The 288,358-nt window shown below is 42.9% G+C and overlaps 3 protein-coding genes, 1 non-coding gene and 1 pseudogene across 4 annotated transcripts; 1 reads left to right on the top strand and 4 right to left on the bottom strand.

Annotated features, from left to right (window-relative positions):
* Positions 1-64,244: 64,244 nt before the first annotated feature.
* Positions 64,245-179,356, top strand: Eea1 (early endosome antigen 1). The gene is made up of 30 exons (XM_059245805.1): positions 64,245-64,482; positions 64,626-64,834; positions 100,481-100,573; positions 110,923-111,050; positions 111,656-111,710; positions 111,799-111,864; positions 115,760-115,799; positions 116,808-116,921; positions 117,470-117,591; positions 118,689-118,844; positions 125,495-125,611; positions 135,118-135,456; positions 136,662-136,811; positions 138,287-138,406; positions 149,198-149,401; positions 152,499-152,699; positions 154,519-154,632; positions 157,717-157,872; positions 159,706-159,845; positions 161,505-161,835; positions 162,008-162,109; positions 162,980-163,174; positions 167,016-167,198; positions 172,368-172,553; positions 173,265-173,396; positions 174,582-174,767; positions 175,619-175,857; positions 176,303-176,423; positions 177,250-177,348; positions 178,483-179,356. The coding sequence occupies exons 1-30, from the start codon at positions 64,245-64,247 to the stop codon at positions 178,603-178,605; spliced, it is 4,659 nt and encodes a 1,552-aa protein (XP_059101788.1). The 3' UTR covers positions 178,606-179,356.
* On the bottom strand, positions 110,286-110,358 carry Trnat-ugu (transfer RNA threonine (anticodon UGU)). Its single transcript has one exon. It is a non-coding gene; the product is annotated as a tRNA-Thr (tRNA).
* LOC131894808 (heterogeneous nuclear ribonucleoprotein A1-like) lies at positions 143,147-144,874 on the bottom strand. Its single transcript, XM_059245082.1, has one exon. It carries the CDS (start codon positions 144,770-144,772, stop codon positions 143,762-143,764), a length of 1,011 nt encoding a protein of 336 aa, XP_059101065.1. The 5' UTR covers positions 144,773-144,874; the 3' UTR covers positions 143,147-143,761.
* A 36,498-nt stretch (positions 179,357-215,854) lies between the features above and the next one.
* Positions 215,855-216,359, bottom strand: Plekhg7 (pleckstrin homology and RhoGEF domain containing G7). Its single transcript, XM_059245804.1, is given in 2 exon segments — positions 215,855-216,134; positions 216,136-216,359. Coding segments are annotated over 2 exon segments (504 nt in total).
* A 35,894-nt stretch (positions 216,360-252,253) lies between these two features.
* Positions 252,254-257,922, bottom strand: LOC131895376 (RNA-binding protein EWS-like; annotated as a pseudogene).
* Between the last annotated feature and the right edge of the window lie 30,436 nt (positions 257,923-288,358).

Raw genomic sequence — 288,358 nt, 5'->3', positions numbered from 1 at the left:
CTTTTCATTGTGATCTTTAGAGGGAGGTGAAGAAACAGAGCATGGCTCCATGCATAAGCAAGAGAAACCTACGTCTTTTTTAAAAATAAGTATCTGGCTGTTAGAGTCTTTCTGTCCTCTCCTTTGTGATATTCCCTGAGCCTTGGAGACATTGAAGTAGGAGAAGGGATTGTTGGAAGGATGAGAGTGCTGTGGGATGTTCTGTATGGCAAATGTGTTGCTAATTAGTCAATAAATAAAACACTGATTGGCCATTGGCTGGGCAGGAAGTGTAGGCGGGACAAGGAGGAGAATAAAGCTGGGAAGTGGAAGGCTGAGTCAGAGAGACACTGCCAGCCGCCAAGATGATAAACAGCATGTGAAGATGCCGGTAAGCCACGAGCCACGTGGCAAGGTATAGATTAATGGAAATGGATTAATTTAAGCTATAAGAACAGTTAGCAAGAAGCCTGCCACGGCCATACAGTTTGTAACCAATATAAGTCTCTGTGTTTACTTGGTTGGGTCTGAGCGGTTGTGGGACTGGCAGGTGAGAGAGATTTGTCCTGACTGTGGGCCAGGCAGGAAAACTCAAGCTACATGAGAGAGGGCATGAAAATGATGAAAATTCACTTTCTGACTGTATGAAGCTTCCAAACAATACAGAAAGAATTTTTAGGAGCAGATGGAAGAAGGAAATAATAAGAAAATAACGAAGCAGATTGGAAAATATAAAACACACACCAAACAAACAAACAAACAAACAAGCAGAAACAAAAACTCCTTGGACCCTTCATTTGTGTGTTCTGTGCGTTACTGCACCAGGAGATTCTGTTTGTGTCATATATTACTGGGGAGCCCTTTCTGTTATTTTAGTTGGAGTGAATCAGGGTCCAAAAGACACCGCCGCGGTTTGCCTCATCTCCAGAAATGAGAGAGAGGCAGAACATTTCCTCTTATCAGAAACGAAGGTTTCCTGCAGCTAGGAGTGGGAAACTGCGGGTTAAAGGCTAAATTCCTCTGGTTGTGATGTAACAATGAAGCTTTTTATAAAAGATAAAGAACAATGTTTGTGCTTAAGTGGATTGCATGGGCTGATTGCAAGCCCTGTCCGCCTTGCTGGGCCATGTTTGTGCTGGCTGAAGCCTGAAGAGCTCCAGGGCTGGGTCTCCTGGGGACTGGGGTGGAGAGGGCAGAGGACAGACAGACAGACAGACAGCATTCCAGTTCCCTCCCCACAAAGCAAACAGCCCTCCTGCCGCTCCCTCCTTCCCGGCTCTGCGGAAGGGTAGGAGGGTGCGCGGCCGGGAAGGAGGCAAAGGTGGCCTTCCTGTATTTTTGTTCGATGACTTTGCGTGAGCAGCTTCACCTGTCAAAATACAATGAAAAGGTGGAATGGGACCAAAGGAGAAAGAGGCTGGAGCTGGTGGGACAAGGGCGTGAACTGAACCAACCGGGCCCTAAACCCAGTCTGAAATGTCTGAGTGCATCTCAGTGTATGGCTGCTGTTCTCGTGTGTGTGTGTGTGTGTGTGTGTGTGTGTGTGTGTGTGTGTGTATGTGTTGCACATGATGTGTGTGTGTGGTATGTGTATGTGGTGTGTGTGTGATGTGTATGGTATGTATATGTGGTGTGTGTGTGCATGTGAGGGGGTGGGTGGGTGTGATATGTGTGTGCACGTGTGTGTGAGGTGTGTGTGTGCCTGTGTGTGGGTGTGGTGTGTGGTATGTGTGGTGTGTGTGTGATGTGTGTGTCTCTGTGTGTGTACCTATGTGTGATGTGTGTGCATGTTTATATTTATCTTCTACAGCTAACAAAGAAATGTGCTATGTAGATTAATGTGTATACCTTGTATAGATACAATCAGCAGTAACTAATTTCTACACATTAGAGATCAAACACATTGGTGTGGATTGAACGTGTCTCCTGAAAGCCCAAATCTTAGAAGCTTAACCTCCCCAGATTCACATATCAATGGTGTTTGGAGGTGGGGCCTTCAGGAAATAATCCAACTGTGTGAACTCATGGTATGAGGCCCCGTGAGGAAGCAGCACTATAAAGAGAGTGTTCTGAGTCAGCAGGCTTGTTCTCTCTGACCCTGTGATGGCCTCCATATGAGGATGCAGCAAGAGGGCCCTCCCATATGCCAGGCCCCTACCTGGGGCCACAGTCTCCCAAGCTGAGTCAAATAAACTTTTTTTTTTTTATATAAAGTAGACTTGTATGCAGTTTCCAGTTATAGCAACAGAAAGTGGCCCAAGGTATATGCTAACTTGCTTTAAGTGGTATCTTTCATTACTATATTTAGCTAATAATTTCTAGCTTTTTAAAATACAGTTTTGGACCAATAAGATGGCTCAGTGGGTAGAGGGATTTGCTGCATAAGCCTGGAGACTTGAGTTCAATCCTGGGGTCATTTGAATGTAATTGGCCCCCATAATCTCATAGGGAGTGGCACTATTGGATGGTGTGGCTTTGTTGGAGGAAGTGTGTCACTGTGGGGGCGGGCTTTGAGGTTTCCTATGCTCAGGATACAGCCCATTGTCTCAGTTGACTTCCTGTTGCCTGCAAGATGTAGGACTCTCAGCTCCTCCAGCACCATGTCTGCCTGCACGCTGCCATGCTCCCCATCACGATGATAACAGACTGAACCTCTGAAACTGTAAGCTGCCACCCCAGTTAAATGTTTTCCTTTATAAGAGTTGCTGTGGTCATGGTGTCTCTTCACAGCTATAGAAACCCTAACTAAGACAACATCCTTAGAACCAGAGTAAAGGGGAAAACAGAGAACCAACTCCACACGTGTGCCATGGAGAATGTATCCACTCCCACCCACATCTCTCTCTCTCTCTCTCTCTCTCACACACACACACACACACACACACCCGACATATACCCATACCCGCATCACACATATACATACAATCATAAAATTTTAAAATATAGCTGTATAAATGAAATACTTTTTCATGTTTTCCTCATTCAGCCTGAATATTTGTTTATTTCTTCTTCTCTCTGGGAAACTTCAGAATTTTCACTTTTTTTTAAATGTTATTTTATTTAAGACAAGGCTTGAAGTGTATGTATCCCAAGCTGGCCTGAAACTCACCATGTAGCCCAGGCTGGCCTTGAATTTACAATCATTCTGTCTCTATCTTCCCAGAGCTGGGATTACTGGTCATGTGCCATTATGAGAAGCTAGGGAGAAGTTTGTACTTGACTTTAGAAGCCCTGTTGTAGGGAACCCCAGCTTCCCTCTAGAAGGCAAGGGAGTCATCCTGGTGCTGTGCTGAAATACAAGAAGGGGACTTCAAGGGGTGCTGTGGGCTTGTTTTCTGACCTGCCCCTGCTTACCTTCCTGCCTGTCAAATAAAGAAGAAGGCTTGGAGACATCTTGTCCCTTAGTTTCCTTGCTTGTCTTGACTGTTTCAAACGTATTAGAACAGTCAAGGCTTTCTCATAGTTCAGAAAGTAGGGCATCAGCCCCATACACGCTGTCAAGACCAGCCTTTCCACTCTTGCTCAGATCTAATTTGAAACAGAATTTTTTTATTGTGCACATGCATATATTCAAGAGTGAGCACATTTGGGGAGATGCATGCGTACATGTCAATATTAGGTGTCTTCCTCAATTACTCTCTATATTTTTTTAAATTATATCTTACTTTACTTATGTATTTTATTTTTAAACATGGCCTCATGACGTAGCCTTAGCTGGAATGGAGTTCACTCTGTGGACCAGGCTGGTTTTCACTCTGTAGACCAGGCTGGTTTTCACTCTGTAGACCAGGTTGGTTTTCACTCTGTAGACCAGGCTGGTTTTCACTCTGTGGACCAGGCTGGTTTTAAACTCATCGAGATCCAACCCTGCCTCTGACTCCAGAGTGCTGGGATTAAAGGTGTGCACTACCACATCCAGCTATTTTTTCACTTTTAAACTAACATACAAACTATTAGATATTGTTGTGGTATTTTTGAACGAACTGTGTTTTCATATATTCTCTCCCCCACACCGTCACTCCTACCCCTCCTGTCATTCCTAACCCCCCATGTACTCTCCCCAATCTCCTTTTCTCGTTCAGGTTCATGGATCCAGCTCTGGTCCAGATGCTGCATAGTGGGCACCTCACCCCTGAGACATCCTCCCAGGCCCTCAGACAGATAAGACTCAGAGCGAGTTGCACTTTAGATCTATCAGAGTTCAAATATCAATGCCCAATGCACACTGTAATATAAAATTAAGGGGCAGCTTATACCAAGAAGATGTAATATAGACTGTGTTGTTAAATGTAATTTAGGGTTACAAACGTTTCTGTGTTTGTATGAAACCATAAAGATATTATTTTGAGTTCTCGGTGGTTAACAAATGTATTTCTTGGGAAGAGCTCTCTTTTGTTTTGAAGTTAGGAACTTCCCTTTTTTGTTGGTGTTGAAATATCCTTTCCTCTCTGAAATGGTAGACTTTTTGTTATTGTTATTGTTGGCAAAATGAATAGTTTGGCAACTCTGGGGGCTCTCTCGAGTGCTCTGGGAAGTTTTACTGTCCCCCAAAAGCTAAGCCTGGGAACCAGCAGCCTAAGAACGCAGTCATTCCAAAATACGGAATAAAGAATTCAATTCTGTCTACATTACAAACTCAGGAACTTTGACTGTTAACATTCGTTTGTGTTTCACATGCGCAACGTATATAATTTTGTTTTCTTCAACTACTTCCTTGCTAAATTACCAAATCTCAAAAGAACAAGAATTGTGGAAATCTGAATACCTCCGTTGCTCGGTAGCACCAAATATCAAAATGCTTTAGAACGTCATGGTTTTTTTTTTTATTGAGCTATATGCTATGGAGTCCTTGGTTGTAATTGTTTTCCATTGGGTTGCTGGTCTGTGCCTGACAGTTTTGCTCATGCCGTCTCTGGAACCCTTTACATTAGCGGAAGCCGCAAGTAGTCTGTAGTAGTTCAGATGCATTGTGGGAGAATCTTTTTGCACACCGTGAAGATGTGTCTCTGCCAAGGCACCTTCTGATTGGTTTAATAAAGAGCTGAACAGCCAGTAGCTAGGCAGGACAGCATAGGCAGTACTTCTGGGGAGAGAGAGAGGAACTCTGAGAGGCAGGGATTGGCCAGCCAGACCCAGAGGAAGTGGGATGTCCTGCACTGGCGAGAGGTAACAAGCTACGTGGCAGAGTAAAGATGAATATAAATGACCTAATTTAAGTTATGAGGGTTAGTTGGGAACAAGCCTAAGCTATGGCCAAGCTTTCATACTTAATAAGAAGTCTCTATGTCATTCTCTGGGAGCCGGAGGTCCAAGAAAGTCTGACTATACAGACGGTTCTTACATTTTTGTATCAAACGTTCTGAATTCATGGGAATGTGCTTCTCACATAGTTATAGTTTTCCTGTACATTATGTTATGAAAGGGAGCCATTCCACTGATGTGTGAAATAATGTCCTCGTGAATTGGGTATATGTACAATTTAGCTCTGCTCTAGAGCTTTCCAAGATGTAAACTAGGCACAGATTGGATGTTCCCCTCCTTTCAGCCCCTGTCCCAATTTGGGTACATCTGATTTAGTCTCGTTAGGAAGCGGATCCCTTTTCTTGGTCCATGTCGTCTCCTCTGTTTTAATAAGCTGTAGCAGAAAAACACTCCTCCTGACTCTCAGAGTTTCAGCTGTAGCAGGGGGTTTTGTGGATATGATAAGATAAAAAGGGAGATTATGGAATCTACTTTTAAAAAGGAACTACTTGTTTTAAATAAGATAAGTAATGAAAATTTTTTGGTCTGAGTTTATCAGATGTTACTGGATTGGACATTGTTAATATATATAATGGAGTTTTTATCTAAATCTGTCAAATGTTAATGGGCTAGACATCGTTAATATAATCTTGACTATGTATATCGTATATACTTACTGGATATAATTTTTCTTGTATTAGTTATAAGCTTTTTTAAATTTTAGACAAAAAGAGAGGAAATGTGGTATTGTATTCCCCCAAATATTGTGCATTCTAATAAACTTATCTGGGGTCAGAGACAGAGCAGCCACAATATTAAACATAAAGGATAGGCAGTGGTAGCACACACCTTTAATCCTAGCATTCCAGAGGCAGAAATCCATGTGTTCAAGGATACAGACAGGCATGGTGACTCATCACCCCTTTAATCCCAGAAAGCAAGCCTTTAATCCCAGGGAGTGGTGGTTGAAAGCAGAAAGGTATATAAGGCGCGAGGACCAGAAACTAGAAACATTTGGCCTGGTTAACCTGGTTAGCTTCAGGCTTTTGAGCAGCACAGTTCAGCTGAGACCCATTGGGATGAGGACACAGAAGCTTCCAGTCTGAGGAAACAAGACCAGCTGAGAAGTTGGCCAGGTGAGGTTAGCTGTGGCTCGTTCTATGTCTCTGATCTTCCAGTGTTCACCCCAATAACTGGCCCCGGGTTTGATCTTATTAATAAGAACTGTTAAGATTCATGCTACAGTTTTGTATCAATGTGTTAGCAGCAAAAGTGTGTAAGTATTCTGCACTTAGCCTGTAATTTGGAAGGTATGGTGTTGAGTGCGTATTGAAACTTCTTTCCCTATGAACAGCCCACCTTTACTAAATCAGAGACTTTACTGATGATATTTGGAGGTAAACTACTGAACAATCGCCATAACTTAATTGTTGGGGTTTAAGTTTTTGTTGGTGTGTGGCTTGTTTGTGTGAGAGAAGGTCTCACCGTGTAGTGAAGGATAACCTCTAACTTGTGATCATTCAGCTTTAGCCTCCTGAGTGCTAGGAGCATAGGTGTGCACCACCACAATTAGGCTGGTGCAGTCTCTCTCTCTCTCTCTCTCTCTCTCTCTCTCTCTCTCTCTCTCTCTCTCTCTCTCTCTCTCTGCCCCTCTCTCCCTCTCTCTCTTGTAGGTGTATCTTATTTTTTTATTTTTAAATTTTGAGATAGAGTCTTGCTAAGTTGACCATGCTGGCCTTAAACATTCTGTAGCCAGACGGGGCATGAAATAGAAATCCCCCTGCCTCAGATTCTCAAGTAATTGGGATTACAGGCCTATATCAAGTCTGATTTTTTGAGGGAGGGAAAAAGGGAAGGAGATGGAGAGAGAGGGAGGGGGAGAGGGAGAGGGACAGAGAGAGAGAGAGAGAGAGAGAGAGAGAGAGAGAGAGAGAGAGAGAGAGGGAGAGAGCTGCTGTGTAGCTCTGGCTAACGTGGGCCTTCCTACCACTACGTAGCTTAGGCTCACATCAAACTCAAGGCAATTCTCTGGCCTCATCCTTGCCAATGCTGAGATTATAGGCCCAAACTGGGGCCATGCCAAGATTTAGACTCAAATAATGAAACCCTTGTCATTAATTTATTTGTAGGAAATATGTATGTGTCAGTGAGGATGAAACAGTGGAAAGGGAGACAACCATAAGCAGAAAATGTAGCATCACAGACATTCAGAGAAGGAAGAGGGAATGGAGATGGAGATGGGAAACAAATATTCACAAAGTATCTCTGTTTCAAACGTCCTCGGTACTTAAAGCCAAAGTTGCATGTATCCACTGAGTTCTTGGTGAAGAGAAGAGGTTAATAATTTTTCAGGAAGAAACCATTACCTAATCCACATATCACACTTTTATTTATTCTTCCATTGTGAAGGATACATATTTGTTAGCTTCAGTGAGGTCTCCGGCCTTCCACTTACATTTTTTCCCTGTGGAAAAAATAATATTGACGAAGCCACGGATCCTGCCTGACATGAAATTGATACACACTCAGAATCATGGAAAATTCTGCTGGAAAGTACCTTTGGGTGGAATGTAGAGGCGTTAAAACCAATTGTGACCTTCACATCAGTTATCATTTATAGGAAACGGTGATAAATGCATTGAAGAGAGAATGTTTAAACTGTTACATAGATCGACAGCATGAACGGGGTCCCAGGGGACGTGTCCCAGATGGCATTCTGGCTACAGGATTTTGCCCAGCTGAGGGAACTGAGGCTGAGAAGGGATTGCTGGCAGCACAGATATTTTGCAGTCCTTTGGTAACACAGCCAAGTTCAGCACACACACACACACACACACACACACACACACACACTTACACACACAGAGTCATGCCATTTAAACGGTTCTATGTATGTGCATTTTTATTATGTGAGTTTTTTTTATATCAAAAAATTGTCTACGCCAGGTGTGGCAGCTCATGCCTGCATTCCTAACAGCATTTGGGAGGCAGAGGCAGGAGCATTGCAGTGAGTCCAAGGCCAGCCTTGGCTATATAGCAAGATCCTGACTCAGATGAGGAAAACAAAACAAAGCATCGTTTGTGCCTCATATTCTTGTAAATACACCCTTCCCCTGAGGAGGAAACTCATCTCCATCTTAAGCGTATCGGGTTCAAACAGTGTTGTCTGGCGAGCGACAAGACAAAAACACTCTGCATCTGAATGTAAGGGAGAACTCGTCAAGTAATTATGCTAGCTACTGTCTTAATGAAAAACCCTTCAGGAAACTGATATAACATTAGTCAAAGGTAGGAACGCAGAACATCCCTTTGCCCGGTGAAGGCAGTGATGTGTGTGATGGTTAGAACTGTGGCGTCAAATGAGAGTCTCTTCCTTGTCACCCTAACCGCTAAGGGAGCCAGGCAACACAGAATCCCGTCAAACCTCAGCTCTTGGAGGAAGGAATCCGAGAGCACTTACCACCTAGGATTACTGTCGGGGCAGCAAAGGTCAGAAGCTAGCCCGGTTAAATCAAGGTTGCCGTAATCCAGCAATTAATGATGATGATACAAAGCAAGGATTAAGATGCCTAAGGGTAAAGGGTCAAATTCCCCAGGACTGAATGGAAGTAATCCCCCTGCCCCACCCTTCTGACTGTTGTGCTGGCAAGAGTGTGCCAGTGCACTCAGCTGAATTTTTCTTTCAGTTCCTGATACAGGACTCGCCTAAAGAGATCCATCCGGTGGAACTGAGCTAGTAGCTTTCAGATTAACTAAGGGCAGCCTCGTCAGCTCAGCTTGCAGTTTTCAACAAATGACTTCGGAACTGACCTTCCAACCTGCATCATTTTCTGAGTCTCACTTTCTCATTCCCTGTGGCCTGCTAGGCACCTTAAGTGGAATGTCCTACCAACACCCAAAATTCAGGCTACATAGAAACGCCCTGTCTTCTGATGCTTCACCAGAGAGAGCACAGTGATGACCTGCTGGCCTAAGCTGTGGAGGCAGAGGCATGAAAAACCGTCTGTCTGAGGGCAGCCTGAGCTACATTCAGACTGTATCAAACACACACACACACACACACACACACACACACACACACACACACACTGTGGAATAATCTTTATGTACACTGTGAAGATGTATCATTGCTAAGGCACCTTCTGATTGGTCTAATAAAAGAGCTGACTGGCCGGTAGCTAGGCAGGAGGTATAGGCAAGACAGCCAGAAACAGAGGACACTGGGAAGAAGAAAGGAGGAAATGCCATGAGAGGTGAGTAGATGAAGTAAGCAAGCCTCGGGGCAGCACATAGATTGATGGAAATGGGTTAATTTTAAATTATAGGAGCTAGCTAAAAACAAGCCTAAGCTATCAACCAATCGTTTATAATTAATAATAAGTCTCTGTGTGGTTATTTAGGAGCTGACTGCCGGGGCCATAGAGAAATTCCACACACACACACACACACACACACACACACACACACACACAATTGGGATCTAGACTTCAATCTCATTTCTGCTCTTTACTAAACAGACCCCACGAAAGCCCACTTTTCACAGTTATAAAATGCTGGGTGTTTGTACTTAACAGAACTACTGGGAAAGGTAAGAAATGCAATAGTACCAAACATACAGCATAGCATCCTTTGTACAGTACTTGTTATGAATTATTGCACAGGGGGACCCCTGAGGGTCTCCCGTGCACGCAGGGAAACATGCTGGGCAGATGCAGCAGAGGACTGGGCAGATGCATGCCATGCAGGCATGGCGGCGGCAGCAGTGGTCAGTCATTCACAACCCAGATGCTGCATCCACGTGGAGAGTTTGTTATAATAGAGAGACGAAGAGAAATATAGGAAAGAGAGACAGAGAGGCAAAGATGGGTGGGGAGAGAGAGAGAGGTCAAGAGTGCACACCTTGTGGAAGGAAAAGCAGAAGAGAGAGAGAGAGAGAGAGAGAGAGAGAGAGAGAGAGAGAGAGAGAGAGAGAGAGAGAGAGAGAGAAAGGGCAGTTTTTCCTTAGAATGAGGCTTTTATGTCAGGACAAGGGCGGAGCCAAGGGGTGGGATTTCAAGGGCCAGGTCAGCATATTAACAGTCCTTAGTGTTATTAACAAAACTACTTAACGTCATTTCCCATGCTTTCCTCCTTTCTTTTTTCCTCCCCTTCCTTTCTTTCTGTCTGTCTTTTGAGATGGCATCATGTGGCCCAGGCTAGCCCCAACCTTGATTTGTAGCTGAGGATGACCCTGAATTTCTGATTCTCCTCTCTCCCTCCTCCGTGCTGGGATTAGAGGTGCGGACCACTGCACTCAGCCTCTCTTCTTTCTTGCTCCTCAGATTCAACCAGTTGCTCATCTCTGAGGGACGTGGCACCCACCACCCGTGCAGGATCCCTTGCCCTCAGCTGCTCCTCTCCCTGTCCTGCCACCAAATAGAGGACAGCGGCTGATAATTTATGACCTCCAGGTGCAAATACCTCGACTGCCACAAAAAATAGTTCCCCTCCCCTCCTCTCCCCTCCTGGGCTCTGAGGGAAACAGGATTCTCTCTGGTGGAGCCATCTGGATGGCATGTCATTCAAATCGTTCCCCAGACAGCGCTGTGACGTATCTGCGCGTGATAAGATGAGTCAGACCCACTTTTCCGCAAGATTCCTCCCTTTGCAGTGCTAACGTCCACATTTAATTTGTTGCCTGATTTAACACAATCCTCTGCTTTCAGCCCAACAAACACAAAAGAGAACATTTCCAGTGGGGAGAAAAAAAAAAAAAAAAAACCCCGCCAGCTAAATTGGTTTTGCTTCCCCAATCCCAGGTTGCACGTCCGTTTTTAGCTCATGTTTGCTTATTTGCAGAGGGGCTGCGGGTGGAAGATGTCCAGAATATTGTCCTGGTTATGAGCTCTCAGTTGCTAGAGTCCCTGTGATGTGATTTTCCACAACGGTGCTGTTCGGGGAAAGGCTCCCAGATCAGCAACTCTACGATTATGCCGCCTCGGCTCTCGGTGCTCCGTCTCCACCTCAAGCAATTTCCTGGTGGAAAAAAAAAACACCGAGTCCAGCACTGAGGCTTTGAACAAATGGCTGGCAGCGAGTTTCGGAGATGATTTCATCTACCCTGGTTTTGGGAACAATCCTGCTTAGGCTATTTCAGATAAATAAAAATGTATGCTGTTGGAGTGGCCTTAATCAGTGACAGTCTTCAAAAAATATTCCAACCCTTTAGACGAGGGTCGAATGCTTCCCAAGAAACCTGTGCGGTATCTACCTAAGTCTCCACTCACTTTCTCTGTGTGGGAAAGATCTAAATTTAAGGACTTGCCCATCTTTCCCCTATATGGCTCAGAGATTGAAGATGCATCTATCTTAGCTTGCTGGTGATTGGCTGGCAGAGGGCAGATTTATTTGTAGCTCTAATTTGGTGACACCATGGCTTGAACTCGGGCTTTGCACATGCTAGGCAGATGCTTGAACACTGAACTGTATCCCCATCCTGGTTTGAGGGGTTTCTGCCATAAAATATAGTGTGTGTGTGTGTGGGGGGGGCAGGAGAGCTTCTGGAAAGGTTTCCTCACTCTTGAAAGACTTAGCCAAGTGTGGTGGTGCACACCTTTAATCCTAGTACTCAGGAGCCTGAGGCAGGTGAGCTTTGTGAGTTCAAGGGCAGCTTGATCTACATAGTGAGTTCCTGACACTCAGGGCCAGAGAGACCCTGTCACCAAACAACAAACGAGCAAACAAACAAAAACTCAACAGAAAAAAATCGGTACTTTTACTTGGGCACAATCCTAGAGACGAAGCAGCTTCCTTAAATCCAGGACATAGTTACTATGGTAACTAAAAGATTTTTTTTTTTATCCTGCTCCTCCCTGACCCCCAGTAGGCTTCTGTGTCTATGAAGTAAGCCAGATCAAGCAGAATTGAAAAAGTATAACAACATTTATTTGAGCAAAGCAGTTCCTGGGCAGGGTCTCCAGTCCCAGAGAACAAGGCTGGAGAAGCCACATCCACAAATGAAAGCAGGGAGACTTTCTAGGCTGTAGGCAAGGGGTGATGACGTGTCCACTGCAAGCTGGGTTTGTGCCCAAGTATGGCCGAAATCTGAGCGCTTTAGGTGGAAGGAAGGTACAGTAGCTGTGGAATAGGCTTTTTGGTGCCTTCCCTTTGTTCAGAGATTCTGAGCCAGTGGGTTTTGGGGAGAGAGAGAGAGAGAGAGAGGGAGAGAGAGAGGGAGAGGGAGAGGGAGAGGGAGAGGGAGAGGGAGAGGGAGAGGGAGAGGAGGAGGAATGGGCTTCCCAGACTGTGTAGGGGTGAGCCAGAGGTTCCAAGTGAGCAGCAGAGGTTAGGATATAGGGTATTATCTTTGATAATAACATTGAGCTGTGGAATCTGCCCCCCTTAAGCCACCCCCCATTTCCTGTTACATTATGTATTAAAATTCTCTTATTTTTAATAGATTGGTGGCTACATTGGTACGTTTTCATCCATTTTTCTTTTTTAAAGACGAACATTGAACATCTCCATAACCAGGTAAAGCCATCCTGGCTAATGGAACAATATCCCACAGGCAAGCACATGGTGCAAAGAAAACAGTAGCATTTGCTTTGTAATCAGTAATACCACCCACTCCAAGACACCCACATTTTATTCCAGAGGATTAGTAGATTCCATGTTAGGGGAAGTAGACATCAAATGTCAGGCGTGAGCCAACATCTGATTAAATCACTTGTGATGTTTTCAGTCAACAAGATGAGAAACTGTTGAAGAGAAGACGTAGGGACGAAGAAAAACAAGAAGCTGGGGGACGATGGAACTGGCTGACAGGCGTGGCATTTTAAAGGTTCTGTGACAACCTTGGGAAGAATTCTGTCGTGTGTGACAATGTGGATGGAACTGGAGACTGTGTGAGAAGTGAGAGAAGCCAGGCATCTGAAGATGGTGTATGAGGGACCTAGCACCATCCACTGCATACAGAGAGGAGAGGGGTGCTTATAAGAGGCCAAGCATTCAATGGGGAGAAATAGTTAAACATGCAAATAAGGCTTGTTCTTTGTTTTTACGTCTGTGTTGCAGGGTAAGGCTACAGGAACCCTGGCATTGCCTATTGTCATGGTTTATCTTGGTTGTCAATTCAGTGGGAGCTGGGATCAATTGAATGTCATATTTCTGGGTGCGTGTGAGGGTATTTCCTGGAAGGATTAACTGAGAGAGGAAACACCCCTCCCCAGAGTGGGCAGCACCTCCCAGGGGGCAGTCCAGACAGGAAGGCAGCTGAGGGAACAGCTGTGGCTTCTGCTTGTCCGCCTTTCTCCCTTCTGGGGTTCGTAATCTACTCCATTCCTGACACCACCACCGCCACCAGATTTGGCTGTCATTGAAACCCAGCTTGTTCAGCCTTCCAGTGTGGACCGAATCCTCCAGGCTGGGGGCTGCTGGAGCCTCAGGGACTGAGTACCGGTCAGTTCTTAGCCTCTCTGGTGTGTGGAGGGATGTTGTCGTAGTACTCAGTGCATACGGTGTAAGCTGATCTGCTACTTCTCCTCTGTAGTCCGTCCTTTGTTCTATCCGTTCTGTTCTCCAGAGAACCTGACTAATACAGTTGTGATCCCAGCCCTTGTGGAAGCAGGAAGATCGCAAGTTCAAGGTCAGCCTTAGTTATACGGCAAGTTGAGCAAGGAAGAGGTCAGCACGAGACCCTGTCTCAACAGTGAATGAATGAATGAATGGATGGATAAATAAATAAACGGCTAGGTATGAATAAATGCCAGATATTGTTCTCTAGAAAAAGAGCACATATTAGAGTTGATAACTGTGACAATTAACTTAGCTCTTCTACATCATATTTATAAATTATGATGACACTTTGTACTGCATAAATACGTGTAATTACAAATTGTTATGAATGTTATAATAAAGATATTGTGACAGATCCCACTAGGTAGTGGACCACAAAACAAGGAGGATGGAGGGAAGGGCCTAACAAAAACACGGATGGTGTGCCTAGAGTCGGGTGCAAACAATTGTGAGAGGCCAGGGTATGCCAGTTGACAGTGTAGGAAAATCACCAACTACCAGCTTCTAAGGTTCTCAACCTTCCTGATGCTGCGACCCTTTAACACAGTTCCTCCTGTGGTGGGGACCCCGAACCATAAAATTATTTCATTGCTACTTCATAATTTCAATTTGGCTACTGTTATGAATCTTAAATGATATAAATATCTGTGTTTTCTGAGGCTCTTGGGCGACCCTGTGAAAGGATTATTTGACGCCCCTGGGGTCGCGACCCACAGGTTGAGGAACCACTGTTCTAATGGTTGTATTGTGACCTAGAGGGTTTCAATTAAAATATATATTAAGCCGGGCGGTGGTGGCGCACGCCTTTAATCCCAGCACTCGGGAGGCAGAGCCAGGCGGATCTCTGTGAGTTCGAGGCCAGCCTGGGCTACCAAGTGAGTTCCAGGAAAGGCGCAAAGCTACACAGAGAAACCCTGTCTCGAAAAACCAAAAAAAAAATATATATATATATATATATATATATACCTCAAGCTTGAACACCTTTCAGCGTGCTCCAGCTGAAAGAAAAGGGGATTAAAGGGGAAAGTTTATGGGTAAGGTAATTTAAAGGAGGGCTTCATGGCAAGGATCTGGTTGCTAGCTCTTACACGAGGGCCAGTGCTGTCTGGGAGGGGTCATGACCCAAGGCTGAGTTCTGGAGCTGTGTGTGCAGACCTTCAAATTCCTAGTATTGTTTCTGCACGCATGTGAGGCCAAGTCCATAAATGGAGGTTATAGGTGACTCCCGCCACAAAGCAGGGATACCAACGGGAGGAATCAGGAAGTGTCTTACCGAAACACGGTGGGCTAATCAGGGAGGCTGGGTCAGCTCAGTGGAAAAATTCTGAACTATTTGTGTTGAGGGCTTTCTCCATGACCCTGATGTAGTCAAACATTTGCACGTTGAACTTGAACGAAAACAAAACGACAGTAACGAAATTCGCCAACAACTGACTTAAGAGAAAACAGGTTTAATAATAATAATAATAATAATAATAATAATAATAACAATACGTTGGATATAGTTAAGCTTGAGCATGGCTATCATGCCCTGAGTGGCTTTTTCTAACTTCATAATAAAATACTTACAAAGAAATAAAAATCTTGTCAGTCCACACACCCTATACTGGGACCATATGCAAAGGCTGTTCTATCATGAGAACCTCGGAGAAATTTTTATGAATGACTAAGAGACAGTAATAGAAGAGGAAAACGTGGCCTTGTGTTCCATGTAGGAAGCCAACCTGCTCTACTGGGTATCTGGTTCCTCTGCTTTCTACCTGGATTAGCATCAATCCCATGAGAAACAGACCACACTGCGAACATCTCTCCCCTTACCCCCGGGTTCCTGGGGACTGAACCAAGGACTTGGTAGTTACTAGACACTAGGCAGGCGCAGGACCGCTGCGCTACACCCTCAGCCTTCCTTTCGCTGTTTGCTTTCACTGAGTTTGTTGGCTGGCCTTAAACTCAGCTCCGTGGCCCACACAGACTTTGACTTCTGACCTCCTGTCTGCATCTCCAGAGTAGCTGGGATGACAGGTCTGTGTTTTCCTGGTCAGATGAGGGTCAGAGGCCTTTGAACTTCTTTGGATACCCTTGTTTTAGTTCTTCTCCTGAGATGTCACCAGATGGCAGTGCCAACGGGTGATGCCCCCCCCCTTTAGATAAAATGTCTGTCCAAAGACAAATTACGACAAGTGTAGTCGGAACTGTCTTTCATCGGCAGTTCCAAGAATCAAGCAACACACGGTACAAGATGAAGTGTATTCTGATGGCCTGAATGGAGGTAGGCTTTTACTGAAGGAAAGACTAAAGAAGGCAGAAAGAAAACTGGCCCTTAACAAAGGTTAAGGGCTCTGGCTGCTCTTCCAGAGGCCCTGAGTTCAACTCCCAGCAACCATATGGTGGCTCACAACCATCTGCAGTGAGCTCTGGTGCCCTCTTCTGGCCTGCAGGGATATGTGCAGGCAGGACACTATACATAATAAATAAATAAATCTTTTAAACAAATGAGCCTTTTAAACTTATTTTCCCCTTAAGATTAAAGGAGAGACTTCCTCATTCTGGCCATAACACTGCCTCCTGAGGCTTTGGCTGCTGACACTCGCTCTCTTTGTTTCTCAGAAGGTCAGATAAAGGGCTTGGTTGGGACTTGGTGTTGTGGGACTTCTGTACCAGTAGCCCCACTCTGCTTCTGTCTGTTGAGCCTGGGGCATGAGCTCCGTTCAAACTAATGGCTCCTATAAATTCCAACTACTGTGTCTTAATATGTGTGGTAGTTTGAATGTGATTGGCCCCCAAAATCTCATAGTGAGTGGCACTACTAGGAGGCGTGGCTTTGTTGGAGTGGGTGTGGCCTTGTTGGAGGAAGTGCATCACTGTGGGGGAGGGCTTTGAGGTTTCCTGTGCTCAGGATACCGCCCAGTGTCTCAGCCGACTTCCTGTGTCCTGCATATCAAGATGTAGCACTCTCAGCTCCAGCATCATGTCTGCCTGTATACCATCATGCTCCCTGGACCTCTGAAACTATCAGCAAGCCACTCCAGTTAAATGTTTTCTTTATAAGAGTTGCCGTGGTCATGGTGTCTCTTCAGAGCAATAAAAACCCTAACTAAGACAATATGTGACCACAAGATTTCCCTTCAGCTTGCTTAGTTTTTTTTTTTTTTCTGAAAGTTCCCAGTGTGTGTGTGTGTGTGTGTGTGTGTGTGTGTGTGTGTGTGTGTGTATGCAAATTCAGCAAATATCCTTCACTTCCATTTTGCAGGGGGTTGATGTGTGAGTTATATTACAATCACAGAATAGTTTGGAGAAAAATAGAGTCTTTAAAATGGGCAGGTCCATCCACATGAACAAGCTTACATCTCCATCTACTTTTCATTCAGACTCATGCCATTCAAAGAGTGGTTCGTGGACCAGTTGCCTCACTGCGAGGTGTTTTGATGTTAGGTCTTGGTTTGTATTTATGTGTTTTGGGACAGGCTTTCTCATTGTAGTCCAGGTTGGCTTCAAACTTTCAGCAACCCTTCAGCTTCTACCTTCTACCTATGTCCACCCTTGGGCTCTGTCCTGCCCTAGAACCACTGAACCAACATTTGCCTGTAAACAGCATCCCTGGGTGATTTGTGTATATGTTAAAACTGGGGAAATACTATAGAATTTATTTCATTTTTTGTTGTTTGCTTGTTCTTTGTGATGGGGTCTTAGAAGATAACCCACACCCTAGATTTGAATTCTCTATGCAGACCATGATGGCCTTGAACTTGCAATCATCCCTTCAGAGTACAGGGATGATAGATGCCCACACAGAACCATGCCTGTTTTTCCCACAGAACTTTATAGATTTCCCCCACCCCAAGAATTTGGCACATTTTTTTTTTATTCTTTTAATTCCTAGGTTAATAGAACCCATCCAAGCTCTCAATCCCCTTGCTAAACTCTATTCCAAACAACTTTTCTGTTAAATCTCTTTTGAGCTTTCTGGTAATATAAACATCATCCATAAATAATAAATTCTGGGGTTGAGGCAGGCAAGGACAGGGAATAGCTTAGCAGCCTGGGGCACTGATGGACAAGTGGGCATGCATATGATTAAACTTAGATGCATCAAGGAAGGCACATGTACAGTAGAAAAGGGACTTATGAAATCTACACTTGACAGTCAAAACAGAGAACCACCCAAGCTACAACTCTTAGCTACCAAACTCCCCCATCTCGTGAAACCTATATTAGGAAGCCTCAACCAATACTCAGAGCCCTTACTCACTCGGGTGGCCCAATGTCACTCCCGACAATGTGTTTCTCTCCGGTCTGTACTACTGCCTTGCTTTTGAAAAGTTTTCTTGCTACTCTGCAATCTGTTCACACTTATCCCAGTTCCTTGAATCAGATGCCAAGAACCTGGAAATGCACAGCCCAGTCCCTGACCATTGCTAACAGGCTTTCTTCCCCCCTCCAATATCCTGATAGCTGTGCTTCTTCCTTTCTCTTCCTTTGCTTTGTGGTACAGACTTCTAACATCACACGGAAACGAGGTTATTTAAAGGCATCCTCGTTTATATTCAACCTTAAAGGAAGGATTTTTCATCGTTCTCCTGTAAAGATCACATTCCTTTCTCATTTTAATCAAGTTAAGAAAAATGTTCCTCTCTTCCTCTTTTCCTCTCCTCTCTTCTCCTCTCCCCTCTCCCTCCCCTCTCCCCTCCCCTTACCTCTCTCGTTCCCTCTCCCTTTCCCTCCCCTTCCATCCCCTCCCCTCCCCCCTTCCCTTCCCTCTCCCCTCCCCCTTCCCTTCCCCCCTCCCCTTACCTCTCTCGTTCCCTCTCCCTTTCCCTCCCCTTCCATCCCCTCCCCTCCCCCCTTCCCTTCCCTCTCCCCTCCCCCTTCCCTTCCCCCCTCCCCTTCCCTCTCCCCTTCTTTCCTCTCCCCCTCCCCTCCCCTCTCCTTCTCTCCTCTCCTTTCCATTCCATTCTTTCTATACTGGGAATAGAATCTCTTGTAAGTGGCAGGCAAGCAAGCACTCTACCAAGGGGCTACATTCTCCGCCCCCACCCCTTGTCTTTAGATAGGTTTTTCCTACATTGCCAAGGTTGGCCTGGGACTGGAGATCCTCCTGCCTCAAGCTCCCCTGCAGCAAGTACGCACCACTGCACACTCAGCTTTTTAGAGTCTGTGGTTGGTGCAAGTATGATTTCCTGCGTGTGTCAGAGAAAACCGTGGGATTTTCATCCTCTGGCTCATTAGTGTCGTGGATCGGATGGACCCACTTCCCAACTGTGAATGCTTCTCACACCCCTGAAATAAATTGGATGCCGTCCTCATCTCCCTACAATGCTGTCTCTTTTATTAGATGGTGCGGCATAACAGCATGAAGCTGATTATACTCATCTAACTGTGGAAGCAAAAGTGCAGCTGAATTTTACTCAAAAGGTAATCTGGGATCCGTGAGACAGCTCAGCAGATAAAGGCAACTCAAGCCAAGGCTGCTGACGTGGGTTCAATCCCCAGGCCCCACATGACGGAATGACAGAACTATCTCCTGCAAGTTGTTCTGACGTCAACACATGTGGCAAAGGGAAGGTTTGCTCCTCCCAACCCCCAATTAGGAGAGAAGGTGATGGCTTTTTCAAAAGCCAAGTACAAAGACACTTGAGGAAAGTCTGGCCCTTTTCTGATGCTCTGGAGCACCCAAGATTGTAAAAATGAGATGTTATAACCAATTAAAGCTATTCATTGCTGCGGTGGTTTGAAAGAAAATGGCCCCCAAAGGGAGTGGCACTATTAGGAGGTATGGTCTTGTTAGAGGAAGTGTGTCACTGTGAGGGTGGGCTTTGAGGTCTCATGTATGCTCAAGATACCCCCTAGTATCTCAGACCACTTCCTGTTGTCTGCCTATCAAGGTGTCAGACTCTGAGCTCCAGCATTATGCCTACCTGCATACCATCATGTTGCACCATGATGATAAAACCTCTGAAAATGTAAGCCATCCCAATTAAATGCTTTGTAAGAGTTGCTGTGGTCATGGTGTCTCTTCACAGCAGTAGAAACCCTAAGACAGTGGCTAAATGTTAACACCGCCTTAGTTGAGTTTCTGCAACCATGCAAGTCCTGGGCAGACAAAACAAGTAGAATGTAGATAGAACTGATTGGTATTATGCCTTTCTCTTGGGTTCACACTGTCTAATACATGTGCCTGTAACTATGTCCACCTACCTTGTAGCTAGAGTTTTCCTGCCTGTCCCACAGTCAGGACAAATCTCTCTCACCTGCCAGTCCCACAGCCGCTCAGACCCGACCAAGTAAATACAGAGACTTATATTGCTTACAAACTGTATGGCCGTACCAGGCTTTTTGCTAACTGTTCTTACAGCTTAAATTAATCCATTTCTATAAGTCTATACCTTGCCACATGGCTTGTGGCTTACCAGCATCTTCACATGCTGTTTGTCATTGTGGCGGCTGGCAGTGTCTCTCTGACTCAGCCTTCCACTTCCCAGCTTTATTCTCCTCCTTGTCCCGCCTATACTTCCTGCCTGGCCACTGGCCAATCAGTGATTTATTTATTGACCAATCAGCAACACACTTGACATACAGACCATCCCACAGCACTACCTAACACTGGAAATAAAGTGTTGGGGAAGAAAACCCTTTTCTCTACTATTATGTTTAATTTAGTACCTGGGACCCTGCCAACTAAATAAGAAGAAACATTTTAATATCAGGGAGCCACACAGTCTTTATTAGTATTTACTTGCTTAAGTATTTCATTAAAAGAAATTAAATTTGAGGAGGCATTTGGGGATGGGGACTGACATTATTTTAACAAAGAAAAAGAAATTTTGGCTTCAAGAGATGTTAACAGATGGGGAACTAATAAAAGATAAGGCTGATTCAGAAAGTGCTGTTCAAACTTTTCTCAGGGTTGACTACATATCTGCGATTATAAGATACAGTCTTCTCTTCGCGGTGTTGGGAGGGGGAGAGGACCCAGACCTTCACAAGAGAAAGCGGAGCTTCTGTTTTAATAAGGGGAGCATCACCTGTCGATTCTCAATGAGCCTTCAGCTCAAAACAACCCTTATGCCAAAGTGACATGTTTGGGAGAGGTGCAAACTGCTTCCTTTCAATGACAAGTCCAAATTAAGATACGCTATAAGCACGCACAAAACGTGCGCATAATTATTGTGGCTGGGTGTGAATGAGATGTCCCTCAGTAGTTTGGGGCGTTTGAATATTTGGCCCCCAGTTTTGGGTGCTCTTTGGGAGAGGCTTAGGAGGTGTGGTCTTGTAAAAGAAAGCGTGTCACTGGGGGACAGGCTTTGAGGTTTCAAGAGCCACATGCTCTTTCCAGTTTCAATCTCGGCTCCTGTTTGTGGTTTGACGTGTGCTCTTAGCTGCTGCTCCAGCCACCTGCTGCTTATCAGCTTTCTGCTGTCATGGACTCTAATCCTCCGGCACCGTAAGCCCAAGTAAAGTTACCTTCTTCTGTAAGTTGCCTTGGTCATGATTCTTTATCACAGCAATAGAAAAATGTGGTGGTGTTGTGTTCCCCAAAATATTGTGTACTCTAATAAACTTATCTAGGGTCAGAGAACAGGACAGACACAATCTTAAACATAGAGGTTAGGCAGTGGTGTCACACGCCTTTAATCCTATCACTTGGGAGGCAGAGATCTGTCTGGATCTCTGTGAGTTTAAAGCCACACTGGAAACAGCCAGGCATGGTAACACACGCCTTTAATCCTAGGAAGTGAGGGCAGGAAGCAGAAAGGTATATAAAGCGTGAAAACCAGGAACTAGGTGGGTTAAGTTTTTAGGCTTTAGAGCAGCAGTTCAGCTGAGATCCATTTGGATGAGGACACAGAGGCTTCCAGTCTGAGGAAACAGGATCAGCTGAGGAATTGGCGAGGTCAGGTGGCTGTGGCTTGTTCTGTTTCTCTGCTCTTTCAGCATTCACCCCAATAACTGTTTCTAGGTTTTATTTTCATTAATAAGACCTTTTAAGATTCCTGCTACAGAAAAATCACTAATACAGTTATGAATACTTTGTATGAAGGAAAAAAGAATACAAACATCTCAGTTTTGTATAAGTCTATGTAACGTGTTACTTTTGATATACTGAGTTAAATCAAATACCTCACTAAACTAATTTTATCTTTTTATGTGTTTTTATTTATTTTATTTTATTTATTTATTTTTAAATTGCACGCGTGCATATGTGTGTGTGTGTGCATAATGTCATAATGTGTGTGGGAGTTTGAGTACTGCCTGTAGGAATTGATTATTTTAAGCTTTCAAGAATCTATTGGTCAACTGCTTGGTATGGTACTTTTCGCATTCTCTTCAAAGACGGCCTCCAGTTGTTTAGAATGCAAGAAAGGGACAACCAATTCTGAGTTGATATGACAGAAATAAGGTCAAGTTCAACCAAAGGAGGGTCTGAAGAGATGGGAAGGTCAGAGCAGCTCCTCTTGTGACCAGCGTCCATACACAGAATGCCACCACTGATGTAAACATAACCAATATTACCCCACAGGTCACATCCACCTAACAATTAAAATGGGAGTCCTAAGCAGCTAACAATGAAGAAAAGCTATTATTTCTCCCTTGCTCACAGCTGCTGAGTTTTGGAACTTTTCATTGTTTTCTGCATGATTTGAAATGGCCATGAACACGACTAAGTGAAACCCAAGGGATCTTTGGTCCCACGTTTTTTCTCGACTCCCTCAACCTGAACTGGTCCCATTCCTTTCCAGGGTCTTTCGGGACCAGAGATGGCCAGCCTCTGACCTTAAGTTAAACCCGCTCCCTTGACCTGGGTGGGGTTCAGGTCAGTCTTCAGAGTTGCATCCAGTAATCCAGCCCCACCTCTGAATACCCAGTGCAGCCCAGGCCTTCCCTCTGGGAAACCAGACCATGCCGGGTTCTTGGCTTCCCTCTTTCCTCTGATGTAAACTTCACTGTTGTTTTAAAAAATATAAGCAGCGCTGGTTACTGTGCAGAAAGGTCATGAGCCACGACAAAACCCAGATCAGAGCTTTATTAGGAAGAAGTGGAGGGGGGAACGACAGAAAAGAGTAACGAGGCCTGGGAAGAGGCATGTGCAGAAAGAGAGAGATTGGGGGGGGGGGGGTAGAGCAGAAGGAGTCGTCTGTGTCTGGCTTTTTAAGGATTCCCCTGCACATGCGCAGGTGGGCTTACAGAGCTACGTCACGCATGCACTGATTGCATGACCACGCTGTGCATTTGGGCAATCACGGAGTGCACTGATGACGTAATCGTAAGACCCCCCTTGCTTAGCTACTGAACTGCGCATGTGCAGTCATGCAGCTGGAGGAGCGGCAGAATCCTAACACTCACTATCTCAGGTTTATGTTTTTGATGTGTGTGTGTGTGTGTGTGTGTGTGTGTGTGTGTGTGTGCGTGTTTCCTGAAGGTTAAGAAAAACCCACAACCCCTTTGTGTTCTGGAAGATTCCCCATATGACAATGTCCCCGTACTTTACTGATGATAACGGCCAGAGCAAGACTGTTGAACATCCATTCTTGGCCCTCTGCATGGCTATCTGAACAGCTTGTTCTAAATGATCAAACAAAATGTCTTGTCAATCATATTAGTCAGCTTCCCGCTTCCCCAGGGGGTGCGGCGTGGGCACACCCTGAGCCAGCATGCAGCCCTGAAGGACCCTCCCTGTAAACAAACTGACCTTCAGTAAAACATTCTTGGATCTTCCCTCCCATCAGGTGACTCCCTCATCCCACCTCTCCACACCCATTTCTTGTTTATTCAGCTCTCTGAAAGGAGAAGAAGCTCTCGCCCTTTTCTCTCTCTCTTGCTCTCACTCACTCTCTCTCTTTCTTACATGTGCATGTATATTGAGACCAGAAGTCAGTGTTGAGTGTCTTCCTTTACCACACTCTCCATCTTAATTTGTGAACTAGAGTCTTTCCCTGAATCGGAATTCATTATTTTCACTAGACTGGCTTCCCAGCGAGCTGCCAGGATCTGCCTGTCTCCATCTCCTGTTCTGGGGTTTCAGATGTGCACTGCCCTCAGCTTGCACTTGGGTGCTGGGGATTTGAACTCAGCTCCTCATACGTGTGCATCAAGCAGTTGATCCATGGAGCCCCTTCTTGAGCTCCTGTTTTGTTTTGTTTTGTTTTTTGAAGGTTGTTTGGCTTTGTAGATTTTGACACAGGGTCTTACTCTGTACCCAAGCTGGCCTAGAACTCACTGTGTAATCCAGCCTGGCTTCAAATTCATGTTTGTGTTCCTGCCTCAGGTTTATGGCTCCTGAGATTCCAGGTACAACAGGACCAGCCAGGAATCTGTTTGTTTTACTTTTAAATGCTTATAGACTCAGGTGGCGATGCTTCCACCGTGCCTCGGGAGCACTCCCTTACCCTTTGTGACCCTTCTACCCTTTGTGACGATCCTTTTGGATGGTTTGGAGTTTGTGTTCGACAATTCCTTCAGGTATTTTCAAGGATCCCTTAGAGGAGTTCCAGCCCAGTCTAACTTGCAAAAAGTGGCACTTTGTATTTTGGTTTTTCGAGACAGGGTTTCTCTGTATAGTTTTGGTGCCTGTCCTGGATCTCACTCTGTAGACCAGCTGGCCTCGAACTCACAGAGATCCGCCTGGCTCTGCCTCCCGAGTGCTGGGATTAAAGGCGTGCGCCACCACCACCCAGCTAGAAAGTGGTACTTTTGTGCCTGCCTCATACTAAGTTACAGCAGTGAGATTTATCTAAGAAAAAAAGAATATTTTTATATATACACTTGTATACATTAAAAGGATCTATTGACATCGTTCCTCAGCAGCATGTATCAGCATATACGAACAGTGAACGTGGGACATGCTAAACGCTGTGGAGCATGTGCTTCCTGTCACCCACCAGCCATGCAGCATGATGATATCACCTTGTTGAGCCTTGCTTTCATCCCACTTCCAGACGTTGCCAAGAGCATCTCTTGGAGCCTCAGTCTACATGTATTGAAACCATTTCTCTTAATTAGTCACCCCCATTTTTCAAATCACTAGGAGACATTTCTTAAGCCTTCTGGCTTCTCTTGGCCAAGTAGGGCCCAGGAACATGGTGTCATCTCCCGGTAAGGGGATGGTCCTCAGAACTTGCCGACCTTGTTGCCTGCCCCATCTGCAGCCTCATGTTGGCTCTGGTCCATGGCAGACAGCACACGGTGCTCCTCATGTAGCTGTCATGCCTGGTAGAGGCAGAAAGGTAGCTGTCCCCGTGGTGGTGCGGCATGGTGGCAGACATGCCTATAACAGAAGGAAGTCTGCTGTGGATGATTGATTGATAAATAAAACACTGATTGGTCAGTAGCCAGGCAGGAAGTATAGGAGGGACTAACAGAGAGGAGAATTGAGAGAACAGGAAGGCAGAGAGGAGGAGATGCCAGCCTGCTGTCCAGGAAGCATGGTGTAAAGGCAGTAGGTAAAGCCACGGAACACGTGACGACATATAGAGTAACAGAAATGGGCTGAGTATAAGAGTAAGAGCTAGACAATGGTAGGCCTGAGCTAATGGCTGAGCAGTTTAAATAATATAAGCATCTGTATGTTTATTTTATAAGTGGGCTACGGGACTGCCAGGGCTTGGCGGGACTCGGAGAGAAACTCTCCAGCTACAGAAATCACTAGCATTTCTCATTACACAAGGGCTTTCAGAACTGAAGATTCAAGACCTAGAGAAAATTGCCTCTGTGCCTAGATCATACATGTTCATATGCACACGAATGTGTGAGCACACACACACACACACACACACACACACACACACACACACGAGGTTTACCGCAGAATTGACAGCAGTGTAGAAATGTATTGGTCTGACCTGGAGGAAACCCAGGAAGGCCTGTCCATTCTGACTCTTCTTGGTCCCTTTGGGTGGTATTCCTTCCTCCTGGGTGTAGGGCAGGATCCCTTTGGGACCCACTCTCAGACAAGGTAGGTTGGAGATTTCTCTTACTTAGTTTCTATGCAGGAAGATGGAGGAAGGTCCAAGTTGCTCTTCTGTGCTTCGTGGATGCCTTGAGGGAGAGATTTCTTTCAGTGTCTGTGGCCTACCTTAGTAAGAAGGAAGGAAAAGGGAAGGGTGAAGGGGAAGCCTTTGAAGCCTTTTTTGGGAGGCCTGAAGTTCCAGGTACTCAGCAAGCCAAACCAAGGGCCTTACTTGGGGGTATTGTTTTTTGAGTATTAATGTTATTCAAAGACAATAAAATGCAACGTGGCTCCAAGTAGATCTGAGAGATTCTACAGTTGGTATTTGGGCTTGTGGGCTACTATGGACTCAAGCATTTCAGTTTAACATTTTGAATCCTTTGATAGATAGTGGTTTAAAAATATACAAGGAAGATGAGCTGAGTACCTGAAATGAAGTGAATCCTTAAGGGAAAGAAGCAGAGAAATCTGGAGAAAGAAAAAATCTTGAAAACATGTTTGAAAGATACATCCTGGTGTATGGGGTGTGGCATATGTCCATGTATGACTAGACAAAGAAGAACTTTGGTGTCTCGCTCTACCTCCTGATACCTTTGGTGCAGGGTCTCTCACTGTAGCAAGTCTGGATGTCTGTGAACCTGGCGGTCCTTCTGTCTCTGTCATCCACAGTGTTGGAGTTACAGATGTACACAGTCAGACTTGGCTTTTGATGTTGCTGCTGGGATCCACACTTAGGTATTCGTGCTTACACAGCAAATGCTCTTATTCACTGAGCCATCTCTCCAGCCCCGAAAGAGAACATTTTTTTTATAGGAATAAAATTTTAGGCTATTATTTTGTTTTTAAACAATCAGTTTAATCAAGGCAATTCATTGGGAAAATAGATGTTTTCCTACTCTGTAACAAAAAACGTGTTTTGTTGATTTTACAGGTAGTCGAGGGAGGTGGCTGATAGTTTTAACGAAAACATTCTTTGACCTTTGCTGAGTTTTTACATACCCATCTATTTATTCTGGGGGTGGAGTAGGGTGTCATGGGTGTGTGCGTGCCTGTGGAAGTCAGAGTGGGGGGTGTGTGTGCCTGTGGAAGTCAGAGGACAACTTGTGAGAACTGCTCCCCTCCATCTGCCATATGCATTCCAGGGATTCAATTCAGGTTGTTGGGTTTGGCAGCAAATCCCTTTACCTGTGAAGCCATTCTATTTCGTCTGCAATTTACTGATTTTTGTTTAAAGTTTAGCCACTGAGCGTTACAACAAAATGACAGCCACCTTGAACTGACACGGAGGTTAGCAAGCGACAGTTCTGTGTGATGATATGTCACAGCTTTAGGGATACTTGCCTCCAACTTTGGAAGGTGTGAATGTCACCCTGCACTGTGATGGTGGGAGTACCTTTCCTGGTGACTTATTTGCTTCATTTCCTCTCTGAGAGGTGTTCTTTCACCCCTGTAGACCCAGACATTATTAGAGCCAGTTTGTCCACGATCACAAGCTCCCTTGTCCCTTCTGTGACAAACTGCTCAACTAATCCTCCCCCTTTGCCCCAACGGTGGTCTAGGCACAAAACATCAGAACGAAAAAGTCAAGAGTTGGTTTCAGGGATGATATGCCTGTCTGAGCTGCAGCTGGGACACTCCCTGGTGACAGAGTCCACAGGCATCTCACACTTGGTTTTGAAGTTCCCGAGGTCCTCACTTCCCAGCACGACATCAAGATGGAATGTATATCACGGAGGCTTGTTAACCTTCTCTCCCTCCAGAACCTGCAACCTCTCGGGCCTCAATCTCCTTGTTCACAGAGTGCTCCCCTCCTTCCTCTCCTGCGACTTCTCTTCCTCTGGCTTCTCCTTGCACTGAAAGACCCAGACTGGATACCATTGCTTTTCCTTGGAGAGGGCTTCATGTGTCTCTAACATCTTTACAAACTGCTTTATTATTTTATTCTTTTATTCACTTTGGTTTTAAAGCAAAAAATGTGAAACTGTAAACCTCCCTTCTGTTACCTCTCTCTGATTGTCTTGCTCTTTCTTCCCAGGCTCCGGGGACAGTGCAACTTTTAGGTTTTTTTTTCCGAAGGGAGCTAGCACCCTCTGTAGGCCAATCTTTACAGAACACCTCCAACAAAGTCAGGGTGGTGTTTCTAATGCCAAGAGTCTCCAGCCAACCGATCCCATTTATCGAAGCTCTCCAGGAGAATCCATTCAGTTACTGAGGGACATAAAAGCCGAGACTTGGCTCTTTTGGTTTACTTGCTGCATCCTTCTCGGAACGGTGGACCATAAACAGGAAAGAAGACTGACTAAAGGAATAGCCTCCCCCCTACCACTCTGTCTCTGCTCACTTAATGCTCATGTTCTTCATTCCACCTGTGAGAAACTCATTCAGCACTTGTTTGTACTGGGGTGCCAGCCTCCCCCAGAAGTTCTACTATGGAGAAATAGGTCCTGTTTGCATTCTAATGAACAACAACAACAACAACAACAACAACAACAAAAAGCAATGCTTGGTCGGAGACACTTTCACAGTAAAACTCTTTCCTAGCACGGACAAGTGTAGCTAGAGTTTTTCTCTCTGGGTCCCGCCAAGTCCCAGCAGTCCCGTAGCCCACTTATAAAATAAACATACAGACGCTTATATTATTTAAACTGCTCAGCCATTAGCTCAGGCCTACCACTGACTAGCTCTTACTCTTAAACTCAGCCCATTTCTGTTAATCTATATGTCACCATGTGTTCTGCAGCTTTACCTGCTGCCTCTACATGATGCTCCCTGGATGGCAGGCTGGCGTCTCCTCCTCTCTGTCTTCCTGTCCTTTCCTTTCTCCTCTCTGCTAGTCCCACCTATACTTCCTGCCTGGCTACTGGCCAATCAGTGTTTTATTTATCAAACAATCATCCACAGCAGACGAGGCCCTAGATTTGATCTGTAATTTCACACACACACACACACACACACACACACACACACACACACACAGATTCATAAATAAAATTAGTAAGTACTCTGGAAATAGGAAGCAGGTGATGTGGAGAAACTGAGTCATCAGAGTAGTCATGGTGGGACTCTGGAGGGTGATGCTGAGCAGAGATCGGGATGAAGGAGGGACAAAGTTATCAGCAACATGCAGTCCTGGGACCACATATGTTGTGTGCTGAGCTACACAAGGACTCTAAAGGAGGAGTAAGTTGCTGCAGCTGCCCAGCCTAGCTTCTTTAATACTCTGGGGATGACAGGCTGGAAATCTAATCAACTGGAGGCCATATAGTGTCACGCGGTGGTGTGGTTTTGTATTGTCTCCTCATTATGCGGAAGAGTTCCTGCTGTTCACGATCGACTATAGAAGAAAGGAAATGGATTCCACTGTGTGAACAGTTCTGGGGGGAGGACCAGGCCCAGGGCTTTGCACATGTTAAGAGATAGTTCTGTCACTGAGCTAAAAACCTTGCCTGTCACAATAGAACAACTGATGGTGGATTTGTGCCTTGTATTGTGAAAGAAATTTGGGTATATATTTCTATATAAATGCATACCTTTAAACTTGTTTATTTATTTCTACTATTGCTTATTTAATCTTTTGTTTTGTTTTGTTTTGTTTTGAGACAGTATCTTATTTTGTAGCTCAATCTGGCCTGGAACTCTCTATGCAATGCAGGCTGGTCTGAACTAAAACTATACAATCTTCTCACTTTAGCCTCATGTAGATCTATCGTGTCTACCTGTCTGTCTGTTCACACAACTACCCACTGATCTGTTTATCCACCATCTTTCTACCTATTATCTAATATCTATCTATCTATCTATCTATCTATCTATCTATCTATCTATCTATCTATCCATCCATCCATCTATTTATCTAGTCTCCTCAATAGCCCAGGCTGGCCTCATTCATGATCTTCTATCCTTAGTCTCCCAAGTGCTGAGCATACATATATGTACTGCCATGCCTGGCTTGGTTAACTTTTGAATAAAAGGAACTGCTTTGATTATTAGGGAAGAGACTCAGAATACCATTCCCTACAGTCTCATTCTGCTTGAACTGATGTTTAAAAGGTAATATGATACTCCTGAACACAAATGGGACTGGGCAGTGTGAAGAACACTTCAAACCAGGTTCCTCCAAGATACCGCTGGTCCTATGACAGTGGATAAGGGCAGTGTTTCAAAGAGACATTGCTATCAGTTGGATGTTGATTGTCCCCCAAGATTTGATCAGCCCCCCAGTGCCTATGTGTTAAAGATTTGATCCCCATAGTGGTTCTGATGGGAGGTGGGATCTGGTAGAAAAGCCTTAGGTCATCGTGAGCTTGAAGGGGATTGTGGGACCCTAGCTCCTTCCTGCCTTTCTGGCTTCCACTGAGAAAATTTTGTTTCAAGCATTCTCTATGCATACCATCCATCAAGTTCAATGGCTTTACCAGATCTTGTACCGGAACCTCAATATGAGCATCATTAGTTAATTATCTCTTCTCAAGTTACTTATTACAGTAATGGAAAGCTGAGTAACATTGGGATAATCATTTGGGCATAAGGGGTACAGAGAGATCAGAGAGAGAAAACACTGGGAAGATCAAATGGAGTCTTTGAGAGCTTATTTCCATGCTCACACTTGTCCATTGCTGTTATATGATAGCATAAATGACTGTTGCCTACAGTCTGAAAAGACAGAGCAATGCTAGATACATCATAGATCACTAAAATATGGCAAACTAAAATGATGGAAGGCAACGAGGTTAGAAATAGTATCTGAGTCATTCTAGGCTGTGGATCCCAATTTCCGAAGGGTGTTTTGAAGTCATTCTTTAATGTTCGTCAAAGTAAGAGCATTGTGGTGGGTTGAAATTGTGTTCCTGGGGGCAGACAGCTGCTTCTGAGGCCCAGAGAGCATCTTCAATGCGTTATTTATGCCTGGAAGGTATTTTGGTATTTTTCCACACTTCACAAACAGTATGGAGATTATTTTTATCTGAGGATTTCTTGAACTTCTGGTGACTATATTCCAAATCACCCCGGCCCTCATGTGAATCAGTATAATAATTGATTGCTGCTAGTGACAAATGAATTCTATGTTGTGGAACAAACTATATTGTAGTACTTAACTACAGTACCTAAATTATCCATTATCTATCTATCTATCTATCTATCTATCTATCTATCTATCTATCTTTTATCTATCTACCCTTCTCTCTAGTGTTTGATTTCACATATATTTTCCTGATTTCATTATTTTGATTTCGTGTAATATTTTCCTAAGCATATCTGATCTGTATTTGGATTTTTCCAGCAATTGAACTTAACTTTAAACCCTGGTTGTCCAGAGTGTGAATTATGGTTAGTATTTGTAAGGAGGCCATATTATTGCTGACTGTATGAAAAATACAGGTAGGATTGTCATCATGGCAAATTGGCAAATCTTACAGACTAAAAAAAGGGACTTCAATAGTATTTATTTATTTGTTTGTTGTTGTTTATTGGTTCTGGAGATTTAATTTAGGGCCTTGCCTGTGCTAGGCAAGCTCTCTATCACAGAGTTACAACCTAACTATTCAATGGTAGTTTAATAGCAAAGAATATAAAGTATGCCATTGAGTCGTCTAAGAATGTCCTTACTGTTAGGATCCTGCTCTCATTCTTCTGGATCAAACATCTTACATCATCAAGGGTGAGGGCGACTGCATCCCCACCCTAAAAAGCTGGACTTGGACCCCCACCCCTCCCTTTCTGTTTCTTCTCTGCTCTCTACTCTCTGCTCTGCCCCTCTTCCCTCCCTCCACCAGGCCTGGCCTCTCTGTCCTATGTCCTCTTCTTTCTAATAAAGCCTATTCTAACTCTGGTAGCCATGGCCCATGACTTTTCTGCCGACCAACCAGCACCTGTCCTGTCATTTACCTATCATTTTTTAATTTACAATTTGCTTAAAACTGGATTTCTAGATAAGATAAATTACTAGATACCCAGTTGAATTTGAATTTCAAAATAAAAACATATGAGATGTATTCATGCAAAACATTAGTTGTTGTTAACTGAATTAACATACACTCCAGTTGAGTGTATATTGTTCATGATTTCTAATCTAGCAACTCTACCTAAAAAACTACTTGGTTATTGAAGTCAATGAGGTGATTCAGTGGGTAAAGGTACTTGCCACCAAGTCCGGTGACCTGAGTTGGCCATGTTGTCTTCTGACTTTTGCATACACCACAGCCTTCTCGCCACATACATAAAATAAACAAATGTCAGAACCTAGGAGGCAGAAGCAGGCTAATATCTGTGAGTTTTAGGCCAATTGATCTATATTGTGAATTCTAGGTTGTCTTAGTTAGGGTTTCTATTGCTGTGAAGAGACACCATGACCACAGCAACTCTTATAAAGGAAAACATTTCATTGGGGCTGGCTTACAGTTCAGAGGTTTAGTCCATTATCATCTTGGTGGGACATGGCTGTATGCAGGCAGACATGATGCTGGAGAAGTAGCTGAGAGTTCTACATCTTGATCTACAGGCATCAGAAGCACCTGTGTTACACTGCATGAAGCTTGAGCAAAGGAGACCTCAAAGCCCGCCCCCACATAGTGACACACTTCCTCCAACAAGACCACACCTCCTAATAGTGCCACTCCCTATTGGGGGCCATTTTCTTTCAAACCACTACATCCTACTCCCTGGCCCCCATAGGCTTGTAGCCATATCATAATGCAAAAATAAATTTAGTCCAACTTCAAAAGTCCCCATCGTCTATAATAATCTCAAACTTATTTAAAAGTCCATAGTTTCGAGTCTCTTTGAGATTCATTCAATTTCAACTATAATTTCCTATAAAATCAAAATCAAAAGCAGATCACATACTTCTAACATCTAATGGCACAGGATATACATTACCATTCCTAAAGGGAAGAAAGGGAGCATAGTGAGGAAACACTGGACCAAAGCAAGACCAAAAACCAGTTGGGCAAACTCCGAAGTCTGCAGCTCCATGCCTAATGTCAAAGCGTTCTTCAGATCTCCAACTCCATTTGGCTTTGCTGACTGCAACACATTTCTTTCTCTTGGGCTGGTTCCACTCCCTGTTAGCCTCATTCCTCGGCAGGTATCCCATGGCTCTGGCATCTCTAACATCTTGGGTTCTCCAAGGCAGTCCAGGCTTCAACTTCACAGCTTCACTCAATGGCTTTTCTACTAGGCCTCCATTCAAGGACATCTTCAACACATGCCTGGCCTCATCTTCCACCTGATCTGAAAAAGTGTCCTTTAAGACTGTGCATGGCAGGGTAGCTGGCTTATCAACCTCTGGGGATTTTCTCTGTACTTTTGGTGCTTGTCCTGGATCTTACTCTGTAGACCAGGCTGGCCTCGCACTCACAGAGATCCACCTGGCTCTGTCTCCCGAGTGCTGGGACTAAAGGCGTGTGCTACCACTGCTTGGCTTCTGGGGATTTTCTTGCCTCTGCCTCCCATCTAGGAGCACAGGCGTTATAAACATATGCTACTGCATCTAGCTTTCAGTGGGTGGGGATCTGAATGTGTATCCTCATGCTTACACAGTCAGTACTTCATCCTATGAGACAGTTTCCTAGCCCTGACTTCTTTTTATTAAACATTATCCTTAGGCTTCAGGTGGTCCTTCCTGAGTATGGCTCTGGACATTCATGTTTGTTTACTTTCTTTTCAGAAGGTCAGGCCTTTTGTAAGAGACGGTGCTGTAATATAAACTATACTGCAAGTTGTTATAGCCTTTTTTGAGCTTGTCAAAAACAGCTCCTGAGAGGGAAGGGAGTCCCCTTGTCCCAGACTTCAGCATGTTTAAGTGAAATATCCTCCAAGACACCCTGTTCTGTGTCAGACTGGGCCCCACCTCTGTAACTGGGAGAAAGAACAGCAAACAGCTAGAGGTTTTTAGTTGGAGCTAAGAATGTTGCACCTTGAGAACTCAGAGAGACCGGTTCAGCTACCCTAGTCATTTCTGCTGGACCTTGCGAGTCCCCAATGGCTGATATTGCTTTTGCTTGCTCTCTCAGTCAGGCTCCTGGGGTTGTATCTGAGGATGCCGTAAGCGCCCGCTTTGATGTTTCCCTCTCTGCTGCTTCTGTCTGACACCTGCTCTTCATTCTCTGACTTTGCTTACTATATACCTAATAGATTCACTCATTTGAAATGGAAAAAAGACCACTATAGATCATTCTCCATATAGAAATGTGCACATGCAGTCCTCCACCTAGGAAGAAATCAATCCCACAGACCCTCTAGGAACGGCCCTCCATAGCTTGTACTCACTTTGAAAAATACATCAATTTTGTTTTGAGTCAGGCAGCTGGTCATCTAGGGCATTTTAAAGTCCCCAACACCCTCCCTTCCAACACAGCCAAATAAAAAGCCTATGACACAAGCCAGATATCATGTTATGAATCTAGAACATAAAGACACACAGAGCTAAGGGCTGGGCTGAGTCACGCTGCTGGCAGCCTCTGAAGTGTGAGTACCAGTCCAGGAATCCCCAGGACCGAGATCCCTGGAGATCCTCTAGCAGGGCTCTTCCTGGGATGAGTTAATCCATTTATTTCTTTTTAGTTTTGCATATTTTTTTTGGTATCATTCCAATAACTTATTTAAAAAAAAATTCTTGCATTAGTTCTTTGACAATTTCATGCGATGTGTTTTGATCAGATTCTCCCCCATCCCCCCCAACTCCTTCCAGATCCTCTCCCAACACCACAGTCCCCTAATTCCATGTCGTCTCTCTCTCACTTGCTTGCCCTGCTTCCCCAATCTAACTTGTGTGGCCCATGTGCACATGGCTGTGGCGCCATCCACTGGAGTGTGTTCAACCTATAAGGGCCACACCCTTAAAGAAAACAGACTCTACCCTCCCTAGAGGGCATCAGTTCTCAATAATAGCTCCTCAGCTAGGCGTGAGGAGCTTGTGAAGCTCCTCTTCTCCATGCTGAAATATTAATCGGCTTGTGTGATGGTTTGAATGAAAATGGCCCCCGTAGACCCATAGGTAGTGGCACTATTAGGAGGCGTGGCCTTGCTGGAGTAGGTGTGGCCTTGCTGGAGTGGGTGTGGCTTTGTTGGATGAAGTGTGTCACTGGGGGAGGCTGGGGAGCTGGGCTTTGAGGTCTCAAAAGCTCAAGCCAGGCCCAGTGGCTAACAGGTTCTTCCTGCTGCTTGCCGATACAGACGTAGAACTCTCAGCTACCTCTCCTGCAGTATGTCTGCCCTGCAGGCCACCGTGCTTCCCACCATGATGATAATGGACTAAACTACTCTGAAATGTAAGCCAGCCACCATTAAATGTTTTTCCTTTATAAGAGTTGCCATGGTCATGGTGTCTCTTCACAGCAATAGAAACCCTGACTAAGACAGCTTGATCGTGTGTGGGCAACCACAGCTGCTGTTAAGTTCATGAGTGCTGTGGGCCTGTCATGTCCAGAAGATAGCTTTACCTCAGACTGCCCCAACCTCTGCCTGCTTTTCTTCAATGTTCCCTGAGCGCCAGTGTACTTCGTTATTGATTAACACCGGAATATTGATTACTATGAAATTCCGGTGGTTATTAATTATGGGACTGCAGCTACTTCCTGAAGTGCAAGGAGGCTCTGTGGGATCTTGTACCTGATGTTGGATACTGTTACAGTCCAGGCAAGAAAGTTACAGACACCACATCTATAAAGATAAATTAGAATCCTTTACTGGCCGGGGCGGTGGCGGCGGCGGCGGCGGCGGAGGAGGAGGAGGAGGAGGTGCACGCCTTTAATCCCAGCACTCGGGAGGCAGAGGCAGGTGGATCTCTGTGAGTTCGAGGTCAACCTGGTCTACAGAGCGACATCCAGGACAGGCTCCAAAACTACACAGAGAAACCCTGTCTCGAAAAACCAAAAAAAAAAAAAAAAAAAAATCCTTTACTAGAGCTGGCCACCAAGAGCAGGCTTTTGCCATGACAGACTCTGGACCCTGAAGCTCAGAAGTACATTGTTTATAAAAGGAGAAGACACAAAACCTCCAAGATAGGCTGGGGCAATGGTGGTACAGAACTTGTGGGAGTAACTATATATATGTAACCCATGTCTGATGTGCCTTAAGCCCCACTCCACAAGGTGGAGCCCATACCTAATACAGCTTGGGTGATGAACCAGAGACTAGATAGCCCAGAAACCTAGGGTAAAACCCAACACTAGTGACTGGTATTTTTTTTTAAAAAGTATCAATAAAATGACTCCTAATGATATTCTGCTATATCCAGATCAGTGCCTTATTCAGTCATCGTCAGAGAAGCTTCCTCCTGCATCAGTCAAGAACAGATGCAGAAACCAACAGCCAGAAATGACACGAAGAGAGAGTCCTTGGAAATGTGATGTTTCTTTCAAATCCCTCCCCTCAGAACTCCGAGAGCCCCCGCAGAAGAGGAGGCAGAGAGAATGTAAGAGCCAGAGGGGATGGAGGATACCAGAAGAGCAAGGCCCTCTGAAATAACTAAGCAAGGCTCCTAAGACCTCACAGAGATTGAAGCAGCAAGCACAGGGCCAACACAGGTCTGCACAAGGTAATATATATATTATATTATAATACCGCTTTCAGCTTAGTATTTTTATGGGGCTCCTGAGTGTATGAATGACTGGGTCTTATGCTTGCTCTCAGGGCTCTATTCCTTCTGTTGGGGTTACCTTATCCAGATTTGATGTGATGGTTTCTATTTTATCTTATTATATTTTATTTTGTCATGTTTGGTTGCTGTCTCTTGGAAGCCTGTTCTTTACTAATGAGAGACAGAAAGGGAGTGGATCTGGAGAGGAGGGAGGTGAGGAGGACCTGGGAGGAGTAGAGGGAGGAGAAACTATCAGGATATATTGTATGAGAAAAGAATCTGTTTTCAATAAAAGGAAAACTGAAAAAAAAAATCCATGTGTGATTGATTAAAAAAAGTAAATGATTTCCCTTTTCCTGTGTTTGTGTGTATACACATATATGCATGGTTGTGCATATGTCAAGAAATACATGAATATGGTGAGCTTTCCCACTCTGACATCACTCTTAATTTAGAACAACTAAAAAGATATATAACTGAAGCATATAAAACAATTGAAGTACAGTTAGTGTGGCCACTTTCAGAGCATGTTGACAGGCCTTTAGGAGACACTTCAAGATGTATACCTAGGCAAAATCCCAAAGAACAGCATGTGCTGGAAGAGACTGACACCCTTAAAGACTCCTCAGAGAATAACTAGGAAAGTTCACGGTACATTTGAAGGAGGAGATATGATCGCGAGTACCACCCCACTGCTAAAGGGACGCAATGCCCCCAGTGACAGGAAGCAATGCCCCCAGTGACAGGAAGCACAGAGAAAGTTGGGGAGAATCCACTCTTCTTCTTCCCTCAGCCTTCAAAAGCAGCACTATCCACATGAGTTCTACAAAACATTAGATATTCTTTGTTTGAGGCAGGGTCACATTGTGAAGCTCAGTGTGGCTTTGAACTCATGGCTCCTCTTGCTTCCGCCTCTCCACTGATGGCATTAAAGGCAAGTGCCACAACCTCCCCAGGTACAGTGTTAGATTTGGCAAGGGGAGGGGTTGTCATGAGGAGAAACATGGAGGAAACACACTGGTCTCCTTGGAAGGACTCTTTCTTGTAGGTCCCTTATGCTTTAAGACAAGATGTTGTACTCTGAAACCCTAAGAGAGGGGGAAGCCTTTGATACCTTATGTAATAATAACTGACATTTGGGGGATAGGGAGATGGCTGAGTCAGTAAAGTGCTAACCCCCCCCCATATATATATACACACACACACATATACCCACATATACACATATATGCATATACACATACACATATATACATATGCCCACAAACATATATATATGCATATACACACACCCATATATACTTATATATGTACACACACACATACACCCACACACACATATACACATACACACACAATTATCCAACCCCCCAAATAACACTTTTTATTAGCAAGTATTTCGTAGACCAATATTCTACAAAACACACCTTGGAAGCCATATTTGGAAAAAGTGAGGATGTTCTGTTGTCAACAGAAAAATCATCACAACTCAGTGAAAATCAACATAACATATCCAAAGAGGGGGCTTTTGAAAAACCCAGCAGCCAAAGGTGAGTGCCACGTAGAGTTAAAGTAGATTTTCATTGAGTCGTGATGATCTTCCTGCTGAAGCGGCAGAGACACAGGCACCTGGCTTTCAAAGGAAAAAATAAGAATCTCCTGCAGAGCCTTTCACAGGGATGAAGGAAGACAGTCGTAGGCTGGAGACTCTGATTTGAAACCACGGCAGAAATTACCAAACAGGACTCCAGAGCTCCATGTGCCTATTGGCCATGTAAATTTCCACAGCTGAAACTGGCTTACTGAAATACTTCCCCTGCCCGTAAGTACACCACAAAGGGCAAGTCCTTCTGGAGCAAGTTGATTCTCACATCTGCCTCCTGGCCAAGGGAGAGGCTAACAACCACGAATGTACACAACAGGGAGACATATGTCCTCTAGAGTAACAGAACCAATAAGCCGTGTTAACATAGAAGAGGAGATTTATTGTGGGTATTGCCTCAATGATCATGGAGGCCGAGAAGCCCCACTGTGACCAGTGTTCTGGGCTGAGTGTTTATAGGCGCTTGGTCGTCTTCTTTAAAACAATGGAAAGAGCTGGGCGATGGTGGCGCACGCCTTTAATCCTAGCACTTGGGAGGCAGAGCCAGGCGGATCTCTGTGAGTTCGAGGCCAGCCTGGGCTACCAAGTGAGTTCCAGGAAAAGGCGCAAAGCTACACAGAGAAACCCTGTCTCGAAAAACCAAAAAAAAAAAAAAAAAAAAAAAAAAACAATGGAAAGAAACTCACACAGAATGTAAAGTAGTAAGGAAATCTTATTTCAGAGCTAATCAGTAGTAGAGATCAGGAAGAACTATGTTGTCAAGAGTAAACAGCAGTCCTCAAGAGTAAGGCTATTCAAGGGTGCCAAGTATTGTTTGGGCTTCCTTTTATGGGCTTCAAGAAGAGGAAGTGTCTTGTTATTAGGGGCTTTATTTGAATGGTTCTTTATTTTGGTTGACAGACTAAGTTATATAATCTCTTTTATACTTTGCATATCTTTTCCCATTAATGCATCTGATTTTAATCATATGCATCAGCAAAAGATGGTAAGTAGAGGCTTTCCCTTAAACTTCACGTTGAGGCCATGGTTTGCCTTCTTGTGCATGCAAAGCCTCTAACCAGTTTAGTCTGGGTCAGCCTCCCTACTCTTGTACTAGGACATACCTAGAGCATGATTGACCAGACCTGTCTACATTTGATGGTTGCTAAGAGGAGGAGAAACTTATTCCATTACTCAGAGTGGGGTGTGTATGCAGCTTAATGCAGGTAGCCATCCTAGGTTGCTTAATAGGGTGCTAGGTGTTAGGAGTAGGGTATGCATGAATAGTATGTACAGGTAAGGGGCCTCAGTTGCCAAGGACTGTGTACACAGCCCATACCAAGTGGAGTCCCAGGTTGCTAACTATACCCTGTGCTTGTCTGTCTCAGTACCATAGACTGTCTGTAAGCAGAAAACCAGGAAATAATGCCATTACTATAGGGACAGAGGATTGGGGGTGGTTAGGACCTTCAAAATTCAAGGACAGGAGAAGTGGAATGTCCCAGCTCGGCAAAAGAAAGTCAATTCTCTTTTCTTGTTTGTTTGCTTGTTTGTTTTCTGTTCCCTTCACTACACTGGCTTCACCACATTGGTGAAGGCAGGTCCTCTGTAACAGCCTATGGATTCCAATGCTAATCTCTTGCAGAATCATCCAGAAAAAAAATATCTAGAAGCAATGTTTTAGAGCTATCTGGGCATCCCTTAGATCAGTCAAGATGATACATAAAACTCACAATCATAACGTATTACCTAAAATAAAATGGAAGACGGTAGAATGGGAAAATAGCGATTACAAATCACCAAACGCCTAGTTCATGATCAATAAGAATAGGTATGTCCAACGAATTCAACTGCCTGGGGAAGCAAAGGTCAGAAGTGGCTTCGGTGAACTATATCATTGATTCATTATGTTTCTGTCATCTTTTTATCTTTAAAACTTCAGTACCAGCCTAGAAACATAAGGCACGGTATACAGTTCACCACGTTCAGTGGTCAGTACTTAGGACAAATATACATGCTTGTTTTCATCACCGTTCTACTGCTGTGAAGAGACACAATGACCAAGGTGACTCTTATACAAGAAAGCACTTAATTGGGGGCTCACTTACAGTTTTAGAGGCTTTGTCCATTGTCGTCATGGCAGAGATCATGGCAGCATGTAGCTGTGGTGCTGAAGAAGTAACTGAGATCTACCTCCTGCTCCGTAAGCAGAGAGAATGAGACACTGGGCCTGGTGTGAGCTTTTAAAGCCTCCAAGCCCACCCCTAGTGATACACCTCCTCCAACAAGGCCACGCCTCTTAATCTTTCTAACATTTTCAAACAGTTCCACTCCCTAGTGATGAAGAATTCAAATACATGAGCCTATGGGGGCCGTTCTCATTCAGACCACCACAGCTCTTTAATGTGGCCTTTAAGGTCCCACAGCATCTGGGCCCCAGACCCTTCTGTTCTGCTCCTCTTGTCTAATCCACTCCACTTACTCTGTCCTGTCTGACAGGCACATCCCTCTTTTCCTTCAAACAAGAATAACCTAAATGACTTCTCATCATGAGCTCAATTAAACCTTCTCTGGCTCATCAGAGAAGCCCCCTACTCTCAATCCCCCCTGTGAATCTGGTCTTCCTTCATAACATTTGCAACCTCCTGTTTGTCAAGTTACGTAACGATTTCCTTTCTCAGAAGATAGAACCTCTCCCAAATTTGAATCATACCTATTTTTTCAATTCTTTTATAATGTAAAATACAGATCTTGAATGGTGTCAATACACAAGAAAGACTATCAATGATGATTCCTAAGTGTCTTGGTTAGGGTTTCTATTGCTGTGATGAAACATGATTACCAAAAGACAAGTTGGGGAGAAAGGATTTATTTGACTTATACTTGAGCATTGTTGTTCGTCACTGAAGGAAGTCAGGACAGGAACTCAAACAGGTCAGGATCCTGGAGACAGGAGTTGATACAGAGGCCATGCGGGGGTGCTGCTCACTGGCTTGCTTACAGTTTCAGAGGTTCAGCCCATTATCATCATGATGGGGAGCATGGTGATGTGCAGGTAGACATGGTGCTGGAGCAGCTGAGAGTCCTACATCTTGCAGGCATCAGGAAGTCAATTGACTATCACACTGAGCGAGGCTTGAGAAAAAGAGACCTCAAAGCCCACCCCACCCCCACAGTGACACACTCTCTCCAACAAGGCCACACCTCCTAATAGTGCCACTCCCTTTGGGGGCCATTTTCTTTCAAACCACGACACTGAGAGAATCTGAAATCTATTTCTATGGAGTCTGTGTTCTGTGGCCAAGAAATTATATTCATTATGTTGTAAGCACAGCAATGAAGGGTAGATAATGTGTGAAGAACCTGAAGGGAAAGGTGGCTTTGGCCTGGAGGCAGTTTTATGATATCTCTCTTCATGCCTATGTAGATGTCTCCAAGAGGGTGGGTGGGATGATAATATCACGTTGGTGTGATGGTCAACATTGTTAATTTGACAGGATCTAGAATCGTCCAGGAGATAAAGCTCTGGGCATGTCTGTGATGCAGTTTTTGTTTCGGGTTAATTGGGGTAAGAAGGCCCACTCTAAACATGAGTCATATCATTCTACAGGCTGGGATAGCAGACTTGATAAAGAAGAAAGGGTGAGCTGAGACCTAGCTTCCATCTCACGCTGCTTTCTGGATGCAGATGAAGTATGAGTGCCGCATCAGGGTCCTGCCACCCGCCTTACGTCATCTTCATGGCAGAATGTGCATTTGACTATGAGCCAAAAAGAAACACCTTTCTGAAGTTGCTTCTTTATTTGGGTATTTTGTAATGGCGACAAGAAAAGCAACAAACACCAGGGGCAGGAGCAGCAGGTTGGTGAATGGTCCCATGCCAAGATGGATGGAAGTCTGAAGGACCTAGCCTCTTGGTGACCACAGGACCATAGCTGTGACCTCTGCTCAGGATTTTTCACCCAAGTCTCACCTGAAGACAAGGAATGATGTTAAAATATACACATGAAGAATTATGAAGGATGATATTCTGTCTTGGGAAATTATGTCTTATGAAGTTTCTTTTTTTTTTTTTTTTAAATTTTTTTTTAAGATTTATTTATTTATTATGTATACAGCATGTATCCCTGCAGGCCAGAAGAGGGCACCAGATCTCATTACAGATGGTTGTGAGCCACCATGTGGTTGCTGGGAATTGAACTCAGGACCTCTGGAAGAGCAGACAGTGCTCTTAACCTCTGAGCCATCTCTCCAGCCCATGAAGTTTCTTTTAAACATGTATTCTGTAGTATATTTCCCAATGGGATGTCTGTGATCGATATATGAACGTATTTGTGGTTAAACAAATTTGTAATTAAATCCAAAAAACTTGGTATCTTAGTTAGGGTTTCTATTGCTGTGATGAAACACCATGACCAAAAAGCAAGCTGGGGAGGAAAGGGTTTATTTGGCTTACACTTCCATATTACTGTTCATCACTGAAGGAAGTCAGGACAGAAACTCAAGCAGGGTAGGAACCTGGAGGTAGGAGCTGATGCAGAGCTCACGGAGAAGAGCTGTTTACTGGCTTGTCCCCCCTGGCTTGCTCAGCTTGCTTTCTTATAGAGCCCAGAACCACCAACCCAGGGATGGCACCACTCACAATGGGCTGGGTCCTCTTTGATCAATTACTAATTAAGAAAATGCCACATGCCGGGTGGTGGTGGTGCATGCCTTTAATCCCAGCACTCAGGAGGCAGAGCCAGGCGATCTCTGTGAGTTCAAGGCCAGCCTGGTCTACAGAGCGAGATCCAGGACAGGCACCAAAACTACACAAAGAAACCCTGTCTCAAAAAACAAAAAAGAAAATGCCTTAGAGCTGGATCCTATGGAGGCATCGCCTCCATTGAGGTTCCCTTCTTTCAGATAACTCTGTGTGTCAAGTTGACATAAGACTAGCCAGCACACTTGAAAAATATGATTTTTATAAGAAAGAATCAAGGGTTTGCTATTCTGCAATGCTACAACATTAATTCATAATGCCAGCATTAAAGACAAAACCAACACCAAATGCTCAGCATTCCTTTTCAAATGCTTATTAAGCTGCTATCTTTCCAGCTATTACCATAACATGTTTTTTTTTAATTAAATACTCATTTTTACTTAATTTGCACAATTAGGCTGAAAGTCAATGCTTTAACCACACCATGAAAAGGCTATTAGCCGATCTATACTTACTCAGTTGTTGAAATTAGCACTAAAACCAATCTGCCTTTCCTCTCTCTACTTCTCTCTTATTTTTCTTTTTAAATTCTTTTCTCTCCTTCCTTCATTTCTTCCGAGAGTATGTGGTGCGAACTGGAAACTGTAACAGGTGCACACAGTTTGAATGTACAACCCTTAACCTCAGGCCTGTGTAACCAGCCATGTGCAGGGTAAGTTCACTGTGACCCAGGTGATTCGTGATCACGCATGTCTGGAAGGAGCAACCAACACGCTTATACATTTATTATGTGTGTACATGCAAGCACACGCACGTCTCCATGGCCCCAGATCATTATGGCCTCGGCAGCAACATGGCTCTAGGACACACACCATCATGGTCTCAGGTGGCTGCCCAGACCCCAGGCGTTTGCACGGCCCTCAGTGGCAACAAGAGCCACGGATGTCAACTTAGACCCAGGCAGCTATAGTGCCACTGACCCAGACACGACCCTCTGCAGCAGCCCTGGAATGGACAACACCATGGCCCCAGATGACAGTGCAGGCCATTCAGATCAGGTGGAGGCATGGCCCTCAGGTACCAACATAGCTGTAGGTTTGTGGCCTAGATCCCTGGCATCCATGTGGCCTTTGGTGGCAACATAGGCCATAGACATCAATACAAAACCCCGATGTGGTAGGACCATGGACCCAGACATGGTCCTAGGAAGCAGCCTGGGCTCAGGGGTCACCACGGCCCAGGTGGCGGTGGTGGCTCAGACTACAGGTCTCTGCTTGGCTTTCAGTAGTGACAGGGGCCATAGATTTCATCTCAGGCCCCTTCGGTTGCTTCATGGCCTTGGGCCAAGACTTGGCTCTTGGCTATAATCACCTTGGACTTGGGTGGCAAGCAGGCCATTCATGTTGGCCCATTCCTAGGCACCCTTACTTCTTCAGATCTGTCTCTCTCCTCAGACTATGAACTGCTCCTCTGTCTCTCTCTCTTCCACCTCCCGACCCTTACTTACTCACCATAATGGGGCCCAGCTGTCTAGTGCCAGGCACCAGACTGGCTCCTGGTTGGCACGGAGCTGTAGAGTTCTCACAGTCCCGGGGCAGCAAGGGTTTTCAAACACCGAGTCAACTCTCCAGTCCTCCACACATTTTTGCATTCTTTCCTTGGGCCCAATAAACTCAATTCCTCCTCATCCAGGTCTCTGGTCATTTATCTAAGTGGAGTGTTTCATCACCTGTAGCTCTCGGTTTATTGTTTCTTCCCTCTCTGGCTGAGAACCAAATACAAATGTTTCCTGTCAACTCTTCAGTGAGTCCATAGACTCTCTTGCCATTTCCTTACTCTGGTTCTCCTTAAGACCCCAGCAAGCAGCTCTTGACTCAGTCATTTTAGTTAAAACCGTTCATTAAAGAACACACATAGACCTTAACATATCAATTACAATTCTTTTAGGTTGTAGCCAATAAAACACAGAGGGAAACAAGTTTGCAGTCTTCCACACACATCTGGAATGTTAAAGAACACAGCGATCTCATTTCATCCATGTTTGTGAAGAGTTAGCTGCTGTGCCACCGTGACCTGCTTCTTTGTCTTGTTTTGGGAAATGTTTTCTATGTCTTGCTTCTATTGGCCATAGAATTTGCTAGGCCAGTTAGGCCTTCTTGAAGAGCACAGAGGATGGGAATCTTTTAGATAACATCCCACTGTTACTTGGCAAAGACTCCTACGGAGTTTTATGTCAGTTGGAGTTTCTCTAAGCTCTTCGCTTGAAAACAAACCAGGAAATTCTGTGTAATTTTCCAAACTGAGAGGTGAAGTCAGGATCATTTTTGTTTGGTTTGTCTTTTGTGTTTCTATGGTGCTGGGGATAGAATACAGACCTTGCCCATGCTAGAAAGTCTTTCTACCTACAATCATTCTATCTCAGCCACACCCGGAGGCTCCCAGGTCTTACTAGACTTACGTGGATATAAATTAGAATTTTCCAAGAATTTAGACTCCATCTCTGGTCATGACAACAACCTGTAAGAATTAACCCATGTTTCAAAGAAGGATACCTTCTGGGTTGCATTTGGATTACTACAGCAGGTGAGAGAGTTTGGGGAAGAAGCAGAAAAGGATTCCCTGGACATTAAAGGCTCTAGAGAAACCTGAAGAACAGGTCGGAACTCCTCCTGCTGCAGGGCGGGATGAGGGGTTGACATAAGGGCAGGTTATGCCACCTCTGGGCAGAACAGACACAATGTTTCCTGTGGGTCAAGAAGACATCATCATAGGGTTTGCTCAATAACTGGAATAAATGCAGGCAGGTCCCTTTCCTCCGTGTTGACCCCTGCCTACCGACTGCAGCGGAACAGGGAGGAAGGACAGATCAAGTGAGGTGGCTGAAAAATTAAAGTTTAATTTGGACGGAACAGAAATGTTCCACAGCTGAAAGCGCGAGTCTTCTTACATTTGAGAGTGATACCACAGTAGAAGGATGGGTCTGAAACACCGTCCAGGAGTTTTAAAAGGGAGATCTGTCTGTTACAGGGTAGATGAAGAGAAGAAAAACAGTATACTGCCAGGAGAGATTCAGCATGTTTAATGAACCACTTATAGTTTGTTTAAAACTAAGCGGTTGTAGCAACCCTAGCCTATCCGTGCCCTCCCCCAAATTTATAAAATCGGAACCTGAACTGAATGAAGCCTCATAAACCACCCACGCTGTTGTGTGGAGGCAGGATACAAATATACAAAGAACAAACCGGAAGTAGAGCCAGGGCCAGGCTCTAAAGCAGCGGTTCTCAACCTTCCTAACGCTGCGACCCTTTAACACAGTTCCTCATGTGGTGGGGACCCCCAACTGTAAAATTATTTTCATTGCTACTACATAACTCTAGTTTTGCTACTGTTACGAATCCTATGTAAACATCTGGTATGCAGATGGTTTTAGTCGACCCTTGTAAAAGGGTCGTTTGACCCCCCCAAGGTGTCGTGACCCACAGGTCGAGAACCAACGTTCTAAACCTTCATGGGTCACCCCCTTGTGACCCACTTCCTCCTACAAGGCTTCACTCCTAAAGGTTCCATGATCTTCCGAAACAGTGCCACCCTCCGGGAAGCAAGTGTTCAGGTACAGGAGCCCACGAGGGACATTTTACATCCAAATCACAAGTGATAAATTGAGAGACTTATATGGACTCTATTTTGGGACATATACACCATTTTTTTTTTATTTGAACAACTTCAAAATGATACATTTGCAATAATCAAGGAAAGTTGAAAGTCAATTGCATACCTGTAATCCCAGCATTCAAGAAGCAAGTCTGGGTTACATCGTGAGATCCTGTTTCAAACAAGTAAAAAATGAAAATCATAAAAAGGAAAGAAAACTTGAACTTGAATATTAACTATATTAAGGAACTGTTCATTTTAGGGACATGATGTTATTATTGTCTTGTTTCCTTTAAATTTGGATGCATTAAAGAAACATTGAATTTTTTTACTTGTAACTAATAAAATATGTCTCTGGATTAAAAAAAAATGCTCCAGGACAAAAATATTATGAATTCCAGGGAAGAATTCATGAAAAGAAAATAGCAAAGTATAAATAATTACTAAAGTGAGGTTGTAGGTATGTGAGTCATTTTATATTTTTTCTATAATTACATGTGGAAATTTTCACATTAAAAAGTTAAAGATGCATGAAAATAATAAAGCTGCTCAGATACTAGATATCTTTGTTTGCTTTTGAAGAAGATCACGTATGATGCAGTATGATGTCAAACTTAGTCAGAATGCTGTCTTCATGGCTTGCTATTTATGTAACCTCAGGAAACTCACTCAGTTCCATATCTAGTAATAAGAATGGCCTCCACTGTTACCAGGAGGAACAGGAGGCGATGGGTGGAGACTTTTAGAGAGGTGTGTGGCTCAAACAAGCGAGACAGCGTATTGGCATCCAACTTTCTTTGTTCTGCTGTTTCTATCTCAAGTGATTATTTTTGATGTTAGTTTGTCTTATGTTAAGTTTGAAATCTATAATTCAGAAGTGAAAAGGTACTGTATTAGGGATACCACAATTTTGTCTAACCCATATTTTACAACTATTTCTCACATTTGTATGTATTTATCTTTTGTCTTTTCATAGTCCTTCTAAATACACTGAATTTTTCCTATTCCTCAAAAGGCAAATATACCAGTTTTTCCTATGAACATATTTCAATAATATGTGATTAAGAAAATAAAAATCTAAATATTTGTATATCCTTTCACCCTTTGAAAATAGTTGATAACAATTTGATGTGTCATTATACAAATGTATAGTGTATAATAATATAAATTTAATATAAAATAAATTTATAAATTATATAAATGTATAAAGATACAGTTGAAGCATCTTCTGTGGCCTACTGTTCTCAGTCTTAATTCTCAGTTTGATCCATTCTTCTATTTCTTTTTGCTGCAGCTCTTGTTGTATAGTCCAGTGTGGTGGTTTGAATGGGGTACCCTCCATACTCTCAAGCATTTGAATACTTGGTCTCTAGTTGGTAGAGGTCTCTCAACCAAACCACGGTCTCTGGGTAGGTTTAGGAGGTATGGCCTTGCTGGAGAAAGTATGTCAGTGGGGGTAGGCTTTGAAGTTTCAAAAGACCTTGTCCATTCCCAGTTAACTCTCCTGACATCTTGCTTGTGGTTCAGGATGTGAACTCTCAGCTTCCTCTTCCTGCCGCCATGGCTGTCTGATGACAACCTTCCCCCTCTCTACCGTGATGGTGACAGACTCCTATCCCTCTGGAACTGTAAAGCCCAAATATACCCTTCCTTCTCTAAGTTTCCTTGGTCATGGTGTTTTATAACAGCAGCAGGAAAGTAACATAGGTTGGTCTCAAATACTCTCTCTTCCACAGCTTAATCTTAATGCATTTATTTACTTATTGATTTTGGATTTTTGAGACAGGGTTTTTCGATATAGCCCTGGCTCTCCTGGAAAGTGCTATGTGGACCAGGCTGGCCTCGAACTCGCAGAGATCTGCCTGCCTTTGCCTCCTGAGTGCTGAAATTAAGGGCATGTACCACCATGCCTGACCCTCTTTTTTTTTTTTTTTTTCTTATTGAGACATAGTCTCATGTAGTTCAGGCTGGCTTAAACTCTTCAGGTAGCAGAGAACGACCTTGAGCTTCTGGTCCTCCTGTCATCTCCACCTACACAGGGATTACAGGCATGAGTCACTGGGCTGGGCTGGTTGAAGGCATTTTAACTGCAAACTTAAAACGGAAACAGCAGCCAGCACAAAAGATAGGGTTCAAAAATGTGCGTGCGTATAGGAAACCCCACATTATAGTGAGCGGACGGGATTTACCACACTGAGGCTGTTGACTTTTCTTATCTTGGGGTTCCTGTCTTACACAAGTGCACTAAGAACAAGTGCACAGACAGCACAAGAAAAACAAAGGGAACTTTTGTTTCCCATGTGGGAGAATTTTTAATGGGAAAGTATAAACTTTACCCGGAAACTAGAAATAAGCTGCCAACTGACTGAGAGATGGGGAGTGTTACAGACCTACATCCTCGGTAGACTTTGGGCCGCCTAGGTGAGAGATCATCAGGAAGTGCTACAGCTCTATGCTCTCAGGATTCTCAGCAGCAGCCCATGGCAGACCTATCAACTCTGTAGATAGCAGCTCCCCAACAAAAGTGGTGGGTGGTGGTGGTTGGGGGTGTCTCCTGTCTCTGGCAGGTCTCCAAGGCCAAGGTGGCAGGAATGGCGCATAAAAGAGCAGGGACAGTCATCCTTTGATGTGGAGGCAAATTCTCTGCTTGGAAGCAAGAGCAGTGTCTCTTGGGGGCAGGAGTTGTGGGCACTTGAGTGAATTCCCCTGCTTGTGGGTGGTGTCCAGCAGGTCTGTCTTTGGTGAGTCTTAGGAGCAATCTTCTTTCTCCTAGGAACACCTAGAACCAACCTAGCCAGAGCTAGGTGCTAGCTGGGAGCACCAATCTCGCCAGGAGGCTGATTGAAATCTTCAGGCATCTTCCTCTGAAGACAGCAGGAACATCCAGAGTGGTTCCCACCAGAGAGTGCCAGAGAAGCTCTTTAAATAGTCTCAAGTGGGTCATGATTGGCTGTGTGTGTGTGTGTGTGTGTGTGTGTGTGTGTGTGTGTGTGTAAATAAGGCATAGGATAAGAACAGATTAGGAGACAGCTCTGAGCCTAGAAAGGAAAAGCAAAAGCCCACCAAGACCACAAAATGTCCTCAATCAAGACCACTGTCCTGTTCCTCATCAGGTTATCACAGAAATGTGGGGGGCCAAAAGAGATGGGACACCCTCCTGTACCCAACCCCCACAAGCTTTTTAATTCCTTCCAGCCCTGGTCCTATTGCAAAAGCAGCCTGTTTTTCTTGTGTGAGTTTAGCACCTGTTGTATTGTTAGTTCTTGTGTGGGTTCAGTACCTGGCTGTCAGTTCCAATCATCCTTGTGGCCATCCAGTGGATTCTGGTGGCAGGCTCTCAAGTGCAGCCCCTTACCTTCATCTCCTGCCCTTGGGTCATGAGCTCTTGATCCCTATAAAGGTCCAAACCTGGAACTCCTTCTATCACATTATTCCTGCCTCTGAAGATGTAACCCTAAAATTCAGAGGGAAGTGTGAGAGACTCAAGATATCCAAAGTAATTAGGAAAAAGGAGCAATACCAGAGGGAATCACAATACCTACTTTTAAATTATACCACATAGCTGTGTTAATAAAACCATTCAGTGCTTGTAGGCAGACTTTTCTGTCCCATCAGCCAGTTCCCAAATAACCACACTGAAACTTATTATTAATTATAAATGCTCGGCCACTAGTTTAGGCTTGTTACTAACTACAGTCAACAACCATTACTATGTGGATAGGATTGGAAAGAAATGTGCCTAGAGTAATAATCTTTATTTCAATAATGCAAGAAGGCAAGGAAGATGTAGTAGTGTTTGTTTCCTTTTTAGACAAGGTCTGACATTGTAGTTCAGTTTGACCTCAAAGTCATAACCCTTCTGTCTCAGCCTCCTGAGTGCTGGGATTACAGGATTGTGGTACCCTATTTGCTTTGAGCTGGGTTTTTATGGAAATAAGCAGGCCAAGGAAATCACTATAGTAAGAAAGTAAGAGAAGCCATTGGGTTGGAGGTCTTGATGGGTATCCAAGATGTGGTTTGGGGAATGTTAATGTAAGAAAAGTGAATGGATAAGAATTAGTGGTCACATAGGATAAACAACTGTTATGTGTAGGATTAGTGAAGGCTATTCTTACCTGATTATGTCTCAACCACTACTCATTTTCATCTAGAGCAACTAAACTCTGTACTATATTATTCCACTGATGGAATTATAAACCATGAAAGAATACAGAGATTTTTGAATGACCAATCTCGCTAAACACTAGACACAAGCCTATTAATAAAAGATTCTACCTAAGAATTATTAGCAAATTCAAATTAATTTTTATCTTCAAGTCACTTTTATCACCCTATGTCATCAGGCATGTTTCTTGTATTGTCTGAAATATAATGTGGATAAGGAGATGGAAGTGTGCTTGGCACATGTGTTATCAATAATGATTAATAATGTGTTAGTTATAAGCATGACTGTTCTGAAGCACTAATACATGGTTATAAAGGGAGGGGGGGCGAACATATATTTTGTTCCACCTTACTAAATACTTTGTCACTAGTATTTGAAAATAATAGTTTCCTGCATTTTTAAAAATTCTACACTTAACTTCCAATAAGCATTCTAGTTATTGCTTGGTATAATTTAAGGTTGGTGTGTCTCCCTGAATCCCCACCAAGGATGAGGTTAATTTTGTGATTTCCCAATCCTTCCCTACTTAAGCATTATTAAATAGTTTCCACCCAGGGTGAAAGCTGAGCCTCTTGGCTAGTGAATATTGGCAAAATAGTAGGACAGAGGATTGCTGACTTTCAAATTTAAATAATGACATTATGCCTGGAGGCCAGTTCCAGGTCCACATCTTGTTTAGAAACACAGCATTAAGGAAGAGCTATTACTTCATTTATCTATTAATCAGAATCAGACTTAACACTTTTTAGCATAAGATAAGGCTTTACAAAGTGCAACATGTTAGTGATGTTAATTCATGAAATATGGTTAGGCCCCAAAGTGTCGAGGGTAGAGACCCAAAGACCACCCAGCATGACAAAAGTCTGAATTGAGGGTCTTTATTAAGCCAGCCTGTGACTGCCTGGATGGAAACATTTCTCAAAGAGCCATCTCAAATGTATATTACAGGAGATTTTAGAGACATAGAACACAGAAAAACTACCTCGTGGTTGGCCGTTGCAGGGGGAAGCAAACAAGCGGTTTAACAGAAGCCAAGAACCAGCAATTAGCTTGGGCATTTCAACCCTAAATTTCTAGCTGGAACAAGATGCAGAAACATTTGCCCTGTCACATTCCTCACTGGTCTTAGGGAACGAGTCAAATCATAGACTTCTCCTACTCCAAGGAGGTGTTGTTGGTCTAAGTATTATTGATTTGACTGAATTAACCTTTGTTTTACATAATTGGCCACGAAATTTATAATGCAAAGCCCCACTCAATCCAATCAAAATGAGATTTAGAGGCCCAGCCAGTGCTGATAGCAGAATAGTTAGCCAGGGGCACCAAGAGAATAGAGGCTGTCTTAGTTAGAGTTTCTATTGCTGTGATGAAACATGATGACCAAGAATCAAGTTGGGGAGGAAAGGGTTTATTGGGCTTATACTTCAGCATTGCTGTTCATCACTGAAGGAAGTCAGGACAGGAGCTCAAACAGGGCAGGATCCCAGAGACAGGAGCTGATGCAGAGGCCATGGATGGGAGCTGCTTACTGGCTTACTTCCCATGGCTTGCTAGGCCTTCCTTATTATAGAACCCAGGACCACCAGCCTAGGGATGGCACCACCCACCATGGGCTGGGCCCTCCCCCATTGATCACTAAATAAGAAAATGCCTTACAGCTGGATCTCAAGGAGGCAGTTCCTCAAGTGAGGCTCCTTCTGATGACTCTATAGCTTGTGTCAAGATGACACACAAGATCACCCAGTACAGAGGCTAATACCAATTGCCTGATTTATATCTTTCTCTTTCTCATTTAAGGTTTCCCCAACTATGCAAGATTTTCTCTAATTACTCCTGATCGATTAACATAGAAACAAGATTTCTCTCAAAGTCATGCAAAGTCCTCCTTGTTTCATGAGAAGTCTAAGCCTCTTGGACTTTGTAGGACCACTTCTGCAAGTGAGTCTGTTGTTTTAATTCAGAAATGGAAACTTTTAATACCTCTATGTCCTGATCAACATGTCTACTTAATTCCTTAAAGTTTTAATTTCCCATGGTAAAGGCTGCTGTGCCTATGGCTGTTAAGGCAGCTTTGCTTGCTCCAACCAAGAGAGGGATGAGGACTGGTAAGCTCTTTTTTTTTTTTTTTTTCTTTATACTCTAGGGGCCATATTAAAATATATTCCCCCTTCTTCCCTATTCTATAGCTGTACCCAGGGCAGAATGTGTACAGAGATACATAAGGAGGGTCTCTTAGTTTGGAAAGCACCAGAAAAGGCTGATTCAGTCAAACTATTAGTACAAGCCCACCAACTAGTCTCAGGGGCTCGGTAACATGGCTGTTTTCCAGATGAATTAACCCAGAAGGCAGAATAGCGGACATCACAGCAGGGGTAAGTGCAAGGCTAAAGGTTTTGGATATTAGTTCTATTCCCTTGTAAGTCCCCTCATGATTGGGCTGTCCCCAGTCACAATGTGTTTTTTTAAGTCAATGGGCTGACAGTCTGGTTCGTTCTTATCACTATGTAGTATGGGGGTCAGGGGTCTAAGTACAACCAGAAATCTTTGCCCATTTCTGGCTGGAAATGATTACCAAGTGCTGGATCTTTCCAAGAGTGGGAAAGAGGAGTGGGGATTTCCCAGCTCCCTGGACAGCAGGAGGTGAGACTCTGGCCCTGGATTTGAACTCTCCATCCCTTCTTTTTGCATCCTCTATTTCCTCTTGGTGGTACCATGGAATCTCAGGCAGCACCGGATCAAGGTCTGTCACCTGAATATCTGGAGGTCCCACCAGTCTTAGGGTCACTTTTGGGGCAGCCAGGTCAGCAGCTCAGTTACCTCTTGCCTCGGGGGGAGTAATCTTTTTGATGTCCTCAGAAGTGGAGGATGGTAACTTTTAGGGGAAGCCAAACAGCCTCTAGGAGGGCCAAGATTTCCTCTTTGTTTTTAACGTCCTTTCTCCTAGCAGTGAGGAGCCGCCTTTCCCTCTAGGTCATACCACGCATATGTGCAATAGCAAAAGCACAGAGACTGTGTACATAGAAATGGACTTTCCTTTTCCTCATCTGAAGGCCTCGGTTAAAATGATCAGTTCTGCTTTCTAGGCTGAGGTACCTGTCCCTAAGGCTTGGGTCCAAATCGTTGCAGTTGAAGTCACTCCTGCAGCCCCTGAGTACCTGGCTCCATCTTTAGTGAAACTGTTCTCATCCGTGCAGGGTACTACTCATCGGGATCCTTCAGGAGGGTGTCCACGAGGTATGGATGGTTGCCCTAGACCACCGTGGTTACCTCAAGGCAGTCATGGCCGAGCAGCTGCAGGTCGTCCTCAGGCAAGAGGGTGGCAGGATGGAGGTGACTTTCTCAAACTGGACTTGTGGGTGGTACAGGAGCAGGGCCTGTTATGAGTCACACGGGCAGGACAGCTAGTACTCTGGTGTTCCTCGGAGAAGGGCCTCAACTGTGTGAGGTGCTGTGAGTCTAGGATTCTGATCAGAGCTGATTCGTTGGCTTCTTTCACAAGACTAGCAGTAGGCACGGCAGCTCTTAGGCAAGTGGGCCATCCTGAGGCCGCACGGTCCAATCATTTGGACAGCTACGCCACAGGGAGTTTCCACGCCCCGAAGCGTGGGTTAAAATTCCTTTTGCGGTACCTTTAGTTTTGTGGACAAACAGATAAAAAGGTTTTGAGACATCTGGAAGGGCTAGGGCTGGAGCCAAAGTCAGTGCTGTTTTTAAAGTGTTAAATGCTTTTTTGTTCAATCTCAGTCCCAATTAGGGGCTTGGTGTCCCCCCACCCCGCCCCCGCACACACACACTCTGTGCTGGTGTATAGAGGCTTTGCTATTTCTGCAAACCCTCGTATCAGAGGTGGCACACCTAACCACAGCTAGGAACTCTCGAACCTGTCTCTTGGTCTTCTGGAGTTGGGATCTGAAGGATGGCAGCAACCCTACTCGGAGACAGGATCCTTTTGCCTCCCCTCAGCTGGTAGCCAAGATAGGCAGCTTCTGAAGCAGGAAGCTGGGCTTTCTTAGCTGGCACCCTGTAGCCTAAGGTCAGTCACCCTTGCAGCGGTCCCCCAGTGGCCTCTTTACAATCTATTGCAGTTTCAGAGGCTAAGAGGAGCTCACGTTCATACTGTAAAAGTACGATCTCGGAAAACTTCTAATAGAAGGACAAGAGCTCAGTACTTAGTGACTCAGGGTTGGAGAGTTTTGAAATCTTTGGGGCAACTGGTTCCAGATGAGTTCCCCACCGTACCCTCACACTGGGTCTGGCCATTCCAAAGCAAAGTTGGGTTGACTCACGTCTCATTTTCCAGGTCCAAGACAGTGTGAACCTGTTTTTTTTTTTTTTTTTTTTTTTTTTTTTTTTTTTTTTTTTTTTTTTTCTGGAGGAATCAGCCATGCGAGTGTATGGCTTTGGGACTGTATGGGTGGATGGTATCGACACTCTTATTCACTTCTTTCAGATCTTGGACTGGTATATAACCAGAGGTCCCAGGTTAAGCCACAGGCAGGAGAGGTATATTCCAGGGTGAACGATGGCACCAGGATGCCTGTCTTTCTAAGCTGGGTAAAATGGACTACATTTTCCCCCTTTGTTCCTAGAGTCACTGAGTATCTGGATGGAGGTAGCTGAACTAGTGAACAATTATGGGAACCTGGTGTTGGGCCAGTCCCAGGGGTGGGGATGGGGGTGGGTTTTTGCCCAAGCCCCGGGAATCTTCGTTGCAAATCTGAGAGAGAGTGTGACTGTTTGGGGGTAGGCCTTTCAGCTAGAAGATACTTTTCTGACAAACGGCAAAACACCAAAATTTTGCTGGGTATTTATAAATCTCTGTCTCATCATCAGAAGTGACGGTGGCTTTCAGTTTTTGCAAGCGGGTTGAGTCCATCAGGCATGACCAAGAATAAGTGTGTTACCTTCCCCTTTCCTAGTGTTATGGGTCTGGGGTTGTTCAGAGAATCACCAGTCTGACCACAAGCAAATTTAACAAAGAAGAGGCTTTATTCAGATATTGGCGCTAGGACTATGCCTGAGATTCAGGATTCTCATGTTGTAACCCCAAGCCACATTAGTCAGGACTTTATAAATGCAAAACCCACAAGGTACATTCTGGTTACCTGTCAGCACATACCTTGCCTATGTGCAAGCATCCTGTGTGTGTAAGCTGGAGCTTAATTTAGCAAACTTTGGTTATCTTGAACAAGAAAAGCTGGTTTACAGAAGTGTAATATGTGGTAAGCATTGTGACCTGTTATCTTGCAAGATAACAATAGTTTCTGTTAAATTGTACAAGACCAAGCAATTACAGGAATAGTCCTTAACATTCCGGGAAGTTATTTGTTTTTGAGCAAGCTGGCTGAGTACAGCCAGAGGCTTACAGGCTGGAGGTTATTTTTTATTTTTCAAATACCTTAAGCACAGTAATTTTTTTAAAAACATAAGCAATCACATTTCCCCTTTGAGTTGTATCCTGAGTCAAACTCTTGACCCTGTGGTGGGTACTTGTTCATATTGGGATCAAATGTTCCACCAATACAACAGAGCAGAAGGGCTATGGGTCCTGTGATGGCCGACAGTAGCGTTGTTAGTCAGGAGGACCCTGAAAGTGAGAAGGGGAACCATTTGTTTTTCCATTTCAGGCTCTTTTTCTTTCTGCAATGGTTTCAGGGTGTAGTCAAATTATCTCTAATGACTCCTGGTTTGCATAGAAACATTTTTTTTTCTAAAACCATACAATAACCTCCTTGATCTGCACAAAGTAGGTCAAGTGTACTGCCATGATGTAAAACCACTTTGGCTAATGTTTCCACTTGTTCTTCCAACTTGTCAATAGATTTTCTAATATTGAATGGCCCTGGTCAGTTTGAAGTCCTAGGTTTTGAGTTAATATCTGCCATCGCTGTACCCGTGGTACCAAGAATGGCCCCTGCCACTCCTGAGCTTATTAGGGGAGGTATTAGAGGGTGCTGCATGTATCTTTCTGAATAGGGAGGCTGGAAGAGTTTGTGAATACAAGTGCTGTCTTCCTCCTGGACCACCATAAACACACATCCAGGGAAACAAAGATACCAGGATGCAAAATTTCAGGGCTTTATGCATATGCCAGATAGATAAGCAAGAAAATAACCAGTTAGCAATGCAAGCCCAACAACTTCTGCTGGGCAGTAAAGGTTGAAACTGACACCTCAGAGTGGTTCCTGGGAGGTTTGAAACTGTGATGGTGGATCTGCATTTACTCTTAAAGGGGGAACCAGACATATCATAGCTCTTTGAGTAAAAGCAGGTCCCTTCACTGTGGATCCATTCTAGGTCAAGGGATTTGATAGTTGAGTGAACTATCCCCATGGGCAATTTTCCCAGGCCGAGGGAATGATGGAGGCCGGGTCCTGATATACAGTGAGTCCTACATAGGTCGTGGTTTCTTTTTTTGCAGGGAGGGCAATGCAGAACCAGCAGCCAAGTGTAATATTTGGATTAATAGTGTTTATGAGTTGGTATACCGAGCCTGTCATCATCATTAGGGATTCTGGGGAGGTCAGAAGAGGATGGTTAGTGAGAAGAGGGAGAGGCGGTGCCTCGGTGGGAAGTTCCCTGAACTGGTGAGTTCTGCTGATGGGGGCTGGAACAGGAAACACGGCAGCCATGGTGGAAGCAGGTCTGGGGCAGAAGAGTGCTGGTGAGAGGAATTGTGGGTAAGAGGGGCTGGGGAGGAAAGGGTAGGATCAAATAAAGGCATACACTTAACCAGGTTCTAAAGCTCAGTATTTTGGATCCTTCCAGAGGCGCCGACTTATTCCCATCTCTATCAGAAACACCAATGACCCATTTCCCATCTGTCGTCTCAGGGGTCAAGAACTTCATGGGTAACTCTATTACATCCATCAACCAAGAGGGTGGACTTTCTCCCTGCAATGGGGACAGGTACTACGGCACTTACAGCCCCAGTGTGGACACCCCTTGTAATTAGGGTCCTTGTGATCTGGGTGAGTTTGTTCATACATGAAGTCAACACATAGAAGGTAAGTTTCAGTACTTAAGTTTTGGGGTCGGATAAACATTTCTGAGGACAAGTGTCCCTGCTATTAGAAGTGAGGTGTACAATTTCTGCACAGCCTGCTACAGGACAGAAGGTACAACTATGGTCTTGCGGTTTCCTACAGCATTTAGATGAAACTGCCATGCCATATGGGTCAGCTTTGTTGGTATAGGGACCGAGGATGGTTATTCGGATCCCAGGAAAAGATAGGAGGGAATATAATCAGATAAAACAACATCATTAGCTTAAAACCCATGTCAGTCTTGTCCTTAGTGGATCCTAACAGGTCTTGGTGATGGTCCGTTTCTCTGGAGCTGTGTCATCATTTTCTGTGACACGCTTGACCTGGGAGTGATGTATCCAGGTATGGATGCCATCTACCTTGACAGCAATGAGGGTAGTCAGGATGATGAGATGTGGTTCCTTCCAGCTGGATCCCAATGTCTCAGCTCGATGTCTGTTGATCTGCATCTTATTTCCTGGCAGAAAGGGGTGTGGATGAGGAGGTGGAGTCTGGAAAGCAGCCTTTATTGGAGGGAGCCATGGCCTCCTGCTTCTGCTGCAGAGCCTGTATGAACTGAAGTAGTTGATGGTTTACTAATTTCAGTGGCTAGTTCTAACCCTTTTAGAGAGAGAATGGGAGGAGGTCTCTCAAAAAGAATTTCAAATGAAGTGAAACCTTTTACATACAGAGTACACCGAGCCCATCTTTCTCCAGACTCCAAGGTTAATTCAGTCAAAATTTCCTTGAGGGTCTGATTTATCCTCTCTTTACCTGTCCTGGACTTTGGGGATGATAGGTACAATGCAACTTCCAATTGATCCTCAGAATGGCAGAAAGGCTCTCAGTAATTCTAGATATAAGGGTTGGTCCGTGCCTGACTACTGCTATGGACAGTAGCAGTCCAAACCTAGGTATTATGTCTTCAAAGTTTCCTGTCTGTGATCTCAGCAGTCTCTTAGTGGGAAACCTCCCACCCATCCAGGAAATGCATCCACAAAGACAAATGAATACCTGTATCTATACTGTCCTGTCTTCATCTCTGTATGTTTCAGCATCTACCTGGTCCTGAGCCTCACTCCCTGACCCTTGGGGAGTGTTTATCTGTTGACAGGTTTGACATTTGGAAACAATTTCCTGTATTGTCTGGTCCATTCCCGTGAAAAAGAATCTTTTCCTTGTGAGTTCAGTTCACTGGGTTTCCCTAGGTGAGTCCCTTCATGGCACGGACATGCCAATTGTCTTACTGTGCTTGTGGGAACACTGTTCTCTCATCAGTTAGTTTGAGCCACGCTTTGGTGCTCAGTTTTTCAGCTGCCTTTAAGCCATCTTCCGAGTATTAGGGACTGTCAGGTAACGTGGGTTCTGGGATGGAAGGCAGGCATTTTACTGCTTATGGGGCAGGCTTCTTGGCTGCCTTACCGGCCACCCCGCTTCCAATGACCTCATCTCCTAGCTGATGTCTGGGACAGTGGACGATAGCCACAGATTGCAGCTAGTGAGTCCAGGATTTGAGTCTTGTGTTAAAGAGCTTTGCCCTCTGTTGTCAGAGGGCCCCTCCCCCTGTAGTTGGCTCCATGCTTATGTGTGGTGGCAAAGATGTATCTAATGCCAGTATGCACAGTTATCGTCTTTTCATTCTCCAATTTGAGAGCTTCATCGAGGGCAATTAGTTTAGCTCTTTGAGCCAAGGTCCCTGGGGGCAGGGCTTCCACCCAGAGGCCATGTTCTACAGTTACTACAGCTGTCCCAGTGTACCTGGTGCCTTCCTGGATAAAACTGCTACTGTCTGAGAACATTACCAAGTCTGGCTGTACCCACGGGTTATCTGTCGGGTCTGGCCTCAATCCTCAGAATGTGGTGGTAATCTTGAGGCAGTCATGTTGGATGGTAGAGTCACTGGTCTCTGGTAACAAAGTGGCTGGACTTAGGGCAACTATTTGGAGAATATTGACTCTCAGTTGGTCTAAGAGCAAGGCTTGATAATGAATTATACTGAAGTTAGTCATCCATCTATCTGGCGTGGTCCTCAAGAGAGTTTCAACTGAGTGTGGGGCCATGATCAACAGATCTTGCCCTAGAGTCAATTCATCAGCTTCCTTTGTTAAGAGGGCTGTGACCATTATAGCCTTTAAGCATGCTGGCCACCTAGCTGCCACAGGATCCAGTTTTTTGAGAGGTAGGCAACAGGTCGCTGCCAGGGCGGAAGTCTTTGTGTTAGGACCCCCTGGGAAATGTGTTTCACCTCATCCACAAACAAGTGAAATGGCTTGGTAATGTCAGCTAAGGCTAATGCTAGAGCTGAGGCCAGGGCCTGCTCCAACTCCTGGAAAGTGTGTTCCTTTGTTGGGGACCAGTTGAAGTCTTGTTCAGTGTGCTGGGTAGCCAGGTATAGGGGCTTGGCCAGCTCTGAAAACCTGGGTATCCAAAGCCTACAATAACCTGCAGCTCCAAGAAATTCTGGGAGCTATCTTTTTGTCTTTGGGTTGGGATCTCGGTAATCACCAGGATTCTCTGAACTTCCTCCAGGTCATAGCCCAGGTATGTTGCTTTACAGACGCAGAACTGAGCTTTCTTTGCATAGACTCAATATCCCTGATGTTGTAGTGTCTCTACTAGTTCCTCTGTGACATGGAGACCATCTTCCTGTTTCAGCTGCCAGCAGGTCATCCACATACATTCTCAGCAGTGAATGCCTACAAATCTCTGTGGAGTGCCCATCAAATAAGGTTGGGGGGTTACTTCAGGTTAATTGGCCACTGGTCTCTTTGTCCATGTCCACCCATTCAGTACTGAGTACCAGCTGACTTGATCTGGCCAGGAGCATGCTGAAGAAAGCATCTTTTAGATGTAACACAGTATCAACCTGATTCTTGGGAGGGTATATGTGTACCGGCTGGTTTTATGCATCAACTTGACACAAGCTGGAGTCATCAGAAAGGAAGGAGCCTCAGTTGAGAAATGCCTCCATGAGACTCAGCTCAATCAGTGATAATGGGGGAAGGCCCAGCCCATGGTGGGTGACGCCATCCCTGGGCTGGTGGTCCTGGGTTCTAGAAGAGAGCAGGCTGAGCAAGCCAGTAAGCAGCTCCCCTCCATGGCTTCTACATCAGCTCCTGCCTCCAGAATCCTGTCATTTGAGTTCCTTCCTGACTTCTTTGGTGATGAATAGCAATGTGGAAGTGTAAGAAAATAAAACCTTTCCTCCGTGACTTGCTTTTTGGTCATGGTGTTTTGTTGGAGCAATAGGAATGCTAAGACAATATGGGTTTGGAACGTTAGAGCGATAAGGGACTAATATGCCAGCTTCAAGTAGCCTATCAACTAGAACTTCAATCCCCTGTTTTGCTACCAATGTCATGGTGTTTACCTTGAAAGTAGTGTTTTTCAGTTCCACTATTACTGGGGAGACTAGTGGGCTCCAAGTCCTGGGGTGGGTTTGTCTGTGCCCAACAAAAGGAAATGTCTGTTGTACATCTTGTAAGACTCAAATTTCTTCTCCAAAGGAGGACTGTTTAATAGAATATACTCCCCTACTGGGACAGTCACTAAAATTTTGTCCATAATTTTAGGGCTTTTAAAATCCCATTTAATGTCATCCTTTCCAAAACATTTTTCTGCCCTTAGTCTGTGTAGTAGGTCATGCCTCAGCAGAAGGTATGGGCATTTAGGCATGAGTAGGAGAGAGTGGGTCACAGTACACTTAGTGGTAGATCTGTGACCAGGAGTAGATCTGGGAACCAGTAGCTCCTTACAGTAGTTTCTTACTCCGTGGCCCTTATGTCTGATTTACAACCAAGTGGCCCTGTATCCACAATGGAATTGATGGGAACACCCCCTCTTCCCCTTTAGAGTAATCCTGGGCTGGGGTGGTGGCTGAGCTCAGACGCCACCAGTCTGTGTCTATCTGGAGCACTGACGCTGCTCTCACTTTTTGGTTTGGGTATTCATCTTTCCAATGGCCAGTCCCTTTGGAGTGGACACGTTCATCGTGGATGTTTGTCTCTCCTATGGCCAGTCACTTTACAGTGGGCACACTCATCTTTGTACAAGAGGGTCCTTTTCTTGATATCTGTGCCTCTTGGCTTTTTTCCTTCTTTTACAAATCCTGTACACTGAGGTCTCTCTTCCTGGAAGGCTGCCACCATTACCTTAGCTAATTTCTTGGTCTGCATATCCTCCCAGGTATTTCTATTGTACACACGGGAGGCAATTTCAACTTCAAATCCTCCTATGTTTCCAAATCTTTGTTTTCCAGAGTGTAAGTCTGATTAGTCCTGAAGGCATTCCAAAAAAAGCAGACAGGTCTCATTTGAACCTTGGATTACCAGACTTACCTTACTCAGACAAATTTGTAGGGCACTTAGCAACAGCCAGGAGATCTCCCAACAGTCTGGTGAAAGAGATTAAGAGACTCCCTACCTTGTACTGGGCTCCAATCTGCTTGCTCGGAAGGAAAAACTTTCTCAACCAGTGGCAGGTCACTGCTTGGACTCCTGTCTTCCCCCAAGACTAGCTTCTGGGCTTCCCATCAGATTCTCTCCCTCTTTGGTGGTAAAGAGGGTCTGAAGTAGCTGCTGACAGTCAGCCCAAATTGGTTGGTGTGCATAAAACACCGTTACTAGCGGAGAAATTAAACTCTGTAGAGATGGCCCAGAGGTTAAGAGCACTGATTGCTCTTCCAGAGGACCCGGGTTCAATTCCCAGCACCCACATGGCAACTCACAACTGTCTGTTACTCCAGTTCCAGGGGACTCAACACCCATGGCAAAATACCAATGCACATAAAATTAAAAAGATAATAAACTCTGGAGCTTCTTTGAGAAAGAGGGGTTTTGGAATCCCCAATTATACAAATCAGTAATAGAGAATGGAACATAAATCATCACAAATTAAGGTTGCTGTTGTTTCTTGTTTCCACCTTTCCTATCCTGGGAGCACCCACACCAAGGGCCTCCCTCAAGGAGAGAATGGCCAGAATGAGGCCCCTGAGGAGGCTCATGAGGCGGGTAGGCAGGGAAGGTGTCCTGAAGTTGGTAGCTTGAGGGAGGCCTGGCGTGCCCTTAATAGAGGAGCAGGTGGGGATGAGCCCCCCCCCCCCAAGGGAGTCAGGATGAACAGGTGGTTGGGGTTGGTAAGAGGATCAGCCCCAGGTGTGGGCTGGGCTTAGGAGTGCCTCCATGGATCTTCACCAGGCTGGTGCTCCAGGTGTATAGGGTGGCAGTACAACTTCTATTGTGGGGGCTGCTAGGACCAGAGGCTGAGACTCGTCCTGCCCCTTAGTTTCATTTTCTTCCTCTGAAACAAAAATGGCGGTGCAAAGGGAAGGATCAGGTCAGGCCAGGGTGTAGGGCAGCTGGTCCAGTGCCTGGTTAATTAAAGACCACGTGTTACACTTGGTTCATAAGAGAAAGGTTTAAGGATGCTTCGGCTGGCCAGCCCATCTGAAATAAAAACCAATCAAGGGAACAAAACGTAGTTATTTTTTCCTGTATAGGCCGGTTCTCCAGACTCCTGGGTTTGTCTCTGGAAATCCTTAAAAAAAAAATGAGACTTCATCAGGTTCAGGGGGGTTGTTTGGGTAGAAGAATTTTGACCCATCGTTTCACTTTTCTCAAGAACGATAAACAACTCAACAAACAATCTACACAATACAAAAAAGACCAAGTAGCCACCCAGAATCCTGACCAAACAGAGGGGCCAGTAGTGTCCTCGTGGTCCCACTGACTCAGAATTTGACACTGTATTCGGCTTTTCCACAAGTCCTCAGAATTCTGAGCTACAGCCAGAGGTGTTCAAATGCCTCTTTTTGCACAATCTGGGCACTGGGAACCTGCTCCAGATCCCCGAAACCTGGGCCCTATTTCAGCTCCCAGGTCAGCAGGCACCGTCAGGTTCCCAAGGTTCCCTTGTGCAGTCTAGGCATTGAGAGCCTGTCAAGGGGCCTCCCGAGCACTGGACTTAAAACAGAGCAACCTTGAACGTATATTACAGGGAGGTTTTAGAGACAACACACAAAAAAAACCCCAGCATCCCATTTGGCAGTTGCAGGGGGGATGCGAGCAAGCAGTTTAACAGAAGCCAAGAACACGCAGTTAACTGCGGGCATTTGGACCACAAGTTTCTACAACAGGTTTGGGTGCTTTTCCCACCGGAGGGAGTAGAAAACGGGACGGGGTGGGGAGGGTCAGGTTCAGTTTAAACCCAAGATGGCTCCAGGTGAAGTAAGATGAAGACACCTTTGCCCTCTCCCCAAAGGACAAACCGAGACTCTCTAGCTAATTAATTCCAAACCCGGCCGCCGCCCATGCTTTACGGTGGGCCTGGCTGCAATCCGAGGCAGGACGGAAGCGGGCAACCTGGGACTGGGAAAGCAGAGGGAAGCCTATCGCAGCTAAGCAGGCCTTGGGTTCTCCGGCCTGCGTTGGCCTGGAGCTTAGCGGTCGGAATCAGCCTTTCCAGCCAGGATCAGGATCAGGATCAGGATCCGGCTCCGGCTCCGGGTCAGCGCAGCGTCTAGAGCGCCAGCAAAGTTCCATCCCAGGCCGGCGCTCGCCCGAAGGCAGCTCGGGGGCCGGTTTCTCCACCCCCCCGGGAAGAGACACCTCCCGGCGGGACCCCGGGGTCGCCACCCAGCCTCTCCGCTTGGACGCAGCCCTCTTAAACGCCCCGAGCGCGGTCCAGCGACCCGGCGTCCACGCGCTCGCCGGAAGAAGCCCAGGGACCCGCTTCCTGCCAACCTGTCTGTCACGCTAGTCCCGCTTCCGATTGGTCGGAGCTTCGGGGCCGGCCCTCCCCCCCGGCCCCGCCCTCCCCGCGGATGGACAGGCCGAGGGGGCGGGGCGGCGGTGACTCCGCCCCCTCGGCCAGGGGCGGGGCCCGCCCAGCTGTCAGTTACCGGGGGCGGCCCGGCAGGCGGGCGAGCGCTCCTCCTCCGCTGGCTCGTGCTCGCACCGTCTCGCCGCCCGTGGAGAAAGTCCGGGCCGCCGCAGCCGCGTCCCCCGCCGCCTCGCCTCCGCTCTCGTCCCGGCTCGGCTGCCCGCCGGCCCTCTCCGGTCGTGAGTTAACCCGCCTAGGGGCGCCGAGAGTCCCCGCGGCGGCGGCGGCGGCGGCGGCGGCGGCAGCGGCAGCGGCGGCGGCTGGCCACACCATGTTCAGGAGGATCTTGCAGAGGGTGAGTGTGAGCGCGTCCTTCCGGCAGCACGTGAGCGCGAGCGTGCGAGCCACCGACCCCGGGGCAGCCGAGGCGAGCCTTGGGGCTCCCGGGCTCCACTAGGCCTGGGAGTGGAGGGCTCCGAGGCCTGCTTGTCCTGCCGGAGCCCGGGCCGCGGGTGGGGCGGGGCGCAGGCTGCAGCCCGGGAGGCCCCGGGGCCGGCTCCCGCGCCCGGCTGTCAACCGCGGGCTTGGAGGGTGTGGTGCCCGCGCGTCCCTCCTCCCCACTCCCCGCTCCCCGCCTGGGGGTGCGCGGCTGCGGGGGGCCCTTCCCTGCCCTGGCGTGCCTCCACCTCCCCACGACACTCACTGACACTCACCTGCCTCAAGCCGCTTTTGCCTCCCTTACACCTCTGCACCGCCCCGGGAGGAGGGTCATGGGGGACCCGGCCTAGCGCGGCCCCGACTCCCTGGGACTGAAGCCGCTGAACTGGCAAAGTCAGCGGAGAGGGAAGATATTACTCACTGTTGGAAACTTAGAAAGAATTCCAAGTGCATTTTCCTCTCCAAGCCCCAGAAAAAAAAAAAAAAGAAAGAAAGAAAGAAAAAAAACCACAAAAACCCTTATTTTAGTTTTCCAAGAATAAATGGATCGAACGGCAAATGCGCACTCCAGTTTAGTTTCTCCCAGGGCGATCTCAATTTAAAATCTGGAAAATCTTGAGGGTGAAAATAAAAGGTGAAGAGCACTGGAAAGCTGTAGGTGTTTTGTTTAGGTACCAGTTCCTAGAATAACATAATTAAAATCTCTTACTAATAAGAGTTGCCTACTCAAGTTTTTGTTTTGGAGAGCTTCTTCCATCGGCTCCCTTCTGAGACTGGTAAATGTGAAGAGATGCTACCCAGAAGGCAGGAGAAGTAGTTCAAAGGACAAGAACTTAGTGAATTTGTAGTATTTAGTCAAGGAATGTGCCAAGGAGCGTTGAGTCACCCGGTATACAGGAAGGGAAGGATTCCTGCTTAGACAGCTTCTGTGAAAGGCTCGAGTCGTCTGACGCTTGGTCCTGTATCAGAGGAGAAATCGTTAACTCCCGTCTCTGACCCTCTGCGTTGACATTTGATTTTCTTTTTCTTTCTGCAGCTGTCTTGTCAGTTTTTTTTTTTTTTTTTTAAATTTTGACAAAGCAGTGATTTGGCTGCAAGCAAGGGCATGCCCTCTTACTTCCCATCAGTTGCTGTGTTCCACAGTAAAGGCTTCTTTCTGTGCGTGATTGATTCCTTGGTTTACTTAAGGGACGTCTATCAGTCCTGGAGGCGCTGATTCCCTCGTGCCTCGGATTGTGTTTTTGACATAGTTACACAAGAGAAAAGGAGTCTGCCTGGGGTTGCTTTAAAGTTTCTAGACAATGTTTTCTGATTTGGGAGTTGTTTCTGGTAGCTACAGTCTGGCTTTAAAAAAAAAAAACAAAAACGCGGGATGCTTTGCGGCACTCTTGATGCTGTGGAGTACTGGGATTGTGTGAAGGTCATTTTTAGTGTTGTCGTGTGTCTGTCTGTTCAAGAAGTTTCTGTCAAAACTAAAAAAAAATGGTATTCACTGTGGTTATTGCTGAGATGTTACTGTATCGTCGTATTTGACAACTGGGCTTCCCAACCTTGGAAGGAGAGATTCTTGTGAGTAAGTCACTCTTTGTTGTAGGGGGGTGCATTTGTTGGTGGCTAACAAGTTGTGTAAATTGTTGGTAGCCATTCCTTGCAGTATTGTACCTGCTTTGGGGCAACCAAATATATCTCCAGACTTTAGCAAATGTCCTCTAGGGGATAAATTGCTCCTGGTTGAGATCCACTCTGCTAGATGTATATGTTCTTCAAGAGAAAACTTTGAACTATTTCTCGTGCCTTACTTTGTCTTCTCCAGTTTGTATGTGGAGCTTCAGTAGAATTCAGGCATTATGCTGGGTGCTAGGAAATGGTTTAATAAGCTGTGGCCCGCCTCCCTTTAGACCTCAGAACCTGGTTGGGGAGGTGCACATCAAAAAGTAATTAGAGTGTATGAACCAGAAGAAGGAGGAGTGCTCTGGGAGCCACTTGGGAGGAGGGTGCTAGGCAGTTACGATAAGCTTCAGGAAGGAGGGCATATTTATAGCTTGAGAGGGAAGGACATGTCAGGCTGAGGGAATAGCCTTTATAAAAGTCTGGAATCATAAAAGGAGCAAGTGACCCTAGGGCGAGAAGAACAGTTTAACAAGTGAGATGGTTTTCAGGGATGGTCGGAAAACGAGGCTACTCTGGCAGGCAGAGACCAGGTTCTATATGAGAGGACCTGTATCTCTTTAAAGGAGTTCAGGTTTGTCTTGTAGATGCGTCTGTTTTAAGGCTTACCATTTAATTAAGGGTATTTTGATGAATCTTGAAGCTTGTGATTTATATTACTAATTTAGATCCTAGAATGTGTGTTTTTATTAACTCTACAGGTGGTTTTTGCTAACAGGTATAACACGAAACTTTAAATGATGTAAATGTCAATCCTTGTATTTCCCTTACCCTGTCAACCTTTTGTCTCAGCACTGGTGTTAAGATATAAAACTAAAATTATGCTTCCTGATTTAGAGGTTTGTTTGAAACAGTCTCCATGCTTTGGGTTATATTTTACTTTTCTAACATCTGTTTTTAGATGATCTTTCATTTTGACTATTATATTTTTCTTCTGATTAGATTTAGATAACATTTTAAGGAAGAAGAAAAGGACATTGCATGTAAAATCAGTCATAACTCAGTCTTTGAACATTACCAGTAAGGCTTTGGGTACTTTGCAGAAATTTTATTCCCTCTCTCTACTTTTCCCTCTTATCTTTTATTAGCTTCCTAAAAGAGAGGGCTGGGAAAACAATAATGGTAAAAAGGCACTCCAATATGAATGTATTGAATATTTTGATTAATGATATTAGCCTAGTTACATTTCTATTGACATGATAGAACACCATGAACAAGGAACTTATAAAAGAAGGTATTTGATTTGGGTCTTATGGTTTCAGTAGTTAGAATTGATGATGGTGGAGCTAAGGCATGGCGGCAGAAACAGCTAAGAACTCAGTCTTGATGTACAATTTGGAGGCAGAGAGGAGACACTGGAAATAGCTTGAGTCTTCTGAAACCTCAAAGCCTGTGCCCAGTGACACACCTCCTCCAAAAAGGTCACACCTCCTAATCCTTCCCAGACAGTTCCATCAGCCAGGGACCAAGTATTCAAACCTATGAGTCTGTGGGGGCATATTCTTGTTCAAACCATCACGGATACTTTGAGAAAGACTTGAACTTAAGGCTCTCAGTAGCTAGGAAGAAGGTCAGTGTTTACTACATTAGGCAGTTTGCAAACTCTGTGCCATTTCTTTATGAAAGAGCATAGTATCATTTAGTAATAGAGTATTAGATTTTCTTTTGCTGATAAATATAAAAAATTTCTAAGGAAAGAATGGATTTAATTCAGAATTGGAAGGGCTGCTTTGCTGGTCATTTGGTTTATTTCTTTGGTTTTATGAATCAGAACGTAGAAAGTGAATGAGATGCTATTATTTATCTATATCAGTGAAGTTAGTAGATTCCAAAGACTACTAGAGACTAGACCCAAATTAAAAAAAAATGCTTATTTTATTTGTATGTGTTCTACCTGTGCTGTGGAATAATCCTCTTGTACACTGTAAAGATTTGTCACTCAGATTGGTTTAATAAAATGCTGATTGGTCAGTAGCCAGGCAGGAAGTATAGGTGTGGTGACCAGACTAAGGATGATGGGAAGGAGGAGGGTGGAGTCAGGAGATGCCAGCCAGCCACCAAACAAGCAGGATGTGTGAAAAATGAGGTAGGAAGCCATAAGCCAGCCACATGGCAAAGCATAAATAGAAATATTGGTTAGTTTAAGTGTAAGAGTTAGCTAGCAATAAGTCTGAGCTATCGACTGAGCATTTATAAGTAATATTAAGCCTCCGAGTCAATTATTTGGGAAGCAGCTGCCAGGTATTTGGGAACAGGTGGGTGAGAGAGAAATGTCTATTACATACCTGCATGTATGTCTGTGCATGACTTCATACTTGGTGCCAGCGAAGCCAAGTGAAGGCGGTGGATCCCCTGGAAGTAGAGTTAATAGCCAGTTATAAACTGCAATGTAGGTATAGCAACAGAACTCTGACCCGCTGCAAGATCAGCAAGTGCTCTTGACTACCGAGCCATCTCTCCAGTTCCTACAGCCCAATGTTATAATTTCCCAGTCTGTCCCCTTCTCCTGGAAATTTGTGTCCTCCCTCTCCTTACTGCTCATTTGGTGTGGTTAGCACCGTGTGAGATGCAGGAGAAATGTGAGACCCAGTTTCTCTTTCAGGGACTGTCTGTGAAATGCTAAAGTAAATGATAGCATCACTAAAGGCTCTAAAGTAGTACAGAGGAAAGGTCACCTTGGAAAAGACTGTCATTAGAAGGGGTCTTGAAGAATGCTTGAGAGGAGGGGATGTTTTATGGTGGGAAAGGAGTTACGATGTAAGCAAAGATTTAGAAACTGAAGACTCCTTCTCCTCTTGTTGACATTTCTCCCTTTTCACACAATAACAATAAGTAGCAGTGCTTAGAGCACTTGCTGTGTGCTAGATCTCAAGACGGCAGTGAAGAGGCATAGTCTTTGTCTGTGAGTTGCTTGAAACCAAGTGTCTTAGTGATAGAGGCGTGTTTAAAGCCAAAGGCACCGAGACAGAGTTGTAAAGTAATGTGAAACCCCACACTGAGGGTTGACTGTCTGGTTCAGCTCTGTCCAGGGAAAACGTGAGTCATTCGTAAGCCAAGATTGGTAGTAGTCATATAAGCTGAAAGCGTTCTTTTAGGCTAGTATATTTAAAATATTTCCATGTGTGAGCCATATAAAATTATTATGATTTTGCATTTTTCATTCTCAAGTCTTTGGAATGTTGTGTGTACTTAACTCTAATGGCATGTCTTAACTTGAGCTAACCGTATTTCAGCCATTCAGGGGTCTCATGTAGCTAGGGGCACTATTTTGAACAGAACAGGTAGTTGAATGTCTGCATACTACACTAACTTCTTATTTGGAGCTAATTTTGAACCTAGAGAAAGTTGGGAGAGTAAAGTAATCCAAAGACCACTCTTATATTCCTTACCCGTGTAGTGGCTTAAATGAGAAGGGCCCCACAGCTAATAGTTTGAATGTTTGGTTCCCAGTTGGGGGAGTGTTTGGGAAGGACTAGGAGGCGTGGCCTTTGGAGGAGATGTGTCACTGAGGTGGACTTTTAGGCTTCAAAAGACAACACCAGGCCCAGTCTCTCCTCTCTGCCTCCAACTTGCTGATGGGTTGTAATCTCAGCTGTTGCTCTAGTGACATGCCCACCCACCTGCTGCTGTGCCACCATGATGGCCATGGTCTGGCTCTCTGAAATCGTAAGCAGGTTCCCCATTTAAATGGTTTTTTTAAAAGATAAGTTGCCCTGGCTGTGGTGTCTCTTCATAGCACTGGACAGTGACTAAGACAAGCTGTAGCTTCTGTTGCTGATATTTTACTCGGTTTGCTTCAACACTTGCATATTTCTCTTCCTTCTTCTTTCCTCTCTATTTTTTCTCTTATTATTTTTTTTCTGAGTCAGTGGAGGATCATTCTTGGCTCATTGACTCTGAAAACTTCAACAAAGAAAAGAAATATTTCCTAATATTGATTCTCCTACATTTGTTACTGAAACTAGAGTTAGATTTTATGTTTTAATAATATAATGACTTAAAAATATTTGTCACGTTACTTTGATCTCTTTTATTTAATTTTTACACTTGTTTATTTGGTGTGCCTTATGTGGAGGCCAGAGGACAGCTTGTGGGAGTTGGTTGTCCCCTTCTACCCATGTGGGTCCCAGGGTTTGAACTCAGGTCATCAGGGTTGGTGGCAAGTGTCTATCTGCTGAGCCACCTTTGCTGGCCCTACTTGGAGCTCTTTTAATCTGGGATGTCTCCACAGTGTTTATTTGTATTTATAACACGTTTTAAGAACAATTTCCCATCTTAGTTGTTTTGTGTTGCTGTAAGAAAATAGTTTCTAAAGAGAAATGTACTGACAGAAATCCTTGAAGGTCCAGGAGGGAGGGCTTGAGTGCTGTGCTGTCCCGTGCAGACGTGGGAAAGAAAGAGAGTGACAGAGAAGGAGTGAGAGGGGGACATGCATTTGTGACAGCCCATTCTCTTGCAGTAGCGACATCAGTTCCTCTGACCTGTTGGCCTGGCCTTCAGGTATTGCTGCCCTGGGAGGGGTGAAGTTTCTCTGTGACCTCTGGGAGCACATTCAAGCCATAGTACCTTCCCGCCTGGTTGTCTTTTCTTTTCTCCTCTTTTTAACTGGAATGTTTTCATGTTGTGTTCAGTGTTTGCCTGTGCTTAGAGTAAAAGTCTGCATGCTTGGCAAAGATACTGATATGCTAAGGAATGCTGTGTCCTCAGGTTGCCACGTTTGGAGGGAGGTTCATGGTGTCTCTTTGACGTTCATAGGTGATGCTATTTTTTTTTTTTTTTTGTAAAAGTATTTATTTATTTGGTGTTAAGGATCTAACCTAGGGGCAAGTGTATTTTTCCTACATCTCAAGCTATATCTCATGTCTCAGGTGATTTTTAATTTGGATTAATTGTCCAAAGTGTTGCCTAGTTCCTCCACTCATTATTATTGTTATTATACAGTACTCATTATTATTATTATTATTATTATTATTATTTCTTTTTTTGAAACCAATAAGTAGTTTGGGGGCGATACTTAAGACTTCAAAAGTATTTTCCTAATCAACAATTTTGTCTAGACTTAGCATGTGTTGTTGGTTCTTGCATAATCTAGTCAGGTATGATGGCTACAAAGTAACATTTTCTTTTCTTTTCTTTCTTTCTTTCTTTTTTTTTTTTTTTCTCGTTTTTCGAGACAGGGTTTCTCTGTGTAGCTTTGTGCCTTTCCTGGAACTCACTCTGTAGCCCAGGCTGGCCTCGAACTCACAGAGATCCTCCTGCTTCTGCCTCCCTAGTGCTGGGATTAAAGGCGTGCGCCACCACCAACCGGCAAAAGTAACCTTTTTTCCTTTCCACTTTCCCCCGATTTTGTCCCCTCTCCTTTCTGCCCCCCTTCCCTTCATCCATCCCCATCCTTCCTCCCTCTTCTTCCTGACGTGAACTGCTCATTAATACTGTAGCGATCTATATGTGAGTGTACTAACTGTTTTCATGCTTATCCTGCTCTAGATTTGAACATTTGGGCTTTCCTTTTCCTGTGCAGCCATAACACGTTTTTGAGTACTTTGACTTTGTTGGCACAGAAAAATATCCCAAGTTTTTCCTGTGCCTATTCTTTCTGAGTGCTGAAACTGAGGATGCTCGTTTCTTTCTTTACTTCTTCTTTGAGTTCAAGGTCTTGAGTTTCTTTGCTTCTTTCTTCCAGCATACAATTCTAACTGAAACCTTCAGGTTTATTCTGTAAGAAGAGGAAGTCAATATCCTAGGAAATGGGAAAATATATTGGGATATAGTAGGAAATTAATATTTGTTGAATAAGCAGTGACAGGATTCTCTTAGGATCATGAATTTGCCAGTGTTGTGTACACACTAAAGCTATAGGAGAACAGAAGCAGAAGAGGACAGGAGGGATTCTAGCATTTTAGGGACAAGTATTTATCATCGCTTTAGGACGATGACTGTGTGAGTAGAAAGGAGGTGAACTGGGGAGGCCTTCATTCAAATGCAGCTGTTTTCTAGACATCTGTTGTAGGCTGCCATGTGTGCCAGACATAGTGATGACTAAGACAGATACAAGATCCTTATGGGATCTCTTGTGCAGGGGAAGATGGCTTGCTCACCAGCTACGGTATTACATTTGGAGAAGACAAGGAGGAAACTCATGGGGAGCCCCAGGAGTACACATTTGGGGGTACCATATTTAAAGTAGTATGTCAGAAGGAGTTTCTCAGAGCAGCTGGGGCTTAAGTTTGATGAAGTTATTACTAATTTATTGAGGCGAATTTTTAACTACAGAGTTTTCCTTTTGTGTATGTTTTGGTATATGTATGTGCACCATGTGGCTGTTTTTTTGCTTTGAGAGGGTCTTGGTCTGTAGCTCAGGCTCTTGATCCCTCCTTACATGTTCTTTCTCCTCCTCTTCCTCCTCCTCCTCCTCTGTATGTTTAGAATACAGAAGATATTAAGATAGAAGAACCAGGGCTATAACAAGAGAGGTTTTCTCTTCTAATCTCAGTGGTCTGTTTGAGTTAAAGGTGCAGTATGATTCAGTGCTAAGAATGGGAAGTCTGATTTAGGACTTCAGGTCCAGTCTAGAGAACGTAGACAGTATCTCAAGTAATAAAAAAGGTATTTGTGGGGTTGTGGGGAGGGATAAAATGAACTTTGATGTCAGCCTACCTGGGTTGAAATCTCTACCCTACTACTTAACTGCATGGTTTGGGGCAGGTTCACTTGATTTTTCTGGAGCTCTTTGTAAACATTAGCTATTGCTAGTAAAATAGCTGCTTGTTGTTATAATTATACGTTCAAATGTCCTAGGGAACACTTAAAAAAGTGTTCTGTCCTGTGGTTTGGATGTGCTTTGTCCCTACCCAAACTCATTTTGAAATTTGATTCTTACTGTGTTGGTGTTAGGAGGTGGGGCTTTGGGAAGGTGATTAGGTCACAGGAGTACTGCCATCATGAATAGGATAATGGCTTTCTCAAGAGGCTGGGTTAGGCAATGCTTGCAGGCCCAGGCAGGAGGACTGAGTTTTAGGTCAGCCTGGGTACTAAGAGGACAGCCCTGTGTTACCTAGTAAGAGCTATATCAGAAACAGAACCCAAACCCAGGAGAATGGAATTGGTTTTCCTAGAGTGAGCCTAGAGCTTCCCTGACTGCAGTGTTCCCACATGGCCTTTGCTGTGGGCAAGTAGGCATCTTCTGCTGTTCTGGTATATGTAGGGCAGCAGGGGTGCTGACCTTTCGTTCCTAGACTCCCAGAATCTCAGGACAGATTTCAACCTTACCTTTTTATTAAGATATTTGTGTGTGTGTGTGTGTGTGCATGTGTGGTATACATACGTACATGTGTACTCAGGCAAGCACCGTAACACATGTGGAGGTCAGAGGATACCTTTTGGGAGTAGATTCTCTTTCCACATGTGGGTTCCTGGATGGAACTCAGGTTACCAGGCTTGGTAGCAGGCACCCTTACTCTAACCTCTGAGGCATCTCTCTGCAACCCCAAACCCCTTTAAAAACAAGTTTTGTTGTTGTTTTGTACCACCCTCAAGTATAACAAAATATATCTTTTTGTTGTTGTTTTTCAGGTGAGCCCGCAGACCATTGGCATTTCTGTAACATCCTGTTAAACATTCACTCTGTGCTCTGATAACCGTGCTAAGGCCTGCTGATAAACACCTGAGATGAGGAAGTTGATTTTTAATGGAGGAGACAGTTTAGTAGTAACAAAGCAATGTGTGATAAGTGAGAATACTCAGGAGGGGTTTGAAGGCCAGAAGACAAAGTGATTCTGTGCAGGGTTTAGGGTGGGCAGGGAAAGGAGTGGAGGTTGTGAGGGTGTCCCTGAGGCTGAGAGACTTAGGAACGGAGAAAAGAGCATTTGGAGATAGAATTGGGCATTTTCAAGAGCCTCACGTAGCCTAGCACAGAATGGAAGACTGTGTTTCTGCATGTAGATGGAAGTTGTTGTAACAGTTTAGCCTGGGAACATGGATGAAGGGTTTTTGATCTAGATAGGCAGTAAGGAACCACAGCAAGTTATTTAAAGGATCAAATTTGCACCAAGGAAAACTTTCCAAGATGTTTTTCCTAGACAGTATTTATTGCAAGCAAATCATTCTCTTATTTAAAATTATGTGATTCTTCAGCACCTGTGTTAGTCTTCTGTCAGGGTGGCAGATTGCTAAGGAAGTCCATATGCAGGAGGGAAGACTTATTTCAGCCGCCGTTTCGGGCTTAGTTCTTGTCAGGTGACCCATCATTGTGCGTGGCAGAGATGGCTTGTGGAGCAGCTGCTTCTTCACGGTGCTCAGGTCAGAATGCCAAGAGAAAGTGGGCTGCACCTCCTGGTAGACCACTCAGCTGTCAGTCAGTCCACTGAGGACGTTAGTGAGTGACTTGATCTGATCACCTCTAAATGCCGCCACCACCTGGGACAGCACCGTCAACACATGAGTGTTTTTGCAAGACACTTCATATCCAGATCCGTAGCATGTCGTAGGAGATGTCTGCTTTTAATCTTGTGCACAGAACCTTAGTGCTCCGGACCCTTCATATCGCCTAGGACCTTCTTTCTGCTTCCCTCTGTACACATACAGACCTGACCATCTCTTGCTAATCATGTTTCTTACAACTTACATGTTTTCTCAGATATCCATTTTCTTTTCAGTCAAGTAATGCAGTAGTTATTTGCTTTGTGTCTTATTCTCCCAAAGCATCTCATAGTACTTAACTATTATAATAGTAATAATTTAAATTTTGGGTTGCTTCTCATGAGGGTAAGCTTGGTGTAAAAGTTCAGACTATCTGATAGCTAATTGATGTACTGTAAACTTGAACATACTATCTACTTAGTTTTATATAGTATTACATGACATAATGTTCCTGAAGTGCTCACCACACTGACACTTTGACAAATATTATATGATCTTGATTCTGTTATGTGTCTGTAGCAGCTACACTTCTATTTCCCTTCCTTCTCCCCCACGTCCTTCATGTCGTCCTTCTTATGGTGGTACAGCTGAACCTGCCTTTCTTCTGGAGTCTTTCTGCCTCGTCTACCTCAGTGCTGGCTTACAGCTCACCCCCAGTGTGACTGCACTGCTTTTGTGATTTCTTTCTTTCATCTCTCCCTCCAGATTTTGGAGTGCCCTAGTCTGGAGATTTTTCTTTCTTAGTTCCTGTGGAGTTCAGCAGAGTGTGGTGCTTAGGGTTCAGTAATGTAATGGGATCATTTATTGGTTGTGTAGAGAGGATGATTTCATTAAGGGCAGGGCCAGCTAGAAAGTTATACTTCCTAGAATGGGAATCCTTTGGGTTCTTAGAAAAGTCTTTCCCTTCCCTCTTTCCTTTTACTGCTTTCCTCCTCCCTCCCTCCCCTCCCTCCTCCTCTCTCCCTCTCCCTTCCCTCTTCCTTCCCACTTTGTGATTTTGTAATTCTAGGATCAAATTCCAGACTTTTGTTCATGGTAAGCACTTGCCAAAAGATTCTAGTCTCTCCATTGAATAAGAACTATGGACTTCTGATTGCTAAGTCTAGTGAATTCAGGATAAAGAAAGATTGGCTTTTCAAGAAAATTAAGTAGTAGAATTGATAGTGCTTTTAATGTTATATTTTATATTATTACTTTAGTTATGTGTATATGTCTGTGTGGGTTTGTTGCTTGTGAGTGTAGTACCCACACCCAAACCAGAGGGAGCATTGGATTGCCCCTGGAGCAGCTGTTGTGAGCAGCCTACATGAAGGCTGGAACTCAGGTCCTCTGGAAGAGCAGTATAAGCTTTGAGCCTCTGACCTATCATCTCTCCAGGCCTGGTAGGACCTCGTGACTTAAAAAAGTAGTTTGAATAGCTGAGATGATGGTTGAATAGGCACAGGTTAAAGTTAAAAACTAGGGGGAGAGATTTGAGAGGAAGATGAGTGTAAATTATGGGTCTAGACATACTTGTGAAAAAATGATCTGTGGACAGCTGGAAATCCATGGCTTGCATTTTGGAGACAAGTGGAGGCAAGTGTTAGATGTGTATGAATGAGGAAGAGAAGTCAATAAAGTGACTTTTATTTAAAAGAACTTTGGAAAAGTTTTATTTATTTGGGTGTGCGTGCATGTGTGCATGTGCATATGTGTATGTATTTGTCTGTGTGAATGTATGTGGCTGATCCAGAAGAGAATGATGGATCTCTTGGAGCTGGAGTTACACCTGTTTGTGAGCTGCTCAGCATGGGTGCTGGATCTGAACTCTGGTCTTCATGATGGAGCAGCTAGTGTTCTTCTGAGCTGTTTCTTCAGCTGTTTTGTTCTGTTTTTAAAATTTTATTTATTTATTTAGAGAGTGAGAGATAGAGAGAGAGAGAGAAAGAGAGCGAGTGTGTGCGGATGCCCTGCTGTGGTCTGCATATGGAGATCAGAGGACAACTTCGAGTTGAGTTGCTGGTCTCCCTCTACTGTGTGGGGGCTGGGGGTCAGACTCAGGTTGGCAGGCTTGGTGGCAGGGACTTCACCCACCGAGCCATCCTTCTGTCCCGTCTTGCTGTTCTAAAAGATGGTTAAGTATGATGGTTAGTACTGTCAACTGGACACCTAGGAGGCAAGCCTTCCAGCACAGCTTTGAGGAATTGTTTGGATTACGGTTAGCCTTTGAGAATCATCTTGATTCAGTTAATTGATGTGGGAAGACCCATCTTAATTGTGGGTGGGACCGTTCACTGTGTAGGGGCTCCTGGACTGTGTAAAGTGAAGATGGGAAATGGAGCTCTCCAGCACGCATGTATTCATTTTACATGAGCCATCCCAGTAGATGCAGCTCAGCAAAAATCCGACCATGGTTAAGTTTTAGATAAGTATGCAAATGTGTATGTTTTCCAGGGTCTATGTTTTTCAGTAGTACTTTGAGCTTTCATAAGCAAATAATATTTTAAAATATTTTAAGGATTCACAGTTTTATACCATTTTATGCCAAAATACAATTAAGTAGTAGGTCATATTATTAATTAATTAAAAAAACCCCTAAATCCCACTTTGTAGCCTAAGGTGGCTTGGAACTCACCATGTTGTCCAAGGTAGCCTCAAACTCCCAGCAGTCTTCCTGACTCAGATTCTGAGTGCTGGGGTTACAGTTGTGAGCCCTCACACTGGCTGCTGAAATTATTTTAAGTAGTAAAACTATACTTTTTATTATAACAATAAATGACAGGGATCAATGAAATTTGAAAAGTTAAAAAAACTTTAGAAGTAGCCTAGGGGTGTAATATAGAGGACATTTAATATTTCAACTGCAGATATTGAAGCCAAGTGGACTCTAGGCCTGTTTATTATTCTGTGTGTGATCTTTATTTTCTTGGGGGAGTCGATGGAAACTTTGCTTCCACCATGTGGGTTTCGGGGATTGAACTCAGGTCAGCAAGCTTGGTAGCAAGCATCTCTATCAACTGAGTCATCTCTGGTAATTGAGGTAGCTTCTCCGACCTTACATTTTTTTCCCCTTGGCTAAGTGAGAACCACCCTTTGTCATTACTCAGCATTGTGAGAATTCAGTGCTATCCAAGTGTTTGGAATTGTGATTGTTATAAACTTGGTATATTAGCTGTTAATCCTCCCTCCAGTCAACTACCCCTGACATTTATTTAGTGTAGAACTCAGTTTCTTATGTAAATAATTTTTGAAAATGCAAATGACATAGAAGAAGTTGATATGCTATGCATTGTAATAACAATCTTGCTTCAGAGTTACTTTGATTTCGTTAAGCTTTGAGTTAAGATCTTAGAGAAAAAAGAGAAATCACCGAGTTCTGGTTTTATCTCTGCTACCAATATGATATTAGAAAAATTTTCATCCTTTTTCTTATCTGCCCAGTGAAGGTACTGCCTGGCAGATCTCCAAAGTAGTTTTCAGGTTAAAGGTTTTACTTGAAAACCAAGGAAGAACAAGGATTTCCACCGATCATTTGCAAACCCACAACATAGAAATTTTGGTATGGTATATATACAAATCTTGAAATGTTTTGTTTTCTGTCTCCTTTACTGAGAAAAGGCACTGTCTTCAGAAAGCAAGGCTTCACTGAGAAAATTTGATAAGTAATGTAAGCTGACTGCCACAGCACCTGCCCTGTAGTAAGCTCCAGAAGATATGGGACTCCCTGTGCCCAGGATAGCTCTCTATGGCATCCCACGATAGTGTGACACCTACCTGTTCGTTTAGACGAAGACACACCCCCAGTTGCCCAGAGTTACGGCTGCTAATGGCTCATAACTGTCTTTTCTTCCCCCCTGGGGTCTGTCATAGCAAACCAAAAGCTGCTGTCCCACCCCCAAGATCATATCGTCTTTCTGGAAGCAGCCTACATTTGTTATTGGCTGATGAGGAGGACACAGAGAAACATCCCTTTGCTTAGCAGGGACTGGATTACGCTCCAGCCACCATGGCAGCTCTGTCCCATCACTCTTCAGTACTGTGCAGCCTCTCCCTTCACCCAGTCAGACTTCTGCCTCTGTACACACAGGTGTTGCCCTCAAGATCACGCCCCGGTGAACTTCCTGCATGTAGAGTTCACTCCAAGTCTGTTTCCTTGGGAACTGGAATTATGACAGTCACCTACAATTTGGGTAGATACTGATGAGTTTTGTGTTCTAGTTTTTGAGTTTCATCCTTTTTTTAAATGGAGATCCTGGGAATTGCCCAGGCCTCATGTATTTGAAGAAGGTGTTCATCACTGAGCACCTCACTCCTGTGTTGAAACTGATATTCCATGTGTCTTTTATACAGGTGTCTCTAGCTAGGAGATTAGAATTGGTTAGGTTGTAAAGTATTGCATATGAGTTTTTCAGTTCCACTAGCTGGGCCTTGAAACAGACACAAGCATGTCATATTCTGAAATTTTTACTGTTAGGATCTTTCTCTGTTTGTTCCCTTTGGTGATTTTTTTTAAAAAGCATTTAGACATGGTCTTACTATGGAATCCAGGCTGACCTGGAGCTTAAGATCCTCTTCCCTCAGTCTTATGAGTGCGGGTAGTGTGTACCACTTGCCTTAATAAATTTAAGTCTTTTAAAAAATTTGGCCTCTCAGAACCAGACTCTGGATCCTTACTCTGGCTGTTTTGTGTCAGTTTATACATATTCATCTGCTCTCTTTACTGGACTGTGCTGGCGAGGTAATTGCTTTCCTGTAACTCTTAGTAACCACTAACTTGTTCTAAAGATTTGAAAATGACTGTAAGATAACTAGGCATGCATAGAGACTGGGCATGTATTTAGATGTAATGTCTGTGAACACACCTTTAAATTACTAAGGGCTCAAACGAGTCATGAATGAGGCTTTTGGAGCTGAAGGTCTTAGGATCTTGCCCCGTCCTTAGTTTATTAATGAAGCTTATTAATGAAGAAGCTGAGATCACAGAAATTCAGTGCTCCAGTTGCTGTGTTGTTAGATGAATGATGAGAAGTGGAAGATTATGGGGCTCAGAAGCCTGAGTTTCAGTGGCAGCCTTATCATTAGCAGCAGGAGGCCTTCTTTCCAGGGGACTAGTTACTCCAGCAGACAATCTCTATCCCCCAACCCCCCAAGTTTGAGACTTTATTTTACTATTGAAACTTAGCATGTACCCTAGGCTGGCCCCAAGCTCACAGTGATCCTCCTGCTTCAGCCTTCTCCAGACCAGATTATTTCTGAGTGCTTTTCTAACTTTCATAATTTGATGAAATATTTTGGGAGGGAGAGGTGGCCATCATATTAAGTGTCTAGTATGTAATTTAATCTGTCACAGCAAAGCAACCAGGCGCTATCTTAAACATGTTATATCTTATATGAACTTACTTGGTTTTGGTTTTTTTGTGTGTGTGACAAGGTCTTATGTAGCACAGGCTCGACTAGAGCTCATTATGTAGTTAAGGTTGGCCTTGAACTTCTGATCTTCCTGCTTCCAGCTCCCAAGTGCTGGGATTGCTAACATTTTATAGTTACTTGTAGCTTAAGTTTTCCTGCCTGGCCCACAGTCAGGACAAATCTCTTTCACCTGCCAGTCCCACAGCCGTTCAGACCCGACCAAGTAAACACAGAGACTTATATTGGTTACAAACTGTATGGCCGTGGCAGGCTTCTTGCTAACTGTTCTTACAGCTTAAATTAATCCATTTCTATAAATCTATACCTTGCCACATGGCTTGTGGCTTACCGGCATCTTCACATGCTGTTTGTCATCGGGGCGGCTGGCAGTGTCTCTCTGACTCAGCCTTCCACTTCCCAGCTTTATTCTCCTCCTTGTCCCGCCTATACTTCCTGCCTAGCCAATGGCCAATCAGTGTTTTATTTATTGACTAATTAGCAACACATTTGCCATACAGAACATCCCACAGCAGTTACTACTTTTTAAATTTATTTTATGTATGCCTGAATGTCTGTATGGGCACCATGCACATGTAGGTGTCTTTGCAGGCCACAAGAAGGTGTCAGGTATCCTGGAACTGGAGTTAGAGGTAGCTGTGACCACCTGACACGGTCATGGGGGAACTGAACCTGTGTCCTCTGCAATATCAGCAAGTAATCCTAACCATTCAGTGGTCCCTCCAGCCTCTTCCATTTACTTTACTAACAGAAATTGAGGACTTGTAGACGCTAAATAGGTTTACAGAGTTCTAGGTGGCTAGCTAAAGTTGAGTGCAGGTCCATGTGAGTTCAGCTTCTGTTTTTGAGTCTGTTCCTAGGTTTAGGTAGACTTCTGTTTGTTTCTGGAGCGACCACTTGCCTTGATGAAAATGGAATCAGTTTCAATTAGACAGTCACATATATTTGTATTATTTCTACATCAGTTTCTTTTCTATTATTGTGATAGAATACCCCAAGAAAGGCAATTTAAAGTAGGAAAGGTTTATTCTGGCTTGTGTTTGTGGAGGGAGAGGGGGAGGGGGAGGGGAAGGGGGAGGGGGAGGGAGAGATGGGGAGACGGGGATTTGAAGAAGTTTGCAGGCTGTAAGTCATCAAAACCCACCCCCAGTGAAGTACTCTAGCCAGGGTTTACCTCATGAAGATCCCACCAGCTGGAGATAGTGTCCAAACACAGGTGCCCATTGGGACGTTCACACTCAAGCTCCAGCAGCGGCTGATCCCTTTCTCCTGGACGATACAGCGTCATTTCTTTATAGGTTAGGTGGGAAGGAAGGACTCAGGAGCTCACAGGGAGGTTTGGAGGAGGAGTGGCCGGAGAGATGGCTCAGCCGTTAGAGCTAGCTCACAACGGAAACCCAGTAAGGGACTGTCTTAGGGTTTGCTGCTGTGAAGAGGCCATGCCTGACCACAGCAACTCTAATAAAGGAAACGCTTAGTTGGGGCGGTGGCAGCATGGTGGTGTGCAGGCGTGGTGCTGGAGAAGGAGCTGCTCCATGGTGACTCGAAAGCCGCAGGAAGTGGTCTGTGTGTCACCCTGAGAGAAGCTTGAGCAAGAGACCTCAGAGCCATCCCCGCAGTGACACATCCTCCAACAAGGCCACACTCCTACCAGTGCTGCTCCCTCTGGAGGTCATCTTCTTTCCAGCCACCACAGGTACATAGGCTCCTAGGGACCACTTTGAGAGGCAAATTGAATAGGGATTGCATCCAACTTAACATTAATAATTTAAAAGTATTGGTGGCTCTGTTAGCTTGATTATAAAGTTGTAGGTGACTCTTAGGATAGGTACAGTTGCCCACAGTTAAAACAATAGAGATTATGTTTAAATGAAAGTGGATAGAAATGAGTTAGGGTTAAATGAAGTGTATTTGTGAAGATGCTTAATATACATGCTTTATAATGAGCTATAAATGCATCTGTGGAGTTCTGGTACTGTTAAGTTTTCTGTATAAGGTCATATTATAACAGAAGCTGAACAAGCCCTGCTTCAGGATGCGATGTTGATCAGGATATATTTAGCTCTAAGAAGAGAGAGAGGAAGGAGCTTTGTATGAAAGTTATTAAACAATTTAAGGGTGTTATAAATATAATGATGATTAGCTTGAAGAGTGTTAGTTTTTAAGGGGGAGATTTAGAGAGGAATCAAAGGATGTAAGCTTATAAACATCCGACCTTAAATGCTGAGATCTAGGAAAGGAGTTAATTGCTAAGCACTTGCTAATGTCTTGTGTATCTTTCCATAACTGTTAGCGCTGGTATCCATTAACGTTATACAGACACGATCATGTCGTTTTGTATGAGATTTTCATTCCCTCACTTGTGTGAAGGCCTTTGGTGTCTACTTTCAATAGCTGTACTATTTAATTTAATAATGATATTATATTATATTGTATAGATCATTGGCTCTCAACCTTCCTAATACAGTCCTCATGTTGTGGTGACCTCCAATCATAGAATTATTTTCGTTGCTACTCCATAACTGTAATTCTGTTACTGTTATGAGTCATAATGCAAATATCTGTGTGTTCTGATGGTCTCAGGAAACCCCTGTGAAAGGGTTGTTGGACCCCACAAAGGGGGTCATGACCCACACACAGGTTGAGAACCACTGGTATCGATTTTTGAAGAGAACTTAATTCATTCCTAGTTGTAATAAACTTTGAACACAACATGCTTGTTCAAATGTGAGTTTGCTGTTATGTAACTGAATAGCAGGAAGGACTCGAAGTGTGTTTTGTTTGTATTTGGTTATACTCTCACTGGAGAACTGATTTCTAGCATCTCATAAACAAGAAATACAGCTTGATTTTACTTAACTATGCCCCAGATGAGATGGCTACTTGTCGTTTAGCCTTCCAGTTCTTTATTAACTTACAGTTAACTTGTAGAAACAGTTTCTGGAGTAGGTCATTCATCTCCTTTTTACATGTGTGTGTGTGTATGCACGTGTGTATGTACATACATGTGGGCATGCACATGCGTGTGTGCCATGGTGTGCATGTGCAAGTCAGAGGACAGCTTGTAGGCGATGCTTCTCTTCTTCCGTATTGGACTCAGGTTGGTAGGTTTAGTGTCAAGTGCCTTTGCTCTCCGAGCCCTCTCGATGGCTCCTTGAAGCCTTTATTGATATATGAAAGCAGGTTGGAGTCTGGAAGGAGCTGCAAGGGTGAATTCCCTTCTGCAGCCCAGTGAGCGCAGACACTTGAGGCCCTGGAGGAAGCCCCCTAACCAGGGCAGCAGCTTAGGCTCAGGGACCCTCCAACAAGTCCGCCCTGGCCAGTCTGTAAGGCAGTCTTCCTTCTCCGCCGACAGGCCTGGTGGGAACTAGACTCTGATGCTTCTGAAGAGGGAGGACCTGGCTGCAGCGGGGAGCTTGGTTCCCTCCCTTCCGTCTTTCCTCTGCTGGCCCCTGTAGCAGTTCTGGCTCTGTAGCTCTGGAAGGTCCAAATTTATGGCATTACCAGGCGCCAGCCAGGCCTTGTTTGGTTGCATGTGGGTATACAAATGGGAAAAAGTGGGACTAAGCCGGGAAGAATTGTCAGACCTGATGGGAAGGGAAAGACCCTGAGTTGGCCCAGAGTTACTGGAAATTTACAATCCGGGCCTGTGTAACTTGTTAGAAAGTTTCAGACTATTCTTGGTTGCTACAGTGACTTTTGCAGGCCGCTATTGCTTCCCTGCTTCCTTCAGCTGGAGGATGAGAGAGAGAGAGAGAGAGAGAGAGAGAGAGAGAGAGAGAGAGAGAGAGAGAGAGAGAGAGAAGGAGAGAAGGAGAGAAGAACGAACATGTGTGCATGTGTCTGTGTGCTTTCTGTGGCTGCTGCTACTGTACTATCATTTATCAGCACTGCTTTCTTTAGCTGGAGGATTTAGAGTATGTGTGTGTGTGTGTGTGTGTGTGTGTGTGTGTGTGTGTGTGCACATGTGCCCATGTGTCTGTGTGCTTTTTGTGGCTGCTGCTACTTTACTAACATTTATCAGCACTGCTTCCTTCAGCTGGAAGATTTAGAGTGTGTGTGTGTGTGTGTGTGTGTGTGCGCGCGCGCGCACATGTGTCCATGTGTCTGTGTGCTTTTTGTGGCTGCTGCTACTGTACTAAAATTTATCAGCACTTGCCCTCAGAACTTAAGCCTGCTAGTTATCAGAAAGCTCTGTATGGGGCAGACATACACACACACACACACACACACACACACACACACACACACACAGAGCCTATGAATGTACAGTTGAAGTCTTCGCATGTCTCATGGGCTGTTCTCCTGTCAGCTGAAGCAAATGGACAGCCTTGAATTGATATGAGAGAGCATTGCACACGAGAGTTACAAGGGCGTTAAAACACTAATGAGATCCGAACTCTAACACACTCTTGGCTTTGTATTTAAGTATGTCTGCCGAGAAGTATAAATAAAGTACACAGTGGAATTTAAAGAATGGAAGTGTTTCTTTTTTAATTATTTTTATATGCGTATGTATTTTGCCTGCATGTGTGTTTGTACAGCATATGTATATGTGGTATTCATGAAGGTTAAAAGATTGGGTATCAGATCCCCTGCAAACGGAGTTAAAAGATAGTTGTGAGCTGCTGTGTGAGCCCTCTGGAAGAGCAGCCAGTGCTCTTTAACCACGGAGCCATCTCTCCAGCCCCTGGAAGTATTTCCTATCTGAGGGAGAGAATCAGAGGTTTCTGATGTCATTTGAGTCAGAAAGACTAATTTCACCATAGTTTGCATAGTGGTGAGTTTTCTAAGTTTTCATTCTGAAAGGTTTTGGCACCCTCATAAGCAATCCAAATCAGACCAAATCATGTCGAATTAGGAAAAGCCTCGGTTTAATGGGTAAAGCATTCCCAAGTGATTCTCCGGCCACCAGAGAGGAGACAGGGATGAGAGATCGCAAAACCACGTGTCTGTTTTCTAGGATGCAGCTTAAATATCCTGTGGGAGTGGTCTTGAGCCTCTCTGGGGGAGGAGCTGTGCTTGGCGAACTTTGAAGGGGTGGGTTTGGGGAAAGAGATGGGGGAGGGAAGTTGAGGTGAAGCTCCCACCCAAACATTCCAGACTCTTTGGGTATAGGGGTGCCAGGGTGCCGGGCTGAGGTGGAGCTCCCACCAGAACACATTCCTTGTATACATATCAACTGAAAACGTGCAGCGAAGACATTTTTAGCACTTAGGACGCTAACGCACGAGTGTCGTAATACGTTGATTTGCTTCAAAACAAAGAAAAAACAATGAAACAATTTTTATCAAATGCCAGAGCTGCCTATTTATCATGAATTTCACTGTATCCAGGAAGACAGAACAAATGATTGATTTTCTTTTAACTATTAAGTTTTTGATAAGAAGGGTATATTAGCCTTTTAGTGCTGATCACCTGTTTTTCTACTAAGAGAACTCCTGAATTTTTAGGATAGAATACTTTTTAAAAGAGTACTTTTAGATTCATAGTAAACCTGGGCGAAAGTTACAGCGATTTCCCATCTGTACCCCTCCTGCATATGGGATGCCTCCTTTATTATCAGTGTCCTTACCAGGGGTTGTCCCTTCGTTACACCTGATGAACTGTCATTTCTACATTACTGTACTCCTACAGTCCGTAGTCTACATTCGGGCTCGTTCTTGGTACTGTACATTGTGTACACAAATTCATGACGGTATGTATCTGTCATACTGTCGTCACATAGAGTTTTACTTCCCGAAAACTACTTCTGTGTGCTAGACTTACTCTTTTTCTTCTTTTTCCTTTTTATTGAAAATAGATGTTTTTCCTTCTCATAATGTATTCTGATTTCGGTTTCCCTCCTCTACTCATTCCAGTTCCTCCCCACCTCCCTCCCATCTGGATCTGTCCCCTTTCTGTTTCTCACTAGAAAGCAATTGGTGGTGCACACCTTTAATCCCAGCACTCGGGAGACAGAGGCAGATGGATTTCTGTGAGTTCGAGGCCAGCCTGGTCTACTGAAAGTAACTCTGTCTTGAAAAACAAAACAAAAGAAAACAAACAGGCTTCTAAGGGATAATAGTAAAACAAAATAATAAGATAAAACAAAAACTAACACAATGGAATAGGACAACAGAAGGAAAAGTGCCCAAGAAAAGGCATAAGAAGCAGCTGTGGATGCAGAGACCCACTCATTTGCACACTCAAGAGTCCCATAAAACACGAAACTGGAAGCCATAATATATATGCAAAGAACTGTAGGGCAAAAAGAGAGGAGAAAAAATATAGAGATAAAATTAAAAAATAAGTAAAAATGAAAAGGAAAAGCCCTGACATGACATATGAGACAAAGGACCTCCAAAGATGCCATTGAGTTCTTTTTCTGTTGGCGTCTACTGCTGGGCGTGGACCCCACCCTTAAGAGTGTTTGTGTCCCCAGTGAGACTCCCTTGAGAAAATTAAGTTTTCATTTGAAAATGGTTATAAATTGGAGATTGTTTCTGGGTTATGCTGTTGTTTGTTTTTGCTCTTTTGAGGGGCCCAACACCTAGCTCCCAAGTAAATCTCACAGAAAGGCTTATTCTTAATTATGAATGCCCGGCTTAGTTTCTAGCCAGCTTTTCTTTACTTACCTTATCCCGTCTATCTTTTGCCTCTGGGCTTTTTCCTTTTCTTACTTCTGTAAATCTTACTCTTACTCCATGGCTTGCTGTGTAGCTGGGTGGCTGGCCCCTGGAGTCCTCCTCTATCTCTTTTTCTTCTTCTATATATTCTCTCTCTGTCTGCCAGCCCCGCCTATCCTTTATTAGACCATCAGGTGTTTTAGACAGGCACAGTAACACAGCTTCACAGAGTTAAACAACTGCAACATAAACAAAAGTAACACACCTTAAAATAATGTTCCTCAACAGGGTTCGGGATGGGGGCATGTGTCCACTTTTCTTTGCAGCCCTAGGACCCCATCTGGTGCAGGCTGCCTCAGTCACTGTGAGTTCTTATGTGCACAGGTCCTGTTGATTTAGAGAACCTTGTTTTCTTGATGTGCTCCATCCCCTCTGGCTCCTTCTGTCTCCTCTGCCATGGGGGTCCCTGAGTCCTGAGGGGAGGGATTTGATGGAGACATCTGTTTAGGCCTGAGTATCCAAGGTCTCTCACTCTATGCGTTATACCGGGTCTCTGCTGCAGGACAAACCTTCTCTGAAGATGATTGAGCAGGTGTTGATCTGCTTCCCTGGCCAGAGTGCCTCTTTCTTTCTTCTTAATTCTTAGCAAACACTAATCTTTAACTGGCTTCATAGTTTTGCCTTTTCCAAAGTATCATGTAGTCAGAATCATAGAATATGGAGTCTCTTCATACTGACTTCTTTTTAAAAAACATTTATTTATTTTTGTTTTCAAGACAGGGTTTTTCTGTGTAGACCAGGCTGGCCTTGAACTCACATAGACCCTCCTGCCTCTGCTTCCCAGTCCTGGGATTAAAGGCGTGTGCCACCACCAACTTAGTAATACCCATTTGCTTCCTCCATGTTCTCCCATGTCTTAATATCTCATTTTAAAATAATGAATATGAAAGATGTTGTAGTTGATCCCAAGTTTATGTCATTTTGAGTAAACCATGATAGACACCCGTGTTCTGATGTGGTGAGCGAGCAGTTTTCAGATCATCTGGATGAATACCAAGGGTGCAGTTGCTGGATCATATGTACATGCTGTAAGTTCCACTGGAATCCGCTGCAGTGGATTCTTCTTCTTCTTCTTCTTCTTCTTCTTCTTCTTCTTCTTCTTCTTCTTTTTGATCTGAGGATCGAACCCAGGGCCTTGTGCTTGTTAGGCAAGCACTCTACCACTGAGCTAAATCCCCAACTGGAGAGATGGCTCAGAGGTTAAGAGCACTGGCTGTTCTTCCAGAGGTCCTGAGTTCAATTCCCAGCAACCACATGGTGGCTCACAACCATCTGTAATGAGATCTGGCGCCCTCTTCTGGCCTGCAGACATACATGCAGGCAGAACATTGTATGCATAATAAATAAATCTTTAAAAAAAAAAATAATGCCGCCGCAGTCTTCTAAGCTGGCTGCATTGTTCCGCATTTCCCTAGCAACGGACTCCTAGTCCGCTTTGTACTTGTCTGCATCCACATTTGGTGTCCTCAGTGTTCAGAGTTGCGTCTTTTGTACCAGTCCAGTGGTGGGATGTAAAGCAGTTTTTCTTATGCCATGGTTAATTTGATATCTTGGTATCATTTTATTTATTTATTTTATTTTATTTTTAAGTATCCCTTTTCTTTTGACAGGTGTCACAGGTTAGCTTGTAAATTTCCTGGTCACACTTATAGTCAGTTTTTTTTTTAAAGTGTTGGTTCCTTTAAATGATGTTCAGAGATCATAGTTAACACTTAGGGTGCTCATAAGCTTTTTTAGGTTGTGTTGACTAATAAAATCAATCTATTGGAGAACAAAGAAATTACATTTATTTGAGGTTAATTAAACTTACAACCCAAGAAAACACAGATTCAGTCAGTCTTAAAAATTTAAAAATGTGCCAGGGTGTTTACAAAAGTTTTTTTTTTTTAATATTAATTTTTTTTATTTATGTTTCTCTCCCCTGGCCCATGTGTCTGTGAGTGACTGAAGAGGCCAGGAGGAGATATTGGATTTCCTGAAGCTGGTGTTACAGACAGTTGTGAACTGTCCGAGTTAACTGTCTGATGTGTGTGCTGAGAACTCAACTCAGGTCCTCCAGAAGAGCAGCCAGTACTTCTAACCACGGAACCATCTCTTCCAGCCCTTCATTTAAGATCTAAATCTGCAAAGGGAATGATGGTTATATATGTCAAAGAAATTATGACTGAATGAAAAATAAAAAATAAAAACCAGCATAGTATAAAATATTTTTGTATTTTATGTACAAGACTCAGCGGCGTTAGTTAAATTCCCATTGTTGTGTTATCACCGCAGTTATTCAGTGGTAGAGTTGTTCCGTCTTCTTGTGAAACTCGGTACAGATTAAACAGTCGCTTCCCAGTCCTCCTGCCGAGTCCAGCGCTGGCCACCACTGCTCCACTGTTGCGGTTTCTGCCTCTCACAGTGACCAGCATTGGGCTGCTTCGTGTAAGTGTAGACACACAGTCTCAGTCTCTGTGTCGGACTCATCGCATGCAGTGTGGTGCCTGGTAGCTTCGTGCTGGAGTGTTTCAGGCCTGCCTTCCACAGAAAGCCTGAGTAACAAGCCCTCCAAGTGTAGACTGTATTTTGTTCTCCACTCTTTATTGGGCCGTGGATTGCTTCTGACATTTAGCTGTTTCCGGTAGGGCTGACTTGAATCCTGCTCTAGAAAAATCTGTGTTGCAGAGTATTTATTTAACTGTGGAATGTGTGCTGCATTTGTTTATGTTGTGGAATATTTGTTTAATTATGTAAAGATGTGTTGCTGTTTTACCTTGCTTGCCTAAGGCACCTGTTTGATCTAATAAAAAGCTGAACAGCCATGGCGAGGGAGGAGGGATAGGAGGGACTTCTGGGCAGGGAGATGCTAGGGGTGGGGCAGGAGGCCATCAGCCATGGAGGAAGCAGGAAAGTAGGACATACAGAATGAAAGAAAGGTAAAAAGCTCTGAGGAAAAATGTAGATGAATAGAAACAGGTTAAATTAAGTTAAAAGAGCTGGTGGGACAAGCCTAAGCTAATGCCCAGCTGGCTTGCAGGTTCAGTGCTTTAGTTCATTATCATCACTATCATCATGGCAGGAAACGTGGCGGCGTGCAGGCAGACGTGGTGCTGGAGAAGTAGCAGAAAGATCCACACCCGGATCTGGAGGCAGCAGGAAGGGAAAGAGACACTAGGCCTGGATCGAGCATTCGAAAGCTCCAAGTCTATCCCACTGAAACACTTCTGCCAACAAGGCCACACCTCCTAATCCTTTCAAATAATGCCACTTCCTATGAGCCTGTGGGGGCCATTTCATTCAAACCACCACAAATGTCTACTTCCCAAGGTCTGTATAGGAGATGGCTTTTCAGTCTTTTTGAATTTTAAATTAGTTTTTTTCTTTTTTGATTTCTTTCATTTTCTCTTTCTTGGTTTCTTTCCCTCTTTTTTCTCCCGAGACAAGGTTTCTCTGTGTAACAGCCCTAGCTATCCTGGAACTCACTGTAGACCATCTCTCCCTCTTTCTTGACCCTCCCCTCCCCCTTTTCATTGTTTGAGAAAGTGTCTCACCATGTAGCCCTGGCTGGCCTGGATATGCACACCAGGGTGGACTTGAATCCACAGAGGTCTGTGGTGTCTCTGTCTCCAGAGTGTTGGGATGAGAGCGGCGTGCGCCACCACACCCAGACTTCTAGTTAGTTTTATGGTGGAATGATGGAGAAATAGAAGTAGAAAATTATTGCTGAAAGTTATATTTTCTAAGAGATCCTTATGTCATTCAATTTCTTTTTGAAAGATTTATTTATTTTTATTTTATGTGTGTATTTTGCTTGCATGTGTCTGTGCACACTAAGTGTGTGTCTGGTGCCTAAGGGTGTCAGAAGGTGGTGTCCAGTCACGTGAAACTAGAGTAACAGACAGTGGTGAACTGCCATGTGGGTGCTGGGAGTTAATCCTGGGTGCTCTGAAGGAGCAGTGGCTGAGACAAAGTTTCTAGTCTTTATAGAACACTCAACCTCAGATATTTTGTTACAGCTCAGGTTACTAATTCATTCATGAAGACCACCATCATGGCTTAGTTATCACCCAAAGGTCCTAACTTTTTAGATTTTTTGAGACAGGGTTTCTCGGTGTAGCTTTGACTCTCCTGGAACTCACTCTGTAGACCAGGCTGGCCTCGAACTCAGAGATCCGTCTGGCTCTGCCTCCCAAGTGCTGGGATTAAAGGCATGCACCACCACAGCCCAGCCAAAGGTCCTAACTTTTAACCCCATCATAAGTTTCAGCATACAAAATTTTAGCTTATCCATTCAGACCACAGCAATATCTGACTGTATTTTTCAAAGATTTTTTTTTTCAAAATTGAAAATTTACTTTTAGCATACTTACCTTTTTCTGTGAGTTTAGTCTTCCATTAGCTTGACTTTTGCTGGTTTATTGTTGTTTTAGATGGTATGGGTTGTGAATTTGCTTAGCTCATCTCTTGTGCACGATAACACTGTTCTAGCTACCATCTCAGGCAGTCTCATTGTCTTCAAGGTGGGAAGATTCACCCAGGCAGTCCTATATCCAGGCAGTTCTGTGTCGGTTCTAGTAATTAGACTGTGCGAGCGACTCAAGAGTAATTTCCCACTGAAGAGTTTGCTTTTCTCTGCTTGACCCTCTCTAAAGCAGTGTCATATGCAGTTAGGGGTTGTGGGAGAATAGGAAAACATGACTCAGAGAATCACCTTCCAGTGGGAAAGCTCTTGTTATTTATCTACAAAATATTTGTATCCTATGCCCACATACTACTAGATGTTTGCTTTATTTCTGTTTGAACTCTTTGTTATTAGATGAAGATTTTCAGTTATGGTTGGAAGCTGTTGTTATGAATTATTGTGCGGGGAGTGGGTGGGCGGCGAGGGTATCCTGGGTGTGCAGGGAAACATGCTAGGCAGAGGCATGTCATGCAGGCATGATGGAGGCGGTGACGGCCACTAATTCACAGCATCTGCATCCACGTGGAGAGTTTACTATAATAGAGAGATGAAGAGAAAGACAGGAAAGAGAGACAGAGAGAAAAAGATGGGGAGGGGGGAGAGAGAGAGAGAGAGAGAGAGAGAGAGAGAGAGAGATCAAGGTGTGTGCACCTCGTGGGAGGAAAAGCAGGAGAGAGAGAGAGGAGAGGAAGGGGAGGAGATTTCCTTAGAATGAGGCTTTTATGTTAGCACGCAGGGCAGGGCCAAGAAGTGGAATTTCGAGGGGCGGATCAGAATATTAACAGCTATAGCTATGGGTTTATTTTTTTTATTTTTATTTTTTATGATAACTGCCAACCTACATAGCAGGCAGAGAAAGAGTCTCCACAGAATCCTGATCACTTCTGTGGAGCAGAATGACATTGCAGTGGTAAGACTTGTGCTGCAGTAAACTATACATACCTTCCAAGAGTTGAGACAAAGGAGGAGTTTGAAAGGCACATGCATTAGGAAGATTACAGAAGATATCGTGAAGTAAGAATTATTGATTACAAAGATTAGTCCCAAGGGTGATTGCTGTCAAGTTGCAGGGTATTTTTGTTTGTATAAAGTTGTGCTGATCTTTGCGCAAGGTTGTGCTGGCAACCTCTTCGATAATTACCACCAGGTGTATGAGAATTCGTCTTTAATAATCTCACTAATAATCATAATAATGGTGAAATTATTAAGGCCACTCCACGTAGTTAAAAGGAGATTTATTTAATGGCGTAATTTACAAATTAAGGGATAGGTAGGTCACGGGGTCTGGGGAAGGTGTGTCGCAGTCCAGCGGTGTTCTCTGGAGCTCTGCTTGATCCACCTCCACCGTCCAGGGTCCTGGAACCGAGCGAGCCCTCGCCAATCCAGATCTGGGGTCTCCAGGCGCCTCCCTTGGCCCCGCCTTGTAGGCGTGACAGTTGCCGAAGTCTCAGTGGGGGTTGGAACTTCCAGATCAAAACTGGAATGGCTACCCACTACAAATTTATTTTTCTTAGGTTGATATAAGTGACTTCATTTTGATTCTGACGACTTTCTCATAGTGGTGCTAGTTTGATTCTGACGTGGAGGTTGTGTGGGTATGTATTTGCAGTGCTGGGACCTGGAACATGCTTAGGCATGATATCCCCAGCCCAGATTTCCATGAAGTAAACAACTATGCTAAAACAGATCAACAGTTTGTTTCAGAGAAAACCTGTGATTGAACTTTTCAGGACAGTAGTTCCTTTTAGGTGTTATTTACAGCAGACAATGATAACAGCCCTGTTTCTTTTTGTCTAACAAAGAGCTGTATTCTGTTTTGTTTTGTTTGCTTGTTTTTTTTTTTTTTTCAAGCTTGTGTTTAACCGATAGCGGTCTTGCAGAGACTAATGCTGTATCATCTTAGTTTTTAGCAATACCAGCCAATTGTATCTTACCAACAGTCTAGGGTGTTCTATGTATCGTAGTCACTTGTTATTTGTTTAGATATCATGAGTGTTTTTGTTTCCTAATTTCAGTTATTGATGTGATGTTATTTGTAAGAAACGTATGGTTGAGTTCATTCTAGTTTATAGCACAGATTATTAAAACCTTTGGGATTTCCTATAATTGGAGTGAAAGCAGCTTGCTTCTTCCCTGAGTTATAGTAAACCCTTTTCAACTTCACCTTAGTTCACCTTAATGAGGTGACACACTCTGTAGCTAGAGTTTTCCTGCCTGGCCCACAGTCAGGGCAAATCTCTGTTACCCGCCAGTCCCACAGCCACTCAGACCCAACCAAGTAAACACAGAGACTTATATTGCTTACAAACTGTATGGCCATGGCAGGCTTCTTGCTAACTGGTCTTATAATCTTAAATTAATCCATTTCTATAAATCTATACCTTGCCACGTAGCTCGTGGCTTACCGGCATCTTCACATGCTGCTTGTCATGGCGGCGGCTGGCAGTCTCTCTCTGCCTCAGCCTTCCACTTCCCAGAATTCTCTTCTCTGCTTGTCCCGCCTATCCTTCCTGCCTGGCTACTGTCCAATCATCATTTTATTTATAAAGAGTGATATCCACAGCAACACTCACACACGCTGTGTGTATTCGTGTGTGTGCGTGAGTGTGTGTACTGGGGTACTACCTAAGGTACCTTGCACATGTCAAGCAAGTGTGCTGCCACTCAGATACATCTCCAAACCCTGCCCTTACTTTTTGAATTTTTATTTTGAGACAAAGTCTTGCCTAACAGCTCAAGTTGGCCTTGAACTTGGGACAGTCCTGCCTTGTTATCAGGTATAGTATGAGATATTAATTGATGTTTCCCTAATAGCTTAAGATTAGGGACTAGTTCTGTTATGGACACTAGTCTGGCCCTGGACACAAGGCAGGCTGGGTGGTCAAGTGAAGGTAAGGTGTTGGCAGGAAGGCAACTTCAGTGGGAAAGCTGCTGAATGAGAAGATGAGCTCTTGTTACTCAAGTCTTGATGCAGGACTAGCTGAGAAGCTGATTTAGGGGTTTGCATGGGGTAGTTAATTCGTTTCTCATGGCAGGTGGGCCAGATGAGGCATGTCTGATCCTTATCACCTAGTCATAAGATAAGTTTCAGTTTTGCAAATTTCAAGAACAAAGACCATTATTTCCTCTGGCTATCCCTGTCACCGGTTAGTATGCCCACTGTGCAGTTACGTCTTAAACAAGAGGTAAGCTAGAGTGGGTAGTTGCCCTGAGGCTCTCCTGCCGATCACCAGACTAGTGAAAACACTCATAATTCTCTGCCTCAATTGCCGGAGGAGCTAACCAAAGCTTCTAATTTGGAACTTTGAGCTGTACATTCCAACCTCAGGATGAAGAAAGGCTAGAGGTTGAATTAATCACCAATGACAGTGATTTAATCAATCATGCTTAAATAATGGAACCTCCAGAAAAATCTTCAATCTGGAAGTTTGAAGAGTGTCTGAGTTGTTGAGCACGTCCATTACTCGGTAAAGAGGCATATTCCAAATCCCACTGGGACAGGAGTGCCTTTGCTCAGGATTCACCCAGGTCTTGCTTTAAACCCCTTTACATTTCGCTGTTCATTTGTATCCTTTGTAGAAAAATGTTTCTCTGGGCTCTTGGAGCCCTTACAAGAAGTCACTGAACTAGACGGTTGTGGGAAGCCTTGACAGAAGTTTGGATAACGTAGGTATCTGTTACTTAGTGATGGCATCTGAAAGGGATGGGAAGTCCTATGAAACAGAGCCTTTAGTCTGTGGGGTTTGCAGAATGGCCCAGCAGGGCCAGATTTTCGTGAGCTGTAGGGCATGGCATTGGTGCCCAGAGAGAATTGAAGCTTGGCGTGGAAAACCCACCCATTTGGCTCAGGTCAAGAGTGAATAGGAAAACAGGTTTGTTTTAGTTTTCTTTTTCTTAGTCTATTTGGCATTAATGATAGATGTTTGTTAACTATAATTATCTGAATCTTTTTATCAGGCTAATTTTGGGAGGAAATTATTTTTAATAGACTTTCAGAAGTATTACAACAATACTAATAGCATGTTGGAAAGAGGTAGGTAAATGGTTAATAAAAACATATTAACCCACTCTTTGGGTAAAACGGGGGATAGAAAATAACATCCTAACATGAAGATTGTCATCTTATGAGATTACCTTTTAATTTCTTTGTGTTTACGTTTTTATATTGTTGAAGCTATGACGTATTAATTTTGTACTTTATGCCTTTTATAAAGTCAGAATTGTTTCATCCATTTTTGTTTTTGTATAACCTTTATATTTGTTTTTAAAATTTTAATCATATCATTGTTTTGAACATAACAAAGAAAAACAAAAGTTTTTTATTTTTGTAGATAATTCACTGTTTGGAATGTTCTTTCTCTGGTTTCTGGAAAAGTTTCAATAAAACTTCAAGCCCAGACACATGCTGAGTGGACTTACAGTGTAAAAAGTATCTGCTTATGGCAAAGAGAGGTAGTACTGTCCACTTGCTGTGTTTCCAGTGGGTTGACTTCTTTCTGTCTACACCTTGTGTGACACTGTTTGCCCCAATGTAGATTGTGATTGCTGTTATCTGTTTTTGGTCCCAGAACCCTGTATACTTGCTGTTTATGTTGTATTTTTGGTGAGCAGGATTCTTATTTTGAAAATAGTTTTTCCTTTTTAATATTTAAAATCTTTGCATTATTGACCTGTATTTGGAACAGAACTGTCTGGTTTTTGTATGAACTCTAAGTGCTGTTTGGATCACAGTTCCGAACAAGCTTTCTTTCCCACAGCACTTTTGCTAGTTTCCCCCCCTTTATTCCATTCCTCACACCCCCAAAATGCTAGGAAGACAGGCATGCATGCATCACCAAACCTGGGAAAGAATCTTATATTAGTTTTTGGATGAGTAACATTGACAGAACATAAAATATAAAGTTAAAAGCATATAAATAGTAAGTTAAATATAAATATTTCATGGGCATTCAGTGAATACAGTAAAGACATACCATGAATAAGTTTGGAAAGTTAGGTTTTAGAAGTTTTAAAGAGACTGTGGAAGTCAAGGCCTGCACTCCATAGTACCAGGAAATCAGAGATTCCCCAAAGCCAAGTGTTAATCCAACCAGATGAGAATAAGACCACTGCCACAATTTTTGAGCCAAACTTGAAGCAAGATTTATTAAATACTAGCCAAGACAATGTACACTGGCCAAGTCTGTACTCAGGTTCCCAGAGAATGGCCGTGAATTATGTTAGCCATGTGCTCATAAAAGCAAAACCCACAAAACTACATACATCCCGCCTTTGTCCAATCAGAGGCAAGCATACATCTTACATACTTCCTGCCTACATACTTCCTGCACATCTTGTGCAGTTGGTGCAACGAACCTTGTTTATGGCACTGAAAACATTTGGCTTGTTATCTTATATAGACAACAGCTTCAGCATTCCAGGCAGTTATCTGTCCTTGGGGCTTACAGGTTAGAGATGGTTTTGTTTTAAAGATCTCTTAAGCACAGTGATTTAAACTTAAAGCACAACTTTAGCCCTTACACAAGAAGAGCAACCTGAGGATTCTACTTCTGAAGGACATCTAACTCCTTTATATAAGTCCACATACAGAAATCCTAGATACAGATACCATTGTGTCCACGATAATTACAGATAGGTCATTGGGTCATTGGAAAGGAGCTAGGGTAGTGATTGTTTTACATTTGACTTCTGATCCTTTTTACCTCCAGATTTTCTGTTTGAGATCGGTGTAGTAGATAAAAACCAAAATCCCAAACCCAAAACAAAACCCTCAGTGACAAAGACTAGGAATCACCAGTCTCCTTCCCCAGACATGTACTGAAGATTGGAGCCTGTCATCAGATACTCAAGACATAAAGGATACATGTCTCCAGTGGGAGGATGATCCTCTGAAGAGAGGCTTGGGATCATTAGAGCCATTAGGGAAATCACCAAATGACAGTCATGTGGCTGAGGTTTCACAAGAACCTGTGTCTCAGCCAGACAAAAAAGCTTGACCCATCCCCCTACAGACACAGGCATCTCGGAAAGGTCGGTCCTAAGGACAAAAAGAATGTGACAAGTGAGAAGAAGGACAAGTGCAGACGTGCTGTCCCTTCTCCCATTACTTCACTTTGCAAAGTGAAGACTACAGATTCAGAGCTGACCCCTCTCCAAGGACAGATTGCAGAGCTGTCGGGATGGAGTGTCACGGTGACAAGCAGAAATACCAAACTGAGCCCTGTGGGCTTTCCAGAGTCCTAGGCCTCTTCTCCAAAGTGACATCATTGCCATCAGTACCACTCCGCTTTGGTCATTTCCTAAACTCTATTTAGCTGACTTTCTCAGGATAGTTCCCAGTAGAAAGGACAGCCACAACACTGGGGACAGAAGGTGATGCTCAGATTCCTAGACCTGGCCTGCAGAGCCATGTGGGCAGAAAGAAGCAAGTAGATGGAGTAGATATGGATGTGCTTTGTGCTTAATTTTACAGTTTTTTCAGTGTGTTATTATTTTTAAATAGGTGAGATCTTGTCTGTCAAAGAGACAGCTGTTTTTGTTCTAAGAACTTCAGATCTGAAGAGAAAGTGAAAGCACAGTAACTGGGAAACTAACTGTCCTGTGGGGGAACCGGCTCTGCCTCCTTCCATGTGTTTTACTCGCCCAGTTGGCCTGACTGGCCGGCAGCCGCAGAGCCGTCCTTTCGGATGGCTGTCTTGAGCCGCTGACTGGATGTGCTCCTGTGTCCAGCTCCTCTCGTTTCCTTTGGCCTTTGGCAGAGATCAGCTTTTACATGTTTCATCTTTAACTTTTTATCTGAATCGCTTTTCCTCGATCAGTTGGATAGGCCTCAGGGTACAGTAGCAACTATTCTCGTACGGCCTGCAAATGCCCCCTCGGTCTGGAAAGAACGCTGCCTTCCTACTTGAACGTTTTTCTGAGTTGTGCTTCTGGTATTCTCTAGCATTCTGTGTTAAAATAGTAGTTATACACAAGATGATGTTTCTTCCTTGTCATTCTTGAGCCACTGGCACAGAGCTTGGCATTTTTACTGAGGAGACTAATGAGAATGAGTACCGGTTGAATATTATCTCTTTTTGAAAATGCTTGGGACTGGAAGTATTTCAAATTTCAGATTTGCTAGTGTGCAAATGAAATATCTCAGAGGAGAACAAAGCCTAAGCAAGTTAGTTTATATTTTATATACACATTATATATATATACTTAAACTGAAGGTGGTTCTACGTAGTGTTTTAAATAACTTTATATACACATTGTACCCTTTAACTGAAGGTAGTTCTATATATTATTTTAAATAATTTTGTGCCTGGGACAGTTTGTTGTGAAATTTTATACTTTTCCTTATCCCTCTTTTTTTTTTTTTTCAATTTCTCTTTAGACAGGATCTTACATGGCCTAAGCAGGTCTCAAACTCATGCCCCTCCTGCCTCAGCCTCTCCATTGCTGGGATTATAGGCTTGTACTATCAAGCTTGGTGAACTTTATACTTGTATCATGTTGGTACTCAAAAAGTATAAGATTTTGGAACATGCTACATTTTAAGATTAGGGGTGTTCAGTTTGTGTTCTTTTAAAATTCAAAGCCATCCATTTCCTCCTTGTTTATTTTGTTTATTTTATGTGTATGAAGGTCTGCATGTATGAATAGTCACCACATGTGTGCCTGATGCCCATGGAGTTACACATGGCTGTGAGCTACCATGTGGGTGCTGGGAACCGAACCCTGTTTCTCTGCAAGAGTAGCAAGTGCTCTCACCTGCTGAGTCATCTCTCCAGCCTCAGTTTCCCCATCGTTTTTTGGTATGTTTGATTCTGCTTTCTCCAGCACAGGGAATAAAATTTTAACCCTATATTCTCCTTTGAGTGACTGTGTTTAAGAAGAGTTTGGGATTTCTTTGTAACTTTAGTTACTTGTCTTGATTTCCTACTTGTCCCAATTTCCCAATTTATATAAGAGCAAAAACTATAAATAAATGTGTACAGTATATAAATAAGGAAGTAAAAAGGAATGTGGAGTGTCTGATTTGTCTTATTTTAAGTATGTTTTTAAGTGTAAAAGTATTTTTGTGTGTTGAAGCAAAGTGTAGTAAATCGTTCTCAATCTTGGGTGCGTGTGCGTTTCCTCAGAGATCTCTGATAAAGAAGCAGTATTGACCAGTGACTCAGAGCCATAGAATTCCAATGAAAACCTTTCCTCTCTTTATTAGTCATGTGGCTTTGGCAGGTTTCTTAGCCTCTGCTAAGAAACAATGATGTTTGAGGACAATTATGGAGTTAGTTCTTGTGCTTTGACTCTCTTTTTAGTGTCTTACTAGACTTCGGATTAATTTACTACAACATGTAGGTATTAATAAACAATAACTGCCGGGTGGTGGTGGTACACGCCTTTAATCCCAGCACTCGGGAGGCAGAGCCAGGCGGATCTCTGTGAGTTCAAGGCCAGCCTGGTCTACAGAGTGAGTTCCAGGACAGGCACCAAAACTACACAGAGAAACCCTGTCTTGAAACAAACAAACTAACAAACAAGCAAACAAAAAACAAAAACAAAAACAAACCTCCAAAAAACAATAATCTTAGAGGATAAATGCTGCTGGAGCTAAAAAGACATTTCACTTTATGCTTGGTGGTATCATAGCAGGTTTGGAGATAGATTGGTAATGGTTGCTCTGAACGATAGACTGGAGCGGGTGACTAGATGATTTGGGCAGCATTCCCTCCACTCCTGTACTCAGAGCTGATATAGCAAAGAGGAATCAGAAGGTCGGCAGTTACTTCTGCTCCTGGTTTTCTGTGTTGGTTGTGGTTGTGGTTTGGGTTGTGGTTGTTAACCATTGCAAGCAAGTATCATAAGCAAGTCATTGAGCGGCTTTAAATACTTTCTCTATAGAGACAAGATGTCCTACCTGTCTCAGAGATATCAATCACTGTGATTAAATATGTTTTATGAAAGTGGATTGGAGGCTATGAAATGTTGTATTTAAAAGCTTTATTTAAAAAGAATAAAAATTGAAAATGCATATAGAGGTCCTGATGCGCACAGAGTGAAGGTCAGTATTCCAGAAGGGCCCCTGCTGCTGCTGCTGCTGCTATTGCTGCTGCTATTGCTGCTGCTGCTGCTGCTGCTGCTGCTGGCTGTTAGGAAGACATGTCCTTGTTGTGCAGCTTATGACTGTGGTCTTTTTCTCCTCTGTTTCAGACTCCTGGGAGAGCTGGCTCTCAAGGATCTGATTTAGATTCGTCAGCAGCTCCTATAAATACAGTGGATGTCAACAATGAAAGTTCCTCAGAGGTATGAAAAGATGAGAGAGAATAAAATTAGCCAATATTTATAGTAATGATTGGAAAGTTAAATTATGTTCATAGGGAAAATCCTCGTAAGCTGTACTGTGAGAATGTGACTTTGAGTTATGCTTATACAAGTATACCAACGTTTGGTTGTAATATTGAGAACTGTATATTAAGATTGAAAATGGAAACATTATTAGTCTGTCTTTATGTTGTCATGTCAATGAAGAACATTCTAGTCATTTTATAAAGAACTTGCACTTACTGTGCATGAGTGGCCATCACAAACTGTGTTAATTAAGCAGTGTTTTCTGTTTTCATTTATGATCTGTTAAATTTTATTTTATCTTTGCTGAATTATTAAAAACTAGTGAAAATGTAAATAAGCTTAATTTTAATTACAAAGGCTTTTAAGTTGTATTACTATTTTTAAGAAGCAAGTAATATTTGTTCATGATAGAAAAGAAGAGAGAAAGAAAGCCAATGGTTACCATCACTTAAATGTTGAGGTAAAAGCCTAAAATGGTAGAATAATCTTCCAAGTCCAGGAAGAAAGCAAGGGGCTGCTGTCCACAGTTTCACTGACTGTCATGGTAGCGTGTGGTGCTGCCTTGCTGTCTGCCCCTACCCCCCCTTCCCTCTCCCTTTGAGTGGATCTTGCTGTGCACAATGCTTTTTCCGCATGTACTGACATGTTGTTTGATTTTTCCCTTTGTTCTGTGATGAAGTACATGCATTTAAAATAATATGGTGTCCCTGGAGTATTTGTGTTTTCACCTGACAGTGTTGTGTTGTTATCACTATTTTAATATAGTGTTGGATTTTGTTTGTTGATTTTTTAAGAGATGTTTACATATGTTCAAGATATTGATTCACTTTTTTTCTTTCTATTTTTTTTTTGTTTGGATACAGACTTCACTCTGTGCCCCTGGTACTTGTTATGTAGGCAGTCATAAAACAAAATAATCTAAAAATGTACCAGGATAGATAAATTGGTGTTGCTGAAAGAAAAAACAGAGTAGGAAAGAAGGTGTAGAACATCTTCTCTGTAGCTGTAGTCATCACTGAAGGTTTGTCCAGTGGAGAAGGGGGTGGTAGCATGCCTTAGACCTGAAGAAGGTGAAGGAGTGAGCCAAGGACGTTTCTGGGGCAAGTGATGTTCCAGACATGGAGGACACACACATACACACACACACACACACACACACACACACACACACACAGAGGAATTCCTTGAGCTAAGAGCATGTTTGCATGGTGAGGACTAGCTCGGAGGCTAGTGTAGCTCCAGAGTACTGAGCGATCACAGACTGGCTTGGTGAGCTATCAGGCCCACCTCTTGCAGACCGTGCAGATGTTATACACACTGTGTGGTTAAGTCTCTGTGAGGCAGCAAAGCCACTGGAGAATCTTGAGCAGGGAAGTGATAAGATTAGGTAATACGCTGGTCATAGACTACTCTGCGTAGCTTCTGTGTTGAAAATAAACTTAGTGGGGGCACAGGGCCATCTGCGTGCAGCCTGATCATCGTGGTGTCAGGATATGACACTGGAGGGGCTGAGACTCTGGCTATGTTCTGAATGTGGGTCCAGTAGATTTTCGGGTTTTGTGAAAGCTAAAATAATTTTCTTGGTAATTTTCTCAAGAAGCCTGTAAGTTTCTTGAGATTGGAGAATTTGCTTCTCTGTGTTTTCAACACCACATCTAATAGCCAGAGCAAAAGAATTATACAGTAAATGTGTCTTAATGATTAGATGGCTGGGTGTGGACATTCACCATTGACAGTTAGGAGTGGAGTAAAACATACTCTAAACCTTCAGTGGCTAGAAGAAAGCAAAACAGACAAGAGTCATCTTTTAAAGAAGTGCTGTTCCCTGGTTCTAGTACTTGGGATGTGGGTGTCTGGAAGATAACTCTTTGACCAATTAAAAAGAGGTGAATTTATGTTTCTTGCTTTTGCCCCCTGGATAGTTATCTTTTAAGGGATAGACAGAGGAATAATGGAATTTGTAGAGATAGCCAAGCTGGTAAGTACGTGCGAGGAGGAGCTGAGTTCCATCACCAGAATGTTAAATTAACCTGTGGTGTGTACTTGTAATTCCAGCAGTGGGGAGGTAAGACAAGTAGTCCCTGGAGCATGCTGGAGAGCCAGTGTGGTCTGAGTCTGCATGGTCAGGTCTAGGCTAGTGAGAGACCTTGTCTCCAAAAGAAAAAAAAAGAGGCAGTACTGAGGAATGACCCCTAAGGTTCTCTTCTGACACTTCCATGTGCACTTGCACATACATGTATGTGTGCCCTCACACATATACTACACATGCACCCTTATACACACACACACACACACACACACACACACACACACACACACACGTGCACACGCACACACAGAATAATGATAGTGGAACTAGTTAATGTTTACCAAACACTTCCTTTGTACCGGGTAATATGTGTGCTTCACATGTTCTGTTAGCTTTTCATCACCTGAAATTCAACAACAAAAGAGAAATGTCTTAGTGGTCTATTGTTGTGAAGAGACGCCATGATCAAGGCAATTTTTACAAAAGAAAGCATTTAATTAGAGCTGGCTTATAGTTTCAGAGGTTTAGTCCATTATCATCATGGCAGGGAGCATGGTGGCTGAGAGCTCTACATGCATATCCACAGGAAGAAGCATAAAGAGAGAGACACTGGCCAGGCTTGGGCCCTTGAAACCTCAAAGCCCACCCCTAGTGGCATACTTCCTTCAACAGGGCCACACCTCTAATTCTAATCCTTCTCAAGTAGAGCCACTCCCTGATGACTAAGCGCTGTGGGGGCCGTTCTAATTTAAACCACCACAGACTTACTTAGCCCAGAGAATCGGAAAGAAGCATCATGCATTGGGGATGATGGATATGAGAATTTGTGATCTTTGCTGAATGGAACACAATAAAGACTAATAAGCACTTGAAGACAGTTTCATTGTTGAGAACATAATATCACATGAAGGTATTTGGTATACCAGCTGGAACTTCTTGATCTAAAATAAAACCTAACTTGCCGGTACTGGGTTTCAGGTAAACTATGGAAAAAGTGCCATAAACAAAAACAATTTAAAATACATAAACCAGCGTATTTGAGCCAAAGCAGCAGGGTGCCACACTGAAGAAATGAGGCAGAGGAAATTTATAATGTGAAGATGGGAACTAACCTTTACCGTTATGCTGTAGATGGGCCTTTCACCCTTTGCAGCTACACCTTGGACCGTCCCTGACCCATACCAAAAAAAGATTGTTTAATTTCTTGTTCCCTGACCCATACCAAAAAAGGATTGTTTAATTTCTTGTTCTGTGTGTTTGCATGCTCGTGTTTATTAACAACAAACAAACTGAAGGTTGTTATTTCACAGGGTTTCATCTGCCCATTGTGTATGAAAAGATGTGTGTCTGCGGCTGACTTGTCCGGACATTACCAGGAGGTGCACACTGAGCCTGAGACAGGAGCACAGGGACTTCCTAGTGACTCCAGTGTGACTGTGGGTCCTCTGCATTTTGTTTGCCAGCTTGGTTCTGGGTTGCTCAAAATAGCTTTGTTTTCCCTGTCCGGTGTTGGTTCCCTTTTATGCTATACGGGAATGCGAATTGCTTTAATTATGCATGCTTAAGAGAAGAATCAATAAGGAGAAGGGCTCTTGGACAGTCCGCTTGGTTTCTCCTCTTGGTTCCAGCTGTCCTTTTGTGAATTTGTAAAGAAATGTAAATGCTTAATATGTGTACGTACACTTTGCCATGATATTTGAAATATAAAGTGGCATTTCAATATTTGTAGGATTATCCATTGTTTATGCTTTATTAATGAATTATTAAGACATTTAGGTTAAAATGATTCTTGCATAGAAAGATTTTGTGTCTGAACAGCATAGAACCTGAACGAAGACTGTTTCCATCTTTGTTTCGCTTCACTGGAGGTGACAAAATGCACATCATCACCCACAGTGACATGTAAACAGTCCTCTACAGCAGTGATTCTCAACCTTCCTAACGCTGTGACCCTCTAATACAGTTTCTTGTATCATGGTGACCTCCAACCATAAAATTATTTTCATTGCTACTTCATAACTGTAATTTGCTACTGTTATGAATTGTATTTTCCAGTGGTCTTAGGCGACCCCATGAGAGGGTCGTTTGACTCCCAAAAGAGTTGTGATACACAGGTTGAGAACCACTGCTCTGTAGGGTAGGGCTGGTGCATACCTAAGGCTGGGTGGGCAAAGTATTAGGGGAATTATTTTTAAGCTGCAAAGAATTTCTCTGATGATCTTGCTAATATGCTTCTTTTTAAAATTTGATATTAAAAAAGCATAACTTTTTGAGTTCTTTTACAAATCTCCTAGAAGAGTGAAGCTTGGGACTATGAAAGCCTACAAAGTATGACTGTTTTCCATGAGGCAGTCATAGATGAGAAAACAGCCGAGCAAACTCACTTAGCATGTTAATAAAGTGCTTCCCATAGAGGGGACATTTTAGTTGTAAAGGACAGGAGAGATGGAGTGGGCACAGCAGGCATTCTGTGATAGATGTTGTCTGTGAGAAGGACAGCTGGCCAATCCAGGTGGGGCCCTCAGAGGAAAGCTCACAAGAACAGTTAGACTGGTGCACTAGGATATACTGGCTAACTGAAGCAGGGCAAGAAGCGATGGAGGCAGAAGGGGCTTGGATGCTGAGGATGTTCTTGTTGTCTAGGAGATGAGTTACTTTCTTCTTTGTGTTTAAGCGAGAGCAGCGACAGTCTTTTAGGCACTTGCCATGTAAGTGCTTTCCTTAGGAACTAAAAGGAACCTTTTCACCAGAGTGCCTTGAGTCAGGGAAGTTCTTAGCTGCATCAGATCTGAGAAAGGGATTGCAGAAAACAACTGAGCAAAGAATTGATTGCTTTGAATCATAAACTAGGCTTTGAAAGTTGGTGACAAATTTGGAGATGTAGTTGGCTATTTTTAGCACTTTTTTGCTTGTGAATATTTCTCTGCAGTGTGTCGGTCTAGCAAACTTGGTGCCTTGAGTATGTTTAGAAAAAAAAAAAATCACCTCTTACATTGAGGGTTAGTATCAAACTCCATGAGCTGACAGGTTCACTTGGTTCATTCATGGGCGATTAGTAGAATTTAAAACTATATTTTAACATGGGTATTACAGCTTTAATAAACTTTTTTATTACTCTCTATAAGAGATTAATATTACTACATATATCATACTAATGAATTTTAGAAATGATTTTGAAATATAAAACAAGGTAAAGTAGTAACAGGAATTAAAGAATCTTGCTGAAATTAAGAGTGGAAGATACTAATTGACTGATTAAATACTTATGCTGTTAAGACTTCATGCGAAGGTTTAATAACAGTTAAGAAGGGGGTAAATATATGTACTTTACAAACACTTATTTTTCTTACAGCTTTTCCAAAATTTAAGTTTTATTTAAATATTTAAGATCTACTCACAGGAAAAAATGGATGCATTGGGAATATTACTTGTAAGGGTTTTTCTTAGGAACGAATTAGTTCTTTCTGAGGTACTAACGTGGCATGTAGAAGTTTTAGGGGTATAATGCCATACTTCAATGTCACCGTTAGTCTCCTGGCACACATGGGTATCTAGCATAAAAACTCTTGATTAAAGACAACAGTAAAAAATCTATGGTTCACACATGTAATCCCAGCATTCAGGATGCTGAGGCAGGAGGATTGCTGTGAGTTTAAGGCCAGCCTCAGCTACAGTGTGAGAATTTGTCTCAGCAATAACACAAAGCAACAAAACTAAATTTGTAAAGGGTAAATAATGTAATAGGGATGTAGTTTTTGAGGAACACTCCATAATGTGCTTACTAGTTATTAGTAGAAGTTATGATACAAATATGATATGAAATGACAGGTTAAATATTATTGTTATTCACGTCCTATTTTATACCACAGGCATGTCAGCTAGTGTTGTTCTACAGTTATTGGACAGATGATAAGCAGTGTGAAGTAAAAGCATGGTGGTAGACAAGAGTTAGTTTCAAAGAAGAATAATCCCATCTAGATTATCATAGGTTCTTTCAGAGTTCTGTATAAAAAAAAAATCTAAATATGTTTAAAGCCTAATTGCATTATTCACTTTCATTCTTATTCTGTCTCTCTGTATCTGTGTGTGATGCTGGGGATTGAACCAAGTGGTTTGCACATGCTGGATGAGTGCCCGTCACCCATGCCATCAGCTACTGATAATATTAGTTCAATGTCCAGAAGAGGTACACTCCCAATGCCACTTACTGTTTCTGTTCATTTCAGTAGCTGCATAGGGGATCACTCATTTATTCACCCACTGAACTCTTGCCCTTCACTCTGGATCTGTGACTAGAGTACTCTAGAGGCCCTGCCTTCTAAATAAGTATGCTGCTGCTCCAGAGCCCTTCCTCCATCGTTGTTAATGCTTCTTCATTTCCTCGGAGGGCCTGTCTTTTATTTCTGTCAGGGAACACGCACTCACTTTTTAGAGCCTGATTCTAAGATCTCATGGAAACAATATTTCATAGTATATGTGTTAGTACATACTAGATGAAGATTCAGTAGGATAGAGATGAGAAACACATATACATACAAATATATGTGTATATATTTTATTAAGTGTGATGAATCGATACTACTTCTCTCGTGTTATCATAGTTCTTTACATGTATCTGCTCTATAGAATTATCTGTCGATATTTGTCTTCTTTCAGTGAGCTTTGACTGTGCCATGTGTTATGCATAAATTGTATATGTGTATATATGTTTAGAGAGAGAGATTGAGACGACAGGGTCTTGTAGCCTAAAGGGGGCTTGAACTCACAGTTCTGTATCTGTCTCTCAAGTGCTGGGATTACAGATACATGCTTCCATACTTGACTAGGACATATATTGCTTTTGCATCAACACTCAATAAAAAGTAGAAATTTTAAAAATCTTTTTAGTTTCCATGTGCTCAGAGTGCTTACTGTTTAACTCATTTTGTTTTTGGAAGGTTTTATTGTTTGTAACCTATTAAAGATCTATTGTTCAACTAAGTTCTTTATCTTATTTAATAAATGTACAGTGTAGAAAAATATATATGATAAGAACACCACTAACCCATATAGGGGCATAGAGGTGAAATGACCTAATATATTGTTTGTTGGAGTCAAGTTGCTTGACAAGTCAGTGGTGTTGTTGAGGGACACACAGCTAGAGAGTTGAGATAGCATGTTGTACTCAGGGACAGAGGCATGTTAGTATTGTTGAAGTATGTGGTGCAGATGGAGAGGGATATGGACATCAGATTGTATTGGTCATTAGGAGAATGACCATGGAAGAACTTGTGTGCCATGTGGATGATAAAGATTGGTGAAGAATCCTAAAGAGTCTGTTTTAGGAAGAAGCTCTAGCAGTCATGTGGGACTTCCATTAGTGAGAAGAAAATAGGCTACCTGTAGGAACACTGTTGGAATGGAGCTGCATCCGTCAGTACAACAGATAGTAACTGAACAAGACAAGCTGCAGAGAGGTTGGGGAGGAAAACATAGGAAGGAAGAATGCTTAGATGTGGCGGCTTATCACCAGGGAGGTAGAAGAGCAGCTCATCATTTTTAAGTTTACAGTTCATGACGAAAGGTGAAAGTTGGTAAAAAAGGAAATTTGTGAGGTGAGTCAAGCCTTAGATTTACTGCATGTGAAGTGCCTATGAGATGCAGGTCGGGGTATATATCTGTAGATGTATAGATCCAGAAAGGTCCTACATAGTATTGGCTCGATACAGATTAGCATGTAAGTTACAGCTGAAACCACTTGCATTATAACACAGTAGGGAAAAATGGAGTTGTGCTGGGAGAGTCACGGAGAGCATATTGGGACAGCATTCTTTTGTTGTTGTTGTTGTTGTTATCTTAATTTTTTGTAATGTGGGAAGGACACTTTCTTCAAAAGTGAAGTGGTAGTTCTGATTAGTTATTGTGAAGAGAGCCGTGCACTGCTTGAGTGAGCATACTCACAGACAACTGTGGTCTCTACAGGGAATTGCTTTAGTTTTTATAGAATGAATAAAAGATGGCATTTCTATATCCCCATAAAACAAATGTTAGCAGAATCATATAAATGTAATAACTCCATGATATTCACTGATATTTTATCTTTGATTCAATGAATTTAAATATTTTGAGAATATGACATTCTCCTGCAAAATAGATTGCATGGGGGTAGTCTTATAGTTTAGAGTGAAGGATAGGTTGGGTTGGTAGAGGTTGGGAGTGTTTTTAGAATTGACATCCTTTGGTAGTTTTTAAAAGAATAAGACAGCCTCAGAGCCCTTAGTGGAGAGTATGTGGTGTGCAAAGTGTGAGGAACTATTTCTTTGTTATTCATAGGAATATTTGAATACAAAAATTTCACATATTAGAAGTTGAGTGGTATTTCTTTTGTATATTAATTATGCTGAAATAAAATAAATGTAACACTTTGAATACTGCTAATAATTTATATATATACCTCAGACAAATAATTCTTAGAGAACCATGAGGCTGTTGATTCAAGTTCTTGCAGCCTTTGATTGCTAATACAGTTTGCAGTTAGATAATCGTACAGTGGTAAATTTAATGCTATTTGGTTAATCATTGATTCAGCTACATGAAAAGATACGTTAACGTGTGTATCATTGATCTTTTTTTTGTGGGCTGGTACAATATTTTACAATTTGTGCTTTCTACAGATCTATTATTATTATTAGACTCAAAATGATGAAAATACCTGTTGAATAGAGTCACTTGGAAATTAGAAAGTAGAAGGACTGTTTTAAGGGTTAGGCCATTGAGACATGGGAAATGCCCAGCAAATTCATAGATATCTTAGTCACTTGTGACCTCAGGAAAGTTACTTAGCTTTTCTGAGTTTCCTGGTCTATAAAGTAGGAGTGGTAACACTGTAAATAAATAGGCATGAGCTTCAACTAAGATTGTGTGGGGCATATATCTGTACTTCGTTTGGATCCAATAGAAAACAGTTTTGCTTATTCCAGCTACCTCTAACAGTTAATCTGTAAGGATGCTTCTCAAATGTCTTTTTTTAATGACACTCACTGTAATAAATATTTTTTTGTCATTGCTCAAAAAATTTAATAAAATGTTGTTTACTGTTAGTAAAATAACCTCTAATGTATTCTACTGTGGAATAATAAAGTTACAACCTAGTATGTTGATTTCACTATCCATTCCTGAATTGTAACCCCAAACACAGAAAACATGGACCTATAGCAGCATCTTTAACACCACTATTGATGATAGCCTTAATCATACATTAATTCTGGGATTATCAGGATTTTATGTTATTTTAGGCTTTACATTAGCTTTGGGCTTTTATCATGTTAGCCTCATGCTAGCAATTTTTATTTTATTTATTTATTTTGAGGCAGGGCCTCATGTAGCCAGTGCTGGTCTTAAACACACTATGTAGCTGAGGATGACTTTAAACCTCAGATTCTCCTGCCTCTGCTTCCCAAGTGCTGAGATCACAGGTGTCACCATCACTCAGTTCACGACGTTTTCTGACTACAGCACTTCTCTAACAGATTTGTGTGGAACACTTACAGTCTGGAATTTTTCCTTGGGTGACAGGATTATTTCATCATCTTACTGCTGGGGGAGATGTCTTTCTGTATACTCTGAATATATGTTGTTCCCATTGGTTAATGAATATGGTGCCCAACATGGGACTTGAACCCACAACCCTGAGATTACAAGTCTCATGCTCTACTGACTGAGTTAGCTGGGCTCTTGCCTTTTTTTCTTTTTCGGTTCCTATGAACAAATGTTACTTTACTACTGGGAATATATAGAGAGTGAAAGGTTGTGATGGAAAATGTTCTCAACTAATCTAGAATATAGAGTCAGCATCTTAGCTGGGTGTGGTGGTGTATGCCTTTAATCCCAGTACCCAAAAGGCAGAGGTACGTGGATGTCTGTGAGTTTAAGGCCAGTCTGATTTACAGAGTGAGTTCTAGGACAGCCATGACTACATAGTGAGACCCTGTCTTAAAGAAAGAAAAGGAAGGAAGGAAGGAAGGAAAGAAGGAAGGAAGGAAGGAAGGAAGGAAGGAAGGAAGGAAGGAAAGAAAGAACGAACTATTATCTCATACTAGAATTCATTTCTTTAGCCATTAGTTGATGCAGCCTAAAAGGTGGCTGTGCTTTGTGAAATATCTTTGCTTGATATCAGAATTGGGACTTGACATTATAAATTACAATTTATTTAGTGACATTTGACCATATTTCAATGCAAAGTGTTACTCTTCAAAATTAAATATTTTAAAATCTTTTTTTGTGCCTCTTTTTATAGGGTTTCATATGTCCCCAGTGTATGAAATCTCTTGGCTCTGCTGATGAACTTTTCAAACACTATCAGGCAGTTCATGATGCTGGTAATGACTCAGGTCATGGTGGAGAGGCCAATCTTGCTTTGACACGGTACATATGCTAGTTTTGAAATGTAATATTGTCATGGAATGTGCATGTGATATAATTGCTGTGTCAAGATTAATTCCTTTCTGAAAGTTGCAGTGTTTCACATTACTAATTTAAAGCTGCCCTCATCTGGCATAGTCTTCCTCCCTTGCCTAGCCTGTCTTGCTCACCTTCTTGTCAGCTTGAATCTTAGGTGAGAGTCCCAGAGAGTAGAAGGAACAGAAGCAAGTCAGTGATGATCCAGCCAAGTCATTGGGGGGAGAGTGACAGTCAGGGCCAAGACTGTGCACAGTTCACGGTCCTGCTGACAGACTTCATGCTAACTGCATCAGGAAGCCATTCTTGCTTATTGTTGGTAAATAAGTAGAAGGCATTTTGTTTCCAATCCAGGCACTTGACAATTATCTGATTGTTTTCATGAGAATTGTTTTTATTTGTAAACCATGTGCTTTAAGAATAAAATTATTTTTTCTAAAAGCTTAGATACATAAAATTTTCAGTGTTTTTAAAGTACTTGAGAAAGCTATAACATTAGTAGATAGTTACTGATTACTACTTGTTAAGCTTGTAAATTAAAGGATGTTTCCTCTCTCGCCATGCACCTTTAGAGATGATATAACACTACTCAGACAAGAGGTCCAAGACCTACAGGCTTCACTTAAGGTAAGAATAAACATGATAATGCTTGTTTATTTTCAGAGTTTCAGATTAAAGACTTTTAAAATTTACTAACTAAAATCTTTTTTATTAGGAAGAAAAATGGTACTCAGAAGAATTAAAGAAAGAATTAGAAAAATATCAAGGGCTACAGCAGCAAGTAATTGCATTTTAAATTCTTGAAGCATGTTTATTAATTGTTTATTTTCATTGTTGAAAATTGAGCATTACACTCTTTTGTAAGGGACTTGATATAAAACTTCCTAATTTATTTCTTTGTTTAATAGCCTATTGGATAGTCTGTGCAATTTTAATGAATGGAAGCAAATATGGGAAGCACAGATAAAGCTTCTTAAACATGTTCCATTAAGAATTTGTTATGTCAGGTGTGATAGTACTTGTCTGTAGTTCCAGCACTTGGAAGGCTGAGCCAGAGACTGTTAGTTCAAGGACAGACTAGGCTACTAACAAGAGCCTGTCTCAAAAAAGGTGTGTGTGTGTGTGTGTGTGTATGTAGAGATGGCTCAGTAAATTTGCAGAGGACCCAGGTTCACTTTCCAGAATCCACATCAGGCAGCTCACAACTGCCTGTAACTCCAGGTTCAGGAGATCCATTGCACCCTTCTGGCCTTTTGCACACATGTGCACATGCATACACATAATCTTAAAACATATCTGTCTGTCTGTCTGTCTGTCTGTCTGTCTGTCTATCTATCTATCTATCTATCTATCATCTGTCCATCTATCTATCAGTCCGTCCATCCATCCATCCATCCATCCATCCATCCAAAGCTATGTATATTATTTTAAAAAAGAAGCAGTTACCAGTTTTTAAAACATCAAACTTATGTTATTCTATTTTTCTGACAATATACTTAAATGGCTAAACATTTTAGCTCAAACCCGAATCTAGGCCTCAGTTCCACATCTCATCCCACTGGGAGTGTTATGAGGGCGGTAACAGTGGAGTTCCCATGGCCTGTGGTAACAAGGCCTTCTTCTGGGGATGTCTCTCAAGATCTGCCTGGTGCTTTTTCACTCTAAACTTTTTTTAAATTAGTATATTCTGAAATACCAATAAAATACAGTATAAAAACACATATACTAGCCACAGTGGCTTGTTAGAATTATCAAATCTTAATTTGCACACATAATTGCATATCAGTGGGAGCACAGTAGGTTGATCATAAATAAGCATGGGCAGTGCATGTCACTAAGATGTTACTTTGTCACTGGGTCCTAGAGAAGTTTCAGCTCCGTTATCTTCCACACAGTCAGTTATCCAATGAAATTATATGTGGTGTGGGACCGTTGTATTCTGTATATGTTTATCTGCATAAAAATACATATGAAAAAAATGTCGATACAAAAAGTGAAATCTGTGGGTTCTAGGTACCTTATCAAAATGTGATTTTATATAAAAATTCTATCAGCTACATCTTAGAAAGAAAAGGAATTATGAATTTTTTTAAGTCCAGGGATAGTCTTTGTTTTTAAAAACCAAGTAGATGTCCTTCAACACCTTTATAAAATAATTAGTGATCTGCTTCCGTACTGTCTCATCACACTGTGACTTTGAGGTAGGATTTTACTTGTTCTTTTTTAACTTTTGCATTTTAATCTTTGTATCAAGAATTACTACCTGGATTGAAAAAGAGAGAAACAAGTCAGTGAATAAAAAATTGCCAGTCTTAATACTGTTTAAAGAGGCTTTAGTATTAGTCAGTATTTATAGTTCATTTGCCTATCTTACATGGAAACTATTCTATTTGAGATGACATGTTTGTGTGTGTGTGTGTGTGTGTGTGTGTATGTGTTAAACAAGGTCTCAGTCATTTAGCCCAGCTGAGGCTAGTCTTAAACTCCTGATCCTTCTGCCTCCATCTTCAGAGTGCTGGGATTACAGGCATGTGCCAGTGTGCTGTATTTCATAAATTTAAAGAAATTCTCAATAGTGTAAATTATAACTTGTCTTTGCAGTTACTTTCCATTCAGAAGCAAATACATTTTAAATATTATTTGTAGCAGTCAATGTGTCTAAATCTAGTGTATAGTGAAATTTTTAAAAATCTAGTTTCTGGGGTAATCCTTTATTCTTTGAGATGAGTTTAACTCTTTATGAAAATAATTTAAAAGAGATTTTAATTTTTGTTTTTAATCTAGTTGCTGGATGACTTTAACCTTAAGGGTTATAATCTTTTTGTTGTTTGTTTTCTATTTTTGTTTGTTTGTTTGTTTTTTGAGACAAGGTGTCTCTAAATAGCCCTAGCTCTCCTGGAACTCACTGTGCAGACCAAGCTAGCCTCAAACTCTCAGAGGCCTGTCTGCCTTTGCCTTTGCTGGGATTAAAGGCATGTAGTACCATGCCAGGTTTTCTAAGGGATAAAGTCTTTATTGCTATGATTTACATTGTATGTGTGTGTGTGTGTGTGTGTGTGTGTGTGTGTGTGTGTGTGTGTGTGTGCATGTATGCATGCATGCATGCATACATATATGTGGGTACCTTCTTGCATGTGGAGGTCCATTAACAACGTGTGAGAGATTTCTTGGGTCCTGGGGATTGATTTCTGGTATTACTGTCAAGTGCCTTTACTCACTGAGCTGTTGTGGAATATTAATTTAAGATGTGTTACATTTGTTTATGCTGTGGAATATTTGTTTAATGATGCAAAGATACGATGCATTCTTTTATGTTGCATTTGTTTAACTCTGTGAAGCTGTGTTACTTAACCTGCCTAAAACACCTGATTGGTCTAATAAAGAGTCGATCGGCCAATAGTTCAGCAGGGAGGGATAGATGGGGCTGCCAGAGAGAGAGAGGATGAATAGAAGGAGAAAAGGAGCAGAAGAGGAACAAGAAAAGGAGAGGAGGATGTCAGGGGCCAGCCACCCACTACACAGCCAGCCACGGAGTAAGAAGGAAAGAAAGTACATAGAATAGAGAAATATAAAAGTCCAGAGGTGAAAGGTAGATAGGGTAATTTAAGTTAGAAAAGCTGGCTAGAAACAAGCCAAGCTAAGGCTGGGCATTCATAAGTAAGAATAAGTCTCTCTGTATTTATTTGGGAGCTGGGTTGTGGGCCCCCAAAGAGTAACAAAAACTACATTTTGGCACCCCATGTTGGGCACCAAAATGTAGTTGGCTTTTTTTTTTAATGCCCCCAACCCTGACACACACTACCTTTTTGGTTGTGATAGTTGATGATATCTATAAGCTTATTAATTTTCAAATATTCTAGATGTTTTGAATGCTTATAGTAAGGATATGATTGAGGTAATGATCTCTTAAATCACATAGTTTTTTTGCTATGCATTTTTCCCTTTAGTTCACAATGCTTAAAGGAGAGAATACTTTGAACAAATGTCACAGGGAATGCACTCAATAGATGGGTTACATTAAACCACAAAGTGAATGCCACAACTATTAAAGTCTATTAATAATTTCTCAACTATTGTAGAATCAGGCTCCCATGGTAAGGAAAATCTCATTAAAATTTGAGGTGTACTTTTATGAGTGGTTTCTTAAAAGTGATGCTTTCCAAAGAGAGCTGTTATGATGAGGATTCCTTACTGAAAGCATTTCAGGTGTTGACGGGCAAGACTTGAAAGTTCAAAGGCTAAAAAGAGTGTGACTCTGTTACAGCTTAGCTATTGGTCCTGGAGAAATAGTCAACTGAGTGCTGCCTGCAGTGACTAAGCCTGTCACACTGTGAGGCTTGTGTGTTTGCAGGCTAGCAATTGATGCCAGTAGCCTACATGTGGAGTGTGGCAGAGCTGGTGTTGCATGCAGGTGGGGGAGTTCTGTTATTAGTTTATTACTGAATTTATGGGATACTGCATGTTACTTAACACAACACTAAGAGTTTTATAAAAACATACAAAAGTTCTTGGACTGGCCAACTGCAGTGAAATTATGCTAGCCATCTGATGACACCTTACAGATCTGAAAGTAGAAGAACCTCCAAATCCTGCTGCTTAACTAGACAGACATGGCGATTGTACAGTGTTTTCTTCTCCCTATACCACATTTACCTATGTGTTCTGTTTTAATCAAGGAAGCTAAACCTGATGGATTGGTGCCTGATTCATCAGCAGGTAATTAAAGACAGATTTAATACTTGATAAAGGAATTTTGTTTATGTTTATACTTGATGTTTGTAAAACAGTAAAAATATTGTTTGTGCTTGGGGTTTAGATAGTTACCTATGCCACAGTTTAGTCAGTTAACTAGTTCACTATATTCTGAAGTTATGAATAAAATTCTGGAATATTACCACAATATGATTCTTTAAAGAAAATCTAAGTCTATATTAGGAATTATATGTCTGTACCGTTTTTTTAAAAAAAATTTATTTTTATTTTATGTGCACTGGTGTTTTGCCTGCGTGTATGGGTGTCAGGTCCCCTGGAACTGGAGTTACAGACAGTTATGAGTTGCCATGTGGAGGCTAGGAATTGAACCCGGGTCCTCTGGAAGAACAGTCAGTGCTCTTAACTACTGAGCCATCTCTCCAGCCCTATGTCTGTACCTCTTGAAGTAAATGACACTAGCATCTTTGTAGCTGCTTTTAAGTGGGTGGATGCTCAGTGAATAGTCCAGGTTAGACTCTGTGATTGTATGTTGTATTTAAGGAACTTGTGTAAGAATGAAGTGGTAACAGGCGTCCACTGCACATTTTGATAATGTGTTTAAGGCCATTGCTGTTCTTAGTTACCTCTAGATTCACTTTGTAACTTTTTAAAGTGGGGTTGATGGTACATGTCTGTAATCCATCACTCAGAAGGCTGAGACAGGAGAATCCCAACTTCTGCTCTGTCCTTAGTTGTAAAATAAGATCTTAATTTAAAAAAAAAGCAAAACAAACTTCTAAACAAATATTTATAAATATTGGAGACGATTCCAATTATTCTTTAATTTATAAATTATGTTTATGACTTGTACTCTAAATGAATCACATATGCTCCATATTTTGAAATGTGAAAATACTCTTAGAATTGGATTCACACTGATTGTCTTTACCACCACATATTGTGATATAAGTAATAAAAATTTAGTGTCTGTAATTGACATCACATCTAACACGTGGCTTTGCTCTCTTCTAGAGCTCCAGTCTTTAGAACAACAATTAGAGGAAGCCCAGACGGAAAATTTTAATATTAAGCAGATGAAAGATCTATTTGAACAGAAAGCAGCCCAACTTGCTACTGAAATTGCAGGTATAGTAAATCTGAATTTTTTAGCCAGTAAATATATTTTTCACCACTATATGCCCTAAAAAACCATCTAATATTTTAAGTGTGATAAGACATTTGGTGTAGACTATGGAAATGACTAATGAACTTTAATAATATGAGTTTCTATGTAAATTATTTTGTTTGTCTTTCAATGTTTTTTTCTTTGGTGGATTCTTCTTGAAATCTAAAGAAGGTAAATTTTCTTTTTTGATATGCTTGATTAAAAAGTAACATTTTTAAATAAATTGATTATACAATGTGTTAAAGATTTAACATTTGGTTATGCTATCAATCATTCATACTGTATTTTTTAAAAAAATTATGTTTTTTGGTAAAATATGTATGTACATTAAGATGCTAAGTAGCATAGTGTTAGGTAGAATTTAACAATCAATTTTATTGGGCATATTTATGGGTACTTAAGGAATGTAAGTTGGACTTAAGTATGTATAAGCTTGCAGATTAATATACGGGAATTTAGAAACTTGCCTTCTTACGGAACTAATATTTGTATTGCTATCTTTAATTAGATATAAAGTCAAAACATGATGAGGAGAAGAGTCTCCGAGAAGCTGCTGAGCAAAAAGTGACACAGTTGACAGGAGACTTAGACAGACAGACAAGTGTGATTCGGGATCTGAAAACTGAACTGGTAATTCAGGGACATTTGTTACAATGTTAATGTATAGCTCCTAATTAAAATGAAGTATATATGATGCTGGGCGTGTAGTTAAGTGATAGACCACTTGCCCAGGATGTATAAAGCTTTGAGTTCCATATCCAACTGAGGAAATATTTAGAAAATAATGTAATGAACTGGAGGCAATAAAAATTTCTTTATACCCCTCCAGCTACATATATACTCTATTACAATTTGTAAAAATAAATAAGATGTTATAAAAGTTGTGTCATTTAACTCCCTTAAACATGATTGTGTCTGTCTAAATGTGATTGTTTTGTTCTTTAATTATTCCCTATATCCACATCTCTGGTGCTATCATTTCCTCACACTTTGTTCTATTGAGACAGGATCTCACTATGTAGCCTGGGCTGGCCTCTGACTCAGAGAGATCCTCTTGTCTCTGCTTCCTGAGTGCCAGACTAAAGGCATACGCCACCGTACCAGACATTTCCTCTCACTTCAGTTGTGTGAATCCATCTAGTTTTAGGACTACCTCCAGTTGGGTGGCTTGCTTTCATCTCAAATTCTACAAGTATAAAATCCAAGTCGTCACATTTCTTCCATGACTCTATTTGTCATTGGTACCATGGTCCAGTGCTCTCCGTAGGCTTTGCAACCCTGGACCTATCTGTGGCATCTTTCTTTACTCAGTAAATACTTGGATGAATTACTGAACCCCAAGCATCTGGCTGAAAACCCTCAACATCTTGCATCTTTTCTTCTTCATTTAAGTTTTGTTACAGCCGTGCAAAGGATTGACCCATGGCTCCACCCTAGGCAAGAGCTTCACCAGCTGTAGGCCTCTTTATCTCCATCGCCACTTCCTTAGTATAGAGAAGAAATGTGCTGTTTATCAAGTCCTTGTCAAGATTGATATGCTGCTAGAGTGCAGCTGGATGATACTGTTACACAGAACAGAAAGAGGGGGGATGTATCAGTGTTCGATGTTTGGAGCCTAAAAATTGTTAATAATGATTGTTTTTATTTTGATCTTTTTAGTGAATTATTCTAAAATGTATATTATTTTAGATTTTTATTGTAATACTTAATTAAAATATGTTTCACAGCTCCAGAGACCTGGTATAGAAGATGTTGCTGTACTAAAGAAAGAACTGGTCCAAGTTCAAACACTAATGGATAATATGACTTTGGAACGTGAGAGAGAATCTGAAAAACTCAAAGATGAATGCAAAAAGTTACAATCAGAATATGCTAATTCAGAGGTAATGAAAACACTCAGGGAGGGATGTTTCCATCATAGATGACTCTTTTGCCTAGTAAATGATTTATATAGTTAAATATTTAAGGCTAGGTGGTAAGTGATGATTGAATTTATCTTAATTTGGTAGGAGCAAACGAAATATGATGTCATTTTCCACAATTACATTAACAGTGTTATTTTGGAAAATATTTAGAAATAATTTCTTCTTTCTTTTCTTTCTTTTTGGTTCTTTTAAATTTTTTTGACATGCAGTCTCACTGTGTTGCCCCGACTCCTTCCACCCTCTTAGGCTCGGGTGAGACTAAGTCTCCTGAGTAGCCGAGATGACAGGCGTGTACCACAGTACTTGGCAAAAGATTTATTTTTTAATAGGCTTATTTCTAGTTGATAGACATTGAATAGTATGGATGAAAATGGTCTCTACAGTGTTCTAGTTGGGGCTGGGGAGATGGCTCAGCAGCTAACACACATGTTGCTGTTGCAGAGGACCAGGGTTTGGTTTCCAGCACCCACACGATGACTCATGATTATTGGTAGCTTCACTTTTAGGGGATCTGATGTTCTCTTCCTAACCTCCGAGGGCGTCTGGCACACACGTAGTACACAGTCACACATGTAGGCAAAACACATACATGAAAAATAGTAAACAAATCTTTAAAAAAATGTTCCAGACTACCACCATAATGGTCTAGTTTACCACATGTGGTCACACACACCTAGAATTCCAATGTTTGGAGGCTGAGACAGGAGAATCATGGGTTTGAGACCAGTCTTGGCTAGATAGTGAGAGACCATGTTTGAAGAAACAGGAAAAAACAGAAACAAAAAGAAAAGAAAACATTTGTTGTAGTGACAGTTCATTTTCTGTCATTTTTTAGCTGGTGATCAAATGCCACTCTGTTCATAAATAGTAACATGCTTGTAAACAATGCAGTAAAATTGCTACAGATGCCCTGTGCTGATTCTTCCTTCCTCTTCTCTTGGTCTCTGTCTTATCAGTAGGGACTTATGAAAGTGTATAGTTTAACATGCATGAGACTATGAGGCTCCATGATGCTGGACACTGATTTATGTTTTCATGCAGATTTTCTCAAAGTGGCACTTCATAACCCTTAGCACATAATTTTTACAAATTTTCAAATAATTTCAGGGGGTTCATAAATTTACCAGTCAGTTAAATGTCTAGAGATATTACTAATTAGTCTGTAGCTATAAGTATGTAATCAAGAAGATTAGGGGCTGGAGAGATGGCTCAGCAGTTAAGAGTGTTGGCTTTTCTTCCAGAGACCCAGGTTCAATTCCCTGCACCCACATGATGGCCAACAACCTCTATAACTCCTCTTCCAGGGGATCTGACATTGTCTTCTTGACCTCCATAGGTACTGCACATACGTGATGCATAGACATACATGCATGCAAAACTCCCATACACATAAAATAATAGTAAATAAATCTTAAAAAATAAGAAGATGCTGAATAAAATTCTGATAATGTGTTTTAGATTACTTTGAATGTGCCCAGTCATTTATTTCTGTACTTTAGTAAAGAACTTGTGTTAACTAGATCTGCCTGTTGACTGATAATTTCTCAAATTAAAAAATTAATCTCAATTAAAAAAATGCCATTGAATGTTATTTGACATTTCCATATAAATGAACATGATGACTAAATTTTCATTAAAGTGGTTTTAGAGTATGCATATTTCAAACTGTAGTCCCCTGTGACTTTTTCCACTTGAGCATTATGGGAGTCATACTTGTTAATTAAAAATAGCAGAAGCTGGGCAGTGGTGGCACATGCCTTTAATCCCAGTACTCAGAAGGCAGAGGCAGGCGGATCTCTAAGTTTAGGCCAGGTTGGTCTACAGAGAGAGTTCCAGGACAGCCAGGGTTACACAGAGAAACCCTGTCTCAAAAAAACAAACAAACAAAAAAAACAACAAAAAGAATATTATTAGCAAAGAAAAGAAATCTTTACATTTATCTATATTTGAAAAATATGTGCAGGAACATGCTACAGTTTGATAATGGGAAATATTTCTGAATCATATTTCTGAATTACTGTAATTAAAGGGTTTTTGTAAATTTGTATTTTTATTCATTTAGATTAAAATAATCTGGAAAGCTGTATAACTTGATAACTCAAGGTGGAAATGTTTATAACTGAAGTTAAAAAATTTGGGATGAAGGAATTTAGTGTCTCAGTCCTTTCCTCAAGTAAACAGGGATAATTGTAGGAACCAATGAAGTTACTTTCTAGAAAAGATGAGCCTGGAGTGAAGGGAAGATGGAGCTGGGGAGGCATGTGGTGGCGCCATCTGCCTTTAACCCTAGAACTCAGGGGCAGACAGAGCTCTCTGATTCTGAGGCCAGCCTAGTCTATGTAGTGAGTTCCAGATCAGTCGGGGTTACACAGTGAGACTCTGTCTGTCTATATAAAAATAAAATTCTAAACAAAGGAGGAAGAGGAGGAAAATGACATAATTCAGTTTTTTGCACTCAACTCTGCTCAGGTTTTTCACACAAATTACCTCTTCAGGCATTTTGAATAAATTCAGAAGGACATTTATTCTTGTTGATTAACTGAAGAAGTTATTTACTACCTAAACTGTACATTTAGAGAATTAGCTATAACATTTAATCTCTACATAGTTAATAGATACACAGTGATGAGTAGGACTCCCAGGTATGTCAAATATTTTTAATAACTTTAAGAGTCAGACTAATACTACCATTAGACATAGAGTTTTGAACATCACTAGATTTTGGATACTGTGTTAGTTTTAAAATGTCTAATTTGATTCTGTAAAGTTATTCGATCTGTTTTACACATTAGGAATCTGAGGGTAAATGAGGTACAACTTGCTTTCAGGTCACATGTCTAAAATAAAGAACCTAGGTCTTACTCAGATCTTCCTTCTGTAGCATCCTGTCTTCCATTTTAATTTGTCTCATAATGGCCTCATGAGTGACTTTGTGCTGCTAATTTTTTTGTTTGCTTGTTTTTTGTTTTTATCTTGAGACAGGATCTCACTTGAGGCCAGGCTAACCTGGAACTTACTATGTAGCTCTGGTTGACCTCAATCTCATATGTGACCCTCTTTGCCTCCTAAGATGGAATTAGAGGGAGCTACCATGCCAAGCTTTTTGTGCTATTAATCTTGTCCCAATGTTTATTATTACTTTAGTGTTTTGCCAAAATTGTATGTTGTTTAGTATTGAATAATAGCTGAGAATATATATTCACTTTGTAGACCAGACTGGCCTCAAACTCAAAGAGATTCACCTGCCTCTGCCTCCCTAGTGCTGGGATTAAAGGCATGTGCCACCAGTGCCTGGCTAGCTGAAAATATTTTGAAGTTGTATCTAATACTATTTTTGTATGAAAAAAAATCAGTATAATTGTTTCATCTCATGTATTTGTTTGTAACTTCATTTACTTTTTGGTGTCTGCTTACTATGAGTATGTGGCATGTTTTATTAAAATTCAGTTCTGTTTATTCTCAGCCAAGTATAATAATGAATTATGACATTTACTAGAAAAAGTTATTGTAGATGTGGTTAATTTTACTAAGTCAGAATAAAAACACATTAAAAGGCCATTAAGGAAGCTAGAAGGACAGAGATTTAGCAGATGTTCTCTAGTTGGGGTTGATGATCTGTAATCTGGAATACATATTATTACTATTGTATACCTTTGGTTCATTTTCATTGAAACTTACATACTATGTAAATTCATTACATTTTTGTTTATATATTTATGAAAGTGTGTTTTTCATTCTAAAGCGTTTGAAGTGCTTAGTAAGTAGTTGGCTATTTTATAGATGGGAGATTGAAGGTTTAAACATTTAAATTTTTTCTAAAAGCATTCATCAAAGTAAATACCAAAGAAAGCTGCAATGAACTTAGATATGGTGTGGTGTTTAATGGGAATGTTTTTAAAGACTTATTTATATTCAAAAAATCTTATTTGAATCCTAATTTTAAGAGAAAAATGTTTATTCAGGTTTGGAATAAGTATGATTATAATCATACATAGCTTTTAAGAGTACATTCAATATTAAGTATGTTAGTTTAAGATATCATATTTGTATGTATGTTTGGGCATCTCTACTGTGTTCTCAGTGTGTAAGTATGATTATAATCATACATAGTGTTTAAGAGTACATCTTACATGAAGGATGTGTACGATCATATCTGCACGTGTGTTGGGACATCTCTACTGTGTTCTCAGTGTGTAAGTATGATTATAATCATACATAGTGTTTAAGAGTACATCTTATATGAAGGATGTGTGCGATCATATCTGCACGTGTGTTGGGACATCTCAGTGTACACTTTTGTGAGCACCATCTTCCACCTTTCATCCATCGTTTTATTGTTTTTTTTTTTTTTCTGCTTTCTAATGGAGATGCGTAAACTTGAGGTAACGTGCTTTGGGAGACGTCTTACTTTGGTCATAGTCTTGTCTGCCACCGTCTGTTGTCATATGCGGTTTGTGTTTTAGGCACTCTTAGAACTTCACAGACATGCTCAGTTTGTTTTGTCAGTCAAACAAGTTTCCGTCCACTTTAAATGATTATTGCTTCATAGTTGTAGACTATTCCAGCAATAATTATAATTCTGTAGCACTAGCAGACTGTCAGGTCAAAATATCATTCCTTAATTATTTGCAACTTGAAGGTTTGAGAAATTCAGTGTTAAGTTCAGTGACATGGCGTCAAGGAAAATGAAAATTTTACTAGGGTCTTGTACTGTCCTAGTGGGAGTAAATATCTGTTAAATCTCTTAGGGGATAATCACTCACTAGGGAATATATTTTTCAAAGAATACTAAGCAACAGAAACAATTTTAGGTGTTAGGAGTACACCACTAAGTCAGTCCTGCTCTCCTAAGCCTTGTATTCCTCTGTAGGAGTCAGATAACGTGTGACAAGCCGATCTAGATTTGTGTTAGTTAGCTTTTTATTGTTGTGAAAGCTGCCTGAGGGAAACAATTTCAAAGGAGGAAGATTCATTTTGGCTCATGGATTCAGTCTAGTTTTGTCTGGACCCTTTGCTTTAGAATGCCATGGCAGCTGGGGACTATGGCAGAGGCTGGTGCCAGGAAGCCCAGAGGGGTAACTGGGTCAAGATGCCCCTGGTACTTCTTCCTCCAGCTGTGCCTCACCTCTGAACGTTTGCATCACCTCCTCCATCACGATCCAATCATGAATTAATCAGTGGATTAGTCATTTGATTAGGTCAGAGGCCTCATGATCTAATGACTTCTCATTGATTAAGTCTACTTAACCCCATGAGCCTTTTGAGATGTTTAGATGTTTTTATATCAAACCGTACCACGGTAGGAAGGGAAGTGACAATAAGTTCTCTGAAGGAGAAAAAAGCAGGGTGTGTGCTGTGGGAGAGCCGGGAATAAGTGGGACAGTCAGCTGGCAGGTGGGGGAAGGTCGAGGATATGAATAAGGAGAGTGTAGAAAGCGGAAGTCAGATGAAGTCTGTAAAGCGGAATCCTGGGAAGTGAGTCCAGCAAGTGCTGAACTGCAGCCGTAGGTGACCTTGGGCTGTGAAAGGACAAGGGAACTCAGCCAGGAGGACAGAGACCTGGCTGCCAACTGTGGCACTATCTGGAGAGAAAATAGACTTAATGCACCACTGAAAATGTTTCAGGATCGAAGTTGTGTGTGCTCTGGGTTCATAAGAAAGGAGTGAAAGGGTCTGAGCAGAGGTACTACTGCCACAGCAAACCAAATCCTCCAAAGTTTCTTCTTTATGATGCAAGGACTAAGACTGTTGATATGTTAAGAACAGAAATTTAAATTTAATTTATACATATTATAAAGTTTATTCATCATAAAGAACATATGTAATGGAAATGACTAACTTTAAGTGTATAAAAAGTAAAGCCAGCAAGAAATATTAGAAATAACAAATTTCCTATGCTAATATCAGCATTCTGATGTTTGGGCTTTTGTGTGTTACAGGTGTGGCTTTTCAAGATATTTGCCCATCTGGTTTTTTCTTTTATTATTTTTAAGTGATCAAACTGTCTGAGCAATAAACATTATTTTTGTTATAAAAATGTTTAAATTCACTACGACAAGTTTTTATTCAACTGTTATACTTGACCATAGAGTGGTCTGGCTTAATGAAACTGTATAGACCTTAGCTTAGTAACTTGTTTGGATAAATACGCTCTTATTATAATCAGAAAGGTGATTCACCCAAATCAAACCATATTGTATGTTTGAACACGCATGTCTTAAAATGAAAGGAAAAGTTTCTGCCATGGGAGCCTGGAGAAACTCTGGACATAATTGGTTTTTCTTTTTAAAGTCAGGAGGCTCACAGTATAGATTTAAAACCATGAGATTAAAAATTGCAGTTTGATGTTAACTCAGACAGATAAAGATGTCAGTATTTCAGTTGATACATTATTAAATGAATGAACTGATGCATCTTGGGTGTATTTTAAAAATTAATTTTAAGCAAAAAGTTTTAGGTGAGAGTGTTAATGGTACTGGAATCAAGAATTAAGTTGGAAAGTTTCAAGTATTACTTGAGTTTAACTGCACCAGCAGCAGAGAATACATACTGTCTTCAACCTTGTGCGCCTCCGTATTGTTTGCATTCATTTTCTTTTTCTTTTTCAGGCTACAATAAGCCAACTAAGGAGTGAACTTGCCAAAGGCCCCCAAGAAGTTGCAGTATATGTTCAGGAAATACAAAAACTTAAAGATTCAATTAATGAATTAACACAAAAAAACCAGGTAAGAATTTTAATGCTGCATATAGTAGTGAATAGATTTTGTCTTCATTAAATTTTAATCTTCTATGTTTTATTTATACAGTTGGACAAGATGTCTCTCTCTCTCTCTCTCTGTGTGTGTGTGTGTTTATGTGTATTGTGTGCAAATGTATGTATGTATGTGTGTTGTGTGTGTGTGTGCATGGGGTAGAGTATAACCTGAAGACACAGAGAAAGGTGAACTGTAAGAGGTGGGTATAGACTGAGTACAGGTACAAGCGTATCTGTGATGATGGAATCAAATCCTCATGAATGCAGTACTAGGCAACTATTTGGCCACAGAGCTGTATCCTAACCTTATCTTTAGTTTTCTTTGTTGAGAACTACTGTATTGATTTCAGCTGACACTCCATATGTCCTTTTACAGTCCCATCTACAGGTCACACAGTGTCATCAGCACCTGTATAGGTTTTACACTTTCACTTTTTTTGCCTGTGCTTTAGGTAAGAAATTGAAGAAATTACTGATAAATTCAATGTCATGAATTTTTCCTCTCTATTTTCTTTAAGAATTTTATCATCTTAGGTGTTAACGTTTATGTCTTAGATTTGCTTTGCACTAATTTTTGTAGACACATAAGACAAAAGTCCAGTATCCTTATGTGGCATGTGGGTACTCCCTTTTCCTGATAGGGTTTGTTGAGACGGTCCCTGCCCTGTTGTGTGATCATGGGGCTCTTTTGAGGCATTTGACTATTGCCTTAGTCGGTTTCAGCTCCTGTAACAAAACACCATAAACTGTAGCTTACAATGAGCAGAAATTGATTTCACACTGTTATTTAGACTAGGACATCCAAATTTAGGAACAAGATTTTATATCTTGATGGAGTGTGCTGTCTGGTTTGTAGATGGTGTCTTCTTGCTGTGTCCTCACAGGAGAAGGAAGGAGGGATCTTTCTGAGTCACTTTTTCTTTTTAATAAGAACACTAATCTCATTCATGAGGCTTTCGTCTAAACTTTAATAACCTCTCAAAGGCAAAATCTCCTAATACCTTTGCCTTGGAGGCTTAGGATTTGAAAATATGATTTTGGAATCGCAGGGGATATAAAGCTTGTGACCTGCAGGGTGTGCTCACATGTGCAGGGTGTGCTCACATGTGCAGGTGTGCTCACACGTGCACGGGGTGCTCACATGTGCAGGTGTGCTCACACGTGCACGGGGTGCTCACATGTGCAGGGTGTGCTCACACGTGCACGGGGTGCTCACATGTGCAGGGTGTGCTCACATGTGCACGGGGTGCTCACATGTGCAGGTGTGCTCACATGTGCACGGGGTGCTCACATGTGCAGGGTGTGCTCACATGTGCAGGGTGTGCTCACATGTGCAGGGTGTGCTCACATGTGCAGGGGTGCTCACATGTGCAGAGGGTGCTCACAAGTGCAGGGTGTGCTCACATGTGCAGGGTGTGCTCACACGTGCAGGGTGTGCTCACATGTGCAGGGTGTGCTCACATGTGCAGGGGTGCTCACATGTGCAGGTGTGCTCGCATGTGCAGGGTGTGCTCACACGTGCAGGGTATGCTCACATGTGCAGGGTGTGCTCACATGTGCAGGGTGTGCTCACACGTGCAGGGTGTGCTCACATGTGCAGGGTGTGCTCACATGTGCAGGGTGTGCTCGTATGTGTAGGTGTGCTCACATGTGCAGGTGTGCTCACATGTGCAGGTGTGCTCGCATGTGCAGGGGGTGCTTACATATGCAGGGTGTGCTCACATGTGCAGGTGTGCTCACATGTGCAGGGGGTGCTCACACGTGCAGGGGGTGCTCACATGTGCAGGGTATGCTCACATGTGCAGGGGCTGCTCGCATGTGCAGGGGGTGCTCACACATGCAGGGTGTGCTCACATGTGCAGGGGGTGCTCACATGTGCAGGGACGCTGCTCTCATGTGCAGGGCCTGCGGCCATCTGCTGGGGCAAGGCAGTCTCTCAGTAGTCAGGAACCCAAAGGAGAGTGACTCTCCCTCAGCAGCTGCTAACTACCGACAGCTCCTCATCTGGTAGTGTGGGCCCCTGGAGGGCCCTTATAGATCCATGCTGGAATTTTGACTGACTTGATCCTGTGCAGGTCTTGTCCTGGGAACCGAGGCTGCTGTGGGTTGATGTGTGCTTTAAGCTATGCCGTATCTAGAAGGCAGCCTTTCACTGTTCCCCTTCCCATTCTTACATTCTTCTTCTGCCCTTTGTCCAGGAAGTTATGATACAGGTGACCCATCTATAGCTAGCACTCAGCTCTTTATACTTGGCACATTGATCAGTTATGAGTCTCGGCATTAATCACCACCCACTGTAAAAAGAAGCTTCTCTGACTAAAGTTGGAATAAGCAAAAACTTTGGGTATAAAATAGACTGCTGTTTGATAACATGACCGTTTATTAAAACACTAACATGTACCACCATAGGACCTGTGGTCTCCTCGGTCATAGGCTTTTTAATGGGATTACAGTACCAGGCATGAAGTAGTTCTGTGGAGCAGGCCTTCTGTCTAATCAAGAAGTTGTTGCCACCCCCATAACTGTCCTGCTGTTGTTGGGCCGGTGAGCACATCCTGCCGTCAGGTCATTATAGTAGTTTGCAAGAGCCAGTGCTGTATAAGGCCATTGATGTCTTTTCTCCCCAAGTAGCCTGCATAGTACCTTCCAGCATGTGTAAGCTACTTAGCAGGGAGCGTGTGCAGACCAGTTATAAGTTGATTTCTTTATGTCTTGCACAAGAGTGAGTGATGTCTTCAGCAAAAGGGTCTTATCATCTAGTTACGGTGGGTAACCCAGAGTGTTGGGATAGCCTGTGCTGTCTGTCCTGGCTCCCTGTCCAGGGAGGGATTGTGTGCCTGACACTGTAATTCTCAGTTACTAACAAACCAGTGGATTTCCTTCCGGCTTCTTCCTGCATCCTTAGTTTTGGCTCTTACCGTGTGTGTGATGTGGGGCAGAGAGTGTCTGTGTGGAGGTCAGAGGACAGCATGGTGGTTTAGTTCTCTGCTTCCACCTTCATGTCAGTTTTAGGGAGTCAGCTCAATTGCTCTGGCTTCGCAGGAGCGCTTCTACTCTGAGCCTTCTTGCTGGTTCCTCCACCTTATTCTTTTCATTCCACTGAACCTGGAACTCATCAGTTCAGCTACATCAGCTGGCCCATGAGCCGCCAAGCCCCTCCTGTATCCACTCCCAGTTTTCGGATTACATGTGTGTGCTGCCACAGCCAGCTGTATGGGCGCTAGGTTTCCACACTCAGGTCTCCTGCTTTGTCCATTGACCATCCCCCACTCCTGTTAACGCCGCTCCCCAAACAGGTCTTTACTTTCTTATACTAGGGGAGTAGAGCGTGATTAAGTGCTTGTCTTTAAAGATGTGATGAAGATGTTGGCTTTGATGTAATACCTTAAATCTACTGTTTTTGTGAACTGTAGCAAGAGAAAAGTCAAGAAAAAAATAAAATTAGAGTAAGGAAAAAGATCATATAATTGGCTGTAACTCTTAAGACCCATGCCAATGTCATGTGAATGAGCTTGGAAGCACATCCTCCAGCCCGAGCCAAGTCTTCAGGAGCTGCTGTTCTGGTCAGCAGCTCATTACAACTTGAGGAGAGAGCTGCTGAGCCCCAGAAACGATGGGGGATGATAGATGTCATTGTAGGTCCATGCTGCTAAGACTGAGAGAAATGTCTGCATGTGCCCTTTATGAGCAGCTCTGTTTTCCGATCTCAGAATCATTAAGAACTCCATAGAGTTCATGTTGGGGGGAGGTGAGAAAGAGAGCTTTCTTTCATCTGTGTATCATTGCCATACTAGACCTTCAGTTTTTTAAAGAATTCACAAATTTAAAATTTTTAACCCAATAAATTTTAACATAACTGTTCTTAAAAAATGGCTATTCACCCAAACACATGAATTCATTAAGAATGGTGGTGATATGTTTACAAATCTCTTTAATATCTGGCTTGATTTAGGACAGTTTGAGTCTCTATAGTCATAGATCAAGAGACTTTACTCTCACACAGTTACGCAGTTGAAAAAGGAGATGTATGTGATTTTTGTAGTCATGGCAGTTTTTATCTCATACTAACACTTGGTAAATGGTGGCTTCTCAAGAGTCAGTCACCATGTGGCATCTTAAACCAGACCAGCAGATGTTCTGTATCCGTGACATCAGAAGTCACTGGTCTCTCCTGCCTTGGAGCAGATCTTCTCGTGTATGTGATGTCATGCATCATTCATTCGTCGTGTTGAAAATCCTAGCTCTCTGAGTGAGTTGGATCTCCCAAGTATAGACACATTGCATTGTACAGTATATAAGCTGTCCGTCCATTCATCAGCTTTATTTCAATGCCAGAATAGATTGGAGTGTGAGGAAACTCAAGCTCATGTAGTGGAGCTAATGAAAAAAAAAAACAGAGCTGAAGGTTCATTCATCTGTCTTTATCTCTCTACCTGTCCTTATTGTCCTTCCTGCCCAATCCTCACTCAAACCGTAGTTATTGGCAATAATCGTACCCAGATATTTTAAATTTGTGAATGTCTGCAGCTGACAGACATTTGGAGGTTCTAGAGATTACAGCCAAGGCCTTGTGCGTCCCCCGCAAGCGTGCTCTGCCGAGCCGAGTCGCAGGCCCTTCCTCTTCTATCTCCTTGAGACAGGGTCTTGCTAGGTGCTCATGCTGAAATTAATATCCTCCTGCCTCAGCCTTCTGAGTAGCCAGGACTGCAGGCCTGTGCCACCTAGCCTGACTTGTATATTGCCTTTTGATGGATGTTATGTACAATAACTTAGGCTGTTTTTATGGACCATTGGCCTCATCAGTGTAGAGAGGTAAAATGTATACTAGATGGAAAGTACTATTTTTTGCTGTTTAAATTTTCAGTTTTAATCTTGTGTTCATTAATTATTAGCCTTAAAATATTAAAATCAAAGTGACAACTGGAAGAAATTGCCTTGTTATATTTGAATAAAATTGTATTTAAACATAATTCTGCACCTCAGATTAATTATTTTCATATAAATTCTGAACAAGATCACATTGTTTATTTAAGGCTACTTATATAACAGGAGGTTGAAAGAGACAGAGTTATTTTGGAGGGTCTTATCTGTCATCTTATCTGTATGTACTGCTTTCCCTTTGAGCAGTCTCAGCCTTAAGCTGTACATAGGTCAAAGTGAGGGCCAGATAAGGCACATACCCAAAATACTGCTGTGTGTTACCGTCCTGTTGTGTAACACAGTTGACTCACCGTGTCTGCAGATTCAGAGCCGCAGATTCAGGCAGCTGTGCATCGAATGTTTTATTTTTTTCTGTGTGTGACTATATGTCTGTATGTATGTACCAGTGTATCACATGTGTATCTGGTGCTCTTGAAAGCCACAGGAAGGTGTTTGATCCTCTGGAACTGGAGTTACAGATGGCTCTGAGTTGCCATGTTGGTGCTAATGTCCAAACACTGGGTCCTCTACAAGAACCGCAAATGCTCTTAACTGCTGAGCCGTGTCTACAGCCCCAATATAACAGTTCTTTATGAAACATTTACATTGTTTAAACGATCAAGACATGATTTAAAGTATATGGGAGACTATGCATGGGCTATGTAAATACTGCACGATTTTATATATAGATTTGAGTGTCCACAGATTTCTGTCATGTCTGAAACATCTTGGAACTAATACCGAGAGCAGGACAGTATAGCAGACAAAGCCATGTTTATAGCCCAGCTTTGCCGCTTATTGACCAGTCTCTTCTGCTGGAGATGGTACTATGTGTTTCTTAGAATAAACATGGATAGTAAACAAGCTAAGAAGGTGATAAGGGTTTCACGAGCTTTTAGTAAGTACCTCGGTGAATTTTGATTTTATTGTTTGTTTTAGCAAATGTTGGAATAACAGTGTTGGATCAAGGCCATGGTCAAAGTTTTCCTAACTTACAGTCTACTAAATCAGAAAAGACCTGTATAGAACACATAACTTTTAACTGAGTCCTTACATACTAAGGAGGATTTTGTAATGGTAAAGGGATTAATAGAACCTCAATTTCAAATGTTGATGTAAAAAGGTATGGAACCATGTAAGAGTACATGCAGTTCATAAGATGTAAGATGTCAGTTATCTATAAACCATTAAAAATGTCACTCTGTTTCATTCATTCCTTTTACATGGGCAAATGTCAGTTGGATAACAAATGAAACATGTTATAGGGAAATTGTTACTTTTAAGAAACTGTGGAAACAATTGATGAGAGAATTGAAAGGGAGGACAAGGAGGCTTTTATTACACAAATGATTATTAGCCAGGCTTCATATGCACCTTATAACTTAAACTTGAGTAGGACAAATTTTAGGAGTAATGAATTGATTTACTGTCTAAATTATGTATTTTAAGAAAATAATTTGATTTAGAATCATAATAATGACTGTCCCTAGGTTAAATTGCATTTGGTTCTTTCGACCCCAGATTTCTCATCTGTAAATAGGAATAATATCTATCTCAAAATTTGTTGTAAGGATAGATATGGAGAGTTGAAAGACATCGCTGTTTTCTTTAAAGGGTTGGTTCCACTGTTTTTAAACAGTATTAGAGGTTGAGTGCTGGGATTATAGGTGTGTGCTGCCACACCAGCTTGGTAGAGTTTGATTCATATAGGACAAGTGAATGTTAAATAGTCACTGCTTGCCCTGTACTTTTGACTCTTTAGAGAGTCAAGATGTCCAGAACACGTGTAGAAGGGGTGGATTACTCAGTCACTTTATAAGTAAGCCCATGGGAAAGAACATTGCCTTAAAAATAGCCTTAATTTTATACCACATTTAAAACTTACATGTCACTCAGCAGCTCAGCATCTGTGAACATGGTTATATTAGGAATTTCAGTAACTTACAGTCTTTAAAAATGATTATAAATCAATAGGCAGATTTAATTTAGTATATGAATCTGAAATGCTATTTTTCTAAATGTGAGTTCTAAATGTGCTGTTATATAGAGACTATTTGATAATACTAGTTAATAAGATGTGTGTGATAAAAAGATTGTCCTGATACACTGCTGATGCAAAGTGTCCTTCCTCCCCCAGGCTTTTGTCTGCCCCTGGAATGAACGTTTTTTGTTGCTTGGTTGAAACATCTGCCTGTTGACTGACAGCTGCAGACTCCCGTCTCCCCTTTCTGAGTGGTGTTCACCTCATCTTAGTTGTTGCTGTGATGAAACACCAGGACCAAAAACCAAGTTGGGGAGGAGGAAAGGGCTTATTAGGCTCACACTTCAGCATTGCTGTTCATCACTGGAGGAAGTCAGGGCAGGAACTCAAGCAGGGCAGGACCTGGAGACAGGAGCTGATGCAGAGGCCACGGAGGGGTGCTGCTTACTGGCTTGTTCACCATGGCTTGCTCAGCCTGCTGTCTTATAGAACCCAGGACCACCAGCTGAAGGATGGTACCACAATGGGCAGGGCCCTCCCCTGTTGATCAGTTATTTAAAAAAATGCCCTACAGGTGTTCCTACAGCCCAACGTTAGAGACATTTTCTGAATTGAGGTTCCCTCCTGCGAGATGACTTTAGCTTATGTCAAGTTGACAGAGAACTGTCCAGCACAGCTCTCGTCTTCCCTCTTCTTAGATATACTTGCTGTTCTGGGGCTGCTTTTTGTGATGTGTCCCTGATAAATCATCTTAACTTACTGTGTCTCTGGTGGGCAGTCAGGAGCCTGCCCTGTGTGCTGGTACCTGAGCTTTCCCCTGCTCCCCACTGAGGCTTCCAGGTTTGCTGTTAGCCAACCTGTTCTTGCTTCCTTCCTCGGGACCTTTAACATACTCGCACACTTCCTTAATTACTCTTCAGTTTCTGAAAACAACCTCAGACTGTTGTTTTCCTACTTTTAGCTTTATGTGATTTAGCTCACTTTTAAAAATCAGTATTTGGCAATCCCCAGTCGATACATTTACAACATAACCCCTGTACCTAAGGCTCAGGGGACATCGTGGAAGACACGGCAGAAAGATGTAAGAGCCTGTGGACCAGGGCGTCTGCTGCAAGGTAGTGAGTGTCCTCTGATTATCACAGTGAGCTGCATAATGACCAGCTGACAGCCGTTGTGGATGGGGAAGTCTCAGAGGCCCCACTGCAGATAGAGGAGCTGCAACCAAGGAATGGCTGCTGGGAGAGGGACTCAGTCTTTTCCAGAGTCAAGGGGCCAGCACCAAACACAAGTGCATGCAAGCAACAGGAAATGCACTCGGGGTGTGTGTGTGTGTCTGTGTGTGTGTGTGTGTGTGTGTGTGTGTGTGTGTGTGTGTCAATCACGAAGAAGAGGTCATGGATTTGAAAGGGAGTGGGGAAGTTCTTGGAGGACTTGAGGAGAGTAGGGTGGAAACAAGTGATGTAACTACAGCGCTCATAGATTAAATTCTTAAAAATTGTAAAATCAAAAACTATTTTTTTTCCCCCTCCTGCTAGCCCTTTATACCCTCTTTTCTTCCTTCCCTTCCCTTGGCAATCAGACTTGGCTTTCTGCATGCTAAAAAGGCGTTTGGCTGCTACTGATGACATCCCTAGTCCTTTCAAACCTTTCTGTTTGTGAATTATTTTAGCTGTTTTAGGAAGGCTACTTTACACGTGCTGTCTTGTCTATACTATAGCTTCTTTACGATATGGAGGGTCTGGTTGTCCTCACTTCCACACCGTCCCTTGTTGCACAGTGTGTTAGTAAATGTCCCTTGTTGCACAGTGCGTAAGTGAATGTCCCAGTGTCAGGTGACAGACAGATCAGGTCATGTCTGGGGTGTCTTCTCAGCATGCGCACTTTTCTTAGGGAAGTTAACATTTTTGTTTGTTTTTCACTTATTTTAAAATATTCCACGTCACCTGTAACAACATCTGAGACCAGCCTTTCAGTTCAGGTTGCTTGATCCAGATCTGTGATTGATGGTGTTATTTTTATGTTTATTTTGCTAGTTTGAGTAAAATAAAATAGGAGGCCGATAAATACCATCTTTAGATCATTACTTTTTATGCCCAGAAAGAAATTTGAGCTCATTTTATCTTGTAACTAAACTAAATGCTCGTTATCAGAAGGGAAGAAAAAAGTGCAGCAGTCGATCAGACACTAGTGAGGCAGGAGACACTGAGGCCATCACTGCCCGGGAGCTGCCACGCCCAGGTCAGAGCGTCAGCGCACCTAGTATTCAGAATAATGTTTACTGGATGAAAAGTAGTTTTAACTTTTTCACTTAAGTAGGAACATAAACATGTATTGCTCCTAGTCCCCAAAGAATACAGTATATATTCTCAGGTAATGGCAATATTTTCCTGGTAATTTTTGTTTTGTATCAGTACATTTTAGTCATGATGACCAGTAATAAAATTATGTCAGTATGTCATAAATCTCTTCTGAAGTATTTTCAGTTTTACACTGTTTTATTGACTGCTACAAAGCTGGTTTGAGAAACGGGAACCGTTAAAAAAGTATTAACGTAAATGTTTACATTGGTATTCCAGAACTTGACTGAGAAGTTGCTGAAGAAGGAACTGGACTACACGCACCTAGAGGAGAAGCACGGGGAAGAGTCGGTGAGCAGGAAGAACACACAGGCGGCCCTGCAGCAGAGGGACCTGGACTGCCAGCAGCTTCAGGCCAGGCTGGCTGCCTCCGAAGGCTCCCTGCAGAGGGTCCAGGCCGAGCTCAGTGAGAAGGGAGAGGCTGCTCAGAGGCTCAGAGAGGAGCTGCGGGAAGCGGAGAGCAGGCACCAGCACCTTAAGGCCGAGTGTAAGCAGCTGCAGCAGCAGCGCGAAGAGAAGGAGCAGCATGGGCTGCAGCTGCAGGGGGAAGTCAGTCAGGTGAGTGCTGCGGCCGCCACAGCTCCTCAGGCCGATGGGAGTCGTTCGTGTTAGAAAAGTGGCCACCTTAACATCTGGCTTTACAACCTGTAGCGTTAGAGCCCATTCCTTTTTTTTTAGTTTTCCTTATGGAGGGCGGGACGTGTGGGGGAGGTGATACCATTCACATATAACACCCTTGTGAAACATTTATTAACAAAAATTGCTTAGAGTGGTGCCCAGTATGGGGTATGTAGTAGGCTTTATCTGTTACAGTTAATTCAAATTGTTCACTATTCTTTAATTAAAAATTCTTGGGGTGCTTGAGACAAGGGTGCTCTGTCTGAGCACTGGCTGCTCTTCCTGAAGACCTTGGTTGGATTCCCAGCACCCACTTGACAGCTCACAACCACTATAACACCAGTTCCAGGAGATCCAACACCCTTTTCTGGTGTCCTGGGCACCAGGCACACGTATGGTGCATAGATGTACATGCAGGCAAAACACCCATACAAAGGAAATAAAACTCTAAATAATAAATAATAATTTAAAAATATAATAAGTTTGAAGTCAAATGTGGTGGTTCTTAACTCTGGAAAACTTAGAAAGATCATGGTGGGAGGTTCACAAGACTGTCTGTGTGTGCCTCGAGTGTCTTAACTTAATAAGTCTCATTATTTTAAACTCCTCACCTTGATCCCCTGTTTCTTTTTTAATTTATTATTATTTGTGTGTGGGTGTTTTGCCGGCCCATGCATGCATGGTCCCTGCAGGGTCCAGCAGAGGGTGTCAGATCCCATAGAACGGGAGTGACAGATGGGTTCGGAGCTGCTGGGAACGGAACCTGACCCCTCTGGGAGAGCAATCAGTGTTCTTAAACTGCAGAGCCGTCTTTCCAACCCAAGTCTCCTGTGTGTGTGTGTTTTTTTTTTAAGCTGAAGATCGAATCCAGGGCTTTGCGCTTGCTAGGCAAGCGCTCTACCACTGAGCTAAATCCCCAACCCCATTTTTTTTTTTTAAGGGAAAATAAAATAGGTACAAAATATGCAATGCTTACTCATAATCTTATATGATTCATTATAATTTACATGATGAAAATTCAGTTGTAGTTTCAGTTATTCTGTAGTATAAGGTATGAAGGGATATAAAATGAAAGGCGTGTTTAACTGGTGACAAATACAGTTTAGTACTTACACCCACGTGCGTCCTTCCTTTCTGTCTTGAAGTTACATAGCAAACTCCTGGAGACGGAGCGGCAGCTGGGGGAGGCCCAGGGCAGGCTAAAGGAGCAGAGGCAGCTGTCCAGTGAGAAGCTGATGGACAAAGAGCAGCAAGTGGCTGCGCTCCAGCTCCAGCTCTCCCGGCTGGAAGAGCAGGTGAGCCAGCGTCCGAAAAGGAGCTGATGGCTGCAGTTCAGCTTTGTGTCAGAACTGTAGTTCTCCTTGTTTGTATGTCACGTTGACCATGTATTTCTCCCCAGTTAGAATATCCTGCTTATTCGCCACGTTTTAAATTCACTACATTGTGTTGTTATTCTATTCCTCAACGTTCTCACTGGAAATGCACAGAGTACATTTTAGCTTTCAGCAGGAAGCCTTCTTGGTTTGATTCTACCCGAGGCTGCTGGACTCTTCATACCCAGGAAGAGCTACTTCCTAATGAGATTAACACACAGCTGGTGTGCATCATGAGCAGCATGTAAACATTGAGTTTATATGTACTTGAAGATTTCAGTTTTAATGATAAATCATATAGGGCATGTAATATAGCTAGCTCAGTGATGCAACTTGCCTAGCATGTATCAGGCCCTGAGTTCAAGTCCTGGTGCCACAGAACAGATGGCTCCAAGCCATCCCATTGACTGCCACCCCAGAGAAAGTTGTGCCTCCAAGTCATCCCATTGACTGCCACCCCAGAGAAATGCCTCCAAGTCATCCCATTGACTGCCACCCCAGAGAAATGCCTCCAAGTCATCCCATTGACTGCCACCCCAGAGAAATGCCTCCAAGTCATCCCATTGACTGCCACCCCAGAGAAATGCCTCCAAGTCATCCCATTGACTGCCACCCCAGAGAAATGCCTCCAAGTCATCCCATTGACTGCCACCCCAGAGAAATTCCTCCAAGCCATCCCATTGACTGTCACCCCAGAGAAGTGCCTCCAAGCCGTCCCATTGACTGTCACTCCAGAGAAATGCCTCCAAGCCATCCATTGACTGTCACCCCAGAGAAATGCCTCTAAGTCATCTCATTGACTGTCACCCCAGAGAGATGCCTCCAAGCCATCCCATTGACTGCCACCCCAGAGAAATGCCTCCAAGCCATCCCATTGACTGGAGAAATCAGAGTTGCTCAAAGTCAGGTGCTCAAATGACACCTTTTGTGGTTAAAAGAAATGTTATGATTGAATTGAACAAATACTCTGGTTAAAATCTGTTAATTCAGCTGTAGGTTTTCTTTTAGAGGTAATGTCTTAAATGTGGTAGCAGATTGGATTCCTTCCTCGTATGCTGTAAATATAACTACTAAAAAGTAAAAGAAATGCAGATATTGTGGTTTAAATTACTGTTACACATAAATTGTATATCAATTGCTTTATCATAGTGGGATACAAAACTACAATGATGATGAACTAATGCCAGTCTGGAGAAAGATTTTTCTATTTAGGATGAGATTTAATGGGTAGAGGATGGCTTCTTAGTCATGAAATTCAGATTCTATAAGTAATGAGAAACTGCTATTTCCCATATGCTTTGAATTTACTTTTTTTCAATTTGAGAACTGAATACCAGATACTTATGCATGATCACATTGTGTCTTAAGTTCTCAACTAACAGTCTACATTTTTTAAGTTGAAGGAAAAGGTAACAAATTCCACTGAATTGCAACATCAATTAGAAAAATCCAAACAGCAGCATCAAGAACAGCAAGCTCTCCAGCAGAGCACCACGGCCAGACTCCGAGAAGCCCAGGCAAGTATACTGTAACCATTAGAAGCCCAGGCAAGTGTATTGTAACCATTAGAAGCCCAGGCAAGTGTATTGTAACCCTTAGCTTCTAAGCAGAGGTGAAGAGCGTTGTCATCCTGTTGTGGTAGAGCCATGGAATGCCAACACTGGATGATGAGTGCTTTTCAGAGTTCTACATCAGCCGGGCAGCAGTGGCGCACGCCTTTAATCCCAGCACTCAGGAGGCAGAGCCAGGTGGATCTCTGAGTTCGAGGCCAGCCTGGGCTACAGAGCGAGATCCAGGACAGGCTCTAAAGCTACACAGAGACACCCTGTCCCAAAAAACAAGAAAAAAAAAAAAAAAAAAAAAAAAAGAGTTCTAAGTCATGGTTAGAAAATCTTACTTTGATTTCTGTGAGAAAAAAAAAGTACTTTAAAATTTATTGCAAACACATTTGTTTTATATATAATTAATAAAGTATTCAAATATATTCATTAGATAAATTTATCTGTTAAATGGCCTAGTTAGATATAAAGATGGGGAAATGGCCTAGCTGGTCAAGTGCTGCTTGTGCAAGCATGAAGCAACTCGTGAAACTTGAGCCCGTGTCTCTGCTACCCAAGAGGAAAACTGTGCAGGGCAGCATGCAGTCCCCATAATCCCATGGAAAACTATGCATGGCAGCATGCAATCCCCCATAATCCCTTGGAAAAACTATGCATGAAAGCATGCAGTCCCCCATAATCCCGTGGAAAACTATGCATGACAGCATGCAGTCCCCTATAATCCTGTGGAAAACTATGCATGACAGCATGCAATCCCCCATAATTCCAGTGCCGAAGAGGTGGAGGGCATGCCTGCCTGCCAGTCATTAGTTAAGAGAGATCATGTCTCAAAAAATGAAGTGGAAAATAATGGAAGAAGACTCCTAGTGTTGATTTCTGGCCTCCAATTGCATATGTAAACATGTACATGCATACTAATACACACACTATTTTGTACAATATAATGTAGTATTCGGTGTTCATATCTTCTACCTCTCAGTATTTCCCGAACACTAGAATTATAGAAAATATAATTGACTGGGTTAAATTAATACAGATTCTATTATTACATGGCCTAGAAGGTAAGAGAAGTTAGTTTCGTTGTGTAAGAGCAAGATACATGTTTGAAGTGAATTTGTATTTGTTTGTTCCTTTTTTCTTTCATTTATTGTCTATCACTGAGCACTGGGTGTCAGGCATTGCTCAGCACTGAACGTAGAGACCGGTGCCTACCCCCTGGAAAGCACAGTCTAGTGATGCGTGCATAGGAATTTTGTGGTGTCTGTGGGGGACAATGAGTCATTTCTGCAGTAAGTAATATTTCCTTCTGAGTTTGAAGAATGACCCAGGAGTCAGACAAATAGACATAAAAATACTGGACTCATTTATCATCTGCTTTGTTCAATAGGTGAACTGCATTATGTCTAGTCTCAGCCAAGGAACTAATTCTGTATCTATTTATGGCAGTGAGTAGAACACACAAAAATGTCTGTTGTCACGGAGTGCTTACTGAGGAGGCAAACAGTAACTGTGGTAAATAACAAACACACAGTTATCTAAGTGTGTAGTCACGTACAAAGGAGGACCAAACCAGAAGCATGTCTAGTGCTGAAAGTGTTGGGGTTGAGGTGCTAGGGGAGGTTGCTGGGGGGAGGCTTCTATGAGACGCGAGACTGAAGGGAGGGAGGGTGTGAGCTATGGCAGCATCAGGGGTAATTCTCAGAAGCAAGAGGAGCTGGTTGGAGTGGTGTGAGCAAATAGTTAAAAGGAACATGGTCACAGAGATTACATGGCTCAGAACATGTAGAACATCACAGGTAATTTTAGAGTCTTAATTTTACTTTTGTCTTTTTGAATAAAATGAGAAACTGGAAAGTTCTGAGGAAAGGAATGGCAGGGTCCAGCTGACTTCTCAGGATTCTGTAGCTGCTGTATTGTGCGCAGACTGAGGAGAACAGGAGGGAAGACATGGAAATTAGCTGGGAGATTACAGTAATGCGACAGAAATATTGTTTGACCTGGAATGGGAACAGGACAGATAGTGAAAAGTGGTCAGACTGTGGGTAAAGCTGACTGCTTTGTTGACAGATGATGTAGAACCTTGAGAGAGAAGGTAAGCATGGCCAAGGGGTTTTGTCTGGGCACAAAACTAAATGAAAACTGAGGATCCTGCTGGATTTGTCCACAGGGAGGTCCTTGACCTTGGTGGGAGACATCTAGATAGAGAAGGTGGAATGAGCCCCAGACGGGCAGGTTTCAGGAGAGAAAGAGGAACTAGATTATGTGACTGTGGCTACCCTGGGACTTCACGGTTAAGGGAGGAAAGACATGGAGCAAGAGGCTTCCTGATAGTCTCTCCAAGTTAGTGGTGTTCATCTGAGTGTGTAGACCTGCCTGGAACTCTCTCGGGAGAAAAGGGGTCAGGTGAACATACTCAGTCCCTCATTCCCCACTCGCAGTGCATATAATTGCATCTTGTAGCACGAATTGTTAGAAGGTCTTATTAATAAAAACAAACCCAGTGCTAGGTAGTGGGATGAATGCTGGAAGATCAGAGAAGCAGAACAAGCCACAGCTACCTCACCTTGCCAGTTCCTGATCCTGTTTCCTCAGACTGGAAGCCTCTCAGTCCTCATCCAGAATGGATCTCAGCTGAACTGCCGCTAAGAAGCCTGAAAGCTTAACCAGCTCTAGTTCCTGGTTTTCAGGCCTTACATACCTTTCTGCTTCTTGCCATCACTTCCTGGGATTAAAGGCGTGTGGCACCATGCCTGGCTGTTTCCACTTGGCTTTGAACTCACAGAGATCCAGAGTTCTTGGTTTTTTTTGTTTTTGTTTTTGTTTTTTTAAGAAAAAGAAAAAAAAAGAAGATATAGAAAAGGGTAGCCAGGCGGTGGTGGCGCACGCCTTTAATCCCAGCACTTAGGAGGCAGAGCCAGGTGGATCTCTGTGAGTTCAAGGCCAGCCTAGTCTACATAGTGAGTTTCAGGAAAGGTGAAAAGCTACACAGAGAAACCCTGTCTTGGAAAAACAAAAAACAAAAAAACAAGAACCCTGTATCTAGTCTCCTTTGTTTAGCTTTTTTTTTTTTTTTTTTTTTTTGACCATTAACAATTAACTTGTAACCAACCATTGTAAACAATAACAATTATCCATAAGCCATTGAATGAACGACCAAAAAACACCCACCCCACTTCTTGGGAATGTGGGCGTCATTTTCTTAAAAATACTTCCTGCTTTCTGGGGGCGAAGACATCTTTAGGGAATCCTGAAAAGAAAATTTTTGGTTAATTGTCAAGTTCTGGGAGACGTAGCTGTATCATTTGTCCAGTATCTGCATAATGGGAAAATGTAGGGCTTGTCTCAAGTCCTTGCTCGATTTGTCTTTGAATCTGGATCATCTCAGCTAGTCATCTCAAAATTGTCCTGAGCAGTTTGTAGTCCAAAGTCAATCTTTCTGTGGTGTTAATCGGCTTAATGGCTTTACCATAGTCCATGTGGAATCATCTTTGTGGGGTCCTGTCATCCTTTTGAAGATTTGAAAGTTGCTGTTAGGCGTGGTCATGGTTCCCTGCAGAATTTTTTTTTTTTTTTTTTTTTTTTTTTTTTTTTTTTTTTGCCTCCTCTGTGGTTTGGAGCAATCACAGTCTGATGAATGTCTGCCTCTGGGAACCACAAACGTTCTTCCCTAGAAGCAAGTATCTTTATCTTGACAGCAGTTTCTCCCCACCATTTGTCTTGCCAAACTTTTCCAAACTGACCTTTGCCGATGTTTTCTTGTAACACGATGGCCCTGTCAGTTCTTCTCTGAACAAGCAGCAGCAAACCCTTCATCCCAGGTAGCAGCATCACCGCAGTCACCAACAGGATGAGAAGGAGCCAGCAACTCGGAGCAACAGCCACTGCCTCCATGGTCCCACCAACACCTTTTGTGGCTCTGCCCTGGCCACAGCTTCTCCTTAGCAAGCCTCCCAGGGGGCCTCAAAGTTGGGATCTTCCTGCCTCTCCCTCCTTCAAATCCTACCAGTGTGTTCCACCACAACCGGCTGAGGGTAGCTCGGGTCTGAGCTGGGCCACAGGCAAGTAGCTTTTTCTCGAATTCGTACCATGAACATTGTGCGCCAGATGTAGCGCGAATTGTTAGAAGGTCTTATTAATAAAAACAGACCTAGAGCCAGGTAGTGGGGTGAATACCTGGAAGATCAGAGAAGCAGAACAAGCTACAGCCACCTCACCTTGCCAGTTCCTCAGCTGATCCTGTTTCCTCAGACTGGAAGCCTCTCAGTCCTCATCCATCCAGAATGGATCTCAGCTGAACTGCTGCTAGAAGCCTGAAAGCTTAACCAGCTCTAGTTCCTGGTTCTCATGCCTAGTATACCTTTCTGTTTCACTTCCTGGGATTAAAGGCGTGTATCAACCATGCCTGGCCTTTCCACTGTGGCTTTGAACTCAGAGATCCAAATGGATCTCTGCCTTTGGAATGCTAGGATTAAAGGTGTGAGTGCCACCATTTTCTGGCCTCTATGTCTATCTAGCTGCTATTCTGTTCTCTGACCCCCAGATAAATTTATTGGGGTGCACAATGTATCGACCACAACATCTCTCCTGAAGATTATAAGTAAAGGATGGGCAAGGGGCCAAGAAAAGTCTCATTGAAACGGGAAAAGTTTGAAGAACTAAGTACAGTAAGTATAGTTCTATATAACACGAATCTTTTTTCAAGAGAGTTAAATTGTTTATTGATTACACAAGATAACGGATGATCCACAAGCTTCATTCCCGTCTGTTATTTTATCTGACACCGTCGTTCAATTTTGATGTTGCATAGGGTGTGTGTGCCACAACCATTTTATTGTAACCAAACTGACTTTGCTTGGATGACCCTTTTAATGGTAAAACTCATTAAAGTCACAGCAGTAACTGGCAGCAGTTTAACTACACCAAGGTTTTTGAAGACAATGACTTCTCCACCCAAGCAATTATAAATAAATCCCAAATGGAACTTGGCACCACCCTGAGCGAATTCTAACTTTGCACTGTTGGGGAAGTTGTCCAAGACGGCTTCAGAGCAGACTAACTTTACACAGCACATTTAAAAAGAAAAAAAAAAAAGACATTTATTCAGCGTCATCACCAGACTATTTATATTTAGCAATCAAGAGCGTGGGTAAAAAAAGGTCTACGGTAAAACCCTTTGTTGGAATGCTTGACACTTTCCACAGAACAGAAACTAAAATAACCTGTTTTACAATGAGTCACAAATACAGTCCTGGAGGTTTTTTTTGCCTATTCTCTGGCTCTCCTCTCCTGCTGAGCTTTGTTTCCTGGCTGTAATTAGAACCTCCTGCCATGGTCATTGCTGCTGCTGCTGCTGCTGCTGCTGCTGCTGCTGCTGCTGGAACCACCACAGCCACCTTGGTTTGGTGGCTTAGCAAAGTACTGGCCACCACCTCCATACGGGCCAGGACTTCTGCCTCCAAAGTTTCCTTCTTTCATTGGCCCAAAGTTTCCTTCTTTCATTGGCCCAAAGTTTGAATACTGATTGTTGTAAAAGCCAAAATCATTGTAGCTTCCACTACCTCCAAAATTACTTCCATCATTAACAAATCCAGTATAGCCATACCCACTGCCACCATATCCACCACTACCACAGCTGCCATCGAAGCCACCATGACCACTGAAGTTTCCCTCTTGACCAAAATTGTCATTGCCACCAAAACCGCCTCCATGACCACCACCAAAGTTTCCTGAACCACTTTGACCTCTCTGGCTGGATGAAGCACTAGCCATCTCCTGCTTTGGCAGGGCTCTTGTGACTTCACAGTTGTGGCCATTCACAGTATGGTATTTCTGAATAACCACCTTGTCCACAGAGTCTTGGTCGTCAAAAGTGACAAAAGCAAACCCCCTCTTTTTTCCACTGCCTCTGTGAGTCATGATCTCAATCATTGCAATCTTTCCATACTGCTCAAAATAATCTCGCAGGTGATGTTCTTCAGTGTCTTTTTTAATACGGCCAACGAAGATCTTTTTCACAGTTAAGTGGGCACCCAGTCTCTGAGATTCTTCTCTCGACACGGCTCTCTTAGGTTCCACAACTCTTCCGTCCACCATGTGTGGTCTTGCGTTCATAGCGGCATCCGCCTCCTCCATGGTGGCGTATGTGACGAACCCAAAGCCCCTGGATCGCTTGGTGTTTGGATCTTTAATGACCACGCAGTCCGTGAGTGCTCCCCATTGCTCAAAATGGCTCCTCAGGCTCTGGTCGGTCGTTTCGGGCCTCAGCCCTCCAATGAAGAGCTTCCGCAGCTGTTCCGGCTGCTTGGGAGACTCGGACTCAGACATGACGGCAGGGAGACCCTTCAGCGATGCTTCCTCCGCGTCAGCAGGCAGAAAGGAGTGAGCTGACGAACGTACCCCGTAACACGAATCTTAAAAGGTCTTATTGATAAAAAAAAGATTCAGAACCGTATACTGGGGTGAACGCCGAAAGGTCAGAGAAGCAGAGCAAGCTACAGCCAGCCTCACCGCGCCAATTCCTCAGCCAGTTCTGTTTCCACGAATCCTCAGGCTTGAAAGCCTCTGAGTCCTCAACCCGAGGGTCTCAGTTGAATTGCTGCTAAAAAACGTGTAGTTCCTGTCTCCTCACACCTTATATACCTTTCTGCTTCCTGTTATCCCAAGACAGACATGAGATCTTAAGTGCTGCAGGGATTAAAGCTGTGTGCTACCACACCTGGCTCTGTTTCCAGTGTGGCCTTGAACTCATAGAGATGCAGATGAATCTGCCTCCAGAGTGATAGGATTAAAGGTGTGTGTGTCACCATTTTCTGGCCTCTTTGTCTATCTAGTGGCTGGCTCTGTCCTCTGATCCCCAGATAAGTGTTATTTGTTAGAGCACAAATAAAGTATCACCACAGTTCTAGTCTTTCATACATTTATAAAATAATTATGGGAACATAGATGAGAGTTACCTGACCCAAACAGAGTTTGGAAAAGAGAAGTTACAGGAGACTTCTTAGAAATGGCAGCCTGAGTCACTGTGTGTGCGTCTCTGGGATAAGATAGGGATGATGATAGAAGGAGATTCCAGGTAAAAACTTCATGGACAGGGAGCTGGAGAGATGGCTCAGAGGGTAAGAGCACTGGCTGCTCTTCCAGAGGACCTGGGTTCAATCTCTAGCACCCACATGGCAGCTCACAACTGTAAGTCCAGTTCCAGGGGATCTGACACCCTCACACAGACAGACATACATGCAAGCAAAACACTAATGCACATAAAATGGAAATAAATAAATTATTTTAAAAGTTGCATGGGCGAGGATACTGTAGCTAGTATGAATTAAACTGTTAAGCTTTGCTGGAACTTAAAACCTAAAGAAAATAGCAGGGTGGTGGCACACACCTTTAATCCCAGCACTCGGGAGGCAGAGCCAGGCGGATCTCTGAGTTCGAGGCCAGCCTGGTCTACAGAGCGAGATCCAGGACAGGTTCCAAAACTACACAGAGAGACCCTGTCTCAAAAAAACTGTAAATAAATAAATACCTAAAGAAAATGTGGACAAATAGAGATATTAGATAAGCATTTAAAATAAATTGATAACTTTGCTCAACATAATTTCAATAAAGTGATAGAAATGAAATATGTATAACTGATGAATAAATGAGAGATATGTGAGACTTAGTAAAATAAGTATAAATTATTTTTGAAATTTCAATGTGAATTATATGAAGAATGGGTAGAAACTAGAGGGAAACTTGGTTTAGGGAGGATTTTGAGAAACAGATCTGAATAGGTTTCTTGTTCATGATAAAGACTGATATAGAGTGTTTTTTCAAGAAGAGAAGTAACTAAAGGAATTAGATGATAAGAAACTATGGTACCACACAGTGGGAAATATATTTGAGCTTCTCTGAAGCGTGAAGGAAGGAAATATGGCACATTCAGAGAAAGGAGGTAAATAACGGGAAAAGAAGTGAAGTCAAGGGGGCTCACGTGTGAAGTACTACATGTCAGGGTATAATTGTAGAAGTCACAGCTCTGTGTCAGGCAAGAGGGGATTGAGAGTTTGGGGAGAGTGCGGACGCTCTAAGGAATTGTGGAGAATGTTGCAGGGGAGGGCCTTGTTCCAACAAAAAAGATGAAATGGAGATTGGAACTCAGGTGCTTTTAGTGGCACAACTCTATGGAGATTTGTGCTCTTATTCTAGAAACGTTCAGAAGTACAGGAGTGAAGAAACAGATCCAAGTATGATCTAGAGGGGGTATTTTGTGGGACTACCTGGGGTATTTTGAGGTGACAGGAAATGAAGGATGTGAGTGCAAGAATAGTTTGTCTCTACTGTGAGGTTTAGAAAGAAAAACTAGGAAGTGGACTGTGGTGGTATTGTGTTCCCCAAAATATTGTGCACCCTAATAAACTTAGCTGGGGTCAGAGGACAGAACAGCCACTAGATGTGGAGGCCAGAAAATGGTGGCACACACGCCTTTAATCCTGTCACTTGAGAGGCAGAGATCCATGCGGATCTCTGTGAGTTCAAAGCCACAGTGGAAACAGCCAGGCATGGTGCCACACGCCTTTAATCCCAGGATGTTATGGCAGGAAGCAGAAAGGTATATAAGGCGTAAGGACCAGGAACTAGAGTCTGGTTAAGCTTTTTGGCTTCTTAGCAGCAGTTCAGCTGAGATTCATTAGGGTGAGGACACAGAGGCTTCCAGTCTGAGGAAACAAGATCAGCTGAGGAATTGGTGAGGTGAGGTAGCTGTGGTCTGTTGTGTCTCTCTGAACTTCCAGCATTCATCCCAATACCTGGCTCTGGGTTTGTTTGTTTGTTTTTTTTTTTTTATTTATTTTTTATTAATAAGACCTTCTAACAATCCATGCTACAGTGGATCAGCTAGAAGGACATTGAAGTGACAGCATTGAAGATGAGGTCATGGAATGGGAAGATGGGAAGTTGTGGTCAGAGTAAGACAGTCATAATAGTTTTCATAATTTCAGGTTATTACAAAAATCTGTGTGTGGGTGATTGCAATATAGAATGAGTTCAGCCCAGGAATGAAGGTGATGTGAGTGTTGAGGCTGCATCTTAATTCTGTATGTATTTTATATTTTGTAGAAAATTGGCAGAAATTGAGATTAAGACAGTGACTAAACCGGGCGGTGGTGGCGCTCGCCTTTAATCCCAGCACTCAGGAGGCAGAGGCAGGTGGATCTCTGTGAGTTCCAGGCCAGCCTGGGCTACAGAATGAGTTCCAGGAAAGGCACAAAGCTACACAGAGAAACCCTGTCTCGAAAAACTGGAAAAAAAAAAAAAAAAAAAAAGGCAGTGACTAATCAGGTCTCAATCTTTCAACGAATCAGGTAGGGATTTACAGATAACAGTAGAGGATAGAATAAAAGATAGTGTCCTTCCAAACCAGACAAGGCTTTTCTAGAGGGTGACACAGTAAAGAAGCATGAAGAGGCCAGCCTCCTGGCCTGCTCGGGGACAGCCTGACCAGGTACTGAGGGAGACGGGGAGACAGAGTCTGCACAGTGAAAACCAGATCCCACTGCTGAGTGGGATCAGTGACCTCTGCAGAACACTGCCGTGGACCAGTGAAATGTGAGGGGTTCTGGGTGTCAGGAACAGGAGCTGAGAGCAACTAGACAGTGTGGTTGGTTATGACCAGGCTTAGAGGAATGAGAAGCGTGCTTGAAAGTGACTGAGTTTAAATGTATTAGTACTGGCACAAATCATTAAACATGCTGGGTGTCTGCTTATCACTAACATTGGGAGGGCTACTGTAAAACTAGGGCTTTTATTCTGGGCAAAAACTGTCTGACTGTTCAAAAGATGCAGGCAGAGCCAAAGGCGTTTGCCCGGGTGCCTGAGAGAGTGGATATTGTGGATGTGATCTATTTTAGGAGGGCGTGGCTGATTTAGAAGAGTCCTGCTGGGTGTAGAAGTGAGCTTGCATGAGTGGTCACCTGTGACAGTGCAATGATCTGCAGGGAGGGGACGGTTCAAGACAGGGTTTCTCTGTGTATCCCTGGCTGGCCTGGAACTCACCCTGTAGACCAGGCTGGGCTCTAACTCAGAGATCCACCTGCATCTGCCTCCCAAGTGCTGGTAATGAAGGTGTGTGCCACCACCACAGCTGCGGTGGTTTTTCACTCTAGAGCATCTGTGTGATATGTCTTGGATATGTATCAATGAATAATAAAGATAAGATGCTCATTTATGTAGCCTATGTTCTAAGAGGAGGTGGAAGGAGATGAATAATCATGAGATAAATAAGTAAGCTATAGTGTGTTAGAGGTAAGTGCAATACAGTGGAAAACCAGGGTGTGGAGTATCAGAAAGGCTACAGTTGGAAATGTAATGCCAGGGCACCTTGATCTAGAAGGTGACAGTTGAGCAAACGTTGAAGAGGAGGGAGGGAATCATTTGGCTGTTAGGGCAGCATTTAAGGCTGCAGGGTCTTTAGTGCAAAGGCTCTGAGGTAGGCGTGTACATGGAGCAGTCATTGAGTAAACCCCATGTGTCTGAAAAGGATCAGAAGCATAGGAAATAAGACCAGAGTATTGGGAAAAGTGTGATGTAAACTTTTTTGTTAAATTCATGCTTGTAAATAATGTAGATTTATGTTATTAAATATGTGCTTTTAATTAATTTGCCACAATAAAGTGTAATCATTTTTAAAATGTAGGTCCAACACTTTAGATGATTAAAATTATTATCAGTCCTTTCATGTTTAAGGAATAACTTTTTAACTCTTTACAGAATGATTTGGAACAAGTGTTGCGTCAGATTGGTGATAAGGACCAGAAGATCCAGAACCTGGAAGCTTTACTGCAGAAGAGTAAAGAAAACACTTCCTTACTAGAAAAGGAAAGAGAGGATCTTTACGCCAAAATCCAAGCTGGCGAAGGAGAGACGGCTGTTCTTAACCAGCTGCAAGAGAAAAACCACACACTACAACAGCAAGTACGCTTGTCAACTATTACTAGTTCTAAACTTTACTTAAGTCCCTGGGGATTGTATTAAGTGTTTTATAAAAACAACTCATGATCCTGGCCTTTCTTGTTTTAAAATTTTATTTTTATATCATCATATTTATCATCAAGGTCATTGTGTATTGAAGGCAGCCCCTGCTTTGACAAAAGATGTCCCAGGAGGGACATTATTACCTGTGTGCCAACAGGTGAATCTCTTCACCTCGGTCACTGGAAGAGTAGAGATGTGACTGATGGAATGAGTAACAAATTAATAAGTCAAATATAGTAATCAAATGCTAGTTATTACTGAGTGTTGCATAATATTTCAAACTCAACTGTTACTTATATTTTGATAATGTATTTGTCTTTGAATAATATATAGCTTTATAATACTTTTAATAAATTATTATTCCAAAATTCATATGCAGTTTAAGAGAAATGTACAAAAATTTTAACTGAGGCTGGGTGCAGCAGTGCACCCATTTAATCTCCACACTCAGGAGGCAGAGACAGGCAGATATTTGTGAATTCAAGGCCAGGCTGGTCTACATATCAAGTTTTATGCCAGTTAGGGTTATACAGTGATATTTTGACCAAAAATAAATAAATAACTGAAAATAATTTATAGCTGCTGATTTATCTAAATAATAAAGCGTTTGAGATAAAGAACGAGTAGGTCATACCACTTTTCTAATTGGGGAGTTAGAGTATAGCATGAATTTCTACCAAGTGTCTGGCTAGCTGTTGCTTCTTTCCTGTTTTGTTTGAGCCTGGGATCTTACAGACAACCAAGGCTGGCCTCCAGGTGTTCCTCTCTGCCCGTCACCTCCTGAATGCCACCGTATCTGGCTACCTAAGACATGGCTTTGTTTTCATTTTGTTTGTTGAGATGGGGACTCATTATTGTGGCTCTAGCTGGCCTGGAACTTGCTTTGTAGACCAAGCTTACCTCAAACTTGTTCTTCCTACTTCTGCCCCCTGAGAGTTGGGATTTTAGGTAAATGCCACCATGGTTACCTCCAAGTTGGTTTTGAAGAATTCTTGTAAGGATTTCAGTAGCCTAGTTTTTATGAAGCATTCTTTAGTTATCTACAATGTTACATTGCTTATTATAGAAATACTATCAGAAAATATGTACATACCCACAATATAAATACCCATACCACAGTAATAATAATTTTTAAAGAACTATTATTAAGAAAGCCACACATTTAAAATGAATAAATTAAAACCAATCTTTGTACCTTTGGTTCTGGTCGCTTGGAGTAATTACCTATTTAGACCTCCTTCCAATGAACACCAGAAAAGTGGGAAAAGTGGATACAAACACTCTAGTCAACCATCAAACAACAGGTAAAGCACAACAGGACTGTGACCCTCGGAGTAAGAGAGCCGAGACCCTTTCCTCTGCTGGCTTTTGAGCCAGGGATGTTTTTCCAGGCTGCCATGTAGGTTGGAGAACCCAGGAAGGCAGTGATGTCGTTAATTGATGAGTGTAGGTTAGGGAGCTTCTTGGAGGTTAAGGCAGCTTAATTTGCAAGGCTAAGTGTGAGGCAGGAGTTAGTGTTGTAGAGAAAAGCACCACAGAGCTCATTAGGGGTCTGCTGGGGGCTTTGGGTGAAGTCTAAGTTCTGTACTTAGCAGTGAACCGGACTCACAAAGAGGTGCTCAGGCACGGCAGTCCGAGATGGAGGGCATGGCTGACTGACGGACCACACCTTACATGAGAAGTCCACAGAGTGAAGCTCCTATGTGCCACTTCTAACCGGAAGTAAAGGTACATCCTGATAGGGCCCCGGGGAGCCACAAATACATGACCTGCTACTGGAACACAAAAGCATTTTTGAAGACAACACAGTTCAGGTTAGTCCCAGTAAATGACCAAAGGTTCCTGGACCTATGAAGCAGGAAAGTGTGAAGCGCACCAGGAGAAAATCACCAGTGGGGACGTGGGCCCTTCTGAACTCTTGAGCCCACCTCCACCCTTGAGCACTTCTTTCTTCCCAGTCAGCAGCTGTCCTCCTCCTGAGGGACGTGGAAGGCATGACTTCCTCTTTTATCTTCTGGTGGTTGCTGGGATTTTCACCTCACCTGCATTATATTTTTCTTTTAAATTCTAATAAAACTAGCGTTGCTCTTAAAAAACGAAACAAAACAAAACAAAACAAAAACCAAAAAACTTGGTGGAAATAGACCCTGAAATGAAAGATGCTGTAAATCACCAGACAAATACTTTAAAATACCCCCTGGTGCTTATGGGTGTAAAGGATCAACTGTAATAATGGGACAAGAAGTGGAAATGATACAAAACACCCTTAGCGAACTCCCAGGATAACAAAGTTATGATACTTGAATTGAAAATTGACAGTAGGAAAAAAATCAGTCAACATAAAACTATTGAAACCCTTCAAAATGAAGCCGAGAGGACAGAGAACAATGCCTCCGTGAGCGGTGACGTCTTGTAGACTGGCAAGGAGTCGTGAGCATCAGCGGGAGTCTATTAAAATATAAAACTGTAGATTTAAAGAGCTCAACTCCATGTACGTGAAAAGAAGTATCAAATGAGTTAGATTTCATCTAAATTAAGTGTTTGTTTTTGAAAAATTAACATTGCAAAAGTAAAATAAAAAGAAAGTATAACTTGTCTGTCTGACAACTTAGAGGTACCTGTAGTGTGCAAAGAATTCTTTGTTAATCGGATCAGGGAGAGCTGGGAAGCAAGAATGACTACAGGGTGCGTGTGAAAATAGTTTTGTGTAATGAAGATATTCTTTACCTTGATTGTGTCAGTAATTAAATGTGTACACCTTTATCAAATCAAATTTTATACTTTAGTTAGATGAATTTTATTGCATATAAGTTTTAGTTGAATAGAGATGATTTAAAAATAATATATCTGAATTTGATGTTCTTAGGATTTGGGATATTATATAGACTTGTTATGAAAGAGATGATTATTTTTACTGGAAAAGCTTCAAATTACCTATTATAGAGCAGTTTAGTATTCTGATGGTGCTTAAACCTGAGTCTCTTCCTTTTTGCTGTGGCTTGCAAACGTTGTAATTAGACTCTCGCATATGTAATAGCTGACTCAACTAGCAGAGAAGCTGAAGAATCAGTCGGAAAGCCATAAGCAAGCCGAGGAGAATCTGCATGACCAGGTACAGGAACAGAAGGCACATCTCCGAGCCGCACAAGACCGCGTTCTTTCCCTGGAAACCAGTATTAATGAACTGAGCAGCCAGCTGAATGAGAGCAAGGAGAAGGTCTCCCAGCTCGACGTCCAGGTAATCTCTTGTTTGATGAGTGTGCGTGCCGAATGAAGCTGATTTGCACAAAAGTAAGTTCTGCCCAGACTGGTATGTGTGTGTCAGAGGATGGTTTACTCCTGTTCCTTAACGTGGAATTCACTTTGAACTCAGGATAGAGTTACACCTTATCAAACATTGTTTCTGTGAAGATCAAGATTGAGTTACTGGGAAATAAGTATTTGGGGATTTTAGACCGTACGTGTCGCACATTCTTTTTCTTTACCTGTCAGTGGAACATGAGAATACAGAGTAAATTCAGTAGTTTCTTGGGGTTTCCTGTGCCCACAGGTAGATTGGTTCTTTCTCTATGCAAAGGTGATTTCTGTAATGTAACTTTTGACTCCTACTTCCACGGTACTCCCTAGTAGGACGGTCAGCACAGTGAGAAGGTAAATCCACACATTCAGTGTCTACGAGTACATCGTGAGCCTGCTTGTAGTGCCTTACTCTTGTAAGGGCTTTCGTGCATAAGCTGCAACCGTGTAGGCTGAGGCATGGCAGGGTCTCTGGTCTTCGTGCAGTTAAAGGGACTAGAGATGGGCTGGGCTGGGGTTTTGTTTTTTGCCATTGGACCCCTCTGAGGTAATAGTGGAGCTATTACTCAGCTCCCTCAAATCTTCACATATTATGTGACTTTGAAAACTGTCACATATATTTTGAAGCATTTCATGAATTTTCAGTTCCTCAGAAAGACGAGCTGCTATACGTAAATGAAGCTGATTTGCACAAAAGTAAGTTCTGCCCAGACTGGTATGTGTGTGTCAGAGGATGGTTTACTCCTGTTCCTTAACGTGGAATTCACTTTGAACTCAGAGTTACACCTTATCAAACATTGTTTCTGTGAAGATCAAGATTGAGTTACTGGGAAATAAGTATTTGGGGATTTTCCTTTCTGCTTGAAATTACGGTTACCGTGTATATTTTAGATTTTTTGTGTTTGCTGATCCTCTCTTGACTTAGTTAAATGAATATCGTTTTAACTCTTCTAGAATATTTTAATTTCAAATGTATTTGTATTTTTTCTACTTTTTGCTTTTCTTACTAGAGGTGAATTGTGCTAAAGTTATCTCAGTACTTATAAATGCCACTTTTGATAAAGAAGGTACAACTTTTAGCTCATTTGACCCTTTCAAAACTTATTATGGAAAGCCTGAGATTTTAAATGTGTAATTTCTTGGCTTTTAATGAGCATCAAAAATAGAACTCTTTATATGACAAGTTATCTGAAAAGGGTGAATGTTAAACATACTTCTAGTTTGTGTTTATTGTTTGGACTCGATACTGAAGTCCTTGATCTGTGGAGCCATTATTTTCTATGGCATAGTTCAGTTTATTGTAATAGTGGTAAACGTTGACATTTCTTTCTGAAAAATACAGTGGCCTTCCCGAGGGAAAAAAAAGTATACAATTTATATGCCTTTTTGAGATAGGGTCTAAGCATGTAGCATGGACTGGAACTCACAGACCATTTGCCTTTGCCTCTTGCATGTTGGGTCACAGACCTGTATCCCCAGTCCTGGAACCATTTTTTTTTTTTTTTCACAAAGGGGCACACCCCATGTTTTGGTGTCACGGAGGAACAGCTTTTCATTGCTCTCTACCCATTCCTAGGAGTCTTCCCTCACCCACTTCTCTATGGGGGAGTTTCACACATGCATTCTTCAGTGTCTCAGTTATTACTTTTCTATTAAAGAACCTAATTTTTGAATAGTTTTGTGACAAAACTAATGTGTCTTAAGAAAGGGAAAGACAACAGTTAAATATGGAATTTAGTAATTTGTAAATTTTGTTTCAGATTAAAGCCAAAACTGAATTATTACTATCAGCAGAAGCAGCCAAAACTACTCAAAGAGCTGATCTTCAGAATCATTTGGACACAGCTCAAAATGCATTACAAGATAAACAGCAGGTAGGGAATCTGGTCATGTCACATTAAAACCTCCTGTGTTGTAGTTAAATTAATTGCTAATTTGTTAAGATGAAGACCGGCTTTATATAATCTTGGGATAGGCTTTCATACCCTCTTTTTCGGAGTTTTTAGAACCAGTTGAGCAGGTCAGAGAGATGGATGTAAAAATACCGTCTATTTTTTATAAAACTAGTGTGCAGGTGTGGCTGGGCTTCCTAATAGGGTGTTGTGTATTCCAGCTAGCCGAGGCCATAGTCAGAGATGAAATATTACTTCCACGTATGGGATTGTGCCTTTTCACATGAAGGAGCAGTGGTTGAGGTAGATGATGGGCTGCCTGTGACCCAGATGTACTTTTACTGAAGAACAGGAAAAGGATGCTGCGCTCCATCCCAGTTCTAAGAGTCGCTCCTTTTCTTGGCGGTTAGAGGGAGTGAGGATGACAACAAGTTTCCTTAATGGAAACTTCTGCTTTAGGGTCAGTGTCCAAGTGCTAGTGGCCTTCCTCACCCTTTGTTAGGGAGGAGTTCTTAGAATATACTTACTAAGAAATAATACTGAAGGCCCATTGTAAAAAGAGAAATCAGAAATGTATCAAATTCCAAAAGCAAAACAGTTTCCTGTATTTACCTTTTATTCTAATTCAGTCTTTCTCCTTAGGTAGAAATGTTTTCTGTTAGATTTGTTATGTATCATTCCAGACCACTGTAAGCACTGAAAACATGTATAGTTATGTGTTTGGGTTGTTGTCCACACACTAATATTTTCCTTCATAGACATGAAATCACATGTAAGTGGTTCTGATACTCACATCTGAAAAAAAAATGTGTTTTGCCAAGTATGTGGTCAGAGTTGGGAATGATAACATGAGAATGTTTATAAGAGCAACCACATAATGGTGCAGTCTTTATCTGTCTGCATATTACCAAGAACATTTGTGGGCAACCAGAAGATGAAACAGTAAGCAGTTTCTGCGTGTGCTTGATGAGGGGCTAACATCCTTGTTATTTAAAACACTGTAAGAAGAAAGTGAACCGCCAAGGAGATTCGGGCTGAACATCATGTGTCTAAAAATACCCCATACAAAACTTTCTGAGCAACAGTGATGGATTTAGAGCATATAGAATCGTAAGTTTCTAAGTGAGGATTATTAATCTGTGAGATCTGTTTTCCGAACCTGAAGTCTCAAAAATTCTGGTTGTAAGCATTTCATATGTAAGGAATACTCCACTTGTATACAGATATAAAACTGTATTAGAAAATATTCAGGTTTCTTAAGAATCAGTTACAAATTGAAACAATAGATACATTTGCCACTATAGAGGGAAACTCGTGTGTGTGTGTGTGTGTGTGTGTGTGTGTGTGTGTGTGTGTGTGTCTGTCTGTCTGTATGTATGTATGTATGTATATATATATATATATATATGTCTTTGTGCATGGGTGTTTGTATGTATGTATATCATGTGTGTGCGTCTGTCTCTGCCTGTATGTCTGTATGTATATCTGTGTGTGTGTATGTATCTGTATGTCTGTATGTATGTATATCGTGTGTGTGTGTCTCTGTATATCTGTATGTATATCTGTGTGTGTATGTGTGTATGAGTCTGTATGTCTGTCTGTATGTATATCTGTGTGTGTCTGTAAGTCTGTATGTATATCTCTCTCTGTGTGTATGTGTCTGTATGTCTGTATGTGTATATCTCTCTATATCTCTGTGTGCATGTGTCTGTATGTCTGTATGTATATCTGTGTGTGTGTGTGTGTGTTTCAAGAACTTAAGAATTGGATGGGAAATGGAGAGCAAGACTGGAGGGATGATCAAAACAAAGTATTTAATAAAATGCCATAATGAAACTGTTACTTTGCCAATTAAAAGTAAAATAAAATAATTAAAGAAAAACTTCAGATTTTCCATATTTTGTAATCTTTTATCCTAAGGGAATAATAGCTATAAATATTGTTTTTGCATCTCTAGTATTAAATGCAGAAAGTGTAGTAGTAATCTAAGAATTTAAAGTAGATTAGTAATAAGTAATTAGTAATAAGTAATAAGTAAAAAATGAGTCATACCAATAAGGTGGGAATTTATGCAGTTAGATATAATCTAGAAAACAGTGTCAGAAAGTTTTATGGTGAAGTATTGTGATAGAAATAAAGAATTTTAAAGTAAAACAGTGTGCAAAGTAGGATCTGTTTTTACTTAATTTATATAACTATTTGCTCATTTATTGTAGTGGTGGAGATTGGACCCAGGGCCTCACACATGCTAGGAAAGCCATCTCCATCTGAGTCCCACCTCAGCCTGTTCTATAAGTTCATAAAATAAATAGAAAACAAGTTAATGTGCGAACAAGATGAGAAGGAAAGTTATCAGAACATTGACAGTGACTACCCGTGGACAGACTTGCTAGTCATTTTTATTGTTATTTCTGTGAAACTGGATCGTCTAGAGATTTTGGTAAATGTTACAGATGTAATAACTACAATGTTTTCAGAAACAATTTACAAATGGTGTTTTGAGAATTGAAAATATTCAACTACAGTGTAGTAGTTACTGTTATTAACTTATTCAATGATCTGTCATATATTTTAGCTTTTGGATAGCATTGTTAACTGGCTAGGGAAGTAGCTCAGTGGCGTAGAGCCTCCCTAGCATGTGTGAGGCCCTGGGTCTGATTCAGTTGAGCCCTTGCTGCTCTTGTAGAGGACCTAGGTTCAGTTCTCAGTGCCCACATGGCAACTCATGACTGTCCATAGCTACAATTTCAGTAGATTTGATTCCCTCTTCTGATCTCTGCTGGCACCAGATGTACGTGTGGTGCTTCCAGGAAAAACACTCATGTATATAAAGTAATAAATCTAAAAAATGCTTAAGTTATTTAACTGTTACACAAATAAGCTTGGCATCCTACATTATGTACAATTTAATTTTCTTGATAGTGGATAAAGATAATATCTGATAAGTCATTGAATGTATCTGAAGTCTTACTCCAGATATTTTCTTATATGAAATTACAGTTTTCTGTTTTGCTTTGACTGAATATCAGGGTGCTACGGCTTTTCTTCAAATGTGTTTTTCTGCAGGAGTTGAATAAGGTCACTGCGCAGCTGGATCAGGTCACTGCGAAGTTCCAGGAGAAGCAGGAACATTGCAGTCAGCTAGAGAACCATCTCAAGGAATTCAAAGAGAAGAATCTCTCTTTAGAACAAAAGGCTGAAGACTTAGAAGGCCAAGTTAGGGTTTGTATAAAAACAGTTGAATTTGTCATATTTTCTACTCAACAACTTTGGAGTCTGATCCTTCACAGAATCAAAGACTTGAAGTAACAGAGAAAGGTGGAGTGGTATAACTTCAAAGATTATTCTATCAGTTAATCTTGAATTCCATCTTTATGTTCCATTCCCTCGTTAATGGGTGACTTTTATAAAGAACAATTAACAGAGTACTGGTTTTATTATAAAGTGTAAAATATTTCCTGAAGACATCAAACAGTATCTATTGCTCTAGAATCTCTTCTCCCCTTTGATTTTTCCATTTCCCTACATGTTATTCCAATATAATATCACATATGGTGACATTTTTTCTTTTTAAATGTTTATATACCCTTTGGATTTTGCTTCTAATTTAGCAATGTATTTAAATGGTTATAAGCTGAACCTTACTTTAAGATAATTTTAAGTGAGATGTTGATTTACTAAAAAGATGAGATAATTAGACATATCAGAGAAAAATTTGAGTTTAGAAATTACCAGCAGTTAAGCAAAATATTCTCAGGTCTCGTGTTACCTATCCTTCCATAATCAGTTGAAGGCTGCTGTGTGATTACAGAGTTATGAGGTGACTGTTTCCCACGGACATCTATTCCAGTATAACATGAGAGAATGACCACAGCTCTGCAGTGCTGTTTCTGGCTGTTTGTTTTAATGCCAGCAGTAGTAGTAGTGACCCATCAGATGTGCTTGGAAAGAAGAGGTAATAATGTGTTACAGAAAAGTGAGCAGAGAGGACTGTTTGGGCCTTTCTAAGACAGTTGTCATTGGAACAAGAATCTGTGAGGTGCTGTCACGTGACTCTGGGGTCTGTCACATGATACCTGATTATACATAACACCTCATACTGTACACTTCAAAAAGCACAGAGAAAAGACAAACGAAGAGATAAGTCTAACTCGATTTAAGCATAGCATTAGGTACCCATTGGCATGTATAATGTCTATGCTTTGTGTTTCGTTTAAGAAAATAATTAAATGAGGGTGAAGGAGATTGCTGAGTCAGTAAAATCCTGCCATGTGAGCAAGAGGACCTGAGTTTAGAGACTTGGCATCCATGTAAAATGCCAGGCGTGACAGAGAGGGCTGGGGATTCTTGCTGGGCAGACAAAGAAGGGTCCCTGGGACTTACTGCCCGGCCAGCCTAGCTGTATCTGCAAGCTTCGGGTGCATGCACACACACACACACACACACACACACACACACACAGAGGAACATATACACACATACACATGCATACACACACGAAAGATAATAGAAAGCGCATTGCTTCTATTTAAACCTATGTGTAGTAGTTTGATTTTATAAATTTGAAAAATAAGAGACATAATAATATGTATGACCTGCCTAGTACACTCTAAAGAACAGTGATAAACTGTAAACTAAGACACTAATTAAGCCAAGTCAGGAATTTTAAGTGCTGTGTATTTAGGGTCAGTGGATGTCAGTTCGAGGCCTACATGACAGATCCATTCATTTTTATGTGAAGCATCTTGTTATTGCATGGTTGTTAGCTGCACATGCCTAGGTAATATATTTTAGTGGGTACAGGAATGACCTGTTACTTGGGGATTTTTCAAACTTGAGTTAACAGACCTTTGCTTTTTTTTAATAAATATTTGTGTTTAAGGTGATTCTCTCATAACTAATTTAAATATGTAAGAAGCCTAATCTAGATTGTCTGACAGATAACAGCTTCCTCATTCAGTATTGGCTTCAGAAAGGGGTTCTGTAAATACAGTTATTTTGTCAATAACAATGTTATAACATTTAATAATAGACAGTTGCTGTTCTTCACCACAGAAACTAGAAGCTGATGCTCTTGAAGTTAAAGCAAGCAAGGAGCAGGCCTTGCAGAGTCTGCAGCAGCAGCGGCAGCTGAACACGGAGCTCGAGCTCAGAACCGCAGAGCTGAGTAAACAGCTTGAGGAGGAGAAGGAAATGTAAGCCGGAGGTCCACTTTATATCCTACGGTTCTGTGTGTTCTCATGGCTTAGAGACTCCACTGTGTGTGCGCGTATGTGTGCATGTGCGTGTGCGTGTGCATGTGTGTGTGTGTCCTGGTTTTATATACTACTGATGTTAATGTCAATGGAAAACAAAGCCATTATTACTCAAAGTTAATTTCATTTTCCATTGTTCACTTGGTTTTGTAAAATTCGGTTCAGTCACTTTTCAGCAGTAATGTGGCACCTGTTTCTCTCATGTTCATTTCACGTTGTTCACCGTTTGAAATAGTTAATATAAGATTTTAAATATTGGAATGTGTGTATGTGTCACTTAAGAACAGGCAAGTTTCTGCTCTCAGATACTTTACTAAGTACACAATGGGTTCTTACTCATTAGGAGTGATTGTTTTCTTCAACTTTGTAGTGAATTTTTGCAGCTTTGATATTATTGAGTACTTAATTTCCTTTCTCTTGCTGTGATGAACACTAAAGAATTTGGAAAGGAAAAGGTTGATTATGTTTTATGGGTTAGAGTCTGTCATCCAAGGAAGCCAGGACTAGAGGTTAAGGCAGGAACCTGGAGGCAGGGACTGAGCAGAGGCCATGGAGGGTGCTGCTCACGTGGCTTGCTCAGCCTGCTGTGACATACCACTCAGGACAACCTGCCCGGGGCTAGCACGGCCCACAGCGGGCTAGGTCTTCAGTCAGGGACGTGCACCACAGGCTTACCCTCTAGTCAGTCTGATGGGAGCGTTTTCTCAGCCAGTTTGTGTCCCCCCGACAATGAATGAATGAACAAATAAATAAATAAATAAATGATCAGCACGCTGAGTGTGAGGAGACCCCAGGATCAGTGCACATTCTCAAACTTGGATTTTCACTTCCTTGTGTAGCTTATTCATTCTTGCATTCAAAACCTGTATAAAAGGATCAATGAGGCCCAGCACTCGGGAGGCAGAGGCAGGCGGATCTCTGTGAGTTCCAGGCCAGCCTGCTCTATAGAACGAGATCCAGGACAGGCACCAAAACTGTCTCGAAAAAAGCAAAACAAACAAACAAAAAAAGATTCAATGATAAAGGATCACTTGATAATCTGATATATTTGAAGTTAGATAAACCATTTGTCTTCATTTTTGAAGTAAAACGATTCCTTTAAAAATATCTTACTATATTATGTTCTAACATAATATGTTTTGATATTGAGATTTATCAACATAAAATATGTTTTATATTTTTAAGGGAAGAGGCAGATTTCTGTGCATGCTTAGGAAATTACACACTGCCTAGGTACTTTAGGGAGCTGGAAAACCTTTGCTGGTTGTTGTAGACTCTCTTTATTATCTGGATTTCTCTGATGACTCACTGTGGTGGACAGGACTGGAGTAATTTAGAAATCATGTATATCTGATGAGATGTTTTAAGGCAATTTTCAGTGGTTTAAATTTTGTTAGTGATAAGTGGAACACAAGTAACAAATTTAAAATAAACATATGAGCCATTACATTTTAGAGAAATAAATATTCCCTTGATTTCCTCGTTCTTTATATTATTTCTTCTGGGACACATAAAAAATTCAAGACTTAGTAGTCACTTATGAGTAATTTTGATTAGTGAATTTTATATTAATTTTAAAAATTCTTTTTTAATATCCAGAGTATCCAGTACAAAATTAGATCTGCAGAATAAATCTGAATCCCTTGAAAATATTACACAAACTCTTACCAAGAAAGAGGAAGAAAAAGTTATTTTGAAACAAGAATTTGAAAAGTTAAGTCAAGATGCAGAGAGGCAGCGCACGGAGCTGGATGGCCGAGTCCGGGCAGCAGTCGCGGACCTGAGAACGGTGGAGGAGCAGAAGGCCGCTCTGATGGCCGAGCTGTCCTCAACAAAGGAACGGTTGTCCCAAGTTTCCGAGTCTTTAAAGAACTCCAAGAGTGAATTCGAGAAAGAGAATCAGAAAGGAAAAGCTGCTTTATTAGATCTGGTCAGTTGTTCACATTTACTTTCTTATCTGAGGTCATCATCTTATTAAGATGCCCAGCTGTTGTGTGTGGGGGAGAGGGGCTTGTGTATTTATTTCCTTTATATTTTCTTCCTAAGCTGATAAACCACTGTAAGTTATTACAGACATTTTCTGTGGAATGTCCCTTTATTAGGAAAAAGTTTGTAAAGAATTAAAGCATCAGCTGCAAGTACAGACAGAAAGTTCACTCAAGGAGCAGAATGAACTGAAAAAGTCACTTGAAAAAGAGAAAGAGGTACAGTTTTCTTTTCTTAATGTTAATATGCAAAATATCATAGGCCTTTGTACTTTCCAATTGCATTCATCCTGATCGGGAATGTGTATTTCTCTAAAATTTAATGGCTCATATGTTTATTTTAAAATTGTTATTGGTGTTCTACTTACCACTAACAAAATTTAAACTCATTTAAAATGTAAGGGCCGAATAAAGAAATGTAAGTAAGAAAAGGAGGAAACGGAGTCAACTAACCCTCAGAGTTTTAGTTAGATAGGGTTAAAGAACAGTACAGTTGAAAAGATTAATAGCTTCTTAAACATGACTTATTTCATAGACTGCCTGGTTTCCTTTTGTATTGCTGTGATAAAACCCTGACCAAAAACAGGGTGGGAAGAAAAAGATTTGTTTGGCCTACGTATCCTGATCGTGGAGGGAAGCCAAGGCAGGGACTCCTGCAGAGACTATGGAGAAACGTTGTTACTAGTTTATTCCCCAAAGCTTGCTCAGTCACTATCCTACATCCCGAGGACCACCAGTCTGGGGTGGCGTGCCCACAGTGGGCTGGGCCACCCTCATCAGACCCCCACAGACTTGCCCACTGAAGCTGTTCTTCCCAGATGACTCCAGCTTAGGTCAAGTGGACACAAATCTAGCCACCACATAGACAATGATGTTGGATGATGAGTGTGTAGAATAGAGGCCATTTCTGGACTGCTCACTACACAGTTTTCAAGTACTTCACATCATTAACTGTCTATGAAGTAAGTCATGTTTGGAAGGTGACCAACAGGTTCAGTAATACCGTCAGAAGTAGTGGTAACTATAGCAGAGACTCAGAGAATGTGTTCTGACGAATGAGCGAGTCAGACAGGTTTCGTTTTCTCGTAGACTTCTCAACAGTTGAAGGCAGAGCTCGGCTCACTCAGGGCAGAGGTCGCACAGGCTCGAAGTGCATTAGAACAGAAGGAGAAGGAGAGGCAGCAGCTTCTGGGGGACATAGACCGGCTAACGCAGGCGACCGAACAGAAGAGCGGGCAGATTGAAGTGCTTCAAGGGGAAGTCAAAAGCGCTGTTTCTCAAAAGGTACCGACAAAAATTGTTGACCTCTTTATAGGAAGAAAAAATTGGACCTTAAGATAATATCAAAGTGAGTTTTATTATACATAAGTTGATATATATTTAAATTTTTGTTAAATCTATAGCTCATATTTGATATATGATTTAAGTCTGAATGTTCATTCATTGAAATTGCCAGCTAATTTATTAAAATTTTGATACTAATCATTTGTCTACTAATTCATGTCTCTGTATGAAAATACATGGAAATAATGTTTGCCATTGGGGCAGTTACGTATGTAACACTTCTGTTGTAGAAAAATCTAAAGGAATTCACAATACATCACCTTTACTATGGGAAAACAATGACAAGAATCATGAAGTGACATGTATTTTAGAAATTCAGCAATGTCAGATTGTGTATGGTATCGTTGACATATTATATCATAATGTTTTTATTTCCAAGAATAAAGGGACAATTTATTGTTAGTCACCTGGTTTACATTCTTAAACACAGTCTCATCTTCTCCAGAATGAGTTGTAAAATTGGCTGTGTTCAGTATGAAATATTTGAACAACATAAGGTCTTTTTCCATTGTCAGTTTTTGCATATTAAGTGGTCTTCAGAGAAGAGGGTACAATCCTTAGTCTGTAGAAAAACCTAAATATGTCATGTCATAACAGTTGGCTGCCAGAGAAACTAGAGTAGAAAGAATACAGATTTAAAAACAGTACATAGGAAGTTTTATGTTTACCAGTTTTTCTGTTATGTTATATTACATAAAAATAACTTGATAAAAATATAGGCAAGTGTGGAAACATTTGTCCTTTTGTGCTTTCACATGTAATCAGAAATTAGGATGTAATTGTCACAGGGTATTTTATGAACATTTTTTTCTGAATCATTTTAGTCTTTCACAGCATCGCACATGTAGATAATATATTTGGTCATGCTTGTCCCTTATTCTTATTTTTCTCCATCTTACTTCTGAATAGGTTCCTATACTACTTAACCTTTTTTCCTTTTTAAAATTATTTCTTTTATATCTTGAGATTACAATTACATGGTCTATCCCCTCCATCTCCCCCACAAATCCTCCCATATAACCTCCTTGTTCCTTTTCAAATTCATGGCCTCTTTTTTTCCACTAATTACATATAGTTACACAGCTATACATGTAACAACAGTTCATGAGAAAAGGGGATCATGTCCTCTCTTAAAAATAACAACTGAGTTTAATTAAGTTCCTGGCATAAACGTGAGTGTGGACTTACTTACTGAAGCACGGCCACTCACCAGTGTCTAGTCCACTGAAGAAAAACGACTCCCCAGCATCTGTGATGGAATGTTGAAAGACTCCATCTTGTACAGGTCTTGTTAGTTGCACATTTTAATGGTTTGTTTTGGTTTATTTTAGAGATGGAGTTTGCTAGGATACCGTTAGGGCTAGAAGATGTCATCTTGCTATCTAAGCAATTCAAATAGCTGAATTACAGCTATTCTTAATTTGTACACATTGATGTTTGAAGTCTTTTTTCCTCCAGAATTTAGTGTCACATCCAAGTATTTCTGAAACTTCATCTTTATATCATCATAATTTAATGAATTAAAAAATAGAACTATTTTGCATGTTTTTCTCTTTATTAAATGATTATAAGATTTCTTTCAGATTTAGGGTTAACATATATTGCATATGTTTTGTACAGCTTCACTAGATAATGGCTAAAATTAGAGAAGGCACTGAGAACCTGCTGCAGTGAGCAGGCAGTGCTGTGGTGGCAGAGTATGGGGGAGAATGGGCTGCAGGGGTGGTTTGGAAGGGCAGTTACTGCGTCTTTTTGAGAGACTAGATGTGGAGAGACACTAGAAGAATCCAGGAGAACGCTAGATTTACAGTTGCGCACGTGGATGGTTGACATTTATTGGAATGAAGCAGTGGTTTTTTGGTTGTTGTTTTGTTTTGTTTCTTGATGGGCGGATTTGCTCTCAAGAATCAAGAGTTCAGGTAGAGATAGTTGCCCGTAGATTGTTCAAGAGGAGGTGTCATGGAAGTCCTGCACAATAAGAGCTCAAAGTTCAGGTGGAGAGGTTAAAGCTACTTGTTAAATAAAAGGTATTGAAAGCTATAGTTCTAGAAGAGATCTTTTAAAAAAAAGTACATAATATAATAGCAGGCCAATGACAGAAGTTTGGAGTTCTATAGTATTGAGAGATACAGTTGAAGAAAAGCAACCAGTAAAATAATTTGAGGAGAAATGACCAGCAAAATAGGAAGAGAACTTGTAAGATATTTGTCCTGGAAACTATGTGGAAGAACATTCTGTAGAAGGGGACCCAGTTAGCTATCAAGTACCACTGAGTGACCAGTGAGACGTGGATAGTGGCAGGTTTGAAACTGAAGGACACCGATGACATCAACTTCAGATTCACTAAACCAATAGATTATCTAATAGATAGAATTATTTTTATAGAAGTTTAATTGACACATCATAACTATACATATTCATAGCATGGATGCAGGGATAATTCTATGCATGTGTACATTCTTTTCCTTTGATTGAAAATAGCTTTCTTTTTCACATACTATACCCTGATTACAATTTTCCCTCCTGCTCATCCCAATTCCTCCCCACCTCCCCTGCCATCTAGACCCACCCCTTTTTGTCTCTCATTAGAAAACAAACACGCTTCTATGGAATAATAATAAAATAAAATATTATATAATAAGATAAAAACTTATGTACATTTTTTGGTGATCAAATTAGAGAAATTAACATTTCTGTTTCCTTTAAACATCATTTATTCATCTTGAGAACCCCCAAACTCTTATCTCCTAGCTCTTTGTAAAACATACAGTAAAGTACTATAAATCACGGTCTTGGAACTTTTTCCTCCTAGTAGTAAATCCTACTTGGTACCATCCTTGGGTCTCTTTATTCTCCCAATGTCCGTACCCTTGTAAGCCTCTGTCAGAACTGTCTTACTCTATGAAAGATACATATTTATTTTAAAAGCCAAGCATATTTTACTATTATGCAGACATATTTTAATTACATCATATTTTTATATACCTCCTAAATATTCTTAAAGATAAGTTGGTGTCTTAGTTAGGGTTTGTACTGCTGTGAAGAGACACCATGACCACGGCAACTCTTATAAAGGAAAACATTTAATTGGGCTGGCAGCTTACAGTTCACAGGTTCAGTCCATTATCGTCATGGCAGGAAGCACGGTGGCATGCAGGCAGATATGGTCCTGGAGAAGGAACTGAGAGTTCTACATCTTGATCTGCAGGCAACAGGAAGTGAACTGTCTGACTGGGTGTAGCTTGAGCAAAGGAGACTTGAGAGCCCACCCCACAGTGACACACGTCCTCCTAATAGTGCTGCTCCCTTTGGGTCATTCTCCTTCAGAGCCCTACAGTTGGTTTTAGAGTAGTGTGAACTTAGGTAAGATTTTCATTCGGCCCTGTTGTTAGTAATGACGACTTACAGAAGTTCCCAGAACTACTCTTGAGTTTTCAACAGTAGAAACTACATACTCATTGCAGCACAGTAGACATTTCTCTTAGTGCAGTCTTAAAATGTCATCCAGGAAACCCAGCACTGTGTTTCTGCCGGCACTGTTACAGGCCCCTGAGGTCCCTCTCCTCTCGCGGAATGTCTCTCATTCCCTTTGATTGCTTTTGCCCTTTGAGTTGGGACTTGTCGGTTTTGTGATTCTTTGACTTCAGACATTTATTAAAAGATAATTTTAGGACGTAAATGCAGTTTGTCTGGTTTTCCAGAATTTGAGTTGTGTGAATTTTGACTTATATCTGACTGGCTTTGGAGTGGCATTCCCTTAAGCAGCTGCTGCATGTTTTAGACAGAGCTGGAGAACGCGCTGCAGCGGCTCTCATCTCAGGCGGCCCAGGAGCGCGCGGCAGAGAGAGAAAAGCTGGCCGCCTTGCAAGGCACCTACGACAAGTGCCAGGACAGCCTGAAACAGCTGCAGTCGGATCTCTACGGCAAAGAGTCGGAGCTTCTGGCCACCAGGCAAGACCTGAAGGTACGGTGAGCTGTGCTGTGTTAGAAAGCCAGGAAGCTGTTTGTCCATGCCCGCTAAACAATTCCGTTGCCCACCAGGGCAAGGGAAGTTAGTGTTTGTGAAGTATCGTATTTTTTCTATTAAATTATTACTTGGATGTTCTTTTTTAAAAGTTAAGTTTTATGACAAAAATTGTGGTATATATAAATAAAAATACATAAAACTCATGATAAAATAAGTTATAGTGAAATAATTTGGGATATGTTATTATACTACTACCTTTTCTAAGGATTTTGAAGGCTTTATTTAAAAATAACTTCAAAGATTGAGTGGTTATAAGCCAGTTATGAGAAATGCAAGGGGTTTTACTGTTGTCCTGCAAAACTGACTTTTACTGTTATGTATTTGTCGACTTCCTAAGCTTCTAGAAATGCCTGATGATTATAATTAGGCCAATTAAATATAGCCTCAATTAATAATACTATGTGATCAAATAAAGTACCGTGTATATTAAAATGAAGGGTGTAAATAAAAGGTAAGCAAGTTTTATACAACAGTGGCATATTAATTCTCTAAAGGGAAGCAAATAGTGTGCTCTTGCACACACACAACATTCAGCCAGCACCCCACCTCTCTCTCTCAGACCTTATCTCTGTTTCTGGTCTTTTTTTTTTTTTTTTTTTGGTCATGGTAAAGTATGCTATCTCTTTCCTATATTTGGGGGTTTTGTTTAAAGTACACTACTGTAAAATTTTGTTGAGAATCACCAAACATTAAAACATTTTATTTATAGATATTGTATACATCTTGTATTTTATTCATGGGCTCTTGTGGGGATGGATTTATGAGGAGAGCTAGGCCACTTAGGTATGTGAGTAGATCCTGAACTATAGGTAGGGTTTGGAAATGCAGTCTTGACAAGGATCGTTTGGTACTGCAGAGGAGGTGAGCAGAGCCGACCAGGAGTGCTGGTTTATATTTGGACTTCAGTTTAAAAAGTAGGATCCAGCCGGTGGTGGTGCACAGTGTAGCTAGAGTTTTCCTGCCTGGCCCACAGTCAGGACAAATCTCTCTCACCTGCCAGTCCCACAGCCGCTCAGACCCGACCAAGTAAACACAGAGACTTATATTGCTTACAAACTGTATGGCCGTGGCAGGCTTCTTGCTAACTGTTCTTACAGCTCAAATTAATCCATTTCCATTAATCTATACCTTGCCACGTGGCTCGTGGCTTACCGGCATCTTCACATGCTGTTTCTCATCATGGCAGCTGGCAGTGTCTCTCTGACTCAGCCTTCCACTTCCCAGCTTTATTCTCCTTCTTGTCCCGCCTATACTTCCTGCCTGGCCACTGGCCAATCAGTGATTTATTTATTGACCAATCAGCAACACACTTGACATACAGACCATCCCACAGCAGCACCCCTTTAATCTCAGTACTCAGGAGGCAGAGGCAGGGGATCTCTGTGAGTTTGAGACCAGCCTGATCTACAGAGTGAGAGAAACAGCCAGAAACAGTCAGAGACAGAGAAACCCTGTCTCAAAAAAGAAAAAAAAAGTATCCAAATTATAAAGTATATTAAGTGCTTTGCAAAAAACAATTGGATTTTATATATATATATATATATATATATATATATATATATATATATATATATATATATTTTTGTTTAAAGAGAGAGTCAAGCAGAGGGGAAAAATGAAGAACATGCTGTTTTAAGAAACCTAACCTGGAGCAATTTTAAAGAAGCTTGAATCACTTAGTGAGGAGATCAGTTAAGAATTTTTCTCTCCTCCAGAGGGTGTGACACCTTCTTCTGGCTTCCTGTGTGCATGTAATGCACATTAACTCGTGCAGGCAGGCGTGCGCGCCACACACACACACACACACACACACACACACACACACACACACACAAATAAAAATAATTAAAAAAAATCTCTCTCCATAAATTCTGGTAGTCAGATGCTGGTTGGTTAGGACTAGCATTAGAGTTGAGGAAATGCCAGGGGTAAAGGAAGGGCAGAGTTCACAGCAGGCCCAGTGGCAGGTATCAGCCACAAAGACTTAGCACAGAAACAGAAAACTGAGGAAAGAATTCTCACAGTGATAAGAGGGGGAAGGAGGGAAAAAGAGGCTGATTAGTCCCCATCCTTCCAAAAGGCAAGGGTGCTGGAGAGAGAGCTCAGTGGTTAGGAGTACTTACTGTTTTCCAGAGGATCTGAGTTCGATTCCCAGCACTCACCTGGCAGCTCACATGCCTGTAACTCTAGTTCTAGGGGATCTGATGATTCTTCTGACCTCTGTGGGCACCGAACACATTTGATGCACAGACATACATATAGGCAAAACATACGTACACATAAACAAAAATAAAAAGATCTCTAAAGAGAGAAAAAGTAGAACTGGTCGTTTTATTCGTGTTAAATTGTTTGTTTTACAACATGTTGGCAGACCTGTGGGGAAATTTGGATTTAATCTAAAGGCCATGAGGGGACAGTGAGGCACTTGCATGTGATCTGAATGAAAGAAAAAGCAGAGGGCGGGCAGGCCTAGGAAAGGCATCACAACAGAGCTCCATGGAGCCTCTCAGGAAGCGCCTCTTGCAGGGGAGGCGGGCCCAGTGATGCAGCCTAACAGAAAGAACCATGATTGGAGCTGCCTCTCCTACTCAAAGCTCACTTCTTTTACCACCATTTCCTGAGGAACAGGTTCCTAAGGAAGCACGAGTGTTTGTAGACCAGGAAGAGAGATGGATGTCAGCCATGACTGTCCTTGGCGTCAGTGAGCTGGTCTCACTTGTAAGAGGAGGAGAAGAGTGAGAACATTCTCTAACAGGACACTTACCTGGGGAAGGCCCTCTGTTATAGCTGATGTCAGTGTGGACGTGGTCATCAGTAGGGGAAGAGCCTGGTTTGATCTCTGTTAGCCCCATCTGCTGGATCATTTATGAAATGCTTTGTTCATTGAGTATTTCTGTTGGCTGCAATCTGTGCTCTTTGTCTAGAAAGAATAGAAATGGAATTCACTTATAAATTTATGCCCGGGTAAAGGGAAAATTGTAGGGCTATACAGAATTAAACCTAACTCTTCCCATCCCTGTACTTTCTCTTATGCCATTTTATCAGACATCAGAAAGAGTAAGACTAACATCGTAAAGGTTTTAGTTGAAAGAAGTGTGGGAAAGTTTGCTTCATAAACAAGGGGATTCCATGGGCCGAAACTTTTTTCCACTGGGATGCTATAATTGGTGTAATCAGTCCAGGTTGATGGGTGATGTGCTCAGGGATAAAGATAAAGACAAAGAAATGATGCAGGAGGACCGTTCCAGGGGAAACAGTGCTGAGCAAGTGAGACGTGCATGGCAGTGCTTTGTGGGAGTGTATTAGTGGATGTTCCAACAGAGGGGGGAGCAGTAGCCCTTGGCACCTTCAAAGAGGCTTCATGATGCAGTCTTCCACCTGGATTTCAAAGAGCTGATTAATGGGTTCATAAGCTTACACTTTTAGAGGGCATGCATTTGAAATCTTATAAACTGGTGACACTTGGAGGGTTTTGTGGGCATTTTGACATTCTTCCAGAACTTTGTAGGGGGCACTACTGCTTTCTTTCTAGGTTTTAGCAAGCCTGTTGGACCAGAGTATCTGTTACCTAATATAGTTATAGTAGAATTATGTAGTAGGCTTTGAAATTCATTTGTTTATTTCAGTGCTAAGATCAAACTCAGTCTAAATCCATGTTAGGCAAGTACTCTACACTAAACTAGCCCCCTGGCCCAGTAAATTTTATTCTTTTAAAAACCAACCTCTTGATGACATCTAGGCCAGTGGTCACACGCTTCACTTTACACAGGGTCTCACGCTGCTTTCCTGTGTATCTGATGGTAAGCATTTGCTCAGCTTCCCCACTCCCTTTCTGCTCTCCAGGGCACTCTTCCATGTTAAGGACCGTTTTATGCAGCGTACTCAGCTGATGATTGGCTGTCTGATTATTAAAACAAAGCAACAGCAAGGTGATTCTGGGTACTACCTGACAAAGTGAGTCTGAAAGGCTTAGACTTCTCCTGGCTTTAATTAAAAATTGACCTTTATATCTGAAAGAATTCTGAACTGAGTTACTGGTAAGAAGTAACCTTTTTTCAGAAGCATACTCTTCAAATTAAATCTTACTTACTTTTGTATTTATTCATTTGCTTAGTTACTTATGTTTGAGTCAGTGTTTCACAATGTTTTCTAGGCTGCACCCAAACTCATGTGCAATCGATCCTCTTGCCTCACCCTCCTAGGCACGAGGTTATAGACATCCATGCCTGGCTTCACTTATGTTTTATTAAATATGTGTTATATATAATCCTAACTGGCAGAGATCCTTTCTTGAGTTGCATTATCTGCCTCCTTTTCAAGGGAAGTGTTTCTCTAGTGAGAACTGGGTGCTTCTGTGAGGTCTGGTGAAGAGTGTGTTAGCTAGCCCTCACTCCTGCAGATTCTTAGCCAAAGTCCTGAGGATGGCAGTTCCCCTTTCCTAGGACCGTATCTACAGGACCCAAATAGGCACTTTAGCATTCTTCCACTTCTGCTTCTCAAAACATGGGGTCTGTAGAGCCCCGCCCCTTTCTCTTGTCCCTGTCATTCACTTCAGGACTCTAGCCCACGTGGAATGGGACTGCCCACATTTAGGGTGGGTCTCTCTTCCTGAATTAACCTAATCTGGAAACTCCTCACAACAAACTCAATGATTGGTTTCCATGGTGATTCTGAATCTGTTAACATGACAAAATTCACCACCACACGAGGGACTTAGAGCAGTAGGTAACTATGATGTTAACTTTGTCACTTGTTATACCACTGAGACAGGCAGCTCAGAGGATGGATGGGCTGTTGGCTGTCAGAAGAGCTTTAACTATAAGGCTAAACTTGTTTCTTTAGATTTGTTGATCAGATTGACAGCTATGAAGTCTAACAAAATTCTGTCTTGTTTATCAAGGTGTTTACCAGGTCAGGGAAGGTCGTAGATCCTAGAAAATGTATGTGTGCACATATATAGCACTCAACTGTATTTCTTTTTAAATTATTTTCTTTCATGTCTCATTGAGATGTGATTATGTACTATTTGCTATTGTGTTTTTATTAACTGTTATGCTTGTTGAAATTTACTAATCATATTAACTTGAGGAACTAACTTTTTATAAGTCTATAGAAGAGAAGCTCTCTCTGGCACAAGAAGACTTGATTTCAAACAGAACTCAAATTGGAAACCAAAATAAGTCAATTCAGGAACTGCAGGCTGCCAGGGCTGCTGTGGAGCAGGACTTGGCAAAGCGAGAGCAGCTGCTGAAGGAGCGGAGTAAAGCCCTGCAGGACGCCCAGAGAGAAAAGGTACCTCCTTGGACTCCAGACTCCACGGGGCTGAGGACGGGAGAGTGTGGAATCCATGTTGGAGGCTCTGAGCTGGGAGCTGCTTCGTCACCGCGTCTTGTGGTGTCTCCCACCAGCTTCCTTAGTGACTTTTGGAGGTTTTATAAAGATGGTTTGCACACCATAGAATTTTTGGTATATTCCAGATTGAAATTGTGAGTGTCTTTAGGAGTTGGGGTTGATTGTGAAGCAGGGACAGCATTCATGAGTTATGTCTCAAGTTCAGACAGTTCTAACAGATGCTATTTATTGGTGCTTAACTGCAAGGGTTTTAGCTCAGGCACATCTTGTTTTAGTGTTAACTCTATTCCTAGTAGAGAATTTAATTTTTAAAAATTTCTGATTATTTATAAACTGTGGATTGAAAGGTCTACCCAAAATAGAAACCCTTACATAAAAGCGGTGATAGTAATAGAAGTTGTAGAAGTGAGTAGTATTGCTGTATTTCTATGTAGCCTTACTCTGCCTGGGTACTGTTCACTTTATAGTGAGTTTATATGTAACTTTAATCTCAGTGGTGACATTGTCAGGTTCAATGGGAAGGGGAGATGCATATTCTGCTCTAGTTAACTCCACTAGAGAGGTACAAGCCGGGGTCATAAACACCAACACTTTAGCACACTAATTTTCAAGAAAGTGGCTGCTTCACATTTATTTGTAATTTCTCTCCAGTCAGTGAAGGAAAAAGAACTAGTGAATGAAAGGTCTAAATTGGCAGAGCTGGAGGAAATTAAGTGTAGACAAGAAAAAGAAATGACGAAGCTCAGTGAAGAACTCAAGTCGCACAAGGAAGAAAGCATGAAGGTGGGTGAGAACTCCTCTTCCTCTGTCTGTGTCGCGCATTAGTCTGTGAGTGAACTAAACAGAGAGACTGTGCGCTGAACAAGTTATTTGATTGTTTTTGGCGAATGCTGTGGCCAGAGCGTTCTTTATTGCATGATTCCCCTATCCGTATGGAAACTGCCTCTGTTCTCTGATTACTGAATGAAGCAGAGTAGCCACAGGGTAACTCTAGATTTGAAATGATGATGTGGGACAGTGATTTAGAAAATCATGTTTATAAGTAATAAATCTATAAACATGTAAGACTTTAGATGGAAGGGAGTCTATTTTTTGTTATTTTTCTTCTTTAAATTCCTTGATAGTCTTTTGGTTTTAACACTTTACCCCTTAGAAGCACAGACAGGGTGCCCGTTGCCCAGAGTTTCTACCGTTTGCTTTGTAAAGCATGACGCAGTTTTGTGGAAAAGCTTAGACGCTCTCTCAGGGGCTCCTCCCCGGTTCTCCTCTTCTTCCAGTGTGTGTGTGGTTTCGTAACTCAGAATGCTCTAGTCCAGTCTACACTCAGAGTAACGCCATGTTCGATAACTAAAGGAGCACCCAGTAAACACGTTAAGGGAGCAGACTGGAAGGAAGATCTAGGGATCTTCTTCAGATAATGTAGTTAAGACACGTGCATGTAAAGTATCACCCGAATGAGTGCTAGTGAGTAGGAAGTAAACAATCTTGCACTTTAAATCAGGGGTTTGAAATGTTGAACTTAAAGACTTGGATCCGGTGTTGTGAAAAGTTGCATGAATTTCACTGTCATCTGACACTTTGACTCAAGTTCTTCGTCTGCTTTCTGTCGCTGTGAGGCAACACCAGGACCAGAAGCAGCCTGGGGAGGACGGGGCTGTTCCATTTTGTATCTCTCAGGTCACACTCCATCACTGAGGGAAGTCAGGGCAGGCACTGAAGCAGAAGCCCTGGAGGATGCTGTTTAGTGGCTCGCTCCACCTGCTCTCTTAGAGCACCCAGGGGTGGTACCACAGTCAGCTGGGCCCACCCACATGAGTCAGGGAAACACCTGACAGCTTTCCCACAGGCCACCTGGTGGTGGCATTTTCTCAGTTGTGTTTCCCAAATGAGTTTAGCTTGTGTTGTCGCGTTAACAGAAAATTAGCCCATGCATAGGGATGATTTGTTTGGCTTTTTTACTTTCAACAGGAAGTAGCAAATCTCAAGGATGCCAAACAACTTTTGATTCAGCAGAAACTAGAACTTCAAGGCAAAGCAGACTCGCTGAAGGCAGCGCTTGAGCAGGAGAAGGAAAGTCAGCGGCTGCTGCGGGAGCAGGCGGCGAAGGAGGAAGAGAGACGGAGGGCCGAGTTCTCTGAGAAGGAGGCCAAGCTGGTCAGTGAGTCAGCTTCATAGCGGGCGGACACGTGCTCTAAAGTGGGGCTTGGATCAGTCAGGAAGATCTTCTACCCAGAGACTACGATGGACGTGGTGTTCCCTACTAAAGTTAGAAAAGACATCACATTTGTTTAAATAGCTGGTGTAGTAGGAAATATTCTATTCTGTAATCACATTAGTTAGAAAGGTGCAAATCCAATTAGCTGTAATAGTAAAGCATTTTTAGTGGAGAGACAAATGGGTAAGCCACAGCCACAGACTGGAGATGCGTGAGGGAAGCTGGACATGTGAGACGTGTTCTTTGGTCGTTTGGTCAAAGTGAATGTTGAAAACTGGCGACAGAAACTGGATTGGAATTACGATGACTGACGTCTGCTTTTCCTTCCCTGCCTTGTGTTTACCTCATGGGAAGCATCTGGCTTCCCTTTATTGGACTGACTCCAGATCTTACCAGATAACTTTGCCAAATGTTTAGTCGATCGGAGGGTTTGTGTTAGGGTTTTGGGGGGTTGATGAGAGACAGAGGATGCGGTGAGGCAGGAGATTGTAGCTTTGTCCACAGGACCTCTGCTTTCTCTTAGCATGAACATGTCCCCTGTTCTGGTAGACTGCAGAGTCTCAAGTGTGTCACTTTGCTGATCCTCATGAACTGCACTACGACATTTGAGCAAACCTATTTAAATTACACATATTTGCAGAATCAGGATTTTAATGTATGATGAAATATGTTCTTCCTCCTTTCCGGGAGAAACAATATGATTTCTGTCTTTGGTATTTTAATTTCAGTAAGTAGACATTTTATTTTGCACTACTTAGGTAATAACTTCCCCCTTCCCTTTTTCCCTCAGCATTCGGAAATAAAAGAAAAGGAAGCGGGAATGAAGAGACACGAAGAGAACCAGGCCAAGCTCACTATGCAGGTCACAACCCTGAATGAAAACTTGGGCACTGTGAAGAAGGAGTGGCAGTCTAGTCAGCGGCGAGTTAGCGAGCTGGAGAAGCAAACGGATGACCTGCGGGGGGAGATTGCTGTCTTAGAAGCAACGGTTCAGAACAACCAGGACGAAAGGAGAGCATTGCTAGAAAGGTGAGTGATGCCTGGTGGACTAGTCTCTGTCTGCTGGCGGCGGAGGCGCACGCCTTTAATCCCAGCACTCAGGAGGCAGAGGCAGGAGGATCTCTGTGAGTTCTAGGCCAGCCTGGTCTACAGAGCGAGTTCCAGGACAACCAGGAAGGTTACACACACAGAGAAACCCTGTCTTGAGAAAAAAATTAAAATTAGTTTGACCCTATTATAAGTAATACAGAGATTGTCATACGCCACATTTTCCCACTAGACGTAGAACGGAGAGAAGTTTGTAACCCTGCAGGTATGTCGGCGCCATTTACAAAGTCAGACTTTAAAGGAAATTAAATAACCGAAATTAATGTATTGCATTTAAAATGACCAAAGTGGTCCATTACCTCTATTCCAGAAAGGTCCCTAATGATTTCTTAAATAGTAATGATCTCTTTGCAATCTGTTCCATAAGATGTCTTAAAGGAGAAGGTGAAATAGAAAAGCTGCAGACCAAAGTTCTAGAACTGCAAAGGAAGCTGGATAACACGACCGCGGCTGTGCAGGAGCTGGGCAGAGAAAACCAGTCCCTCCAGGTAAGGCGCCTGCGGGTGTGGGCTGCTGCCATATTCTCCAGTTTCTCTCCTAGTGACAAATACAGTTTTGCCCTTAGAATCCAATCGTCAGGGTGAGAAGGTAGCTCAGTGGTAGAGGATTGCATGCCACCCGCACGGACCTGAGTTCAATCTCCAGTGCTGTGCACCACCCAGAAAACCAAAATGACAGCAGAACCCATGTTCATAACTGTTTTCAGATCAACACCATCCATGTAGATAGCTTATAGATTTTATGGGTGTTATATTAATTAAAGGTTAAAATGAAAAAAATAAAGATTAAAAAGGTCGTTGTTTCAGACACCTCTTCTTTGAGAGTGACATCACTCATGGATTGTCACAGAGAAGAAATGAGAACATTCAGGAATACAGAGCAATAAGTGGGTTGGTAAGTATGTAAAGAAGTGGTCTCACACAGGCAGGCGGTGCAGACCTTTAATCCTAGCACTGAGAAGGAAGAGGCAGGGGGATCACTTCCAGTTGGAAGTCAGCCTGGACTATATCAAGACCTTGTCTGAAGGAAGAAAACAGAAAGTGGAAGTGACGGAAAATGAGGTGGCTTAGGTTTTTCTCACCGTCAGGAGGAAAATGGATTGTTGCGACACAGTGACTGTGAGGCTGCCAGAGCTCTGTGATGGCCAGTGCCTCTTATTCTGTCATTCAGATAGAGGAATGGAGCTACTCTGACAATGGAAATTGACTTTTATAAAGTCAAAACTTTGTAAATATCTGGCAACAAATTAGAAATAACCAATTCATCATTCTGTGAAATGTTATATTTTAATGTATCAAAATTTTTTTAAAACAGATTAAACAAACGCAAGCGTTGAACAGAAAGTGGGCAGAGGACAATGAGGTGCAGAACTGTATGGCCTGTGGGAAAGGCTTTTCAGTCACAGTGAGACGGGTGAGTGACTTCCACACCAAGCTGCCTGTGCAGATTCCTTGTCCTGGGAGATTGGTTGGCGCTGTCTCCTGAAACTGTGATAAACTGAACCTTGATTCAGAGGACTAGCATAAACCAGACAGTTTTTTGGCGGACCCAGATGGGAGAGAGGGACACAGGGAGGAAGGAGGAGGGGCTTAGGAGTTTCTGGCCCTTTTGGATCTTGGAAAAGCAGAGAGGAGGGTCAGCTGGGCTTTTCTCTGTCACTTTTTGGATCTACCAGGTTCATACCCTACTATCTCAAGTTTTTATTAATAACAGATTAATTTAGGTAATCATTACAATTCCGTTTCTCAGTGACAGATGTTTTAAACATCAATCCATGCTTGCTAGTTTCTGGTTATCGTATGTGCTTGAATTTTAGTTTTAATTCAGTCACTTTTTTTCGCTGCTTATTCTCGGGAACAGTTGTTTTCTGAAGTAGTGGGCAGATATTAAACTCAGGTGTTTCAGTTATATTTGAGGGGGTTTTGTTTTGTTTAAGACAGGGTTTCTCTGTGTAGCCTTGGCTATCCTGGAACTAGCTCTGTAGACCAGCATATTTGAGTTCTTCTAAAAGAAGCAAAAGCAGCCGGGTAGTGGTGGCACACACCCTTAATCCCGGCACTCAGGAGGCAGAGACAGACAGATCTCTCTGAGTTCGAGGCCAGCCTGGTCTACAGATCGAGTTCCAGGCTCCAAAGCTACACAGAGAAACCCTGTCTTGAAACACGCCCCCTGCCCCCCCCACCAAAAAAAGAGAGAGAGAGAAAAGAAAAGAAGCAAAAGCAGAAAGATTTAATGAATTGTATTGTAAATAACTGTTATGTTTACGTTCTAAGTGAAGATAGAGTTCCTGAGACTTTCAGTGACTAGAAATAGGTTTTCGTTTGATAGGAGTCCTTTAACACTTTAAAAGAAGTTCTTTTGGGAATTGTAGGATCGAAGCAAAGGTGACCTAAAATTTTACCATAGTGTTTGATCAGTTTAAGGGTTCAATTACCCAGGGAGTAAATCTGCATACTGAAGTCAGTTAGCCCAACTTCCCAGTGTGGTTTGTAACAGTCGTTCGTAGTTTGGTGATGTTCCTGAAACTCTGTAACTCTGTCTTCACAGCATCACTGCCGACAGTGTGGCAATATCTTCTGCGCTGAGTGTTCAGCTAAAAACGCCTTAACGCCTTCTTCGAAGAAGCCTGTTCGTGTCTGTGATGCATGTTTCATTGATTTGCAAGGGTAGTGGGGGATCACAGCTGCAGAGTAGTGTCACACTAACATTAGACCTCTAATACATTGGATGTGCTCTCTGGTTGCACACTAGCCAAGTTGGAATTCATATATTTTGGAATGTTACCAATGTCAAGTAAAAGTTCTATTTTTGTGAGATTGGGTTCAGTTTTGATGATGTTTGTCCACTTACTCCCTAAACAGCTTTCATGCCAAGGTCAGAATTAGCCAATGAAATGTAAATAATCTTTGGATGGAAAATAGCAATGTATTTTTTAAATATAATTTAATTATTCACAAATGATGAATATACTTCCTTAGTTTCTTCCTCTCAAATTATGTGTACAAAATGTATGGCTGGTTGTTATCGTTTGCTGTGGTTTCTGTTGCACAATAACAGTGATTATATCACGTATCCTCCTGGTGGAGTCATGCACAGGAGTGTCACACCTGTTTGTCTCCTGTATAGATCTGTAGCTCAGTTACGGTGTGATGTCATACACCGATTACTTGAGTGTTCTGAAGCAGTTGATGCTAAAACGATGTGCTAACCATGAATTCAAGCATGGTTTTTGTTTTGGCAGTATTGATTAAATTCTCAAGTAGATTTGATGGACTCCTATGTAAAATTAAGTGGTTCACTTTATGGTACTTCTGAGATTGTATTTCCAAAACTAGAGTGAATTTATATTTCTCTGTCTTATTTTAGACCCCCATGCACTATCCCCTAAGCTATTGTCTAAAACTTCCCACCCTGAGCTGGAGGGTGACCTGTCTTGTCTTCTGGCATGAGCTCACACCACAGCCTCACTCTGGCCATCCAGCGTCTTCAGGAAGCTGGTTTCTAAATGAACCTCTGTTCCGCGTCTGCCTCCGTCCTCGTTAGTGTAGCTCGGCTTCACTGTAAGTGTGCCTACACCTTAGCTTTTTCAAGATAGGAACCGATCCTCCTCTTGTCCTGTCTGTGAAGACAGTATGAAGTGGTAAAAATATTAAAATTCCACTTCCACTTTCTCCGTCCTAATAGGAAAGAACACTTGGAGAGGTGGAAAGTCGACTTCATGTTTCTGATGAGGGCTCCACGTTAACTGGGAAATCTTTTAACTTTGCAGGACTAGTGCTGTGGAATTACAGTACAGCTAAGAGCAGAGTGTGGGCAGCCGTGCACACATGTACTCCAGAACTCCTAAATCATGACACAAATGGAAGCAAGGTTGTTAGCCCCATCAGGGTCATTGGTGTGGGGGGAGGGGACTGAGCTTAACCGGAGATTGGGAGAGCATCCAAAGACTGAACTTACTACATACTGATTTTTCAATTACCTTTCTGAAGAAATAGAAACTTACACATTGAATCAGTGCAATCATTTCATAACAATAGCAGAGAAAGGTAAGAGCTAATATTTCATTTACAAGAGAGAATTTATAATACACACTTGCTGTCAGGATTGTGCTGGAGTTATCATGTTTATGACATACTTACAACATATACAACAAGCGACTAATGTGTATTTTTAATTGTTAAGCAAAGCTAAACCCTGCTGCCAGTAATTACTAAGGAGAATAAGTCCCAGGACTTGGATAAATATATATCTTTGAACTTATATAATGAAATGATACAATGGCTCCTTATTAAAAATAATACTTGGATAATATAAACTTGAGCTATTTATGCATTTTGTATCATTGGAAATCCTCTCAAGTTGTCCTACACTTTTGGTTTTTTGCTGATAAGTACTTAGAAGTCTGTTTTCAAAAAGCAGATACAGCTCTGCTTCATGAAAATTCTGGATTAACGTGTGTGTTCATTTCATCCTTTAGTTGAAGACATTGAAGACTTCCCTTGGTTCACCTCCACTTCACAAAACTTGGGGGGTGGCAACAAATAAGACCAGTGGTGTTTTGAGGTCGTTGTCTTGTTCTCTCCCAACTAATCTTATGTCCTGAATAATGTCCCCACCACATGCTTACTATACCTGTGACACAAACGAAGCCAGACAATTTGTTCTTAACTGTGAGCAACTTAGTGTGGATCAGAAACAACCATTTGAGATTTTTTTCCCATTTAAATAAAAGTCCTCTACTGAGTTCTTTTTGGCTGTATATTTTAGATGTTTGCTAGTAGTGTTGTATTGTCAGTGGGTCAGAGCTGACACACACAGAGTCCCAGCTCTTGGCTATAATGCAAAACATATTGGCATCAGGCATTGGCAAGCTGCAGACCCCAGCACAGAAATGTGAGTTAAAACCAAGTTGTGCTGGGTTTGAGTACAGTAAACCGTATGTGCAGAATTGTTATAATAAAGAGCGGGCAGAGCTGCTGATCTAGGAGGTCCTCCTTTTGAAGAAAGACAAGAAGGAAACACAAACACCTCAGTGCAGTGTACAAAGAAACATTTTGTTCAACTACCTCTTAAAGTGGAATTAGCTAGTTTAATAGTTTCCTTATGCTAATATTAAAAAGCAACTGCCAAATTTATGTTTCCATCCCTCTAAAAACGTCTTTATGATTATTTTATATAGTTTTGAGGTCTTTATGGCGACTTTTTTACTCTAGCATTTGCATAAGATGTTTAGCCTAAAGTGGAAGGCAAATGACCGTTGTATATTTTGATATTTGTGACCTGTTTAATTCTAGCAGTTTTTTTTAAATGCACTTTGGCTGTGAAAACCATGGATAACTTATCTATAAGATTTCAATGTGCCATCAATTTAGTATTCCTAGACATAAGCTTGATGAATGATCTTCTCTGATTATACTGTGCCATGTATGCTGTGTCATAATGCCCTTTGCCTGAATTTTAATGATGAAATTGTTATTGTTGCACATGTGAATACTGTGTATAAACTTCCTGAATTTATGTAAAATTGTATAAAGTAGGATTGAAAAACCACTGTGTTCTTTGTGTAAGAAGTAATGAACTTACTGTAACATGGTCCAGCCACAAGTCTGACAGTCTAGGCTTCTCTGAATTGGATCATATATCCACAGCCTTTGTACATACTTTTGCATGAGTAATTTCTCCTTTAATTTGTGGGGTCATTATGTTATTGTGTTTACTACTTGTGATCATGTAGTCGTGCCTTATTTTCTGAAAGAGTTTGGCTCAGTAAATACTGTAATTTCTAATCCCAGTGATTAGAAAGTTACTGATTCTAACTATGACTGGTATATTACAAGACAGCATTTAAATCTGTATAAAGAATAATGGAAGGATCCTTATCAAATTGCCACTTCTGTTTTTTAATATGTTACAGATGATATTAAAGACCATTTCTATCTAGTAGATGTTATCCTATGACTATGATTGTTTTGCTTGCTTTAAAAGAAAACATGCTCTTAACTGTTTTTTACAAATTCACCAAATGTTGGGACTTTGCACCTGGATACAGAGAGTGGCCATGTTTTAATGTTGTCTAGCTTAAGATACTGATGAGGTTTGTGATCGCAAGAGAATGCATTGATGTCATTTTGGTTGAGAAGTTCCCTCTTTATCCTTCAGACTAATTTGTGGAGAATTAACAAAGCCAAAAAGAAATATTAAAAAAATATATTTAATCCCTCCTTTCATCGTGTATATACATTTAATAACCACCTAGACACTTTGTCGAGACAGGATTTCTCTGTGTAGCTTTTCGCCTTTCCTGGAACTCACTCTGTAGCCCAGGCTGGTCTCGAACTCACAGAGTGAGTTGCCTTCTGAGTGCTGGGATTAAAGGCATGCGCCACCACCGCCTGGCACCAACTGGGTTTTTTTGTAGTTGTTGTTACCTTTTTTCTTGCATCCTACTGTTCCAGAATGAATTATTTATTTCCCTATTTAATTAAAATGTTCATTAAACTCTGAGGAATTTAATATGCACATTCTTAAGCATGTGATATATCATATATTAGATGTTATTATGTGTGCTATATAGAATTTATATTTCCATGTGACCTGTCCTTGAGCTATTTTTATCTTTTTTCTTAACTCTTGTGCTAACTTTCTCCTTAATGATATTCACAGAGAAAACTTACGCATATAAATGTGTGGTTTCTGGGCTAAAGTTATCCTGAAAGTTCTCTCATCTAGTTTATTGCTAAAACTCCATGAAGAGTAAACATCAAACTTCCTTCCTAAAGCCAGTTTATATAACCAGAAATTTCCTCACAAATCTTATATTGCAAAAAGTTATTTAGCCTTCTTTTGGACATGATTACTCTCGGTTCCATCCAGATGCTGTCTCTAGGTGCTCACTAAATGTGTGTTCTCCTCTAGAAGCTCACTAGATGATGTGCCCTCTAGACACTAGATGATATGTTCTCTAGACACTAGATGATGTGTTCTCTAGACACTAGATGATGTGTTCTCTAGAAGCTCACTAGATGATGTGTCCTCTAGACACTAGATGATGTGTTCTCTAGATACAAGATGGTGTGTTCTCTAGACGCTAGATGGTGTGTTCTCTAGACACTAGATGATGTGTTCTCTAGAAGCTCACTAGATGATGTGTCCTCTAGACACTAGATAATGTGTTCTCTAGACACTAGATGATGTGTTCTCTAGATACTAGATGGTGTGTTCTCTAGACACTAGATGATGCGTTCTCTAGACACTAGATAATGTGTTCTCTAGACACTAGATGATGTGTTCTCTAGACACCAGATGATGTGTCCTCTAGACACTAGATGATATGTCCTCTAAACACTAGATGATGTGTTCTCTAGACACTAGATGATGTGTTCTCTAGATGCTCACTAGATGTCTCTTTGCTCCTCTTTGTCTTTACTTCCCTCATTCTTTTTTGTTGTTTAATTTTTAAAGCTAGCATGGAAATTAATGGGTTGTTATGTGTTTTCATACAAATATGTCCTCATTCTCTGTTCTTACCCATCTGTTCACCCCCTTCTCTTCCTTCTCTAACAGGTTACTGTTTTCTTAGTGTTGCATCTGGCACTCCTGTGAAGAGACTGCTTCTCCTCTGTAACAGTGCCTGGCCTCTGCTGCACCTGGCCCAGGAGAATAACAATGCACACAGTTTTCTCAAACATCATCACTCTAGCCTTTACTTTACCTTAGTTAAATAAATCAGCTCAGGCTTTGGCTGTCCTGCAACCAAATTTGACAAATGTGTTGTTTCCACTCTGCAAATTACAAAAGGCACCATGCCTGAAATTGAAACTTGTAGACTTTCATTGGTATATTCTGACCCTAAGACTCACTTCCTTGAATGAAATTAACAGTATATTCCTTCACGATAAATATATTAGTTCAAGTTGTTTTTCTTGGTAAGTCTAATGAAGTTTTCAATCCTGTCAGGTGCAGGAAGTGACTGCTGTGTTAACACCTGTATGCTGCTCAAATCCAGAAGATCATTTCCTGACAAACACTGTTCTTGACAGAATGAAGTTAAGACAACATTACCTCACTGTTTCACCTCTCAGGGGAAAGTGCTAACTGATAAATGGAAAACAAATGTTTATTTTCTTTCTTAAAACAGTTTAGTTGTCCCTTGGAGGTCTCTGCTTCCAAGTTAGAACATTTTAAATATAGCTAAGGTAATTCAACTGACTTGGAGAATAGGAATTTTACAACTGATACGAAAACATATACATTTGTTTCTTGAAACCTTGCATCAAACATTCCCTTTGTGTTTGAGGTAGGGCTACAAAGTAAGAGATTTACAAGTGATGTACAAGAACTGGCATTGTTCATGTCCATCTACAGAGTAAGATGCTGGAGTCTGTCCTGCACACAGCGTGGGTGTATGTTTCCTTTTGATACTTCACTCACCATTCACCCTTTGTATATCGAAGTACCGTTCTTCACTCAGGCCTCAGACTAAACCAGACAGAAGCTTTAGAAGACAGTCTGGATAGCAACGTACATTTGTCCAGAGACTCTATGCAGAGTTCTAACTTGTTGCAATCATTCCTCTAGACTTAGGACTCTCCTGGCTCAAACTCTCAAGTTGTAGAGTGCATTTAGAGAGAGGGAGAGATGAGAGAGAGAGAGAGACAGAGAGAGAGAGAGAGAGAGAGAGAGAGACAGAGAGAGAGAGAGAGAGAGAGAGAGCGCTTTCTTGTCATCACTAGATAGATAAGTGTTAGAAAAATAAGTTTGAATGAACGAATACCTTAATGCCTAACCTGTAAAAACGTTTACCACTTATTTTAGATACCTGAATTTCAGGGGATTCTGAAGGTGGTGTAAAGAGGAAGCTCCCCTGGCTTTCTGACTCTAGGTAAAACCAGTGGTGCTGCTAAGTTGTGCCATCATGTTTTCTGTGGAAAAGGGAAAAAAATGTATAAACACAGATTTGAACTGTAACTGAAAATGGCTCACATACTTATTAATGATACTTCGTTGGTTGTACTTGATGGGTTTTTTTTTTTGATATCTACTATAAACACTGATCAGATAGGAAATTTCAAATGGAGTAAACTAGTTTGACATGCAAGATGGATAGACTTGGGCAATAAGATAGGAGCTGCAGTATTCAGAGACGAGAAATTAGAAAAGCTAGTACTGAGAACATAAATCATTAGAAGGCTGAATTTCTTGGATGCCAATGAAAAACTAGTTTGTTAATTAATGCTGTAATTTTTAAAAGACTCTGGTGTGGGTGAAATTGCAGATTGAATTCTTAGGAATAATGCAAGGTAGGAATGATAGGGCACATCTTTAATTTTAGCACGTAGGAGTCTTAGGCTAGAGGATTGTGAGTTTGATGCCAGCTTGGCTATGTAGCAAGTTTCCAATCACTTGGGCCACATGGCGAGACTAAGTCTCAAAAACCGATGATAATAATCATAATCATAATAATATTGCACTTATTATCTGGCCATATTGTTGCCTTGATGGAGAACTTAACAAGAAAGACAATGACAGGAACCTTTGGAAGATAGTCAGGGTCAGGCAAGTGCTCCCTTCTCCACAGCTGTAGAAACAGTGGTCTAACTGCTGGCATAGTTCCTGACCACCTTGGAGCCTCACATGAACTGATTGCACTTTATTTTCACTTAAGAATTGATTGTGGCCTTTAAAAGTGAGTTATGTGATCCAAAGCATTTATTTCCCTTAGGAAAGAAACTGAGGAACTGAGTCGGCTGTTGTATGGCTGGAGAAAGAGCCTATGTGCTCTGTAAGTGAGGTTTCTGAGAAGGAAATGGACTGGATGTCTTCCCCTGCTCCTCCCAACGTCTGCCCTCCCCAAAGTTGAGGAGGAATTGCACAAAAAGCCCCAGTTCACAGCCTTTATACAGGGGGAGGAGCTCAGTTCTACCTCAACTTGATATGTCATGCTGTGTTCAAGCCCATGTAGAAGTCCCTGGTAGAAGGGAGTCAGGGGGAGAAAGCAGGAGGAGAGGAGGGAGGGGAAATTGTGGTCCATATGTAAAATAAAGGAAAAAGTAATCAAAAACTTGCCAAATGAAGATGCATGCTCTGATGTTTTCCATTTGGGCTGTGATAAGAACACTGCTACACACTGTCGATATCTGTTCTCACATTGTATATAAAAAAGCATTTCTCGGCCCAGAGACTAGAAAAAGATATTACAGAGACTTGCAAATCATTTACTATGAACTCCAAGCACTTTCTTAGTATAAGATCCTGGGGTTTCCCTTTTATTTGGGTCTGTTTTGTTTTGAGAGTGGGATGCACGTAGGATGCATAAGGGTTATCCTTTAGTTTGGTATTTGTTTTAATGAGAGTAATACTTGATAAATCGATTCAGCTGGACTCAGGGTCTGAAAATGGTCTGAAAATAGAACAAGCTAGGCATGATCAGGTGAATTTCCTGTTTGCGTGTGTAAATTTATACAGTAGAAAGATGGTTATGTTCCAAAAGTTAGGAAAACACACTTCTGGGAATGAAAAAAAAAGTGTGCTTATTTGGTTAGAATATTACTTTTCTAAGATTTAAAGAAATTTGGAATCACAATGTTAAGTCTCTGGGTTGAGCCAGGACTCTGCTGTTGACCTGACAGGTGACTTTTCACCATATGATGCCTCCCTGAAGCTAGCTAGGTTCTTCACCTGCAATGATTGTAAATGGAACATCTCTGTATTCCTCCCAGGAAGGAGACAGGTATGGAAACATCTCTGTCCTCTGTATTGACAGTGGCCAGGTACTGACACTGACTAACCTCTTGTGCTAACTATCCCCAAATACAACAGACCTTCAGTGCATGTCTTGAAGAAGGAGTTACTCCCAGAACCTTCTCACAGGAGCTCATAAATAGGCACCATTGTATCCCTGAAGGCTTCACTAGTCGGTGCCAAATCAAGATTTTGTATAGAAACGAATAAATAGAAAATATGTGTATTTCTGACAGACAACCCTCTCTGACCATCATACTGCTTATGGGACACAGACTTCATATCCATAATTCTTTGAAGTGTTTATACTTTTATGAAATTACTCATTCCTCACAACAAAGAGGAAGACCGAAGAAGGGAAGGGCCCTGTGATTGGCACAGGTTAGACCAGCAGAAAGGCTAAGGTGTGAGTGAACGGGGCCGGCAACCGTGCATTCCTGTTCTAGGCACTCTGCTAAGAGTCTGTCCTTGGCTGGCATCTGCTGAGCATCTCCTTCTGTGTTCCTCATCTTCCGTCTTCTTTCTTGTCTTTTGACCAACCCCATGCTTTGTATTCCCACAGCTCACCTCTACCTCACGTTTAAGCCTAAAGCCTTTGCCAGGCATTCTAAAGACTCTTGCAGTTAGTTACGCTGTAGTCTGATAATTAGGACAGACTTCCCCACCAGAGGTAGAGGATCACATAGAGTCACTATTTCATATTTGTCAGAGGTTTCTACTAAGTCCAGTGTGTGGTATTTAAAGGGTCCTCAACAAACACTTGATAGCCTGATTGCTTCTGTCACCGGGGGAGGAAAATGATGCAAGTTGACTGTATGTCAGAGCTTGAGGTGAGTTCTCCGTGGATGTCATTCTCTTTCAGCAGTGATTTAACAAACGAAATATAACGATCTTGCTTTACAGAGGCAAAGTGGAGTGCACACAGCTACAACATGACGTCTTTTCAAGCTGGCCTTTGTCCGATTCATGCCTTTCATCACCTTGGAACAAGGTGTAGATACAGTTTCTCTTGCACACCAGCCTCCAGCCATCGAATAAGCTATAAGGTGGCAAAGATGTTGCGTTTTAAAATGAACCATTTATTTACCTGTAAGAGTTAGTTTTCCTTCATGGAGAAGGTGCCTGTTGGTTGGTGACAAGAGGTTTTCTGTCGGGTGTTCTTTGAAAACATGCTTTAACCCCTAACAAAACGAGGGAGAAAATCAAAGAGACTGTTAATAAATGAAAACGAACATGTCCAGGGAGCTGGGCCAGTGAACTTCATCCGGAAGTCCAAGATACTTGGATATCCTGGCAGGGGGACCTGGAATGGCACAGAATGGGAACCTCTCAGGTCTCTCCCAAGAATGGCATGATGACATCACTGTCCCTACATCTAATACTGCATGGATGAAGACTTCACCTTGGATGAGTTAAATTAGACTGCTCTTCAAAGTGGACAGCTGGGGACTTCTAGAGACTATTCTCACCTGAATGCCAGGCATCAGAACAAGGACAGGAGTTCTAAGTGACCCTTCTTTTACCTCTGGAACAAAAATCTTTTATCTCTTTCCCAAAGTGCAGGCCATACTATAATCTGTAGTAGATGTCTACATTCATGGAAGTGGTCAGGCCGCTTCACTTTTCTTTCAAGAGCCCCTGAAAGACAGTGCATTTCCAGTTATTTTTAAATACATACAACGTTGGCGCATAAATTCTCCACATATGCACAGCCATTATTTAGAAGCACTGCTTGCCCCTAGTGACAACCCACAATTTAGGTTCCTTAGCATATTCTCTGTTGCTTGCATTTCTTAGGAAACTGAAGTGAAGACATCTGCTCCTGGAGAAAAGCAATACCAAAAAACCTTTATTGATATCTTTATATACCACATCACAAACAGCCTGAGGGGGTTAAAAAGTGGACGAAGAGAGACAAACAGCATTCTTTATTAGCCTTGAAGACTCATTATTCCCTTTATGACAGAGTGCTCTTTTTCAGTAAGAACTCAAAACTTTGCATTTATTTTCCAAAACTTCCAACAGAAGGTTGCTTAGAGGTTTGATTCTGGAAAACATAGGAGTAAGCCGTCGATCCTTAGAATCCCAAGGGCAATGAAAGCCTTCAGAATTAGTCACCTTTAAGACCACAGACTATACTAGGCTACCTGCAGCTTACCCTTCAACAATGAGAATCTTTCATTGAGAAATATCCAGAGAACTTGCTTTTGTCTGCCTCTCAAACATAAGCAAGTGCACAATAATGACATTATTGTATTTCTAAAAGTCTAATTGAATTTGTTGTTTATTAAAATGATAAAGTCAATTCCAAGACCTTAGATCATCTTGAAATTTGAATTAGAGATTGGAAAAGAGAAAAATCCCCTCCCTAAGTGAGTGGTCATTTTACTTTTAAGTTTGCAAAAGGACATAAATGGTATTGTTTCTGTCTACTGATATTTATCAAGTTGTTCCCTTCTGATGTGCAATAAGGCATGTTGCTTTGTGGGTCTAAATCATCAACTTCTTGAGTTTAAATTATGCAGAGATACATAAATAAGCTGTTCATCATAGGGCTTACTCAGTGCCTGTCCCCAGTTTTAGTCCTAAAGCTTGTAGTTGGCATTATTTTTACAATGACCCTTGATCCTAGAGATTGTTTTCAAAAGTGAATGGCAGTTTGTCGTCTGAATAGCCTGTAGTGGTATTTACTCTCATTTGCTCTTTATGGTTAGTGGGCACTGATGTTAAGACAGAGTGCCTTCAGTCCCATTACAGGTCCATTTTCCTCCATGAACTCACCTGTGAAAGCCTTGGAGATGGAGCTAGGTCCTGTAGGAACTTGGTGCTAGTGTTTCATCCAATTACTAAGATGTGAGTCCATTGTTGTGATGTCTGATTTATTGTGGGAGAATCTTTTTGCACACTGTGAAGATGTGTCTCTGCTAAGACACCTTCTGATTGGTTTAATAAAGACTGAATGGCCAATAGCTAGGCAGGAGATGGTAGGCGGGACTTACGGGCAGAGATAGGAACTCTGGAAAGAATCTGAGGCACATGAGTTTCACCAGCGAGAAGTGGAGGAAATCAGACATACATATGAAGGAGAGGTAATGAGCCACTGGCAGAATGTAGATTAATATAAATGGGTTAACTTAAGTTATTAGAGCTAGTTGGGAGCAAGCCTAAGCTAAGGCCATACCTTCATAATTAATAAAAAGTCTCCATTTCATTATTCGGGAGCTGATGATCCAAAGGACTACAATTTATAATGCACTTAACCTTGAATCATGACCTCACATCAATGGAATTACTTTCTGGGCTAGAAAGCCACGTGGGTTCCAGGAACCACAGAGCACCTTGACATTTCTTTCAAGTTCACATTGTCACAGGGACTTCCGGATTGACTTCTTCACCGTTTCCTTAATGGAGTAGATCACGATCTCGGCTGGTCTGTACTCCTTTTCCAGAGGTTGCTCAGCAACCAGGGTTATCCGGGAAGCCTGTGACGTGGGGCCACTATCAGCTCGGGCAGATGAAGCCGTCTGCGGTGATCCTGTTCACACCACTGGGAAAGGCAAAAGAGGCGCATGAGAACATCACTTCTCCCGCAGAGGCATGGGGGAGCCTAGTCAAGCCTATACCTGCTCTGTAATCCAGGGTGACCTGGAATTTCTTTAGACCAAACTGACCTTGAATTTAGGACAATCTCAGCTCTACTTCCAGAGATTCCAGAGTTCACCACCACACCAGGCCAAGAGAGGAGGGTCTTCAGATTTAACAGGATGCACCTATGAGCTTGCTGAGAAAATTCCCAAGCCATAGACTCACTTTTTATATCATCTATCTATCTATCTATCTATCTATCTATCTATCTATCTATCTATCTATCTATACCTGTCATCTATTATCCCTACCTACCTACCTACCTACCTATCTATTGAGAGGAAGGTTTCACTGCATAGCCCAGGCTAGCTTTGAACTCTTTAGGATAGCCCTAGGATCATCACTGAGATCTTCCTGCCTTGGGCTTCTGAGTGTTGGTGTTACAGGAGTGAGTTACTGTACCTGTCTAGCCTTTGATTTTGAAAATTATATACTTAATATTGAATTCAGAGTTTTGAATTGGGTCCTTGGGTATGATCAAGAAGCATTGATGCTTTAAAGGTAAAGAAAGAATGTTCTTCAGCTGCTCTGCCTTCATGAATGATGAGACCCTCACCAGCACTACCTCTGATTCCACCTTCCAGTCCCCATAAAGGGGGACATCAAATCAAGACTTAGATGCACAACAGAAAATTCTGTAAATCCCCCCAAAGGTATTCTTTATGTGTGGTAGTAATGTGACTTATTAATATATAGGTGCCAGCCTTGTGTTGTTTCTAGCCAGCTTTCCTTAAATTATCCCATCTAGCTTTTGCCTGTGGGCTTTTACCTTTCTCTATTTCTGTATACCTCTCATTATTTCTTACTCTGTGGCTTGCTGTGTTGCTGGGTGGCTGGCCCCTAATGTCCTCTTTTCCAGATTTCTCCTATATATTCTCTCTGCCTGCCAGCCCCACCTATCCCTTCCCCTGCCTTGCTATTGGCCATTCAGCTCTTTATTAGATCATCAGGTGTTTTAGAGAGGCAAAATGTCACAGCTTCACAGAGTTAAACAAATGCAACATAAGCAAAAGTATCACACCTTAAATGTTCTACAACAGCCTTGTTTCCTCTTCACTCTGAGAGTTCCATTTGCCTCTGTTTACTCCTTGGTCCACAGGAGGTTTCTGGTTCCGCCAGCTTTGTTCCCACCCTTCCTGTGATGCACGATTAGGAGAGGTGAGAACTGGGGTTCCACGGTGAGAAGGGCAAGAGAAGGAAGTCTGCTCCATGGATCAAGTCCTCACTGGGGAGAATGAGGCTGATGGTAAAAAGGGAAAAGACAAGGAGAGCGAAAGTCCAGGCCAAAAGGAACACCTTCCCTTCTCTGGACCTCGGGTTCTTCTGTGACTTGGTAGAAGGTACTAGAAGATCTCACATTGCGATGCCTCTGTGTGTGGTTGTGCTGCTCGCTGCCATCGAAAAGGATAAAGAAGGAGCAAGGGCTGGGAAGACTGGGAGGGACAGTGGGGGGGGGGAGAGTAGAGCTATGGCTTTAGAGGCTGATTTTAGGGTGACTCCTCAGCTGCATTCTGGTGCTACTCTACATCTACAGGCAGGCTGAGGCATTCTAGTAACTAATTTCCACCTGCATCTTGAGATTCCTTCAAAATACTCAGCCCAGAGTCAGGACCCAAACTGTTGCATGCCAGGGGACAGCTCCAACTTCCAACATTCCTTGGTAGTCAGAACATATGTGAAAACACTCATTTCACTTAGTTATCAACCTGCAAGAAAACAGCTGGGATGAAGATTCAAATAGGTACCAGAAACTCTTGGTGTTTTGGAAAGCCTCAGGACAGAGCCCATAAAACTGGGCGACAGTTAGGAGAGTGGAGCTGCATGGTTTTTCTTTTGACTCTCTATTGACTTTATTTCTCAGTTCCAATAGGGAAATCAAAGAACATCTCTATCAAGAAAGATTAGACACAAAAGACCTTTGCATTGGTGGAATTGGATCAGTGGAGACTATTTTTATTTTATAATAAGTATCCAGTGTTAGGGGAACTGTGAACAGTTTAAAAAAAGTTTTTAAAAAACAGAAACAGAAATATTTCTATAACAAATTTGTCTTACTGGGACACAGCATTGGGGTGGAGAAGCCATCTGTGGGAAACCTTGGGAAATTGACCTAACCCTTTTCTACCATTATTGCCAAATGTAGACAACAGTAATGGTCTCATTAGATTGGCGAAAGGCTTTAATGAGGCAGACCATATGTTTATGTACCTGTGGTGAGCAGATAAAATCACAAGTGGACGGGTATTATTGACATGAGCACAGACAGCCATGTCAAGGAGCCCAATGCCTCAGACTCATGGAAATGGCCACGTCTTCCCATGGTCTAAATACCGGTGTATAGGAATGGCTGACCATGAGTTAAAACTGGCATTCGCAGAAACTTCCTCCTGGAGAGCTGCAATCTAAGACTGCTCTCCTACTGAGATTAGCAAGCCTGCCTCCTGCACTTGCTGAGTTTCTGGAGGCTGCTGATGGGGTGACAGCGTTCCTGTAGGTGTGTCTGTCCTTTCTTCATCCCCCGCTCCCCATCACCACAGCTGAGTCAGTCCCTAAACCATGCAAACACTAGTGCCTGTGGTGTCTCAAACACTTAGCATTAGCACTCCGGATCCCTAAACTGTGGGGATCCCAGCTACTGCCAGTTGAGCTGTACTAACTGGCATGCTGCGGAGGTCCCAGCCTCTTCCTCTGCACTGTTTGAATTGATTCTGAATAGTGGGAAGACTGACTACCATCAGTGTGAGCCGGATTGACATCATAGAGCCCAACTTCACTGCATGGTGGGAAAGCAGACACAGCCCAGTGCATTCGCTCAGACCAGTTGGGCAGGCAGTAATGTGACCAGCTTAACATTCTCTAAGAGCATATCAGCTTCAGACAGGGCTGAATTAGAATTCTTCCTATGCCTCATGTCTTATTGTTACCCAAATTCATCTAAGCTATAAATGAGGAAGCATCAAATTCCACAGAGCTCCCATGTAGACGGAGTAACAGATGCCTGGGATATGTAAAAGTGCATGGCCCGTAGTGAGGGTTCAACACCCAGCCACGTTTAGTATGTATGAGGATGCTTTCGTTCCATGTGATGGGGTGGAAAAGGCAATTTACTTCCAGGCCCTTCAAAGCCTCCTCTTTTTTTTGTTTCCTGAAGCTAGTTCCCTAGTGATAGAAAATAGTCCTGGGGAGTCACAGACAGTGTTAGTTAACCTGCAGTAGAGGTCTTGGTGAGATAGCTCAGCAAACGGTGCTTGGGGCCAAGCCTGAGGATCTGATTTTGATCCAAGCACTGGCATGGTGGAACAAGAGAATGGACTCCCACAAGTTGTCCACTCACCTGTACCCACGCACATGCTGTGGTCTGCCCCCAACACATACATTTCCATACACATACAAATAAATTAATATTTTTATAAAGCAAAATGGGTTTCTAAAAAAATGTAAACAGAATTTGGGTTTCCAATCCATATATTAGAAACATAATTCAAGTCACCAACAAAACTTTCATTTTTATCTTCTTTAAATGAACCCATTTCTACCATAAACAAACCATTGAGCAACTAAAACATTTTAAAATCCTAGCCAAAAATCTCTCATCCCTGTGATAGCAGTAATCCAGATATTTACCATTAGCAGGTATACAGTAGAGGTTGCATTTATAAGGAAAGCAGAATTACAGTTAAAAAATACTTCAAATTGCTTATTTTGCTACCTGTCCTTAATTTGGGTATAATGATTTCCAACATTTGTTAACCCTCAGAGCTTGGGGAAATAATAAAGCCAGTAACCTGGGGCTGTGCTTTTAGGTAAATGCTGAATTCTTCTCTTTGCCTCAGGATCTCAAGGCAAAACACGACAGCCGAGGAATTCAGGCAGTAGACAGAGGGTTCCCCAGAAAGACGGCAGGAGAAGAAGGGATGGAAACTAACAAGAGCTCTTCTCCTTGTCTGCCCCTTTGTCATTAATGAGATAGGGCGAAAACACAAAAACTGCCATAATCATGCAGGGGCCCTGTGATCATAAGGATGCTATGACTATATGGACCTATGCAAGTAACCTCTACTAGAGACATGCTTCTGAAGAACATAGTATTGGGGGATGGAGACATGACTCAGTGGTTAAGACTAGGGGCTGCTACTACTGGGGACTAGGGTTTGGTTCCCAAAACTCACAAAGCGTCTCACAACCATCTGTAACTCCTGTTCCAGGGGATCCGGTGCCCTCTTTCTGGCCTCTGTGGGCATGCATGGATGTGGCGCACATACACACATGCAGGCAAACACATACATAAAAATAATAAAATGAATAAAAAATATAGTGCTCATATAATAAAAGCAATGCCTCAATCAACTCTTTCCTCTCGCCATGGAAAACATATTCTGATTAGATGAGATTCGACCATGAAATGGGACAAGGCACTTCTCAGCCTCAGTCTGCAGTCCACACGGGAGACTGGGTTCCTCAAGGGAGGGGTCTCGCCTAATTGTGTGCTTTGTGCACAGAGCATCGTCCTCGCATTCAACACTTAGTAAGTGCTCGATAAAGAACACAGTGTTTTGAATGCAGTATAAAAGGAGAACAGACAGGGACTGGGTTACAAAGATCATAGCAAAAACCCTGAGGGAGGAGGTGTTAACAGATATGCAAGAATAAATAGTGTCCATAAACCAGGGCTGCACATTTATTTCCTCTTCCTTGCTCATCCATCTGCAGGAGTGTTGTCAGGTGTTGGTGGATTTGGAAGTTTTATGTCTTTCTGAGAGACTAGCACTTTTTCTAAAAGAACCACGGAACTGGCACACTCGACACGGATTGCTAAGAATGCTGCTTTAAATTAAAATCACGTAAGAAACAGACTTGGAAATCATTTCTCCGCCCATGCGGGGTTGTGTGTTAAAAACCGAAGCCTGTGAAGGTTTAGTGTGGCGAGGCTCCTGTGGCCAAGCCTGACCACACGAGTCCAATTGCAGGCCTCACATGTGGAAGGAGAGAACTCACTCCTGCAATTGTCCCCCACACACGGGAGTGTGGGGTGTGGGCCCTCTGCCCCTAAATAAAGGAAAAAACGTAATTTTTAAAAGCCTACGGGAGATGCAACAGCTAACAGAATTTGCAGGTTATTTTTGTAAGCGTTGATTGGCAGAGAGAGGTGATTCCTCTATGGGGAGGGGGTGGCAAGAACTTCCAGGGAATCTTGGGAACAGAGGAAATCAACGAGCCTGCATGCCCAGCTCTTGGGTGGAAAAATTCAGTTTTGCAGTACTGAGGTCTCCCAGGAGGATTTACCTTCGTGAGCACGGAACAGAAACCGGGTCCATGGGGAAGTACCGGAAACACTTATGTAATCCTTGATGATGCTGAGAAGGCTGTTCACAAAACCAAACCTTGCTCTAGGTCAGAGAAGAAAACAAGCCGGTGTTCACATGGGACCAAGAGCCGAAAGTGACGAGATAAGGTGCAGACATACCTCTGGGAGATGTTTCTTATTCCAAATTTATTTCCAAGTAAAATGCAAAGATTTTTTTTATTTCCTCTTTAATGTCTGTAATGTTGATGTTCTTCTAGGCCTTTTTTTTTTTTTTTTAAGAAGTTTTTTCTTTCTTTCTTCCTCTTTTTTTTTAAAATGGTGTTTGAGATCCGAGCTATGGCCTCATGCATGTCAGGCAAGAACTCCACCAGTATGCCCAGACCAGATGAAAAAAGCTTTTGGTGTTTTAGTTTTTTATTTTATTTGGTTTTAAGATGGGTCACGTTATATGCACTTGGTTGGTCTCAAACTCCAGATAAATACATCTTACTGCTGTTTCACCTTCACTTGAGAAGAAAGATACTCATTTGTAATGTATATACGAGAAGGTCATTCAGCTGAGCTAAACATTTATGAAAGTAATACTGTAGGAGTCTATTTCTCTCTCTGCCTTTTATACAGTTTCATTATGTAACCAAGGCTGTCCTGGAACTCACTCTTTAGCTACAGATCTGACGTCTTCCTGCTTCATCTCCCTGAGTATTGGGAATACAGGCAGAAGTCACCATGCTGGACAAATGTGCTTTGTACTTTGAGTGAAGGCAACTCGGATAACTCCACTCTGGTGGAGAGATGACCATGAATGTTTACATGTCTCCTCCTGCAGACCTGAACTGACTGCTAGGTTATGTGATGAGAGAAGAGTATTAAATTGTCACAGGTCTGTGTAGCTGGAGAGCTTCTTCTCCAGGTCCCGCCAAGCCCCTGCAGTCCAACAGACCACTTATAAAATAAACACACAGATGCTTATACTATTTATACTGTTTGGCCTAATGGCTCAGGCTTCTTGTTAACTGTTCTTATATCTTAAATTAACCCATTTCTATAAATCTGTACCTTGCCATGTGGCTTGTGGCTTACTGGCATCTTCACATGCTGCTTGTCATGGCGGCGGCTGGCAGCGTCTCTCTCACTCAGCCTTCCTGTTTCCAGAGTTCTCTTCTCTGCTTGTCCTGCTATACTTCCTGCCTGGCTACTGGCCAATCAGCATTTTATTTATACAGAGCAATATCCACAGCAGGTCTGAGCCAAGCAAGGACCTTCACGGGAGGCTTTCTAATGACTTTTAACACAATCCTGGGGACATCAGCTGACTTTAGCTCACCTGACTTAAGGCCTCCAGATTTGCAAAGAGCTTCAACAAACCCACATCCAATAGATATTCATAAATTTGCAGCTATATTAATGTACTCATAAAGGTCTTTTAAAAACACAATGCAAGCACATTCGTTTGGGTTTTAAATATCGAAGCATACCCTTTGTAAGAATATTAAACATAAACCTCTGGGTATAATTTTACAAAGCAACACAGGAGTCAGTATTCCCAAGTCTTAAGCATCTTACATAATATTATTTGTGGCATTTAAGTTTCATAACACATGCTGGAAATGAACTCCTTGGCATGAGGTCGCTGCTGCTTATGTTAGCCCTAACAGGGTGCCTCTCGCTAACATTCCCTCCAAATGGGCCTTCTGTGCTTCCCAGAGAAATCCCAAAGGTTCTTGTCTGCCAGCAACACTAACTTGCAAACAAAACATCACTCATGCTGTGTGTTCTCATTTCCACCTTCCTCTGCAAAGATCCCAAAGCCCTTTACTTCTCGGGAGTTCCAAACAGAGAGTTTGTGAGTTAATAACTGATAACGCAAATGTTTTGCTGGGGACAAAAGTGCTTACGAGTCACAAATGCTGAAGGGAGCCTTGGCTGTTAGGACCTGGTGTCATGCTTTTTTACACATCAGGGGAGCTAGACTGTAAGAAGAAAACGACCCCCCTCTTGGGCTGCCTGCTCCTCAGTCTATGAACTGAAGAGAGAGTGATCAGCGGAGAGTGAAGGGGTAAAGGGGCCGACTCCTCCCAGAAGCTGCGTTGCGAGAAGCCTGGACTTCGGGGGTCAATCCTTCTCCACCTCCCAGCCTCACGTGTACTGAGTGCAAAGAGCAGGCAGTTCTGGGACAGGCCTCAGAATTTGCCTGACGCCTTGTTAAACCAGAGTCTACGAGGCCCCACCCTGGAGCTGCTCTGTCAGTACGTCCAGAACCAGGTCTAGGGATGTCTATCTTAGAAGCTCCCAGGGATTCCGATGCCAATGCTGTTGCTCTAAAGGCTCCAGGCTGACTGAGGTGCAGGAATCTCTAACATCCAAAACACATCCAATAGACAGTGGGAAAATAACAGCCGTGGCCACAAACAAAAGAACAGCAATAAAACAAACACACAAACCCCGGAACCCTTGACTTACTTGCAACAATTTAGAAGAAATGCTCTTGTTGCCGTAACTGCTTTAGAGACATGTTTACCATTTTTAAAGATACTGAATTCTCCAGTGTATTTGTTTTACTATCTGAATCATGAGTTTTCAATTTACAAGCAACTCTGGGAAACTCATATCATTTGGGCAAGGGGAGGTGCATGACAGACTTAAATCCACTGGAGCTTATGAAAATGAATTCAATTTTTGTGAGTTCGAGGACAGACTAGACTACATAGGAAGTTCCGGGCAAGCCAGGGATACATAATGAGACACTGTTGTAAGACGAAAAGCAAGACAAAACAGAAACACAACAACAGAAAAAATGAGATTTTAAAAGCAAGACGGAGGGCTGGAGAGATTGCTCAGCAGTTAAGAGCACTTGCTGCCCTTCCAAAGGTCCTGGGTTCAGTTCCCAGCGCCCATGGCAGCCGGCTCACAGATCACCTGTATCTTTAATTCCAGGGGATCTGACATCCTCTTCTGGACTTCACAGATCCTTCACACATGTGGCTTACACATATTCATGCACACACACACATATACATTCCTATATAATTTTTAAAAATAATAAATCTAAAACAAAAAGTGAAATGGATTCTCTCTTGATTTCTTCTATGACCTCTCCATAAAAAGCCATCTGTGACGTTGGACTATTTCGAGAAGACCCTTGCCAGAGGCAAACCTTCTCTCTATCTTAGACTTCTTATCCTCCAGAATCATAAGCCAAATAAATGTACTTTCATTATCCATACTGTTAGTTATTATTATGTGGCGCTGTTTACTGTGTGAGAAAAGCCACGAGGCACGACAAAATCCAGTATAAGAGTTTATTGAGAAGGACCAGAGGGGAGTGTTTAGGCCTACAGGAAATGATCGTGCAGGGAGAGAGAGAAGGGATAAGATGGAACCCGATTTTTTAAAAAAAATCGTATCTTTTTTTTTTTTTAAGATTTATTTTTATTTATTAAGTATACAGTGTTCTGTCTGCATGTGTCCTTGCAGGCCAGAAGAGGGCATCAGATCTCATTACAGATGGTTGTGAGCCACCATGTTGTTGCTGGGAATTGAACTCAGGTCCTCTGGAAGAGCAGTCAGTGCTCTTAACCACTGAGCCATCTCTCCAGCTCCTGAACCTGTTTTGTATAGGTTCCCCCCTGCACATGCGCATATGGGCTTACACGCATGCGCATAGATTACGAGATCACACAGCACACAGATTACATGAGGACGTAAGATCCTGGAATGACAAAGCCTCTTGCTTGGCTACTGGACAGCGCATGTGCAGTCACGTGGCTGGTCACGTGGCTGGAGGAGTAGGCAGGAATTCTCTCCCATGACTCATGGTGCTATTCCATGACATCAGCAGAGACTAAGACAGACCTTGACTAAAGACGTTTGTCAATACCAGCGTTAAACACAGAGGCCTACAAATTCCTAAAGTCGGAGGTAGATACAGGGTTTGAACTCAGGTTTACTCAACCGATACTTTTTACCTGGAAGCACCCAAGGTTTAAAAGCATTACAGGCAGAGGTAATTTAGGGTACCAGATGGCCCAGACTCCTCTGCAGTCCCTAGGAAATGGCTCCCTTCTCTCCCCCGATGTGTGGGTCTTCTCTCTAAGAAATCAAGGCTCTCCAGATCGGGGCTGCAGCACCGGCCATACTCCTGAGCCTTGTTTCCACAGAGAACAGTGTGACTGTCCCGTGACATCTGAGCCATACTGTAGGTGCTATGGCTCCAGGAATCTGTTGACAGGGAGCCTAGAGGAATCAGAGGGAAGGGGATGTGCATCCGTAATGGAAGCCGTGAGATCCTTGACCCAGGAGTGTGTCACTGTAGGAGGGAATGAGAGAGAGGAGAGCCACGTAGCAGCTGGAAGATGGAAGTTCTATCCAGTTCTGGGAGGCTGTTTAAAGAACTGAGAACTGTGTGTGAGCCTGTAACCTTAGCACTCAGGAGCCTGGGGTGGGAGGCTCCAGAGTTCAAGGCTCACATGTCCTACATAGTGAAGCCTTGCAGCAGACAGACAGGCAAACACAATAAAGAGTTTAGTGCCTAAACAAAAATAATGACATTTCCTCCATGAGCTCCGAAAGGGGGTACATTCTCTTAATTTCTTTTTGTCTGCAAGGAAAAGTCAAGTACCCAAGGAACCCTATTAATATTCCCTGTGAACTACAAAATTAAACACCGCATTACTATTTTAAGAACCAATAAATGTATTCACTGATGAAAAGTTTCCATGCGGGCTCTCGCTGCCTTCTCAAGTCCATCTGATCAGGGGTGGGGGTTGAAAGGGTATACGGCACTGGGGTCTGGTGCTGGATACCGTGGCATGCTGGTTTGGTGGGCGGGAGAAAGGTCACAGTCACGACAGAACCCAGTGGTACCTTTTAGAGCTTTATTAAGAGAAAGAGAGAGACAGAGAGAGACAGAGAGAGACAGAGAGAGAGAGACAGAGAGACAGAGAGACAGAGACAGAGAGACAGAGAGACAGACAGAGACAAGAGAGACCGAGAGACCGAGAGAGTGCGTGGGGGTGCATGTCTGGCTTTTAGGGTGGGACACAGTCGCCGTTGATGATGTAATAAGGTGCCAGACGAGACCCCGAGATGCTCATATACAGAATCCTAACAGGGGTGAGGGTGGGGTTTCTGACAGGTTTCCATGACTTGACCCCAGGTCTTGCACACGTAGAAGAAAGAGAGAACAGCACATCGCCTGGGATGTTTGTCTGTCTGCTAGTTGCTTTGACTGACAGTGTGATGAGTCTTTCAGCAGACTCCTTGTCCCTGTGGGCAGTGGCTCCTCATGTTACTCAAACCATAGCTTCTCCCCGAGGCTGGGGAATGACAGCTACTCCCTCCCGAGGCAAAGCATTTGAGTGTATTAGGAAAAGAAATTCGGGTTGGTGTTTGGAATTGTGCTTGAGGATTTTGTGGATCCTCTCCAGTGTGTTTCAAGCCCTAGAGAACTCAAACCCAGCAAGAGGTCTGATCCAGGTCCCACTGGCAGAAGCTTGTTGAAATTAACTGCTCAAAAACTGTGATAGATATTCAGAACGTGAAGAGAATTTTCAAAGTCATCTTGCCCCAAACAGCTTATTTCTCAAATTCAGGAGTGAGGCCCAGAGAGGCAAATAGTAATAACAGACACTGTCATTCATTGGTTAATGGCAGGGTAAGTTCTGAGAAATGGACTTGGAGAAACCGAAATGACTATGATGTCACTAGGCCATCTCATCTCAGAACCATTGTAGATGTTCTCTGTGATTAACTAGATGCCATCCTATGGTAGTGACTGTTCTGGCATTTCTGTAGGTCCTCAGAGTCTACAAAATGCTGTCCTATCCAATTTCTTAGTCAGACAGGGCAACTGTCCCCAGACCCATGTCCTACCCAGGCCTGGGCTCCCTCCCCTGGCTTTCATGATGAAATAAGGCAAGAATCTGACAGACAGCTTAAAATAAGGACCACATTTTTCTTAGCCAAGAAAAGCAGAGGCAGAAAAAGGAACACAACTCTTCAGTAGTGAGCAATTCACACCATACCTTCAGGCTGTAGAATTCATAGCCCAGGAAATCTGTAATCGTCAGGGAAGACAGACAGCTTTCCGGGTGAGACATGTGCTTGTGTCTGTCTTTGCTCGGCGTAAAGAGATGGGGTTTTCAAGCATGCACTCCTGAATATCGTGGGTCTCTTGGCCTCTGCGTCTTCCATTGATCTCTGGCTTTCACCAGAATAAACTGAACCTCTAACAGACCCGGCACTTGAAGCCATGGACAGTTCCCAGACTGTTTCTTCAGCTACAGTCGGACAGCTAGAGCCGCAGAGTGTGGTAGCTGATGAGAACGTGGACTCTGAACCTTTCATTTTACTAACGACAGAAAACCAAGTCACGGAACGGTCATACAGCAGATGTGCAGATGTGACCCCACAGCCTTCTAAGTGTCTTTTATTTTTTTTTCCAGGCTGGGATCCTCAGGACTGTAGAATAAGAAAGTGCTTCTGGGTGTATGAGTCCAACCCCTCACAGTATGAAAGAGACTTGCTCAACATAATTATCTTTGCCAACAATACTAGAACATGCAGCAAACTTGAGTTTCCTTAGCATGGAACTACCCATTTATTTCTGTCATAACACTATTAATAATACTAGTTTAAGTTTTTTGGTTAGGGGCTGGAGAGATGTCTCAACAGTTACGGGTATATGCTGCTCTTGCAGAGACCTGAGCTCAGTCCAGCACCCAGGCCACGTAGTTCACAAGTCCAATTCCAGGGTGATCAAATGCCTCTGGCCCATGGGTACCTGCACTCACAAATATGTATCCACACACAGGTCCATACACATGTACATATAATTAAAAAAACTTTAAAAAATGTGATTACTGGATAACATTCAATGATTGCTAAAAATTTGAGGAGCAAGGAAAAAAAAATACAACAAAACTCAACTATCCCACTAAGACAACCATGGACACATTTTTTCCTGATGTAATTCATAATTTTAAAATATTGTGTTTACAAAGCCTTCTGTAATTTGCTCTTTAAACAACATATTGCGAGTAGTTTAAAGACGCATTTAGTATTCTGTCACAACAGTGCAAACTACCCACTTAAAGAGTTCGTATTACCAACCCTACCCAGAAGGAACCGTCACAGAACAGTGTGTAAGAAGACTTCCTAAGTCAACTTGGCAGCATTTCAATAGAATATTACCACAATTTTCAACTCATCCTGTAGTTTTCAGGGTCCACGGACGCTGACACGGATCTGAATAGTTTGGAGCAAGTTAATCATTGTTGTGGAGGTAAACAGGGAGTCCCAGACCATCTTCTATCATGGGTAAGGGGTCCTAGGAGGAGACGATTCTGTAACAGTCTCCGGGTGTGCGGAGGGGCTGTCGTGGCTTTCCCTGGTAGGATTATTGATGGACTGAGAGAGGAAGCCTATTGTTGGCAGGAGCCTTCACAATAGCAAAGGCATCTTGGGTTCATTTGGGAACCTCTACAGAAATCGGGACATATGCCTTTTGTTCATGACTGAAACCATAGCGCGTGCCCACTGTGAGGAAAACCGCCAGCAGCCAGCTAAAAAAGAGAAAAGGACAATGCGGGCAGCGTTGGGGTTGGGGGAAAGTATGTGCCGAATTCACAGCCTGAAGTGTGCTCACGGTGGCCGCCATTGGTTGATCAACCTCCTAGTCAAAGCCAGGTGGATGTTCCAGGAGGAAAGGACATCGGTCCCCAGGGGTGACATTAGCTTTAAAGTCACAGGCTCAGCAACTGCTGCTGCTTCCACAGTGATGGTTTCAGTTAGGAGAGGTAATGGGAAGAATTTGGTGGGCATTGGCCAAGGCACAAAGGAAGAAGAAAAGTTGATTCTGGGATTTTAATTGAGCATCTAAGAGTTAGTGGTGCTGACCTTGCGGTAGGCATTGGTGGCACAGAACAGGAAGGCTGAATGTGAACCTTTTGTGGTGAACCACAAAGAGATGGCGAGAATTTATGAGTCCATGCACTCAAATTAAGACTCGCATAAATAAGGAACACATGTAAACAGCAGCAACGCCCAGTTGTAAAATAGTATTCTCTATATTAATTTTATCACTAATATTGTTATTGATATTGAGAAGCAAGGAAAGAAGGAAAAATGCCAAGTCTGTAATAGAGTACAATCTACACACCAGTAGCTTCATGGGAATTGGTGGGGGTTATCACTTATATAGACAGAAATTATTTCAATAAGATTACGATGAAGAAAGGAACTACACACGCAGACTTAAAAATGGGAGCATCAAGAAATGGGGCTGGAGAAATGGTTCAGCGGTTAAGAGGACTGGCTGTTCTTCCAGAGGTCCTGAGTTCAAGTCCCAGCAACCACATGGTGGCTCACAACCATCGGTAATGAGATCTGGTGCCCTCTTCTGGCCTGCAGGGACACATGCAGGCAGAACACTGTATACATAATAAATAAATAAATCTTAAAAAAAAAAAAAGAAAAGAAATGATGTTCTCTTCATTGCTCAGACATTTGACAGAAGCATTTCATAATTGCAATCAGACCTCCTCCGTGTGCGGCCTACACACTTATAGATTCAACAAGCCCCAGATCAGAAACATCGTACAAACACAATTGCCCATATTGAACACGTGCAGGTTTTTTTTTCTTGTCGTTACATCATAAACAATACAACGTAATAACTATTTTCAAGCATTTATATGGCACTGGGTCCTGTAAGTACTCTAGGGATGACTGAAAATGTCCTGGAGTATGTGTTTAGGTTATGTGCACATTCATACCATTTTAAATGTTTGTTTTTTTTCACATTTTTCATCTATTAAATGTGTGTGTATCCATATGTACCAGGGGTGCGGAGGTCAAAGGATAATTCTAGGTGGTTTTGATTAGAATGGCCCCCATAGGCTCATATGTTTGAAAGCTTGGTCACTACTGGAACTATTTGGCAAAAACTAGACGTGTGGCCTTGTTGGAGGAGGTGTGGCCTTGTTGGAGGAGGTGTGGCCTTGTTGGAGTAGGTGTGGCCTTGTTGGAGGAGGTGTGGCCTTGTTGGAGGAGGTGTGGCCTTGTTGGAGGAGGTGTGGCCTTGTTGGAGGAGGTGTGGCCTTGTTGGAGGAGGTGTGGCCTTGTTGGAGGAGGTATGGCCTTGTTGGAGAAGGTGTGTGGTTTCAAGAGGCCACATCAGAGCCAACATCTCCATTTCTATGCCTGCCATCTGTGGATTAGGATGTAAAGCTCTCAGCTACTGCTCCAGTGCCAAGCCTGTAAAAAAACAAACAACAAACAAAACAAAAAAGTCAGCTTGCTTGAGTTGACTTTGTACTTCCACCATGTGGGTTCTGGAGATAGAACTGAGGCCACCACACTCGGTGACCGGTACCTTTATCCTCTGAGTCATGATTTACACTTGACGTCATTTTTCATAAGGGAGTCCGTCTTTCTTCCTTTGCCTGTCACTACCCTTCACCCCAGAGTGCAAACGACTTAGAGTCTTCCCTGCTATTGAGGAACCAGCCTGACCTTCTCACTCAACACCTTGACACAGAGCAGCGCTCACACAGACAGCGTCCAGCACACACTCTGGGATGAGCTGCTTCTTCACAGGGAATGATCAAGCCCAGCAATTCGCAGGGCACTCCTTCCTTAGTTAGGTTCTGTAGCACGAATCTTAAAAGTTCTTATTAATGAGACAAACTCAGGGCCTGGTATTGGGGTGAACGCTGGAAGATCAGAGAAGCAGAACAAGCCACAGCCACCTCACCTTGCCAATTCCTCAGCTGATCCTGTTTCCTCAGACTGGAAGTCTCTGAGTCCTCATTCAAATGGATCTCAGCTGAACTGCTGCTAAAAGCCTAAAAGCTTAACCAGGCCTAGTTCCTGGTTTTCATGCCTTATATACCTTTCTGCTTTCTGCCCTCACTTCCTGGGATTAAAGGCGTGAGTGACCATGCCTGGCTGTTTCCAGTGTGGCTTTGAACTCACAGAGATCCAGGCGATCTCTGCCTTCAGAATGCTAGGATTAAAGGTGTGTGTGCCACCATTTTCTGGCCTCTATATCTAGTGGCTGTTCTGTTCTCTGACCCCATATAAGTTTATTAGGGTGTACAATATTTTGGGGAACACAATACCACCATAAGTTTCTTTCCTATGACAGCACAGCCCGGCTCTGTGCACCCCTGAGAGCTCACTATTCTGGAGGAGGCTTTGGGGTGTCTGGGGACAAATGACCCTCCCCTTTATGCTCACCCTGTTTTTATAGGAGGAAGGCACCAGGAGAGGCCACCTTGTGTCAGACTTGGCAGAAAAAAAGAACAACCCATGTCTGTGAAGGACTGATGAACAACAGCCCCAGTGACCGTGGAGTCGCCATGACGTCATCAACTTACGTTTTCAGCTCACAGTAATCGATCCTGACCCATACACACTGTTTATTAAAGAAAAAAAAAAAGTGAAAGTCAATCAGTCAATCATATTCTCATGGCTATGAGAACAAGCAGTTTTCTAAGTTCTAATCAAAACTACCACTGAATCAAGTGTGGCTTTATCACCACACCAGCTCTGGAGACAGACCCCTTATCACAGCCACTTGGTGTCAGCCATGATGACTATTTCCCATTTTGGAGAAAAAGACTGGCATCTGGGAGGCTGATTTAGGTGGCCAAGGTCATGGGTTGGAGCCCAGAAGGCGTTTATTTCTTCTTTTGAATTAATTAGCAGAATGGGGTACAGCTCCTTCCCATAAGGCCCTGTGGTGTGTATATTGCGAATGGTATCCACAGGTGAACACAGCACTGGCCCTTCTCTTGTCTCCAGAAAACGAGAGGGCAGAGTCCAGCTGTGAGGCTGCACACTCCCTCCCTCTGCCCACAATGTACAAGAAGGAAATGTGTGGTTTGTCCCGGGACCCCCAGGTCTTACATCATAAGGACTCGGGGACCACTGATTTAGATTGATAACTCTTCACTAAGTGACAGCACCATGAAAGAATTAGAAAATCCACTAGGATTAATCTGATTGTTTTAGAAATTCACGTGCACTTGTGGAATCTGCTTTGGTAGCACCTCATTAACTTTTTTAATGTTCACCACATACATGGGGCTGGTTGCAACCCGGGGTGTGTACGTTTATGCAAGCTTACTCCAAGCGAACGCCTTCTATGCCACTTTATATCAAGTTATAAATTTCATGTTGCAAAGCGTCCCTATGTTAAAATTGCTTCCAATTTCTGCAGAACTCATTACCTGCTGGCAATTAGCCATGTTTTGCTGCGTGAAATGGCATTATTCAGCGTGTTCTGGAACTGGTACTATGGATAGGATGATGCCATTTACAATTCTCCTGCCATCTGCCTTCACGCAAAGATAAAGCCGAGTGAAGAGAGTGAAGAGGGGCTTCACCAGCTCCTACTCTTAGTTACAAGATGTGCAGTTAAAAACAAAATGACAATGCGTGACACCACTCCTCTATTGGAGAAAGGCCATCTTGGTTTTTTGGAGTCTGATGGGTAACTTGAAAGAAAATACATCATTACTTACTAACGGGGGAAGGACCGTTGCAGGTCTTTACCAAAGCTCCCTTTGGGAAAGGAGCTGAGTGGGGTTTACCCTGCTGCTTCTCTCCTTTTCCTGAGAATTCCAGAACGAACATTGGCACTGGTGAATGATGCAGTGTCACAAGCTCACAGCTCGTGGTCATCCACCTTCAGGGAATGTGGTATCCTGTCTTTACTGGGCTTCTGCTCAGCTTGTGTCTCCATCAGTGGGTGAGAAGTCCGTGAACTGCAGGAAATATGTGAGTCATTCATTTAAGACAAGAATTATCGCAGGGTGAGCCTGAATGGACTGACCTTCACTGTCGCACCATCCCACCGTGAACAATCAGTCCCTGGCAATGGTAATAGCCTGATCACACCTAGTCACCCCCAGAGGCTCCTCCACAATACGCCTGAAACAGGAGACACCAGCATGCCAGTCACCTTTATGGTGTGGCCGCTACTGGCCACCATGCCAATGTCTGTTAGTTTAGGAGGAGTTCAGTCTCCAATCATTCATTCCCTCGATGGCCAGATTCCATTCTGGCCTGTTGGGTTTTATCTCATCTATGCTTTGGAAAAAAAGCTGGGCAGAGCCGTTAACCCTCTCACAACTAATGACTCATCGCCATGGCTGCATCTCCGATACATCTGTCTGTCAAGCATCGCTTCTGCCTCCACATGATGCCACCCTGGCTGGAAGACGCTGCTATGGGGCCGAATATCAGGAGTGGGCAATTTTCAGTCTTATGGCAACTACAGAGAAGCTGCCAACTGGCCCCACAAGGTCATTCTGCTCCCAAATAGTCGCCTTTCTCGGTATACCTGTTCCAGGGGCTGCTGGACTTGGGAGGAATAATTTGACAAAGAGCATCCTGCGGGGAGACCCAGGCCTTATCTCTGCAACACAACCGTGTATAAAAGACCAAGAGTTGGCTGCAGTAACTCTGTCTTGTGACTAGGCTAGGGGAGGCTTCCACTGAAGTAGGTCCACACCTGAGTTCTACCAGATCTTAGTCACTTGGAAAGTCCCTTTTGCTTAGAACAATATCTGCCGCACGTGCAATGAATGTGGACAGAATGAATAGGACCCCGATTCAGCAGCAGCAGCAGCGGGTGACACAGATAATCAGTGGTTCCACTGGACACTAGAAGATCCCCGGGAACACTTAGGTCCAGACAGGCTCAGCACCACAGCCCTCCATCTGTGCGTACAGAACCTGTGTCCAGAGAGGAAAGGAGGGAGCTGAGAGTCCTGGGGCAGGCAAGTCATTTTGCAGACCCCTCTGGTCATACGGCTATCTCCCTGTTCTCTCAGGCAAAGCCAGGCTACAGTCTCAAGGCACAGGAGGGCCATGAGAACACAAGCCTTTCCAGTCTTATTAACCATGCATGCTCTTAACTCCTCCGGAGCAAAAGGGGATTTGTGGAAATGTCAACACAAACACACCCTGTTTGTTCCGCCTCAGACGCTAGAAGAAAGTCTTCAAACCCAGACATCTTTGCAAATGGTACACACACTTTCTCAGAAGTTAAGCAGGATGCGGGGGGGGGGGGGGGGGGGGGAGGGGGGGGGGAGTAACCCCAGAGCACCCAGCAATCCAAAGCTGATTGTTTGAAGTCGGTAGTTTTTATTTATTTTAGAGAAAAATGAGAATTGCTAGAAACAATGAGGCGCTTCTGGGGCTCTTTCTCTTCTTCAGATAAGCTAAAATTACAACCCATGTCTTCAAGTCTTACATGACCCAGCCCCATGTGCCTTCTGCTACTGTTACTTGGCAGTTCACTTCCTGAGAACAGGGGCTGGACTGTATGTAATTCATGGGGTTTTATACCTCCATGCCTGGGCGGAAAGGGCACTGGCCCCGTCTTCCTAGGCCTTACTACTGCTTCTCCAGGAGATTCATGCCATGTGTTGCCAATGCTAGGTAGTTTAAATGGGGAATATGCAAATAACATTAGGCTCAGATTTATTCAATTAGCTCCACTCCCTGGAGTTTCAGGGTCTGTTTTACCTGCCCTTTCTCCATGTCTCTCGAGCAGATGAACAGGAATAAATGAAATAATCCTCTCATGTCATTCTCCCTGGTGGAAAGCGATTTACTTTCAAAGGTCATTTTTATAGATTCCTGCCTGCATTCTGCATTATCCTAAGCTCCCGGCTTCTCTAAATCCTCCTGTTCAGTAAGGGCTCAATAAACATTTGTTAAGTAAAGAAACAATAACCAAGCCTGCACGTTGTGCCCTGGTGATAGGTAGCTGCTTTGTACTAGTCTCCAAACTCTGTATTTTCCATTTCCACTCCTGTTCATGTCCTCTGCCTAAACTCTAAACTCCAGCCTGGACATTTCCTTTAGAAGTCTCCCTATTCATTCCAGAAGGTTCTCTCCTCCCTCCCCTTCTCCTAGTCCATCCCTTTCTCTTCTAAATACTTCTCAGGGGACTGTACGAGGACTGACACAAGACAGAGATTTTAATCATTTAGCATCGGCCAGAGCAGTATCAAGTGAGCTTACTGAATAAATAGAAATGTTGGCCTACATAATAAAATGCTGGCAGTCTTTAGAATTTGGTTTTACATCCTGGATCCTAAATGAATAATTATATGTATATCCAAAACCAAAATACATTCTGATATTACTTCCACCCATTTCTCCCCTTTACGGAGTTATTTTTAATGTAAGATATCCATTTAGAATGACATGGGTCATGATCGAATTGAATTTGTCCATAAGGGGCAGAAAAGGGGGCTTATGCAGGTCCTGAGCTATGACCTCGGCTTTTCATCTTGGTGGTCAAAGCACAGCAATGCTCATTCTGGGAAGTAGTGATGCCTCTGGGTGTAAGACTACCTGTGGGGATACAAAATTGTTTTGAACATTAAAAATGAAGATGGGCAAATAAAAACATCACCACCGTTGTAACCAAGTAATGATGTAGGAAAGCAATTCGAAAGAATACTTGTGACCAGTAACACGAAGACGCATAGACTGTTAAAGAAAACACTGCCTTCCTTCCCTCAAGCTGGGCAGTTCATTAGATTTCTGGGTGCTCTACAAAGGCCTGGGGGTCTGTTTTCTTAATGCAAACAGCTGCAGTGAGATCAGTTGAGCTGAAGGTCATGCATGTGTGTATCATTGTTGGTTCGAAATTGTTTTCTCACTTTTGCTGGCCAAAACACTAGAGTTTCTTCTTGCACAAAACAGAATGGTGCGGCCATGGGGCCGTGTTGATGTAAGTGGCCTGCACTGCCGCGTGAAGCCATGTCGATTGATGTCTGTTGCCCAAGCTGCTGCAGAGGGACATGATGGGGGTCGGTGGTCCTGCTGCAGCCAGGGGTTGTGTGGATGTCCATGGCCCATGTTACCACCAAAGGCCGTGTGATATCCGTGGTCTGTGCTGCAGTCTGAAGACATGTTGGTGTCCATGGGCTGGGCTGCCCTCTGGGGACCTTATTAGTGTCTGTGGTCTGTGTTACCCTGGAGACCGTGTTGATGCCCTTGGCCTTTGCTGCCGCCGAAGGCTATGATGGCATCTGTGCCCATGCTGTCACCAGAAACCATGTGGAAGTCATGCTCCATGCTCCTGCTGACTGTTATGAGTAAGGAAGCCGCTTGCAGTGGCGTTGATGACTGCAGACTCACAGTTGAGAAGAGGGACATAGAAGATTTCTGTGACAACCTCTACCTCCACTCCCATCCCCCCATAAAAGTAACAGCCTAGACAGGAAGCCACGGAAGAGAACTTTTAAAAACTGTGATAAGGATGCTGAAGTGTAGCTCTCCCCAACTGACGGCTTCTGGTGGGGGTGGGGTAGGGAAGGACCCAGCTTTCTTTAAGAAGCTGGCCACTGAAGTTCTTTAAGAAGTTTGACCATGTTCCAGTGAGTATATGGGCGACATAGATTGGACATGTATTTATTTTCTTTCCTTCTTTTTTTGTGGGGTGGGGAGGTCACAAGGATGTGGGGCACACTTGGGAGGACCAGGAAGTGAGTGCAATTAGGGTGCATGATGTGAAATTCTCAAATAATCAATAAAAATACTATTTTTTTTAAAGCAGCATGGATGTGTTTGGTTCTGAGTTGATTGCTCACTGGAAACAACCATTAAAATGAACTCCAAATCTGTACTTGCTTCCCCCCAATAAGCCATATCTATCCAGGTAGATGCAGTCTGTATAAAGAGGTAGAAAACTATATTCTCAGATACTTGGTTTCCTCATGACAAGATTAAGCTCGGAAATAAGCTAATTACTAAACACAATACATGCCGGCCAACAACCCATTTGGTTTTGTATGTTACAATATAATTTTGTTGTTGTTGCTGTTTGGAAAACCATAACCAAATGTTTTTTTGTTTTGTTTTGTTTTGTTTTGTTTTTTTCGAGACAAGGTTTCTCTATGTAGCTTTGCGTCTTTCCTGGAACTCACTTTGGAGATCAGGCTGGCCTTGAACTCACAAAGATCCGCCTGCCTCTGCCTCCCGAGTGCTGGGATTAAAGGCGTGCGCCACGACCGCCTGCCTCCAAATGGTTATTTTTGAGAAACTCATTTTGTTGTTCTCTCAGATACTTGGCTATTCTGATTCTTGGCTTGAGGACAAATTTTTGGATCCAGAGAGTTGTATACCCAGGTGCCTCACCCAAACTTGACAACCCAATATACCTTAACATCTCTTCCGTGTCCTGCTTCATTCCCCACCCAGAAAACCTGATTTAGCCACACATACTCTAACCCTGAGTTACCATGCCCCAAACCAGTCAGATCTGAAAGTTCTAGTTCCATAGCTGCTGGGATAATCTTGCCTCCTTTCTGGTATCAGGACATCTCCTTAGTTGTTCCTCCACTGCAGATGGGAAGATTCATGGTGTGGGTGGACAAGCAGTAATTCAGAGAATCCCAGGAATTTCCCACACTGCCCTGCAGGCCCTGCACTCATGAGTCAACACTCAGCAGTAAAGCTGCTCTTGTATTTTGGTGCTAGAGCTAGAAAAGTTTCTGGTTGCTAGAATTGTGTCCCCCATGTGAGCACCAATCACATGCACGTTGTGTAAGCAATTGATCAGTCTTGGTGAATAGTCTTCTAATTTAACTATCTGGCTGTATGGAGCCTGACTCTCCACAGGGATGCTGCTGACCATCTTAAATGTATGATCATATTGATTTTCATAAGCACCTTCACATTTTAGGCTAGTGGAAACCGAAGCTTAGAAAGATGGGTGAAGAGTTTCTCACTGGTGACTGACACAGCCAGAACTCAGAAATCAAGTATATAGGTTGGATTCCCATGATGTGTGTAAAGAGGAAAGATTGTCAGTCATTATAAAAGAGAAAAAAATTTTAAATGGATATAGTTCCTTATACCCACAAATATGTATAGTCCTCATTCCTCATCAAGGAAAGTTCTCTTTGCAACAGATGGATACCATCACCGAAAACCACAACCAACTAAAATGCAGAGTTGTGGAGTCCAGTCCAAATAATACATCTAGGAAAAAACTCCTGTTCCCCAAGGCTCAGGGAACATTGCAGAAGGGGAGGCAGAAAATACTGGCAAGAGCGAGATCAGGGAGTTTGCTGTGAGACACAAGGATGGGGGATGTCACTTTGTGAGGGTCCTGGACTGAGCAAGTAGGAGGCACAAGCAGAGCACCAGAATGTCTTTCCCGCCATGATGGACTGTACCCTGGGACTGCGAGCCAATGTAAGTTCTTTCCCATGAGTCACTTTGGTCAGAGCACTTTGTCAGAGCACAGTGTCAGAAAGAGAAATGGACACACAGACACTATCTGTACCTCCATTTCATGGTGACTATAACCCAGAGCGCTGGAGAACAAGACCCGAGATCTGAAGATCTTTGCCAGAAAGATCTGGAGACAGAATCCAAGCTTAAGCTCTGGATTCCAGGAGTTTAACTCGGGGGATGCTGCCCTCTAATGGTGACCCCACATGGGTCTGACTTTGGGGAAGTATTAGCAACAATTTTGTGTGATGTCTTCCTCAAGATAGATTTTCAAATGCCTTGCCATTTGGTTATGGTTTTAGCATTGACCTAGTTAGTTTGGGTACAGGTCACTTTCTTCTACTCCTTTCGATACTGATAATTAGTGTTCATTCTCACGAAATACCGTGAGTGTGTGCTTCCTTTTCGGCAGCAGGGCTGGACCGAAGATGAGATGAGACAGTGCTCTGTGAATATGGACTGTAGCGTTACCAGGGGGCTCCCTGTCCACATGATCTCCCTGCTTGCCTCCTTCTGTTTAAAATGTCCTTAACACGGTGACACGTGATCGGCCCTAGCCTTGTCCTTTGTCAGAATACACGTTCTCTGAGGATAGTCAAATGACCCTGTAGTAGAGACAGCCTTGCTGCCTGCTTGTCTTTTTCCTTCCGTCGAATTTTTCCCAAAATAAATTGTTTCATAAATAGATTCTAGCCACGTCCTGGACACCAGAGTCTTGGGAAAGCTTTGTGAAAGAAACGCACCAATAGGAATCTGTTGACTGTTCTTGGGGAAGATGAGACTATGAATTGCTTAAACATAAAGCCCTTCACTCATTAGTAAGGAAGTGCTGTACAGATTTATTCCCGGGGCATATTTGGGGACAGCAGACTTGGAGTGAGTGTGAGTTCATGCTCTTATTATCGTCCAGGGAGAATAGGAATGCGGTGAGGAAGAGTTCTCTCTTCTGTTAGACTATCTCAGTGAACGGGAACATTAACCACCCAGCCGTGCAAGTAGACGCTTAGAGATCATTCGTGCCAACTTCTTTCCTTGCAATTTTTCTGAAGTCTGGGTGGTTGTCCTAAACATCACAACCTGGGACATTTCTTGGACTCCAAGAAATTACAGCCCAAACACAACTTCTCACATTTGACCATTCTACGTGTTCTCTTTGTATCCACTCTTCTAAAGTGGATGTCCAACCTGTACCTACCTGATCCCATCATTGTGCTCACTCAACACCATCCAGATTGGAAGATTTCCAAGTATCCTACTCAGCTCTGCATGATTAGACTCTATCCATCCACCTCTCAGTGGGTTCTCCTCTTGCCTGTCCCTGACACCGCTGTTTTTTTTTATTCTACCTCACACCTATAGGGGATTAGCACGTGGTGCCTCTGTTCACTCTGTCTTGTACCCACACCATTGCCACACACTTCTTTTATGCTCTCCTGATGTTAGTGACACATAGTCCCTGACCTTGATTCAGCCAAGTGGCTTGCCTTGGTCAATAAAATGAGATTCAGGATCAGGCTGAAAGGAGCAGTACATGTCTCCACTGTGCCCTTAAGCCTCTCCCATCACTGTAGGAAAAAGATGCCCTTTGGTCCAGGAAAAAGGACAAGGGACATAAGGAACTGACCTGCCCAGCTGAGCCCAGCATAGACCATGGAAGCCCCAGTGGCTGCCAGGCTTGCAAGAAATAATCACTGGCTATTATTTCAATATTTAGGGGGTGATTTGTTACATTGCAATAGCAAGCATACACGAGACACAATAATTTGCATTTTCCTGCATTTCCTTTTACACACGTGGGCTGATGTCATCTTGAATGTGACAACTAGGTGACCAAGTCCCCTGATTCCTCTGTTTTTTTTTTTTTTTTTGTTCTTTTTTCAAATGAAATGGGGGCTTTCTTGCCAGTCTGATTAATCAAGTGGGTGAAGTCAGGCATGGAACTGTCTTTCCCTGTCACAGGAACTCTTTCTCCTCGGGTGGGAAGACACAGCAATGGGGGCACGCTGCAAGTTCAGAGCTGGCTGCTCCACCTGTGACGCTATTGTAGGTGAGGGCACAGTGTGTCTGTCGTAGGAGGCATTTTAAAGGTCAAGCTCATTTCAACAGCGCGACTTGCTCCTCTTATTCCCAGCCCTTTGACTTGCCTTTTGAAAGGCTAGTGGGTATTTTTTGGCCATTCTGTTTCCTCCACCAGATAAAACCGTTACTAAAAGGATGCTAATCAAGTCACAGGGCCAACACATTGACAACGCAAAACAAAAACCATGAGCTCTTGGGACTGTTAAACCCTGTCCCCGAGGAGCATGGAGGAATGTGGCGCTCCTAAAGGGAACTCCAAAAGTGAAGATCTTTGCAGCCACACATGTGGAGTGATGGTTCTTGCTTGGTTTGGGTTTTGAAAGTGCCGGAACGGGCTTGTGTGTCGGATCATAAACAGAGATGGGAACCTAAACAGCCAATACATGTCACAGCTCTAATAAAAAGGGGTGTACACACCTGGACTGATGTGGCTCTTCTCCCTGAAAGAAATTTTAAAAATAACTGTTTCAGTCTTGCTCAGACTCATCCCGAATTCCAAAGCAGACACAGTGAGAGAGTCATTTCACTCTCGAAGCTAAAATGCTCTGGGTTAGTTTTGGGGTAGAAGTGGGTTGAGGAGCAAGAACTTTGACTAATGGATTCCTTTTCCTCCTCTAACCTTTTAGTGGTGTCCATTTGCAAGAGGACCATTCACTGCTATCCAGTGCGATTAGTGGCCTTACTCAAAGTGTCTTCAAGGACACAGGAGAGCGTGAGCTAGATTTGACCTGTTTTCCTCCTACCTGAAATGCTGCTGTTTCATTGGAGCAGGGCAGCACTGCTAAAAGGTGGGTGTGTCCTGACATTCACATCTTCCTGTCCTCTCCCATGGTAGGGCCTCCTGTCTTTGGATGTTGGGGCAACCCTGAGGTCTTTTCAGTTTTAAACCAGAGGCTTTATCCGAGAACCTATGTATTGTAATATAAGGCTGGGCAGTGTGGTTCCTTCCTCCCTGGGAGAAGAGGCCTGATGGAGGGACACCTTACTCATGGGCTGAGAGGCAGGAAGGGCCTCTTCATCAGTGGGCTTTGTTAGTGGCCAGATGGTGTTGGCTGCACTGATGTTTCCTTTAGCGTTTGAAGGTCACCTTGTTTTGGGTCTCAAGGGTGATAGTAAGTGAGAAGTAGCCTTTGGACTTCTAGATAGACTCTCAGGAGTCTTGAGGACCCTTCCAGCTTTTCCTGGTGGACAAGGTCAAGGTGTTTTGCTGAAGCCCTGAGTGTGAAACCTCCCAGCCAGTGCCTCTCAATCTTCTCAGAGTAGGGTATGTTGAAATGCAGCTAGGGACTAGCCTGTAAAACTGGAGACGTTTTCCTCGGCTCTTAAAGTGCTTTGACAGGTTCTGGGGGAGCTGCGCCCCTGGACAGGGTGGCTCTGTCTTTCCCATGAGTCTAGGAGGACCCATTTCTGGAAGCTTTCAGAAGACCAAGGTGCTATTCTGTAGATTCCCAAGTTGTCACCCCAGCGTCAGTGGTCAAACGCCACCCATCCTGTGGCATTTCTTTGTCCTTTACAAGTGGGAATTACAAGTGGGTTGTTATCACAAGCAGGCCTGTCCAATCTGAGGGAACAAGGAGACTGAGGTGAGAAAAGGTGTCTGAAATGTCAAAGGGAAGCTTTTAATCAGAGGAGGTAGGGAGAGCTCAAGTTTCATTAGTGCCCTTGACATTTTGAAGATAATTTACCCATGCGACTTTGGTATAGTGAATAGTATTTAAATCCATCTAAATAGTAGACTGATATTCACTTACTGTCTACTTACTATTACCAAAAAAAAAGACCTTTAAAAACTTGGGCAGGAGGCTTCAAAGCCACATAGCTAATCTTCTTTGGATGATTCTGTTTGAAGAGAATCAAACATACATTAAATTCCCCTTATATCCTGCTTATACACGTGTTTGTGTATGTATGCATGAATTTAGTGCATTCCAGGGATTCCTGGACAGGGAAAACAAAGGCCCTTTCCTCAAGGTTTAAATAATGAGATATGCTTTCAAAGATAACTGATCTGAGCCATGAATGGCGGCCCACATCTATAATCCCAGGAGTATTGCAGACTCACAGCCAGCCTGGGCTACATGAGAAAGAACCTACAAGACATCTTAGGGAAAAAATGGCTGTGAAAACTCCTGATGTCCTCAGGTGCCCCCTTCTCTTGATGATAGGTGTTCTTCAGGATGCGCCCATCAGAGTTCCCCTCACACAAATCCTCTCTCCCGGTGCAGAAAGCTGATCCTGCCATTTGGCAACGTGACTCATGGGAATCTGGAAACGACCTGTGGCATTGGGGCAATGCTAGATCCTACCCATTCTATCAGTGACCGCATCAAAGTCAGTTCTTGATGATTCACGGGGAGGGGACTCTGGAACAGATGCTAACATGGTGGCCCACCCCCACCCCACCCCCACAGGAAACTGGAATGTGGGTGTTGACTATACAAGGGTTGTTTGTGGATGAACATCAGCACTTAATCACATACTCTGAGATGCTCAATAATTTCAGTGCCACCATCTGGAACCCTCTGGCAACCCATATGTTTGGACAGGACAAATTTTATAGCGGTTAATCATTCACTTTTAGTACACTATAATTTTAATTTCATTATTAGCCCTTTTTTTTTTTTTTTACTGTTTTCACGGAATATTGTTTACTTCCTTGACTTAGTAATAGTGACTGCTGAAAACCAACAAATGTTTTTCCCGACTTGACCTTGTCCTGACTGTGGTTCAGCACTGGCTGAAATGTTGTGGCTATGTCCATGTTCATTGCAGTTCTGTGGAGAATTACATGCTCCCGTTATGTTATCACACAGGACTGCCTCCACACCGAAGGGCCCCACACTCCCCACTTTTATATCATAGTGTCCCTGTGTGCTCATCCATGGCAGACATTTCCTCCCCTTCATTTCATTTAATCACTTCTAGGCATCAAAGTCCAACAACTGTGTGGCAAGAATGAACAAACTCTTAGGTTTATTCTTATCTGCAAAGAGGAGAAACCCAGTGTTGTGACTTTGTCAAGGCAATATTATGATATTGACTCTAGGGAACTTCATAGTCTCTCAATTTACTCCGACTCTCATTTGATTAAAGGTCAAATGAAGCGAACAGATCCCGGAGCACTGTTTAAAGAGAGCTGCTGAGCTATCAACCAAAGTCAACTCAATTCATACTTCCACAGAAATCTGAAACTGTGGTGGGCTTTGCTCTAAGTTTTAGAGCTGAGGGCTCAAGCGTTGTGGAACTTCACGTGTCAAAATAGGATACGTGCAGTGTGTTTTCTGAAGAGTGAAGGAGAGGCCAGCGGAGGTGGGGCTATCCTTGTTTGGTTGTGAGACTTTTTTTTTTTTGTGTGTATGATTGCTATTCTAGAAACTGATGTTACCTTCCTTGGGAGAAGAATGAGAAAAGACGGACCTTCTATAACACTTCAGGTCCTGAGTCCCCTGGCTGGAGGGGCTGGCTCATCATTTCTCAACGAACAAAGGCTGGGCCGAGGACTGGTGTTCTAGGTACTTCTCCATGTGCGCACACACCCAAGGGTTCTGCTACTGTCTCCTTCAGAGGAGTTTTCAGGTTCTAGGCAACATCAAAGTTACCCAGATCCAGGAAGCATACGTGGGCTCGCATGTAACAACTTCATTGGAATTGCCAGCTTAGGAGTTTCCCTTCTGCCCTTTTAGCTTTAGGGCATAGCTTTGGAGATGGAAGCCAACATCTGATGCAGGTGTAGGGCTGTTGGTAGGAGGTTATTCATGCCCAGTAGGACTTACGGTTCATTAAGTGTTCATCATTGGGGAATGTCTCAAATATTGAAACTGCAGCGATAATATCTGCACACAGGCCAAGGCAACAGTCACTGAGCAGGGCTCACTGCAAGACTGGAGAGAGTTCAGATGCAGTAGGGCTCTGGGGCGGATTGAAGGAAGGGTTCAAACTGGCAAACAGATTGTTAGCTTCGCTTCCAGCCTCACTGCCAACTTGTGCTGTGACCTTGGGACAGACCATTTCAGGCCACTTTGCCTGATTCTGGGCCACATTTACAAGAAGAATACCAGCAAGCCTCCCCACATCGAATGAGATAATAACTGTGGCTCCTATGAGGCCCTCCCCAGAGACGTCCCCTGTGCAGGTGATAGGGTCAAACCGAACAATAACCTGTATTTGCTGTCTCTTCAATGAGCTCTCTACAAGACTGGGTCACTAGGAGCTCATTATTCAGAAGACTCCCCAGATTTTGATCACCCCAGGTTTAAGATCCCACAAATACCCAGGTGTGGTAAACACCCAGAATCCCAGCACTACGGAGTTAAAGGCAGAAGTATAAAGGGTTCAAGGGCATCTGCCACTATATATTAAGTCTGAGGCCAGCCCATGCTATGGATTCTGTCTCTAAAGCAAAACAAAATCCAACAGACGCACCCACCTTGTTGGGAAAGACTACCTCTGTACTAGGAATTAAGTCCTATAGAGTAATGATTCACCAGTTCTATTAGACCTAGAAAGACCAGCTGGATAGGACCATGTAGCATTAACAGGATCTCAATAGACAGAAAATGCAGAAGGGAATCCAGAAAGCAGCCAATGTCTTAGCACTTTTGGGATGGTCTACCCCTGAACACGACACTGTCTGGTTGGGTCCGCAGTAGCCTCAGGATGAGCACAACTGCACATCTGGCTGCCTGGCCAGAGCTTGGCAGCTGGATCCACACCTGTGAGGTGAGCTGTAGCCCCTCTCTAGGCTCCGATCCTGCTCGTTTTCCTCAAGGCTGTTGTCGTCAGATTTTTCTTTAGGCCTCCAGCTCACAAATAATGACATAGAGATTTATTATTAACTATGAAGATTGGCCTTAGCTTAGGCTTGTTCTCAATGAGGCCTTAAAACTTAAATTAACCCATTTATATTAATCTACATTCTGCCATGTGGCATTACCTCATCTCTGTATTGTGATCCTGCTTCCTTCATGTCTGATGTTGACTCCACCTTTCTTTTTTTGGCTTTTCGAGACAGGGTTTCTCTGTGGAGCTTTGTGCCTTTCCTGGGACTCGCTTTGGAGACCAGGCTGGCCTCGAACTCACAGAGATCCGCCTGACTCTGCCTCCCCAGTGCTGGGATTAAAGGTGTGTGCCACCACCGCCTGGCATCGACTCCACCTTTCTTCTTCCCAGAGTCCTCTCTGTTCCTGGAAGTCCCACCCAACCTCTTCCTGCCTAGCCATTGGCTATTCAGCTCTTTATTAAACCAATCAGAAGGTGCCTTAGCGAAGACACATCTTCACAGTGTAAACAAATATGCTGCAACAGGCCGTTGAAATCATTCCTTAGAACTTTACCCTTTCCCCCCCCACACACACCTTCTTTAATTTTTTTTTGTGTGTGTTGATCTAGTTTATTGATAGTATGATTTGGTGCCATTGAATTATAGAAGAAAGGATCATTGTCTTAGGAAACAAATTTGTAACCACTGATCTTTAAGGAATTAAAATACAAGTGTATCTCTTGGAATTTTTATCGGATCACCCCCTGAATATTTACTTGTTGCCTATGCAGAATTTTTAAATGTGTGCAGCATTAAAAAATTAGATTATTCATAAAAACAAATTCAAATTAATTTGGACCCAGGCCAGTTTACCCTCTGCATAGACACCTTTGGTAATCCCCTCTAGCCCTTGAGATCATCAAGGGTCATCAAATGTGTGTGTGTGTGTGTGTGTGTGTGTGTGTGTGTGTGTGTGTATACACATGCTCATGTGTGTGGGTGCACCTGCATACGTGTGCATGTTTATGAAGAGGCTACAGGACAATGGCGATATTACTCCTCTGGCACTGCCCATCTTGTTTTGTGAGATAGTGTCTCTCACTGGCCTAGAACTTGTCATATAAGCCAGGCTGACCAGTGAGCCCCAGTGATACTCTCCCACACCACATTTGGCTTTTATTTTGACAGTATGAATTCTGGGGATTGAACTCTCTGTTGCTTACAAAGCATTTGTACTGGCTGAGTTACCTCTATTATCTTGATGCTGCCATACTGATGACAAATTCAGTGTAGGCGAATGAATCAGTACAGCACACTACAGCTCAGAGCTCCTGGACTCCAAGGCATCCTCCTGCCTCAGTTTCTATGCAGCTGAGACTAGAGGTGTCGCCACTGTGCCTTGCCCAGACATTCTAACGACTAACTTCGTAAAGTGCCCACCTGCTGGGACCACGGCAAGCACTGAACGGTGAAGTGCTTGTGGCTTAGTGGTTCTCAAATCAGGGTTCCACCACACATCTCCAGTGTACCCACGTTTCTGTGTTGTAATAAAAAGTCCATCATGCTTTTCTTAACTGGGTCAAAATCTGAGACCCACAGCCTTAGGGAGAAACAACTAAGTTATCGATGCTGGTCTGTCACAGTCTCTGTGTTAGTCTTTACTTCTCTCCCATCAGAGGTAGTAAAAGGACATTTATCACATTTACCTTGCACTTGGGACGCTGACCTGATCACCTCTCCTGACCCCACGACCATCACTGCCACCCTTAAGCCCAGCGTGGAGTCTCAAGGACTATCCACTGTACTAACAGAGCTGGCATGAAGCAGTGTGAGTTCCTGCCAAGGCTGCCTGGAAGTGAATTGCTTCACTCAGTGAAGAAAGAAGAATGAATGAAGTTTTGCAGCTTGGGGCATGCAGAAGGAAGGTCATACTTCATTTGTTAGTGCCCTCACGTTCAAACATTGGATTGTAAAACGGCCTCTCCTGGGGATAATGATAATGGGATGCTCACTCTCGATGCCAAAAAAAAAAAAAAAAAAAAAAAATGCTCAACCTCTGATTGTAACGTAAGAAAATTAAGGGGCTAGAGAAAAGCCACAAAGAATGATAAGGGGGAAAAATCGTGCCTTCTTTACATGATCTGTCAAGGACACTGGACCAAGGAAGTCTATAGGGGCAGGGAAGGGGCGCCCAGAAGGAAGCACAATTTCAGGACCAGCTTCTCCGTGAAGAAGAGCTTGGGGAATCACAGTGATCTTGAAGGTGGCCCTTTGTTTCCCAGAGTGACCCACAAGAGTCTCTCTGTCCTGAAGAGGGAGATGCTTGCTCCAGCATGTTAGCCTGTTCTCTGGTTTCTTGTCTGGGATGTTTTGGTTTTGGCTGGCAAGCTGTTTTGTTACTATGAATAAGTAGCTCCTAGAACAAAAGCTGTGGAGCTATGACTAACTTAAATGGTTCTCCAGATTCCCTGGAAAGGTCAATCCAACATTAAAAACCAGGACAACTTGTTAAAAACTGGGCTGTAGGATTTTCTTTCTCTTAAGAATATTAACTAGGCTGGCCACACTGTATTCACATGGCCCTACTTCCATGTGAATCAAAGAACTATTTGAGGACAGGCTCCTGGGTTCAGATAGGACAGAGAGTATGAAGTTCACCAGAGTTTCTGCCACTCCTCACTATCTCCCCAACACAGGGTAAAGTTGTCACACTTAGTACAATTGCAGAGTTTTATTTGTTTTAATAGCACTATAAACAATTAGACCCACACTGGAAACAAGCCCAACATCCCTTCCGATAGACTATCCATCATCAACAGATAAATGCTTTGACATATTCCTAGGATGGATGCTTTTCAACAGAGGAATAAAGAAAGGCTATTCTATTCCCAATGATGCTAGACAAAAGAAGTCAGGCTGTGGGATTTCATTTTTATGAATGCCAAGAACAGGTAGAAAAGATGATCAGAAGTACACATTGCTTCTGATGTAATCTACAGTCATTGTGTTCAATTATTTTTAAAACTTTATGACTAATCCTCTGCCTGAATTTATTTCTTGCTGGCTAGAATATTTCTCAGATCGTCAGTTAAGGAATTATAACAATCAGACATTGATTTATATGCCTTCAATGCATGCTGAGAATGATCAGTGTGCAAGGCTAGTTATAGAACATTAACCAGTTACATAACCATTTATACTTTATTAGTCTTGTTTCTTTCAGTGGATGTTACTATACTCAGCTGCTCTACATTGTTCAACCTTTTGTGGATAGTTAAATTTGAAGGGTCAACCAAATTAACCAAAAATGGGGTATATTTTCTAGTGTTTGTAAAATGAATAGTATGAATTTTTACCTTCTGATTTTTATTGATAAAGAGCTTTTTTAAAAAATGTGGTGGAACATGAATCTTAAAAGGTCTTACTAATAAAAAAAACCAAAAAAAAAAACAAAACTCTGAGCCAGATATTGGGGTGAAAGCTGAAAGATCAGAGAAACAGAACAAGCCAGCCACATTCTTACCTCTATGAAATCCTCAGCCTCAAGAGAGACACTTCCTGCTTACTCACACCTTATATACCTTTCTGTGCCCCATAGCTAGAGTTTCCCTGCCTGGCCCACAGTCAGGACAAATCTCTGTCACCCGCCAGTCCCACAGCCACTCAGACCCAACCAAGTAAACACAGAGACTTATATTGCTTACAAACTGTATGGCCGTGTCAGGCTTCTTGTTAACTGTTCTTATATCTAAAATTAATCCATTTCTATAAATCTACCTTGCCATGTGGCTCATGGCTTACCGGCATCTTCACATGCTGCTTGTCATGGTGGCGGCTGGCGGTGTCTCCTCCCGCCTTCCTGTTCTCTCAATTCTCCTCTTTGTTAGTCCTGCCTATACTTCCTGCCTGGCCACTGGCCAATCAGTGTTTTATTTATTGACCAATCAGAGCACATACAGACCATCCCACAGCAGTGCCCTGCCATCTTCCTTCCTTCCTAGTGCTGGGATTAAAGGAGTGTGGCACTATGCCTGGCTCTGTTCCCACTGTGGCCTTGAACTCACAGAGATCAGGATGGATCTCTGCCTCCTGATTGCTAGGATTATAGGCATGTGCTACCACTGCCTGACCTCTATGTTTAATATAGTGGCTGGCTTTGTCTTCTGATCCCCAGGCAAGCTTTATTGGGGGACACAATATATCACTACAATGTGGTATATTTTTCACTTTAATACCTGAAAATGATTCCCCTGCCATTTTTAAGGAAGAGGGGAGTAGGAAGATTAGCAAAGACCAATTGTGTCTCAAAAGGGCTCATCATGGTGAGTGTGGAAGGTGAGCTAGAGACGGCATCATTATTTCTCAGGGCGCTGGTATTTAACTCAGAGACTCACGCATGACGAGCAGGCACTCTACCGTTGAGCTCCACTCCCAATCCTAGAGAATATTATTTATAAAGATGATAAAATAATTTGCATTCCATTGTGCAAATTCTTCTTACATTTACTATATCACAGGAGTTATTTGGTACAATTAAATGTAACTTACATTTGAGAGCTATCAACCAAATGTGCAGTTACAATTACCCAATCACGCCTCGATAGATATCATGGTTACCTAACTTACAGCAACACATTCCTAAACCAGAGTGATTTTCACCCATCCCCTCTTGCTCATTGTAGCCTCTCTCTCTTTAGGTTTAGGCAAGGCAAACACTCCTTCCTCTTCCTCCAGCACAGACCAAGCCCAGTGAAGCAGTACCACTTTAGTTTCAGGCGACCAGTTGGAAGCTGGCATCTATCCCAGGCTGGAGCTATCTAAGCTTTTGCTGGCATCCAAAGAAGCAGGTGCTCTTTCTCTTTGATCACAGGCTGTGCAGATGATGCCCGCTGGGGCTTGTGCATCTGTGACCCCAAAGGGGTACCTGCCATCAAGTGGAGTTCAGGTAGGAGAAGGAAAACACATGGATGCTGAAGCCCATTTAAGCCCACATCTCTCTCAGATGTGTGACATATTCTCCCTGGTGTGTGTGTGCATGTGTGTGTGTGTGTGTGTGTGAGTTTGTGTGAGTGTGTGTGTCTGTGGATGCATGTGTGCATGGACTTGTGCATGTAGAAGCCAGAGACAGCTGTTGGGTGTCTTCCTCTGTCCCTTTCCAGACAGGGCCCCTCACTGAACCCAGCACTCACCGATTGGCTCAGCTGACTGGCCAGTGAGATCCAGGGATTCACTTGTCTCTGCTCTCTTGCCTAGTGATCCAGTGTTGGGGTCACTGATGTACATGAGCAAGTCAGGCTTTTTTTATGTGGCTGATGAGGATCTGAGCTTAGGTCCTCATGACTTCACGGCAGGTATTCTACCCAGTGAGTCATCTCTCCAGCCCCAAATCTCCACCTTTAAACTAGTGTCAGATCTGTGTCTATACCAGTAACCAAGAGTCCTCATTAATGCAGAAGTTAGGTGTAGTCACAAGAAATGGAAACATTTAACTTGTAGAAGAGGCAGCAAGTGGTGGATAAGAACCATTTTCTTACATTTAAACAATTATTTGAGGGGATTCTAGGAGCAGCCTTGTCCTGAACAGCTTAACCTAGAATTAGGTTGCAATTTGGAGGCAGGCAGATTTTACAGACGCTTTCAACACTGTGGGAACGAAAGGCCATGTCCTAGGCCACAGTGAGGCACCTTACGAGTGGGATGCAGTCACCAGTCCTCAGGTAACTAAAGTATAAAAAGAGGTCTCTAAGAGGGAGGCTGGGCTGGAGAAACTGGAGAGCTTCTGACCACTGAAGTGTGTGTGTGTGTGTGTGTGTGTGTGTGTGTGTGTGTGTGTGTGTGTGTGTTATTAGACTAGACTGGATGTGGTGGTTTGAATGAAAATGGTCCCCACAGGCTCAGGGAGCAGCACTATTAGGAGGTGTGGCCTTGTTGGAGGAAGTGTGTCACCGAGGGCGGGCTTTGAGGTTTCAGATGCTCAAGCCAGGCTCCGTGCATTCTCTCTCTTCCTGCTGCTGGTCTGCCCTCACACCGTCATGCTTCCCGCCATGACAATTATGGACTAAACATCTGAACTGTAAGCCAGCCCCAATTGAATATTTTCCTCAGGAGAGTTGCCATGGTCACGGTGTCCCTTCACAGCCATAGAAACTCTAACTAAAGACACTGGGTCTCAGGATGTAATTCACTCTAGCCCAGAACCTGCCATTCTCTTGCCTCAGCATTAAGATTTAATGTAAATTGTGAGTTACAGATGTTATCAGTGGAGGAGAAGGAGCCGTTGGCATCTTGTGGTTACCTGCTGTGGACACTAGTCTGGCTCCAGTCTCTCTTCTCCACAGACTCCACACCTGTGCCCATGTGTCTGTTACATTCATTCTATCATTTCCAGCCTCACCCCCTTGAACTTACAGGCTTTAACTGGGAAATTTTTTCCTTAGTCTGTCTTTGATTTTCCTAATTCTGTCTTCGACCTCTAGTATACTGTCAGTCTTATCTAAGTTTCTTAAGTTTCGATATCTTATTATTTTTATTGTAGTTTTAGAATTTCATTATAAGATTTTACATAAATTCTAACTCTATATTAAAAGTTTTTCTGGGGTTGGGGATTTAGCTCAGTGGTAGAGCGCTTGCCTAGCAAGTGCAAGGCCCTGGGTTTGGTCCTCAGCTCTGAAAAAGAAAAAAAAGAAAAGAAAAAGAAAAAAAAAAACTTTTTTTCTCTCTCTTTTTTTTTTACTTTTGTGATGTCACACACATTGTATGTTCTTGTCCTTTCCTGTTTGGGCAGCTTGGTTGGAGGGTTGACGACCACAATCTTGTATGTATTAGTATTATATAGTTCCCTAGTTATATATTGAGATACTGTGAATTCATACAGATCTAACATGTTAAAATGCAGTAGGTCATTTGAACAAGTGGATGTGCCAACAACTTTGGTGTGATTTTTTTTTCTTTTTTTTCTTTTTTTTTTTTTTGACTGCCCCTTAGGACCACATACCAGGCAGATCACAAAAAGAGCACGAGGGCTGGAAAGAGTGTATACTGCTTTTGTAGAGAAGCAGAGTCCGGTTCCCAGCCCTCACATCAGTCAGCTTACAAGGCTTAGAACTCCAGCTCCAGGGGATCTGATGCCCTCTGCTGGTCTCCAAGAGAACCTGTACCCATGTTCACACACCCAGAGGCACACATGCACACATACAATTAAAAATGCAAAAATAAGCCTTAAAATACCATAAACTACTTTGTTTAGCAGATGCTATATTTTAGGCAATGCTGCTTTAAGCCTTTCTCAGTAGGCCCAAGATGGTAACATTACTGTTTTATCTGTATGGATATAGAAGTTGAAGTCTCAAAAGCATACGGTTCAAATAATCAGTGATGGAGCTGTAGCTTGATCTAGGTTTATCTGACTTCCATTGCTCTCAATTATTAGACTAAAAGCATTTATCAAAAGGAGACCAGAGGCAATCAGTCAGGCTGTGTAAAGGTGGTGCCTGCCCCATGCAGGACAGCCTGTCCACGCTGAGACTCGGATGTGCTTTAATGACGATTTAATATCACACAGTCCCTCATTTAAAGATGTCCAGTGAGGAGCATGGACTGATGCTCTAACACTTATCAGGACAGATGCTTGGCATTTCTGGTACTTCTTCCAAGTTAGTAGACGTCAAAGTGTTGACGTCCAATGTATAAACATCAAAAGCTAATTTTCCTCATACTTTCTCACCAACAGACTTATCTGGTTGTGAGGTTTGTTCATTTGTTGTTTGTTTGTTTTGTTTTCGAGATAGAGTTTCTCTGTGTAGCCCTGGCTGTCCTGGAACTCATTGGCCTTAAACTCAGAGATCCACCTGCCTCTTTCTCCAGAGTGCTGGGATTAAAGGCGTGCAGCACCATACCTGGTTTGTTTTTTGATTTCTTAAGGGAAAGTTAAAAACAAATTTTAGGTCAGGGCATCTTTAAGAGTTAAGCTAACTTTGCTAAGACTTTTATTGCTTTAAACCATTTTTTTTTCCAGACATGAGTATGACACAGTGATTAGGCAAATGGAAACATTTCTTCTCATTGTTTTTACCTGTTTTTTCTAGGTCCTGCAACGTGGTTGTATTTCACCGCTTCTCAGACACAAGTGTCTAATTAGAAGACCCATGAGGGTGTTATGCTGCACTGATTATATGTGTGTTTTTCTCTTATTTAATTTTAGCTTCAGGAAGGTTTAAACTCCCATGATACTTTTCTCTTCCCCATGGCTTCTGCTTGCAGCAGAATTAGTCCCAAGAGTTCCCATCTAAGGAGAGACAGAGTGTACTCAACAGAAAATACAGGGATGACAGTAGCTGCCGCTCCTGGTACAAGCTGCTCACAGGGAATTAATCTTTTAGGCTCTGTCAGAAAATCAGAAACAATGTTACACAGAAAAATCCTGTCTTGAAAACCAAAAAAAAAAGAAAGAAAGGAAGAAAGAAAGGAAGAGAGGGAGGGAGGAAGGAAGGAAGGAAGAAAGAAAGAAAGGAAGGAAGGAAGGAAGGAAGGAAGAAAGGAGGGAAGGGAGGAGGGAAGGAAGGAAGGAAAGAAGAAAAAAAAAAAGAAAATGAAGAACAAAACCAGAAAACCTAGAAGGCCGATAAGGGGTCACCATTCCACATACCTTAATTTTTCTCTTAGAGACCAAAGCCCAGAAAAAATGAAATGATTTGCCCAAGATGATTTATCTTTTAGTGAGCCTAAAATAAGACTGGAACAGAGTGATGTAAAGATTGAAAACACCACCTTGCATGGTTTAGTGTTGTTTCCAAAGCCCTTTCTTTTTTTTTTTTTTTTTTTTTTTTTTTTTGGTTTTTCGAGACAGGGTTTCTCTGTGTAGCTTTGCGCCTTTCCTGGAACTCACTTGGTAGCCCAGGCTGGCCTCGAACTCACAGAGATCCGCCTGGCTCTGCCTCCCGAGTGCTGGGATTAAAGGCCTGCGCCACCACCGCCCGGCCCAAAGCCCTTTCTAAAGTCCGTCCCAGAAGCCCTCACAGTGGCCACTCCCCCTGAGGCAGAGGACGGTGACAGCATGGTCTGCCCCCTCCCAAACACCTCAGGAACCCTCGTTCTTACCTCCCGGCAGCCAAGATGAGACTCCGAAGACCTTATAACCATCACCTGTGATTCTGGGGGCCCGAGCGGCAATGTATGTACCAGATGCAACTGTTTCAAATGAATTTCACATCATGTGGGGGTTTGTGCAAAAAGGTCATGAAAGATGGACCTTTCCAATCACGCTTTGGGACTACTGCCCCATCTCCAGGCTTGAGTAAGTGACTGGTACCCGCTGGGTGACACAGTGCACATGGCTCAGTCCCAAAGAGGGGTGAATGATTTGCGAAGACAACATGGTGTGCTAACTCAAGTATGGGAATTGTTGGTCCCTGAGCCCCGTTCCTTGGGTAGCTGTTGCCTTGCTTGCTGACCTTGATCAGATGTCTTCCCTATGCTAATTCCCTGCCGTATTCCTTCCTCCTAAACAGCTTACCGGAGGTTCCTTGTTTGTGTATCCTGCATATTGGTGTGGGCAGCTGGGATGCAGGAATGTAGAACGTCTATGGTGAACTTCTGCCCTCCCGGGTTCTCCCACTGTGCTGTAAGCCTGTATTTAAGACCTCCTCCCTCCTTCATTAAAGGGCATTCTACTGAGACGAGTGACCCGCAGTCTTGTCTCTGCTTTAATCCTCAGCCCCTCGCTCGGACATGGTGAATGGGTAGCAGCGTGGGTGCTACAGGGAATTCCACCTGAAATCTAAAAGTAATAGATAAACGACGTTCAGAGAAAGAGAAGGTTGCCTCTGTGGAGGTGGTGGTCCAGATGGCATTCGGATGAGCATTTCATCGCCAGAAAAGCCCAGATTTCTGCTTACCATTTGTGTGAACGTTTCCATGATGGCTGACCCTGCCCCTTGGGTGTAACATTACAGTAAGCTGACATGGATGAAGAGTCACAGTACTGGCTTTCTGTTGCTTGTGCAAGCACTGGCATGAGGGTCAACAGACAATTACTACAGGCAACGTGAGACTTGCACTTGGGATGTGTATACACATGCACGCGCGCGCGTGTACACACACGTAGTCTAAATGTAGCAGGACATTCTAAGAGAAAATCACAATGGCATGGACATAAATCCTCCATAATAAAATATGAAAGACATGTTCCTATCTTTTAAATGACCCCAAATGCTCCTGAATTTATATACAGCTAATCAACCATATAAGTAATAGCATCATTTTCATAAAGACATTTCATATAGTTGAGATTCTCTTTCTTAACCAACACTGGATGCAAATGCATAGGACGTAGTTGTTAATAAAACTTTGATTACTTTCTGTGGTCACTTTATTGATTCTATAAATACCTTCAGGATGAAAAGAAACCGATAGAATGTTTGCAGCCTTAGCTGTTTATATTTACTGACTGATAACTTCAGATTTTTGTGAAGATGCTGGGATAGAATAGAGTAGGACTACTAGTTTTCCAAATTTCTCTTATTCTGAACAAAAAAAGAATTTATATAGACATATGCTTTGAAGATTACTATAATAATAAAAATTTGGGAGAAGCCTAGGAGTCCAAGAATATGGGATGGTTAAGTGAGCTCTATGCTTATACATTTAAATATATTATGTTGCATTAAATGGCCATGTGATAACATGGAAGATGTTTATTATATAATATTTAATGGGAAATAATAGGACAGAAGTTTTCTTATACTTTGAATGGTTGGGGAGGAGTAAGTTATCATGTAATTATTACCATGTTTCCATTTAAGTAGATGCTTAATATATTTATGTTACTGAGATCTCAAGCTCAGAAGATATTATTTGAAAGTGTGAAATGACCAAGGCCAAGCTGCAGATGTGAATTTTTGTCTGGAGAGCATTTGAAATGAGGGTGTATATTGGATCCAGCTAAGTGGCTCCCGAGGATGTCCCAACATGTGCAGGGTGGTCTCAGCTCAGGGAAGCTCTAAATTGGGCCTGGGAACAGTGGCTTAGGGGCTGCTGAGAGATGACGCAACCCAGAGGCTGACATTTCTAATGTGTCTGTTTTGGGTGAATCATACGCTGTTCAGACTCTGGGCACCATGCTATCTGCCTCTTCCACCACAAGGAAAGGGTAGCTCACACTGTAGGCAGGAAAAAAAAAGATTCTTCGTTCTCTAATTTCCCTAGAGACCCAGTCTCTACTGACATGTTCCTGGGGTTCCCCAGAGTTGCTGGATGCTGTCCATCGAGGAGGTACAAGATGTAGCCCCGAATGGTCAACAGCAGGTATCTATAAAACCTCTACTGAGACGTTGTAGAGACCATTGGCGCTCTCTCGGTTCTGCCCACTTTGGGGGTCTCAGCTTTCAGTCCTTACACATTATTCTCCATCTCTGTGAGAAAGTATGAAGTAAGTAAGACCTTCTGGGTGGCCACCTACCACCCTTCCCTCAGGTTTCCCTGTAGAGATTCTGCAGAGGGGCTTTTCATATCCTGTATGTTTGCAGGCCCTTTCCTGGCAAACCCTGGGAGACCAGTGATGGAGCTGATCAGCAGCTCACTGTGTGTATCTCATTTGCATCAAAGTAACCTATTATAAAGTCTCAGGATCTGTTACAGCTCCTTCCTTCCTCAACAGTGTCTCTGCGGTCACATTAGCAGCTTCTTCGGGTTGATTTTCCTAAATTTTACACAGGATGCGATTGCTGGGAGCAAATGCCACGTCTCGCTGACTCTCGTTTTTGTTTATTTATGATAAGGGTTCTATTTTTTTTAATCTCTGTATCGCTGACGCTGTTATCTCCCAACGGATTGTTAGCTCAGGCAGAAAACAGACACAAGGACACTGATTCCACAAACCTCAGCATGAAGCTACAGCTGTTCCCCGAGCAGGGAGTTCTTACAGTAACAGGAGTGAGTTAACCGGACTAGGTAGGGAAGAGTCTTTGGACTCTGGCTCAGGGCCCACAGCTTAAGGGGTGCTCCTGGAATAAAAGACAGAGACACAGCCAATACACAAACACCTCAGGTTAAACTGTCAGGGCATGTGGTGGCTGAGTGTAAAATGACAGAGGATGAGACATCCTGCCATGAAATAAATACATGGGCTGATTAATTTTTTTAAAAAAGAAAAGGGCCTTTTGACAAAGTCCTCGATGATTCCTAGGCCTGTCTGGCTGTCCTGAGTGGCCTCTACCCGACTCTTTGCTCAGCCTCTGGCCTACTTCCTGTTAACAGCGGAACTGAGACTTGACTAAGCACACAGGGGGTTAGAATGGCTTCTTAAAGACAGTCAGGGTTTAATATGAACACAGAGTGTTGAGGAAGGAAGTGAGCAAGGGTTGGGACCAGACGGAAGGCCAGTGCTGCTGAGGAGTTTTGAACAGAGGTGGAATCAGACGTCATTCTTCCCTGGCAAGGCCAAGGCAGGGCAGACACACAGGTGATCAGCACGGAGGTCAGATGCACTGAGGCCATGGGTGTGCTTCCCCTTCCTCAACTGGAGTATCCAGGCCAGAGTAGAAGACAAGACATTGTTAATATTCAGACCGCCCCTTGGCGCCGCCCTGCATCTTGATGTAAAAGCCTCATTTTAGGGAAAAACTCCTCCCCTTCCTCTCTCTCTTCCGCCTTTCTTCCCACCAGGTGTGCACCATTGACCCCCTCTCTTTCTCTCTCTCTCTCTCTCTCTCTCTCTCTCTCTCTCTCTCTCTCTCTCTCCTCTCCCTCTTTCCTGTGTGGATGCAACATCTGGGTTGTGAATGACTGTCCGCCCCTGCCTGGCCTCCGTGCCCACATGGCATGGGTCACCCACCAGCTGCATCTGCCCAGCATGCCAGCATGGTTCTGTGCACTCGTGGGATACCCTGGCCCAGCCAGCTGGGGATCCCCCATGAATGCAGATTCATAACAGACATGACATCTCATCATGACACCCGATTTCTGACACCTTGGATTAAGAAAATAAGACATTGGTGATGCTGGTGATAGCTTTTGTTTGTGGAACATTTCAGCACGATCCAGGCATTTCCCCATGTTGTATCTTTGAGTCTGTTTGTCAGAGGTGAATACAGGTAAATTTGGCCATCTTACATTTTGTTTCATCTTCACAAAGAAGTTAACTGACTTTCTCAGAGCCACACAGCTGATAAATAGATTTGTTACTCATCTATTCAATTCCAAAGCCCATGAATAAGTAGCCAGATTATATGCCCATTCTACAGATCTCCTTGAAGACACCTACACTGTTCCCTGAGGAGGGGTGTCACAGCAGTGAGGTCCTCTTTTTTACCCCAATTTGGAGGGAAACTATCAACCCCAATTCAAAAATAATCAGTCTTCGTGAAATTTTTGTTCCAAGGAAGGATAATCATTTTTTTTTTCTGACAGATGGAGTCGGTGGAGTATGTTCTTGCTTATCAAAATAGGCAAATGGGTTTGTACCTTCTTTATTGGTGTAGAAAAGCATGATGCAGACCATGTGATCTCAGTTCAGGTAAGAGGCAAATCTGTGTGTACCCATGAGGGATCTAGAAGGACTCGATAAACTGGAGTGTCTAGACTGCAGAAGGACTTGTTCTTCACTTCCTTTGTGTTTTCCCTGTATTTCACAAGCTAATTAAAAAAAAATTCTTTTAAAAACAAGAGGAGAATAAGGAAGAGGGGAAAGAAAGAGAGGAGGTGGAGGAAAGGATGAAGAAGAAGAAGAGAAGAGGAGGAAAAGGAGGGAGGTGAGGAAGAGGAGAGAAGGAGGTGGACTTTGCCTCTGATTGACATCAAATGATGGTGCTCAGGTTTACAGGCAGCCAGACCATCGCTGAGCTCCCCTCCCTGAAGCAAGCCAGAGGGAACGCCTTGCTTCTCCTTTGATGCTCTCTGGCCACATCACCAAGGTCTTCCTCAAGGGTCTAGGAAATGGAGGTCTCAATCTCGCGCTGGTGCCTTGTCTTCATTCATTGTGGGCACACATCTCTCTAGTGTGGAGAGCCGCTGTGTCAATGAATGGTTTTCTGTATTTCTCTTCTCCACGCTAAGACCAAAGATAACTTCTCATTTTCTATAAGACACAACTAAGATCTTTCAAATATTTCCATATTCTGGGTCCAACACGCTTTCCTAGCTTTGCCTCCCTTTCTGACTCTTAATCTCCATACTGGACCAAACATCCTTCCAGTCACGCCCATCTTCATCTCTCCTGTTATAGAGAATACTTTCTAACCCAGCATCCTCACTCAAGATGTCATCGCTATCTTCACTGAATGTAATGTATTCTTCACAATCTGAAAAGCCTTTTAAATCTCTCTTGACTTTACAGGACCAACCTGGCAAATAATATAGCCATTGCAGGACCTTTGAGTGGGTTGTTTTAGCAATAGATGCTGCCGTAACGCCTATGAAGAAACTCTTTGGTAGAAAACCATACGGATAGGGACGTAAAGGTAAAAGATGATGTTAAGCTCAGCAAAAGCTGAAAAAGCAAATGTGATAGCGATACTCTTAGGAAGGACACAATCAGAATAAGGTATTTGTGCTTTGGGGAAGAACATGGAGAGAGATGAAATGGAAAATAGATCGGAGGGTGTGTGTAGACAGAAAGAAGGCAGCTGGTGATGTGGCTGGGATTACTTGGAGGGAAGCCATTAATACTGATTCCTCCATCTTGATTGGCTGAAAGGTATCTTAAGTACAAAGAACTTTTGTGTCAAAGATGAGGCTGAAGTCGAATTTGGAGTGGCGTCCACTGACACAACAGCCCTCAGTGTGGACCTTCAGTAAGTTTCATGATATCCTTTTATGGTTGGGAATGCATCACAGGTGTATTTAGATCTACGTGTGTGTTTGTGTGAAATCAGGCAAAGGCTGGGGTTCTATGTCCTTGTCGCAATGATACTAGATTGAGCTAGCACAGTCAGAGCCTGGGGATCAGGTGTGACACACGGATGGTTGAACGGCACCATCACAAACCTTGAAAGGTAGCTCAAGCGAACTTAATTTCCAAAAGGCAGTTACTGCCATGCCCCTGGAAGGCACAGCTCATACCTAGCATGTTCATCTTACAGCTGGTGCCTAGCTGGGCCTGCTGCTTTGGGAGGTTCTGGAAACTTGAGGAGGAGGAACTGGATCACTGGGGATATGCCTTTGAAGGTAATACCTGATACCTGGTCCTTCCTTCTCTCTCTTCTTCCTGTCCACCAAGAAGTGAATGGCTTCCAGCCCCACACGTTCCCACTGTCAGGCTCTTTAGCCTGGCTTTACTGGGAAAGTCATAGAGCCACCAACCACAAACTACATTATGAAGCACGAGCCAGGCACTGAGCAGTTGGGGAGAAGCTACGATCTTTCTGTAACCTAATATCATGTGGGGCACCCTGTCCCTTTTATTCCGTTCCGTTAAGGTTTAAAAATTCAGGTTGATTCCACAGTCAAAAGGAAGGGATTGCACCAGAGCAGGGACACACGAGGTGGTCACGGTTGGGGGGAGGGAGGGGGTGAGGTGGGGGGAGGGGGCACCTAGAAGTCACTCACTACACCCACAGGCATATCCATCACCTATCTCCTGTGATCCAGCAGGGATTAGTCCCTCACAGCAGGGGAAACTCCAGGAGGAGTAGGAACCTCAGAACACTGTGGTCCCGCTTTGTGCCCTGGTCATCATCTGAACATCTGAGACATTCCAAACTTGGCAAACGTGAGACTCATATCAAGCTACTTGCTGCTCACATCTCTAGCTCTCTCGTGTCTCATGCCTTGGCTTTCACAGTCACACCAGTGGTTCATGTGGTAGCCCACCTCACATCGTAGTGAATTGTGCTCTCTGTGTTAGTGGTTTGGAAATGAGCCGTGAGAAGCTTCTTCATACGGGGCCGACCCACTGAAGGCATTCCTGGACCCTGGGAATCAGAAGTGCTAACTTGTAGGTGTGGTTTTCTGATGATAGCCTGTAATGTGCAAACAAGTATTTCCAAGGCAAACTAACTTTTATGGAGACCAGATCCTTAGTTTGCTCTCGGGCCTGATTTCAAGGCAATGTAGCAGAGTGCTCGACCTTGAGTTGGGTTTAAGTGGTAGCTTATCAGCTGGGTAATTGACCTCACAAAGTATTTTTTCCTGACCTGTAAGGTGGGGGTGATGCCTGTGATACCCTCCCGGGATTGACTGGCACTGATCTCCATCTGTGAACAGCTATATCAAGGGTTCGCCATTCTTGCTACAGCTATGGGTATGACTGTGGGGAACAAGTCCCACTCGTGTTCTTAGAGAAGGAACGTGATCTGCTGCAATGTCATGAATGGCAAGACTAGGAAGAACCCTTCTTCCTCACCTCCACTCTCCACTCAGGGTGCTGTGGAGGGAGAAAAAGGCCATAGTCACAGTCAGTGTCCTATTGCTGTGAAGAGACACCATGACCATGGCAACTCTCACAAAAGAACACACTTAATTGGGGATGCCTTACAGTTTCAGAGGTTCAGTCCTTTATCATCATGGCAGGAAATATGGTGGCACACAGGCAGACCTGGGGCTGGAGAAGTAACTGAGAGTTCTACATCCGGATCCACAGGTAGCAGGAGAAGAGAAAGACACTGGGCCTGGCTTGGATCTTTGAAACCTTAATACCCATACCTAGTGACACACTTCCTCTAACAAGGCCATATCTCCTATTCCTTCTCAAGTAGTGCCACTTCCTGATGACTATGCATTCAAATATGTGACCCTATGGGGTGGGGGGCACTCTTATTCAAACTACTACAATGACCAAGGCAACTCTTATAAAAGAAAACATTTAACTACAGTTTCAGAGGGTGAGTCCATTGTCATTGTGGTGGGGAGCAGGGCAGCAAGCATGACTCTGGGGTAGTAGCTGAGGGCTACATCCTGATGTGCAGGCGGGGCGGGGCGGGGGGCGGGGCGTGTGTTGTGGGGAGGGAGACTTGGCCTGGGCGTGAGCTTTTGAAAGCCTCAGAGCCCACGCCCAGTGATGCACTTCCTCAAATGAGACCACACCTCCTAATCCTTCTAAGCTTCAAACAGTTCCACTCCTCGGTGACTAAGCATGAGCCTATAGGTGCCTTTTCCTATTCAACCACCACAGCATCTTTGGCTGGGGTTGGAGTGGGAAGCTGAGCATGCTGAGTCTCTTCGATCAGGGTCCGCAGAGGGAGTGTGCTTCCATTTACTCTGCACGATACTGAAAGCTCCCGCCAGCCCCAGGATTGAGGGGAATCAGTTCCTTATGGACACAAATGTTACGGAATCTCATAGTGGTCATACCCTCTGATCCAGCTACTACCAACAAAACTGCCAATTTAGCCGTCTCTCTGCCCGTGTCCTTACTTTCACACAGACAGAAGCAGTATTGTGTCTTCCCCCTCTAAGCCCCTAACAGGGGCCATCGATCCTGTTCAGGCAGTGCTGTGAAGATGCTGCTGTGGCTGAAGAAGCTGATTTATGCATCTTGTACAAGGCTAAATGCTCCTCCGGAGGATCCTGGTACCTTTGTGGGGGATTCAGACCAGATTTGGGGCTTGACTCTTCCAGTGACACTTTTGTCCATTTTCTGTTTGAAGTTTTCAGGAAATGATTGACTCCTGGAGGTAGACAATGTCCCCTCTGGCTTAAGTCGTACCCAAAGAAGTGTGAAATGTCTGATCACTGCTGAGAAAATCATCACTAGGAGGCTGTGCTGGGAAGGTTTCCAAAAGGCATTTTATCGTCTTGCTATTTTTTGAGACAGAATCTTACTACATAGCCCTAGCGTTTCTCAAATTCATAAATAATCCTCTTGCCTCTCTGACTCTCAAGTGCTGGGATAACAGATGTGTACCACTGTACCTGGCTTCAAGAAAGATTTTAGGGAGTTGGGGATGTAGCTCAGTTGGTAGGGTATTTACTCAGTGTGCATGAAGCCCTGGGTTTGATCTCCAACACAGTATAAAACCAGGCACAGTGGTATACAATTGTCATCTCCACATTTGGAACGTGGAGGCAGGAGCATCAGAAAGCTCGAATCATCTCATAGTTATCTTTGGCTATATAGTGAGTTCAAGGCCAGCATGAACAACATGAAGGCCTGCTCAAAACAAAACAGAACAACAACAAAAATAACAACACACACACACACACACACACACACACACACACACACACGAATAAAACAAAAAAGAAAAATGGAAGAGATGTTAAAACCTGGTAATTGAATCTTCCAGCTTCTGTTTTGTCAACTAAGAGTCTTTTGTAGATTGAATCATCTCATCCATCATTTGTGGACAAGCTACCATTTCACTCCTACTTCATGGAAAAAAAAATGTTTTCTAAAATTAGCCATTCCAGTTTGTCATGACTATGATTATAATATCAGCCTAAAAGGCATGCCTGACAGGGGTGGAGGATGTCACACCGACCTTTTACAGATAACTTTAGATCACTCTGTCCCATCTTTCCAAAAAGAAAAATAAACACAGCAGAATTAACTGCTAAGAGTTTAAGAGTCATATTAGGTAGCTTCACCATGTCTTGCTAAAACAAAATGAAAATTTGTTTTCACTTCCTAAAGCTACATAAAATTCAGAGTGATTTTTTTGGGGGGGGATATAATGATAGAAAATCACGAAGTGCCTGTTGGCAGGATCCTATGTTGGCTTCAATATGTAGCACAGTATCTGTTAACCTGAAGATCTCGTACAAACAGGACAGAGAACAGAGCCTGTCACTGGCTGTAGAAGAATCCAGGGAGAAGTCTGTTCACAAGGAGCCCAGATAGGAGTATATTCCATACCTGCATACTCCTGGGAAGCCACAATCTTAGCTTCTACCTGATCAGGGTTCCTCAAAATGGTATTCCAGATGATGGAATTTGGGGATCATATAGGGGGTGGTGGAAAAAAAAAAAACCTGAAGGCATCCTGTGGTCAATGAGGTTGAGAAAACCTGCCTTTGCTCTTAGTTCCACAGAGAGTCTCAGTACAAGTCCAGGAGTCTCACAGGAAAGAAACTGCTTCCCTTGATTTAACTCCAGTTAAATTTAACTCCCAAACACCTGAGCATATGCCCATCCACCACTTTGCTACCAGAAAGATCCATGTAGAAACAGCATAGGACTTTACAACCTGCCTGTGCTCAGCACCCCCCCCCCAGGGGCTCCCCATGGTGCTCAGGAGAAAGTAAAAACCCCTTGACATAGCCCAGGAGGCTCCATCTAAATGGCCCCACCATTTCCAGCTCCTGTGTGACCACATTGATCTTTGCTTTCTGCACTTCCTTTCAGATCTTTGAATGTGCGGGGTCTTTCTCACCACACTGGGCACAACTCTTCCCCCAGTAAGAACTCCACGTCGGAACCCATTGTCCCCTAGTCTGCTTCTCACACTTGCCTGTTAACCTCAGGTTTGCTTTCTGAGGCTTCACATTCTGCGGTTTCACCAGCCGTGGTCAGCTGTTCTCCAAAAATAGCAAATGGAAAGTTCCAGAAGCAAACAATTGGTAAGTTTTAAGTTACAGTCCTTTTCTAGCGATGTGATAAATCTTGCTGTACTCTTTGTCTAGTGAATCCACTCTGTGGACTGTTGTTTGTTTTTTTACTCTTTACCCTTTTGGCTTTTTAGATCTTTGGAGGGGCCTACCACCCAGCTCCCAAATAAATCACACAGAGGCTTATTCTTAATTACAAATGCCTGGCCAGCTTTTCTTAACTTAAATTATCCTGTCTACCTTTTTCCTTTGGGCTTTTTCCTTTCTCTTACTTCTGTAAATCTTACTTTCACTCTTACACTGTTCTTCTTTCTTCTCCCCAGATTTCCCCTTCTATATATTCTCTCTGCCTGCCAGCCCTGCCCATCCTTTCTCCTGCCTGGCTATTGGCCACTCAGCTCTTTATTAGACCATCAGATGTTTTATACGGGCAAGATAACACAGCTTCAGAGAGTTAAACAAATGCAACATAAACAAAAGTAACACACCTTCAAATAATATTCTACGACAGTGGGGGCCTTACCCAGTCCAGGCTGTATCCACCAGGCACCTGGTGGATGTCTTAGTCATCAAGTCAATGGTTATGGAATTGCAGTATGCATACATAGAACTTGGAACTATCTGTGTTTCGAGTGTCCCCTGGGCATGGGGGTCTATCTAGCTCCTGTAGATAAAGAGGGCATTCTACAATTTGTGTTCTTGTGGGAGCCCACAAAGGTTTCCTGGTGAGATCTGAGCTTGTCTTTACTCAGCTGGGCTGCATTAGGGAATGGCTTGACCACGTGCATGGTCACCAGGTGTCTGGAAGGGTCTGCACTTGGCTGTGCTGGGGGAGGTCTTTTGCTCTACCCCTTGGCATTTCTTTAAAAGCCCTTTAGTAGAGACAGAAGGGCCTGGTGAGTTTGGACCCAGGCCCTCCTGAGGCTATCCTGTGTTTTCTAGATAGAAAACCTCTCTATACTTCTAACTACATATTCCTTATTTCTCCCTGCTCAAGAGTACTCTGGGGGAATGAGGTACTGGTCCCCCTCATGTTCTTTTTGTTTTATTCCCTGTCATCCAAGCAAGTTTTACAAATAGTTTAAATACTTACCAACTCTTTTTTACCCCCTTACTCCCTTCCTCTCCCTCTGTCTCCACAGTCCTGTGGAAGGGATGTGCTTTGATGGATTAATCCTTAAACTTTATGCTCGCCTACCCTTCCTCCATAGCTACTGCAGAGTCTCGCCAAAGAAGAGATTACAGTGAAGAGTTGCTTGTAGTCTTGCTGATGACCTCGTGGTTGAGGTTTCCTGCCCCAGTGTCCTCAGGCTCGTGGGTCCTAGCCGGTTCTTACAGCTGCAACGACCTCATGAGACTGATGTAAAAGTTCTCCTGGAGACTTCTCAGAAGAGCCAGCGTCCCATCTGCAGTGATAATTCACTGGGGGTACAGAATGCTAGCCCAAGTGCTACAAGCAAGAGACTAGAATGTTCTATGTGTTTTTAAAGACTCTGGGCCTCTGAAGCATGGTAGAGGTCCCATTTCAAAGGGAGGCTCTTCGAGTTCAAAGTCAAAGCTAATTTTGTTAAAAAAAATATTTCTAGGACTTACTTATACTCTAGATTTTAAAAAATTATCACTTTCATTTCCCTTTTCTACATTTCCATTTTATCAGCAGATCACAGCATTTCTGACATCTGCACAGACCATTTAGACAAGTTCAAAGCCTCTCAGCTCCTTTGCAAGTACTTGTTCCACAGAAATAAAAGTGGGTTTGCCTCAATCTGGTTGCCCTAATCACTTTCCTTCTTAGCTAGGACAGAGGCAAAGACCCACTCCTTCTTTAACAAAGGTGCTTACAAGTTTGTATTCGCTAGCTCTGTGGCCAACAGAAATAAAAGAGGCACCCTTAGCTCCTGCTAGCAGTAGAGATCAGTCATTACAGGGAAAACAGGCTCTAACCAGAGCTTACCTGGGTTGATTGGGGAGACTGGAGGGGCAGAAGCCTGAGGTCTCCTCTGTGGCCCTTCTTATCCCTCTCATCCATCTGTGCTGTCAACCATGTTCTGGCTGGGAGGTAATTTCATCCTTGCTGCGCTTTCTAAAAGCTATCAATTCTTCTGACAGTTAATAATGTCACGATGGGATGGCATTCAAGGTCAAGGCTCACCAATATCCTAAAATATACTGCTGGGGAGGGGGGGCATCATTAATAATAATGAAAATAATAATAGAAAAGTATTCAAATATTCACTCATCTTCAGCCTGGTTTCTTTTAGGCTCTTAATATCTTCCATAATTTAAGACCCATTAGTTTATGTTAATCTCAATATAAATTCAAAGCCGATTTCCTTTGCAAGACACTTGGAAGGCAGACCCAAGGATTGAATTCTAATCATAGTGTGACGGTAGGTCAATGCATTTACCACCATATAAAACACTTCCCTCACCAACACAAGGCAATAGATCATTCTTCATAGACGTTGCACAAAGCATTGAAGGTGAGTGTACTTAGGCGGGTGTAAAAACCACTTACAACGTGCCATGTTTTACCTTTGTCCTTCCTTGTCTTATCCTGAGAATATTTTTACTCTAAAAAATTCACTGCAATTTCAAACGTACAAATCAAGCGGGATTTTTTTACTGTGGGTTGGAAAAGACATGCGCACACAATGTGTAGATCTCTCCCTTTGCAGTCTGGGAGAGGAGCTGATGGGCTTGTGGGAGGGGCATCTGCTGACAGTGGATGATTGACCACAGCAAGCACAGAGGGAGGCCCCTTGAGCTTGTCTTTTTCTATAACACTTCCTTTACATACCCTCCTGTGACGACATTTAACACATCCTAATGCCAACGTGTTTGTATGTTTGGTTAAGACATTTTGAGACTGTATCCATGTGAGATGGGTTCTTAGTGAACGAATGGCGCCTTCTTCTGCTGTGACCTAGCCTGTCCCCAGCTTCTCACATGGTCGCATCCTTGCTCTGACTCATATGGAAAAGGACATTAGCCTGCAAATGGGCAGCTCCAAAGAGGCTGTGACTCTCCCCCAGCTGAAGAGGCTCCTACACCAAACCCTTTGCCACCCAAGAGCTTCTAACAGTCTGGTGTTCCCATCGGCCAGGTCTGTGTGAGGAGAGAGATGACAGAGAACTGGGAACAGAAAGTGGAAGGGAAAGTGTTGGAGATACAGCCCTAATAGAAAAGGATGGAAGGAGAGTCCCTCAAGTCTTCAATCTACCAGAAGAGTCACTTCTGTGGCTAGGGGCTGGGGCTGGGGAGGGAGGAGAGAAGGAGGCAGGGATCTTTGAGAAGGCAAGCCAGATGGAAAGTTTTTTTTTTTAGTGGCCTCATACTTAATCATTTAATGAATGATTTAATGAATGATTAAAAGTGATACAAATGTTCAGAATTCTATAACTAATTACTGAAGCCATGAGCAAATAGCACCATTCAAGCCAATGAGTGCATGTGTTTTGAGCATAGTAGAAGCTTTATGAGTGCCTGAGTCAAAAGAAATGAGATTTTCAAATGCCTGTATTGCCCCAGAAATGTTATTTTCCCACTAGAATGAAGACAATGTATCCCTTGGTGTAAGATATTTACATTGAACTCATTCCCCACATAACCATTTATGTTCTTTAATAGAAAGACAAATGAATAAATGTTCTCATAACTGTAAAGTTGACAACTTTAAAAATTATCAAAATATCCTCATCTATAAAAGCATGAACATAATAATGAGAAGTTAGCTGAAAAAAGAACTGGATGGTGTATGTAGACCGTATGCTTCTAGTCATAAAGGTAAGTCATTAATGGCAGTCTGGGATGTAACGTGTTTATCTCCCAGGTCACTCAACAAAGTTGCATGAGTTATTCTCTTGATTTCCATAAAATTTTCCAAATTACACACTGTGTTAATTTTCTGGACTCTATGGGATATAGTTTAGTTACTTTGACTCCATTCTTGTGTGAAATATGAATTAAAAGACAAGATAAGAAAAATCAGTCCACGTTACAAGTAAGCCATTATGCATTTCCCACATCTGAAGAACAAGCCTACACTCAAGTGGACCCCAAATCTCTGCAGACTGAGGTAGATGGAGCCCAGGGGCCATTAAAGGTGACACAGGAAGTGACTGTTACTGTCTGTATAGTAACTTCTGCCGCTGCTGGGACAAAATATCTAACAAAAGCTAAGTACAAAGAAAGAGTTTATTTTGGCTCATAGTTTGATGGTACAGTCCACCCTGGTGTGGGAGGCATCATGGGGTGGTTGGAGTGCGATGCAACTGGTCACATTGTCTCTATGGTCAGGAAGCAGAAGGAGATGCATGCTGGTGTGGGGGAGCCCACAGAGGCTCCCTAGTAAGGCCTTACTCAAGCTCAGAAAGTCTGAGATTGCTTTGCCCAGTAGGGCTGCGTAATAGGATGATTTGGCCAAAGGTGTGGTTGCCAGGTGCTTTGAAGGGTCTACACTTGTTGATACTTTATACTTCAACCTTGGGACGGGGAGGTCTTTTGCCCCTCATCTTGCTAATGTATAAAATGTCCATTATGAATAAAGTCAGGGCAACTGGGTATTGACTCAGGGCCCTCCTGAAGTTATTATGTGTCTCTGTCTTTCTCTTTGTCTAGGCCTATATTTCTGTCTAATACTTCTTCATTCCTCACTCCTCCCCCCAAGAACCCTTCAACAGGTCAGAGCTGGCTTCCGACACTGGTGCCCAACCCTCGAAGGATCCCTTCTTCTTCTTCTTCTTCTTCTTCTTCTTCTTCTTCTTCTTCTTCTTCTTCTTCTTCTTCTTCTTCCTCTTTCTCTTCTTCTTCCTCTTCTTTTTCTTCCTCTTCCTCTTCTTCCTCTTCCTCTTCTTCTTCCTCTTCTTCTTCTTCTTCTTCTTCTTCTTCTTCTTCTTCTTCTTCTTCTTCTTCTTCCTCTTTCTCTTCTTCTTCCTCTTCTTTTTCTTCCTCTTCCTCTTCTTCCTCTTCCTCTTCTTCTTCCTCTTCTTCTTCTTCCTCTTCTTCTTCTTCCTCTTCTTCCTCTTTTTCCTCTTCCTCTTCTTCTCCTTTCTCTTTCTCTTCCTCTCCTCCTTCTTTTTTCAGTCTCAGACCTGATCTTATGAAATGATGCCATCAACATTCAGGGTGAGTCTCCTCAGTTAAATGTTTCTGGAAATACCTGCATAGCTATACCTGAGATATGTTTCCATGGTGATTCTAAAACTAGTGAGGTTGATAATGAGGGTTATCCACCACACTATCTGCTAATACATGCATGCTGCCAAGCCCTCTGCTGGGTCCACTCACACCTTTCTCAGACAACTAATACCAACTCTGCAAAGTTGCCATTATTCCCACCTACTGTCTGACCCTTAAGGGTGGTAAACCTGAGGCCCAAATGACTCAAAACCTATTGTCTCAAGAGTCAGTAAGAATTTAATCAAAGTCTGGGTAAACAAACTCTTTTAACCGCAAGCCTCACTTCTTTTCATAATTCAGTTGGTCAATGGCTGCAGGCCTGAATGTTTTGATAGTGCTCTGGACTCATAATGACTCAAATGAAAATGAAAGAAATGAAATTCAAAAGTAATGTGATATTATTTATCTCAAGACTTGTATAAGCATGTCATATTGAGGGATATAACTGAAATTCTGAGGCTAATGTAAGCGTCATATTAAAGACAGGAAGTTGCTTCAATGTGCTTCCAACTCGCCACTACACTTTTTTTTTTAACATAATAAAATATAATGCAGACAACGTCAGTTAAAAAAAAAAGAAAAGAAATTAACCTTACTCTTCTATTGAGCTTCTGTGTCCAGGGGAGGAGAGTTGGGTGACAACCTAGAAATCCACCAGAGGCTGTGGCTTCACCTGGTGATGTTGGAGGGTGGCAGACTCTTAAAGTGGGGTCTGGGGCCTGGCAAGAAATGTTCAGGGCATCTGGGGGGAATTCGGCCACAGAGATGGACAGTGCTGGTCACAAGAGAATGTGATGTTCCTCTGCCCTGGGAGTTTTCCATGGAGCATTTAGAGTTGGTAACTAAGTTAAATGGTACCCTATTATGTCCTTTTTTTTTTTCTGTAGCTAAAAATATAAAAAATGTTTTTTTTTTGTTTGTGTTTTTGTTTTTTTAAGACAGAATTACTCTGTGTAGTTTTGGTGCCTATCCTGGATCTTGCTTTGTAGACCAGGCCGGCCTTGAAATCATAGAGATCCTCCTGGCTCTGCCTCCCGAGTGCTAGGATTAAAAGCATGCACCACCGCCACCCAGCAAATTTATTTTAGGCAATGCTTCATGTAGGCCAGACTGGCCTTGACTTCTCTATGTAGTCAAGGATGACCTTGCCTTTATGATCCTCTTGCCTTAAGTGCTGGCATTTCCTGACTTCAAAACTGATACTTTAATGGTTGGTTTGATTTCAATCAATATCCAAAGAGAGCCACGTGCATGTGGTTGGTGAAGCTTTTGAATTTTCTCTCATCTACTAGTGACTTTGTTTATCAGGTTCACCTGTTAATCTAAAGCTTATAACCGTCTGTTGCTCACATCAACAGCCTAGTGTGTGGTACAAGAACCCGTAATGGGCTGGCTGATGATGTGATCGGGTTCTGCGGCAGTTCAAGTCAGGCAGGTATGTAGGGGTGTTAGGGCCACTGGGACCATCTTAGATGTTTTATGTTTGCTTGATGGGTTCTGGGTCTAAGGAAGTCGCCCTGGATTTGTCCCCTTGTGGTTGTGGTTTGTCTTAAGCAGCAAGTGGGACGTTCTGTGATGTGTCCTGAAGCACAGACTTCAATTGAACATGCTGCTCTGACACAGTGCACTGGCCAGAGAAGTCACAAGGGAAATCCAGGTTCAAGAGAAAGGAATATAGACCCCACTTTTTGATGGGAGAAATTTCAGAGCCGGAGTGTAAAGGGTACAGCTGAGCATGGAGAATAGTCTGCCATGGTAGGAGCTGTGTTCGGGCAGATTAGAGAGCCCAAACTGGTGAGAGCTTCTAATCCCAAATTTGGTAAATCCACATCAAGAGCTTGATATCAGCCAGAGTGGGAGTACTCACACCATGGCAACCAGCAAGTGCTATAAATGAATCAGTCACTAATCATCTACAGCATAGAGCCGGCTGGCCTTTATTCATATAAAACATGATGAACGCCACTGCCTGGGAAGGGCTGAAGATTTCTCTCATGGTGGAAAATAAATATTGCAGGGGAGGGGAGAGGTTCCCCTGGCATCTTTTCCATCTCCAGCGTCTCCGGGACGCTGACAGCTAAGTTGGACAGAGGAAGAGACACGTGAGAAAAAGAGAAAGTGGTTCTCAACTTATTCTACAGCTTGTGACGTTCATCAGGTTCAGACCTGACCTGCTCTCCATCAAGTTTATAATGTCCCGCCATCTTTTGTGGCTTTAGCAAGATGTTAGAAACGGAAGCCACTCTATGTTCTGCAATGCTGCCACTCGCCTTTCTGTTCTGGGTTGATATTTACCACTGTGCCTGTGCAAGAAAGATCTACTCCCACACTGTGCATGGTGGTGGTGGAAGCCACATTGCTTTTCAGTGTGGAATAAGAAATGGGATAGAATGAGATGATTCTGAATAGCGTGCTCTGTGGAGGAGAACAGAGAGAACACGTGGAAGCCTGCAGAGCTGCTCTTGCTGGTATGGTTCATGCAATGCAGTACTCAGGGCTCCTTGGAGCTTGCGGAATGCAAAATCCCAGGTCCTACCGAGATCTGAATTCCAATCTGCATGTAAACGAGATTCCGGGTAGTTCTGTGGACATTAGAGTTTGAGAGTGATCTATGTGGTGGTTTATTCATGGAGCCATCAATTATCATTTTCTTGTAGAGCATGCATGTCGATCTTTTGTTGTTCTATATGTGTGTGTGTGTGTGGGGGGGGTACCTGCATGGGTGTATGCATGTAGACACGTGAAAGTGAAGGCCTGAGGCTGACAGTGGATGTTTTCATCTCTCTCCACCCTACGCACTGAGACAGGGTCTCTCACTTAAACTCGGAGCTGATCAATCCCGCTAGCCACCTTGCTTTGGGGATTCCTTCTCTGCCTCCCAAGGGCTGGGATCCCAGGCTGTCTGCCCACTGGCCCAGCCCTTACATGGGTGTGGAGGGCAGAATTTCCATCCTCTCGCTGCATGGCTGATGCTTCACTGGCTGCATCGTCTTCCCAGCCCCACAAGTCACTCTTGTTTGTACTCCCTTTTAATTCCTAGTCTGTTTTTCTGCTTGTAGGTTTCCATTTAAGTCCATGCGTCGTGAACAGCTCCGCCTTTCAGGAACCACATTTTCATAATCGCTGTATTAGAAAACTATATATTAATGTGTCTAAAATAGTGATATGGCTCCATTGGGTGCAAGGGACAGTGAGAACTAGCATCTCATCCACAATGGCAGAAACATCTAGACATAAAATGTGGGAAAATCCAATTAAGCTGCATCAGCATGCTCTTGGGTACTGTGGTGGTTGAAATGGGAATTTACCCCACAGGCTCATATATTTGCATGCTTAGTCAACAGGGAGTGGAACTATTTGAACATTAGAAGGATTAAAAGGTGTGGCCTTGTTGGAGTAGGTGGGGCCTTGTTGAAGGACGTATGCCACTGGGGGTGGGCTTTGAAGTTTCAAAAGCCCCCACACCAGGCCTAGTCTCTTTCTCTCTTCCTGTGGATCAGGGTGTAGCTCTCAGCTACTGCTCCAGAGCCATGACTGCTGCCATGTTTCCCCCCATGATGACAATGGACTAAGCCTCTGAAACTGTAAGTAAGCCCCAATTAAATGCTTTCCTTTATAAGAGTTGCCTTGGTCATGTACCTCTTCACGGTAATAGAACAGTGACTAAGACGGATATTTAAAGGCAATTATCAAAATTTGAAAAAGAAAAAGTTGGGCCAGAGAAATAGCTCAGCAGGTGGAAGTCCCCATGAACAGTGACCTGAATTTGATGCCCTGATCCACACGTGGAAGGAGAGAACGGACTCCCATAGGCTTTCCCAAGTCTACACAGGTGTACTGTGCCATACACTCCCCTCTCTTGATATACAGATAAAAAATGTAGCAAAAATGTTTTTAAAAGAAAAAAAGCTAAACTAATTTGTTTTGTTTTGTTTTTGTTTTTTTGAGACAGGGTCTCCTGGAACTCACAGAGATCCACTTGCCTCTGCATGGGACTAAAGTTGAGGATCACCACGCCTCACTCATAAAACCCATTTTAAAGCAGCTGCTCCTTCTGGCTGCTTCTAGAAGGAGGCCCTTCTTCCTACCATCATTTTTATATCATTTGAAGGATGTTTTGCAAACTTGCATTTCCTTCATTCCTATAAAGCCATGTGAAACCCTTTCTGAGGATAATGTGCGATGTAAACACGCCAATAAAACAAAGACTCTTTCCCAGGGAGAAAATATCATCTTGGTAGTGGTTACAATAGGAAATAGAATCATTTACTCAAGGAAAAATAAGCAAGGCTCATGAGCCCGAAGACCAAGACTGGGTTAAGCTTTTCTTGGCTGTGGGATATTTGGCATGCGATCGGCCCTCCATGCGTATTTGTTGGCTAAGTGAAATATGTACTGTCACAAGCTGGCTGAACTTCTTGATGCTTTTAGAGAGTGAAATGGGGTTAAAAGATGTGAAGGGTAGTTAATTTATCGTCTAAGAGTCTCTTCTCCAGGAAGAGAGCTCAGTTCCTTGAAGATAAATGATTACTATTTTTATCATCTCAAGCCTTACATGATTCTTTCAGCAGCTCTCTCCAGCCAGATACTCCTCAGCCAGGGAGTTTTCACTTATTTAGAGTTAAGATCTGTTGGTTTTCCTGTCTCTAGATATCCCAGAATATACACTTATATACAATATTCACATATTATGAATTAATTATGTAATTATATAAGAGATAATATTTATAAAATTGTGCAATAATTATAATATAATTAACTATCTAATAATTATATAATCTATAAATACAAATATGCATAAATATAATATATAATATATGTATATGTTTGGTTTTTTATATATACTGTGGGAGGCCAGTTTCCACCTTTTAAAGGGTTCCTATGAGGAGAAACATTTTAGATAGAAAGACAACAAAGAGGAGAAAGACAAACACAGGATAGCTTCGGGAGGACCTGGATCAAAACCCAGCGGTCCCTTCTGCCTCTTCAAAAAGGGCTTTTTATAACAATGCCAAAGGGTGGGGCAAAAGACCTCCCCCTTGCTAGACACAGCCAAGTGCAGACCCTTCCAAATACCTGGTAACCATGCCTGTGGTCCAATCATCCCCTTAAGCAGTCCTGCTGGGTAAATCAATCTCAGATCTCACTAGGAAACCTCTGTGGACTCCTACAATATACACATATTTGTGTGTGTGCACGCATATGTATGTATATGTATGTATGTTTGGGTTGTAGAAATATAGAAATGAGATCTTTTTGCCAGGCCCACAAGTTGAATTAATGATTTCCCAGCAGTGGCATCTGTTGGGAAAAAAAAAATCTTCATTTGGCTCAAACCAATTCTGCAGCCTTTATTTTGCTCAAAGCAATAGCTGAGGCAACACCCTACTATAATAGTTCAGCTGTGATCACTCCTGGTAATTGTCTCTGAAAGGCTTGTCTTCAAGTCCTGAGTGTCTGTCAGACCCTCCTTAGGTCAGCCAAGGACAACTGAAGTCAGTCTGATGATTTCTGTCTGGGTCTTAATAAGTGCCACCTGCACCCAGGTGTTTGGCAGTTATCACTGAACAAACACTCCCAGGAGAGGGGTGCAGGGAGGAGAGAAAGCCATCACCTCTTGAGACAGGACAGAGCTCAGCCTGGCTGCTAGAACATTCCCGAAGGCCCTCTGTCCAGGCTGGCTTTGCTTTCCTTTGGTAGAGTTAGAAGAAGGAGCTTGTTGGCTGGCCCGTGGCTGTGCTGAGGGGAAGCAGCCTGCGTAGGCTGGAGTGAAGCGGTTAGTCATTCCTCCACCTTCCTTAGTTATCCCTGCACTGAGGTTACCTCTTCTAAGAGCAGAGACAAAGATCATGTTATGTTTGGTGCCAAGGGCTGGACCCGGGAAGGTGCTGGCGAGAGGTGATGACTGGCTGGTTTTTCTGTAGACAAATTGGCCAGGAGGATTTAAAAAGTTGGCATTGGGAATTACGTTCTTCTTTTTTTTTTTTTCTGACAATAATGAATGAGCCAGGTTGAGCTTGTTTGCAATTAGACAACAAGTCCCCATTCATTAGCAACCAGAGCGGAGTCCCAGCTCTGGGACTCTGAAAGTACTGCTCCCTGTTTCATCCAAGGTTGAGCGATTTCAGCATTCAGCCTCAGGGCTGCCGACTCAGGTGTCCTGGGAGTCCTTGGATGTTGACGCAGGCGGCAGAGAGAGCTGACTCTCTCTCTCTCTCTCTCTCTCTCTCTCTCTCTCTCTCTCTCTCTCTCTTGAATTTATAGAGCTCATGGCTTGTCATCTGTTTCAGGGATATGGAGTAACTAAAGACACAGGAGTTTCAATTTTATCTTGTGTTATAAGGGAAGGGAATTATCATATAGCTGCTGGGCCCTGGATGAGTCAGCCTTCAGTCTCCTCTTGGGAGTTGCTCCAGAGGACACTTCTTCACCGAAACAAACAAGAGTCCACACATGATCTGGCCCTGACCTGCCTTGAAAATAAAGGATGTGAATTCGGATTTTTCAATGTTTTTTTTTTTTTAATTTTCAAAAGCAAAAGTCAATTTATGATTTTGGTTTTAATTTATTTATTATTATTGTTACTTCTGTTTTGTTGAGATAAGGTGTGACTATGAAGCCTAAGCAGGCCTTTAGCTTGTGACCCTCCTGTCTCAGCCCCGCAAGGACTTCTGGGGTTATAGGCACACTCTGCCATGCCTGGCTCTGAAAGAAAAATGATGCTCGCCTTGACACTGGACATGGTTGTTGCTTGTGTGCTTGTGCTTGTGAAATGGGAGATGGAGTGTTTGGGGGACAATATGGCAGAGATGGTGCGGTGGGGACAGTGTGATGGGGGACAGTGGGGACAGTGTGGTGGGGACAGTGTGATGATGAGGACAGTGTGGACAGTGTGGTGGGGACAGTGTGATGATGAGGACAGTGTGGACAGTGTGATGGAGACAGTGTGATGGGGATGGCGTGATGGGGACAGTGTGGTGGGGACAGTATGGACAGTGTGGTGGGGACAGTGTGATGGGGATGGTGTGACGGGGACAGTGTGATCGGGTGTGGTGGGGACAGTGTGATCGGGTGTGGTGGGGACAGTGTGATGGGGACAGTGTGGTGGGGACAGTGTGGTGGGGACAGTGTGGTGGGGACAGTGTGGTGGGTGTGGTGGTTGTGAGGAGCCTGTGGGGTACTGGCACTTCATTGCTGTAGCCATCAGTCAAAGCACATTCGTGTCCCCAGATCCTCTGATCCGCACTTGGGCCCAGATGGCAAAGGTGCAGAAGACCCTAGGGATGCCACGCCGAGCCCGGCCAAAACCAGCGTCTCTACGCCGGCTCCATGACTGTCTGCCGTATTGTGCCTGGGTTTCCTGCCTGCCAAAGAAATTCACATCAGTGTTTACTTCAGAGCCTGGATGTGATGGTTAGACGCATTAAGGGCTGTGACACATGAATGTGTTTATGGAATATAATTTCATTAGATTTAATGCATTCAATGGCAATCTATATTCACAAGTAAACGTAAAAGTAAATTGCATATATATTATACACGTCTATATGCGAGTTTGAAATGAACGTGGGTCTTTTATTAAATGATATTTTCTTAAACATTTGGAATTTTATTTAAAAATTACAACCATGTTACATTTAGAGGTCCTCCTGGTCCTCCACAGCCATCTCAAAAGAAGGGAGAAACCTCGGCACACCACCATTTCATTTAATCTTCTTCACAAATGATCAACACATACATGAAAATGAATATATGAAAATAATAAAGTATAGATAAGGAATAGCCAAGGTGTGGCCAACATTATAAATATGGAATTAGAAATTGAAAACATTTTCTGACGTAAATATAAATGTGATTGGCTGTCAATGCAGCTCTGCAGGTCTATTTAGTGGGGCTGGTTGCTGCCTGGGTTCGACTTGGCATTTTTCCAGGTTCTCCACATTCGCCTCTTCTCCCTCCTTGGGCCCCAGGAGCACCTCATCACCCCTACCAAAGCCACCTTGGTCCATGCCACAGCCATCTCACAAGCCACCTCTGTCTCCACTTTGGCCACCTCTGAACCTTCTTCCAGGACAGTTTTGGTCCACAAGTCCACCTCTTCCTCCCTGAGTACTCCCAGGGACCTTCGGCCACTGTCACCACCCAGAGGTGGGAAAGGTCGGGGAGGAAGCCCTTGGGCTTAGGGACTTACACTGGTTGTATTCTGTTCTCCAGCTGAAGAAGCTCTGGTTCCCACAGCCTGGATTGGGAAATTGCCAGTCTCCACCCCATTTCTTCCTCCTCCAGAGCGATTCTCTAAGGAGCTTCGGGACCCTCTCGTGAGGAAGCCCCCCCTCTCCTCTTTGGCCTCCAATGTAACTCATGGGTCCTCCAGGACTTCCTGAGCATCCAGGACCTCCATGGGGTGGTAGTGGCATCCCTCTGTCCTCACACGGTAGAATGTCACCTCAAATACTATTCATGGGAGGCTCTTTTTTTTTTGAGCAAAAGAAACTGTTTGCTTCCTTGAAAATCTTTCCTATCAAGCCATTCTACGGAAGGCAGCCCTGGCGGTTGGTGGATCTTCATAGGACACCGTGAAGGATTTCCTGTTTCCCTATTCAGGCAGATGTGGACCATGGGTTGCCCAGTTCTCTTGTTCACCTTCACAGCCCCACACTGCTTAAAGAGGTCAGCCAGACCATCCCGTCACATTGTCACTTAATCCTTGCATGTAAATTGCACCGTTCTCCGAGTCACATCTGGATCCAGACCTGGGCCTTCATCCATGGGTCCACCAGGCTTATTGCAACCACTTTTGATTTCCAGTCCACTGCATCCTCTCCTGGCCCATCCCTAGTCATGTGTCCGTGATCAAATCCCCCTCCTCTCCTGCCTCAGTTATCAGGGCCACTCATGCTCTGATCCATCCTCCAGACATCTGCCTGTAAAGACCCACACTACTGCGATGGTGTTGTCAGAATTAACTCTGCTGTGCTTGGCTGCTGTTCGTTGGCAATATTGACTTGAAGCCAGGCTTTACGATCCAGTCTGGGGAGGAAGGGGGCGGGTGAGCCAGCGGGAGGCTGCTACCCATAGCTGCTGTGTTGACCGAAGCTACTCCGCTATCCATGGCTGCCGGGTTGCTCATTCGTGCTCTGCTGGGGGGGCGGGGGGAGGGACTGCTCTGATCATAACTAGTTGGCTGGAAGGAGGAGTAGCTGGTAGGAGGATAGGATGGAGGTATGGTGACTGGCTATATCGGTAGTTCCTAGGTGCCTGGGATAACACTCTGCTCATATCCCAGGCTGGGCTGGTTGTTACTCCCTGTGATAGTTTGGGCTTGACCAGTCTTGGTGGCCTTGTTAACCTCCTATGGTCTTGCATGTATGGTGGCTGCTGTCCTCTGTTCGTCCGTTGGGTAAGCAGGCTGGGTACCATATGCAGACTAAGCCACCTTGGAGGCCTGGGTTGTGGTGACGGTAGTAGTGATGGTATCATAAACAGCAGTGCCATACTTGGACAGCCTGGCTGTATTGCCTGAGAGCCATTGAGTAGATTAAGCTCCGGGAGGCTGTCTGTAGAGGTCGTATCTCCAGTTTGCCTGTAGGTGGCGGTGGTCTAAGCCTGAGTATAGTTGGCATCAGTAGGTTGCCCATAGGTTCCATAGCTCTGTGGCCCATCTCTCTGGGCAGTCTGTGTATATCCTTGGGTTGAATGAGCAGTGTGAGTACTGTAGCCTTGTGGGGCTGCAGCTTGTCTTAGATACCGTAATCTGTCAACTCCCGTTTTCTCTCCTAAATGACATTTTGCCCTGGAAAAATCTGTCACTTTAAGGAAATCCTATGAGATAGTTTTGGAAGAAAGAGATGATCTCTCTCTCTCTCTCTCTCTCTCTCTCTCTCTCTCTCTCTCTCTCTCTCTCTCTCCCTCCCTCTTTCTCTCTCTCTCTAAATATATATGTATCTCTTTATTATACACATATAGGCATATATTATTAGAGACTATATAGCTAAACCTAACCAAGACTCCAATGCTGGGGGCTCACCATTTTTATAACTTAATGGAAAGAGAAAGGAGGCGAGTTACTGAGGAGGGGGATGTTTAAGGAGAGAGACAGTGAAAAGGGGCAGTTGTGGGAGGTGCCAGTGGTCCCTCTGCTGGTTAGAAGGCTGCTTAGAGCCTCCTGGAAAAAGTGCAGCAGGTTGGTGTCAGAGTCTGGGAAGGTAGCTATGAGACCGTGACGTGATTAGTCCATGGTAGGGGGGGTTAGGTGTGGAGGAGGCTCACAGCTCTCCCCTCTAGGCTGTATGAAACATTCCGAGGATCCCTCCCCCAAGAACTGGAGACTTTATGGCATATAGCTAAGGTCACTGTGGTTGTGAGAGCAGTAGTCTGTCTGGTGAGGAACATCCAGGTGTCACTATAAATCTAGACTTTCAGAGTTTGTGGTGACTGATAGTGCATCACTTCTGCATCACTTCTAAATCTGCCATCAGTTTCCAAGATTTCCAGTGATCTGAGGGCACTGGTTTTGGGGTCTTGGAAGATGAAGATGTGTGAAATAACTATAAAATACATGAGTATTAGCCTTGACGATAAAATACACTTTAATATTAGCAACACTGAGATGTAAGTTGTGAATAGCTGCATTGTTAGCCTTGAGAAGATAAACAATATCATAGAATCACAGAAACTCAGCTTTCTGAGTTGTTTAAGTGAACAGACCACAGAGTTGCTTCCTGTCACTCAGTAGGTCTTTGGATGCTGAGGTGAGCTCAAAGGTTTTGGTTCTGGTTGGAGGACGAGGTGAGGACTGAGGACTTGTACTGTCCTGTAGTGAGTCATGACAATAACAGTGATTGCCATGGACTCATGGCCGGCCACTGGCCCTGAAGCTTTGACGGCTTCCTCCTGTATCCGGGAGACCTAGGGGTCATCAGCCCCATTTTCCAGATGTGGAAACCAGGCTTCAGAATTTTGTTTTGTCATCTATTTTTATTTTCTTCAGGTATGGTCTCATGAGTCCATGCTGGCCTCTGACTACCTAGTGGAGGATACACTTGAACTCTGTCCTTTTACCTCCAAGCCCCAAATGCTGGGATAACAGGCCTTCGACACCACACACAGCTCTACGACTCAGGAGGTTTAAATGCCCCAAGGCACAAAGCTACATGACATTGGAGATGAGATTTGAAATGCACTGTTGGACTGCTCCAAAGTTTCAAGGGCCAGGAAAGGTGAATTGGTTAAGGCTCAAACCAAGGAGAAGACATGGAGAAAATGGGGATAGTCCTAGTAACGGACTGTGAGGCTTTGTGTAAGGCTGTGAAGCTCCTGTCTCAGCTCCATAGCAACAACCACACTCACTGGATGGCAGGCCAAGAGCACTGTGTGCACACTGCCTTTCAATTCTAACAGCTGCCTGGAGGAACTGCCAGCGTGCCCATTATACAGACAAGGAACTGAGGCTGGAAAAAGAACTACTCATTTGCTAAGTTTCAACTGGTGTCTGTTTGGCTCCAAGTTGTGCTCACGAATGCCATTTGTCTTTTTGATCAGTGTGACATCTGTTTTCCCCCCCAAAAAAAATCAAGATATCTTTTCAAAATCTGAGTTTCTCTTTCTGTCCCTGCCCCAAGTCCTCCAGGGTACCTGAAACTGCTTCAGTGACCACAGTTTTCTTTTCCCAGTTCACATTGGAGGATCCACATGGTGGCAGTGTAACCTCACGCAGTTCAAACATGAAGGGAGAAAAAAAAAAACCCAAACACGTCTTCCCACTATACTAGGTAGGCCAGACCCAAGTCTGACAGATGAACATGGAGAGTCAGTCTGGCCTTAATTAGACTGACCTTACCACTCTACTCTTCCTGGGTGCAGGCCCTCGGAATGCGTTCCCCGCCAGCTACTCCCAGGGGTAAAGAATTCCAGAGACCCCCACGCCCAACCACAGTGGCAATTCTAATACCACAGCGTGGAGAGCACCCCATCAAGAGTCTCCTCGGACCCAGGAAGTGCAAGGCTGCGAAGTTATCCCTTTCCAAATAGTCTCTAACTGGCTCTCCCAGCCCCTCCCTCTTCAGGTTTTCTGTGTGAGGGAGTTGGTCTAAAAGTACAAAAGGAAGGAAGCCAGCAAGACAAGACCGTAAGGAGAAAAGAAGAGGGTGGGCCTCGGCTTCAGAGCACACGGGTCCCAGGAACTCTCTGGCTGCATGGCGTTAACCACAGTACCCCAGCATCCCTGACACGGTTCCTTATGTGTGGGACAGCCTTAGCCAGTGTTTGACTTGGAGGCTGTGACGTACACTGAGCTGTAAAGTCAGGGTGAATCTTTAGATGCTTCGTCAGGGAAGCGGTTTCTTCAGCAGCTTGCTTTCTTTACTTCCAACTAAGAAAAAGACAGAGATAGAGCCTTCCATCCGACAGGAGGCAGGAGGACCTGACAGCTAGGGCTGAAGCCAGCATCTGATCTACAGACGAAGAAGATTCTTGTCCGTGCATAAGGCTGAGAGGGAACAGAGATGCTTTGGTTTGTATCTTCCTGAGTCATTTTGGAGTAGATGGTGACCAGAGAGAATCATGGTGTTTTTTTTTTTTTTTTTTTTTTTTTTTTTTTTTTTTTTTTTTCCCAGATAAGTAGCTTGGCTCGCACTTCGTAACAGCTTGACTTCTGAAGAATCTTCAGGACCAGTTAAAGTTTTAGAGATGAGAGAGAACCACGAGAGCTCCTTCTTCCCAGCTGCCTGCGCTGCCTGCACACAGCCCAGCATAAGGAGTCTGCATGCTTTCATTTGAATCCCCAGCCAGCTAGTCCCCTGCCTTTATGATTTAGGCCCTACAGCTGTCTCCAACCCACGCTCCATGGGCCACACGCATCCCAGGGTAAATAAATGTGACCCAGCGCCAAATTATGAACTTACTTAAAGCATGAGATTTTCATAAAAAAAAAATATACAATTCCATTATGTAATTCGTGAGAATGAACATTATGGATGAGAAGGTCATGCTACAGTGTCAAAAGGTTGGACCCATCTCAGAAGGCTGGTTCCTCAACCTAAGTATTCCTGTCTAAAAAATTGGGACAATCGCAGCAGGTCCCATTTTACAGGTTGATGGACGATTGTGTAAAAGCTGGCATATAGTCGGCCCCTTGTAAATACTGGTTATTCTTAATAACTGTGCTTCCCTAGGGTGGCAGGGCTGCTTTTTAGGGGCCAGGCCATGCTAGATACTGCTCAAAGAGCAGCAGACAAAAGAGAGGGCTGATTTGATTTGGTGTTCCATCAGAAGATGGCACATGTCCCTTCAGGGCTCTAGCTCTGGGCCTGGTCTCAGGGATCAAGGTGACTTCCTTTGCACTTACACTGCTTGCCTGGTGACCAACTGGCCACCTAGGGACACTCTGAATGATGCTTCAGCAGGACACTGAGGGCAGAGAGTCTGGTCTCCATGGGTCCCAGAAAAGATGTTTTGGCAAACCGTGGTGTTTCTTGATCACGATTTCGATCCTCTGGCTTCCTGTTTCTTCCCCCTTCAGAGGAATGCTCATGTTTAAAATGAAGTAGCCCTACCGCTGTTTTCCTAGCCATCCCCCACGGAGCTGAGAATGACTACAGAAATCCCCATCGGTGTCTAGACAGTGGCTTCCAGACTGTGTCTCCTGGAGCTTGTTAGAAAGGCAGATCTCAGCACCCCACCTGAACCTACTGAGGCTGGGATTCTGAGGGAGTAGCATCCAGTGGTTTGTATTTAACAAGGCTGTGGATGATGATTCTCAAATCTGACACTTTTTCTTCTTGCCTCAAAATGTCACTACTGACCACAGGAAATGCATATTTCCAGGAATCCAGTTATCCAGATCAGAATGCTTTTCCTTCATTCCTTCCTTCCTTCCTTCCTTCCTTCCTTCCTTCCTTCCTTCCTTCCTTCCTCCCTCCCTCCCTCCCTCCCTCCCTCCCTCCATCCTTCCTTCCTTCCTTCCTTCCTTCCTTCCTTCCTTCCTTTCTTCCTTTCTTTCTTTCTTTCTTTCTTTCTTTCTTTCTCTTTCTTTCTTTCTTTCTTCTTTTCTTTCTTTCTTTCTTTCCTTTCTTTCTTTCTTTCTTTCTTTCTTCTCCTTCTGCTTTCTTTCTTTCTTTCTTTCTTTCTTTCTTTCTTTCTTTCTTTCTTTCTTTCTTTCTTTCTTTCTTTTTTCCTTTTTTCCTGATGGTCTTATCTATATTTGTAATGTTATCTCATATTTTGCCCATAGAGAAGCTGTTAGGATTTGGAATCTTTCTGTGTGTCTGTGGATTGGAATCTTTCCGTGTCTGTGTTTTGTGCAAATGTTTGGCTTGTGGCTGTTGCTCGTTGCTGCAAAAGACAGGGAGGAGCATTAAGTGAGATCTTCTCCAAGCAAGCAAGCAAGCAAGCAAGCAAGCAAGCAAGCAAGCAAGCAAGCAGAGAACACACAACATTTCATTTCCTAGTGATTATTACCATCTGGTGTGTGTGTGTGTGTGTGTGTGTGTGTGTGTGTGTGTGTGCGCACATGAGCACATATGTGCTTGTTAGGGAAAAAAATGTAGTCTGTCTCCATGAGAATGTGTCAATGGTCAGTGCTGTTTGGAACACTGTAGCACAAATATCATTAGTTACATGGCCAGGCCGGCACAGTAAATAAAGCACCGCGTGTAATTCACAAACTATTTCGCATATATTTTCTTAATTCTTTCATATTGGGAAACAGGTTCAGGAGTTTACAACGTTGCCACTGGCCATAGCATCACAGAATTCAAACAATTCTTAAGTAACAATGAGTAGCAAGGGTGGATGGTACAAGTGGTTGTCTTCTCTGTGGCAGGCGCTGTACCAGGTGTGTTCTGCGTCTCACTCGATCTACCAAATAACTCTAAAAGGTAGGAAATGAAATGTTGCTATTTGGATTGTGCAGCTTTGGTGGCTGTCTCACAAAGAGCAGGTGACTTGCCAATGTCAACACAATCTCGGATGTAATAAGCCAGGATTCAGATGTATGTTGGTGTATTACAAAAACTGAAGTTATGGTACATAGCAGGATGCTTTGATACATGCACAGATAAACGCGGAATGCCAAAATCAGCACTTAGCATACATATTGTCTCACATACTTACATTTTTATTGATGTAAACACTTAAAATACACTCTTGTCAACTTTCAAGCTCATTATATTTGGCTATTAGCTGTAACTACCATGATGATCAATAGCTCTTTTGAAATTACTCCTCTTGTCAAAATAGACTTGGGGTCTTCTGATCAACAGCTTCCCGATCCTATCATCTCTAGCCTCTGAAAAGTACCATTTCTCTCTGATTCTGTGAATTTCACTTTCTTATCCTCATGTATGGTCGAGAATGCATGGTTGTCCATCTCTGCTCCTTGCTTGTTTCATTTAACATAATGTTCTCCAGGTTCCTCCAAATCATTTACAGGGACAGATGCCATTTTTCGCCAAGGTTGAACACAATCCCATTGTGTTTGCTGTCATATTTCTTTGTCTGTTCACCAACTCATGGGCCCTCGAATTAGTCCTATCTCTTGGCAATCATGAATAGTGCTGCAATGAAAATTCAGAAGTGCTTTGGCATGCTAGTTTCATTTCCTCTGCATCTGTAGCCTGTAGTGGGGTTATTGGATCATACGGTAGTTCTATCTTTAAGTTCTTGAGGAACCTCCGTACTGTTTTCCCAGACGTCTATAATAATTCACATACACCCTCACTAACAGTATGTAAAGCTCTTTTCTTTTCCTCATTCCTATCGAAGCCTATTCCCTTCTGTCCTTTTGATTAGAGCCTTCTAACAAGCACAGGGCACTGTTCCATTGATTAGTAGTTCCCAGAGCTGTTTGTTTTCCTGTGGCCATTTGATTACCTTTTGGAGAAATGTCTATTTAATTCCAGGTTTTAATCATGTTCTTGCTTTTCTTACTCTTGCATTATCTATCTGACTTCCTCATCTAATTTGGATGCTAACTCTTTACATCCTGAGATGTAAATCCTACATTTTCCTAGCTCATTACATCCGGAGATAGTGTGGAGCAGGCTAGATAGCCTGAAGAAAGAGGGGAGGGCAGGGACAGAGGCAGAGCTGTGTGACATAAGGATGTCATGTGACCACTTAACCAGTGAAAAACAAACCTATCAGAACCACCTGGGCCAAGGACTGGCTGTTAACTGTCCTTACCTTCATTAGCCGATGCTAGCTCATTAGTCTTACAGAGTTAGCTGTTCCCACCAAGTAGCTGATGCCACAACGCATCTGAAAACCCCACATAAGGAGAGAAAAGGGCAAGGTGTCAATTCTGGGAAAATGCCTAACCCATTCCAGAAGTTCCCTGCCTTTACTCCTCCTATTAGCCTGACCAGAGATGGGCTTCCAAACCTCCAGTGGGCATGACTTCCTCTGGGGATGTCTGCACTTACTCTGAGTATGTACTTGTATTTTGTAATAAAATCTCTCTAGATGTCTCACTTTGCATGTCTCCAAATTCTTTCCCGGATGGTAATAAGAATGTGGAAACACTACATAAAGGCCTCTGCCCTCCCTCCCCTGAGGCTTCCTGGCACTTACTACTGGCAGCATCTTCAAATGTATGATGTGTATACACATTCTTCCATTCTACAGGTTCTCTGTTCTGTAAGTTGTCTTTATTGTTTGTTTTCTTGGTTGTTCAGAGGCCATTAATTGTTTGATGTATTTTTGTCTACTTTTTCTTTTATTACCCATGATTTTGAGTAATATTTCCAAATCATTATCCATATCAGCATCATGGAGCCTTCAACCCATTATATTCTTCTAGTATTTTTAGGTTCACATCTTGGGTATAAGCTTTTCATTCATGGAGTGTGAGATGAGAGTCAAAATCAGGATGCTCTGTTCTTTGCCTGCAGGAAATGCAAGAAAAATCAAATAGGACTCAATCAAAACTTGGCTTCAAGACACAAGTCTGTTGGAGGATGAGTCCCCATCGTTTCTGTCACACCAGATCCTATTGGTGTTTTATTTGACCAATATCTTATCTCATTCCAGAAAAAAAATTAGACTGCTATGTTGTTGTGGAATATTCCCTTACACTGTGTGAAGATATGCCACTGTGACTGGTTTAATGAAAACCTAGGTGACCAATAGCTAGGCAGGATTTGGGGGGGGGGAGCAGAGAGAATACTCATCAGCCAGAGACAGAGGAATCAGGAAAGCAGGATGGACAGTATGTAGATGAGGTAAATGAGTTCCTGGGTAGCACATAGATGAACATAAATGGGTTAATTTAAGTTATAGGAGCTAGCTAGAAACAAGCCTAAGCTATTGGCCAAGCATTTATAATTAATAATAAGTCTCCGTGTTATGATTTGGGAGCTGGCTAGAGGGACAGAGCAAGTCTGACTTTAGTATATCAATCTAGAAAAGACTTCACATAATTCCATGGTAGTTTTACCTAACACTAAAAAGGGTGGACCTTTCCTGAAACAGGTTCTAAGAATCCAGACTCTAAGTGGTTGTTTTAGTTTAATTCAAGTTGTTGTTACCCTACAAAGCACCAAGGTTCGATCCCTGCTTAAGATGTCTCTCACCTAGCTAGGGGGAAAGCATTTGGAGCGAGAACAGACAGATGTTTGCAAATTGCTTTGCCAGTGTTTGAATGGTGCAGAAATAGATACAGTGAGGAAGTCAGAGTTCTTTTAGTTCAGACTTTAACATTTCAGTGCTTTCCAACACTAAGCATCAACCAGGAGGAGAGGAGAAAGTTCACTCTCTCTCAACCTCTCTGGATCCTTGTTCCTTTGTTTCCAATGCAAATGGTCCATTTCCCTCCTTAGTCTCTGCTAGCCCGAGCTCCTCAAAAGGCTGAGCTCTCCATGTGGGGCTGACCCTCTGGGCAAGCAGTGTATCATCTTCCCTCTAATTGGGTTTGCTGGTCTTAAGCCTCAGCCAAGTGCAGGCTAAGGCTTTAATAAGCAACTACCCCGTCCTCGCTGTTATCTGTGGTGTCAGGGAGATTGTTCCTAACTCTTGAGGAGTATTTGTGCACAAAATAGAGTTATAGCCAGAGTGCTATTTAGAAACTAAAGTTTTGAGCTTAGATTTCACTGGTAAATTTTGGGTCCCCTTAAGAAAAATTCTATCGAAATACAATTTACACTACATATAATTTACACACTGTACAATTCACCCACTTAAAGTGTATAATTCCATGGGTTTTTAGTTGTAGCTAGCATGGTAATCAATTTTAGAATACTTTTTAATTACTCCTTAAATAACTCCTGCATCCCCCACCCCCAGCTCCCACCTCTAGGCAGTCAACCATGTAACTTCTGCCTCTGTAAGATTCGAATGTTTGGGGGTTGGGGATTTAGCTCAGTGGTAGAGCACTTGCCTAGCAAGCACAAGGCCCTGGGTTCAGTCCTCAGCTCTGAAAAAAAAAAAAAAAAAAAGATTCAAATGTTTGGGGTGTTTCACATGTGACTGAGTCATTGGGCAGGCAGCAGTATGCTGTGTGGGGACTGGATGAGAGGCAGAGTGGGACTCTACTCCTTGCTTGTCTGCCTATTACCCGTGCAACCTCCAGCAGAACTCAAGCTCATCTCTAGTTCTTGTGCTTGCCAAATGAGGATTTTTCCACTTCCCTTCATTAAAAACGTCTTAAATTCTGCAGTCATTTGAGTTTTATAGCTAAGTTGAAAGACTAGGACAAAGACCTCTGTGTCCTTCACCATGTGCGTTCCAACTGTGAGAATTCATTCTCTCCATCTCCCTCCATCCCCCTCTGCCTCTGTTTCTTGGCACCATTTGAAAATGATTTGCAGATGCGTCTTTATCCCTATGTGTGCCAGTGTGTATTTCCTCAAAACACATTTGTTGTCCTTAACCACAGAATAATGCTTGAAAGCAGGTCATGAACACCGATGAAACCCTAATCTACAGATCGTATTCAGATTTGCCAGTTGCCCCAGGAATGATGGGGGTCACTTTTGTCTTTAGTAGTCTTTTCTCTGCCATAACTTCTCAGGAGTTCTTTGCTTTTCTGACCCTGGCGTAGTTTGATGGAATGGCTCTCAGTTTGGGACTCTCCGAGGTTTGTTTCCTTGAGACTGGATTATTGAGTTTTTGTACTGTGCTCTTCTGAGTCCTTCTGTCCGTGGCAGTCTGTCCCGTTACTAGGATACACTTCATCACACATCTGCCAGGGTTTTCTATATAAAACCACCATTTTTATTTCTACAAAGGTTAAGTGTCTTGTGGTGAGCTATTATGGGAACTTTTATCTAAACATTTTATTTTTCAACAAAATTCACTCACTAGTTTTAGGATCCTTTGATGATGTATAGCACCCAGTTACCATTGTGAAGATTGTCACATGATACTATTCTAACTTCTCTTTGCTCTTTCCAGGTTCATTGATGTGCTCTACTGCAGGATAGGACCTTCCCATCATGGCAATGTCTGTTGTAGTCTATTATATCATTATTTTTGCTCAGATTATTCCAGATCTGGCCAGAGGCACCTTCTTTACTCTGCGCCTGTGTTATTTTTCTTTTTTTCTTTTTCTTTTTGGTTTTTCAAGACAGAGTTTCTCTGAGTAGCTTTGCGCCTTTCCTGGAACTCACTTGGTAGTCCAGGCTGGCCTCGAACTCACAGAGATCCAGCTGGCTCTGCCTCCCAAGTGCTGGGATTAAAGGTATGTGCCACCAGCACCACCCGACGCGCCTGTGTTATTTTGACATGCCCCTCCTTCTAGTGTTAAATACTCCCTCACTCCCAGGTGAACAAAAGCTGCTGAGAATTATTCCACATTCGTAGTTCTCCAGCTCTGGGGCCAGCCATTTCTCCAAAGAACTCGGACTTCTTTTAGTGAAGAAAGAGTGTAGAAATTGATATGTGAGTACCTGGGGTGTTTGTTGTTGCTAGGGCTGGCTGCTTCTAGGCTCTTCCAGAATAAAGAGCTAGGAGAATCAGGTATTCACACATTCAATCTGCATGCCATTTTCTATTCCCTTCTATCTGGCTATAGAAGAAAGCATGAGGTCTCTAATTACAGCATATGCCCTTCGGCTCATGCAGGCCGTTCCCTTTCGTATGCTTGGACAGTTAGAAATCTGGCTTCTCTTATTTGTATGTTTTAAAATGTGCAAATTAATATAATTAATTATGCTTTTTTATTACTCTTCCTTTTTTCTTCCCCAGAAGCTATGTTTTTTGAGCATTTCCACCTAGAATTCTACATCCTGAACCCTCCTGGTTACTCTCTGATGTGCTGGATGAGTGGTCTCTTTCTGGAGATGAGGTTAGCCCAGGCTGTACCTCATCCCTAGGTCCTCTCTCCTCATCTCTGTGGTTCTAGGTTATCAGGCCTTATACCCAGCTGAGGCTTGTAGGGGGAGCCTGGGAGACCCCTGGGAGACTTGATGCTGCATTTTTTTTCAACTTTCAACTGAATTTGAGGTTTGAGTATATTCTGCTCTCTGTTTCTGCTAAGGCTGTGGGTTTCAATGAGCTTCATTTGTTCTTGTTTCTTGCTGTTCTGAGGAATTGTAGGGTGATTTAGAGCAAGGGGTGAACTCATCCTCAGCTTCCTGGAAGGCATCCAAATAAGAACATTATGCCATGAAGATAAAGTACCAAAATCTATGCATAAAGAGGGAGTGTTAAGAAGGCATGCAGCACCCATGGAATCACAACAATATGGCTGCCTAAATAAGACCATACCAGTCGGCATCCTAACACAGATGGACAAGGCCCCATTCCTAAATGAAGAGCTACATGCAGTTAATTGACTTTGGGTGTATTTGCGCTGTGGGGTAGAGAATCAGTTCTCTGATTCTGATAGACTCTGACCAGTCCACTGATAGGTTACCCAGCCCCAAGTGGTCAGACCCAAACACACGGACATAGGAGCAACACTAAATGAAATTAAAGAATGGTTTGTGTATATATAGATGGTAGTTGTGTGTGTGTGTGTGTGTGTGTGTGTGTGTGTGTGTGTGAACAGTAATTATAGAAGAAGAGGTCATAAATCCAAGAAGGAGTTGGGAGGACATGGAAGAAGTTGGGGCAGGGAGTCAGAAGGAGGAGTTGAAATGATATAATTACAGTATACTCCTGTGTGAAATTCTCAAAAAAAAAAAATTTAAAGGTTAATTCCATGAAGTTAAAAGCATAGTGTCTCTCACCAAGAGTCACTATTAATAGCAGAAATGCAATGAAAATTTCCTGACAAGGATTTGTATATTCATTTAAAAATTTTTTTTTTTTTTTATCAAAGTAATATGCAATACCATTCCAAAATGACCACACAGCTTCTATGGAGAAATGGCCATCTCGAGATCCACCCTTCTTGCCCTGTATCTGTGTCTCAGGTCATCTCCCTTTACTGTCTGTTATTTCTTCTGCTGCTTAATATTTCATTGCTAGACAACACGCTTATATTTCTTGACTTATCTTTTTTAAGTAACAGAAATACTTGGTAACTCAGCCTCAGCCCCACTCCACCTCCATGTTTGGTGATTGACGAGAAAACTTTTCAAGTCTCGTGATAATTGTGCTCACGAGTTTTCCGTCTGCCTTGTGCTACTGTAACAAGGTGCCCGAGTCTGTGCAGTTTACAATGAACAGACATTTGCTGGCATATAATTCTGTAGCTGTGAAATCCCAAATCCAGGTGAAGGCCTTTGTGCTCTGTCATTCCAGGGGAGAAGGCAAAGGGGCAGAGTGGAGGTAGGGTGGGCAGCAGAAGCAGTATTGGCAGGCAGTGAGTACCATGAGCAGGGAGAGTACAGGATGGACTTGCGTTATATGGGAAGCCTACTCCCAAAACAACAGTATTGAGCTACCCATGAAAGCAGAGCTCTGTCACATAATCAGGTCTTAAAGTGTCACCTTCTACCCGCTGCATTGGAGCTAAAGGTTTCAAAACATAATTAGTGAACACAGCCAAACCATAGCTTCCTGGCTAAGCCTTGCCTTTTTCTTTCCTTTCTCGTGATTTTTTGTTTTGAGGTAGCCCCAGATTGGCACTGAACTCACAGCGATCTTCTTGCCTCATCTTCCCGAGTACTGGGATTGTAAGTGAGTACCACCGTGCCTGGCTAAGTATTGAGTTTTAGCAGCAAAAGGATGCATGGCCAGATCAGCAGCAGGGAAAGGAATTCCCAGTGAAGTTCAGAGGAGGCAGCCATAAGTTCCCAGAGTTCTCTCCGGGGGGCACACATGCCGTGTATATTTATTTAGCATACGTGCAATTCTAGGCTTCTAAACCAAAAACAGGTGTTCAGGGCAAACCATATTGGTGGTACAGTTTAGGCATCGTAAATCACTCAGAACTTAGCCTGCAAGCCAACATGCCAGCCAGAAGCCAAGGGGCAGACATTGTAAGCAGAATAGTTGGCCTGTTATGCTAATGTTTTTCTGCACAATAGTTTTGTTAAAAAAAATTTCATACTTGAGCCAAGTAATATTCCTATGATTAATTCCAAGAAATATGAATAGGTCTTTTTCTTGGACAACTTTCCCCCGAAGTCAACAATTGCTTCATTTAGGTTATTGTTATTGTGTCCAGTTGCTTAACTTTGTATGGTGACTATTACTAATTATTCTCTAAAAACTCTAAAAGAATTGTTAAGAGAGTTGCAAGCAGTGTGATTGAAAGGTAATCTGGGGCCATATTGTAAGAAGTCTTCTGTGCCATGTGCTGCGAACTGAATGTCAAATTCATGCAACTGCAGTCCTAACCATCAATATATTGTTATTAGTAAGGGGGGGGGTGGACTTTGGGAGGTAATTGGGTCACCTTGAAGAAGAAGAAAGGAGTGTGAGGAGGCCAATTCTCACAGGTACTTGATGCTGGGCAGTCCTGCCAGAACTGGAAAACTTGGTGTTTAGAGCAGCAATACCCCTTCAAATTTAGGGCTCATATCCCTTGCCTGGGAAAACTTAGACTTTATAAGATATATATATACGTGTGTGTGTGTGTGTGTGTATAATGTAAATGATATATATGTTATATAATGAGCATATTCATATGTCATATATATGTGTTACATATGACCAAAAATATATAAACAGCACCTCATATGGCCTCCACTGGCCTCAAATCCATTATGTAGCCAAGACTGACATTGAACACCTAATCCTCCTGTCTCCAAGAGTTGGGATTATAGGCATGTACTACCATGCCCAGGTAATGCAGTGCTGGCATAGAGCCCAGGCCATGCCAGGCGATCCCTTTACCAGTGGAGTCACATTCCCAGATCCCCTTATACCATTCGAATCTTCCCTGAGACTTAAGATCAACTCCTAACTGGGAGTCTCTGGATAAAAGAAAATTATATGCTTCCAAGTTCATATAAGATGGTGCAGAGTGAGCACCCCACTCTGAACAGAAGAAATGCAGGCACAGGAAGGAGAACTGGAGACAGAAGTAAGACCCAACAGCGGCAAAAACATTTAATCCTTTAACTCTGTATTGATATCCAGGGCATATGATATTGTGGTGTGAGCTGCAATCTGCTTAGACAACCCCTCTGTCCCAGTCTTACCATTTAACACACAGCCTCTCTCCAAGGCTGGCTCCTCTCATTGCCGGGGCTTTCTCCATACATGTTCCGTGTTTCTGATCTTTCTAATATCCAGGGTCTCCATTACAGCTTCAACCTCACCGTTGTAGTTTCATTCATTGTCCACTCAGGGGAAGCCAGCACAGACACTGGCCTACTCCATGTTCTTTGCCTGGTCTCTGAAGTTTTCCATTGACACCTAAATAGAAACCTCCATGACCCATAACTCCTGAATTCTGCATTCTCTAAAGCAAGCATCACATGGACCAGCCACTACCTTGAGCACTACCCTGCCCCCACTTGGACTATGGCTATTATGGCCTCTGGGTTCCTAAGCAGTTGAACACGGTAAAATAAATCACAAAGAAACAACTTCCTGGGTAGTCTTATGCCAGTGGGGTACCGATGGGGCTCTCTTCTCAAGGGGGTCTTTTAAATGAGTTTATACCTTTCTGCCTTTGAGGCTGCATGTGGATGGGGTCTTTGTTTACTACTGACATGCCAACTCATCTTTCTGGTTATCCCAAAGAATGAGGCTTTTTTGTTGATGATGCTAATCTCTTAAGAAACCACATTGTCCTTTGGACCCAACTTGATTTTTACTTTTCTGTTCAAGCTGCAAGATTTAGAAACCTTTCTGCTCTGCTTTTGTTCCTGTTATCAATTAAACCTGACTAAAAGCAGCTAGCAATGGCCATGCAAATGTCCCAATCCTGGTCTGCCTTGAGATTTCCTTTGCTGCATCTTTAGTTTGTCACCTTTAGCCCAAAAAAAGCCTTGGGAGAATGAATGAAATATAGCCAAGTTCTTTGTTGCAGTTCAGAATTCAGCATGGCCCATAGTAAGATTCTCAATAGAGTCTTCATTCATACCAGAACCCTTAGAGGCACCCTTCCTTACGTCTATATCCTGTCAACATTTTCATCTTCTGAGTTCTGCAAGAATTGCCTATCAAGCTAAGTTTACAGCATTCCAGGGATTTTCTAGCTCACATTCCCAAATCTTCCCAAGTTCATCTTTAAGACTCATTTCGAAGGTGTTTGGACCACACTGTTGGGAAGAATCACAGCAACGACCTCAATTCTTGGCTACCGATTTCCTATGTTTGTTAGAATTTCCATCGTCCTGATGAAATGCCTGAGAGCATCAACTGAGGGAGGAGGAAGCACTGGCTTTGGCTCTCAGTTCGAGGAGGTTCAGTCCACGGTCTGCTGGATCCACGGCTTTGAGCCTGACGTGTCATAGTGATGAGAGTTGCCGGCAGAGGCTGCCCACCTCATGGTAGCCAGGAGGCAGAGGGAATAACAGGAAAAGGCTAGGATCAGGGGCCAAGATATGCTCTTCAAGGACACATCACGGCCACCTTCCCACCATCTACCACTTCTCAGTAATCTATCCAAATTTTGAATTTATCAGTAAGTAGTCTATTAACTAGGTGATGGATCTCATGACCTAATTAATTGTCTCTGAAAATGCCATCAAGACACACCCAGAAGTGTACTTATCACACCTCCTGGGGTTCTCCCAATCCAATCAGTTGATAATCAATATTAATCACAATACCACAACAGATCAAGGAAATAGGATGTTATAAATACCTTCCCTTTATAAAGAAAATGTTAAGGAATTAATTTAGTCCTAAGTCCCTAGACTGGCAAGTGTCAGAGCTTGGGTTTGAACCCAGGTGGCCATATCACAGAGCTACATGATTCTCCATGTGGCGTTCCTCATCTACATCTTATTAGAGTCGTGACTGCTTGAACTATGGGTAGCAAACCCATAGCTCTGACAGCAGTCAATGGAGTGTTAGAAATAGCTGTGCCAAATCAGGACAGAGGTCGTTAGGAAGGTTACAAAGAACACAGTAGAATTCAGAGAAAAGAGTGGACACCTGAAGTCATACGGCCTGAATTTGGCTGAACTGAGGCCATAGCAGCATGGAGCTCTAGAAGGGGTTGGGAAGGAGAGAAATGAATTATCAGCCAAGAGCATCAGCTGAGGTGCACAGAGAAAAGACAGAGAATATAACAAAGTAGATTGTTATGGTGGAGGGTGTGAGAAGACAGCTCAGGTGAATTCTAGGGGCAAGAATATAGAGACCCCATTTGGTTTTATGGTCCTAGTCCTGGATGCTTAGGAGTCACTCTACTAAGGTTGGGATGTTTTGGATAGGAGGACAACAACCCATACAAGGTGTCTGGGTTCTGTTCATGGCAGCCCATCTGAGGGCATTTCTAGAACTCTCTCAAGGAATTGAGAAGGTTGTTTAGAATCTACAGACAAGTGAATTTCAGGGGAAAGTCCCTCCCTCTGTACACTCCCACATCAGATCTCCCTCTCATGTACTATCAAGAAAATATTATTTCAATAAAAGTTCTTTTTTGGCAGAGGGAAACAAAGCAAAGTTCAGTGTCTATGTGAAAAAAAAGTTTCTTTTTGAAAAAAAAATCATTTTTGTGTGTTTGCATGTGCATATGCTTGTGCATCACAGTGTGTGTATACGTGCATGTGTGTGTGTGTGTGTGTGTGTGTGTGTGTGTGTGTGGTGTTCTTTCTTTCCATCATGTAGGTCCTAGGGATTGAACTCAGTTCACCAGGCTTGGCAGCAAGCTTCTTGACCCACTGAGCCACCTTGCTGACCCAGAAACATTTAAAATACACTATCTCCCCTTTTCCCTTCCTCCATTGAAGAGAGAAATGAGACCATTCAATTCTACCTGGAAATGATAGCTTTTTGAAGTCAGAGCATGTAAACAGAAGGGTCACCTACACCTTATGCCTAGACCTTGAGTGTTACAAATTTCAAATTGCCTTTCCGTGGTGAAGGCTGATTTGTTTTCTCCCCCTTGTAAACATTCAAGGTTAACTATGCATGTGCATGGATAATCTAGGCAATGGACTTCTGCTTATTAGAATAATTTATAAAGTCTGCCTGGTGCATTCTTCTCCGCTGTCAATTACATGCCTCAAGAGTGGAGCTCAAGGACGATTTGACAGAAAGGTGTCTATCTGCTGATGTCCCCCTGTGCCCAGCCCGGAAATGACTTTGAGGGATCCCTTGAGCAGACACAGGGCACACTTTATGGAGACAAGCCAAGACTTCCACTGGCTAGACAAATTTCTCTCCCCTGTTTCAACACGTTTCTGACAACTAACGTAATTCTTCTACGTCCCGTTAGCATCCATTTTCTTATCTGTCAACTAGGGAATGTGATAATAAGCTTAGAAGTAGCTATTTAACAGGACTTTTACATTTTGATGGCAGCCTCTATGTGAAAGCGTTAAAGTAACGGCTATTTCAGACTTTCCTTTAGCATGGAGTTTGGGGTACAAGCTGTTTCACTTTTGACTTTATTAGTCTCTCCCACACTCGTCTTTATTGTCCAGATGACTGTGAGCAAGTCATTGAGTATCCCCATCAATGTTCCTAAGACATGGACCTTGTCGTGGCTTACCCGTCTGCTCCAAGGTCAATCCCTTCTTCTGTTCTCAGAGTTCCAGACACATCAGCCCTTCCCAAGTTTGAAGGAAGCCACTTTCATTGAGGTTTTGTGCATATGTTCTCTGTTGACTCAGTCCTTGTTTGGGCATCTCTATCACCCCTGTCCCTTGTTCTTGTCTTCTGGGCAGATAGCCTGCATGCATCTTTGTATATGGCATGACAATTGCCTGCCCTTCCTGAAAGCAGATGCAATGTGTAAGCCACTTTTGCGGGGAATCCCACCTGTACCCTGGCACATGGGTAGACACTCATGTTTGATATCTTTAAATATTTGTTGACTGAATAAAGGAAAAAATAACTTGAATCCAGCGAACAAAACCCACAGAGCAAAGAAAGCTATAGAAATTAAGATATACCAACAACCATATCAGGTGCTAATGACAGTCCCCAAAAAACAAAACAATTATTTGCTTTACCTGTGAATTACACAGGAATTTGGTCCATTAGAATACATACATAATTTACAAGCTAATGTAGAAGTGTTGAAAACAGTGCTTGAGGATATATGAATATATATAAAGGGAAGGTCAGGTGAAGAGACAGATTTAATATTTAGACCAAAGGTAGCTTTAAGGTTAATGTAAACAAACTGCAAAGGTGATTCTATGATTGCCAGGGGCCCAGGGAAAAATTACAGTTTGATCAGTTCCATGATGATCGTCACCCTGGGGGAAAATCACTCAAGTCCTCTGGAGGTTGGGAACAGGAGAACACACTTTTTATAACCTCCTTTTTTCCCCAATGAAAGAGATTTCTTTGGAGGGACTATTCTTATTTTCTTCATGGCTCCTTGGGCAGCTTGGCAACCTTCCCAAACCCATAGCATTAGAAGGTCAGAGGTTCTGGTTCCTGATTCTCCCCCTCTTTTCTGAAAGTCCTGTCTCCATGCAATTAAAAGATGAGTTATAACTGTGGTGTTTCTAAGGGCTGGAGTGGTGGTGGGAAGCCTGAAATCTGATGGGTTCCATTTCAAGGTGTCTGGACATCCCAACAGAGCCTCCTCTTGTTCGGTCCACAACAGTACCCCAAGGTCCAGAGTGAGTCACTCAGTCTCCCTCAAGCTCAGCTTGTTACTTCAGGGGCGTACAGAGGCCTACTTCAAAGCATATCTAAAAAGAATCAGGTGAGCTTTGCTCAGCAGAGCCTATGGTCCATGAATGATTCCTTCTGATGCTGTTCTCCCAGAATGACATGAGAATCTCTAAAGACTTTGTGCATTTGAAAAATTCTCATATGTGCAGGCATGTGAATATTCTAGAGGCCCCAGGGAAGAGAGTGACCCTGTATAATAGTTTAAGAAACCAAAGAGAAGGAAGAATTGAATTCTCTTACCAATAATTTTCCCCTTGAATTTTATTTTTACATGCCTGGAAATTTATTTGTGCCTTATCAATGGACTAAAGATGGTTTCATAGCCTCTAATCTTTCTATCTGACATAGACAGGTATATAAAATTTAAAAGTGTATATGCATATAATTTCCCAATGAATAGGACCTTTCCACACTTATGTAAGTTAAAAACGGGACATGAAATTATAGACTTCATTGTCAAGGGTCAAGAATGCCTTAAAAGTTGACCCGTGATGTGTTTCTCACCTCCGTATTCTTTATCCTGAGATTTCGGGGCCACCTCTCAGTTGACTTTAATTACTGTCAGGGATTTCTCCATGTAGATTCTCAGAGGGTTTGACTCATGTCAAAATTCTGAGTTAAGAAAAATAGTAACTCAGATTGTAAGCGCTGTGATGCCTGAGAAATGTCTCCTTGCCTCTCTAAGTCATTCAAACCAGATCCATCTGTTTGAGAAGGTTGTGAGAAATGCATAGCAGCTCCACAGGCCACTGCATGTGTGGTGGCTTCTGGGACAAAGTCATAGGACGACTGAAGTGTATTTATTGTCTGTGCTCTTCAACATTGTCATCAGAGGGGTGCGATTAATGGGCTCTGTTTATTTTTTCTTTCTGGAAGAAAATATCCCAGTAGTACAAGGAATCTAAAATTAGAAATTCTGTATGTGTCTCATTATGGTTTGTGGGACAAGGGGACTAAAACAATGGTAGTTTAAAAATAAAGTTGCTTCATTTGCTCTGGCACTGTCAGAAATATGGCTCCTCAGAGCAGTAAAAAAGGGGGTTATAATTATGTGGTTGTAGCGTACTAGCAAAAATATACCTACCCTTGACCATCTTAACTTGTAAAAGGTGAGCAGAATTATACAGAGAAACCTAGGACGTTTGCTTCTGTTTCAAATGTTCAGATTTACTAGTCCACGGACATTAAATTAGGAAGGTTTCAATAGCAGTGCCTGTCTAGAGGTGATGCTAGCTTGGCTGGTAGGACATTCTGTTTTGAGCACTGGTTTATATTGTCTCCAAGGATTTTTGCCTTTAAATGTTTGAAACTTAGCATAGTAACCCCAAGGGGAGTTCCTCAAGGCTGTAGTTTTTGCTCTGTGAAATACTAGTGCACAATCCTCCCCTGGGACTAATGAAGGGACCTTTATAGCAGCGTGGCACCAACGTATCATGTATTATATTATCTACATAGCATTTGTACTGAGCAGTAATAGGAAGGTGAACCTGCCATTTTCTTTTCCTGGAGTATGGGGGAAGTGGAAGAAGTCTCGAGTTCAATGTGTAAGGAGTGGATTAAGTCCTGATTGAATGTGAGTTGTTGACATGGGCACGGTGTGTCAAGGACTCCAATGCCTCAGACCCATGGGAGTGGCAAAACCTTCACAGGGTGAGGTTCAGAGACATGGCCAAACCATCCATCTTCCGGTGTAAGTCCAAGTGTTTACGAATGATTGACTACTCAGTTCAGAAATCATCAACCACAGCTTCCTCCTGGAGGATGACTGCAGCCTGAGTCGGCTCCTCTACAGAGACTTCCTACCAAGATTAGCAAAATGCGCCTCCTTGTTCATCGGTATACCATAAGCCAATCTTCTTATCCAGTAGGATACACTCCCCCATTCAGATGTATAAAACAAACATGCCGAGGTACCAGGTTGCTGTTGCAGTTGGTGTCCCCCATCAGAGCAAGCACAACCCCCGTGACCTCAGCTTTTCTTTATGTGTGTCTGTGTGTCTGTCCTGTCTTCATTCCCCACTCAACCTAGTTAAGTCAATCCTGGAAGCTGTGCAGAGTGCAGCAGAAATACTTAGACTATTAGGTCAGACACAAAACACTTCTGTTACTTCAGCCCTTCAATTCTTAGAATTGTTATTCTTACTCCCATTTTTAAGGAAAGACACCAAGGCTCATGACACTTGTCTACTTTAAATGATACCTGGTATGTATGAGGGGACATATATCCTAATCCAGAATGGTTGTGGTGGATTATTTCTTCTCAATGGCCACTTCTGGACATACGTACCACAAACGTGAGGGTCACAGAAGAACTTCCCATCACACCATGAGGGAGGAAGGACACTATGACCTTTATGACTGTTCAGGTTTCAGTCTTCTTGGCTCTGTTCGTATGCTAGAAGGTATATAGCTGATGATGGCTGGGGACTCTGGACTTGTTTATCTAGATATCTACATAGATTGTTTCCACGCCCTGGGGTTGACCTGCTCATGTGATTCTTTGGAGTATGAGCTGAGCAAGTGGCGTGGGGATGCTCATTTTCATATTGCTGTGACAAGCCCTGTGGCTGTACAAAGTCAGTATTTGTTGAGTCTTGTTGGATAGACTGAGAGCCTTTGTGATCCATTTATGTCTATGTCACAATTGGAGTATCCTTATCTGTGGACATCACTGAAGACATAAAAACAACGGGAGGAATGGTAGTTACTACTCACCCAGAATGAGGAACTCAGCTAAGGAAGAGTCATTATTTGCTTGCAAACAAGTCAGACTGATAGATTTGACCTTCCTAATTGTCTCTCCCAGGCTGAATTTAGACCTTTAGACATGCAATAACAAATTGATGTTTTCAATCTGGTCGTGTTTCTCAGCTGTGAGTCCAGTTCTGGCAGCACCCTCTCTGTTAATCTTTATAGAGTTGGGTTTTTGCAATCATTTGAGTTTTATTGCATTTCTGAATTTACTTGATAAAATTCGTGGAATGGAAAAACGAAAGCACAAGAGTGCTGATTTTAATGATAAGTGATTTGGGTTCATAAACTTAATTCAGTTTAGAAAAAGATGGAAATAATCAAGATGCCCAAAATGAGGACATTTTAGCCTTAATTGGACATATTGACTTTAAGCCAGTTGACTGTGATTTCATCGCCGAAGCAAAGAACACAATTTTAGAACATGTGTAAATTTTTAGAAATCTACGAGGAAGGTTATTTTCTAAACAGAATATAAATTTCATCATTTTTGTAGTACACTTAGTACTCTATGGAGACCCGCTTAGTGGATATGTCATAATGACGTACCATCCTTAAATTTTGATTTTTTTTGTATAATGATTTATGTAGAGCAACCTAGAACTTCATGTTTTCTTAGTCTCCAAATAAGTCTTCCAAGTAGGCAGAATCTTTACCACCATAGAGAACCCAGCAGCTTACAAAGTGGCAAAGCGACATGCACTAGTTGGCTGGGACTGTCAGAACCAAGAGCCACAAGTTCTCAGTTTAAGTGACACAAATTGATTTTCCCACAAGTCTGGAGGCTGCAAGTCCAAGATCAAGTTGTTGGCAAACTTTCTGAGGCCTGTGGCCCCATATCTGTGTCACGATATCTTCATCTGAAAACATTGGTTATATTGGGTTAGAGCAAGCTAGATGACTTCATTTTGTCTTAGTTACCTTTAGTTTTCTTTTTTTTTTTCATGTTTGTTTTATGTAGGGAGGGGGCACACAGGTCATAGCAAGCACATGGAGGTCAGAGGACAATGTGATTGGTTTTCCTTCTCCTATGTGCATCCAGGGGATTAAACTCAGCTCATCAGGCTTATCAAGAAGAATCCTTATCCACCGAGCCATCTCTCTGGCTCTGTAGTAGTGTAGTTGTTACCTTTAAAGGTCCTACTTCCCAATGCAGTCATAGTCCGGGGCTCCAAGGGTTAGGACTTCAAATTATAAAGTTTAGGGGCATAATATTCAAGTGACAGCATTATGATATGATCCAAACTTAGTGATTTAAACTGTTTTAAAGAAGTGATATGACAGAATGCAGGTGGCAAAGAAGAACGTCACAGTTAGGAGACCGGGGTAGGAACAGGTGTTTCAAAGCACCAGAAAGAAAAATCCAGGGAGACGAGATGCTTCTTTCTTTGAAGCGATGGTTTGCCTTCTCCACCACAAATAGAGTGTAATAAAACAAAACAACAAAACAGAAATCCTGTGTCACTAAGCAATGTGACTCTAGTCTGAGGTTGGGAAACTAGGCCAGGCACACATGAGCACTCTGGGAAATTGTATAGTGACTGCTCTGAGGCAAAATGGCGAAGGCCTCTGGAGAGCTTTAATCACCTTAATCAGGTCATGCCCGGGACCAAAGGGGTCCGGTTACACATCTTCAAAGGCCCTGAGCTACTTTCTACATCTGCAGGCTGAAAGGGTTATGAAATCAGTTGCACGGAGAGACAGAATTAATGCCACTTGATTGAGCAAAGATCATCGTGTTCTAAAAAGCAATTAAAATTATTCTGACCTTTTGAAAAGTAAATCACCATTTTTTTTCTGTTACATTTGAACCAGAGGGAAGGCAAATAGTGAATTTAATAAGTATGAATGAGTTATGTCATTAAAGAACCTTTGGGAGATTTTAATATATTATTTTCCTTCAAGGGTAATTTAAGAGCCACAGAAGTCCAGATTTTTACATTTCCTTTTATGTTGAAGAAGATTGGTGTTTCATGTACGAAGTATACCACAAAGCATATATATTCATGCATCTTAGCCCAGATTTTCATTAATCGCATTTCTCCCGAGTGTTCATATGATCATCTGTCCTGGCTCTTGAGTTGTCTACATGGCAAAACATGACAATAAGCAGAACGACCTCTGAGCAGCAGAAGTATTGGCTGGATTGGCTGGGTACTCATCTGTTAGACTCTGAATCCTGGCAGAATCCTCGAGTTGTCCATCAGGGCCAATAGACTGATTCCTTATGATCTTAAAAAGCCCGGCATTGGACATACAGGTTAGAAAAGAGCTTGACAAGAATAGGAACACAGGAAGCAGACAAGAAAGACCGAGAGAAGGGAAAGGGGACAGGAAGTGCATTAAGAAAACACTCGATTTCTATCACCCTTGGAGGGCCGTGCGAGTATACAGCAGGTGACAACTGATGCTTGACAAGTCGACCCACCAGATGTGGTGGGGAGCTCCCTGGTGGGGAGCCCTACCTGGCAAGGCTGTGGGGTCACTGGCTGTGGAAACCGGTTGTTTTCTGTCTTTAACTTTCTCATGTGCCCCCAAAACAGCTTGGCCACACAGCTGCCATGACAGGCTTAGAGGCCCAGACACAGCTTCTGGCAGGCAACACCTGGACCCAGGAAGAGCCATAAACTGACCCCACCCAGTGGGGCCTGCATCTAAGAGGAAATGTCTGACATTACAAACATTCCCTATACCCCTAGACAAATGTCAGCCAATCAGGGTCCTGAACCCTGGAAATCCCCTCACCCCAACGTCCGCTACGATAAAACCCCCACCCTGCCTGGGCTCAGGGATCTGCTTTCACCACTGCCTGGGCTCAGGGATCTGCTTTCACCACTGCGTCAGACGGACAGAGAGACCAAGCTCAGAGCTTGAAGATAATAAAGGCTCTTTGCTTTTACATGTGGGATTTGGTCTCCATTCAGTCTCCGTGGTGGTCTTTTGGGGGTTCCCCGCGATCTGGTCATAACACCACCATTATACCTCCCTATAAGAACAGCTGTGGGGTGCTTTCCACAGCCCTTTGGTAATGTATTTTACATCTCAGGGCACACATTTAGCTGTGGATTTCTGTTTAAGCTGTATAATTCTGATGAACAGAAGTATGACCAGAATATTCTTCTTTACTGACACAGGAAAGCAGCAGTATTCTCAGTCTCAAAGACAGCCTTTTACACATTTTGTAAAGACCTTAGAACTAGTCCAATACAGACTAACTGCCCCTACAGAATATAAACAAAGACTAATTCCCAGGTCTTGTTTATTGCTAAATCAAGGCCAGGCTGTTTACCCCAAGACATAGTCCTTGCAGTAGCTCCCTTTCTGCAGGTACCCTGACAGCTCAAGGTTCAGCTAATTGTCTTCTGGTTGTGTGGAGCTATGTGAGAACTCATGGCTGCATTCCTGCTGAGCTACTCCTGGCCTGGCTCCAGAGAGTAGCACCTAGCCCTAATCCATCTTTTGTTTAACCAACACCTTTTGTTTCTCTTGTGAATCTTGTCTCAGAGTCTCCTAGGGATACAAGGCCTGTGCAAAACTTGGCTCAGGAAACCTGGCACACAGTGGTACCTGATAAATTGAGGACTTTGCATTTGGCATTGCATTGTGGGAAGCTCCTTTCAGGTTGTTTTGAGCATATGGAAATTAACTGGCTAACCTGCAAATCATGAGAAAAGTAAAAATGCCCCGGGGCAAAGGAAAAAGGGGTCAGCCCCTAGAGCCTTGAGTCCAGAGAGGCTACATTCTTAAAGTGTCTCTGAGGCTTCTTTCCACGGATCCATGTGAATCCACACACCTGTGCTGCAACACTTCGAGACAAGAGCTGCTGCAAAATGTGAGTGAAGTGTATGTATGTGTGTGTGTGTGTGTGTGTGTGTGTGTGTGTGTGTGCTGGGTGAGAGATGAAGAAGAAGCATGCGAGAAATAAGAGGAAATAAATGGGTAAAAGAATGAATGAATAAAATGTGATAAATAGACTATAGACTAATACTTGTTCCTAATTACCTATCCTCAGATAAAAAAGTTTCCTACCCCTCGAGACTCTGAGGTATTCCTTTCCTTACCCTGAGTAGATCATGGGAGTTGGTCTCTCCTGGTCAGTGATACTAGAACAGTGGTCTTCTGTGCTGTGGATATCGTTCTGTATAAATAAAACACTGATTGGCCAGTGGCCAGGCAGGAAGTATAGGCGGGACAAGGAGAAAGGAGAATTCTGAGAAGTGAAAGGCTGAGGGAGAAAGACTCTGCCAGGTGCCGCCATGACAAGCAGCATGTAAAGATGCCGGTAAGCCATGAGCCACGTGGCAAGGTATAGATTTATAGAAATGGGTTAATTTAAGATATAAGAACAGTTAACAAGAAGCCTGCCATGGCCATACAGTTTGTAAATAATATAAGCATCTGTGTGTTTATTTTATAAGTGGGCTGTCGGACTGCCAGGGCTTGGTGGGACCCGGAGAAAAAACTCCCTAGCTACACTTCTGCTGTGGGATAATGCTCTTGTACACTGGGTTAATAAAACACTGATTGGCCAGTAGCCAGGCAGGAAGTATAGGTGGGGCAACAGACAAGGAGAATGCTGGGAAGAAGAAGGCTAAGTCACAAGTCACTAGCCAGATACAGAGGAAGCAAAATGACAAGGCAAAACTAAGAAAAGGTACCAAGCCACATGGCTAACCATAGATAAGAATTATGGGTTAATTTAAGTGTAAGAGCTAGTCAATAATAAGCCTGAGCTAATGGCCGAGCAGTTACAAATAATATTAAGCCTCTGAGTGATTATTTTATAAGCAGCTGCAGGACCTCAAGGCTGGGTGAAACCAGAGAAAACTTCGACTACAGTTTTCAAGCTGTGGGTCATGACCCCTTTGAGGGTTGAATAACCCCTTTACAGAGGTCACCAAAGACCATTAGAAAACACAGATAGGGCTAGGTGGTGGTGGCACATACCTTTAATCCCAGCACTTGGGAGGCAGAGCCAGGTGGATCTCTGTGAGTTCAAGGCCAGCCTGGTCTACAGAGCGAGATCCAGGATAAGCACCAAAACTACACAGAGAAACCCTGTCTCGAAAAACAAAAACAAAAACAAAGAAAAGAAAGAAAAGGAAAAACACAGATAGTTACATTATGATTCATAACAGTAGCAAAAATCACAGTTATGAAGTAGCAACTCCAATAATTTTATGGTTGGGGGGGTCACTGCAATGGGAGGAACTGTATTAAAGGGTCACAGCATCAGGAAGGCTGAGAACCACTGCCTTGAAGGCATCACTGTGATGGGTTAGATCAGGGCTGCAGCGTCAGAAAGAAGAGTCAAGCCTCAGGAACAGCTTCTACCTAAGAGTTGGATTAGAGGGACAAGCCCATGACGTTTCCGGAAAACTAACTGCTGAAAATGACTCTCTTCATTCCCTTATTCACTGTAGACGACCGCCAAGCACCTGCACTTTATTATCCGGTGATTATTTATTGCATTCCCTCGCTGTCAGGTGTTGTCTTGACTCTAGGGAAGCTGGTGGATGGAGACCTCTGCCCTTGTGTTGCCTGCATTTTAGTCGTAGGAAACAAGCTCCAATGGTGAGCATGTGACCTGCAGAATATCTGTGTAGAATAGTGACCACATTGACTGCCACGGAGAGAAATAAAGCAGAGAGTCATGAGGAAGACTGTACTTCTAAAGATTTCTCTAGGGAAGGGCTCAGCAGCTACCGTAGCAGAACGGAAGACAAAGGTGAGCACTGAGCTAATGACTTTGTTAACCCCATGTGTAGCAGAGTGTTTCCATATAGCTGCCCTACTCTAAAAAGGAAGTTTGGGGATGTATTTCTGACGGGTAAATTGTAATCATTTTATAGTATAAAATTATGGAAATCAACTCACTCAAAGTTTGCCCCAGACAGTTCTGACATTCACTGTTCTGTCCTTGTTACGAGACACCAAAAATGTAGAACCTTCCCTCTTTGGGCACTGATACCAGCGCCCTGGACACAGAAAGAACCTGCCAAAAATGTAGGTGTTCTGGATGTGTTTAAAGGAATCCAGGCTAAGCCATGATATGTAACAGTTAACATGCATTAACAGCATCACCAAATGAGGATATAATTGGCCAGCTGAGCACCATAGACCAAGGCCCATCTTATGCAAGTAGTTCCCTGGGCACATTCTCAGGTGTATGCCACTGACACTGAGGCTAGAGTAGTCCACTGGAAAGCCTTACGTGGTTAGAGACCTGTAATCACAGATAGAACAAGATTAAGACTAGAGGAAGACCTTGGAAGGCCTTCAGGTGGAAGCATCCAGAACAAGCAACATATACCAATACATTCCATTTACCCATCGTGCGAGTTATTTTTTTATCAACTTGACACAAACTAGAGTCTCCTGGGAACAAGGGAACCTCAACTGAAGAGTTGCCACCCCCAGACTGGCCTGTAGGTAAGTTTGTAGGGCATTTTATTGATTAATGATTGATGTGGAGGGGCCTGCCCACTCTGGGGAGTATCGCCCCTGGACTGGGAGTCCTAGGTATATAAAAAGGAAGCTGAGTAAGTCATGAGGACCACACCAGGAAGCAGCATTCCTCCATGGTCACTGCTTCAGCTACTGCCTCCAGGTTCCTGTTGTGCTCCTCCCTGACTTTCCTTTGTGAGGGATTATGCCCTATGATCTGGAAGTGTAAATGAAACAAACCCTATCTTCCCTTTATTTGGTTGTAGCTGGAAGCTTTCCTGTGTTGCGCCCAGTCTGCAGCTGCTCAGACCCAAGTAAACACACAGAGGCTTATATTAATTAAAACTGCTTGGCCGTTAGCTCAGGCTTACTACTGATTAGCTCTTACACTTAAACTCAGCCCATTTCTGTTAATCTATATGTCGCCATGTTTTTCATGGCTTTACTTGTGTGCCATTACATGTTGATCTCTGGACGGAGGGCTGACATCTCCTGACTCAGCCTTCCTCTTCCCAGAATTCTCCTTGTCTGTTTATCCCACCTATACTTCCTGCCTGGCTACTGGCCAATCAGCGTTTCATTAAACCAGTGTACAAGAGCATTATCCCACAGCATGTGGTCAGCGCTTCGTCACAAGCAACAGGAAGTAAACCAGGCTACCCATCAGTTCTCAGGCCTGTTAGTTTGAAGTTGTTCCTTATAGCTGAATTCAGTAGATTTTTAATGCATACGGCTTTCTCTTCAACCAGAGAGCTGTACTTTGAAATGTTGTCAGCCTATGATTTGAAGTAATTCTTCCAATAGTATTTTATCTTAACACACTGTTTCATGTGTGTGCTCTGCATGTGGACATATGTGTGTGTGCATGTATTCCTTTTGCAGATGCAGGAATACACAAGAATAAAACCAAAACAGAATCTGTTGCATGTTTCCATGATCAAGTTCTTGGGAGAATGATTGGCAGACTGAATTACAGTGGTCTTATTAAAATTCATGAACCAGAGAATTTCCTGTGTGTAATATTCAAAAAAATGCAGTGGGTACTAAGTATTTCTGACATATTCTCTGACGCTTTAAGCATCTTGCGGAAAATGTTAGAAGTCTGTCAGGAACATATTGGATTTTCCCATAGCATATGGTGATGAAATAGAATATCGTCTTAGGAGAAAATACTACCATCCTGCCTTCCTGGCACACATATCATAATCGTTTTATATTTCTCTTTTGTAGTTGACTTTCTTTTCTGCCCCTTGTTTGTTTTTACTAGCATGAACTTCACTCCTGGTTGTGGAAAGAAGTCTGTTTCCTCCTCTCTCTCTCTCTTCTGGCCATCTCTGTTTTGAGTCCTTCATTGGGGCCTTTTGTTTCTAAAGTGTTTAGCTGGGTCTTTGCTGAGGTGTGAGCTTTGATCAAGTCTTTGTTTTGATGACACCGAGAGTGTTCCTTCTCCCGGAGTGGTTTGTGTATGGTCATCTCATCCTGACTCAGAAGTCGTTGCTTTTATCTTGGGCCTGACTGAGATGGCAGAAAGGGCCCTGGCTCTTCCCCAGCTTGAACTGGGGGAAAAACGTCCATTTCATTTCAAGAAGATGATAACTAGAAAAACAATATAGGCCATGGGGCCTCTTACCACATTCTCTGTTTGGTCCCCTGGGGCTCCTTTTTGTAACATTGGACATATTCCCAGAGCTGGCCTAACCGACATCACCCAGTTGCAAGCTGTTGTGGGCTGTCATCCTCTAGGGATGTCTGGTTGGGAAGCTCAATTTACAAGTTCTTGGAACTGTCATATTAAACTGTTTTCTAAGGCTACAAAGGACTAACACACCGTCACCCAAGGGCTTTTATTGTCTTCAAATTTTAGAAGTCTTATAGGTGTTTCTGGTTGACTGTGAATTTCAAATTCCTTGCTAGACTCTCTCAATGATTAAAACCTGGTGAGCTTGAATAAACTGATCCTCAAGACAGTTTGTAAAAATCTGTGAGACAACACATAATTTTGTCCCCTCCCCAACCCCCACCCTGCGAAAATGATGAAATTCTTTCCCCAACGGCACTTTCAATTCAGTGAAGTTTAAGTTTCACACTGGAAAATGCACTGAGAAAAATAAGGCTGAAACTGGACCAAAGCTTCCTGTGTTTCCCCAGGGTAGTGAAGAGAGTTGTTATAGATTCGGCTCAAGGAGGGGCAGGAAGTCAGGGCCTTCCGGGGCAGTCAGGAACCCTGTGTCAGACCGACATTCCCTGCAAGACAATCACCAACCAGAGTAATAGTTTACATATATCCCCCCCAAAAAGTTGAAAAAACATCTATAAACAGTATTTCAAAGTTATCGTTATGAGGTCAGGCTTTGGAGGAGACATTTGGAAATGAAGAAATAAAAGAAAATATTTGGGCTTCACTTAAATCCACTGAAGACTTCTGTTGCAGATTCTATTGGCCTTTTTCTTGATTTTGAAGAGATTTCTATATAGGACAAACATATCAACGCCTCCTCTCTTCCTAAAAGAAGTCAGCAGAAACTAAAATGCCTTCCTGACATCTCCTGTTCTGGGTCTCTAAAGCAGTGGTTCTCAACCTGTGGGCTGTAACCCCTTGTGGGGGGGGGCGGGGGGGGACCTATATCAGATATTCTGCATATCAGATATTTGCATTATGATTCACAACAGTAGCAAAATTGCAGTTTGGAAGTAGCAATGAAATAATTGTATGGTTGGGGGTCACCACAGAATAAGGAACTGCATTAGAAGGTCATACCAACAGGAAGGTTGAGAAGCTCTGCTCTAAAGAGTTACTGCCAAACATCAGAATCCAAGTGGGTCATCATAGCCAATGGTATCATGATAGTAGCGTGTAAGGAGGGAAAGTTGTCTTAGAAATACATACATGAGATAAGATGACACTACCCAGGACTGTGACAGAGACCTTGGCATTCTTTCTTCCCCACTTTTCTCATTCCTTTTTTTTTCTCAATTTCTGTGATTTTTGGGTTCAATCTGTTTTCCATAATAATGATGACTTTGTATCTTTTACTTTGTAGTTTATCTATCTGGAACCTTAAATCTCTGGAAAAAGTGCTTAGATCATCCTATGAATGTCATTGAAATATCTAAAGCGCAGTACAATTGGTGCAAAAGTCCTTTTCTTGCCAAGCATAATAGTGCATATTTTACGATCCCAGCACTCAGGAGGCTGAGGTAGGAGTATTTTGAGTTGGAGGCTAGCCTGGGCTACATGTGATATTCTATCTCAAAAGTTGATTTTCCATCAGAAAGGTATGCAGTGAACGTCTGCCAGAGTTTATTTTGTCATATTGAATACACATTGTTACCCAGTTATACTATGCTTAGAAACCTCCTTTTGAAAGAGCTGGCCCCTCTCTCTGGAATATTCTTTTTCCTAGTTCTGGCTAATTAGAACTTTTCTTATTGGTTAAAGCCCAACTCAGATGCAACTTCTTCTGGTAGGCCACCTTTCAATAATATTCCCAGACCCTGTTTATGAAACTTCTATAAAAAATTGACACACAAAATGACCCTCCCAGGCTTAGCGGCTCCAGGGCTGGGAGGGTAGAGAGAGGGCTGGGACCATCTCGTCACCACAGTCCTCGCTGTGGCTTTCCATGTCTGTCCCCCTAGCGCCTTCATTTTTTTAAAGACATGTTTTATGTAGAGAATAAAGAACCTGGATCTTTTTATTCTGCAGTTCTGAGCCAGCTGCATCTTGGGAGCTGAGTGACCTTTCACTTTTTTCAGTGGCCACCTTTTGGTGATCACATAGAAGGGTGTAAATTAGATTATTTTCCCTTCTGGAAACAAAACAACAAAAGAAAGAAGAATAAATAAAAATATCAACACAGGGTTTTCTGTTTTTGTTTTTTTTTTAATGTTCAAGAAGTCAATTATTACTTCGTTTTTTCCCCAGATGTCAAAGAGGTATTTTTTTCTACTTTTAAGTATTAATGAAAAGACAATCTAAGACAAATCATTATAATTTAAAGAAGTAAATAGGTCCTTAATTTCAAAACTCCTATTTATCGTTAGCAATTGTAATCACTGTTCAAGTGGCTCAAAGCCACTTTCTGTATTTGTTTTCTCTTCACCCCCCTGTACTTTGTGAATGCTCAGGAAGAGTGAGTGAGGTTTGGAGAAACCTAAGTGATCACTCTAGACTTACAGAGTTGTTCATAACATTCTGGGCTTGGAGAATTGGGGTCTGGAAAACACACACAGCCTTTCCTCTGGCTTTTTATTTCATTGCATTTTCTGCTGGCTCACGAAGTTTCTAGAATATCTCATGTGTGTATGGAAGTATTGATTCCTCAGTGTGTCTTTTTCCTCCTCTTGACTCAGATTTCCTTCTGCTTTCACAGAGGGGAAGAGAAAAAAGTGAACTCTTAGAACGGAATATGGAATGAAGAAGACAAGGGAGGATGATCAGTCAAGAAGTCTCAGGGCTGGAGAGATGGCTCGGTGTTTAAAGACCCCGCTGCTCTTCCAGAGGACCCGGGTTTGATTCCCAGCACCCATATGGGGATTTACAACAGTCCACAACTCCAGTTCCAGGGCATCCCATGCCTTCTTCTGACCTCCTCAGGCAACTGCACACACTGTGCACAGGTGTATATTCAGGTAAAACACTCATATATAAATTAATAGTAATGAAAACATTTAAAAACATTTTTTTTCCTTAAAACATCTGAACTATGCTAACTGGCTTTAAATTGTGTTTGATTATCACAGTAGCTTAATTTTTGTAGAAACAAGTTATTCTCTAGTCTAAAGAATGCTGTATATACTGGTTATATGTCATTAGTAGCAAAGGATATATATTTTTTTCACAAATGAGGATGATTCCTGGACTTTCAGCAGATAGGGTCCCAATCTCACATGTTCTCAAGTTTTCTGAGTGAATTAAGAGAGTGGAGTGGGTTTGATGTTAGAGATAATGGTAATTTTCTGGGAGTGTGGAAACTTCCAGAGCTCATATCTCACTTGAAGGTGGTCTGTATTGTTCTCCCTCGGGGCTTCTCAGTGAGAATTTGTGCCTCTGGCAATGTGCAGAATCCTTCAATTAAAAGCTGATATTCATTTCAACATTTGGAATCTGGCCACATAAGATAAAACACCCCCAGCAGGGGCTGGGTTTTACCTCAGATAGTGGATGTCATTGCATTTTTTAAATTTTCATTTCCAAATCAGAAATGATGCTAATGCTCCAAGAACACGAGGGCATCCTAGGAGACATAATTCTTCCACTGGAGTCTGTCCTCAGATGTCTAAAGGACGTCATTGAGGGTGGCAGTCACAACAGAACCCCTTCATAGTCGGCTGCCCTGTGACTGTTGGAGGCAGGCTGGAGGCAGTTGCTATAGATACGAAGTGTTCTTCCTAAGGCTCACGGGTAGGAGGCGTGGTGCCCAGTCGGTGGAGCCAATCATTGAGAAGTGAGTGAACATGGAGGACTCTGACCTAAGCAATGGATTCACCCACTGGGGGATTCGTAGTCTGATGGCGCTACCGGAAGGTGGTGGAAAGTAGTGAGTGAGTCCTGGTTGGAGGAAGTAGGAGACAGGGAGCGTGTCTCTGCCGACAAGACAAGTACATCTCGTCCCGATCATGTTCCTTTCGTCTCTTTGCTTCCTGGCCGACTTGAGGTGAGCAGCTCTGTTCCACCACAGCCTTCTGCTACCATGCTTGTACCATGTCACAGGCATAAAAGCGAAGGAGCCAGGTGACCACAGACTCAACTCGGAAGCTTTCTTCACTTCAGTTTTTTTCCTCGGGCATTGGTTGTTATGTCATAAAACTGATGTAGGAGTAAGGGACACAAACACATGAGAATGTGTCAAACACCGCTAATCTTCCACAGCTGCTGGTAAACTCTACTAACCCTTTGACCCAGCCTCTTTAAAATCAGATGGAACAGCGACACTGTCCAACACAGCTCCGCAGGACACCTGTATTACAATACTCTCCCACTAGTGTCCTGTAGCTGCTTGGACCCAAGTAAACACACAGAGGCTTATATTATGTACAAACTGTATGACCTAATGGCTCACACTTCTGGCTAGCTAGCTGTATCATCTTAAATTAACCCGTTCCTATTCATCTATGCTTTTGCCATGTGGCCATGGTGTTACCAGTCTCCTGGCATCTTGCTTTACCTTGGGCGGCAGACTAGCATCTCTCCACTCTGCCTTTCTCTTTCCTGTCTCTCTCCTTGGATTTCCCATCTGCCTCTAAGCTGCCATGCTGTAGGCCAAAGCAGCTTGTTTATTAACCAATGGGAACAATATATATTCACAGCGTATAGAAAGACATCCCTCAGCAACACTTGAAGAATGTTATTGGCAGAACCTGAGAATCTGTTAGCATCAGGTTAATTGCAAAGCATCAGAACTTTATATACACATTGTCACAATGAGATGAACGTGTCTCATGAGCCATTTCTTAGATTTGAGAATTAATTAATGTCTTCTAATAATTTACTTAGAAATTCACATGAAATCACACATCTAAACTTCCATAATTATCTCTTCAGGTAATAAAAAAAATTTGCTCAATTTAAAGTCCTGCCTTCGGCTGATTAGAAAATCACATTTTCTTATTGAACACTCAGGTAG

The sequence above is a fragment of the Peromyscus eremicus genome, chromosome 18, assembly GCF_949786415.1.
Source record: "Peromyscus eremicus chromosome 18, PerEre_H2_v1, whole genome shotgun sequence".
Taxonomy (NCBI): Eukaryota; Metazoa; Chordata; class Mammalia; order Rodentia; family Cricetidae; genus Peromyscus; species Peromyscus eremicus.
This window is presented reverse-complemented; position numbering and strand designations above follow the sequence as displayed.

Bases quoted from the DNA above. Each gene is read 5' to 3' on its own strand.
- Eea1 (XM_059245805.1), top strand. From the start codon at position 64,245: ATGGACAGGCCGAGGGGGCGGGGCGGCGGTGACTCCGCCCCCTCGGCC. The intron at 118,845-125,494 runs GTAATGAAAACA...TTTCTTTTTCAG, and splicing joins CAGAATATGCTAATTCAGAG to GCTACAATAAGCCAACTAAG. The intron at 174,768-175,618 runs GTCAGTGAGTCA...TTTTTCCCTCAG, and splicing joins CTGAGAAGGAGGCCAAGCTG to CATTCGGAAATAAAAGAAAA.
- LOC131894808 (XM_059245082.1), bottom strand. From the start codon at position 144,772: ATGTCTGAGTCCGAGTCTCCCAAGCAGCCGGAACAGCTGCGGAAGCTC.